Below are 288358 nucleotides of genomic sequence, written 5' to 3' on the forward strand. Positions count from 1 at the left end.
TGGGCAAGTAGAAGCTAATGACTCCATGAAACATTAAGTAACAAAGTGAAAAGAATAAAAAAAAAGAAAAAATTAATTATCTCATAGAAAAAAAATGGACGTAGAAAATATATCAAAAATAGAAAATTTAAGAATTATTGAAATAACTGTAAGCCATGATGAAAATAGTGTCTAGGGGAGCTGAGCCAAGGTGGCAGAGAAAAGACTGGGCCTTGATTTCACTCTCCTAAGTCTCTCATCAAACAACTTTAAATACCACCCAAAACAAATTCTGGAGTGGCAGAACCCATACAAAGATGATGTGAAAATTTTTTCCAACCCAAGGCAACTTAGGAGGTGAGCACGAAATATCTGTTGCACCCAGATGACAGTAGAGCTCAGTTCAGTGCAGGCCATTTCCCAACAAACCATCATTAGGACTTGGAGCCTACTGAATCAATGGCAGCATTTATGGTTGCCAGATCTCTCAGCTCACAGACGTGATGTGGGTCAGACAATGGATCATAAGGAGACAATGGCTAACTGTTTGCTGGCATGTGGGGCAGGTCGGTGTTGCATTGCCCATCCTTGCATCTGGGTCACAGTACCTGAGTCTCAGTCCCAGGGCAAGGAAGAGGAGCACTATTACCCAAGAGTTTGCAATTATGGGGGACCTGGGACCATAGTCAGAGTTACAGGTGTAAAACAGTGCTTGTGACACTCACAGACCAGAGCATAGGCCAGCAGAGTAGTAAACACACTTCTCCTTACCTCACACCAGCTTGGAAGAACCTAAAATATACAGCTCACCTGAAAGTATCTCTCAAAATAGATGCACCAAAAAAAAACATATCTTGAAGCTTGGGATAATGTCCCCTCAATTTCAGAAATAAAACCTCACTTTAGCAAAGAGTTAAAAGTAAAGAAATAAGAAAAATTAGCAAACCATAGAAAAAGATTCTGCCTATAGAGAGTTACTATGCTGACAGGGAAGATGAAAACAGGAGCTCAGAAGAAGACAACAAAATGAAAAACTGCTACATCCAAAGCCTTGAATAAAATTACAACTTGTTCTCAATCCATGGAAGAGTTCAAATAGGATTTTAAAAATCGAGTAAAAGAGATAGAGGAAAAATTGGGAAGAGAAATGAGTGGTGCAAATTCATCATGAAAAAAGAGTCCACACCTTAGTAAAGGAAACACAAAAATTTACTGAAGAAAACAACATATTATAAAACAGAATAGGCCAAATGGTAAAAAATGCACAAAAGTCCAATGAAGAGAAGAAGGCCTTAAAAAGCAGAATTGGCCAATTGGGAAAAGATATGCAAAAATTCACTGAAGAGAACTCCTTAAAAAGTAGATATGGCTGAATCAGAGAAAAAAAAGAGGTTAAAAAATCACTGAAGAAAAAAACTTCTTAAAAAGTAGAATTGATTGCAGAGGTGGAGACAAGATGACATAATAAAGGTAAGGACTTACCTGAGCTCTCCTCCAAACCCTTCCAAATACCTTTAAAAATGACTCAAAAAATTCTAGAGCAGCAAAATGCACAAAAAGATGGAGTGAAACAAATTTCCAGCCCAAGATAACTTGGAAGGTCAACAGGAAAGGTCTGTTGTACCAGGAGGAGAGTGGAGCCCAGTCCAGCACAGACAGTGCTGGCACAGCCTAGGCCACAGCAAACCAACAGCTGGCCTTGTGAGTGACTGAATCAACAGCAGCAGTGGCTGCTTCCAGAGCTCTCAGCCCACAGATAGGAAGGGGATGGAAGAACTGCTCAGAAAGAGATTACAAGGATCTTTTTGCTAGCACAGAGACAGAGCTCTTGCCTCCTCTATACTTGGTTCCAGGTCACAGGCCTGGGTAGCAGTCCCAGGGTGGGGAGGAACACTAGCATAGAAAAGCTTTCATTCTCAGTGGAAGGCAGACCCTCCTCACAGTTCCAGGGCAGACGGAGTGTGATCTCACAGACCAGAGCACAGGCCAGAAGAATAGTAAACCCCTCTCTTCAGATCATACTGCCCTGAAAAAAAACTGAAAACTTGTAGTTCCCTAGAAGTACCTCTGAAAACAGTTGCAAAAAACCCTCTGAAGCTTGGGACAGTACATTCTCCACACTGGAAGCAGAACCCTACCTTAACAAAGAGTTAAAAGTCAAGTAATAAACTGGGGAAATAAACAAACAACAGAAAAAACAAATTTTGACTATAGAAAGTTACTATGGTGACAAGGAAAATCAACACATACACTCAGAAAACATCAAAATCAAAGGTCCTACAACCAAAACCTCCAAGAAAAATATGAATTATTCTCAGGCCATGGAAAATCTCAAGAATGATTTTTTAAAATCAAGTAAGAGAAATAGAGAAAAATTAAGAAGAGAAATGAGAGTGATGCAAGAAAATCATGAAAAATGAGTCAATAGCTTGGTAAAGAAAAGAAAAAAATATGCTGTCATAAAAATTTTTACAAACATACAAAGGAATGTAAAGATATTAAACACCTTTTTAAACCATGGTGCAATAAAAATACATTCAGTAAATAGACATGGGGACATAAATTAAAATTAGTTGGAAACTAAATAATCCTAAAGTGTCAAAGAACAAATCATAGAAACAATAAATAATCTTATTAAAGAGAATGCCAGCAATGAGACGATATATCAAAATTTATGGGATGAAGCCATAGCAGTACTTGAGGGAAAACTTATATCTCTAAACACTTACATCAATAAAATAGAGAAAGAGAGAATCAATGATTTGGGCATGCAATTTCAAAAATAAGAAATAAAAATACCAAATTTAACATCAAATTGGAAATCCTGAAAAGCAAAGGAGAGATTTATTAAACTGAAAGTGTGAAAACCACTAAAATAATTCTTGCCAGCAATCAGTACACCAAGTGGAAAAGCGTGAAATGAATGTGAGATGTGAGCAGTAAGGACTAACTCAGTTTATTCAACTGAGGGTACAGGATATATAGATATACAGAGAAAACCTAGCCTAACTTCAAAGAGTCCTCCCCATGAGATACTCCCCGAACAGAACATCTACTGATAAGTGACAATACCTATTTCCTCATTATCAGAGTTCCTAGATTGGGTTGTAAACTCCAAGGCTTTTTCCTGGCGACTGGGCGCCACCTGCATAGAGGAGTGAATGTGTAAATCTAAAGTTCAAAGAGTGAGAAGGAATGTCTCAGGAGCCTCCCTTGCAGGGGGAGATTTGAAGAGCCCTACTTTGAGCCCTGTGGCTTAAGCCTGGGCAAAGGTCAAAGCTTTGTACTGCATCTTAAACCCAGATAGGACACTTAAAACTGGCCCTCTATAAACTCCTCCCTTTTTGAATTTGCAAGCATCTTGAGGCAATGAACATCCATTCCCAACACTGATCCTTGATTTAATTAAGGTAACAATGCAGGGTACAATAAAACATAATATAATGAATAACACTGCCCAAAAAATGCGTGAAGTAACAAGGCAGGTCAATTTTTTTAAATATATTGATCGCACTTAATTTCTTTAAGATCTCTACACCCAGATTTTTTGGGTTGGCCCCCAGGGAATGACTGCCTGCAATTTCCTGGGTGACATTAGCTAAAAAGGACTAATCAGCAGAAAGGTTACTATTATGCCAAATACCTTCTAAATGATTCTTAACCTTGTCCCATTTTACAATACTGGAATTGCATGGAAAAGGAGTAACACACACCATAGTAAAGTGATAATCACATTTTAAATTGAAGTGCATAGTCTTCCTAAAGCTATCATGGACTGCTCTAAAACATCCAATTCTTGTTGCATCATAGTATCTATTTAAATTTGATGTTGTAAAACTGCAGACCAATTGTTAGCATACTAAGCAGTTCAAAATTGGCAGTAATATCATGAAGGGTATTAACATTGAAGGTAGTATTAGAATTGTGCCAGGCCCCCCATAGGTGGGCACTTGTCTTGTCTCATGAGATATTAGGATCTGAAGAATCATAAGGTAGCAGGGTAATGTAAATATGTGAATATCTATAATCACATTGCAATAGCAACCTTGTTTTCAAGGGTTCTAACTTATCTCCTAAATACAATACTGATTGCCCTAACAAATTGACTTTATACAATATATCAATAACTTCTTGTGCTTTAAGTACTAAACATTGCTAAGTAATATACAAATTATGCAGTTTAGATTTCAGATTGCAGCACAATACATGACACAGTAGTAGATACAATAAAATAAGCAACAATGATTAAACCAATAGTAAGGAGACCAATAATTTATTTTGATTGACTTAAGGAGGAATTAATAATTTGAAGAACATGTTCACCAGAATTCTGGAACTATCCATGTGAAATGTTGGTAAGGAAAATAGCCAATGATGATTGTTCTAACAACAGTACAATATAGTCATTATTATCAATACATTGTTTGAGAGTATAATTAAAACAAGTAGCATTCTATTCAAAAGTAGTACTAGATTGATTAAAAGTTACATATCCATTAGACAAACTGGTATTAAAAACTGATGTAACAAGAAAAAGACAGAATTCGATATTGTTGCTAAATTTTGAAAAACATGTAGGTGTCCTGGATACTAGAGATCTGAGGGTAATTGTAACATTGACTTTGTCCTGGAGATAGGGGTCTCCTTGTCTTCCAAATATACAGGTGTTATCAGTATATATATAGTCCCAATTTGTCCATATATGTCATAGGTTGCATCCAGGGTGGAAGAGGAAAATAAGTCCAGTGCTAAGCACTCTGTACATTACACACTTGAACAGAAAGTAAAGCTACTATTACTAAAAATACAAGATCAGGAGTCTTTTATCACTTGATGAGAGGGAGCTTTCACTGGGCCCCATGTGGGAAGGTGACTCATCACTGTAGATTGGCTCCTTCTGTGCTTTCCCTGAATTTTCATACTCTGCATTTGAGCTGTGAGTTGTTATACACACTCTGACATCTTTCTCTGGTATCCGGACAGGTTTATCAAAGTTTTCTGAAAAAATGTAAGCATACCCTCGTCCCCTTGTTAGTAATGGGTCAAGTAATGGATCCGGGCCTCTGGATGTTTTTAGTCTGGAATGTACTCATGTTTGTTAATATTTGGAAAATTAATAGCCAATTATAAAAATTAATAGCCAATTGTTAAAAATTAATAACTAATTATCAATGAGGGGTAATAGTCCAGAAATAATAAATAAAACTATAAACTAGATTTATAAAAAACAAATAATAAAATAAACTATTATTTTCAGTTAAAAATAAAGAAAAGCAAATTACTTTTATCAACAATGAAGATGAAATTAAAGTAATTGATAGCTATTTTTCCTAATTATGTATCAATAAATTTCTCAGTCTAAATGAAATTGATGAATACTTACAAAAATATTAATTGCACAGTATAACAAGGAAATAGAATGAATTCTATGACACATTTGAAGAACAATTAATTCCAACACTATATGAACTATTTGTAATAAGAATCAAATAAGAGGTTCTACCAAATTTCCTTAAGATTTCTTTTACAAATAAGGTGTTGATACCTAAACCAAGAAAAGCAAAACAGAAAGAAAAGTATAGACCAATTTTCCTAAATATCAATGCAAATTTTTCTAATAAAACACTAGCAAGGAGATTATAACAGTATATCACAAAGATTAGACATCATGGCCATGTGGGATTTATACCAAGAATGTAGGGCTGGTTCAATTATGTATGTGTATGTGTGTATATATATAATATATATGTGTGTGTATATATAAAGCCAAGTACTAAGCTGGCTGAAAATTGAAGTCATACCACAGACTTTAAAAAAATGAGAGTCACTGTCAATTTAATCTGACATAGCCAATGGTCATTATTAATTGAATATGAAACTTGTCATTCCATGCAAATAAAAAAAAGAGATGTCTGAAATGTACTCAAGAATTTTGCTATTAAAATTTATGACCAAACTTTGGAGTAACATGTTTAAAGTCTATCTCTCCCCTGGGTAAATACTAGAGAAAATTAGTTTCTATCTGTTTGAAGATGCCTAAGGATTCAGATTTAAAATAATAACAATATAAAGTTAATATGTAATGTGACTTTTATAATCACTATTGGATGTAGATGTGGTAAGTTCATGGTATTTATCTTCACAGATTTTAATACTGAAAATAACACTAGACGTAATAGCCAGAGGCAATTATCGAAAATGGAATTATATCAAGCACATGCATATGATCTTCTCTTGAATGTACTATTGTCTTTTATATGGGTGTATAAATGGATGGACCCTCAGATCTGATCTAGTCCAAGCTCTTCATTTTACACATAACTAAGTTAAGGCACAAGGAGATTAAATACCTTAAACATATTTACAAAGAAAGTGTCAGAGGTGGGATTTGAACCCAGTTCCCCATCTCCAAAGTCATTGTTCTTTCCACGTGATCAAGCTAATCCCTACATAAGAAATAAAACAGTTTACTTGACTACATGAGAAGGAAAAAAATTTGAATTTGAAGGTTAGCATTACCCTTGAACATTAAAGACAAAACGTTTTATGATTTCTGGGTCAGCACGTTTCCAAAAATTAATTTTGTCAGACTAAATTCTCTTCTCCTATAATGTCATAAGATTAGGTAAGTGGAATATTAAAGATGCAGTAAATATGAATTGTAGTAAGATCCTGGGCAGTGGGGAGCTTTGTATGCTATAACCCTAGGGGAAAAACAAAAAAGAAAAATACATTGGCTAAGTGATAATCCAGTTTGATGCCTTTGAAATGTGTTTGACTGAACCTAACCAGTAAGAGTTTTGATTAAGAAACATTAACTTGGGCAAAGGTTAATGTCCTATGTCTCCCCCCCCCAACATATTGTCATATTCTAGGTGGATATCCCTCCCTTTTTTTTTTTTAACAAACAGAAAAAAAGTTAAGCAAAGCCAAATGAGTAGGTTGACCATATAGGACAGCATGTGCATCACTCCACTAGCATAGTCCCCCACCTTTTACTAGGAAAGGAAGTATGATTCATCATCAGTTTCTTGGGACTAATATTGATCACTGAAGGGAATCTGAGTTCATGAGCCTCTTATTGTTGTTATTTACATGCTTATTTTTCCACCTCTCTTTAGTTATCTCTAAGTCAAGTTGAGTCAACAGTATTATGTTATTGGTAAAAATGCTAATTGTGATCTTAGGTTGAATTAACATAAGCAAAAATGTTTTGCACTATTTAGTTATAGTGTAAAAAATGCTGGGCTGGGAGTCAGAAATGTCTGTATTCTAATTAAATTTTTGTAGCTGTGTAAACTTGAGTAAGTAGTATGTGCCTCAGGGAACTCCTTTGGACTTATTTACTAAGTCAAAGGAGGGATTGTGTTTTGATGAGTGACATGTAATTTTAAGATGTCCCCAACTGGACAAAATTAGATAATTCTCATATGTACTGTTTTTTATGAATTAATGTAGCCAAAATAATTTTACAACCTAATGATTTTCTAATAATGAGCTTCTTTACCTTAGTTAGGCTAGCCTTCCAATAAGAGGTGCACGGTTAATGCAATTTGATTCAATTCAGCAAAATTTATTAAGTGCCTATTATGTGCATTGCACTTTACTAAATATTAGGGATTCAGAGACAAAAAATAAACTAAATATATTCTGCTCTCCAGGAATTGATTTTCTTAGCCCATCTTTAAAGCCTTTGCAACTTTGCAGGAAGGAACTACCAGAAATTTCTCCCTCTTGATGTAGTTTTTGGGAGCCCATAGTAAGTGTCACAATATCATGAGGCATCAGAGCTAGAAATACAGATCAGTAGCACAGGAGAGAAATGTGTTTGACTGAATCTACATAGGTGACAACTGAAGATGTGTTCAAGGTCCTACTGCCATTTACTGGTTTTATTCTCCAACATTCTCAGAAGATAATACAAAATTAGTGTCATGATAGACAAGAGTTCATTCACAGAGTATTCAGAGAACCAATATAAGCTGAAGTATAAAAAAAAATGTCCAGAGATAAGCTTAATACAAATTTTAATTGTTTCCAATAACAACAACAACAATAAAAATAATGATCCAATACACATTTATTAAGAATCTTCTGTGTCATGCACTATACTAAGCCCCGGGGGATACAAACAAGAAAAAGAAACAATGTGTGCCTCAAGAAGCTTACAGTCTAATGGAGAAAGACAATGTAGAAAAAGGAGCTCAAAGGCAGGAATGGGGCTCAGTGGGTACTCAGAGTTGGGGCATCTTTGTTCCCTGGATTCAAAGGCAAGCTGAAGTAAAATAGAGTTGCCAGGAAGGATAAGAGAGCCTTCTGTAAAGGAAACCTTTGGAAGGATCTTAGTGCTCTGCCCTCCAGGTCTCCAGTCAGAGGGGAGATACAACTGTGGGTAGGTCAAGAAAGTGGATGATCTGAAAGTTTTACAGAGAGAAGTGAAACAGAGCAACCAGGTCAGAGTCTACAAACAGCTTGGTTTTGGTACATTGAAAAGCAAAGAGAATTGGGGATGGGATAATAAACATTATAGTTGCACTTTGGCCTAGGCACACTCAAAGGCTTCAAGTTCTAGTCTGCCTTTATAAGTTTGTGCCCACATATTCTCCCCTTGGGTTTCTGTGTATATACTGGAACAAAAATTAAATACTGGTACAGGAAGATATTGCAAAAGGAAACAAAATAAACAGTGAGATAGAGAAAGAAAAATGACAGATTCTTGGGGAGCATCAACCTCTTAATGCTCAGGAAGAGGAGCTGGTGAAAGGTATTAAAAAAAAAGGAGTCACTGGAGCATTAGTAGTAGTTCCAGGAGACAGCAATGTTATAGAAGTCAAGGGAGTCTTAAGAAGTAGTTGGTCAACAGTGTTAAATACTATAGGTGGAAGGTAATCACAGGGCCATATACTTAGCTACTTCAACAAGTTCATTTAATTACTCTCTAATGAAAGTGCCTTAAATGTTTGCCAATCTAATACCTATACATAAACAATTTTTTTTGACTATCTAGATATCTATCTAGATATCTAGCTATAGATATAAATGTTATCACTATAGATCATACAGAACTACTTGCTAAGAAGAACTTTACTAACAGTTATGTACTCACTTGATATTTTCTAGCTGGGATCATTCCCCTAATTTAGAAAAGATCAAGAATGATATTGGAAGCACTTTTCTTTTTGAATCTTCAGGTCAGATCTGGGACCAGAGCTTTGTTGCGTGAGTAAAAGTGGCTGCCACAACTGAAATATGGAAAGAAACCCATCCTTAGCATCAGGTGAAAATAATTTCATTTGTTATATTATTGTTGAACTGTGTTGTTCTATGTTAGAAAAAATGTCCCTGACTTCTGTATTTGCTAGATGATGAAAAGAAACACTGTTCTTTTGCTCAGAATATATGAAGCTGTCATTGAACTGGCATGTGGCAATAAATGGCAATGTGGTAGAGCCCAGATAATCTTCAACTGAATGAAGTCCAAAAATTGTGTTGCTTACATATTCATGCTATGGAAATAGCTCATATAAAATATTTCCTTATTATCTGCAGGTGCCACAGTACATATATAAGTATAGTTAATTGGCTTCTAAAACACTGGGGAATTCCCTAGGCCTTAAGGATGGTTTGTTTTTCAGGAAAGAATTCATAAATTATGTAAGAAAGTCAAAAACTCTGAAAACCAAGTATTCACAAATGCATTCACTTAAGTTTTTTTTTTTTTGGAGGGGGGGAGGAATCTTTCCAAACAAGCAAAAGAAGTGTTTAATATCCATCATCACAATTCAGAACCTGCATTTTCATTTGTTATCCACTTAAAGATGAATTTATTATCCAAATTCATGTCCAGTCATCAAAATTTATCTTATGATATTGTTACAGAGGAGAAACTTGGCTAAATGCATGCCTGTAGTATATCATTGGGGTGGCTATGTGGATAGAGCTCCAGGACTGGAGTCAGGAAGACCTGAGCTCAAATTTTACCTCATGAACTGCATGAACCTAAGCAAGTCTCTTAACCTAGTTTGCCTCAGTTTCCTCATCTGTAATATGAGATGGAGAAGGAAATGGCAAAAAACTCCAGTATATTTGCCAAGAAAACAAATGGGGTCACAGATAAATCCCAGGCCAAACCTCATTTAGTCATTGTTTTGGCCCTGATGGTGCTGAGTGAGCGTACATAACAGTTGCTTCTGTTCTGGCCAGAAACTCAGAGGGTCTTCCCCTCAGAAGTAGATTTTTTTTTGGCTAGGTAAAAGAGGGCATTCTTTGCCTCAGTTCTTCTTACCTAGCTTTAATCACTGAATGGGTATTGCCTCAGACAAACTGAGACCTGGGAAAGATCTTAGCCTGAAAAGGCCAAGATCTCCCACTGCATCCTGGGCCATCTCCAGTCATCCTGTTCTTTACCTTGCCACTGGGTCCACATGGCCCCAGACAGAGAGTGAGATGGATAACTTTGCACAGCCCTGCCTTGCTTAAATCCAACTCACTTGCAAGTCATGACATCAACTTCTAGATGTCAAGGTCATCTTAGAAAACAAAAGACAAACAACAGTATGACCCTAGGCAAGTCACTTCGTCTGGTTTACTTCAATTTCCTTATCTGTAAAATGAGCTGGAGAAGGAAATGGAAACTAACTCTAGTATCCCTGACAAGAAAACTCCAAATGGGTTTACAAAGAGTTGGACACAGCTGAAATGACTGAACAATGATGGTATATTCCTACCTAATATGATTACCAAGTTTTTTACACTTAATTAGTATAGAAGTTTTCTCTCATGGGATTTATTAAAAGCAAAGTGTTTTGTTCAGCTTAGCAGCAAATATATAAAGATTGTTTTCTATCAGTGAGAAATAAATGAATCAAAAGGAAAACATGTACTTCCACACTTTCTTAGCCTTTTCCAGTCAGGGTTCTAGTAGGTATTGTTGGGGCATTGGCTTGGCTGTGACATTTATTCCTAATGCACAGCTCTTTCCACTACAGCATAGACTTGAATAAAATTCAGCTGATATTCAAGCAAAAAATACTCAACAATAAAATAAACACTTTGGTATACCCATACTAGATGTGTTTTAAAATATTGTTTATAAATTAAATTATAGATAAATAAAAAGCATAGGACAGACTACATTCAAATATTTAAGCATTTAAACAATTATTATATCAGAAAATTTTAAGTTCAATTCTCAAAGATTACAGTTATGAAAAGGAATTTGAAATAATTTATTTTGAAATTTAACAGCTATGATTTTCAATTCAATAAACATCTATTAAGTGCCTACTATGTGCTAGGAACTAAGTTAAGTACTAAGAAAGACAGTGCCCTTTCTCGAGGAATTTACAATCTAATGAGGGAAGACAGTACACAAAAGGAAGTTGTAAAGTGAGGGGATGTACCAGAAGTTAGCACCATAGCATGATGTTCCATTGAGTTGAAGCCAAGAAGAGCTACTGATGGAAAACAGTTACCTGGGAAAGAGTTTCCTTAGAGTTACCTATGAGATTATAAAATATCTTATAAGATTCCATGGGCATTTAGGAAATGTTCCTACTAACAGTGAGAGAAGCTGCTTAGTATAGTTGCATGAAAGGCAGCTTGGGAGCCAAGATGAATTCTTATTTCACCTTTAACAAATGTTGGCTGTGATCCTGGGAAATTCACTTACTTTCTCAGTGTTCTAGGAAATAACTCCAAATATTTCAAAGAAGTTAGTGGGAAAAGTTTCTTCATTTAGGAATCCCCTATACTAATCAAATCAAAGGTTCAGTCCCTATCTTGCCCTCTCCTCTGCTGAACTTCTTTATTTCTGTTGATGATACCAGAATCTTTTCAGTCACCTAAGCATGAAAACTCCATGTCATCCTTGACTCTTTGGAAATGTCTATTGCACCAGGCTGGGAGAGGAATGCAGGCAAAGACCAGGCCTCAGAGAACCTGGAACAGCCCTCTGAGGACTAAGTCATGGGCAGCTGTGGTAGTTTCCAGACTTCCCAACCCACAAATACCAAAGAAAATTTAAAAGGTCAGTAGGAAAGGTCTATGACCACGGTGAGAGAGAAGTTTGGTCACAGCCTCAGTCCTAGCACAGCAGGGCTCTGCATACTTCTGAAGCTCTTGACCCACAGATGGAGGGTGAATCAAGTGGCTAATCTGAAGAGGGTTGTAGGATATCTTTGTGGGTGCTGTGGCAGGATTCTCCTGCTTTGCCCATGCTTGGATCTGGGTCACAATTCTGGGAGGGCGTCCTGGGGCGAGGAAGAGTTGCTGGCATGGTGGAGCTTGTAGTGGTGGTAGAGAGAAAATCTTCCTCACAGTTCTAAAGCAGAAGAGTGCTTGTGGTCCCTCATAGACCAGAGCACAGGCCAGGAAAGGAGTAAATGCCTTGCCTTTGATCACACCACCTTGGAAAAACTGAAAATTTACAGATCCCTAGAAGTATCTCTGAAAACAGCTGGACAAAACCCCTGAAGCTTGAGACAATATATTCTCCACACTGGAGGCAGACCCCTACCTTAACAAAGAGTTTAAAACTTATGTAATTGGCTAGGAACATGAGCAAACTGTGCAAAAAAAGTTAGACCATAGAATCTTTCTTTGGTGACAAAGAAGATCAAGACATACAATCAGAAGAAGACAACAAAGTCAAAGCTCCTATACTCAAAGCCCCCAAGAAAAATAGGAATCAGTCCCAGGCCATGGAAGAGCTCAAAAAGGATTTTGAGAAGCAAGTAAGAGAAGTAGAGGAAAAACTGGGAAGAGAAATGAGAGTGATGCAAGAAAATAAGGAGAACAAGTCAACAGCTTGCTAAAGGAGACCCCAAAAACTACTGAAGAAAATAGCACTTTAAAAAATAGCCTAACCCAAATGGCAAAAGAGGTCCAAAAAGCCAATGAAGAGAAGAATGCCTTAAAAAGCAGAATTGGCCAGATGAAAAGGGAAGTCCAAAAGCTCACTGAAGAAAATACTTCCTTAAAAATTAGAATAGAGCAAATGAAAACTAATGACTTTATGAGAAATCAAGACATTTTAAAACAAAACCAAAAGAATGAAAAAAATAGAAGACAATGTGAAATATCTCATTAGAAAAACAACTGACCTGGTAAATAGAGCCAGGAGAGATAATTTAGAAATTATTGGAGTACCTGAAAGCCATGATCAAAAAAAAAATAGTCTAGATATCATCTTTCAAGAAATTATCAAGGAAAACTTCTCTGATATTCTAGAAACAGAGGATAAAATAGAAATGGAAAGAATCCACCTATCACTTCCTGAAAGAGATCCCCAAAAGGAAAATTCCTAGCAAGGTTGTAGTCAAATTCCAGAGTTCCCGGATCAGGGAGGGGTGAAAATATTCCAAGCTGCCAGAAAGAAACAATTTAAGTATTATGGAAACACAATCAGGATAACACTAGATTTAGCAGCTACTACATTAAAAGACTGAAGGGCTTGGAATATAATATTCTGGAGGTCAAAGGAGATAGGATTACAGCCAGGAATCACCTACCCAGGCTTTCATTCTTAAAATCTAGCCAATAGCTTACTAAACTAAGACTCCTTAAGATTCTGCCCAGTATGGTGGATGTTCTAATAAACCTTATCTTTGGCTGAAAAAGGCTTGGGTTGAATTCTTTTAGACAGGACCCATATGTTGTGATATTGTGGTCCCAGCACCCCTGAAACCCTAAACCTTATCATTTTGGTGGCCCATAGAGGGAAACTGACTAACCCCAAGTTCTTCTCTAGTCAAGACTGGAAGGTATGCAAGCCTCCACCCCCCCCTTCTTGCTCTGCAGTTGGGGTCACTCTTCAAGCACCAAGGCTTGGAGATGCTTTTCAAGCAGGTAGTTAAGAGGCTGCCTAATGCTCTCTGGCCCTTGGTCCACTGGGTCAGTTTGAGGCCAGGGACCTGCATACACCTTCCACAGCATAGAGGACAAGGACAGGTGCCCTATCCAGAAGTGTATGCCCAATTCTGTCAGTTCTCTCTGTGCTAGATAATTGGGGAAAACTGCAGTTGCTTTTTGGTTCCCTGAGGCTTACTTACTCCCTTCCCTCTACACCCTTGAATTCTCCTTCATGGAGGTTAAAGGAGAAATTTAGAACAGCTGAAAATATCTTGGCAGATTCTGGAGGTTGTTTGATCATTAAAGAGATTTGAAACACCTTACAACCCTGGTCACTACCTTCCCTTGAGTCAAGAGGGTATCTGTTAACCCCTCTCATAGAAGAGAGTTTCACCTTTTATACTTCACCTTTGATTTTACCCTCCCCTACTTGGGAAAAGTAGGAGAGAGGAGGGGCAGCAGCTACAATGTGGGCCCCCTGGCAATGGCCTTGTGCCCTAGGACAACCTTTGCCTGGAAGCATCACCCAGGTTCAGGACATCCTACTCAAAGTAAAGAAGCTAGCCCCCAAACTTGGATAGGCACATTCTTTTAAGGTTGTAGTTTAAAGTGTTAATGATGAGATGTTGATTCTCTGTGTAAAGTAATTTGGAAATGCATTTAACAAAGCTGAAGTTATCTGATTGGTAATGGGTTTTTTTCAAATTTCAAATTGGTGAATGTTTTCTATCAGTTATGTCAAGGAACTTTTCATAACTTTGGTTACCTCTAAAATAATTTGGCTATTGTTTTAATTGTAAACTAGTCAAAAAGCTTGCTTGGGTTATAGCTTGCTGAGAATCTGCAAGTGTATAGAAATCTCTAATGATTGGCTTTTTACCCCAGGACAAATTTAAGTTTGAGATTTAAATCCTGGCAAAGATTTTCCTAAGCTGTGATTAATTAAACTTGCTGTTGAGGTAAAATCTCATAGGATTTTATTTTGAGTTGTCTGCTGCATCATAATAATCCATCAATAATCAATAATACACCATCTGAGAAATGCCACAAGCTACTCAGAGAGAATGTGATACTGGTGGGAAGTCAGCATTGGGAAAAGCTGAGAGGATGATTTTAGCCTCAGTCTAAGATGGGATCTTCCTGGGTTAGTTTCCCCATTATGTTCTTTTGAAAAGGAATGTTACCACCTGGGTATTCCTGATTCCGGCTATGAGGTGGATTTGATACTGCATGGCTGTAAAACTGAATTATCTGAATCCAAATAGAGCTAAGAATATTTTATCCTGTCACATCTGGGTCCTATAGTCTTTTCTATCAGATTAGTGTCTTCTAGACTACAGGCCATTCACCTACAGTTGATAGCGAACAAAAGGTACCATCCAATGTTCTCCCATAATTCCCTGGGTACAGCCTGTGCTCTGTTCCAGTCAATCTTCTCTTTGTGACCCCATTGAGGCAGGGACAGCTCTATGCCCTTTTAGAGCAGGAATCAGTTTAAGAAGTCAAGACCTTACCCCCCCAAAAAAATTGTACCCTATTTGTTTAAGAGGGGAATGAGGAGGATGGGATCTAGACTCCAGAAAGGAAAAATCCTGGACTTTGCCACATGGCCAAAAAATGTCTGAAGTCCCCCCCACCTCTGGCTACAATCCTATCAACTGGCCTTTCATTGAGGCTACACCCAAACTTCCAATTCTGTTACCCTTAACCTGGCCTAGCCCTTCATTGTCTTACCTCCCTATTGCCCCAGGCCATTTCCCACCCTTACTCCTACCTAGGCCCCTTTTTCCCTTGGCCATATGGTTCTCCTCCCAGGAGCTCTGTTCACCCCAGCTTACTGGCCATTCCCATACAGATCTTCCATACAGTCACCACAAACTACTTAGACACTCCTAGATCCCTGTCACAGTCTTTCTGTATATAAGATCCATCTTGTCTCCATTAAGATGCTTAGATTCTTAAAATCTAGCCAATAGCTTACTAATGTTCAGAGTCCTTAAGAGTCTGCCCATTATGATGGATGTTCTAATAAATCTTGTCTTTGGCTGAAAAAAAAAATCACCTATCCAGCAAAAGTGAGTATAATCGTTCAAGGGAAAAAAATGGATATTCAGTGAATAGAGGACTTTCAAGCATTCTTGATGAAAAGACCACAGCTGAATAGAAAATTTTACTTTCAAATACAAGACTCAAGAGAAACAGGAAGAGGTGAAAAGGAAAGAGAAATCATAAGGGACTTATTAAAGTTGAACTGTTTACATTCCTTCATGGAAAGCCGATATTTGTAACTCATGAGACTTTTGTCAGTATTAGGGAAGCTGGAGGTACAAATTATATGTATGCATAGATAGATAGATAGATAGATAGATAGATAGATAGATAGATAGATAGATAGATAGATAGATAGATAGATAGAAGGCACAGGGTGAGTTGAAAATGAGGGGGTGATATCTGAAGAATAAACTAAAGGGGTAAGAGAGGATTATACTGGGAGAAGGAGAAAGGGAGAAGTAGAATGGTGTAAGTTATCTCATATAAAACATACAAGAAAAGGCTTTTACAGTGGAGGGGAAACAAGGGAAGGTGAGAGCGAATGAGTGAATCTTATTCTCATTAGATTTGGCTTAACAAGTGATTACCATACAGAGTCGAGTATGGAAATCTATCTTACCCCACAGGAAAATAAGAGGAAAGGGGATGAAAGAGTAGGGGAGAGGATAATCAGGAGCAAACACCTCTGAATAGGGACAGGGTCAAAAGAGACTGGGTGACAGGATAGGATGATGGGAAATATAATTAGTTTTCCACAACATGACTGCTATGGAAGTGTTTTACATGACTTCACATGTACAAGCTGTATTGAGTTCCTTGCCTTCTCAATGAGGGTGGGTGGGGAGGGAGAAAGGGAGAGAATTTGGAACCCAAAGTTCTAAAAACAAATGTTAAAAATTGTTTTCACATGCAACTGGGAAATAAGATATAGAAATCTATGCTGCCCTACAGGAAAATAGAAGGCAAAGGGGATAAGAGAAGTGGGGGTGGGGGGAATAGAAGGGAGGGCAGATTAAGGAAAGAATTATACAGAATACATGCCATCTTGAGGTGGGGGGGGAGAGATGAGATGGAGAGAAAATTTGGAACTCCAAATCTTGTGGAAGTGGGTGTTGAAAACTAAAAATAAATAAATTAATAATAATGGAAAAAAAAAGAAAAAGAAACTGCTTGTTTCATCCAGCTTCAGCTGCTTACTAATTGTGTTATCCTGGGCAAATTGTTTAATCTCTATCTGCCTCAGTTCCTCCCTCTGTAAAATAGGAATAATAATATTACCTTCAGGATTGTTTTGAGGATTTGATGATATATTTGTAAAGCACATTGCGATGAAGTTCTAATTGGGGAGCTGAGGTAGAGGAAATGAGCAATAGCCAACAATGATTACTGTGGAAATATTAAAAATCTTTAAATATTTTAAATATATATCATATGTAATATTAATAATTATATATATATACATATACACATATATATGAGAAAGAACAGAAGGAAACACAACTAAGAAGGCCTCTTTTGAAAGTAATGTAAAATTGTTTGTATGCTTTTAAGTGTATGTAATGAAGACTCATGATTTCACACACGATTCTTTTTTGTGTGTTTTGATAAGTTTATGGAAATGTTAATTATTACTATTTTGGGTCTTTAAGGTCAAAATAACAATAAAATTGAAGAGTGCTGGATTTCAAAAAGAAAAGAAAAGAAAATGCTTATTAACTGAATAACTGGTTTCCTGTGGAGGGTTTTCATATTATTATTAAATAAAGTGGCTTATAAAAACAGACCTACGACCTATTTGTCTGTTATTTTGTTATTCAGTTGATTAGTTATTTGACTAAAGTAACTAAATTAACATTTCTGGAAGTTCACACAAAAATAATCAATTACATTAAAGCATAATTTCTAAATGCATTGAAATGTGACTTTGACTATGGTATCTTTAAGCACTAAAAGTATACACACAACCATAAATACTTCTTCCTTTATTGTATTGAATTAAACACAGCCATATTTTCAGGGTTATGTCTTACTAAGAATTATTAGATTGTTGTAAATCTTTTTTAATTTATGAAATATGAAAGCTCAGAAACCATTTGTGTAACATTCAGCATCTACTTGATTCCTATGAATTATACTAACTGAAAGTTGTACGTTTGTTTTCTTTAATTTAAAAGTTCAAATTTGTTGCAACTTTAGACTAAATTTGAATTTGAACATTTAATGCTACCCTAATCTATGAATGACAGTTTCGGAAACTAAATACCCATACTCAATGACTTCTAATGTCAATCAGATTTAGAAACATAATTATTTCACTTCCTCTTGTTCAGGAACCTACATGCTACTATTTGTCAGTTTTTAGTAGACTTTTATGGTTATTTTGTGTTAAGTTTCTATAATCTTTTTTTTGTCTGAAAAAATCCATGGATTTGATGAAAAACCATCCTACCCTCATATATTTTGTTTTCCTTTGTAAATATATAGCCATATATTTCCAGTGAACATGTTCTAATTTAATACAGGTTGCTTTAATTTAATCAAATTCTTTTTTTTTATAATTAACTTCTTAGAAAGCTCAGATTCATCATGTAGCTTAAGGTTGTTTAATTAAAAATATTTGTTTGACTCATTAAAAGGAATTAGGAGCAAACAATTAAAATGTTCATTCTGCTATTCCATAAATGCACCATAATTTAGATACTTAGTTGTAGCTAAATCAATCTGTTGTTAAGACCAATGATCATTTAGCTTGTTGCAATGAAGTTTTTATAGTTCTTCCAAACTGAAAGAAAAAAAAAAATCTCTTGTCCATGGGCATTGAGTATGTTAAAAAGCTTCATTCTCTATAATATGCTTTATTTCTTTTATAAAGAACATTCTGCATGCCCAACAACTTGTAATCTTAAATATTTTTGTAGGTAAGTCGTAAATAAAATGGAAATGTTCAAAAATCAGTGGCACAATAAAACAAAACTAATGGGAGGATGCTAAAACTTGTAATACCTGTATTTAATTTTATTAAAAATTATACTAATTTGAATAGTATCTGAACTGTTTATTTCTGTGATTTTCCAGCTGGACTCTTTCTGAAATCATTACATAGTTGACTACTGAGTCTTAAGAAGAGCCACTCCCATGCCTTCCTCTAGCATTTCTATACACATGATTTCCAAATCTATATTTCTAATATAACTCTAATTTGTTAAGCTCCAGGATTGAAATTCTACATATTTACTTCACCTAGTTGTTCCAGTAGTAACTCAAATTGAACACATTTAATAACAATTTAATCATCTTCTTTCACACACCTACTATGTCTCTCAACATCCCTATAAAACCACCATTCTCTCACAAAAGTTATTGATGTATAAAATCCTTTGTTGCTATGTGTTTGATCTCTGTGATCAATATCGCTTACACAAAGTCCTATCCTGTGTATTCCTACTGTCACCACTTAAATTCGGAACTTCATTACCTCTCACCTATTCTAAGTACAATAGCTTCCTGCCTTTCCCCTTACCTTTTATATCCTCTTGCTCCAGTCTATCTGACAAGCTCTTTAGTGAGATAAATGTCCTTAATTGTAGAAGTGGTAACATACCCTACCTTTGATAGAGACTGGGAAATTATTGTAAATACTTCATTTCTTCTTGAGATCTATTAGTGGTGCTTTCCAGGAAAAAAAAAATGTAGGATGAAAATAGCCTGTAAAATCCGGAAACTTTTATCAATCTTTTGGGTTTTTAGGAACTGAGGAACTAACTGAACTGACCATTTTTGGATCTGTCCTTAGTCTACATGGCCACAAGAATATAATGTATTCCATCTCCCCTTATGTTTCTCTAGGCTTGTTTAGAGGTGGTGCTATCATTGAATGACTGAAATAGTCTGGAGATGTTGATTATTATCTGGAGCTTGGTAACAAGTAAACATACCTTCCAGATAGAACTATTGAAGGGGCATTAGAGAAACTAAAGCTCATATAGGAATTCATAAAGTCCACTGAATTCTTATATGTCTCAATATCAGCTGATACACACACATATGTATATATGTATGTGTATATATATAACTTATACATACACAGATGTGTATATATGTATGCACATATATGTATATATGAACACATACATGTATATATGTAGTGAGTCAGAGATTTGAGATCCACATGGAGAAATGGCCAATAATGAAAAATCCACTAATCTGTTAAGAACTCGGAATTCTAACACAAAAGTCAGATTATCTCCACTTGCAGTAAATTTGCTTCCTAAGGAAGAAAAATAGCTTATAAAACAGAATTGTAGTCAGGGTACTGTGTTTTATTTTAGGAAGAAAGAAAAATGGTAAGTGGGAGGAAAAATGGTGTATTCAGCTGATATATCCATTCCAGTGGCAATAGTAGCATTGATTTGATTATGACTTTCTAAGTGTACTATGGGAGTGTGAGGGAGGAGTTGTCAAAGTGAAGAAGCATTAAACCAGAGATTTTAGAGCTGAGTGGCCTGGTATCTGGACATGTGATTTGGAGAGTAGGATAGCAGTAGTACTAGAGTGGAAAATAGCCAGGATGAAGAAATATGATCCCAGAAGCAGGGTTATTCTCCTATTGTCGATCCTACAGGGGGTCTTGGTCATCGTCCCTCAGAAGTCCTGCACTCATTGAACAATGTAGTTCAAGCAGTTTTCTAATCTCTGAGAAAACTCAATGGAAGTCAATGAAGATAGGGCTTCCATGAGTTTCAGAAGCTTCTCTTAATCACACACACACACACACACACACACACACACACACACATATATATATATATATATATATATATATATATATATATATATATATATATATATTCCATCCAACTACCCTAATAATGAGAAAGGTCTCATGAATTACAAATATCATCTTTCCATGTAGGAATGTAAACAGTTCAATTTTAATAAGTCCATTATGATTTTTCTTTCTGTTTACTTTTTCATGCTTCTCTTGGTTCTTTTATTTGAAAGTCAGTTTTTATACTTAGCTCTGGTCTTTTCTCAGGAATTCACTGAATTCCTCTATGTCATTGAATGTCAATTTTTCCCCTCATGGATTACCCTCAGTTTTGCTGGGTAAGTGATTCTTGGTTTTAATCCTAGCTCTTTTGACCTCCAGAATATCATATCTTAAGCCCTTCAATGCCTTAATGTAGAAGTTATAAATCTTGTGTTACCCTGATTGTGTTTCCACAATAATTGAATTGATTCTTTCTGGCTGCTTGCAATATTTTCTCCTTGACCTGGGAACTCTAGAATTTGGCTATAGTATTTCTGGGAGTTTCTATTGGAATCTCTTTTAAGAGGTGATCAGTGGATTCTTTCAATTTGTATTTTATCCTCTGGTTCTAGAATATCAGGGCAGTTTTATAATTTCTTAAAAGATGATGTCTAGACTTTCTTTTTTTTAATCATGGGTTTCAGGTAGTCCAATATTTTTTAAATTCTCTCTCCTGGATCTATTTTCAGGTCACTTGTTTTTCCAATGAGATATTTCATGTTGCCTTCTATTTTTTCCCATTCTTTTGGTTTGGTTTCACACTTTCTTGATTTATCATAGAGTTATTAGCTTCCATGTGCTCCATTCCAATTTTAAGGAATTATTTTCTTTTTTTTTAAAAAAAAGACATGATAACTTTTAATAACTGTTTTTTTTTATCAGCCTGCTAAGTCATACAGTTACAAAGTAGGTAGGAAAAAAAAATTTCTGTGATTTTTTTTCTGTCAAAAAAATGGGGAGACAGAGAATTCTTTCACTGTATAAATAATATCAGACACTTCACTGAGACTCTGGATGAAAGGTCTTTCCCAAATAACCCCAAAGAAGGGAACTTGTCCAAAAACAAAACAAAGCCACCAGATCTGGTCCAATTTTGTGTCAAGATCCACTTTGTTAGGCTTGATTATACTCAGAATGTGAGGAATGAAAGAGAAAATACAAATATTTCCAGAGACTAAAGTCATTGGCAGATATAGCTGCCAGCTATGGTCCAAATGACAAGGCCCAAATTGTTTCTGGCTAGACTTCATATTTTAATTAATTTTTCAACAAGGCACCATAATACCTAGCAATATGAGATCTGATCAGATCTCAAAGCAAAACAAACCAAAAACCCCACCTCATTTTTATTATGATTAAGAGGTTATTAAAAGGAATTATTTTCTTCAGTGAGCTTTTGGATCTCCTTTTACATTTAACCAATTCTGCTTTTTAAGGCATTCTCCTCATTGGCTCTTTTGCCTAGTCTTTTTTATGATGTTTTTCTTCAATATTTTTTGGGGTATCCTTTAGAAAGCTATTGATTCTTTTTTCATGATTTTCTTATATCACTCTCATTTCCCTTCCCAATTTTTTCTCCACTTGTTTTACTTGACATTCAAAATCCTTTTTAGCTCTCCCATGGCCTGAGACAATTCATATTTTTTTTGGAGGCTTTAGGTATAAGAGCTTTGACTTTGTTTTCTTCTGAGTATATATTTTGATGTTCCTTGTCACCAAAGTAGTTTCTATAGTCTGAGGGGTTTTTTGTTTGTTTGTTTGTTTGTTTGTTTTGGTTTTTTGGTTCCCCCCCCACCCCTTGTTGCTCATTTCCCCAACCAATTGCTTGGATTTTTAATTTTTTTTTTAAGGTAGGACTCTGCTTCCAATGTGGAGGGGTTACTGTCCCAAGCTTTAGAGGTTTTGTGCTACTGTTTTCAGAGATACTTCTAAGGACCTGTAAGTTTTCAGTTCTTCCAAGAAGGTATGATCTAAGGAGAGATGTTTGCTCCTTTCCTGTCCTGTGCTTTGATCTGTGAGTGACCACAAGCACTCTTTTCTGCCCTGGAACTGTGACAAGGTTTCTTTCTCCACTGCTGCTACAAGCTCTCTTATGCAGGTACTCCTCTTCACCCCAGGACTGCCATCCAGGACTGTGACCCAGATTTATGTATGGGCAAAGCAACAGAATTCTGCCTCAGTGCTAGAAAAGAAGCCCCTGTAATCTCCTTCTGAATAGTTGCTTGGTTCCCTCACCATCTGTGGGCTGAGAGCTCCAGGAGAAGCTGCTGCTGGTGCCATATAATACTGCTGAACTTCTGCAAGCAACCACATTTTTCCATGATCTTCACAACTGACGGTATCAAAGGCCTCGGTCAGAATGGTGAATATTGTGTACAGACTTTGTTCTACTCCTCTCATTTCTCCTGGTTTGTTGTCAAGCAACAAACACCATACCAACCATTCCTCAGCCACTTCTGAAGCCACACTGGCTCTCAGGTAGAGGAGCACCTTCTACCTTAAGCAGGAGTCTGTTAAGAATCTTGCCAGCAAGATTGTCTAAATTCCAGAAATCTTGACTAAAAGAGAGAACCCCCTGTGATTGTCACATAACAACCTATTTCCTTTATAGAGATGGACAATGGATATATAATTCCTTGTAAATCTCAGTTCAAATAGAATCAGTACCAGGCACTTTGCCACACAAGAGGAGCCTAACAACATTCAAAATCTCTTCTTCAGTTGGAAGTTTGGCTAGGTATGGATTGACTTCAACCTGATGTATATGGTCAATGGCTTCAGCATTGATTGATGACAGTCTGTCAAGAACACTATGGAAGAGTTCAACCCATCTTTCCAGGATCATGTCCTCATTACTAATCAATGTGCCCTTCATCAACACTGAGTAGTTGAGATGCACCATAGGTATTCAATCCATACACAGCCTTCAGGGAATGACAAAAGCACTTAGGGTTGTTTCTATCAACATAAAACTGAATTTCATCTGACTTCTTACTTTACCAAGAATCCTGCATCTCTCTAAGTTTCGCTTGCACTTTAATTTTGATGGAGCTTTAGACTTCTAGTTTTCCATTTATCAGTTTGTGAATTCCCCATCATTTTCACCAAACCAATCTTGATGTATGTGAGTGTTCTGGCCCAGATGAGTAAATGTGATGTGGTAAACCAAATATCTGAAAGCTGCCCACTCCTTTTCTGCTCCTTTCCTGCCAATCTTATGTTGATTCAGCTTTGCCTCCAAGTTAGCAACAAACTTGGAGAAGTACTCTATTCTATTGACATTAAGTCTTCTGATAGTCATCTTGCCTTGGGGCCACTGCTTTTGATGAAGGTAAATGTTTAGCTTGGAGAGGATAAGTTATGATCAGTCCAGCACTCTGCCTTCGCCACTCATTGCCTTCATCACTCTCACATCCTGTCTCTTCTCCTTAAAATGACATTGTTTTTCAAATGTCAATGTTTGCTGTGTATTTAGATAAGTGGAAGACAGTATTGGTAATGAGATGGTCATGAGATGCTCAAGTCTCCAGTTGTAAGTGACTATTGTTCCTGCTATTTCCAACTCCATTACTCAAAATGACGCCCTACTATGTCTGCTAGCCTGTGCCTACTGTAGCATTAAAGTTTTCCCCTAATTACAAGCTTGTCCTCTTGGTACATTGAGGAAGGTCTCCAGGCCACCTTTTTTTTTCTTTGACCTCATCAGGGTTCATCATGGTGGGAGCATATGCATTGCCAATGGTGGCTTTGTACTTTCCTGCAAGTGGCAATGTCATTGTCATGAACCTGTCATCCACTCCCTTTGGGAGGTATACAAGCTTGTTGACTAAATTAGTTTTCATTAAGAAACCTATGTCAAGTTCATAATACTCCCCATCACTGCAGCCACTCCAGAAAAAAAAATAAACTAAAACAAGACAAAACAAAACAAAACATATATCCAACTCTGACTTTGTTAAATTTGCTTTCATTTTCCAGTCTTGTTTCACTCAGTGTTACTATTTGGATGCAGTCACTGCTGAATTCTATCACAAGAGCTATTTGTCTTTCATGTCTACTGGATTTCATGTTGTTCATAAGTGTGTGCACAATCCGTGTACTGATGTTGAGTGAAATCACCTTCATAAAAGTTTTTGTACATTTGTTTGCATGTGTTTTGACTTCAGGGTAGGGCCCCCACCTGCCACGGAAAGCAGGTCAGAACTGGGTGAAGCACAAGCTTTTTTGGGCACCTCTTCTATCCCCTTCCTCATATGAGCAGGTGAGCAGTATGGTCCTTAAAAAGATTATTCAAACAGTGAGGGGTCTGTCAAATCCCAATGATGCTTCAGTACAGTAAGAAGATGATCCTATGGCTTGGGCTGCTTATGTGCAGGGTTGTGACTATAGCTCCCACTCTATCTGTACCTGCAACTTCCTCACTGTCCTGCCACAACAGGACTTTGAGGGAGGCAAAAATGGTAAAATGCTATGGGCAATATCTTTTGACTTGAACATAAATTGGATTTAAGTGAGGCAGAGTTGCAAAGTCATCAACCTCACTCCCTCTTCCTGAGTCATCAAAGTCCAGTGTAAAGATAAAAGTCATGATGACTGATAATGGCTTGGGGTATGGTGGATGACCTTGGTCTTTGATGTCTAACCAAGCTCTAAGCATGCTATAGGGCTTATATCACTCACTGCCATGGTCATTGGAACAAATCATTCTCATTCACCCATTCCACAGGGGGATGTCTTCACATGCTTGGGACAGACACTCCACTAAGTCACCAACATGTCTGAGACCCCTCCATGACCCTCAACCTAGTTTAGCCCATCTACCCAAATGGTTAACCAGAGTGTGGCTGCTGCTCATGCTATAAATTCTTGAAGCCACAGCTGAGAGTTGGGTGAATCAGGTGGATAACAAATATAGAAAACAGCCCCAACCCTGCAAAGGGCATAGCAGTCCTTACACCAGCATTACTAGTCTTCCCTGAACCCCCTATAGCCCCTGACCTGGCCTAACAAAAGACTCAGATGGCACCAGGATGACACCTGTGTGGGGTAGTGGATAGAGTACAGGGTTGGGTGTCGGGAAGATTTGAGTTCAAATCTGGCCTCACACACCAGTTGTGTGACCCTAAGCAAGTTACTTAACTCTTATTTTCCTCAGTCACTCATTTGTAAAATGGGAACACACTATAGAAGAAAATGGGAAACCATTCCAGTATCATTGCCAAGAAAACCCCCAGGATAAAGTCCATATGGTGAAATAGAGTCAGACACTACTGAAAGACTGAAAGACAGCAATGTGCTAGGCACTATGCTAAGTGCTGCGGATAAAAAGAAAGGCCAAAATTAAAAAAAATAAAACCAGCCTCTGTTCTCAAGGACCTCACAGTCTAATGGAGAGACAACACGTAAACAAGTATTTACAGGAAAAATTACCGGTAGTCTCAGAAAGAACTTACCTGGGTACCTTCAGTGAAAACCCTGAGGGAATAAATTGATCTAAGATTTGATCTCTGGAATGATTAGGTGACTTTAGAGGAGGTAACCAGAGAGAGAGGATTGGTAAAGTTATTTTTGCTTAATTGAATTCAGTTTATGGTTTCCTTTTTTAAAGGTTTATCAAATTTATCCAAGAATTTATCCAAGAATTTCTCACAGAGTTCATGTAGGCTGCCCAGAAGTCTATTTTCTTGATTGGTGCATACTTAGTTTGGTTCACTTCCTCATGAAAGCCTCCCTACTCCCCACATTTATTTCACTCCCTATTCAATTCTCTGCCTGAACTTTACCTCCTTGAATGTAGTCTTGCTTTTTTCCCTTTCTCCCTCAAATTTCCCTTTAAGCTCTTGAGGTTAGGCCTTGTCTTGTTTGCATACATTTATGTTCCTAGCTTCTAGCACAATGCCTGGAACATAGTAAGCATTTGATAAGTAATTTGTCTTTCTTTATCCAACTAGGGAACATTTGCTTATAACAAGGTGATACTTATACAGAGAATTTGAACTCGGTGTGCTTTTTTTTTTCTTTTGAAATGTGTTTTAATATCAAGGACCTCTTCTTGTTTGTAGTCCCTAAGATATAGGATCACAAGAATCTGAAACCTGCAAAAAGGTCTGGAAACTTGGCTACCTGCCTGGTCAAGATACTTGAGGAATGCTGAATATGAGTAAAGGATGTAAAATTGGCTCTGCTTATTTATAAAGGAGACAAGCCTCATAAGTTTAAACTGTTATGCAGATTTGTGGTGTTTTCTTCAGTCTCAAGATTGAATTATGCCTAGAGACCAGTAATCTGTTTGTATTAAGCCAGGGTTTTTTTGTTTGTTTGTTTTAATATGGAAAATTTGCAGTGGCCATCATACTTCTGTTAAAAAATAGTTTAGGTAAATCTCTGGTTCTACCCTATGCCTCAGAAAGTAAAGGGGCAGTAGCCAGCTCTATCTTCTAACTGTAGAATATGATTATCAAAAATATGCTAATATGCTAGCTGACATAAGAACAGGAGATGGAATAGCAACTGGAACAACAAAGTAAATGGTCATAATTTGGTTGATTTTCTGTCATTAAGCAGCTTAAAGGGTAGAGCATGGCAGATAAAAATGCAGATTAGATAGGCTCAGAAAAACCAAAATTAGAAATCAGCAAAGCAGATTAAAACACCTAAATGCATGAAACTAAGGTAAATATTAGAGAAGTTATCATGTGAGAGCACTTATCTCCATAGAGTTTCTTTTCTGGAAAATAGGCTACGCTGGTCCACTCTGATATGCCTCATAATCAAGGTGGCAAACTCATGGCCTGCCTGAGATTTTTAGTAACATTTATTTTAGCTTAATTAGCACAGCAAAGCTAGCAGGTCTGAGGCATTTACCCACTGCCATCACTGAGAAACTGACCACCATCAAGTCTCATATTAGAAGACTGGGAATGACTGGCAATTGTAATTGTAATTAACATAATTAGTTATTCCATTAAACTTGTACAGCCCACACATATACATTTCTAACTAAATAGCCCACCACTGGGGGAAAAAATAGTTCTGGTTCAGGTTGAAATATTGGAAACAGGACATGTTTGGGTGATTGTAGCCTAACACATGACTGTTCAGTAACATACCAAACTAGAGAATTGAACCTTCAATCCGTGGGAATAAAAATTTATGGCTATATAACATTGCCAAAAGGAATATAATATGATCTCTTAAACAGAAGTTTAGAGAACGACTCAGTGTTTGAAATGTAGAAACCCTTCATTTGCCAAGGTCCTGAAAAGATAAGAGTCTCTAGAAGGTCTATTTCTGTGCACTAACTATAAAACTTATGGACCTGTTGGGGGGGGAGTATGATGGCCAATGTGAAATTCTACAAAATTCCACCTTCCCTCCTATCTTGACATACCCTGACCTATACTGGGCCTTCACAGTGAAGGAGACTTACAAGAGGTGAAGAAGACCTGAATGAGGGTATCAGCCATGTGAACAGAGAGAAGGGGATAGATGCTAGAGATGGTATGGAGGTAGAAATAACAATATTTGACAAATGATTGGGTAAGTGCATTAAATGTGAGGGAGGAAATAAAGGTAATATAAAGTTGTGAATCCTCATAATTGGAAGAATGGTGGTGATGGTCCAGTAGAAACAGAGAAATTCAGAAGAGGTTTGAGTTTGGGAGCAAAGACAATGAGATCTAGTTGGGCTGCATTGAGTTTGAAATGCCTATGAGACATCTGGTAAAAATGTGCCATAAGCAATTTAAAATGTGGGATTGAAATTCAGGACAAATCCTAAACTGGAGGTATAGATCTCAAAGTTCTTTGCAGAGAGATAATAATTAAACCTATGGGAACTGATGAAATCTTGTGGTCAAAACCAAATTTGGCTTAGTCCAGAAGCTTCAAAAAAAAAAAAAGATCCCCTTTTAAGAAAATGCAACAGACACGAACCATAAAATTCAATTAAAACTACTTTTTATAATTGGAGATTAAAAGCACATAAAGCAAGAATATAAAATAGAATATAAAATATAACCTTCTTTCAACTGTCACTAAATCAAGAACTAAAAGAAGTGACCTGCATACCATTGGAATTCAGGAAAAGTTTTCAAAAACATTGGAGAGTGAGAGGGGAGGCTAATACTTTAACAATTCAAATTACCAGGTGTCAGTCAGCCCATTAATAAAGAAATATTTAGCAAGAGTTTACTATACGCTAAGGATGGTGATAATAAGCCTTGGGGATACAGAGAAAGGCTAAATCAAGGTCTAAGCTCCCAAAGATCTCATATTTTAATGTGAAAGGAAGACTGAGCTGAAGAGTGGGACAAATTTTTGTGGTGGCAAAGAATTAGAAATTGAGGTGATATACATCAATTGGGGAATAGCTGAACAAGTTGTGGTATATGAAGGTAATGAAATACTATAATTCTATAAGAAATGATGAGCAGGTGGATTTCAGAAAAAACCTGGAAAAATTTACATGAACTGGTGCTTAGTAAAGTGAGCAGAACCAGGAGAACACTGTACACAGTTAAAGCAACGTTGATAGACTCAGCTCTTCTCAGCAATGCAGAGATCAAAGACAATTCCAAAAGACTCGTGATGGAAAATGCTATCCACATCCAGAGTAAGAACCATGGACTCTGAATGCAGATCAAAGAATACTATATTCCCTTGGTTTTGTTTTTATTTTTTTTTCTTTTCGATTTTTTTTTTCCCCTTTAGATCTGATTCTTCTTTCACAACATGAGTCATATGGAAATATGTTTAATATAATTGTACATGTATAGCCTATATCAGTTGCATGCCACCTTGGGGATGAGTGAGGGGAAGGAGGATGAAAAAATTGGAACTCAAAGTTATAAAAATGGATGTTGAAAACAATCTTTATACATAATTGGAAAAAATAAAATACTATTAAGTGGGGGAAAAAAGAGAGGGGCAAAGAACCAGCTGTGGTGACAGGGCTATAAAAGCCCCCAGAGTTTCCCCAAGATACTACTAGAGGAAATCATTAGAAGAGACAGCATAGAGAGAGAAAAGGGCCCACAAAACAGCCTTTAAATAACGTGTAGTTCAGGCATATGATGTGGATGACGAACCAGCAAAAGAAACTGAATATTACTGGTCCAACAGGTATAAAAACTATGCAACATACACATGGACTAACATAACCTGAGGATATAAATGAGATTTTCAGTTATATATCTGTTTTAAAGACTAGAAGGGAAAACGTAAGGATTTGCATATTTATGATTTGAAAATTAAGCCAGTGACAAATTTACTTTGTTGGCATAATTTAATTTCAAAATCCACTGCATATTCAACTCCTAGAAACAATAGGCTAATAATATCTATCATCTGCAGTCCTGAGTAACTAATTCTCTCTAAGGCACCCAAACACATGGATTGATGAATCAGATAACTTTACCTAGGCTATTTTCATGATTTTAATCTGTGAACATAAACAAAATCTGTATATTAAAGCTTCTCTACATGTGTCTCTCTGCTATAAATGAATGTATTCTATCATATGAGCTGGTATACAATTATTTCTACATTCCGAAAGTGAGAATCAGTGTGAACACAATATCTATCTCACAGTTTCCTATGCCTTACCAATTCAAGATTTCACATACTATATGATGGGATTTTTATATGTCAAGGGCCCGTGGTGATGCACGTTGAGAATTGGAAGTTATGTGCTTGAGTCAAAGACCCTACTGAGAAAAGCAAAAACCTTCTATAGTCCTTGCTGTTTCTCAAAATAACTGGTCTCCTTGGATTTTATCCAATTCTATTGATTTCATTAGATTTGTGTGAGATCTTTAAAGGCAATTACTGTCTTTTTCCTCCCTTTGTATCTCTAGCCCTTAGCATAGTACTTTGTGCACAATGGTGCTTTAAAAATAGTTATGGTTGGAATAAATTCACTACCATATATAACATTAAATGAAATAGTTCATAAAAGGTACTATACTAGGTACTAGGATGACAAAGGCTGAAATGAAGGAGCATAAAGTTGGGTGCCCTCAGTCACCTTACATTAAGGCAGGAGATATCCCGTGTACACATATAAGTAAGTAGTACTTAACTATCAAAATAGATTGAATATCTGTCAAAACTATTGAAGTGAATTGAATTTTTATCACACATATGTGTAATGTGTGCATATAAACATGCACACATGTATAAACATAATATGTATATATGTATACCTATATAATAATGCCCAAAAGGGGAGAGCACTGGCAGTTGGACAGATCAATAAAGACCTTATGCGGGATGTGGCAGTTAAATTGAGCTTTGAAGTTAGGCATTCCAAATATTGGACTTCATGATAGAATTCATTGCAGATATGGTAAAATACTTTTGCATATGCGTGGAGGCAGGAGATAGAACGTCATCATCAGTAAACTGCTCACAGTTTGATTAGAACAGAAAGAGTGGACTGAAATATATTCATGAGCCATCTCTGTAGAGGTGATAGAGAGTTTATCGCCAAACTCGATAAATCTTTTAATTTCTCTCAAAATCACCTGGGTTCATAGATTGAGAGCTAGAGGGGATATCGGAACTCATCCAGTCTAACCCACTCATTTTGCAGATGAGGTAAATGAGGCTCAGGGATATTGAGTGATTGTCCCAAGGTCATGAAGGTAATATGTATCACAGGTGGAATTTGACGCCAGATCCTCTAATTTCAGAGTTGATGCTCTTTCCATTTCATTTTGTGAATTGGTTGCATTCTCCAAGATCAATCACTTCCTCCCTCTTTACAGGGCTCTAACCATGGCTCTATAACTACCAGAATGGTTTACATATAACACACAATGTCTCATGAATCTATTTTTTTCATATTTTGGGTCCCATTTTTATTTTATTTCTATTAGGTCATCTTCATTGGCCTTCAGGCAAAGATGCACTCCATCCTCATTGGAAAAAAGAAAAACAAAACCCCTCCAAAATGAAAAAATCTCCACTCTGCTCTAATATTCATGAATAGCATAACTGAATTTTCATTCCTCTACTAGCAAATAATATTTACAAAATATAGCGTCATTCACTCTTCCACAAGTAAATACCCCCTTCAGGAGAAGTACATGTTCTACTGCATTTATTTCATTGATTCTACATTGGTCATATTCTTCCTGAAAGGACAGGTCATTTCTGCTACTTCCAAGTGACAGAGCCTATTCAACAGGATACCATTGAGTGAGACAAGGAATATGGTTAAGGTCAAATGTGTTCAAATCCATTTCATCAGAATGTCAATCAAAAATATCATTTATTATAACATCATCTATATAGAGCTCTACATTTTGCAAACAATTTTCTCCTTTCCCCAAAAAAGCCTTAATATAGATTTAATCTTTACTAGATTAAACTTGAGTAAGATTTTGGAACACTTTGTATTCTCATTTTATCTTCACTACTTCTGTGAAATAGATGCTGTTATTCTCATTTTACAGTAGAAGAAACTGACACAACTTAAGTGACTTGTCCAGGTCACATAGCTAGTAAATATCTGAGGCAGTATTTGATCTTGTTTTCCTGAATCCAAGTCTAATCCTCTATAAATTTCCACATGCTGCGTCCCTTCCACGCAAACATCCAAGAAATTAAACTGCTTTTTTCAACCCTTAACACTCACTAACTGACTGTGGGACTATCTCACTTTGCTTTGAATTCCTTCATAGATAAGGTTAGATTTGGTGGTCTCAAATATAAGGATATAATGGTCTAATAGTAGTAATAATAATAATAACGATAAGTGGCATTAATGAACTGGTAAAAATAGTTTCCTTGAAACAAATATTATTTAGTCCCCTTTTAAATTAGGAAATACATGCATCAGAATGGTTAAGTGATTTGCTCAAAGTCACTCAGCTACAGAGTAATAGAACCGGGATTTACTCCCCAGTCTTTTGATTTTTAGTCCAGGATACTTTCCACTATAATAAGGGAATGAAAGATTATTGGAGTTTCATTCCACAGTTTGCCATTACAGAGATAATTTGATTCAATTGGGAGCAATGGATTTCACTAATAAATTCAATAAGATGCATTAATTGTCCTCATTCCTTTGCAGTTAATTAAAACAAATCAAGTCAATTATACTTTTCTATCTTTGTCTTTTGTTTTGTCCATTCTAAATTGGAAAAGGAAGAGCTTAGAAGTAAAATAGTATATTCCCTACTGAAAATTATTTTTTTTCTGGTTTTGTTTACTTTTTGGCATGAGCTTATTTTAAAACTCACAGTGAAACAAGACTATGTTTACATCAATTCACTTCCCTATTATTGTCCACTTACCCACTCGGTTACCTAGGGTCTTGGCTTATGGCTTATCCTCAGTTCCCCTCTCACTCAATTTCCATATTCAATCATTTTCCAAGTCTTGTTATTTCTACCTTTCTAGAGATGTTCTAGGCATGTTCCTCTTTCTCTCCTCTGACAAAAAAAAATAAGTATTTTGAAAAGGAGTAGTTAGGAACAGAAATATTTAATAGGATTCCAAGTATACAGTTCATCTAGATTATAAATATGTTTACTACTCTGCTAACAAATTGTAACAGATTAAATAGATTTTTTTCACATTCAAATATGCCCTGTTGTCCCTCCTATAAAAAGCTCCCATTGAACGGGATTTATACTGGTTTTTTTTTTGCACAAATGCACTCAGTTATGCTGTAGACAATATAAAATATTTGGGAGTCTAGTTGTCAAGACAAACCTAAGAACTTTATGAACACAATTTCAAAACACTTTTCACACAAATAAAATCAGATTTAAACAAATGGAAAAATTGCCAATTGCTCATGAGTAGGCTGAGCCAATGCAATAACATCACAATTCTATCTAAATCAATTTACTTATTTGGAGACTTGCCAATAAACTAACAAAAACCTATTTTATAGAGCTAGAAAAAATGACAAAATTTATCTGGAAGAAGAAAAGATCAAAGGAATTAATAAAAATGCAAAGGAAGGTGGTGTAGTTGTGCCAGAACTCAAACTATACTATAAAGTGGCAATCAACAAAACTATCTGGTACTGGCTAAGAAATAGAGCAATAGTTCAGTGGAATCAATTAGGTACACAAGACATAGTTGTAAATGAGCGTAGTAATCTAGTGCATGATAAGCCTACAGACTCCAGTTTCTGGGGTAAGAATTACTATTTAACAAAAACTGCTGGGAAAACCGGAAAACAGTATGGCAGAAATTTGGCATGAATCAACCTCTTACAACATATACCAAGATAAGGTCAAAATGGATACATGACTTAGATGTAAAGGGAGAGATAAACACAAACTAGGAGAGCAAGGAATAGTTTACCTGTCAGATCTATGGGGAAGGGAAGAATTTCTAACAAAACAAGTGATAGAGAACATTATGAAATCCAAAATGGATAATTTTAATCATATGAAATCAAAAGAAGTTTTATACAGGATAATTCAAAACAATCAAGATTAGAAGGAAAGTGCATGGAAAGGTGATGCTTGTAACTCATGAGACCTTTGTCAGTACTAGGGTAGATGGAAAAAATATTTGTATGTAGATAGATAGATTGATTGATAGATAGATTGATTGATTGATAGATAGAGGGCACAGTGTGATTTGAAGTTGAAGAGGTAATATCTGTAGAATAAAATTAAGGGGTGAGGGAGGATTATACTGGGAGAAGGAGGAAGGAAAACATAGAAAGGGGTAAATTATCTTACATAAAACAGACAAGAAAAGGTTTTTGCAGTGCAGGGGAAATGGGAAGGTGTGAGGGAATGAGTGAATCTTATTCTCATTGGATTTAGCTTAAGGAAGGAATAGCATACACACTCGATTGGGTATGGAAATCCATCTTACCCTACAGGAAAATAGGGGGGAAGGGTATAAAAGAAGGAGAGATGATAAAAGTGAGGGCAGATTGGGGGAGGGAGTAATCAGAAGCAAACACTTCTGAGGAGGGACAGGGTCAAAAGAGAGAATAGAATAAACAGGGGCTGAGGGGCAGGATAGGATGAAGGGAAATATAGTTACTATGAAAGTGTTTTACATGGCTTGACATGTATAACAAGCATTGAGTTGCTTGCCTTTTCAATGAGGGTGGGTGGGGAGGGAGGAAGGGAGAGAATTTGGAACCCAAAATTTTAAAAATGAAAGTTAAAATTTGTTTTCACATGCAACTGAGAAGTAAGATATGCAGGCAATGGGGGTATAGAAATATATCTTGTCCTACAAGAAAATAGAAGGGGAAGAGATTAAGAGAAGGGAGGGAGATAGAAGGGAGGGCAGATTAGGGAATGGGGTATTCAGAATGCACTCTATCTTGGGGTGGGGGAGGGACAATATGGGAAGAAAATTTGGAAAATTGTGGAAGTAAATGTTGAAAACTAAATATAAATAAGTTAATAAAATCTGAAAGAACAAAAAAAAAAGATATACTATTCTGTATACCATTAGAAAAAAAAGATTAAAAGGAGCAGAAAGCTCTTAAAAAATTTTTACAGCAAGTATCTCTGATAAAGACCTCATTTCTTAAATATATAGAGAACAGTTGAATTTATAAGAATGCCAGACATTCTCCAATTGATAAGGATGTGAACAGTCAGTTTTCAAATGAAATCAAAACTTTCTATAGGCATGTGAAAAATGTTCTAAATCACTATTGAGAAAAATGCAAATTATAACAATTCTACTACACACTTATCAGATTGGCTGATGTGACAGAAAAGGCAAATAATGAATGCTGGAGAATATTGGGAAAATTGGAACACTAATGCATTGTTGGTGTATTGTGGTTTCATGGTGTGTTGTGGTGGCACCATCTCAAAGAATTCAGAATCAGATCACCTCTAATTCAATTATAGGCATTTATTGAGGATTGACACCCCTCAGAAGCAGGGTAGGTTCCAAGAGGAACCAGCAATTTCAGAGAAAGCAAGATGGATTTTTATAGGGTAAAGATGCAATTACACAATAGAAATTATAAATGTTGAAAAAGAGGAGGGGTTTGTTAAAGGATTAGGTAATGGGGTAGGGTCCCTTCTGTGGTGTGGTGGTCAAACATCCTGGTTGTGCTCCCCTCTGATTAGCTAGCTATTGTGGTCCATCTGGTCAAGAGGGATAGTTAGGTATTGTGGTCCTTTCTTGGGCTAAATGGATGATGTGATTGTGGCTGAGTACCAAAACATACCTGTTCAAATATGTGAATTGGATCTGAGGGCATTGGCTAGCTAGGGGCGATGTCTGCATTCAGCCTGAAGACCTCTGGTATGGTTAAAGTCAGATTGTGTGATTAAATCAGGACATGCCTTTTGTGCAGTGGGGCCCATAAGGAAGTTAAAATATTGGAGCCATGGGAAGCTTTATTAGGATTCTGTTAGTTGGCATTGTGAACTGACCCAACTATTCTGGAGAGCAATATGGAATTATGCCCAAAGCGCAATCAAATTGTGCATACCCTTTGATGCAGTAATTCCACTACCAAGTCTATATCTGAAAGAGATCACAAAAAAGGGAAAAGGAGCTATTTGTAAAAAAAAAATTGACAGCTTTTTTTCTCATGGCAAAGAATTATAAACTGAGGGGATACTCATCAATTAGTGAATGGCTGAACCAGTTGAGGTCTATGAATATAATGGAATACTATTGTGCTATAAAAAATGAAGAGTAGGTAGATTTCAAAAAAAACATTGAAAGATTTACATGAATTGATGCAAAATGAAATGAGCAGAAACAAGAGAACATTGTACATGGTAACAGCAACATTGTACAATGATCAGCTTAGCTCTTCTTAGCAATACAACAATCCAAGACAATTCCAAAAGACATGATGGGAAATGCCATGTATATCCAGAAAAAAAAATTGTTGGAGTATGAATGAAGATACAAGCATGCTATTTTCACTTCTTTTTCTATTTTTTTCCTTCCTTTTGTCCTTTTTTTTCTTTCACAACATGACTAATATGGAAATATATTTTACATGATTACACATATATAACCTATATCAAATTGCTTAGCATCAAAGCAGAGGAGAGGGGGTAGAGGGAGAGAAATTTGGAACTCAAAATTTAACTAAAAAAAGAATGTTAAAGTTGTCTTTTCATGTAATTGAAAAAATAAAACACTATTTAAAAAGAAAAAATAAAGAGAACAAACAATGGTGCAACAAACAAATAAACTGACAATTGTGTCTAAATAGCAGTACATTATTATTGTGGAAAATAGCAAAAATGTCATTTTAACTTTTTAAATTATTTACCATAACTGTAAAATTTGAAAAAGAGTTTTTCTAACGCAATTATTTTAATTTCAAACTGCATTAATTTGTGACCCATTGCATGTCACTTAAATTTATTCTCAGTTTTATGATCTGTGATATGGAGATTATTATATCTGCATTACTTACCTTACAGGAATATCTTGAGTTAGGTGATATGTAAAATATAAAACCAATACATGGAAAGGTTCATTTTTGTCTTTCTGTTTTGCAAGTTAAGTTCAGAAATTGAAAAAAAATACTTAAAGAAATATATTCTCATGATGATATAGCCAGGGTGATCGGAGAATATCTAATGAACTTCGAATCCCCTAATTCTTTTGGTAAGATTGGATAATGTGAAGCTTTGTTGGAAGGGGTGCTTCCAGTGGAATCACAAATGTGTCCAAGTCATTTGTTAAGAGGACACTACAAAATCCTTTGTTTTGGGACAGCTAGGTGGTGCAGTGTATAGAGCATTGGCCCTGGAGTCAGGAGGATCTGAGTTCAAATACGGCCTCAGATGCATGACACTTACTAGCTCTGTGACTCTTGGCAAGTCACTTAACACCAATTGTCTCACCAAAAAGCAAAAAAAAAAAATTCCTTTGTTTGGTAAGCAGGGACTATGCCTGTTACTACATGTTTGGCAACTGAGAATAAAGGAGATAGTGGATTCCTGCTGGAGGAATAATTCCCATTTGGTCTAAAAGACTGAGCTTTAGAAAGTCTTCAGTGAATTTCTCAATCCCTTGGACTTCCAGAACAGTGTAAATCAAGGATGTCAGTCACATAAAATTTTAACTGAGTGAAACATATAGTAATTGCAGTCTACACTTATTTGGGTAAGGCTGAGATTGAATTCCTGGACATCCTAGGATGTTTTCTTCTACTTTTCTGTTTCCTATTGTGAGAACAGGTGAAAGATTCTCAATCCTGCTGAAATGCATGTTTCCAGACTTGCTGTTTACCACATGAGTAATGTGAGTTCAGCAGTTCCTAAATTTTGGAATCATGCATTAACTGCTCAGAGGGGAATACAAAATTACTTAAAAACCTATTTTTCAGAGGAAAGGAGAACCATGGATAGGAAGGAATAGCTATGGCAGGACTGGTCCAGAGATCTAGGCCTTGTCATTCTGCCAGGACAAATTCTTGGAGCTCCTCATTTAGGTAAATGGGATATGTCTGTTCAATAGTCCTACAAAGAATCTTTAACTTTCTTTTTTTTAATATAAATTTATTTATTTTTAGTTTTGAACATTCACTTCCACAAGTTTTTGAGTTCCAAATTTTCACCCCAATTCACCCCTCCCCCCACCCCAAGTGGCATGCATTCTGAATATCCCTTCCCCTAGTCTGTCCTCTCTTCTATCTCTTCCCCCCTCCTTATCTCCTTCCCCTTCTATTTTCCTGTAGGGCAGGATGGACTGCTGTACCCCATTTCCTGTATTTCTTACTTCCCAGTAGCATGTGAAAAACATTTTTTAAACATATGTTTTTAAAACTTTAGGTTTCAAATTTTCTCTCTTCCTCCCTCCCCACCCACCCTCATTGAAAAGATAAGCAACTCAATACAAGATGTACATGTGCAGTTATGCAAAACACTTCATAGTAGACATGCGGTGAAAAACTAACTCTGTTTCTATTCTTTCTTTTGACTCTGTCCCTCCTCAGAAGTATTTACTTCTGATTACACCCTTTCTCAGTCTGCCCTCCCCTCTATCATCCCCCTGCTCTCCTGTTCCCTTCTCCCCCTATTTTCCTGTAGGGTAAGACAGATTTCCATACCTAACTGAACGTGTATATTATTCCCTCCTTAAGCAAATCCTATGAGAATAAGATTCACTCATTCCCTCTTACCTTCCCCCATTTCCCCTCCACTGTAAGAGTATATATAATAATATAATAATATAATCCTCCCTCATCCCTTAATCTCCAGATAAGACCCCTTAATCCTCAACTCACCCTGTGCCTTCTATCTATCTATCTATCTATCTATCTATCTATCTATCTATCTATATACATACATATAATTTTTTTCCTCCAACTACCCTAATGCTGACAAAAGTCTCATGAGTTATAAATATCATCTTTCCATGCAGGAATGTAAACAGTCCAACCTTAATAAGTCTCTTATGATTTCTTTTTCCTGTTTACCTCTTCATGTTCCTCTTGAGTCTTGTATTTCAAAGTCAAATTTTCTATTCAGCTCTGGTCTTTTCATCAGGAATGCTTGAAAATCCTCTGTTTCACTGAATGACCATTTTTTACCCTGAAGGATTATACTCAGTTTTGTTGGGTAGGTGATTCTTGGTTGTAATCCTACCTCTTTGCCCTCCAGAATATTATATTACATGCCCTGCGGTCCTTTAATGTAGAAGCTGCTAAATCTTGTGTTATCCTGATTGTGTTTCCACATTACTTGAATTGTTTCTTTCTGGCAGCTTGTAATATTTTCTCCTTGAAGGGTCTTTACCTTTCAAACCATAACAATTAGTATAAAAAATCATCTGGAGGCTTGTATGTATTCACACACGAGAATCATTTGCATCTTATAAATCTTTTGTAGTGGAGGGAAACAATGCTGTGTCACTTCTAATACCAGCACTGTGCACTGAGTATTTTTGTGGGAAGAAAGCTATTTCTTGCTATTGGGGACATATATATATATATATATATATATATATATATATATATATATATATATATGATATGAACAATATATATTATTTGCTTTGTATGTTTCTATGGAATTTTAATCTGGGTTAAGGTCAAAACCATAGAAAGAAATTGACTTTTTTGGAGTCAGATCTTCCAGTGTAAAATTCAGAGTGAGCTCAGAGTGTTTTACCAGGGTAATAGTAGGTCAAATCTGAAAACATTTGTATTGTTGCTGTTTGTTTCTTTGTTTTTGTACTACAATCAGTTAAAAAGCAAAAAAAAAGCAAAAGCTTCTAGTGGTCCATATTTGGAACTCATGAGATGTTATATTTTCAACTGAAATTTCCTAGGATTTACACATACCCTTCCTACACTTTTTAAACACATTCTTTTTAAACACACCACTTAGCTATTAATATCTTAGATTAACCAAAACATCCGTAGGCACTAAAGATCAAAGAAATTTAGCAAGAGATTTTAAAACACTTGAGCTGCTATTAATTACCCTTGAGGACAAAAACATGTGTTCTTCTGACAATCCATCCCACAATTCCATGCCAGTGTCCAAATGCATTATATGTCTTAATTTAGAAAATCAGTTTGCCATGGCAGAGTTGGATTAAAGTCAAGAACACCTTGATTCAAAGATAACTTCTGAAACATGCTGACCATGTGATTCTGGGTAATTTACTTGACCACTTGGTATCCCAGGAAACTCTCTAAGATTTTCAATGGCAGTTTTTTTTGCTATTCTAAAATAGAAAAGGAAATTTCTTCAGTGGGAAATCCTTTCACCAATGCAATCATGGGGCAGAATAAATTTCTGTTAAATATTGGGACTTTGGATCTCTTTTCTTTGATAAGTGAACCACCTGATTCTGACATTGGTGTGGGCAATTATAATCAAGCAAGGAAATGAAGTATAATTCAAAGACCAATGAAACTGAAATTATAAGACAAATTTGACTCTTGGCTTTAATACTTCCTGCTTATTTGACCTTTGTTAAGTCATTTCACCCCAGTGGAATTCAAATTCCTTAGCTACATATAAAGAGTTTGGCAAAGATTGCCTCCAAGAGTTCTTCTGGTTCTGAGGATATGAACCTATGGTCATTGCAGACTCTAAATGATTGGTGAGGAAAGCTGGGAAATAAAATTGGCATATAATACAATAAATTTATGTTCTTAAAGAAAGGTTTGGTCAAAACAATTAATAACTTTAACAAAGTTGTAGGATATAAAATCAACCAATAGAAATCATCAGTATTTCTATATATTACCAACAAAATCCAACAGGAAGAGATAGAAAGAAAAAATACATTCAAAATAACTGTAAACAATATAAAATATTTGGAAGTCAGTCTGCCAAGACACACACATACATGCGCACACATACACTATTGGAATACAATTTGATTGTTCATTGGAAGTCTGAGACAATATAATAAAAATGAAAATACTACCTAAACAAATTTATTTGTTAAGTGCTATACCAAACTACCAAAGAATTACCTTATAGAGCTAATAAAAATAAGAATAAAATTTATCTGGAGAAACAAAAGATCAAGAATATTAATGGATAAATAAAAATGAAGGTAGTCTTGAATTATCACGTATCAAACAATAATATAAGTTGTGATGATGGTGATCACCACAACAATCTGCTACTGGATGAAAAATAGAATAGTTCATCAATGCAATAGATTAGGAAAATAATGCAAAGAAGAAAATCATCATAGTGACATTTTTTTTTTACAAACCAAAAGATCCAAGCTACTGGAACAATAACTCATTATCTGACAAAAACTCCTCAGGAAAGTGGAAAGCAGTCTGGCAGAAACCAGGCATAGACCAAATTCTGATGTGATATTCCCAGATAAGGTAAAAAGTGGGATATGAGTTAGATGTAAAACATGATACCAAAAGCAAATTAGGAAAGCAAGGGAAAAAAAAATACCTGCCAGATCTGTGGAAAAGCAAAGACCTTGTGACCAAAAATGTAAGAGAGGATCATAAGAGATAAAATGGATCACATGAAATTAAATTTGTACAAACAAACCAATGCAGCCAAAATTAGAAGCAAAGCTTGAAAATGGGGAGAGGAGGATTTTACATCAAGTTTCTCTGATGAAGACTTAATTTTTCACATATATCAGGAACTGAGGAAAATTCAAAAAAATAAGAGCTGTTTCTTAGTTAATAAATGGTTCAAGGATATTTTAAGAAGAGAAAAAGAAAGCTATCAAAAGTCATATGACAAAATGTTCTAAATCATAAATAATTAAATAAAAACAAATTTAAAAAATATGCACCAATTCACACCTATCAGATTGGCTAACATATCAGAAAAGGAAAATGACAAATCCTGGAAGGAATGTGGGGAAAAAATGGGCACACTAATGCAGTTTTAATGGAGTTGTGAACTGGTCCAACTATTCTGGAGAAAAATTTGAAACTATATTTCAAAGCCTATAAAACTGTCAAACTTCACCCATACCCCCAAATACCACTACTATTTCTTTATTTCAAAATGATAAAAGCAAGAGGAAAATTATATATATATATATATATATATATTATATATATATATATATATACACACACACACACACACACACACACACATATATATATATATATATGCATATATACATACACACACACACAGAACCACACACATATGTAAGGTTTTTTTTTAAACATTCATTGTGGTGGCAAAGAATTAGAATTTAGAGGATTCTTCTCAATTGTGGAACATGATGTTGATGAAACGCCATTGTGCTATAAGAAATGGCTAGAGGAATAGTTTCAGGAAAATAAAATACCTGGGAACATTCATAGGAATTGAAGCAAAATAAAGAGAGCAGAACCAAGAGAACACTGTATATGCCAACAACACTATTACAATGATAGTAACTGTAAAAGACTTAGGTACTCAGAACAATGCAATGATCCAATACAACTACCAAGGAATCATAGTGAAAAATGCTATCCCCCTCCAGAGAGAGAACTGATGATCTCTGAGTACAGATTGAAAGCATTTTTAATGTTTTATATTTTTCCTTTTTTTGTAACATAATTATTGTGGAAACATGTTTTGAATGATTTCACTTATGTAATGGGTATTGTATGGCTTGCCTTCTCAATGGGTGCTGAAGGGGGAGGAGGGAGAGCATATGGAACTCAAAATTCAAGCATATATATTATATATATTTAATCAAAAGCTTCAAGTTAATTGTGAGACTAGATGGAATATTTTGTACTTTGCCTGTCTCTGCAAGTAGCAACTATATCCACAATCCAAATAATGGTCTTCCTGAATATTCAGTGATGAAAAAAGGCTTCAATGAAAATTAAGCAAAATAATCACAATCAATCTACATCTACTTTAGCAAACTCCATCCATCTGGGCTCCATTCAAAAAGGAAGTGTCAAAATATGGACAGAATTGCTGTTATTTTCTTTTCTTCTCCTCTTTCTAACGTAATGTGGACTCTTAGTAAGTGATAGGGAGAAGAGATTATTGACTTGAACAGGAATGTAAAAGGTCAGTTTGGAAGTTGATACCAACTTCTAACACCTGTATGCTACAATTCTTTAAAAAAGTCCTTTTTTTTTTCTAAGTAAGCCTGAATTTCTCTATGGGCAGGCTGGATTATATGACTAATATGGCACTAAAATTGTTAGTTGGAAAAGTGAATTGAGATTCCTGGATTCAAGAGCACTTAAAAACACAAAATATGTGAGTTCACTCTGATAGGATGATTGCAAAAAAAAAACAAAATTACATTAAAGGGTGAAAAAGAGGATGCACTGGGAGAAGGAGGAAGGGAGAGATAGAATAGGGTAAATTGTCTCACATAAAAGAAATGCAAAAGGAAGAGCTTTTTACAATGGAAGGGAAGATTAGGGGAGAGGGATGGTGGGATGAAATGCTTGAATCTTACTCTTATCAAAATGAATTCAAAGAGGGAATAAAATACACACTTAATTGTATATAGAAATAAATCTCTCTTGCCCTACAGTGAAATACCATGAGAAGGATGGGGATTGATATAAAGGAAGGCAGATTGGGGGAAGTGGTGGTCCAAAGAAAAATAGACTTTTGAGGAGAGAAAAGGTGAAATGAGATTGAGAAGGATACATAGGGGGAAAATAGGATGGAAGAAATACACTGTTGCTAATCATAACTATGAGTTTAAAAGGCCACAAAAGAGAACCAGATAGCACAGTGGATTAAAAACAGAATCTGACAATATATTGCTTACAAGAAACATGCTTGAAGCAGAGAGACACAAAAAGTAAAGGTTAGAGGCAGTACCAGAATCAATTATGCTTCAGCTGAAGTAATAAAAAACAAAACAAACAAACAAAAAAACAAGGACAGTAATCATGATTTCAGACAAAGCAAATACAAAATTTTGTCTTATTAAAAGAGATAAGCAGGGGAATCTACATTTTGCTAAAAGGTATCATAGACAACAAAGTAATAGCAATACTAAACAAATGTGCACCAAATGGTACAGCATCCAAATTCTTAAAGGAAAAAGTAAGTGAGATACAGAAGAAAATAGATAGTAAAACTATACTACAGGTTCCTTAAGTTTCCTCTCTCATACCTATATAAATCTAACAAAAAAAGTAAACAAGAAAGAAGTTAAAGAGAGTAATAGAATTTTCAAAAAGTTAGATATGATAACTCTGGAGAAAATTGAATGGAAGTACAAAAAGTATATACTTTCTTTTTCCTCAACAGTACATGGCACCTATGCAAAAGAATTGACCATGTATTAAGGCATAAAAACCTCACAATTCAATACAGAAAATCAAAAATATTAAACACATCCTTTTCAGACCATAATGCAATAATAATTACATGCAATAAAATGTTATGAAAACGTGGATTAAATAATAAGCAAAAATAAACAATCTAAAGAATGAATGGATCGAAGAACAAATCATAGAAATAATAATTTCATTAAAGAGAATGACAGCAATGAGACAATGTACCAAAATTTATGGGATGTAGCCAAAGCAGTACTTAGGGGGAAAATGTATACCTCTAAATGCTCAGATGAATAAAATTTAGGAAGAGCAGATTAATGAATTGTTCATGAAACTAAAAATCAAAGAAAGAATTAATAAAATTAAAAGTTAAAGAAAGGAACTAATAAAACTAGGAGCTGATTCAATGAAAAATAAAAACTATATATATATATATATATATATATATATAATACATAAATCAAAATAAGTAAAAAAGTGAATAAGGTAAATTCACCACCAATGAAGAGGAGGAGCTAGTTTTCCCAATTGTGTGCCAATAAATCTAATAATCTAAGTGAAATGGATGAATACTTACAAAAACATAAGTTGCCTGGGTTAACAGAAAATAAAAAAGAATACTTAAATAGCCCAGTCTTAGAAAACAGAAATTAAACCAGCCATCAGTGAGCTCCCTAAGAAAAAAATCCCAGAACTGGATGGTTTCACAAGTTCTACTAAACATTTAAAAAACAATTAATTTTAATACTATATTAAACCTTTTAGAAAAAAAAATAGGCAAAAGAGCCCTAATAAATTTTAAAAACAAAACCAGAGAAACAAAACTATTGGCCAATTTCCTTAACAGATATTGATGAAAAATTGAATAAAATATTAGCAAGGAGATTATAGCAATATATCACAAAGATCATGCACTATCAACAGGCAGGATTTATACCAGGAATGTAAAGCTAGTTCAATAATAGGAAAACTATCAACATAATCAAACATGCCAAAAGCAAATATATATATTTGCATATATGATTATCTCAATAGAAGCAAAGTTTTTGACAAAATATACTACCTATTCCTATTAAAACACTGGAAAGTGGAAGAATAAATGGAGGTTTTCTTAAGTAGCATCTATCTAAACAAACAACAAAAAAAGAGCAAGGATCCTCTGTAATGGGGATAAACTACAAGAATTTCCAATAAGATCAGTGATAAATAAAGAATGTCCATTATCATCATTATCTATTCAATGTTGTAATAGAAATGCTATCTATAACAATAAGAAAGCAATTGAAGTAATTGGAGTAGGCAATGAGGAAAGTAACTCCTGATTCTTTGCAGACCATATGATGGCAGATTTAGAAAATCCTAAAGAATCAACTAAAAAACTAGTTGAAATAACATCTTCAGCTAAGTTGCAGGATATAAAATAAACCCATATAAAACATTAGTATTTCTATATATTACCAACAAAGTCCAGCAAGAATAAATAGAAAGAGAAATTACATTTAAAATAACTGTAGACAAAATAAATTACTTTGGAGTCTACTTGTCAAGACAAACCCAAGAACTATATGAACATAATTGCAAAACACTTTTCATACAAATAAAGTCAAATCTAAACAATTGGGAAAGCATTAATTGCTCATAGGTAGGCTGTGCCAATATAATAAAAATGAGAATTCCACATAAATAAATTTACTTAGTGTCAAACTACCAAAATAATTTATAGAGTTAGAAACAATAATGACTAAATTCATCTGTAAGAACAACAGGCCAAGTATATCAAGGGATTGAAAGTGAAAATACGTGAAGGAAGGTGGGCTAGTAGCACCAGATTTCAATCTATGTTATAAAGCATTAATCATTAACACAGTCTGTAACTAGCTAGGAAAGAGAGTGGTAAATCAATAGAACTGATTAAGTACACAATACTCAACATTAAAAGACCATAGTAATGTACTGTGTGATAAACCCAAAGATCTAAGCTTTTGGGATAAGAACTCACAATGTAACAAAAATTGCTGGGAAAACCAGAAAGCAGTTTGGCAGAAACTAGGCATAGACCAATATCTCATACCATATACAAGAATAAGGTCAATATGTGTAAATGATTATATATCAAGGATAATATCATAAGCAAATTAGAGAAACATGGAAAAATATACTTGTCATATCTATGGATAAGGGAAGAATTTATAACCAAACAAGTGATAGAAGCATTATTTGATTAAATTAAATTTAAGAAAAAGTTTTGCACAGACAAAACCCTGTACAGCCAAAGTTAGAAAGAAAGTAAAAAACACAAACACACACACACACACACACACACACACACACACACACACACAAAATGAAAGCAAAAAAACTGGGGAAAAATACTATGGCAAGTTTCTTTGATGAAAGCTTCATTTCTCAAATATATAGAGAACTATGTCAAACTTATAAAAATATAAATCACTCCCCAATTGATAAATTGTCAAATGATAGGAACAGGCACTTTTCAGAAGAATTAAAAGCTGTCTATAGGCATATGAAAACATGCTTTAAATCTCTACTGCTTAAAGAAATACAAATTTTAAAAAAGCTCTTGAGTATCACTTTATATCAAATTGGCTGTTTTTCATACTTAATTTTTGAAGAGGCCCAATGACATCATAATGTCTAGACTTGTGTTTGAATTGGATTTAAGTGAAGAAGAGTTATACAAAATCATCAGCTTTGTTCTCTCTTCTAGAGTCACTGAAGTCCAGTAGCAAGACAGATGTCAAGGAGACTGCCAATAGCCCAAGATGCAGTGTATGGCATTGGCATCTGTGATGTCTGACCAACCTTGTAGTGCACTGGAACAAGTTGTTCTCGTTCACCCATTCTGCCAGAAGTCTTTGTATGCTTGGTGTAGACATTCTCCTATTTCACCTACAGGTTTGGGGACTGTTGGTTACCATCAATTTGTATTAACCCATTTATCAAGAAGGTTTTATGTGGGCTTGGCTGCTGCATACACTACATCTTCCTGTAGCCACAGTTGAGAGTTGCATGATGGAGAATACCAAAGGTGAATGAAGAGCCCTGAAAGAGGCTCAGCAAGCCCTCAAAAGGTGCTAGTCCTCCATAAATACTCCATACACTCCATCAAATTGGCTAATATGCCACAAAAGGAAAATGAGATATGTTCTAAGTTATGTGAAAACATTGGAACACCAATGTATTGTTGATGAAATTATCAACTAAACCATTCATTCTGGAGGGCAATTTAGAACTATGCCCAAAAGGCAATAAAACCATGCATACTTTTCGATCCAGCAATACCACTACTAGACATGTGTCACAAAAAGATTTAAAAAAATGAAGGAAAAGGATGCACAGGTACAAAAACATTTATAGCAGCTCTTTTTGTGGTGGCAAGGAATTGGAAATTGAGAGAATGCCCATCAATTGGGTAATGGATGAATAAGTTGTGGCATGTGATTGAGATGGAATACTATTTTTCTTTATGAAATGATGAGTAGGATGGCTTACCAAAAAAAAAAAAAACTAAGGGGACTTAATATGAATCCTTGCAAAATGAAGGAGCTGAACCAGGAGAACATTGTACATAGTAGCAGCAATATTGTATGATGATCAATAGTAAATGACTTAGCTATCCTCAGTAATAACAATGACAAAGGATTTATGATGAAAAATGCTATCCATCTCTGGGGGTGGGGGAAAGAACTTATGGAATCTGCAGATAGAAGGATACTTTCTCCAACTCTCTTTTTTACTTTTTTTTTGGTCTGTGTTTTATTTTGCAATAAGACTAATATGAAAATATATTGCATGACCACGAGTATAATCTGTATCAAATGGCTTGCCTTCTCTAGGAAAGGTTTAGTGGACGGAAGAATAGAAAGAATTTGAAACTCAACTTTTAAAAAATGGTAAAAAATTATTATTATATGTAATTGGAAAAATAAAGTGTAAAAATTTTCCTTGAAAAAAATGTATATCAATTTCTCACAATAGCAAGGAAAAGTCAGCTGTTTGTGATATTGTCAGATCAACACTGGAAGACAGGAGTACTTTAGATAAATATCTGAATTCTTCCTTCATTATCTAAACTGAACTTCAAATCCTTTGAGATTTGCTAATCATCTCTCATGTCACAGAAGTAATATTTGCAAAGGAAAGGAAAACTTTCAAAAGTTGAAATAATTGAAGACAATGTAAAAGAGAATAATTCACATTAACATTTAAGACAGGAATGTGTCTGTGAGGCAAGTTCAAGCTGGTTGAGAAGTCAAAAATTAATGTTATTTTTTTCTTGTTTATAAAAGAACATGTCAACAATTTGTAATGCAAAATGATTAAATCTATCAGTTATTTGCAAAGATTTTCTGTTTTAAAATATTCTATTTTTTCCAAATACATGTAAAAACAATTTTCAATATTTTTTTTTAATTTTGTGTTCCAAATTCTCTTCCTCCCCTGCTTCCCTGTCCCCTCATTGAGAAGGAAATCAATTTAATATAGGTTACAAAGAAATATGCTTCAGTTTGCATTCAGACTCCATCAGTTCTTTCTGTGGATGGTAACAGCATTTTTTCATCATAACTCCTTTGGAATTGTTTTATATAATTGTATTGCTGAGAATAGCAAAGTAATTCACAGATGATCATCATATAATATTGCTTTTATTTTATACAATGTTCTCCTGGTTCTTCTCATTTCATTTTGCTTCAGTTCATGGAAGTCGTTTCATACTTTTTCTGAAAACAAACTGCTCATCATTTCTTATAACAAAATGGATCATATTAAAATCATATGCCACAACTTGTTCAGCCATTCTCCAATTGATGGACATCCCTCAATTTCCAATTCTTTGCCACCACAAAAAGAGCTACTATAAAAGTCTACATATCAGTCTTTTTTTTTCTTTTCATTTGATCTCTTTGGGATACATACATAGTAGTGGTATTTCTAAGTCAGAGGGTCGGCTCAGTTTTTAATCCTTTGGGCGTAGTTCCAAACTGCTCTCCAGAATGCTTGGGTTATTTCACAACTCCACCAACAGCACATTAATGTCTCAGTTGTCCACATTCCCTTCAACATCTGTCATTTTCTTTTCATGTCATATTAGCCAATCTGGTAGGTGAGGAGTGAAACCTCAGGGTTATTTTAATTTGCATTTTTCTAATCAACAGTGATTTAGAACACTTTTTCATATAATTATATATGGCTTTGATTTCTTCATCTGAAAGCTGCTTGTTCATATCTTTTGACCACTTATCAATTGGGGAATGACTTGTGAGTTACAAATTTGACTCAGTTCCCTGTATAGTTGAGAAATAAGGTTCATCGGAGAAACGATGTAAAAATGTTTTCATAATTATGATTACTGTGTCTTTTCTGTCATCTTATTTTTCCCATTTATCCTTCTCTCTCCCTCTCTCTCTCTCTCTCTCTCTCTCTCTCTCTCTCTCTCTCTCTCTCTCTCTCTCTCCTTTCACCCTGTCCATCCTCAAAAGTGTTTTGCTTGTTACTACCATCTACCCAATCCTCCCTCTCTTCTATCAGCCTCCCTTTCTCTTTCCCTTTCCCATCCTACTTTTCTGTGGAATAAGATAGATTTCTGTACCCAATTGAATGTTTGTGCTATTCCCTCTTTAAGCCAGTTCTGATGAGAGTAAAATTCAAAAGCTTCCCTTCCATGTCTCCCATCTTCTTATCCACAGTAAAAGCTCTTCTGTGCCTCTTTTTTGTGAAATAATTTAACATACACTATCTTTCCCTTTCCCCCTTTCCCATGTGCATTTCTCTGTCTCACCATTTCATTTTATTTTTGTAGATATCATCTCATCCTATTCAACTCATAAATATGCCCTCTGTCTATGTATACTCCTAAGTGCACTAATAATGATAAAGTTCTTAGAAGTTACACATTTCATCTTCCCATGTAGGAATGTAAATAGTTTAACATTATTGAATCCCTTATAATTTCTCTTTCCTGTTTTCCTTTTTATGCTTCTCTTGGGTCTTGCATTTGAAAGTCAAATTTTCCATTCAGCTCTAGTGTTTTTCATCAAGAATCCTTGAAAGTATTGTTTCATCAAATTATGCTGTTTTGTTGGGTGGGTGATTATCAGTTGTAATTCTAGCTCCTTTGCCCTCTGGAATATCATATTCCAAGTCTCTAATTTTTATTTTAATATAGAAGCTGCTAAATCATTTTTTTAAATCTTGACTGTGCCTCCACCATATTTGAATTGTTTCTTTCTTGATTGCTTGCAATATTTTCTCCTTGAGCTATGAGCTCTGGGATTTGGTTATAATATTCCTGGGAGTTTTCATTTTGGGATGTCTTTCAGGATCCTTTCCATTTCTATTTTCCCCTCTGGTTCTAGAATATCAGGGCAGTTTCCTTTGATAATTTCTTCAAAGATAATGTCTAGAATCTTTTTAAGATCTTGGTTTTCAGGTAGTCCAATAATTCTTAATTTTTCTTTCTCAATCTATTTTGTATGTCAGTTGTTTTTCCAATGAGATACATCACATTTTTTCTCTTTTTTCCATCAAAAAACAAATTTTTTTATTTGGTCCATTGGAATCTGAGTCTGAAAACCACCCATGGAGAATTTGTATTATACAGAGATTACAGTTCTGATTTACAATTGACAAAATAGCCTACATTTCATAAGATCTAGGCAATATTTACAGAGTTAAAAATATTTACAGCTCAGAGAGAATAAAAGGAAATAAAAAGGAGAAAAGGAAGGGCAGATTATAGGGTTTTAAGTATTTTTTGAAAGATTTTATTTTTTTTGGTGAGGCGATTGGGGTTAAGTGACCTGCTCAGAATCACACAGCTAGTGAACATTATGTGTCTGCCGCTGCATTTGAACTCCTGACTCCAGGACTAGTACTCTATCCACTCTATCCACTGTGCCACCTAGCTGCCCCCAAAAGGTTTTTTTTAAAAAAAGGAAACCACAGAAAGAAGAGGTTGGATGAGTTTGGCTCTCTGCTGCCAGGGAAAGGGGTCAGTAGGTCTGATGAGGCAGTGCAGAGGTGGGGTCCTACGGGAGGTCCAGGGGCAGGAGCAGCTGGGATTGTTGAGCCTCCTTTCCATTTCTCCCTCCTGTAGGGAGCCTAGGCTCAGATATTCACAAAACAGATACCAAAGAATTCATCATCCCACTGCTGCACTCCACTGTATTGAAGGCACAGGGAATGCTGGAGGAGAAGAGTACATTGTAGGGGGGGGGCAGGGATAGGGAGGGTGGTGGGGAAATCAAATACTGGAGCACTACCAGCCACTTGGGCCCTGAATCTGAGACTCCACCCCCACCCCAGAAGCTGGATTTTCACCCTGGGCTTCTGAAAAAAAGAGCTGGGATTTGAGTATATTAAGAGAAGATTTTGGTAACCTAATGATTGCAAAAGGCCCTTTGCAAAATGGGTGCTGGGGACAAGACTAACATGTGTAACAACCTAACCACCTCGCACTGGGCTTGGCTATTGTGAGTGGCTAGGTGAAGACAGGGTTTGACCTGGGGGATATCCAAATGCGTGAACCTGGGAACTATGTCACACTGTGACACACATCTATTTAGTAGTTTTCTGAAACCTGAATTACTATTTTGAAGTCTTTGTTGAGCCTGACACTAAATCAGGGCCCTGCCCAACAGGCTGGCTGGTCTCAGTTGGAGCCAGAGCCAAGTGGGAACATTGACTCAGAATGGACTTTCCCTTACCCCTGCTGCTGGGGTACAATTCCCAGAGAGGGCTCTGGGTTTAAAAACTTAATACCTATGGAGTCATGGAGGGGAGGGATTCTAGTTTTCACAAGTGCTAGTTTTACTTAGTACAAAACTTCAAACCTCATGGGACTGGTGGCCCTATCGGTTTTGTGTTTCCAAAAGGGAGATGGGTTTCTAGAACCCCCTAAACCCTCCAGGAATCAGAATGGGGGTTAGGGCAATGATGACACTGATGTTGCAGAATGGCAGATTGCTCTGAGTTGGAGACAAGCCTGGCATTAGTGGATGTAGCTTTGGGCAGCTAATGTTAGGGGCTGTGGGGAAAGCCTGGGATGAACTGGAACTTACTGATCCCATTTGAGTTCCAGAGCCACTCTGAACAGATATCCATCACATCAAGAGCCTCTGTGGCAAAAGAAGTGAGCCTACTGGCCTCCTTCCCAAGTGAGACAGATCTCCCACTCCATCCCACCCATTTCCCCAGAAGGTCAGAAAAAACTTGTCAGCCCTAACAACCTGGGCTCACAAGGCAGAAAAGTTTGCTTAAAGGTTCATGAAGGAATTTCGTTAAAAACAAAATGATCCACAATTGGCAACATGGCCACTTAGGGACATTTTCCCTCCTACCTTTATCCTAGGCCAACCTGGACAGAGAATAGGTATAACAACCACAAAAAGGTCAAAGTGAAATTCCCTGCCATCATAGCCTCTTGCTGCCCTAGGAAAGGTGGGAGCAGAAGGGAGGCCATGTCTCTCCACCCTCAGGACATGGCTTCTGTCCTGTCACTGCTGTCTCCAGGAATTGCATAATATCATTGTTGGGGATGGGAGAGGAAGGAGTCATGAGGAAAGGTGAGAGAAGACCTGTTGAAATCTGGGCCTTTGGACTCCCCATTTTTATTCCTATGTCCTTTAGACATAATTTTGTTCTGTTTTACTAAAAGTTTCAAAATGCAGTTCCATGCCTAGCTTGTCTTCCTGTTCAACTGCTGACAAACACTCCCATCAGAGCCTGTGAAAAAACAGGATCCTTCAGGACCCTAGTCTCTCAAACTAGGGTAGTAGGTCCCTATTTCTTTTTCATTCTTTTGATTTTGTTTCATTGAATCTTGATGTTTCGTGGAGGCATTAACTTCCACTTCCCCAATTCTGATCTTTAAGGAATTGTTTTCTTCAGTTAGCTTTTGTTACTTTTCCATTTGGTCAATTCTACTTTTTAAGGAGTTCTTTTCTTCAGTATTTTTTTTCTACATCTTTTTTCCATGTGTTCAATTCTGCTTTTTAAGGAGTTCTTCTCTTCAGTCAAGTTTTGTACTTCTTTTTTCCATTTGGCCAATCATGCTTTTCAAGTAGTTCTCCTTAGTGGATTATTGTGCCTCATGTACCATTTAATGTAGTCTTGAGGTTAGTACTCTATTATTTGTATTTAGAAATTCTAAATGGTTTGTCTGTATTATTTCCTGAATTAGGGTTTTGTTTGTTTGTTTTCATTTATCTGAATTTTTTTTTCCTTTTGCTTTTTTTTTTGACATGTTCTTCTGGGAGACTGAAGACTCACATAATATCAGTTCATCGTCTATTCATGGTCAATATCTGATTTACATAAAATTAATGTATGCTTTTCACACTGTTGTCTTTTGCCTCTCCTACCATTTCCCCCTTATTTTAGTAAATTTATGTTAAAAGTAATTATTCTCTCTCTTAATCTTGTTTTTTTTAGATTACTTTTTCTATATGTTATATTTATCTATATCTATATATTTCCCCCATTTCTCTTTTTTTTTCCAACCATTACCGAGACCTCTCATTTCTGACATAAATTCAGCCCTGATTTCTGCAAAAGAAAAAATGTACTTCTTTTCTGAACCATTTAGAAGTTGTTTGCATTGATTTCATTATATCTGGAGAATTCTGAGGGTTATCTTTTTTCATTAAGTGACTGATAAATTTTCTTCCATTGTATATTTCTTCATGGCATTTGAGATTATTAAAGACGATGACAACTCATTCTTTTTTTCTGTATGCTTCTCTCAGGTGAGTTACCATTTGATTATGAATTTTGTTATTGAGATTTTATCTCTAGAATTTTTTGTCTTTGAGAATTTTTCATAATCTTTATCAATTGCCTCTGGTTCACCATACTTCCTCTCCTTCTCCTTATTGATCCCTTAACCAGGTTATTCCTATAGAAATCCTGGACACTGGGCTGCTATGAATCTACCCTACTTATCATGGAGGATTTTGGAGTCATCTAGGCCCATGCCACTCTTGTAAGTGAAGTCATAAAGGATATAACTTGATTACTACTCTTCCCCTCAGGCCATGAGGCTTTTAATAACCACTGCTTCACAGTAGCAATAGAGGTTAGGTCTTCCTCTGTTCTCCACTCTTACAATCTCACAGATGGCTATCTTTCCTTGAAATGGCTCCACAAAATCTATCTTTGTTCATCTTCTCCTCACATAGGGATTTGGGTTCAGGTTTAGTCACTAGTGTGGGGAGAAAGTTGTGAATCTCACAGCTGAATCCTCAATTTAAGCTTTGAAATTTGTTCAAACCCACTGTGTTTTCAATGCTGATAAGTTTAAAAAAAGAGATATTTAATAGGAGTTCTAAATATTTAAACTCTTTTATGGTATTTCATGAAGTTTGCATTTTCTTTGCTTTTAAAAATATCTTGTGCATTCAACTTTAGTTACTCTATATTTGGAATATAATTTGAAAGTTTTAGTTGTGTGGCATTTGCTAAAAAGCAACTAAATCTCCACCTCTCTAGTCTGCTGATCATTGTTTCTGCACTTCTTTAAAAGGAATTTCTGTTCAGATTCTTAGACTTTTTTGTTGTGTTTTTGAATTTGCCCCAATCCTTTCAGTCAAAGACAAGGTTTATTAAAAATCCACCATATTTGATAGGGTTAGCATCTGGACCCCAGAAAGGAAAAACTCTGGACTCTCCCACATGGCCAAATCTCTGGGGGTCCTCTGTGGCTACAATTCCTCAATGGCCTTTCATTGTGGCTAAACCCAATTTCCGAATTCTCTGTTACCCTTTACCTAGCTTAGCCCTTCATTGTCTTACTTCCCTATGGCCCTTGGCCACTTCCCACCCTTAATCCTAGGTAGGCTCCATTCTCCCTTAGCCCTGTGGTCCAGGTCCCTGGCATTCTATTACCACACATTCCCCCACCCCAGACTACTTGGCCACTCCTGCCCAATATGACAGATGTCTTTAACCTCAACAATATTGACCATACTCTTATGGAATCTGAACATTTGGGAGCTATTGGCTAGATTGTAAAAAATCTGAGCCCTTGGCTAGGTTCTTAAGGAATATGAGCATCTTAACAGAGGCAAGATGAACTTTATGTACAGAAAAACATGGGAGAGATCCAGGAATGGAGAATCTTGATAGGAGTGACTGAGAGATAGAAAGGAGTTTAGATATGATCAAGGGTGGGAAGTGGCCCTGGGCATGTTCAGATAATAGCTGAGGGCTAGGCTAGGTTAAGGGTTACTGAGAATTGGGAGATAGGGCATAGGAGATAATGAAAAGCCAATTGATGGTATTATAGCCTCAGGGGAACACCAGAGACTTCCTTGGTCAAGTGGGAGAATTCAAGGAGAATCTCATAGACAAATGGGACCCAAATTCTTTTTTGGGGTGAGGAGCAAAGGTCTTGGCTTGGGACTATACCCCATCATAGTCAACTATTCTCTGAGTTTATTCTAAGGAAAGACAAATGAAATTAGGTTATGTCCAAATTTTACTTTCTCTCAGAAGCTGGTAACATCCATCGCGTGGGAGTTACAGTCTTGAACTGCCACCCCATCCAAGGAGGCCAGTCCAGAACTGGCTTCATTTGAGGGTTGGGGTACAGAGTTAGATACCCTTGAAAGAGTAAATGTTACCTAGGGATGCGAATCAACTTTGATTGGTCAATACACTGGGAGGTGGCTATATTAAAATGAGGGTCTTAGGGTACATGATTTAAATCACTTAATCCTGGTCAAAGAGACATCAATTTCCAAGGGAGAGGAATCAATATCCTCCCAGACCTGTCTGGGAGGAATAGACTCTTAAATTAGATCTTTATGTTCTTCTGAAGAAGGAACTGAACTGTATAAGAAAGGGGGAGGAGGGAAGCTCTGAGCCTCCAAGATAATGATTACTAAGAAAAATCATTTACATATGTGTATATATATATATACATATATATATATGTATATACATATATGTACATGTATATGTGTGTGCATGCATATATACATGTACACATGCACACAAACACATATGTATATGTTTTAATATGTATATATCTTTTGTCTCACGCAGCCTGTTTCAGTCTAACCTTTATTGAGTGTTCCACTATCTTTTCTACATTATAAATGCTGATTTTCATTTCCTTGAATTATGCCATTAAAAGTCTTATTTCCATTCTTACATTTGCCTGATAGTCATATATTTCCCCTATTGTAATTCAAAATAAGTCTGAAAATTCTTCCAGTTTTCTATTCTCTCTTCTGAAGGCATACTGATTTTATTCTTTCCAGAAATGTCTTATCCTTTACTTTTATTTCATAGTATATATTGATTTCTGTTGAGACTTCTTTTTTTTGTGGAGGGTTTGTTTGTTGGTGGTGGTGGTGGTTTTTCTGTAGTCCTTCAGTGTTTTTCCTTTGAAGTTTTATTTCATTTTACCTGATTTTTTGATATAGTATTTTATTTTATTTAATGAATTTGTCATTATTTTGAGGTAGTTACAGTGGAGCTAAAATTAGTCATTAAGTGGTCATCTTTGCAATGCACTTTCTGTGATTAATTTAAAGAAAACTCTATTAGAAGCACAGTCTTTTTTATTCATCATAAATTTATTCAGGTGGTCAAAAACACAGGAATGAAAATAACAAATGATAAACATCAGGATTAAGAGACTTTAGTAAGCACAAAGAATCCTCTTGTATTTGAGGGCAAAGATTCCCTAAGGCCAAGCATGAATCTTTCTTGATATCAATGGAGGAAGTAACTTCCACTGATATTGCATAACAAGGATCAATTAAACTGAATAATTTATTTAAATAATATTTTCCTGAATTATCCTATTATTGGGAAAAAATTAAACCTTCATTCTTTCCAAACACTTATTAAACAATTACTATTTTTAAGGAACAGTGTCCATTGCTGGGATTTTAAGTACCATCTAAGCCTAGACAAAGCAGTTAGATGGCACAATGGATAGAAAGCTGGGCCGAGAGTTAGGAAAATCTGAGTTCAACTCTGGCCTCAGACACTTAATAGCTATGTGACCCTGGGGAAGTCACTTACCCTTGTTTGCCCCAGTTAGCTGAAGAAAGAAATTGTAAACTTTGCCCCCCCCAAAAAATAAAGGATCATAAAGAATCAGACATGACTGAAACAACAGAACAATTCTCTAGACCTTGAATTGTTGAGGTCTAGAGTCTTAGGGGTGCTGGGACCCAAAAATCACAACATGTAGGTCCTGCCCAAATGAATTTGACCTAAGCCTTCTTTCAGCCAAAGACAAGGTTTATTAAAAATTCACCACATTGACCAGATTCTTAAGGAATCTGAGCATTTGTAAGATATTGGCTAGGTTCTTAAGGAATCTGAACACCTTAATGGAAACAAGATGGAACTTATATACAGAAAAACTATAGGAGGGATCTAGGAGTGGCCAAGTAGTTGGGGGGGTGGCAGGAGGGCACTGTGAGGTAATAGAACATCAGGGACCTGGACCTCTTGGCCAAGGGAGAATGGAGCCTAGTTAGGATTAGAAGGGTGGAAAGTGATTGGGGCCATAGGGAGGTAAGACAATGGAGGGCTGGGCTAGGTAAAGGGTAATAGAGAATTGGGAGATTGGTTTTAGGTTTAATGAAAGGCCAGCTGATAGGATTATAGGCTCAGGGGAATACCAGAGACCTCCTTGATCAAATAGTAGAATTCAAGGAGAATCCCTTAGAAAAATGGGATACAAATTCTTTTAGGGGTTAGGAGCAAAGGTCTTGGCTTGGACAGTACCCCTTCAGAATGGTGTGTCATATAGTTGGAAAAACAAAACTTACATTTTTTTAAATATGTCAATGAATCTATTGTGTCATTGATGTGGGTACTTTGACTGATATGGGGAACTCAAGTTTTGCAGGGTGAAATCTATCCATGTCTTTTTCATACTGAGCAATCATTTTTTCATGTCCTCATAAATCCTAAACAAGTAATTCACAGCATAGTCTAAAGATCTTCTTTTATAACTTTCAAAATATGGAAATACTAGTGTGACATGTAAGATATAGATCAATTATCCTTGCTCTCAATTTATGATAATTTTATTTTTAAAAAAAATTAATATTTTCTTTTCCTTCAGTCACATATAAAACCAATTTTTACCATTCATTTAAATTTTTTCTTCCAAATTCCTTCTCCCTCCCTCCCCTTCCCCCTCTTTGAGAACGCAATTTGACATATTTTTTTCATGTGCAGTCACGCCAAACATATTTACATATTAGTCACATCATGAAAAAAAAATGTTAGAAAAATAAAGTTAAAAAAAGTATACTTTGATCTTTATGCAGACTCTATCAGTTCTTTCTCTTGAGGAGTATAGCACTTTTCATTTATAATAATTTTAAATCCCTTTGTATTACAAACACCTGTGACTAAAAACTGAATAAAGGTGCCCTGGTCTCCTTTCTTAGGCCAATGAATTGCCTTGGAGTTGACCAGACTTTGTCTCTTTCAGCCTCTGATTATTTTGTAAATCTCCCAAACTCTCCCCTCCAGAGATTCCCAAGCTTTCTTTAAGGAGTTTTGCTTGTTATGCAAAACAACTTACCTACAGAAACTGTGAGATGGCTAACCTCCCCCCTGCACCTTGGGCATTCCCCCTGCCTTAATATCCTTTATAAACCCTGTTCCCAGACCCCTCCTTGGGTACCTCACCACTTACTGTGTTGCACCCCAAATTACAGCTTACTTCCCCAAATTAAAGGCCTCAATGTTGTTTTATTTACTGTTTTTGATTAAATTTTGGTTGATTTGCATTTCATATATATACATATATATATATATATATATGTATATACACTTTCTTATACATATCACATCATTGCATATATGTTAATTTATCTCTAGTTCATGTTCAGTAATATGTTATAGATTACTTACACCCATCATATGACTTTCCATTATCCTGTGTGACATGATTTTGATTCCTCAGAGATTTTAGCATGTCATTATCACAACGTAGCATCTTTGGAAGATTATTAGTATTTAAATGGTCATAGTATGGTTTTTCCCATCCTACACAAGCAGAAATTTGAGAATATTTCAAATTCTGTGAACTTTCTCAAATGCAATCCATTTCATTTTTTCTCCTCTCTTTTTACTGAAGAATCCAGCTCATTGTATACCTACGATGCCTGTGTAAGATGTATGTATTGAATGACCAACTACTCATCTCTAGCATACTGGTTGGCCCATAAATAGCAGTTTAACAAAAATATATAAATTGTAGATTAATTGATTATTGGACTGTCCATTTAACTATATATTATAGTTGGACAACAGACATTTCAAAAATATTCAGTGAATTATTTTGAACAATCATGAATCTCATTTAGGAAGCTTTATTATGTTCCAGGTGCATCAAACAGAAACAGGAACATCTAGAGGACCATATCAGCTAAAGGGAAACCCTCTAGCCTTTAGACTTTACAGACACATAATGAAAATAGGATTGAACATCTTGTATGAAAATATGTCCCCATGTTTTCAGCTTCATTTTGTCATAATAACTAGAAGACTATCAAACAAAGTTGTAGGATATTAGAAAGATTATTGGCCATGTAGTAAAAGGACCTGGCTTTGAATTCTTCCTCTGAATGCCATCATAGAGTTGCAAAACCTCCTTGATCTTCAGTTTCTTCATTTGTAAAGTGAGTAGTTTGGGCTACTTGGACTATAAAGTCCCATCCTATTTAATAATCATGGTTCTCTGATTCTGGACTTTGCAGTGGGTTAAAGATGTAAGTTCAGATTGATTTGACTAAAAGATTGGATAATTTAATCAGTGGCGGGGACAATGAGTAAAGGGCATGAAATGATGTATTAGGAAGGATTGGCTAATAGTAATGAGCAGAATGGATTAGAGAAAGGACAGAGTCTATAAGAAAGAAAAGCAACTGGGAGTCTGCTACACTAGTCCAAATGAGATATAGTAATGGTCTGTAATTCAGGTGTCAAAGATGAATACAAGAGAAATGTAGTCATTATAATCCTCTAAGTATTAAGTTTTAGCCTTGACTGAATACATTTCCCCTCCTATCTTGTCCCCCTCACCTGAAAGGAAATATTCAGATATATTAAACCACTTTGAGTGGTAGTATTTTTTTTTCTTTAGCTGGACTTAATTGGCAGATGTGAAAAGGTAAATGCAAAACCTCACACCCAATGAGTAGCTCTTTCTTAATTAATGGTTAGAAAAACACAGTATTTTCCTAAGTCTATTTCCTAAATGGGTATCCTCAGGCTATTTTGTATTGTAATCAGGCAGCTAGGAAGCTGGATCCTAGAATTAGCAATTTATAGGAAGGAGAATACTTAACCACCACATTCTATTATTTGCATCTGAAGACCTTGCATTTTCTGTTCCTGTAGATGTGCTCCAAAATGTAATGGTTTGATTAAAATATTTCCACACAGTAGTTCTGTGTACACACACTTTATTAACCCTTTACCAAAGTATTCCTGATTTATGAAACACCAACGCTAGTATTAAGATAGGCTAAGGATAAGTCTTGCCCCTGTGATTTCCTTTAATTGCCAACTTAAATCCCATCTTTTTACAGAAACCTTTCTCAAAACTTCTTAATACTTCCTTCAGTTAATCATTTCTTATTAATCCTAAATATAGCTTTTTTGGTATGTATTTGTAATCTTGTTTTCTCCCCTATTCCATTGTGAGCTCCTTGAGGGCAAGGGCTGTCTTTTGCCCCCTTTTGTATTCCTAGTGCTTAACACAGTGCCTGGTTCATATTAGACCCTTAGTAAGTATTTATTTTAGGCCTGTACAACCTCTACATTTTTTGGTGGGCCGCAGATTGTGCAGGCCTGATTGGTTTCACAGCATAGCTCTACATGAGCAGACTACCTCTACTAAGACAAGTTGGAACCTTTCCTGCTACTGATAATCATTTAAGATCAATTGAGCCCCAATAAGGGCCAAAAAACCTGAATTAATCTTTTTCTCTGTGAGTGAACTAAAAACACCCCTTCCTGTGTCAGCAAATTCCAGGACCAGATGGAACTGACCACCATTCCTGCTGTTTGTTATCACTGGGCCCAGGATGTCTGGGACCAGATACTCTCTTGAACAATGGGACTTTTCTTATCTTGAGTTTCTATTGACACTTTGGCATTCTTCTGTTAAACAAACATATGGAGCCTGTATTTTTTTTTTTTTGTGACGCAGACATCCTGAGTCTGACCACTCTAAACTGTATAAAACCTCTCTCATTTTGCTTAATCTCCGAGTCAGAATCACATCTGGCTCCCATGTTAACATGATTCGCTAGTTAAAGGGAATAAACTATATAATCATGTATCACCTAACTTGTTTGCCTTCTTTAACCAAACTTTCAGGATAACAGTAATGGTGCTGTGATTCGGATTGGAACAGAAGAAGTAGGAGAGAACACCCACCCCAGCAACGCTAGTAGCTTAGGCCACTCACCATACGTTTTTTCCTGGAGTCCTAACCTTGATGGGGTCGGGTAAGTTTCTCCTATTCCCAGCTTCCATGGACCTCCCACTAGTTTGGTTGAAGTCTGAAAGAAAATTCCCTTTAAGTTAGCTCTGGGGTCGGGGATCCAGTCAAGGTTCAGAAACTCTGGCTATTATATCAGGTCCCCTCTGGTAAGGATAGATCTAGGCAAATTGGCTATGGGTCAGTCAGAAACTAAAACTAGAAATCCGGCTAACAAGACCGCCGCCTCTTATATGTCAAGCCATCGCCAATCTGGTGATCACAAGTACTGCTATCACTGATGTCAGTTAACTAAAGATAACTCGAAATTATGTTGGTCACAATATGGGGTTCTTTTGACCGGTCAAAGTTACTTTATCTTAAAATCAAATTAAGTTTAAAGGCCAACAAAACATCTAGCCAAGAGTGGGAATGTTTTCATCATTGGGTTGCTGAGATGGCTGAGGGAGAAGGAAAGGCAGAAGCCTCTTCCCTTAAGGCTCACAAAGCCACTTCAGCACTCTTTCCCAGGCTCCAAATAATCCCTCTCCCCTTTCCCTTACAGGCTATGGTCCTGACTGGGACTCAGATCCCCAAACTTAACTTTATTGGGACTTGCCCCTTTAAATCTGCAATCTCAGGGGCACTCTGAGGAAGGCTCACAGGATCCAGTTACACTATCAGGTCTTGGATCCTCACAAATTCTCCAACCCCTTTTCCTCAGAATAATAATAATAATAGCCAATTCATGTGGGGGGGCTTTCTAACAAGCCTCTAATTCCCTCTGTCTCTGTCATTAAGTGCGCACTATGTCATTATGTTTGTATTGTATTTGTCCTGTCAATTTGTCTGTCGGTTTGTGTCTCTGTATCTGTACCTTATAAGATTTTAAATGCAGCCAAAGACTTCTAAGGGCTGCAGCTAGGGAAACAACAAATTGTAAAACTCCTTTCTTGTGGGTCCAGGCCTGGCCAGCCTAGACCTACAGTGAAAAGTTAGATACAGCTAAAGACTTCTTAGCAGATTCTAAAGGTTTTGAGATTAATCATTAAGAAATTGGGAAGTTGTTCATTTTGGGACTGTTGGAGAAAACTTCTGAGACTGGGGGTGATTCCAGGAGCTCACCCTCTGCTAAAACACCTCCTTCCAATCCTGATTCCTCAGCATTCCCCACTCCCCCCCTCAGAGATAAGCATCTCAATAAGGGGACTGAAAAAGAGAAGAGAATGCTGGAGAATTGTAGGGAAAATTTAAATCAGCCTTCCCTATCTGGCAAAAGGAGGAGAGGGGCAGCTAACACAGACTAGCAGTGATGGTCTGCTATCAGCCCTATGCCCCTGGGCATCTTGCAGCCCACGCTTCTAGGCAAGACCTGGGACTAACGTCCAGGTTCAGTACATTCTGCCCAGCCTGCCCCAGCAGCTGCAAACGGCACCAGCCTCAGTAAATTATGCAGCTGTGGGGAGGAGAGAAGTGGACAGGTCAGAACTATGATAAGATTCCATATGCCCTGCCACCAAGAATTATCACCACTGGCAAAGCCCTGGCATCAGCCACCCAAACCCCTGGAAGGCCTGGCAATAGCATTATGAGGTGAGAAGCCAACTTCTACTCTTGGTAAGCCCCATACTTCTCTGTTCCAGTTTTGGAATTTATGGCAAGTTATTTTATCTCTGTTTGCCCTGATTCCTGATTTGTAAAAGGAAAAATAATAATGGTTGTTGTTATGGGATCAAAACGATATAATGATTGCAAAGTGCTTAACACAATGACATATGTTAGACAACATTATTATTATTGTCTCTCTAACTTAAAACCACTTAAAGTGGTTTCTAAATACCATGAGTAATTAGATCAATAATTTCTATATGTGATAATCTGGAAATGCAACTGATGTCATCTGAAGTTTATTGTTTGTGTTGTTAGTATGTTTCTAAATATTATTTCTAAAACTTTCTTGGATTATAAAATTTGAGAGATCATTGTGAGGTAGAAATGGTACATATGGTTTAGTCTTTTAAAAGGATGTGATAAAATTGGATAATTTGAAAACTGTTAACATTTAATGAGGTATATTTTGTAAGCAGGTAATTAATTTGTTCCATTTCAAGTTTTAAATACCTGATAATTGTTTATGGTATAGTTATATTTCTGAGATTTTTTATATGGTGTAATCTGGTAAACAAATTGTATCAGCTATACTGTTGAAAAAAAAGCAATTTCTCTTATAATCCAGAGATGTTAGATCAAGAATTGTCATCCCTCCCAAAATAATAATAAGAACAAATAATGGATGGTTTAGAATAAACTTCCAAGTTTTATTTGCTTTTAAGAGGAAGTTTCACCTAAAATTTTTATCAAATCTGTGTAAAAGTTTCCTGTGCTGTGAAATTCCTGAGTAAATGAGAATCCTTGAGATATGTTAATTTGAAGATGTATGGATTACCACATTCACTATCTTTGTGAGATTCCAGAATGTAATAGTTTTTCCTAACTTCCAGTGATATATTTAAAGACAAAGGAAAGAAAAATAAAGAGTAAATTTTTAAAGGCTTGATAATTTTTTTTTTATTGTGATAAGGCTAATTTAAATGGGTATGTTTTTTATGCATTATAAAAACTGAATTTTTTTTTCTCCATTGCAAATATCTTTTTGACTAAGGAACTTTGTGATATCTAGGAATTCTGTAACAACTAGGAATTTAGTTTGTTATAGTACTTTGGGAAGTTATTTATGTTACTTAAGGACATTTTACACAACTTAGTTTTAATAAATTCCAATGTTAAAGGTTTATTTTTACTTTAAGGTGGAAAGGAAAGATATTATCACTTTAAAAATTTCTAACAAATGTTCTTCATAAAAGTTTAGTGATTATTCTTCTTAACATCAAGACAAATTTTAAATTGTTTTTAAAGAAGGGAAATACTTTCAGAAGATATGTCTTGTTTGATTTTTTTTTGAGGCCTACAAAATTTTTATTTGCAAGATAACTTACTGCTAAATTATTGTAACAAGTTGTAAAGCAGAAGAGATCTTGCTGTTTTGATCCTAATCTGTAGTCACTTCATGGCCTAAGCAAGAGTTAAATTAGTGTTTGCACTTATATGCTTAAGATTCAAATCTGAAATATCTCATTCTTTCAGAGTGAGTATAATTAGAGAAGAATAAACAAGCTTGTGAACAAGGACATAAATCCATCAGTTTCTGAGATTAAAGTTAGTAACCTCTTTGTTTTGTTTAAGGATTAGGATTCCAGTGCAGTTATGTTAGTGAAGAGCAGTAATTTATGAGCTCTTTTGTGTTAACTTAATGGGAAATCTAATATTATTATCAATCTGGAATTTGAACATGTGCAGAAATTTATACAAACTTCTAGAAGACTCACCTAAAGATGTTCCCATTGTTTAAAGGCATTATGAGAGCAGTAGTATTTTTCTGTGATCAGTCTCTTACTGTTACAAATGCGAGATTAAATTCTTATTATGTAGGATATGTGACTTTATGGGACAGAAATTTACTGTTGTTTTGAGCTTTGATTACCAGGATAATTGTGTGAGTTGTCATGAAGCCAATAGTAGGATGGCATGTGCTGCAGGCTGAGAACTGATAAAGGTGGATGTCTGTCTCTGGGAAGAGTTTTGAGGACGACCTTGGACACAGCCTAGGTAGGATCTTCCTGACTCTATTTCCCAATTCCTTTCTGAAAAGGAAAATTCCCCACCTAATTAATCCTAAGCCCTGCTTTTAACTTCCAGTGACTACATGATTGGCTATCAGATATGACTCATGCCTGGAATCAAATAGAACTAAGGAAGCTCTTTCCTTCTGATATGATATATGACCTTGTCCCTCTGTAACATCTCTGAGTTACCATAATACGATGCAAGTATGAATAGCTTACAATTTTAACTTACATTCATGGCCAAGTAATAATAATACAGGAATATCATCCTCCTAAGGAGGAAATGTTTAGACAAAATAAGACAAAGAAGTAATGTGATAGATGTCTAATTAAATAGGATAGCAAATCTTGAGAAAAGCAACAGAATTATACTGATTCCTCTAAGAATTATATACAGATGTATATGATTGGCTTCCAAAATGTATCTATCATGGAAATCCAAGCTTTAAACATATTTGGGTAATAAGATCTCCAATTTAGATTTTTCACCAAAAAAAAAAATTGTATAGGATAGTGGTAAAAGTAAGTGAAATTATTTCTCCTTTATTAAGGTATCTGTCTTATAATTTTAAAAGGCAGGAGAGCTCATTTTATGGTTGGATCTTCACGTTTTAAACAATTCTTATACCAGGTACAGGATGTAGTTAAGAACAGAAGCAGCAGATGATAGCAAAAATGAAGAACCAAATTTAAGTGACTATACTAATTAATACTAAGTCAAAATTATCTGGGAACTTCTAAATCTAAACCAGAGAAACAGAACTCCATTTTTGAACTGCCTATGAATTAAACCTATTGTACATGAGCAAGGAATTTAATGTTAGTTAACATTGGTAATAATGATTGTATTGCTTTGTATGATTCATGTTTAAGTTTTCTTGGTTATCTTGGTTACATGTAAATCTCTCTTCTCAAAACTAGTCTATTGTGAACCCTCTAAGTAATTTAATCTGTACCTGATTAATGTAATTATGTGATTTTGTGAATTATGAGAAAACTTTGTTGTATTGTTTGAACCTAGTCCTGTGTGGCTGGGAAACTGAACCATCTCTATGTGCCCTTAACTAAAGACTTATGTTATGTTATTTTCTCTCAATTATCAACTCAAACATCTTCTATGAGCCTCTATCAAGTCTATGTGACTACTCCCATAGCTGCCAACTTCTGGATATGGACTCTGGGATCATCTGAAGATGCCTGCTCCAAGTGGACATCTCTTTCCATCCCTGAGGAAGAGGAAGGTTTTTCCCACACCTTTCTTGGTCTACAGGTGAAGCCTTCAGCTTACCTTTGACCAAAAGGAGGAAATGATAATCATTTAAGATCAATTGAGCCCCAATAAAGGCCAAAAAACCTGAATTAATCTTTTTTTTCTCTGAGTGAATTAAGAACACCCCTTCCTGTGTCAGCAAATTCCAGGACCAGATGGAACTGACCACCATTCCTGCTGGTCGTTATCACTGGGCCCAGGATGTCTGGGACCAGATACTCTCTTGAATAATGGGACTTTTCTTATCTTGAGTTTCTATTGACACTTTGGCATTCTTCTGTTAAACAAACATATGGAGGCTGTATTTTTTTTTTGTAACACAGACATCCTCAGTCTGATCACTCTAAACTGTATAAAACCTCTCTCGTTTTGCCTTATCTCCGAGTCAGAATCTCATCTGGCTCCCATGATTCGCTAGCTAAAAGGGAATAAACTATATAATCATGTATCACCTAACTTGTTTGCCTTCTTTAACCAAACTTTCAGGTTAACACTACTTATACACAATTATCACCTTCCTTTTACACATACTTGGCAAGGAAATGACAATGGTCAAGACAGATTATAAAACACAAGTTAAGAAGTTGGTAGAATTAATGAAAAACTATAACATATAGTTTCAAATAGTTGACTTAAGCATTGAGAAATAAAGAAACTTGCCCACTGTCACACAACCAGTACATGTCAAAGGCAAGGCTTGATGGCACATCTAGTCAGCTGCTATTTTGCCTTCAGGGAAAAAAAATACATACATAGATATAGACACACACCCTATAAATACATATAAATACATATATACATATATATGTATATATACATATATATGTATATACACACACGCACACACACACACACACATATATATATGCACACGTATATGTACATATACCTGAAGGATATATTATCTATTTCCAATCAAACATACCTGGGAGTCCAGTTTTAAGCTCTGATAACTCAGAAATGAATATTTTGTGATGAAGAAAAATCAGTGAGTAAATAAGCATTTATTAAGCACCTTCTGTAAGCCAAGCATTGTGTTAAAGGGATACAAAGAAAAGCCATCTCTGATCTCCATATGCTCCTGTATGTACAGTGATACATAGGATAAATAGACTATAATTAAAAGAGTAGAGGCAGTAGAATTAAGAAGGGTTGGGGAAAACTTCCTGTAGAAAGTGGAATTATAGCGGGCATTTGAAGGAAGACAGGAGGTAGAAATGGGAAAGCTCAGCATGAGGGAAAAAATATCAGTAAAAATGCATGAAGCAGGGAGATGGAGTGTCTTACTCAAGGAACAACTAGGAGGCCAATGTGGTTAGCTCAAAGAGTGTGTAAAGCATAAGATGTAAGAGTCCTAAAGGAGACACACATACACACACACACACACACACACACACACACACACACAGAGGAAGAGAGAGAGAAGAGAGAGAGAATAAGCATGTTTGAATGACCAACAGAGGGGTTTTATATTTGATCCTGGTGGTAACAGGGACAACTGTTTTGTTTTTTGTTTATTTGCTTGTGTTTTGTTGTTTTTTAGAGTAAAATTCTCTGCATAGCTATAAGAATCAATGACTCATGAAGTGCCCAGCTGAAACTGCATGCATTAAAAAAAAAAAAGTGCAACCTATCCTCTTCTCAGTCTCATTTTTTAAAAATGGTCTCTTTGAGTGGGGACTCTTTTGAGCTGCCAGGTCAGGGGGTGTCAACTGGTTGTACTCCTTCATCCACTTGCCATTTATCTTTGAGCAAATGGCATCCTTTTTTTTTCCTGTTTATTCTTTCTTGAACTTAGGTAAATTAGTATTTCTGAAATGAAACTGACTAGGTATCTAAGTGCGGTTGATAGATCCTAAGCCCTCACAAAAGAATTTCCTAACAACTAGAATTGAGAACAGAGTCCACCTGAGATGATAGCCGTGTTCATTGGGGAAGTAGCAGCTAATAAGAGAGAAAATGAAGCAGATGAATGTAGAAAGACATTTACCCCAGGACGATAGGGGCTTCCTTCTTGAAGAGGAAAATTCTGAATACAAAATCTAAAATGTCACTGATGCTCAGAGCTCATGAGAGTACTATGTTTAAGAAGAAATTTAGAAGGATTCCTTAAAGGGAGAAAAAGGATTTTTCTGAGCCAGGAGTTCAGAGGTATCCTTTTGTCAAATGTGTTATCTATACAAGAGTTCCACTAAAATGCTATTCACAATTTGAGTCAAATCTCTCAAGGCAAGGTATGAATAAGAATATTAGAGGAAATGTTTTATAGTAAATGTTTTTATTATGCCTACTGAGAAAATACATTTTCTAAAAGCTAATTGAGGTACTGGCTTATTATCGGCAATTATGTGAAAGTTACTTGTTTACTATGAATTAGAAGTACACCAGTGGGGACTTAGAAGTGATACTGTTTTAAACCACAACCTCTAAGAGTAACATCTAAAAACTTGAGAAAAATTAAGAGCAACCCTTAGGAGACCAGTTTAGAGAATGGCCTCAGAGTGGGTACTACACATACATATACATATATCATCATAAAATTTTATTTTGAACATAAAATATCATTCAAACATGTTTAGATACCTTCATTAAAATAGAAGTAAATATATATATATATATACATATTTGTATTGAATATTAGATTTGGTAAGTATCAGGGGCAGCTAGATGGTACTATGAATAGAACACTGGACCCAGAGCCAGGAAGACCTGAATTCAAATGCAGCCATGGACACTTACCAACTGCGTGATCATGGGCAAGTCTCTGAAACTCTCTCAGCTTCAGTTTCCTAATTTGTAAAACGGAGATAGTATTGTCATCTTCCTCCAATGGTTGTTGTGAAGATAAAATGAGATGATATTTATAAAGTTCTTCACAAAACTTAAAAGACTCTATAAATGCTAGTTATTACATACATTTTATAAATGTATATACATATTCAGACATGCATAACAGCTCTATTATATAATTATATATGTAAAATATATAAAAAGAAAGAAAAATGGAAGTATTTCAATGTTTCATATGAAAGCACTTGAGATCCGATAAGCAAAGTGGTTTCTAGGGAAACAAGCAAACAAACAAACAAACGAAAAATGCTATAGTTGAATTCAGGCAAACAACAAAATAAAATGGTTAAATTCCATCCTAAACAACTAGTTACTTAAAAAATTTAACCTTTAAAAAGTGTGTGTAAGAGCAAGAGCAATTCATTGTATCATATATTACTCCAATCCAAATAAATACAATAAACATTAAGCACTTACTATTTGCTAGGCACTGTACTAATTATGGAGATACAATTAATAAAAAAGAAAGAAAGTCCCTGCACTCAGGGAATTTATAATCTAATGGGGAAGGGGGAAGAACACACAAAAGAAGGCCAAAAAAAATTGATGGGGAGATACCAGAGGTACAGGGCAGGTCCAACTTATTGTGTAGCCTTAAAAATAGGCAGAACAACAGATGTAGAGAGGAATGAGTCAAATTTCCAGTTTCTTCCCACTATAAATGAAGGTCAGGAAGAGTTTGTTACTCCACCATCAGCCCTCCAATCAGAGGGGAGAAGAGGCTACAGGAGGTGGTGTTGGTCAAGACTTCAATTAGCCAGGATGATGAGATTAGATGTGAATAGCTTAACCTGAGAGGGTCATCTATTTCTACAAAGTTCAACTACTGCCTCTGGCACAAAATAGCAGTGTTTACAAGAACAAGTCATTTAACCCCTCTGTGTCTTCCATGAATATGGTAATATCGTATGTATATTAATTAGATAATATTTGTTGATCTGAATCAGGAAAGGAAGTTTCTAGAAGTGTCCCACACTGATGAAATCACAAAAGCAGACCCACCAAAATCACCACACTAACAGAAGCTGCAGCAGAATCAACAGCAGCAACTCACTTTAGAGTGTATGGATAGTTTACCCAAAACCTTGCTCACAACAACATTGTCAGTCAATCAATAAGTCATCGGGTACTATGCTATGCACTGAGTATAAAAGAGAGGTCAATACATCCTCTAACTTCAAGGACCTCACAAATTAACAATGGAGTCAAATCTGAAAATAACTGCACGTATCACTACAACCACTCTTTTGGATAAATGCACAAACGACACAACAGGACAACTGTTTGGCAAGCAGAAAATAACAATTGTTTAGCTAGGTTGTTGTTGCACCAAAATGACAGACTATTTCAGCACTCTATAAATGTAGCTGAAGATTAATGCTTTGTCCTTATCATTTTTTATTTCCATTCCCCTCCTCTTCTTTTTGACATCTGTATCTCAACAAGGCGTGAATTGTAGATTCCATAGTAATACATGCTCAGTACAAAGCCATACTTCTCAGGGAAAAAAAAAAAAAGGCAAATCCAAGGGCAAAAAAAAAAAAGCATAACATCACAGCATGTCAAACATATTTCTTTAATTGATACACATTAATCTTTTTAAAAATAGGCAATTATAGCCAGAAAATGGCACATCATTGTTTTTCTACAAAAAAATAAAAGACTTTGACTCCGTGTGTGCTCTGGTTTCTAACTTGAGTCTCATCAGTACATTTGAGACTGTTAAGCTTTGTATTAATGCAATTTAAAAAAAATGAAGTAGATATTTAATGACTAATTTACTAACCTTTCATGGACGTTATTTTTATTTACCTTTTGGGGCTATTTACACAGCATTAATTCAGCAAATGAATAGTTGTGTGTCTACAAGATACCACATGAATGATTGACTGCTTCGCAGACTTTAATGAGATAAGCTAACAAATATACCTGCACAAACCACAATGACAAGTTTTAATATTGTATCATTTCCCACAATATTGAAATGATCAAAATTGTTTTCACCATGCTACCTCATCTTGACAAACATCTGTTAAGAGCTTCCATACAATTCAGAGCTTGGATGCACTTAAATATAAAAAAGAGGAGGCTTAACTTTCTGAATCAGTTGGTTTAAAGATACTTTATCTTTAACAGGAATGGAATTCTTGCTTTCTGACTAGACTTCAACTTACTTAATAGTTCTACCTCATAATGGGCCAGGAATGACTATTCCATTCCACACTATTACTGTTGGTTTTGATAGAGATCTTACAACATATCCAGAATCTTATATTTTCAGACAGGGAAGGGATGTGAGTGGTCTTGTAGTCTAATTCATCTCTGCAACATACCCAAGAGCCTATCCAACCCTGGCTTCTCAGCCTTTAATAGAGGATAACCCTCTCTCCTTTATGCAATTCATTCCATTTTTCAATAGCTCTAATTGTTAGGAATATTCTCCTTACTTTCAGTGTCACTTTATATCTTTGCAACTCCTAGACTCTGTAAACAGAAGATATTCTATCTTCCAAAAGACAGTTGTTGAGATACTTAAAGATAACTGTATTCAAATCACCTTGAGTATGCTTTTCCCCTTTAAACAATCTTCAGAGAGCATAGACTCTGTACCTTTTAACCTACTTTTGGATGTTCTTTAGCTTATGGATGCCCTTCCTAAAATATTAATATGGAATTCCTGTCAGTAATGTGTAACAATTCTGAAACTGAAGTGAGCTTATCATCTTGTGTATCTTGTAGCTCCAGATTGTCTTGCACAAGGTCTCTGCTGGTATTTTCACACTTTGAGACTGGATGGGTCTCAAGGACTGTGAAAGAGGAGTTTCTCAGAATACTACACAGTGTCCTAAGATGTCAGTTTTTGTTTCATGTTAAAATGGAACTGTTGGATAAGAGAAGTGCCTTGACGTATTTTTACTAATTTATTAAAGGTGTTATCCAAGGGAAAAGTAAAATGTTAATGTCATTCCCTGTCTAGTGAGTACAAAATGCAGAAGCATAATTTTCTCCTCAATACTGCAAATCATGCTTCCCTTAACGCATTAGCTTTTTTGGCTGCCATATCACACTATAAACTCATATTTTTTTTTTAGTGCACTTAATAAGCCAGATCTATAAAGGTTGTTTCAAAAGTCTTAGTGTAAATTTAAGCTATTAAAGCTTGAATACTTTAGGACACCCTCTGTATATGTACATGTGTGAGTTGCCCCAAATTACTGGATTGCTAATTTCATCATGATATACACCACAATGTTGACATCTGATAGGTTGTTTATGATATTTCATTAGGTATACATGCTTTTAAAGTTCACATTTCTGTGCCATTTTTAACTTGATTATGGGATTTTAATGTTCCATATGGAAACATGAGCTCCAATAACTTATTAAGTTATTTTAAAGGCCAATAAGTACTGTAATGTATTTTCATTCATAATTTTTAAATAAATATATATTATATATACATTTATAAAAAGCATTTTTTGTCTGATGAATACATTTCTCATGCATGTGTATTATAGGTTAATGTCCTAGTAATTAAGATAATGCTAATGGGTAGAAAGTGAGCTCATTTTGATAGGAAAATTTGTTTTCTTTAGAAATAAACAGGGAAAAGTAGTTTAGTGCTATTTTTTCCAATTTTTAAAACATTTTTGTTATTATCATGTACATATATATATTTGAAGGGCAGATGAGAGTGTATTTATAGCTTAAAGGTGAAAACAAGCTTAACAGTGAAGAGGAGGTTGGAAAGGTTTCAAGTCACATACATTTTCAACTTCTACGTCTGAAAAATACTGAAAACAAATAATCTTAGAGTGTGAAAACTGGAAGAAACTTTTAGCAGGTCCTTGCAATATCAGCAGTGGCAGCAGAAAGGCAGTCCTGGGATATCACAATTATCCACAGTAAGGTAGACAGATAGACAGATAGATAGACAGGTGATAGATAGACAGATAGATAGACAGGTGATAGATAGAAGATAGATAGATAGATAGATAGATAGATAGATAGATAGATAATCTTTAGACTTCTTTGGATTTTAAGCAACAACCCAGTGAGATAAAAAAAATATATATTTTAAGAAAAGCCTTCCTGATTTACCCAGTTACCAGTGTCCATCCACCCACAAGTAACCTTGTATTTATTTTGTGTTTGCACATGTCTGTGTACATATGTGTATACATAGACACATAAACATGTCTCTATATTCATTTATGTACACATATTTACATGTGTGTTGGCTCCACTGTAAAAATGTATGCTACATGAGGACAGAGATGGTTTGATTTTGTCATTATTAGACAGGTCTTATGGTAGGTACTGTGGATGAGAAAGATATTTAGCATTGTTTTCTTCATTATATCATGGATGATTTGTGGGTATACAGTCTTCTTTTCTGATACTTATTGTTGAGTGATCGTATTTCTGCAAAGGAGTCAATGACTTAACTGTAATATTCACCAATGTGAACATAAATTTTCTTTAGAATGTATTCTGATGAGAGACTAGAAGGTGCATGTAAGAGGAGCCATGACATTGAGATAAGGTTGCAACATCTTTTTTTCATTATCTTTTGAGGAAAGTGGCTGGTATTGAATCCATACATCTCAGTAAGATTTCAACTTCTATAATATATAATATGCATATAGGAACATACAATGATAAAATATTGATAATAGAGACTTTGAAAGCTATTTCAAACAAAGTGGTTTAAAAACAATCTACTGAACAGATAATTTATCCAGTTCTTTCTCTGGCAAGGATGCAGAGCATAGAGCAGCTTTAGAGTCAATACAGGACAATGTGGTTTCGAAGTTTTTCTCAATATATCTAGGCTGTGTGAGTATGGACAACACAAAATTCTTCAGTATTATAAAATGAAATACATATACATTCATATACATATACACACATACCCATATGTGTACTCTTTCAACACACATACATTTTACACAAATGCATGTATACATACATGTATATACACACATAAGTATACATGCACATGTGTAAATATATACCTATATTCATATATATGCATTTGTATATACACATACATGTTTACATGTGTATATACTGTTTTAGGACTCTTGAAGTCCTTACAATTTTACAACTTATTATTTGGGCAGATACAATATGTATTCACAATAATATGATGCTAGGAAGAATATATTAGAGGCAAAAGTGAGATTGGTAAATTTAGCAGCTGGCAATCTGAGTTTTCTCTTCTTGGACCTTTTAGGAACTTCTTTAAGGTTTGAAAACACTCTAAAAGTTCATGTGTCCAAATGCAGAGTGAAGAAGGGGCATTCAACTTGAGTTTAATACATGTCTTTTAAGCATAGGTAGAAAAAATTTTAAAAAGTAAGGTAGAACTAAATATTTTAAGAGTGGAAGAAAAGAGAATAATCAAGAGAAAGACAAGATTAATGATTTTAAATTAATAAAAAATGATCCAGTCAAATTTAAGTAAGAAGCTGTTGTTTAGCAGGAGAATCAGCCTTTGTATATTTTTGAAAGAAAAGTGTGTGGGCAGCTCAATTTTGAGAGCTCAGAAGGGAAGGCGTTCCCAGTGGAAACAGAAAAAACATCATCTTAGTTATTAAAGGAAATATACATGTATACTTCTTCAAAGGATTGATATCTCACTCAAGTAACAAGACCAGAACTTGTTAGAAAATTATAATGGTTTCACTAATGAAGTGACAAAATGACCATCTGAAGACATTTCTTTTCATTTTATAAACAAATAATCAGATCGGGTGGTTAGGCATCTCAGTGATATAGAAAAAAAGCCTTCCAAAAAGTGCAGGCTGAATGACTTGGAAAGGAAGCCCTATGTAAATTAATAGGAAATAATAATTCAAATTAGGGATTAGTAGTCAATGTTCCTTGATTCATAGTCAGGTTCTGGGGTTATTTTATACAAATTGAGATAACAGACTTTGAGGCAAAGACTCCATACAAAAACATAACCCATTTAGGCTCTGATAAAAAATCAAAAAATAGGGATAGGTTGGCAGTGTGTGTCTGTTGTTTAGAAAGTCTTTTTTCCCCATTATTCCCTAAGTCCTAAAGGAAAACCATATAACCCTTACCTGAGTAGCTAGTAAAGAAACAAAAATAAACAAGATACAGAGAAAGTAAGGAGTAAGAGAAAGCAAGTGCCATGGTTAACAGTTGAGAGGTTATACCAGGGAAGTTCTGAGTCAGGTAAGTAAGGATGTGCAAGCTCAGAATGCTTGTCTATGTTAAATATGGCGCTAATGATTTGTGGGAACTACTTTGATTCTAATTCTTTGCTACTGTAAAAAAAAGAGCTTTTGTAAATAGTTTTGAGTATGAGTATATATAACACATATATTTTTGTCTACACGCATATATTTGAGTGTATACATGTATACATTATGTATGTATATTATTACTCTTGAGAAATTTGTCTAATGTGCCTAGCAGTAGAATCTCTAGTTGAAAGAGTATGGAAATTTTATTCACTCTTTTCTAGATTTCCTTCTAGAATGCTCACACTAATTTTCTGCCTCATCAAGAACATAATAGCATGAGGATCTTTCCACATCCTAGTTAAAATTTATTGCTGTCAGCTTTCATCATCTTTGTACATTTGTTGGACATGAAGTACAACCTCAGAGTTGTTTTGTTTTGCATTCCCTTGAATTAGGCTCATCTTTTATATCATTTCTAAGCATGTGCAATTTTTATTTTTATTTATTTATTTAGCTATCTATTCATTCATTCATTCATTTATTTGTTTGCTTGTTTGTTTATTTATTTAGTTAGTTTTTTTGGGGGGTTAGGCAATGGGGTTAAGTGACTTGCCCAGGGTCACACAGGCAGTAAGTGTTATGTGTCTGAGGCCAGATTTGAACTCAGGTCCTCCTGAATCCAGGGCCTGTGCTCTATCTACTGAGCCACCTAGCTGCCCCAGCATGTGCAATTTTTAAAGTCGTTTTTCATGTCTTTTGATCAATTTTTCCAATGAGAAATGGCTTTTGGTCTTTTTTATTTCTGTTAATTCCTTACATATCTTGAATCTCAATCCAATCAGAAATATTTGATGCAAAAGTCAACCTTCCACTTCCCTTTTTATCCTAGTAGAATCAAATTTCTTAATGCAAAAGGTTTCATATTCATGTAATCTAAATTGCCCAATTTATTTTTCTGATTGCTTTTGTTCTTTGTTTTGTTAAGAATCCTGCCTCATTCATAGCTGTGAAATGCAGCTGATTTGATTTTCTTTTTGCTTCTTTATTTTTTTAATACTGTGACATTTTATATTCAAGTCATAAGAGAGAAAGTCAAGATTATATATTAGAGATAACCAGCCAGTTGGACTCTCCCAACCTTCCCCTCCAAACAATTTTAAAATAATTAAATAATATAAAATTTTGAAACAGCACAGCAAACAAAAGGTCAGAGTGAGACATTTTTCCAGCCTAAGATAGCTTAGGGGGTTGGCAGGAGATATCTGTAATAGCAGGCTAGAAAGGGAAGGAAAGATCTCTCTCTCTCTCTCTCTCTCTCTCTCTCTCTCTCTCTCTCTCTCTTTCTTTCTGTCTCTGTCTCTCTCTCTTTTTTTTTGTTGCAAAGCAATTGGGGTTAAGTGACTTGCCCAGGGTCACACAGCTAGTAAGTGTCAAGTATCTGGTCTGAGATCAGATTTGAACTCAGGTCCTCCTGACTCCAAGGCCAGTGCCCTATCCACTGTGCCACCTAGCTGCCTCTAAAAGATATTTCAAAGCATGAAAGCAGCACTAGCCCAAGGCCTTGGAAGTATCTGTGACAGTGGTGGCAGCAGCAGCTTTAGGAGCTCTCAGCTCAAAGATGGTAAGGGAGTTGTATGACTAGTCAAAAAAGATTCCTGTAGACCCTTTGCTGGCACTAAATGCAGTTGGCATTGGGTATAGCTGGTGGTGATTGAAAACTATAATCCATATGTAGTTCTGGGTCTCAATTCCAGGGTAGAGAGGATCTCTGGTAGTCAATCAAAAAGTATTAGGGACCTTGTCTCAGTTCTGAGATAGAGAGAAGCACTAGCACTTATGACTAAGGAGAGGAGGAGATATGGTAAGAGTTTAGTGTCAAGAGAAGTGCTAGCACACATGGATGGAGGGGAGTAAGGTAAAGACAAAAGCACAGAACAGAAGAGAAGTGACCATACCTCTCCTCAGATCACATCACCCTGGAAGCACGAAAAATGAGATCCCCAGAACTAGCTCTGACAACAGCAGCACAAAAGAGCCTTGAGTTGGGACAGTACCTCTCCATCCATAGGTGAGCTGAACTCACTTCAACATAACATTCAAAGTCAAGAAATAGGTGGGGAAAATGAGCAAACAACAACAACAACAGCAGCAGCAGCAGCAGCAGCAACAAAGAACTTGAGCGTGACAGGTAACCATACAGTGGCAGGGCAGACCAAGACACAAATTCAGAAGAGTGATGCCAAAACGGTTACAAACAAAGCCTCAGAGAAGATTGTTAATTGAAAAACAAGCCCAAGAAGGATTTCCAGAGGAGCTTAAAGAAAAAGATAAAAGTAGTAGAAGAAAACTTGGGAAAATAAATGGGAGTGATGCAAGAAAATTATAAAAAAAGAATTGGCAGCTTGGTAAAAGAGGCACAAAAATTCACCAAAAGAAAAAAAGAGCTCTTTAAAAAGTGAAATTGACTAAATGGAAATATATACATATATATATATATATATATATATATATATATATATATATATACACACACATATATATATACACACACACACACATATATGTATGTATTATACATATGTATATATATAAAAGCTCACTAAAGAAAATAATTTCTTAAAAATTATAATTTGGCTAATGACTCCATAAGACTTCAAAAAATAATAAAATAAAGTCAAAAGCATGAAGCATAAAGAAAATGTGAAATATCTTATCTGAAAAAACAATTGACCTGGAAAACAGATAGAGAAGAAATAATTCAAGAATTACTTTATTAGCTGAAGCCAGCATCAAAAAAAAATGCCTTGACATCATGTTCAAGAAATTATTAAAGGAAAACTGTCTCAATATCTTAGATCCAGAGGACAAAATAGAAAATGAAAGAATCCACTGCTAACCTCCTGAAAGAGGTCCCCAGAAGAAAGCTCCCAGGGATATTATGGCCAAATTCCAGAGTCCCTAGGTCAAGGATAAAGTACTTCAAGTAGCCAGAAAGAAATAACTTAAATATCATGGAGCCACATTCAGGATCACAGAAGATTTAACAGTTTCCATGTTAAAGGAACAGAAAGCTTAGAGCATGATATTTCAGAAGGCAATGGAGCAAGGATTGTAAGTATGAATAACCTACCCAGCAAAACTGAAAATAATCCTGAGACAGGGGGAGGGAAATTGATATTAAATGAAATAGAGGGCTTTCAAAAATTCTGGAAATCCAGCCTTGAGTGGATAATTTGATATTCAAACTCAACACTCAAGTGAAGCATAAAAAGGTAAACATGAAAGAGTAATCATAAGGGACTCAATAAAGTTAAACCATTTACATTCCTGTATGGGAAGATGATACATGTAACCCCGGCAGTTATAAGGAATCTACATGGCCAGAGAGAGTGGGTATGAGATGATCATGTTAAGATGATCACTAAGTGAAATGAGGGAGTTAAAGGAGAAATGACCTTAGAGAAGGGATGGGAAGGGAAAATGGGGACATTTTTCTCACATAGATGAGGTGTGAGAATAATAACTTTTATGGTGGAGGGAAAATGGGGGACCTCACTTGAACCTCACTCTCATTGGCATTGGTTCAAAGATGAAAGAATATATGTTTGTGTATGACACGTGTGTACGCATATGTACATATGTATTCATGTATGTATATACAGCTCAGTTGGGTATGGAAATCTATCTTGCCCAATAGGAAAATAGCAGGGGAAGGGGATAAGCAGTTTTGTTTTTTTTTTTTGAGGGGGCCATGATAGAAGTGAAAACAGATTTAGGGAGGCAGTGGTCAGAAACAAAACATATTTTTGAGGAGGGACATAAGAGGGAGAGGGAAATATACAATCAGTAATCATAACTGAATGTGAATAGGATGAGCTCACCTATAAAACAAAGTGGATAACGGAATGGATTAGAAATCTGAATCTAACAACACCTTGTTTACAAGACACACACAAAATAGACACACAGAGAGTTAAAATAAAAGGCTGGAGCAGCATCTATTATGCTTCAGTTAAAGTAAAAAATGCAAGGGTAGTAATCATGATCTCCAACAAAGCAAAAGTAAAAATATATCTAATTAAAAAAGATAAGCAGGGAAACTACATTTTTGTAAGTACTATAGACAAAAAACTAATATAAAAGGGGTAAATTTCTCTGATAAAGACCTCATTTTTCAAATATATTAAGCAGTCCAATTTATAAAAATAAGAGTCCTCACACTTTTAATAAATGGTCACAAAATATGAATGGGAAGTTTTCAGAAGAAGAAATGAAAGTTATTTGAGGTACCACCTTATACCTATCAAAAATGAAAAGTGCTGGCGAGCATGAAGGAAAAATAGATACATTAATGTATTAACTGGTGGAGTAGTGAACTAGTCCAACCATTCTGACTTACAATCTGCTCAAAGAGCTATAAAACTGTTCATACTCTTTGACTCAGCAATAACGCTATGAGATCTGTACCCCACATATATCAAAGAGAAAGGAAAAAGACCTATGTGTACAGGAAAGAAAAAAGATTTGTGGTAATGATTTTTGTGCTGACAAAGAATTGGAAATTGAAGAGATGTGCATCAACTGCAGAATGCCTGAAGAATGTGTGCTATATGATTGCAATGGAGTATTACTGTGATAGATGAGGGGACAGTTACGGGAAAAAAAATTAACACCTATAAGCAAGAATCAGGAGCTCATTGTGCACAGTAATAGCAATGTTGTGATGATGATCAATTGAGGAAAAACTTGCCTACTCTAATCAATACAATGATTCAGTTCCAAAGGATCATGATATAAAAAAATATATACATACATACATACATATATATATATATACATATATATACATACATACACATACACACACACACACACACCACACATATATATATATATATATATATATATATATATAATATTATATAAAAAATGTGTGATGTTGGTGTAGTCTAACCTTTGCCAAATTATTTCTTGTTTCTATGAAATTCTTGTCAAATAGGGAGTTTTTCTCAAAATAATTAAAGTTCTCAGGTTAATCAAATATTAAATTATTGAGTTCAACTTTTACAGATTTTTCCTTATCTAATCTGTCTCATTGTGCACTTTATTTTTTAATGTAAGAATAAATAGTTTTGATGATTATTTTTATAATGTAATTGGAGAACTTAAAGTGGCATTTCACCTTTATTTCTACCTTTATGTATACATGTTTATGTGCATATGTATGTTTACATATATACGTAAATAAATATATACATCAAGTGTACATTCTTATAAGTATAACACACACACACACACACTCACACACACACACACACACACACACACACACACACACACACTGGTCCAATCTCTCAGTTATACCAACCTCTCTGCTGACCTCCAATCTTGCATATCAAATTGCCCTTCAGAGGTCTTGAATTGAATGTGAAGGAAGCATCTTAAATTCAAAATGTCCAATAGAGAACTCAACATCTTTCCCTTTAAATGCTTCCCTCCACCTAGCTATTACTGTAGAGAGTAACACCATTCCCCAATCCCTCAGGCTTGCAATGTAGAAGTCATTACCAACTCTTCACCATCTCTCATTTTCCATAACCAATCTGTTGCCAAGGCCTGTTGATTTTTTTTTTAACATCTCTCTAATACGTTCCCTTCTCTCCTCTGACACTGCTACCTTCTAGTGAAGGTCATCATGACCTCACACCTGAATTATTGCAATAGCCAGCTGGTGAGTCTTTCCCCAAGTTTCTCCCTACTCAAATTCATGTTCCATTGAGCTAGTAAAGTGATTTTCCTTTAGTACAGATCAGATCAGATTACCTATAAACTCCTGAGGCTTCCTACTGCCTCCAGGAGCAAATACAGAATGTTCTGTTTGGGTTTCAAAATCCTTCATTACCTAGTTCCCCTCCTTAACGTTCCCAGTTTTATTTCACCTTACTGCCCTACCTACACCTATTCTTCAATCCAATGACACTGGCCTCTTTGCAGTTCCGCAAACTAGCACTCCACCTTTCAACTCTAGGTATTTTCTCTGGCTGTCTGGGAGGCCTGGAATTCCCCACCTACTCCCTCCCATTACTAACTTCAGTGACTCACTTTAAATCCCAAATAAAATCCCACCTTCTTCAGGAAGCCTTTTTTAATCCTTCTTTATTCCCTCTCCTAATTATTTCCTATTCATCCTGTATATTGTTTACTTTATTTATTTGTTTGCTTGTTGTCTCCCTCATTAGGTTGTAAACTCCTTGAGGTTAAGGGATGGCTTTTGACTTTTTTTTGGTAACATTTGGCCTTATCAGAGGGCATGTCATTTACTCACTCAATAAGCACTTAATAAATGTTAATTGATTAATTGATCCCATTCCTTGGAGATTATCTCTGGTTTACTCTCTCTCTCTCTCTGTCTTTCTGTCTCTCTTTCTCCACACATACATTCATACGTGTATAATATATGTGTGCATCCTATATCTATAGAGATATAGATATAAATGTATCAGTAGAATATGGAGAAATAGATATAGACAGTAGATATATATCTCTATGTATATACAATACATGCACTTGCAATATACACATATATGATTATACCTGTACACATGTATATATGTGTGTGCACACATATGATGTATGTATTTTGTATGATAACCTCAGAGAAAAGGCAATAGCAGTGGGGTTGACACCGACAACTCTGAAGGGGTCTGTTTCTTTATGCATAAGATGAGCAGATAAACCCTAATGGATCTTCTAGCATTAACATTCTAATTCTATGGTCCTATGATTCCTTACAAGATTTCTGCTACTTCTTTATTTCCCAGTGTCTTAGATTGGTATCAGAGGTATAACGGAAGTTCTATAAAAGTCTAAAGGAGCTACATCTAACAGTCACATCTGTTCAGTAGAAGGTTCTCTATCCACTTTTATGTGATTCTAATAAAAAGTTGATTTCCATCAGTACTGTCCAATATTACAAGATATGAACATCTGTAATATGATAAAATAGTTTAAGGAACAAACTCTTTTGTTTTGATTTATTTAGTTAATTTGACAGAAATAACCTTTAAACCACACAAATAATATAACCACATACCAATAATAATGATTGGTATGCATAAATTTATTACTTTTTCTTATTTTGTTATTAGATATGCAAGCAATGATCCAGTAAAGATGTTTGGATGACTTTTAAAGGCAAAGCTGCAAATGTCATATTTATGAATTTGTATATGCAATGGCTGTAATTTAGAAATTATTTTAACTGTGTAATTTGCTTGAACTTTTATTTCAACTTATATGCCTTTCTTTTAAGGCAAAACTAATTTGGATAATAAAAAAAGTATAGCTTAGCAAGCCAGAATTAAGATGATCTTAACTTTCTCTGAATATAAGAAAAATCATATTTCAAAAGAGATAATTGTTGAGAAAAGTCCAAATACATAATTATATTTTCTCCCCAACCCACTCCCCACCCCAAGACAGAGTACAATCTGATATAGGCTCTATATATACATTCATGTCAAGCATATTTTCCTATTAGTCATGATGTAAAGAACAATTAGAACCAATGGGAGGAACCATGATAATGAAGCAATAAAACAAAATGATGAAGGAAAAGGAGAGCAAATAGTATGTTTCCATCTGCATTTAGAATCCATATTTCTTTCTCTGGATGAGGATAGTATTTTCTGTGACTAATCTTTTGGAGTTGTCCTACATTCTGGGGTTGCTGTGAAGAACCAAGTCTATCAAAGTGAGTCATCCCATAATGTGGCTCTTACTGTGTACCATGTTCTACTGGTTCTGCTCATTTCACTCTTCATCAGTTCATATATGCCTTTCCAAGTTTTTTTGAAACCTGCCTACTCATCATTTCTTATAGCACAATAGTATTCCATTACATTCATATACCACAATTTGTTCAGCCATTCCCCAACTGATGAACATCCCCTCAATTTCTAATTCTTTACCACCACAAAAAGAGCTGGTAGAAATATTTTTGTACATGTGGGTCCTTATACCATTTTTATGACCTCTTTGGGAGACAGACCTAGAAGTGGTATTGCTGGGTCAAAGGGTATGCACAATTTTATAGCCCTTTGGGCATAGTTACAAATTGCTCTCCAAATTGGTTAGATCACTATGGGGTAATTTCTTAAGTGAACAAAATAAATAAAATTTTCACACTTTATGGTCATTTGTTGTTTCTTGCCCATAGTAATTAATGAATCTGCATTTCCCATGAAGAGGTCACTTTTCCTTTCTTTTCCTTTTAATTCACCCACATTTGTTATGCTCATGATCATGTGTGGAAAAAAGTATTTAGCAGTATGAGTCTGTTTGGAATAGTTTATTCCAATATATCAACAAGGCAAATGGATGTTTGGAAGATGGGGTATGATTTGATGTCAAATATACATAGATTGCTAGCTTACATCAAGACAGAACCTTGGGAAAACAGAATGTGGTTTCAGGGCCTTTTGTGAAAAATTGTAAAGAGAAAAAAAATAAAACTGAAACGCTCTCAGCTATTCAGCCAGTCCTGTTGTTGTTGCTATTTTAATGAACAAAACATTTCTTCTACCTCAAGGTATAGAGTTTTTGCCTCTAAGGCTTTCCCCACCCTCCTCTGAAATAACAAATGCATTCTCCAATGTTTAAAGCTTGGTTTATGTCAAGAACCTGTGAGAAGTTATTGATTTTTTTTTTAGTCCAAAAAAAAAAACCTGCCTCTAGGCAAGGTGTAAATATTAGATTATTTTGCTTTCAATTTCTATTTAATTTTTTTCTAAGCATATTTTTTCTTTCTGCATCTTTGTTCAAGACAAAAGCTGAAAAGGAATAATTCATTTTAGATTTTTAATCTAAAAAACCACCAATTCAGTGGTTTTGCATTTATCTGAAGTTACCCATAGAGGAAAGACAAAAAGAAATTCTCTAACTTGAGGATGTGACCTAGATTTCCTTTGTTAGTGTCTGGAGTCTGTTGCCCATTATTCTAGAAAAACATGGTGTTTTTAAGAAGATTCTATTTTACTCCTCAAATTTGACACTTAAATCATCCATGTTAACATTATACCAGGACATTTTTTTTTCTATTCCATTCTTGATGAATTTGACAGGTTTAAGAATTCACATTTTTAATGATGAACCCTTTTTTTCCTTTTCTTACTTGTTAATTTTGTTCTTTTTTTTTTTTTACCTAATAACAGCCAAATAGATATATGCAAAATAACATGTGAGATGGTTGATTATTCTTACTAAGGAATGGCTGAAGACTTGGCATTTTTGATTGGGATACCAAGCCAAATTAAATTCTTAGAAAATTTAAATAGTTGTACAGGAGTGTAGAAATATAATATTACAAATCAATCACTTAATAAGCATTCATCATGTGCCTAAAATGTGCTAGGCACTGGGGATGCAAAGACAAAGTGGGATATGGGATGTTAAGTGTGAAGAAAAGCATGAAGGTCAATTTAATTTTACTTTAGATTTCATGGAGAGTTGTGTGTACTAGAATATTTAAATATAGTTTGAAATAAAATTCTGAAGGACTAATAATAAATGAGGACAAATAAAAACAATTCTTCTAAAAAAAAAAAGAGTAAGGAAGTGGAACTACCATTTAGTTTCTTCCAGATGGATAATGAAATTAAAATGTGAAGAGATGTGCATTTCATGGTATGCCCATGTGAGAATTTGTTTTGCTGGACTATACAAGTTTAAACTGAAGGTGTTGCTTTTCAGGTTTTTTGTTTTTTTTTTTTTTGTTTGTTTGTTTGTTTTGTAATGACTAGTGGGAGACACTTATAAATGCATGCAAAATAATTAGTTAAAATAAATAGATAATGTCTCACTTTAGATTACCCTCACACCCTCAAAAAAGAAACATTAGAGGTTATAACTAGAAAGCAAAAGAAATATAAATATCCTGGGTTTCTGGGTTCTGTTTTCCAATTGAGGAAGCCTGCTCTACCAATTCTCTCAAATTTATAAGCAGAGAGAGTAACCTGGAGTTATGGACAGAAGCAAGGACAAATTATTTGTGCAAAGTTAAAGTCACTATATGAGGTAATGTGAGACTTGAAACCAGATCTTCCTTATTTGAAATATTCCCTCAGTTCACTATGTTATCTATGTTGCCTCATAGCAAACAATCAGATTTATGTATTGTGCCCATATTAATTGTTGCCCTACTCTTAAAGTAGCATTTTGCTTAATTTTTCAGGTAGTATCTTATAAGACAATGATTCACTGCATCGAAAGAGACATACTCACCAGGCAGACTGGAAGTTCACTTGAACTCAGGAGTTTAGAGATGGAGTAGCCTAAATCCCCAAAAGTCAGAAGCCACCAGGCTGCTTAAGGAGCAGCTAACCTACCTAGGTCATAAATAGAGCAATTCAAAGATTCTCCAGAGATCCTGTGAGTGGCTGCTGCACATTCAGCCTTAGAGAGATAGGTATACTCAATCTCAAAAACTAACAAACAAGCAAAAAATCCACCTACCAAAATGTATTTGATTTCATGAATGCAGTTGCTAGTGTTGTTTTTTTTTAACTCTAGATATAGTAAAATTAAATATGTTGTATGGTATTGTACAATAATTTTTAATATTCCTTTAATCACTATTAAAGCTGGCATCTGTGTATGAGACATATGACCAATAATTCAGATATATACACTTTATATAGTTATTATATTAGTCATAATAACAAAATTAACTTAAATTGGATATATTTGCATGTATTCTAATTAAATATATAAACATATAAGGATATATCTATATACATATATGGATATATGTATACACATACACATTCTATTAGAAAGACTTAATCACATGCACCTTGGTTTTCCAAAGCTCTGTTAAATTGTTAATTAATATATGTAATGTATTAAAGCATTAATATATGTTATTAGTCAATGTATTATACCACATACTCTACTATGAAGAGATATGAGATATGACATAGCATGATATACATAAATTTTATGATTACCTGGTAATTAACAGATTTTAGAAAAAAATGATGCATACTGCCAAATTTTAAACATTTAAATAATCAATTGATTTAATAACCGATTCCTATTGATCTTAATTATAATTGACTTGAGGAACTCTAACTATAAATACAGTTGTGGATGTTATATACAATCATATGAAATTTACAATTATTGTTATGTATGTCTATATTTATAAGCCAAATTGAGTGTCATAATCAACCCAACATTGAATGGTCAGAGACTTTACAAAGTGCTCTCAGAAGAAAATTAAGTTTTTTGTGGGTGAACACAAATCCAGGAGGAAAAATGAAAAGAAAACAAGAGTTAGGGTAAAAAGAAATAGATTTGCTATTCCCCAAATCAGGGATATGAAAGGAAAAAAAGAAAAAAAAAGAAAAATTAGCATCAAAGGGAACTGTTATGTATTTGAAAACACAATGTGGAGCAACGACATCTTCCTGTCAGGCAAGATGAAACAATATTCTAGATAAACTATTAGATAGCCCTGCCTGATTCTCATATCTGGAAAATGCTATCATAAAATATGGACTTGGATTTATTTGTGTGTGTGTGTGTGTTTTCAGTGTTAAGCATTCATATAGTCACTCCCAGGGATTCTTTGCATTAGAACATTGAACTTCTTTGGGAATCGGGAAGGACAAGAAGTCCCCTATGTATTAAAATAAAACAGATGGCTATTCAGTCCTTGGAAGCTCTATGCAGATGACCATCTGCCAAGGTCTCAGAGATGAGGATCTTTGTAATCTTAGAAACTATACAAAGCAAAGGCAATGCCCTTCATGCCATCAAAATATAATAAATATTTTGGAAAGGTTTATGCTCATTTTATTGAACTCATCATTAGGTGGAGTACTGGATAAAGGGCTAAAAATTAGGACATCTGAGTTTGAATTTTGCCTCAGACATTTAGCAGTATGACTAAGCAAAGCACTTTTAACTTTCTTTTTGCTCATCTGTAAAATGGGGATAATTATAGCACCTACTTCATAGAGTGATTATGACGAACAAATGAAATTAAATATACACACATCACTTTGTAGACCTTAAAGCACCATAAGAATGGCTTTATTATCATCACTATCATCTTCATTATTATTATTATTAATTACTCATAAAAATCCTGAACACCAGGTGAAATATTTTATGCTTATCTAGAAATTATTTTCACTTTAAAAATAATTTAAAATTATTTTAATGTCTTGCTTAAGGCAATACTAGGTTAATATAAGTGTTGGTAATTTCATGGCTATAGAAACTGATTAAGCTACAATTTGTAATGCAGCTTTTTCCATAGGTTACATAAGAAAAATGCAATTTTAATTCAACATTTACACACAGTTTGAAATGGTGGTGTCAGTTCAATTCCAACAGTTTGGTGAAGTGAGAAAATTGCTGGTCTAGGAGCAAGGTATCTTGGCTACAATACTTTCTGTGTAACTAGTGCCAAGTTATTTGACCTCCCTGAGACATTTCCTTATGTAGAAATTATGAGAGGAGAATACTGTCACCAGCTCTCTCCTATGGTTGTTGCTGTGAGGTAAGTGCTCTGTCAGCCTTAAAACTATCTAGAAATGTCAGTTATTATTATGAATTCAGTCATGTTGGTTGGTCAATCTGATTTATTCTTCACTGAAATGACCCATTATTTAGCTGAACTGACTGAAATGATTGCTTTCTTTACCATGTGTCTAGGCAGGCTCACTTGACAGTCAATTGAAATTAGGAATCAATCACTGGAGCTCCTTGTGTGTGTTACTTTCTCATTTAGTTTTCACCAAATCAAATACGTAGAATCATTTTTAAGTTCATTTATTGACAAAAACAAACAAACAAGCAAAAAACTCAATTCAGTGTGAAAAGAATGATTTTATTGACAAGCAAATTGGTTATAGAGAACAATTATAGTTGTGAGAGAAATGAATGAATTCACGGTTATTAAATACTTCAGCAAAATAGAAAATAGAAAAATGACATGACAATTTTTTTTTCTAAAATAATTCATTAAGGGGGAGGCAGGTGGTACAGTGGATAGAGCACCGGTCTTAGAGTCAGGAGGACTTGAGTTTGAAACCAGCTTCAGATAATTGATACTGACTAGCTGTGTAATCCTGGGCAAGTCACTTAACTCCAATTACACATGCACACACACACACACACACACACACACACACATTCATTAATTAAAAATTGGATAGACTCAGGTCAAGATGGTTATTATTTTCTAAGAGATTTCACTGAGAAAAATTGAAAAGATACACTAATCAATAGTTTAGCATTATTTTGCTAAATATTAGTAACTTCTATTAAATTATTTAGATGAATTATATCTATTAAGGAGAGACAGAGACATGTTGCTAGTTTGGGACAGGCATATAAGTGTGGTTTATTAATTTCATTACTTTTCTGGTAATTTCTATGAATTTTTATATCTCCTCTAATCAAGAACTAAAGGTCAAAAACTTATGGAAATAATACTTACATAGACAGATTTTGACAAGTATTTAAATGTACATATGTGCTAGGTTGTGAATTTCACAAGGGTAAGGCCTTTGCCTTTCAGATTCTGTATCAGTGCATTGCATTTAATTAATAGTTATTAAGAGAATGACTTTGATACTATTACCCATGCAGAATAAGCATATGGGGAAGTTAATTGGAACAATAAGTGTATGTCATATGGTATTCTCCTGGCTAAGACATGTGATCAGAGATCTAGTTTAGCAGTTTGAAGGGCTAAGAATACGTGGTACTTAGCCCCAACTATTATTTCTTTAAGTCTTTCTACTTATATTGTGCAAAAACTAGTCACTTTTCTTGTAGACTGATTGATGGATTGCCCATGTCCTGGTAGATTTCCCTGACCCAATGTGGTATCCCAACATTTTGAATATTTTCTCTTTGGCTCCCAAATTCCAATGTAAATTAAATGATTACATATTAAATAGGTATTATAAAATATGCATTCTACTCTTCATTTCTCTCTCTGCTGTCCCCATTCATTAGTGGTATTTTAGTAGTTCATGTCACTTTCCTTAGTGCATATACACTCAGACATTTAATATAGTACAACCACATAGTTTAAACAAATATGTAATTAAAATTTAAAAAAAATATAAATTACTCTATGAGTCCTTCTTTGTACCAGGCCTTTTATATAAATAGGATTCTTTCCTAAGCATTCACACCTTAGGCTAGTATAGAGAAATGGTATTGGGCTTTCATTCCCTTCTCTCATGCTCAAAGGAAAACAGAGAAAACAAAAGCAAATTTGCACAATTCACCATCTTGCCGTCAAAGGGATCGCAATCATTTCCAGAGCTGATATTGGCCCAGGTTTTGTAGTCATACTGAGTACTAAATTGCTTATCTAGAAAAAGAGGGTGTTTTGAGAAGATTAGTTTTAAAGCCCTTTGTGGGTTTGAAAATCCTTGGTTCTGCAACCAAAACAGTTGTTACCAGTTTCAAAATTTTCTCCAAGGGTATCTGTTATCTTCAATACAAATATCAAGCTTGTTATTTAGTTGATTCATTTTTAAAATAAATTAACTTGACTTCCTCTAAAAGTTATTTGAGTCTTAGTACCCTCTACTTCTTGTAATAAGGGAAAGATAGTCACAGAGGACCATTATTTTTTCATCTGTTTCATAGTATGTCATGACTAAAGAATTAATTAGCTACTGGCAAAGTGCTGGTTATGGGACTCGTTTCTTTACTAGGCTAGTCTTCTAAAAGTAGATATAATAAAAATATTGTTACAATTGATGGGATTTAGCATCCAATAATTGTCCCAAAATGAACGACTTGATATACTACTGGGGGAATAGAATCACATCTATATACGTCTTTCTATTTCTCTGTCTCTCTGTCTCTCTGTCTGTCTCTCAATATATGGATATATGTTTATACCTACATATACAGAGAGATATAGATATATAGATGCACATGGAGACAAAGACAGAGAGATATAAAGACATTGTATTTAAAAGGATGGAAGGACCACTAATGGATTCTCCTAAGAGAAAACTTAAGAAGTGAAGGTTTCATGTTAACACCCCAAATAAGCTTTATTAAATGAAGAAAAAACAGTAACCTCAAATAGTCCTTACTCTCAATGAATCACAGTCTAATGGGAGAGAAGACTTAAAAATAACTATCTATAAGTTATTTTGATCTATCAATTGAATTGTAGATAGGTATAGATATAGATTATAATATATATTATATGTAGACATAGATGGTATAAATATATGTAATATAGATATTGATATAGGTGTAGATGATAGGTACAGATTACTATAGCTATAGGTATAGATATAATAAATTGGAGAGAATAAATGGATAGAAAGCACTAGCATTAAGGGGCATAAGGGAAAGGTTCTTTTAGAAAATGGGATTTTAGTTTGGACTTAAAGGAAGCTAGGAATACTAAGAGCTGAGGGTGAAGATGAATAATTCTAGACATGGGAGATATTTAGCACAACATCCAAGGGATAGAGTGTGAGGTCCAAAGACTAGCAAGGAGGCCAGTGTCACTAAAAGTCAGAGGATGTAGAGGTGGGTAAGTTGTAAAAGACTGGAAAGGCAGGAAGAGGCCCAGTTATGAAGTGCTTTAAATATTAAAAAGAGGCCTTTAATATTTTGTTCTAGAGGTGATAGTAAACAATTGAAGTTTATTGAATAGGTTTGGTAGGGGTGGGGATTGTCATGGTCAGATCCATGATTTAGGAAGATTAATCTGATAGCAAAGTGAAGTATGGACTGGAATTGAAAGAGATTTGAGGCAAGGATACCAACCAGCTAGCCATTGCAATAGTCCAGGCATGAGATTTCATGATGTATGCAAAGCAAAAATTGAAAACATTTGTCTGGTATTTTATAATGCTCAAGATGAGTTTAAGCATATAAATGGATGATCATAATGTAATTCCATTGTATGAACCAAAATCTATTGAAAAGGGTAAAATTTTATGAAGAGTTTCATAAAATGCTTCAAATGAAGTCAACATTTACTTTGATAAATAGCAGCTCCAAAGGTAGGCAGAGGAGAAGAGTTAGACCATATGTTGCAAAGTACTGGGTTGGGATTCACACTAAAGAAGGCAAAATGATTAGGAAGTTCATTACAGTGTATCATAAATATATTTTTCAGAAAATGAAATGGAAGGTATTAGATGAGTCTAGCACCAAATAACATCAATTATCTTTTTCTTGAATAGATCAAAAACAAGTTGATACCAACGGGGAAGTCATGTCCTAATCATCTGTGTAGTCACATAATTGCCTGGTTAGGAAAATAAAAAGGTTAAAATCAATACCACATTAAAAGAAGGTTAAAGATGAGAAGAGGACACTGTGTGCAATTATAAAAGCTCTAGTTTGACCTGTTTAACAAAGCTGTTGACTTTGAAAAATGGGAAATGGATAAATTAAAGGCATTAATCTCTTAATTGTTAAACCCAATGGCCTTTTCTAAGTCCTCATTTATCTTGACTTCTCTGAAGCTTTTGATACTTTATTACACACCCCCTTCCTAGACAAAATCTTTTTCCAGAGTTTTCTCCTTGTTATCCTCCTACTTATGTGATCATTTTCTCTCTCAGTCTCCTTTGCTGGATCATCCATCATCTTGCTCCTTTCTTGTACCTCTTGGTGTCATTCTGGTCCTAGCACAGTTTTGTTTGTTTTCTTTTGTTTTGTTTTTCCTCTTCTATAGATATCATTGGAGTAATTATTATCTCTTTGAAAATGGATGACAAATCTACAAACCGGTCCTCATTTCTCCCAGTATCCAAGTAGTCTCATGTTGCCAATCTCCACCTCAGTATCTCCACCAGGATGACACATTAACATCTCAAACTCAACAAGTTCAAAATGGAAATCTTTGTCTTTTCCCCAAGCATTCCTCTCTTCTTAATTTCCTGATAAAGCATCACCATCCTGTAGTCACTTATTCACAATTTCCTAATCTTTTCAGTTTCCCTCAACCTCTGTATTTAGTCTGTTGCCAAGTCTTATAGAGTATATGTCAACATATTTTTTCTCTTATGTCCCTTTATATCCAAATAGTCACAACTGTTTTGCAGATACTGATAATCTATTACTTGTACCATAATAATACCATCATAACTGACTTCTCTGCCTCAAATCTCTTCCCTTCTTTAAAAGTTCTTTTCTTCCCATCCTCTAAAATCAGCCAAATTGGTATTTCTGAGGAACAGTTATGACCATATTACTCTTTTGTGTGTGTGTGTGTGTGTGTGTGTGTGTGTGTGTGTGTGTGTGTGGTAATTGGGGTTAAGTGACTTGCCCAGAGTCATACATCTTGTGAGTGTTATGTGTCTGAGGTTGGATTTGAACTCAGGTCCTCCTGACTCCAGGGCCAGTGCTCTATCCACTGTGCCACCTAACTGCCCCCCCATTACTCTTTTTCAAGGAGTTCTGATGGCTCTCAATTGCCTTTAGAATAAAAAAAAAAAACTGCTCAGCCTTTCATTTTAAAGTCATTTATATCTTGGCTCCCCCACACATATACCTTCCCAAGATGACTACCCATCATTTTTTCCCTCAAATTCCTACATTTCATTGAAATAGATGTATTTACTATACACTCTAACACAGCAGTAAATCTCCTGTGTTTATTCCTGTTGTATAGGTTGCTAGTCATCTATAGAATGCTTTTCGTCCTCACTGCCCCCCCCCAGAATTTCTAGTTTCAGGAATGCTGGGATTCAGATGTCACTATAATACTTATTATATGTGACCATAAGCAACATAATTAGTTCCCATAATATAACCAAACAAAACTTTTCCTTATTTATTATTAGTGCATATTTCCATTAAAATAACTTGTATTTGTTTCACATTTATTTAGCAAATTTTATATTGCTTGAAATGATCTCAAGAAGACCTCTCCCATATAACTTGTCTTTATAACACTAATATTTTTTTCACCAAGTCTGCAAAACATGAAACAATGAAATTTCATAATGATTAAAATTGCAGATGACTGAAAGGATAGTGAGAGATTCATAGTAAATATAAATAGGTTTCAGCCCACTACTTCAAATACACCAGGGTTAGGCATGTAGAAGTGATATCCATTAAACCTTCTAAGTTCCATAAGAAGGCCTCCAGTCAGGCTCAAATTTCTTCATCTGCATGTTACCACTTAATTTGACTTATTTTTCATTCTGTTATAGTGTTTAAAAGTTTTAGTGCAATTTGCTTAGTGCTTTAATTTTCTAATTGCTTTTTATGTTTTAAAACTTTATTAGTTTAGTTTTAATCTGTTTCCATTACTTGTAGGATTATAACATAAGGAGTTATTACTAAACACCCTGTTATCTAATACCTACACTAAAATGTACTACTTTATTATTTCTATTATTTCTACAGAATCAAGAGCAACAAGGACTCCATAACACCTAGTAATATAATTATACCCCATAAATCTCAAATTGAAATACTCTGTATCTCTATCAATTCTTTGCTCAAAAGCAAATACTTGGCAATACCCCTGCAAAATTGATGGTAATATCTTAATATAGGAAATCTTAATCTTCTAGAAAATAAAATTGAAAATTATAACAAATATGGCTTTTCTAATAACATCCGGTGACAAAATCCTCCAAATACTGATATATTAAATAAAATTAGCAATAAATTAAACCAAATTACTGCAGTTAGAAGTTCAGACCCTTAAAACTAAATGTCAAATGCAACCTTTTTCAACAATTATGTATCACATACTTAGATGGTGATTACAAAAGTATACCAGTACACTATACCCCTATATTATGGAAATGGAGGCTATTTCTGAATTCTTTACCAGACAGTGTAATTAAAATAAACAAAAATATTCTACTGCTATCTTGTCTTCAAGAGGATCCCATTATATCAAACAATGAGGATGGAATTATGAGTTTTCCAGTGAATAAAAAGCTATCAGACCCCACATGCTGCATGGGAAAGGTCCACATACTCAGTAAGAGAATACTTAATAATAATTCAAAAAAAAACCTGATGAAAATGGCATATGCAGTATGATCATACCCTCATGAGATTTTCAGGGACTGATAAAAAAAATTAGATATGTTAAAAACAGATGGAAAATTACTTAATTTGGTTGCTAGTTTCTAACTCTGTTAAGATAAAGGCAGTAAAAAGACAATTACAAAGATACTATTGAGGGGATTAATATCCATGCAGCAAGCTCTCTGTTGTCATTGTTTTCATCTGTTGAATTGTACTTCAAATCAGCATCATGCTCAAATTTTATGACCTTCTTTAAAACCAGTGACTTTAGGGTTCAGATGGAAATCTTTGTTGTTTATGTTCTTTTGTTTTGAGATTAAAAATTCTAGAAATTAAGCTGATTTTCTGTGTTTGACTTCTAACTTCTGAGAAAGCATCAAAAATAGTTACAGTGCCACATGTCCTCGGAGAATTTACTTACAGTATTACTTAAAGGACAGGAGATTTTAAGGGGCAGATTCTGCTGAGGGCCTCTTTTGGACTTTTAAAATATACATTTTAATTGTGTTAAAAAGTTTCAAGTACCAGAAAAGTTAAGGAAAAGAGATTATGAAATTAAAGTAGCTGTAATTTAGAGACATTTTCAGACTATAAGTGGGATGAGATAATTTTCCATGCTCTTTCTATTTCTAATATTCTACAATTTTAAGAAATTAGGAGTCATCTGAAGGAAATTAAATTTGTGGCAAAAAGGTAGCGTTATAGAGTGGTTAAAGAACTTACCTTGGAGAGATGATGATCTGACCTCAAGTCTTGCCTCTGACATAAATGACATATATAAGTTATGTGGCCTGGACAAGTCACTTAATCTCTTGGTGTCCCACAAAATTCCCTAATACTCTAAGTTATTAAAAATGTGCTGATTTATTTCAATGTTTCCCCACACCACTGAAAATCAAAAAACTGGAGGAGAGACAGATATCTATATCTATCTATCTATCTATCTATCTATCTATCTATCTATCTATCTATCTATCTATCTACCTATCTATCTATCCAAAAGCACACTGCACAACTTTTGCGTGTTAATTTTTTCCCTGTAGAGGGCCCCTGAATAAAAACAGTAATAAATCATGGTCCACAATGTGATAAAAACAAGACAGAACCCTGAAATATTCTTGTTAAGTTTATTTGAAGGGGTACTACTAAAGGACTACATGGATTACCCACCCTTTCCTCTGGAAAATTTGGGTAATAGTGTTGGTAATTTGAATAAACCTGATCAACAGTCCCAGAGGGAATCTCAGTAGATTAATGTAAAAATGGGGAGAGAATGGAATGTCTCCCAAATGATAGGGGAGAGGCTGCCGGAAATGTGTGTCACACTAACTGCACCCTAGACTAAAGAAGACATCATATATGTCATCCCTAGCCAACATTAAATTTGGGGGAGCAGCCCTTATCACAAGGGGATAGAAGAGGTGAGACTTTCCATACCCCTGGGAGTCATCTGGTGGGTGTGGCCATTTGCCATGGAGCATAAAATAAATCTTCTAAAAAAGAACTGCATTCTTTGTGCTGTGAAATAATCTATATGGGAATCTGGGAAAGGAGAGCTAGGCCCTTGATAAAGAGAACATCTGCTAGGCTTTAGGAATATGGAGAGGGAGATAGGAAACATAACCAATTTTTGACATTTTTATGGATTAACAATGTAGAAATTTCCCCAAGTACTTAATTGTGGAAAATAAGGAATAATTAAATACTATATTACTTTGTAAAGTGTATAATCTTACCCACCACTATAACAACTATTTATTATCTTTAGATGAGAGACACCTGTAGTTTTGTGTAAATGGTTATTTCAACCTTGTGGATTTGTCTAAAAGGACTTCTTTCATAATTGTAAAAATATTTGGTCTTCTCTCCTTGTCTCTGGCTCTTAAACAGGGAGTAGTTTCTCATTATGATAACAAACTTGTCAGTTGAATTGCACAAATTCCCCAAAAGACTCCCGTTTCTGCCTTCATTGATTCCCCTATTCGCTACCCCTTGTTTGCCTATAGAATTGTCACTTATCTATCCTAAATTGTTACAGAATAATTTTGAATAACTGCATTTTCTGAATGATCCTGAAAAGTTACAAAATGAAATGGGTACTTTAGTAAGTTGAATCTTATCAACAGTTTCCTTAGAATACTATATGTGTGTATGTGTATCGGATTTATTTTGGTCTACTTATTTTTGGCTCGCAGTCATTGGATCCCATCAACAGGTATGTCTTTCCCAAGAGATCCCATTCCTTTCAGTCAAGAAAATCCCCTCCCCTCCCCACAAAAAAGCTACAGTTGGTTACTATGGATAGATCAATTCACAGCAGTGAATACGAACCAAATTAGGCTGTAATGTAACAGGTAACACCTTTTGAAAGCTGCTGGAGTCATGAGCTATAGGAAAAATTGTAGTGTGCAGATACCCAGAAGAACCATAGAGGTAAACACTAACCTTGAAGAGCAAACTCTGGCTGCCATCTTCTCAATTTAAAACTAAATTATGAATTTGCACTGTAACATCACTTACAGACAGCATACCAGCATCTACTTGGAGGCCTTCATCAATCAAGATATCAGGTCTTTCTGATACAACCCATGTCTTTTGGAACAGCTCTAATTTTACAGATATTTTTTATCTATTAAGCCAAAATCACTTCCCCAATAGCTTTGACACATTTGGTTTTGTTCTGACCTTTAAAAGAAAAGAGAACAATACTAGTTTCCTATTGTATCATATTTCAAGTTGTTTTTCTTTGGAGATTCTACACACTCTGGGCCTATCCTAACTAACTGTACTTTCAGCTATTGCACAATATACAGACTTCATTTTAATAAAGCCATGCTGATTCACTACTATATTCATTCCTCCCTCTGTAGCTCTACTCAGTCTTCCCCCTCATCTATAATGATGTGCTTTCATCTTGTCTCCACTCATCAAAATTCAATCTATCCATACTTCAAGGCTCAATTCTTACATCTTCCACGAAGCTGTTGCTGATTATATTAATAACTCGCTGATTTTCTGTTCTTAATTCCCATGACATTTATGATAATTGTTTTTTGTTATTCAATAACTAAGACATGTATATCAATCTTAATTTATCAACCTGGAAGCAAGTTGTATGGCAGCAAAGCTATGCATTATATGAAAGAGGCTAGCATAGCATTGAGCAAATGATAAGAAATTGAATTAAATTTAGAAACTTTTATAAAATAACTACTGTAAGCAATGGTAGTATATGGACAAAAAAAAGGAAATATTTTTGCCCATATGAAACTTATCTTCTACTAGAAGAGTGCAAATAAATATGCTCATCATAAAGTACTATTTCAGTAATATTCATCTATTACATATTTATTCTCTCCATATTTTTCCTAGTAAAATAATTCTGAATTGGACAATGTTTACATAATGATCATACATGAGTGCATACATACATATACATACACATGTGTGTGTGCGTGTGTGTAATATTCATAGAAAAAGAGCAGGATTGATGTCTCATATGACTCATTTCCTTATGGAATTGCCTATTTGATCCAGGCTATGGTCATTTCAATTTATAATGGGAAGGCTTAGACATTTGCTGGTAAACAAGCTGTCCTACACAATTTGTTTACGTAGAAAATAATTATGTTGCAAGAAATTGTCTTTCCACATTAGGCTGCTGTTGAAAAGGAATGATAAATATAAACCATCAAACATGTTAAATGTGTTTTCATTAGGAAGCTTTTCAATTGTAACTGTGTTGCTTCATAATCTCCTTATATGGAACCTGGAGGAATTGCAGGCAGATGAGAGCCACACAGAGTGTATGTCTGTTTTTTATCGCCGTCACCCCTGAGATTTCCCTACTGCTTCCAGCAAGCTTAAAATAATCTTTACACAAACAAATCTATTCTTTTTTCTTACTTAGTCTTATCTTTCAAGCCCATTTTAAGAGTATGGATATGAACAAAATAATGCTATAAATTTAGAAATGTTCTAAGCTTTATAATTAAGACTTGAATACTAATGTATTCAGTGCTTTGGCGTGGGAAAGTAGAATAGGGGAATACTATGCTGATATTGCTTTTGTTGTTACAGGATTTCTTATTAATTTTACTAAAATATTAGTAAACATGCCCAAAGATTTATTTTAAAATCATGAATTCCATTTAAATTAATACCATTTAAATTAACAATATGAATTATATTTGCATTTTAGATTTATGAAAAAAAGTCTGAGCTTTAAATTCTGTTTTAGGATATATTTTGGTTTATTTCTCTTCATTCTCACACACAACTGATTATAAAAATATGTTTGTCACCACCACAGATTGACAACCTATCTAATAACTTGTGGTTTTAGGAAATGATTTGAGACTGAGAGAGGTTAGGTGGCTTGCCCATAGCAATCTAACTAGTAAATGTCAGACTCAAAGGCCAACAGGGTTTTTATCCTGTTATTTACTATAACATTTATCGAATACTGATAAATAACATGTAGGAAAGCTTTCTCTCCCCACCTTTATTCTTGAGCATTCTAAACAAAAAACAACATGCATCACGTACTAATCAGAATTTCATAGTACTAAGAGAATCTATGGTAGACAAAAACCACTTCAATTCCCCCTCCTACAAGTACTCTTTCCAAATCCCCTTTGATACTACTATTTTCCATCTGCTGTTTATCTCCAACTTCATCCTGTATATATCCTGTTTGTACATATTAGTTTCTATGTTGTCTCCCTGCATAAAAATGTGAGCTCCTGGAGAGCAGGGGCTGTTTCTGTTTATTTATTTTTTCCCTCCTTTTTATCCACAGCATTCAGTACATGTGTCTGACACATATTACGTGCTTAATAAATGCTTGTTAGCTTGTTGACTTAGTAGTTATGTCAGAGTAAATATGAAGGAAAGCCAGTTTAAAATGGAATGTGATTTTTTTCAGCCAGTCAACAAGCATTTGCTTTCTACCTTTTTCACTCAGTGAAAATCTACTTTCTCTCCATCCTACCTCTCCACCTAAGACAAACAAAACCCCTATTTAAGCATGTATAGCCAAGCAAATCTTATACAAATTCCTGCATTCATCTTATACATGTATACACATATATGCATATATATGATGTATGTACTTATTGTATATGTGTGTATGTGTTAATTTGTACTATGAATCCATCACCCATGAGGAGGTGGGTAGCATGTTTCTTCACAATCCCTCTAAAATCAGTAGTTGATCATTTCATTGATCAGAGTTCCTGAGTTCTTTAAATTATTTCTGCACCTATGTGTGTGCATCTTCTCATTTAACCAATTCAGATAAGACTGAGTTATAAGTATCACCCCATCCCTACCCTTTTCTCTTTGTTTATATAGACTGATAATTGTGGATACTGATTATTTGGGATCATTTTACCTATCCTTCCATTACTTCCCCTCCCCTTATTATTATATTTTTCTTCCTCACTTTTCATTTTTTCTTTTTATAATATCAAAATATAGAAGAACGTCTCTCCTTCCCTCTAATTAGATTCCCTCAATACTGCCTGATTATTGTAGATTTTGAGGGACATACACAATATCTCCTCACATTACAATTTTAAAAGTTTATTGTTATCTAGTCGCTTATGATTTTTTTCTTTCATATTTAGATTTGTTTTCTTTCATTTGCAATTCTAAATTCCCATGCATCTCTGTTCTTTTTCATCAGGGATGCTTAGAAGTCATCTATTTTGTTAAAGTTATTAAAAAAGTTTATTTTTTACTTTAAGGATTATACTTTGTTTTTCTAGGTAAGTTATTCTTGGTTGTAAACTCATGTCCTTTGCCTTCTAGAATATAGTACTCAGAGCCCTTCACTTCTTAATTGCAGTGGCTGCTAAATGGTGCGTGATATGGAATGCAGCTCCCCTATACATCTTGTCTTTCTGGCTCTTTAAAGTATTTTTTTAAATTAAAACTGGAAATACTAGATATCAGGCTATAATGTTCCTAGGAGTGTTCATTTTAAGATTTTTTTCAGAAGCTGACCAATGTATTTTTTTTTTGCATATACACATGTACACACACATATGTATATATACATACATATATACATATATCTATATCTATGCATATATAGATAGAGATATACAGTTGGAAAGCTAAGAGGAATATCACAGGATCATTAAATTTTAAATTGGAAAGAATCTCAGAGATTGGCTTATTCCAGTCTAGTAATATCCTCTAAAAATTGAATTTCTTCTTTCACATTTCCTGGGACACGGAGCAAATCATCATGAAAGTTCATCCATTCTATTTTCAATTAATTGTGGTTATTAAGAAGTTCATTGTGTTGAATCAAAATTTGTTTTATTATAACCACTACCTACTGACCCTATTTTGTCCTCTCAAACTATACAGAATGTTTAATCACTTTTTAACATAAGATTCTTTCAAACATTGAAAAGCAAATATTGTGCTCACTCTTAATTTTCTGTTCTCCAGGGTAGGCATGTCTAGTTCCTTAAATATTCCACATAAAATATGGTTTCACGTCCTCTCACTAGCCTCTGCTTCTTTTTTCAATTTGGATTTATTTCAATTTGTCAATGACATTCTTAAAATGTAATGCAATGAATTGAATATAATAGTCTAAATGTGTCTAATAAGATATACAGAAGCACAATTATCATTCTTGCTTTGATATAACACTTTTATATTACTCTTGATTAATATTGAACTTGTCTCCAATATTTACACATTCTCTCTCTCTCTCTCTCTCTCTCTCTCTCTCTCTCTCTCTCTCTCTCTCTCTCTTTCTCTCTTTCTCACACACACACACACACACACACACACACACTATTAGGTATAGCTAAATAATTTGTCCCTTTACTTGGGTTTCTGTGGTTGTTATAACTGATTTTTTTTTATAATTTGACATATATGAAGTATATATGAAGTAGTGGGATAGATAGTCACTCAGGTCCCTAACAGCTTTGTCATTATGATGCTATGATTTAATGTAGGATTTTACATTTAACTCTATTAAATTTCAAAATTTCCCTTATTGATTTGGCCCAATAATCTATCCTGTTGAGATTTCATTTTGGATTCTGATAATGCCATCCCCTGTATTAGCTGTCCCTCTTCACTATGTGTCAAACTCAAATTTGATGGAAGTAGCTTCTGTGTGTATAAATTCATATGATAAAAATGTTGAAAAAAGTGCTGTGTAGGACAGTTACCTCATCAGAGATTTCTTTCTCAATTGACAATGATCTGTTAATCAACTGACCATAAGTTTGAATACTCAACCTCCTGTGAATTCATCTCATTGGAGTATAAAACATTCTCCAGAAGAACAGGGGGAGTGTCTGGCACAACTTGGGAGCCAGCATAGGAGGGTATTTCTCTCCTACAGCATCAATCCCTGTTCTCCAAGAAGACCTGTAGATCATTATATCTAAGGTCAGGATCCTAAATACCCCTAGAGAAATCCAAGGTGTATCTTGTCTCCCAGGTACTGTACCATTTGCTCTTTCTTCCTTCACCCTGCTCTTCCTTTACTCTTTCTTTCTCTTTTTCTTTCATTGCACAGCTGAAATATTTAAGTACTTACTCTCTTTTGAGATACAAAGTACACATAACTTTTTAAATACTTATTAAGGGATTGTTCTTCAAGGTACAATGTTAAACTCTAAGGATATAAAGATTAAAACAAAACATTCCCTGCCCTCAGGAAGCTAAAATTCTACTGGGGGAAATAACATTTACATAGACAAATAAAAATTACAGGGTGTTCAAAAGTCTTATTGAAGTTTTAAATTTTAATAACTTCAGAAACATAAATATTATTAACTTTAAAAAATATTTAACATTATATTACACATTTAGTTTTATGAATATTGAAAAATAAACTTTTCATTTTCATTTTAACAAGATGGACCATGTTGTATTTGTGGCACTTTCTTGGTTGACACTTTCTCAATTCAGTGTAGTAAGAGAAGAAATTATCTTGTTTAGTCACTTTGGTCAGTTGGTCTGTCTCCATGTCCAAACCATAATGTATACATAAAAACTTTGTTATTTGAATGATATTAAGGCAAGGATTGTAAATGTAGTCCTTTTGGTTTCAGCTGCTGAGTGACAACAGATTTTATGAAGTTCAAAAATCAACTAGTGTTATATCACAAGATGATGGTTATGATGTTTTTTTAAAAGCATATCAACATTTTAAAATGCAAATTATTAACGTTTAAAATGCTAATTAGCAAGTATGTAGCATTCATTATTCTGAAGTTATTAAAGCTTAAGACTGCATTATACTCAACTATTTTTGTGGTGGCAAAAAAATTGGAAATTTAGGGGCTACCCATCAATTGGGAAATGGCTGAATATGTTGTGATATATCGATATAATGGAATACTAGTGTGCTATAAGAAATTATGAGTGGACAGATTTCAGAAAAAAAAAGCTGGAAAAACTTAGATGAACTGATGCAAAGTAAAGGGAGCAGAACCAGGAGAATACAATAACAGCAACACTGTATGATGAATGACTTAGCTCTTCTCAGTAATGCAGTCACCCAAGAGAATTCCAAAATATTCATGATGGAAAATGCTATCCAGATCCAGAGCAATAACTGATAGACTCTGAATGAAGATTGAAGCATACTATTTTCACTTTATTTCATTTTGTGTGTTTTTTTTCTTTTTGTTCTGTTTCTTCTTTCACAACATGCCTAATATGGAAAGGTGTTTTATAAAATTGCACATATTTAACCCATATCAAATTGCTTACCATTTTAGGAAGAGGAGAGAGGAAGGAAGGAGAAAATTTCGAACTTAAAATTTTGCAAGAAAAAAATGTAAAAAAATTATCTACATATAATTAGAAAAAAAAATAGAATACTATTATAAGAAAACCAAACCAAACAAAACAAAAACTGCACTATACTTTCGGGACACAGTATGCATATAAAGTAATTTAGAGGGTGGGGTGGGAAGCATTAACACCAGAGAAAAAAAGAAAAAAAGATCTCTTACAAAAGATGGCATTTTGATCTCAGCCTTAAAGGTAACCAGGAAATAAAAGGGAGGAAGGATAGCATTTCAGCGTTAGGGGCATATAAAGTCATGGGAAAAGCAGTTGGAATATATGGAGAATAATAAAAATTAGGCCAGTTTGACTGAAACATTGTTTTTTTTTCTTTTCTTAATAGTATTAATTGGCTTATTTCCACAGCAGAAATTTCTAAGTACCTAAAAACTTAACTGCAAGAGACTAGGGCAAAGTTTCATGCTTGTCATATAGCAACAATAATTTATAGAGTTTCTTCTTCCATTTTTGCTCTATGTCACATTCCTCTATTTGCTTGCCTCTTGATACTGATTTCAGTTTTGTTTAATTTCTTCTGAATGTTTTTTTTTTAATTTTTAACTTTCTTCATAAATTATTTCTTTTCATCATGTCTTTTTACTCTAAAATATCCTGAAGTGTAAATACTTATTATCTGAGTTATCACTTTATCCTGAAGCAGAATAAAATAAGTTTTATTTTAACACAAGAAAGGCAGCATATGGCAGCAAATGACTGGCTGGCCTCAGATCCAGGTAGCCCCACCTTGGATTTATTGTCTATGTAATCATCACCAAGACACTTAACTCCCGAGCTGTGTTGTTACTTTGTACTCTCAGCTCCTGCACTGGTAGAAGAAATTCCCTCATGGGGAGGCCTTTATACCATCAAAATAACAAATCTAGTCCCTATTCCCATCCCTTGTTGAAATCACACAGTTTGTGAACATCTCTAGCATGAAGATGAAAAATCTATATTGTGCCTAAATAGACTCCCATGGTTTCCATACCTCCTGGATCCAACTCAGATTAAAGCCCACTGTGGCTTCTTCTGACATTTTAAAATGAAAACCATTGAGGAAAACTGCATATTCATCCTACTCATTTGCCACACTACCGGGTTCAGGCTATACAAATCATCCCGGCTTATCCATTCTTTTTAGCACTTAGCTACTGCCTGTTGTTTTGCAGTTTAACATTAGTTTGTTCCTCTAGTCTAGGCATAAATTCGATCACTTCAAGGAGTCATTAGAAGTAATAAATTTAAAAAAAACACATAGGAACCTTTCATCAGAATATTAGAAAATTTGAATTTAGCCTCTTTTGAAACCAATTTCTTCAGATCAGCAAGAATTTTCAAAATAATTGCATTAATATCCAGAAGTTTAGTCTGTAAGGATAGCATTCCTTCCTTACCCTTAGAAAAAGCTGTGACTTTTTTCTCCTTTGAGCTGGGGAGCAAACTTCTTGGTGGCAAAAGCTTTTGAACTAATTATTGAAGAACACAGAATTGGGAGTTGGCAGCAGCAAAAAAGGGTGTTTGCAATTTTTTGGGGGGTCCCTGTTACCATCTTGCAGTGGGCTTTCAACAACTAGGGACTGAATATAGACAGTGACTTCACAAGCCCAACCTTTGTTAAGTAGCACAAAATACTCATTCATGTCTCTCCCTGCTACTTTTGCCACGGTGCTGAACTTCTAGTTGCCACACTAGGTCTACAGATGACTAAGATTACTTCCCATCAGAGCATCACTAATTACCATGCTATACCTCTTCTTCCTGAAGTCCGTGACATGTTTCCTTATACCTCATACCTTATTACAACTGTCAGTCTTCACCCGGTACAGTATTTTAATCTTCCACTATGGGAAGACAATCACATCTGTGATGTTGCTTCAGGGGCTGAGAATTTCTTCTTCAATTTTATGTTCCTCTTTGTGACTAATTCTTCTACTCACTCATTTCTTCACATTAGATTGAGTTTCCTTCTGCTTTTAGAAATTTTTATTCTTTCTGGCTTCCTTCCTGGCTCATTTCATCCAACCTTTCTCGAAGTATTTTTTTTTATCCTTTCAAATTAGCTAGTTGATAAAACCATCTATTAGAGTTTTATGTTTAAGGAAAAATTGTCAAATTCCCCTCTTCCCATATTTCAGCTGAAAAATTAATTTTCAATTCACATTTCTTCCCACTCCACCCCAACCAAAAGAGGAGGAAGGAGAAGCATTTGATAAGATTCTTCTCATATTTTAGTCTAATCAGAGTATCAGTTTATCTTTAAAATGATCATGAGTGGCACACACACAATGAAATAAAACAATCTTTGACATTACTAGAAACAATAAGATTCTTCCCATGCAAGAACAAATAATATCTCATTATTTTTTTTCCCTTTCTGGATACAAAAGACATAATAAATTAAATCAGTTTCAAGAAATACACTACTGAGTCAAGTTATGCAGAAATATAGCTAACTTATACTCAAAAGCATGCACACATTAGAAAGTGACAATCATAATTTTAAACAATTTAAAATGTCACTGTGAACATACTTATAACCTTGCTCAGTCATTCATAATTAATTACCTTATTATATGCAGGTATTTTATAGACTGATAACCCAGATATCATCACTGATTAAACTATACTTAGGATGTTTATAGCCTCTTTGAACATGCCTCCTGAGTTTTCATTCATATATATGTATACGTTTATTTTTTCAGAAGAGCTCCTGATGACAGTCAATCCAACAGAAAGTCATAGAAAAAACCTTGAGATAATGTACCTAATGATTTCTGTTTCATTAAGCAAGCACCACTAAAAAGGCTGGGTTTTTTTTATTCTTTTGTTAAACTTCAAGCTTATAAGTGCAATTGACAAAGAAAATCTGGAGCATATAATCACAGTTGCATATACCTCTCCAGTACTTTGGATTATTGTTTTTTATGTATATCCCATTATTATGCAAAGTAGATGATTAAAAGTAACTATTGCCTAGAAGGCAAAATGGTACAGTGGAACAAATGAACAGAAAAGCACTTATTACTTTCAGGCACTGTGTTAAGGCCCAGAATACACACATAAGGATGTGCAAATATAGATAGATAGATGATAGATAGAAATGCGTATATGAATATACATAAATATACATATGAATAAAAATATATATGACAAGGAAATTAGAGATGCAAAGCAGAGTGGTAAGATCACTCCAACATTTTTACCAAAATATTTTTCTCAAAGATCATTGTTTTCCATTGAACTTCTCTGAAGTTTTAGTCCAACCTACTTCAATTCTTCTTTTCTATTCAGTGTAGTGGCTAGAAATAAGTATTTTATCCAGAGAAGTCAGAAGGAAAGGAGACTTTCATCACACAGCAATTGATAAACATGTCCTTTTCAGTATTGGCAAAGTTGATTTAATGGCTTCCTAGCACTATAAAGACAAATGGAGATAGCCAAAAGTTAGTGTGCTAGCCTAGAGTATAGGCATAATTTGGTGAATGGTAACCAACAGAGCCCAGGCCCCAAGAGCAAGAAGCTGAGTTCAGACTCAGAACTGGAAACTAGAGCACAGGCAGTATGGTACTGAGTTGACCAGGAAGTTGAGAGTGTTGGCATCAAAGTGTAGACCCAAAGATCTGTACTTGAATCCATGATACTGCTAGTAACTACTTTTGTGACCTTAGACAAGTGACTTCACCTCTCTAGAACTTCATTTTCCTCACCTATTAAATGGAGAATTAGAATAGACTTCTGGAGTACCTTCCATCTTTAAATGTATGATTCTACAACCTACATAGTTAATCGTTCATACAGCTAATGACCTTTTATTCATGCTTATGAAATTCTTATAAATAATAGTAGCTAGCTCTGATACAGTGTTTTAAGTTTTGCAAAATTCTTTTACATGTTCTCTCATTAGGTGCTAATATTATCCAATTCTACCCAACTCATAATAGATAACTCAGGACAATCTGAGTGTCATCTGTTCTGTAGCAACTAGGGACCAGTAAAATGCAAGCAACTGATTTTCCAAAGCAATATAGTAACTAGATGCACTGGGGAACTAGGAGCTCCAAATGCCTAACAGTGCTTATTCTGGCCACTCTTTGGTGCCTGACAAAGTTTCTGCTCAATCTAGCCTTTATGGACAAATATCTCTAGAAACAGGGACCTTTCAGGGTCATAAAAGCCCAAAGAGAAGGACTGCTAGGTAGCCTGCTTTACATCTTTGAGTGCTCTACTTGAAATACACAGATTTGTGATGTTGGTACATGAAGGTTATCAGAATATCTAGGTAGGGAATTCATGTTTTCTGAAACCTAAAAGAGTCCAATAAGTCCCTGGGGTCTCTTCTTAAATTATGGTGAAGCAGTGCCAACTTTTTCTGGGCTTTTGTTGGAATCCTTTGAGTTTTCACCACCCCAAAATTAATTTAGTAGGCTGGATCCTAGATTTGCTATGTTCCTTTGTTTTATAAACCATTATCTGATTTGCAGCCTCTGCCACCTTGGCCTGATCTGGTCTGGTCAACATTTTCTTATTATTTTAATAGTGTTCTTCAATGCCTTGGTAAGAGAGACCTCTTTTAAAATCTATGCCCATCACAATGTGGCAGTGTAAGGAAGAGTTCAGGCAGCCCTGGGGAAAGATTATGAAAGGACACTGGACTCCTTCCCCAATGAAAGATACAACTGTTGACTAATCTCAGCCACAAAAATCAAATAAAAGCAAAAACAAACAAAAAACATTGGTGTGGTCAGTAACTCTGCATCACTTGCCATGGGCCTACACTGACAAGATTAAGAGTAGTTCTAGTGGACATAATCACTTTGTTAAACTCCCTATAGTCCTCTGAAAGTTGCTAGGTGTCATCTTCCTTCTTTATAGACAAACTTTTTTTTCTTTCTTTTTTTTTTATTAAGAGAACTGGTATAATTAAGCACTGGACCTTCTTTTATCTCCATCTCAAAAATGAAATATTTTTCACTTATCTGGAGATTTGATTACGATCATTATTAACTATATCTAACACCTCTAGTAACTTTAAAGATTTCCATTTGTCTCTATTCAATAGTAATATGTATAGAATTTTTTGAAAGGACCCACACAGATATTGATACCCAAGAGCTAATCATAACATTTAACTAAATGGTTTTAATACTGTAACCTTTGCTGAATTATTCAAATGGGGCAGTTGCTTCAGAAGATTCCCTTAGGTTTGGATAGTGCTAAAAGTTCCCTAGTGTCCTTCTCCTGAATTTTTCTGTAGAGTTTTACTAGCACTTCTATAGGTCAGCCATCAATTTGTTATTGACTCCATGTTTCAGGTTGTTTTTGATGTTTAGTCATTCAGTCATGTTTGACTTTTTGTGGCCCCATGAAGCACAGCAGGCCTTACTATCTTCCATTATCTCCCATAGTCTGTCCAAGTTCATGTTCATTGTTTCTATGACACTATCTATCCATCTCATCCTCTGTCATCCCCTTCTCCTTTTGCCTTCAATCTTTCCCAACATCAGGGTCTTTTTCAATGAATACTATTTTCTCATTATGTGGTAAAAGTACTTAAGCATCAGCTTCAGTATCTGTCCTTCTAATGAGTAATCTGAATTAGTTTCTTTAAGTATTGGCAGACTTTATCTCTTTGTAGGCCAAGGGACTCTAAGTCTTGCAACACCACAATTCAAAAGAAGTAATTCTGCCCTCAGCTTTCTTATAGTACCAACTTTCATAGCCATACATTACCACTGGAAAAACCACAGTTTTGACCATATGGACCTTTGTCAGCAAGATGATATCTCTGCTTTTTCAGTATGCTGTCCAGATTAGCCATTACTTTACTTCCAAGTAGTAAGCATCTTTTAATTTTGTAGCTCTGGTCACTGTCTGCAGTGATATTTCAGCCCAAGAATATAAAATCTGATATTGCTTCCTTTTCTTCTCCCTCTATTTGCCAGGAAGGAATAGAGCCAGTTGCTATGATCTTTTTTTTTTAATGTTAAGCATCAAGCCAGAAGGCCTGCCATTCCTATTCCCTGAGAACAGGGAATCTCCCTTTTCCTAGAAAAATAATATGATGCATGATTTTTCCTATAATTTTGATATTTTTCCCTTTCCCAATATAACATTCAGCATGGCCATCTATAATTCTTTAAGACTGTGACATCCAGTATGAATTCCTTCACTGTGTTTTTGGGTCTAGCTACTCTGCATTGCTTTGTCTTCTTAAGTACCATTTCAACTTCCATTTCAATTACATTCTATTTCACACTGGAGACTGAGTTATTTAGGTCCAATAATTGTGGTTCCACTATCACTGAAGGTGAAAATAGATTATTAAAGAAAAATTGAAAACATACATTCTACTTTCTTTGCATTTGCAGTCCTAGTGCCAATTCATCTTTGATTGATATGAAATCATGTAACTCAATTGAGCTTCAGACAAAATTTTAAAGTGATATAGATTTGCTTCTATTTCATTTAACTGATTCACATGACTTGAATGTAAACAATTATACACTATTCTCTTCCATAAGGTTTAACAAGCCAATCTGTATCTTTTACTGGTTTTGCCTTTTTCCCATTATATCCCATTATATCTCTCTTTTTGGTAAGGAGACTTAGGTCTTTCCATTGTGAACAACTGGTATGAATCATTGAATTTTTTCAGTAAGTGTTTAAAATCAAAGATAATTTATTTTTTTCCATTTCTCAATTTTCAACTTCAATGTACATTTGGATAAATGTGGTTGAAGCTATTATCTTTGCATATGGTGTCATCTCATCTCTTTTTTCTTTAAATTTGATGTTGATTTTGCCTTTTGCTCTGTAAAGTCAATGGTCAGACTGCATACATACAATGCATTCTGAAATGACTTCCACAACAGTAACTAGTTGTTCTTTAAACTGCAATCAATCAATTTTTTTCTTCATTTCTGGGGTTTCCTTTGTGATAGCTTCTTCCAGATCTCTTGTGAGAAATATAAAAGGCTTTCAAAAATTTCTGAGCAGTCTAAAACTTTTAATTCCTTTTATTTTGCAGTTCCAAGCTATATTTTCTGTTTTATACATATATATATATATATATATATAAGATATCATTTCCCCCATGTCCATTTTCACACCAAAGTAACCAAAAATCACAGTATGTGTTGGCTTGGTTTGAAGGATCCTCTGAAGTTTCCATTGAACTCTTCAATTTCATCAATCCTTGTAACAGATAGCAGTGTAGAAGCTACAATTGTCACTGTGAAGATCTCTTAGGAAGCACTGCAAGTCAAGAAGGGCAAATTTTCCTTGAAATGAAACTTCTTATTGCATTGGATTTCTAGCTAAATCAATTCTGCCACGTCTTATGTTTGCCTTTTCAAAGAGAACCTATGAACTATTAGAGGCAGCTGGTGACACAGTGAATAAAGTGCTGAGCCTGAAGTCAGGAAAAATTAAGTTCAAATCTGACCTCATATATTTACTTGCTGTGCAACCCTGGGCAAGTCATGTAATTACTTTCTGCCTCAATTTCCTAACCTGTAATATATAGATGATAATAGCACCTACCTCACAGGGATATTGTGAGGATTAAATGGAATTTTTTAAATCATTTAGCAAGCTTCTGGCAGATAGTACATCCTTCCATTTATTTAACTGCAACTTCCTTTTGTCTTCTGATTTTGTGTATCATGAAAATATCAGTATCCACAAGTTTACTTCTTCAAATAGTTTAATAATCATAGATTAATAATTGTCATTCAAAATATTACTGGAACATTAAAAACTCATTTTACAAATAAAAAATTTGAGGCTTAGATCTGTTAAGTGATATGACCATGTTAATATAGGTAATAAGTATTAGTGGTAAAATTTGAACCTGTTTTCTTAACCCCAAATTCAGTACACTATGTATGCACAACAATGGTATTTCTCCACCTGCCGATAATGATTGACTCTGTACTCAGAGAAGCAGCATGGTTTAGCAGGGTTAAAGGAGAAGCTAAATTAAGAGTTCAACAGCAATTCCTTATTTCTGAAATCAGTATAATGCCCAGTATTATGCAAACAATACATAAATCAAAGAAAAGACCTTAGAAATCATCTAGTCCAATTTCCTTATTTTATTGAGAAGGAAACTGAGATCTTAAAAATTTAAATTATTAACCCAAGGTCACACTGCTAAGAGGTCGTAGATAAGGTTTTTAATTCAAGTCATCTAACCCCAAATGTAGTGTGCTCGCCACAAGAACACAGGATCTCCCAGGTATAAATGTTCCTTTCAATTAAATAATAATAAAAATAACAATAATAAAATAATTTAAAGTCTATTTTCAAGGCCTTACTCACAAGGAGTGCATCAATCAAAGATAGAGGAGTAGTTGGTTCCAATATGATTTACCTTAACTCCCAAATCTCCAAACAATAATAAAAAAAGCAAATCAACAATAAATAAAACTGCATAAAGAAAAAGAAGACAAAAACAAATAGCTGTACTCATAATAAAAATTTCTGAAATAAGAGTAGGTTGAAGTCCAGGGAAAATCAAATATTAATCAATCAATTAATAAACAATTGTTAAGCATTTACCATATGATAGGCACTTGCTTGGTTGTGTATTGTTGTTATTGTTGCTGCTGTTGTTTGTCCTTCATTTTTGAAGAAGACCAATGACATCACAGAGTGATGTCTTGACTAGTGTATGAATTGGATTTATGTGAGGCAGAGTTGAATGAAGACATCAGCTTCACCTTCTCTTCCAGTCATTGAAGTCCAGTGGCAGAACAAAAGTCAAGATGACTAGTGGTGGCCCAGGATGCAGTAGAGGACCTCAGTATCTTCAATGTCTGACCAAATTCTAAGCTCACCACAGTGCCTGCTTCATCTGCCTCCATGGCCTTTGGAACAAATTGCTCTCATTTACCCATTCCACCAGGGGGAAGTTTTAACATGCATGGAGTAGACACTCCCCTAACTCACAAACAGGTTTGTGGCCCATTGGTTACCCTTAACTGGTTTACCAAGATGGTTTACTGGGGTGTGACTACTGTACATGCTTCTTGGAGCCATAGATGAGAGTTGAATGCCAGGTGGACACTAAAGAGAGATAAGCAGCCTTGAAAAGGATCAACAAACCTTCACACCAGAGGTTGTAGTCTTCCTTGAATACCCTACATCCCACTGTGCTTGGTACTAGGGATACAAAGAGAAAAATACAAAGTGGAAAAATGAAAGAGTTGCTATTTTCAAGAACCTTATGTTCTAGTAGGGGAGACAAAATCCAGAAAGAATTTACTCTTTTTGAAGGCTGGGGTTGTTTCATTTATTTTTCTCTATTTTCATCACTAGTAAAAAGTCTAACACATAGGAAGCTATTTATAATTAGGGTAATATTCCAATACCTTCATTTTATAGACAAGAAAACTGAGGTTCAGGAAAGTTAAGTAACTTGTCCAAGGTCTCACAGGTTGTAAGAGGATTTGAATGCTTGTTAATTGATGTAGACATAGAAGTATACACAGAGTAAATGCAAAATAAAATAGTTTAGGGAGAAAAGTGACTAACAGTTTAGCAGATAATGACAGGCTTTATGAGAAAAGGGGTACATGAACTGAGACTTAAAAATGTTTCCATTTAAATCATTTTAAAATGATTCCATTAGGTGGAAGTGAGGAGGGGGACATTGGGAGTTATTCAAGCACTGGGGACAGTTAGAGCAAAGACACAGTGAAGGTAAATGAAGAGCCATGTGAGAAACCGAGAAGTCAATTTGAGTGGGCTGTTGAGTGTGGGAAGGAAATTAGTGTATAATAAAACTAGAAAAAGGAACTTCATACCAGAAAGAGAAGGGCTTTAAAAGGAGAGATATGTATTTGATCTTAGAGACATAAAAGAGTCATTATTTTTTTTTGTTTGTTTTCCTACCTAGGAAAATGACATAGACAGGTGCTTAATGAAAATCACTTTGACCACTGTGTGGAAGATATTTTGGAGTAGGGAAACTGACATTTATCACCAAGGAATGAATTATTTGGATCACAGCATCTCATGAAAGAGGGTACAAGTATATGGAATAACCTGCATGTACAAAAATATGGTAGCTCTTTTTGTGGTGACAAAGAATTGGAAATTGAGGGGATGCCCATCAATTGGGGAATGGCTGAACACATTGCGGTATATGAATGTAATGTAATACTATTGTGCTATAAGAAATGATGAGCAGGACTTCAGAAAAACTGGAAAGACTTGTATGGACTGATGCTGAGTGAAGTGAGCAGAACCAGGAGAATGTTGTACACAGTAACAGCCACATTGTGGGATGACTAACTTTGATAGACTTAGCCCTTCTCAGCAATGTAAGGATCTAAGACATCTCCAAAAGTTTCATGCTAGAAAATGCTATCCACATTCAAAGAAGAACTGTGGAGTTTCAATGCAGATCAAAGCATACTATTTGCTCATTTTTTAATTTCTGTTTTGTTTTGTGTCCTCTTTCTTGTGGGTCCTTCTATTGGTTCTAATTCTTCCTAACAACATGACTAATATGAAAATATGTTTAATAGGAATGCATATGTATAGCCTATATTAGAATGTGTGCCATCTTGGGGAGGGAGTGGGGAAGAAGGTTGAGAAAAATTAAAAACTCAAAAGCTTATGGAAGTGATTGTTAAGTCAAAACAAATTAATTTGAAAAAAGAACTAAAAAAACCAAATTATGGAACAGATATGTTCAGCAGAAATGGAAGAAATATTGATTAAATCACTCATCTTTTGAAGTATTGAAGCAATTCAGACAGTACAATGTAGAGAAAAGATACTGGGCCTCAGAGACAGGAAAACTTGGGTTCAAGTTATGCGTCTGACATTTACTGACTCTGTGACACTGGGCAATGCACTTTACCTAAGTTCTCTGGATAACACTATAAAGATTTTAATTTTCAAAGATGATGTAGACCTACATTGGGAGAGGTCATTTCCTTCCTTGAGATTTCCTTACACCAATGAATCTCTCTCTCTAAAATAACTAAAACAGTGAAAGTTTAGCATTTTATTAAAGCACTAGTATAAAGTTATTCTTGAATGTGTTAAACTTTCAAAACAAATTTATTGCATAAAGGGAATGTAGAAAAGTGCAATAGGTCTCTGCTGATCAATAAATGAAAATCCAGTATAGTTTCTTTGATTCATTCTACTGCAGGATAGATTTCTATTTAGTCAACTGGTTCCCAAGAAACCATGTTGTAATAGAACTTGTTATTAATCAAACTAGGAAAAGCTTGGTAAGATCTTGTATGCCCTATAATTTTCATACAAAACATTTAGCTGAATTATATTAAGTGAGCTCTGCAGCGCATACAAAGCCTTCACAATTTTTTTCCCTTCTTTTTAAAATAAGGATTATCTACAAAGTGAGTTGATAGGAATAAAAAATGATAATGTTTTAAGTACATGATATTACAGAATATCAATGCTATGGGCTGCAAGGCACTTTGAAGGTTAATAAAATTGGAATAAATTAGTCTCTTAACATGAAATGAAAAAATAATAGTTAATCTATTTGTAGGAAAAATTATTCTTTTTGATTTCTTGGTTTTATAATTACTAAAAGGCCAGATGCATCTCAAATTCAATAATCAATGAGTTTTTCACAGCAGTAAGGAAGAAAAATTTCTCACTATATGCAACTGAAATTTGTAAGTTTGGGAATGTCCTCATCACTTTATTTCTCCTCATTTTAAATATAAAAATGACTCAGAATTATGTAAAGTAATAGAAATGAGATCCACAGGACAGCATACTATGCTTGTATTAAAGGTATGTCTAAGTGTTTGGGTAAAAAAAGTGAGATGGTTATATTTATTTTGGCACTGTATATATTATCCTTTGAAAATTCGAAGTAATTGTAGGAAGAGTTGGTCAAAGTAATGTATTTTGTTCCTCCATCTCTTGTTCACTTTATCTATTCCTGAAGGTATGTGAGTTGACTTTGCTAATAGAGATCCAGTGAGAAGATAGATGGAGCAAAGGTCATTTAAAGTTACCAAATATGGCAAACCCACTTATTTAGAAAAATCTTCATAGAAATTTCATCTGGAAGAAATTAGGTTCAGAAAAGCACATTGTCTCAAGTATTACAATAAACTACACATGTATAGCTGCTCAAAAGACAAAAAAAAAAGATCATAATAAGAAAAAGGGAGGGGACAGACAAAAAGGAGATGACATTCAGAAAAATAGCCCAAGTAAGAGATCTTATCTACACAAGGAATAAAGGTGATAATACACAGTTAGATGAATTTGTGTGTATGTGTGTGTAAAACTTTTGCACAAACACAATTAACATTTAGAACTCTAAAAGAAGGGGTTGATTTTTTTAAAATATGTATTTATAATGAACATCTATGTTAAATATTGAATATATAAGATAGGTAGGAAATTGATACAGATGTATAAAAATAAGAGTCATCCCTTAACAGATAAGAGGTCAGATGGTATGAACAGGTATTTTTCAAATGAAAGCTATTAAAAAGCATACGAAAGATAGCTCCCAAATATTAATACTAAAATAAATGCAAGTTAAAATAACTGTGAGGATTCCCCTCACACCTATCCCATTTTCAAAGATAGCTAAAGATGAGAGGCTCTGGGAAAATAATACTACACACACACACACACACACACACACACACACACACACACACGCACACACGTAATCTTCTTGAAGATATGAATTGGTCCAACTATTTGAAACTATATCTTAATAGTAATTGAAAGTAATTAAACTATACATAGCTTTGGTCTCACAATATTACTACACATTCTTTCCACATATTTATATCTAAATTGGTATGTAGAGATGATGGATAGATAGATGATAGATGATAGAGAGTTAACTATCTCTTTATAGAGATATGCACACATATACACACATGTGCATATATTACAGTAACACATTTTTAGTAACAACCAGAAGCAAAGTGCATGTATACATATATATTTATATATATATACATATGTAGATGTATATGTGTATAGGTATATGTATATATACATATGTGTATTTATATATATATGCAAACATGCATACATCATCAATTGAAGAATGGTTAGAAAAATTGAAATATGTGTATGCCAAGAAGTTAAAAAGCATTTTAAGTGCCTACTATTTGCTAGGCAGTTTACAATGCTTTGGGGTTGAAAAAAAAAAGCAATACTTGCTTTCAAGGAGTTCTCAGCCTTTTAGGAAAAGTAATTGAATTTTGCTAACAGTAAGAAATGATAAATATAAAGAATTCATAGAACTTTTATGGAATTATATGAAGTTATAGAGTAAAAACAGCATGACTAGGAAAACAACTTTTTAATTATAGCAACAATCATACAAAGAAAAATTTCTTTTAAAGACTTCTGAACTCTGATCAGCGCAAATGCTAATCAAGACTTCATGAGACTGGGGATCATACATACTTTTCACCTGTTATTGGAGAAGTAATGGAATAGAGATGTATGGAAGCAAATAGATATTTTCAGATAATCAATGTCTTGCTTTGTTTTATACTTAATTATGTTTTCTTCTTAAGAGGGATTGCTTCTATAATGAGGATGGAATGAGTTAATTGACAATGATCAAAGTGTAAAAATAGCAAGAAAACAGTAATAAAACATAAAGACATTGTAAAATATTAGAAAAGGACACAAAAAGACAAATTGATTACAAATACCTTATTTAATATATAATTTGTCTTTTTAATTATTTTAAATATTTTTAAACCATCAGACATGTTCTTCTCTCTCCCATCTATTCCCACTGACAAGAAGAAAGGAAGGAAAGCAGAAAGGAAGGAAAGAAGGAAGGAAAGAAAAAAGGAAGAAAAGAAGAGGAAACATTATAACATTTAAGCACAGTTAAGCAAAATAAATCCCCATGTTGGCCACATCACAACACACACACACACACACACACACACACACACACACACACACACAAATGGTTTTTTTATTCTGCATATTAGTTCATTACCTTTATGTGATAAAACGGGTAATATTCTTCATTGGTCCCCTCAAAACAAGATTGGTAATTTATTTATTAAAATTCTTAAATGTTTCAAAATTTTCCATCTTTTCAATACCAATATTATAATGCAAATTGTTTTCTTGATTTTGCTTACATAATTCTGTACCACCTCATAAGTGCCTTGCCAAGTATCTTCAAAATCTTCTCTTTATTCTTTTTTTAAAAAGCATGACAAAAATTTAGTTTCTTATATTTTGTTCCTTTTTCATATTTTAGAACGTTTATTTTTGTTGATAAAGTTCACATTAAAAATATATATTTTTAAGTTGAAAAGGGAACAAGTAGAAAGAGCCTCTTCTTTTTATAAGTAGTAGATACTAACATTTAGGATTTTGTCTTTCTAGTTTCTTAAACATGTAGTATAGCCTAAAAAGTGTTTTGTCACAATAATATAAAGTTTAAACACCCTCTCCTTTTCCTACCCAGCCTATTCTTCAGAGGTTTGAAGGGTATGAAGAAATGAAATTAACATTACATATGCCTAGTGAGCTACAAATATTGTTTGCTCTGGGTAAGAGGACCAATGGGTATTTTCAGGGTTATATTAATGAAGCATACTTCAATTATCTTCTGTTCCTAGACTGCTTACTGAGGTAATAATGAGATGCATGCTGAAGCTATAATAACGGCCCTGAGGGGCTCGACAAACCATTTAATTGGTATTGGGGTAGATATCAGATATTATTTGGGAAGACTGGAAAAGCAGCATATTAAAGATGGGCATGGACTTCTAAAATTCTCATGATTTCCTCATTCAAATTGAACAGTCTCAAAGTGTTCAATAACAATACAGCTATTCAAACTCTTCATTGCTAAAAAGAATTAAAAAACAAGGAACTCATCCCATAAGAAATGAAAACTTACCAGAAATGATATAGTAATTCTTAGATATATTAATTTAACAGGATTAGAAGAGATGAGGTTGACTAAAACTATTCAAAGTCCACTACAAACATTTAAGTATTTGGAAGAACATGGTCCAGCTACCTGTTTCACCCCTCCACATTTTTTTTCATTCCAAAGTAGCTGATAGCTTGCTTTTGTAGATATTGTAGTAAAACGTCAAAAGGCTTTACACAATTTATCAATCAGTCAAATGCAGGAGTAATATGAATTAGAGGCTTTTAAGTTAATAGGCATATGGGAATATTTGAAGTCAGGTAAAGGTCAGATGAAGCCACAGGAAAATTGATAAAAATGGAATCTCAGAATCGGATGTAACCTCAGATGTCATTTAGTCTAACTCATACTTGAATAGAATTAAAATCTACTTCATTTTCAAATTATAATTATCCAATCACAACTTGGAGATTTCCACTCTTGTCCACGGCAACCTATTCCAATTTTGGACATTTTTAATCACTATTTTTTTCATTAAATCAAAACTATATCTACTTCTTTGCAACCCATTTCTCCTATTTCTTTCCTTTTCACCTGAGAAGATTAAGATTAATCTCTCTCAAACTTTATAATTTTTTTTAAATACTGGAAGACTGCTTAAATATCCTCCAACTCTTCTCTTTTTTCAAGATAAAAATTTCTGTTTCTTTTCAACTAGTTTGTGTATGGAATGATCTGTAGTCCTTTTATCATTTTAGTTGCCCTTTCTGAATTTTTTCCCATTTGTCAGTATTGCTATTAAAACATATAGCATAGACCTGAGCACAATAGTACAGACATAGTTTAACCAATGAAACAATAACCTTCCTTATCCTGGGCACCTATATTAACATAGCTGAAAATCACATTAGCTTTTATTTATTTTTTTTTCTTTGCAAGACAATTGGGATTAAGTGACCTGCCCAGAGTCACACAACTAGTGAATGTCAAGTGTCTGTGGTTGGATTTGAACTCAGGTCCTCCTGACTCCAGGGCCAGTGCTCTATCCACTACACCACCTAGATCTCCCAACATTAGCTTTTAGATGACAGACCACACTCTTCTACTCTACTGCTTCATTGTTCTCTGTCAACCCAGTTGATACTTTTCTTGAAGGATATGTTGATGGAATTCCTCTGTCAGAACTTTTTAATTTGATGAAAGCTTTGGGTGAATATAATACATCTTTTATTTGAAAAGCAGTCTAACTAAATTTAAGGATGAAACTTCTCAGGGAATTCAGTTTATCGTTCAAGTAACTATTGAACCCTGTCCACTATCATAAAGCATGTGTATTTGAGTCAATAGAGGGAATAAGCACATTGATGAAATCACAGATTCATGGAGCACTAATTTGTTCTATTGATTAATATTGAATTTAAAGTTTACTAAATCCCCTATAATTTTTTTTCACAAAAGTTTATAGTCACATCTCTCCCATTGTGAAGAGTTAATTTCTTGAACTCAGATGCAGGACTTTACATTTACATTGAGAAACAAATCAATAAAGAACACTACAAACATGAAAAGGGGAAGTAGGAATGACAGTAATACCTGCATATTTTTTTTGGTTTTGGATTGTTGTTGTTGTTGTTCAGGAGAGATTGTGAGTTAAAGGGAACAACTAATATAAATAATTAAAAGAAATATGGAAAGATGAAAAAGTGAGGAAGTGAGGTGCACAATAAGGAATGTAAAGCCAAAATGAGTCTATGTAATGACTACAAAATATATGAAAATAACATTAAATGGCAAAAAAAAATTACTGACTAATCTAATGAACAAAATTTGTATATAAATTAAATTTAAAAACCAAGCCCATTTTTTTTTCTTTTACCAAAAGCAAGATTATAAAAGTTTAAGGTTGTTTTAGTACCAGTTACAACCTCCCTTGTATAATTTTATCAGAATGTCCTAGGAGATAATAATTTGCACTTGGATGATTAGGATTGTCTGGTGTGACAAAACAAACTATCAATAGACAAAACAATATGAAATTAGAGATCAGAAGAAGGCCTCACCTTTCCTGATTGTTCTCTCTGAAGTGAACTTATTCTTTCTTTCTGACTTTGAGTGCTTTTCAAATGATTTTCCACTTTCCTGTTCTGTATCATAAAGAATTTAAAAGTACTTTAAATTTTTGTTAACTATGATCGGTTCAATGGGACCCCGGGATATACCTATTTATATTTGTCCTATTTCTAGTTATCTTTTTTCTTTCTTTCCTTCCTAGCTTCTCTATGTGCACATATACAAGTGGCAATTAAGCCTATCCATCTCCCTCTGGGGTGGCTTTCTTCTCTGTGTTTGTGAACAACCATTAAGATTTATTTACAAATTAGATAGGCACTACTTATCATTTTAAGGAAAGCTCCATTTATTTCCATGCCCTCTAGTACTTTTAATAAAAATAAGTGCTGTATTTTATCAAAGACTTTTTCTGGATCAATTGAGATAATCAAATAATTTTTTGTTAGTTTTGATATTTACATGGTGGTACTTTTCCTAATATTGCATCAGCCCTAAATTCCTAGTATAAATACCAGCTGCTCATAGTATATGCTTTTGTGATACATTGTTATAATTTCCTTGCTAGCATTTTATTTCAAATTTTTACATTAATATTCCTTAAGGGAATTATATGTGACTTTCCCAAGATCACACAGCCAGTAACTATCTGAGGTCACATTTCTGTTCACGTCTTCCTGACTTCAAGCACAGTACTCTCTCCACTGTGCCACCTTGATGTCTAACAGTATCATAGATAATAGGATCATGTAATTTTTAAATCTGCAATATATAATAAAGCTCATTTAGCTTTATACCACCAATACTTCCACTTCCACAACTGTCAATACATCACCATCACCACTCTCACAACAACCACTATCATCATTAGCATCTTCATCACTACTATCATCATACTTGTGAACATTTATTAACTACTTACTGTGTGTCTGGGACAGTCCTAAGATCTAGAGGTGCAAAGAAATGCAATAATAATTCATCCCCTTAGGGAATTCACATTTTCTTTTATTGGAGAAACAGCAAGCCAACACCTGAATATGTACAAAACATATACAATGTAAATGGAAACCATTCCCAGAGGGAAGGCCCTATCAGTGACAGGGGTTGGATCAAGTACCAGGAAAAAATCTCTTGGAAAAGGTGAAATTTGAGCTGTCTTAAAAGTAATCAGAGAAATAAAAAGGCATAAATGAAGAGGGAGAGAATTCTAATCATAAAGGACAGCCAGCGAAAATTCATGGAATTAGTTCATAAAATGTTTTGTGAGAGGAACAGCAAGGAGTCCCTTAGTGATAGATTCAGTGTAGTATTCAAATAAAAAAAAGTTATTCAAGTCTGCACAAAATAATCAAAAGTAGACTCAGTACTTCATTAGCTGAGCCAATTCCATGAATTGAATTTGATCTATACACCAATGCTTAGGGCAGCACTTTCATATCTGTACCACAAGGTAAACAGAACCTCTTCTGTTCTATACGATGACTGTGATAATTTCATAATCAAATTTTCTGGTTCCAGGTAGTGGACATCTTTTGCTCCATAGGCAAAAGCAGAATTGTAAAATGGAAAGCACCAAACCACAGTACAGGGATCTTGTGATACAATAAGATAATCTGTGGATGGCAACTCTGCTTGTTTCTACCTTTGTGCACTTTGAAAAGTCACGTAACTTGCCTTGACATCTGTATCCTTACATGTAAAATGAAGATGAATAGATGACTTCTTGTCCTCTTCCCTTCCAACTCTGGATTTACTTCACTATAATTCTAGTTTTGGTTTTGCCACTGATGGATAGTGATCTTAGGCAAACCATTTAGCACTTTTTTTTCCACGCAAAATGAAATTAAAAAGCAAAACAGCTCCTCCAAAGTAAGATCTTTCTTCCCCCTACCTTTCAATCTTCACTCCCTCCTCATCCACCCCCTTGTATTTTCTTCTCTTTCTGAGATCACAGAGCTCACCTCCCCTTTCATTGCTAGCCCTTGATTTGATCCTGACACATCACTCACTTATCTCTAACCCCTATTCCCTTCCCCCCTTTTATGTACTTTACTGAAACATTCATCTGTAGGCATTAAGTCACCAAGTTGCGTGCATAATGCCCTTTGTCTGCCTCTTCACTGTTACCTCTTCCAAATTTCTGGATTTCCCCTAGTTTCCTCGTGCAAATTTAGAAAGAGTTCTCTTACTCTTACACAGAGTAATTAACTCTGTGTTACTCTGGTGCTGTTACAGTCCTTGCCTGGTGCATTTATTCATTTCTCCTGCATTTCTGCTGTTTGAAGTATCTGAGAGGCAAATAATCTCATCAGTTCTGGTTTCTTTCTAAAGTGTTTTGAATTCATTCATTTTTATTATTACTGAATGTTTCCCTTCTACCGTATATGTTTAAGATCATATTTGCTACATCCATCACCATAAGCTACATCCTGAGCTCCATTGTTCTTTGAAACACATTCAATTTATTTTTTTTCCCTGTGAGTTTAGAAAAATCCTGTGTCCTTTCCTTTTTATTGAAAGTATTTCTCCTGATGGCTTGGCGAGCTTATTGTTTCTGAATTGAATGGTTAAATTTGACAAATATGTGTTTTGGAGTTTGCAGCCATGGTTTTTTGTTGTTATTGATCTTGTTTGTTTGTTTGTTTTCTGAAGAGGACTTATCCTTTTTTTTTCCCAATAAGAGTTTCATTTTCTATGTTTTGAAGTGCTGAGCAGAATGTATCTGCCAAACATATGGATAAGGAAAGTCCTTTTGACCAAACGAGCTAGAGAGGATCAAGGAAAGTAAAACAGATAATTTTGAATACAAGGAATTAAAGAGGGTTTTTTCTTTGTTTGTTTTGACAAATTAGAAGGAAAACAGGAAAGTGGGGTAGATTACAAGTTTGTTTGTTTTTTTCAGGTAAAGGCCTCATTTCTCAATTATATAGGGAACTGAGCTTAATTAGTTAAAAAAAAAAAAGCAACTATTTCCTGGTTTATAAATGACCAAATGATATGAACAGGCAGTTTTCAGAAGAAATCAAAGCTATCAACAGTAACATGAAAAAATGTTCTAAATCACTAGTGTTTAGGGAAATCCAAATTCAAACAACTCTGAGATACCACCTCATATTTATCAGATTGGCTAATATGACAGAAAAGGAAAATGTCAAATTCTGGAGGGTGTGTGGGAAAATTGGGACAGTGATGTACTTTTGGTGTGATCATGAACTAGTCCAACCTTTCTGAATAACAATTATAACCAAATTATAACCAAAAGACCATAAAACTGTGCCCTCCCTTTGACCCAATAATACCACTATTAGGTCTGTATCCCAAAGAAATCAAAGAGATGAGGGAAAAAAGGACCTATTTGTACAAAAAAAATGTAGAATCTCTTTTTGTGATAGCAAAGAACTGGAGATTGAAGGAATGCCTATCAATTTTAGAATAGCTTGATAAATTGTGGTATATGCTCAGGACAGTTTCAGAAAAATTTGGGAAGCCTTATATGAACTCATGGAAAGTAAAGCAGAATTGGGAGAATATTGTACACAGTAAAGCAATATTGTAAGTATGATCAACTGTATTTAGCTACTCATTTAGACAATGATCTAAGTGAATTCTGAAGGACCTATGAAAAAAAAAAAGCTATCTACTTCACATGTATGCTAAATAGCAAAATACATGCCTTCTCAAGGACAGGATAGAGGCAGGAAGGAGGGAGAGAATTTGGAACTCAATATTTCTTAAAGTATTTTTTATATGTAGCTGGGAAATATTTAAAGAAATAAATAAGAGATTAATTTATGAATTAATTTAAAATAATTATAATTTAATGAAATAAATAAGATAAAAATTTTTTTAAAGTTCTGGGCAAATAAATTTTATTATTTCCTTTATGATGATATTAAGCTTTTTTGTACTGTCATGTTCTTCTAGATGACCTAAGATCTGTAGGTTGTTTCTGATTACATGTTTTGCTTTCATAGTGAGTATATTTTCTTTAAACATCATTGTTTTCTTCTCTTCTAGATTTTTAAAAATCAATGAATTTTTCATCTATTCTTCTTTCTTTTATTTCTTTCTTTTTTTTGGTGACACTTGCCATTGAAGATTCAAGGTTTTTTCCTTTTTTTTTTTATTATTCACTCTCTACATATGCGTTCTGCTTTTGTAATTCTTATTTTTTAAAACCATTCAGGGATATCATATTGTGATTTCATGTTCTCTAATTCCATAATGTACTCTGGTTTATCAAGTATTTGGATAATTTTCATTTATTTTTCATTATTTATTCATAGATGCTTGAACTCATTTACTATATTTGGAGGTCAAATTTCCTTTTGCTGTTACGGTTTTTTTTTCCTATTGATTTATCTGTTTATGTTCAAGGTCTTTGAATGAATTCCTGACGCCTTCCCCTTTGATTGCAGTTTCTTTGGGAGCTGCATCTAAAAGCATCTCAGTGTGAGAGGATCCCCTGAGGAAACCATAATCAGAGGGAAAGGAGTGATGAAATAACTAATAAGAAATATAAGGGGAAAAAAAACCCTGAAAGCACCTAACAGTTCAAAAAGAAGAAAACTCAAAGACAGGTGGTGAGTGTGCTCTAGGTCAGTGCTACTTCTTGGGTGCAAGTAGTTTTTTTTTTGTTTTGGATTCTATATATCATAGACAATGGAAACAGTTAAAGTTGCTTTTCCTTTGGTGCATAATTTCTGTTCTGTAGAGGTTTAAAGGTCATAGGGATCAAAGAAATTGTCTAGTCGGCCATTTGGTACTCACATAAACTGGAAATCTCTCTATGACTTTCTAACTGGTGACTTTAGTTCTTGCTTTAGGTCTCTGCATTGTTCCAGGGTTTTAGTATTTGTCTCCTATCACTTTGGCCTTAGTGTCTGAGGGGAAACAAAATTTCTTTTAATTATATTATTCTTCCTTTCCTTTATTTTAAATTGTGCTCTCTATCAAATTTTTACTATAAAAAATCACTGGATCCACAGTACTATGTTCAGATTTTGTAACTATAAAAACTAGCTTAAAAGTTAATTTTCTTTATTTTGAGGCTTGGGGCTTTTTTTCCTCCCATGGAGTCATTCTGAGGTAAAAGGATTGATGACCTTATTGCTAAAAAGCACCAACATTGACTTTTCTGTTTACAACTCAATTGGTTTACTGCAGGTTTTATGCAGTTCTCTTAACAAAAGTAATTTCATGGGCTAATGATAGGTCTCTGCTGAAAATCAAATAGGTCCTGAAAAAATTGTACTACTGCAGATAATTACTATATATAGCAATTTTATGTTTTCTATATAGATATGTTGAACTATATGAACTAATGTGCAGCAAAATGTTTCATGTAAAGGAATTGTGTTTATGTCAGTAGCAAATGTTCTGATTCAAAAAGATCAAAAAGAGTTATGATTAAAATCTGTCAATGCTAACCATTGATTGATTCTAAATAAGATAATCTACTTCCATTAAAGCCATTGCTGTCTGTAAATGAATGATAATATGTTTTACCTTGGAAATGTCTTATACTGATAACACTTGAGACATCCTCTCTCCCTCCCTCCCTCTCTCCCTCTCTCTCTCTCTCTCTCTCTCTCTCTCTTTTTCTCCCTCTCTCTCTCTCTTCCTCTCTGTCTCTCGATCTCTATCTCTGTCTCTTGATCTCTATCTCTGTCTCTCTGTCTCAACAGACCAGATGACATTATTTTGCAGACTGGCTCTACTTAGGACAATAATAGCAATCAATTTGATATAAGAACTTCAGAAATAGGATGTTTCTTTCTGGCCTGGCATCACCAGACACAATAACACAGATCACATATGCAATAAACCACGTGATGGCAAAGCTGCAGTACAGATGATACTTACCAATAAAGTGGGCAACCCAAGAATAAGTATAAAATAGACTGAAAATACAAATTCTCACATTATGTAACTTAAGAAAGTTAGAAAGAAATGTGATGAAGAAATCAAAAAGTCTTTGCCTCAGTTCCACACTCATGCCTTATCTATACTGGTTTTTTTTGTTGATAGTAAACAACTTAATTTCTCACCAATGAGTGCAGAAGAATCATAAGAATTAAATTTATCCATAAAATTATTTTAGATGAAACACATGGCTGAGACATGATTTTAACTTTTGTCATCTGATTCTAAATCCAGTATTTTTTCAGTCATGCTCAATAAGTGCAAATGTCTTAACAAATGGCAAAGAAAAAAAAATAAAGATAAGGCTTCAAAGTTAAATACGGAAGTCAAATGGAAACGATGGATGAAGATGATACTAAAAAAAGCTCTCTGTGCTCCTTCAGGTAAGACACCATCAACAGATAATAAGGAGAAATTTGTAACTGTGTGTTTTAAGAAATATCATGGGGCAGCTAGGTGGCACAATGGACAGAGCGCTGACTCTGGAGTCAGGAGGACATGAATTCAAATTCATCCTCAGACACATAGCACTCACTAGCTGTGTGACTCTGGGCAAGTCACTTAACTCAAATTTCCTCACCCCCAAAAAAATCATGAAATCCTTTGATCAAGGCTCAATGTGAAGAATATGCTTAACACAATGAACATTTTATAATATCCAAGAAGGGAATTAACAGGATCTTTACAGAACACACAAAATCATTAAATTTTTTATAAAAATAAGCTCACAAAAACAAAATATGACATTTACATATATTTGCTTATAGATAGAATGGAGAAGTTCGTGATGATGGTTCAAGACCAAGTCATCACTTGACCAGAAATTATAAAATGGTTACCCTCAAGTAACCCAAATGTATTGATCAATACAGATGCAAGAAAACTATAGAAACTCTGCAAAGTATCCCTGATAATTTCAATAATTTAGCACCTACTGAATAACTTGAAAAATGTGACAGTGGCCAGAATTATACATCGCAAACTCACTAACTTTCATAAAAAAACAGATAACAAATTGCCATCCTATAAATAAAGAATTCTACATGTCCTTGAGAATTCAACAACTAAGCTGAAATGGAACCAGACCATTAACAGACATAATTGCTGCCTAAATATCCTAGGTATAAAATCCATCCATAAAATTTTAAGAACCACTATTTAAAAGATGTTCTGATAGCAAATTTTCTTAATCTCTAAGCTAAGTAAAATGAAAGACTTCCAAAATATAGCATGAAGTACATGTCATGTCCACTGTCCTTTAAGCTACTAGAGTTTTCCTGAATCTACTTTCAGTGAACCTATAGAAAATGAGATTATATCTTAATACTTTCACTGCAAAAAATAGGCATTGGATCATGTCTGCTATAGTTAGTGGAGCATTAAATATAACAGAGATGTCAACTAGCTACTTGTCCCAGAGCTACTTCTGCATGAATTTCATTGAAAAAAATGAGAATGCAATGAATGATGATTATTTTTTTCCTATGAGATCTTATTTTGAACTACTCTAAAGAATCAACATGGATTACTGGGTAGAGCTCCATCCTCATGGACAGAAAGGCTTAGGTTTGAGTGCTGCCTCTACACACAAAGGCTGTGTGACCCAGGAAAAGTCACTTTACCTTTAAGTACTCTAGGAAGCTCTCTGAAACTATGAGTTTTAGAATAAGCGCCTACTTCAGTTAGTACAGGGAGGGGAAAAGGGAAAGTGAGTAAGAATTTTAGCATCAGCTATGTGTTTTATAAATATTACCTCATTTGATCCTTATAACCCCATGAAGTAGATAATCTTGTGGTTGTTGTTGTTGAAGTCGCTTTTCAGTCATGTCTTTGTGACCCCATGTGGGGTTTTCTCTGCAAAAATACTGGAATGGTTTGCCATTTGCTTCTCCAGTTCATTTTACAGATGAGGAAACTGAGTCAAACAGGTTAAGTGACTTTTCTCGGGTCACAGAACTAGTAAGTGTCTGAAGCTGGATTTGAACTTAGGTCTTCCTAACTCCAGGCCTAGTGCTCTATACACTGCTTCACTTAGTCGTCTCATCTGGGTGTTCCCTACATCAACAAAATTACAAGTCCATTCACTACCTTTTAAATAAAACTTTACATGTGATATGTATGTAAACTCAATAGTTTGCTGGGATGCTATTCCAAGAAGCCCCCAGACTGCAAATCAATATGGACAAAAGGCTAGCTTTGTGTCAGGAAAGGAAGATTTAATTCCTTCTTCTGACCTATAGTATCCATACGATCATGGGCAATTCATTTAACAACTCAAGACTCAAAACAATAGTCTGATTAGAAGTTTCAGATTATCTGCATATCTTCTGCATATCTGAATGTAATTTAAATTGCTGGAATCCTTTATACCTCTTACATCAAGTCTGGACAACCACATAATCTCATATTTAAAAAAACACAAATTCTCTCCTTTATTCTGTTCCTTTTTAAAAAAACAATTTAGTTGATATATTTAGTTCTTTAATCATTGGAACTTCTACCAATAAACCTCCTTTTCCCAGTCATACCATATATCAAATAATATTTTAAAGGAAAAAAAAAAGAAACAAGCAGGGAGATTAAAAAAACAACGACATCAAACAATATAATAAAAAAGTCTGAAAAATATATTCAATGTTCAAAACCATAGATATTCTACTTCTTCAAATGAAAGAGATAAAAGTATCTTTATGTATCTCCTCTTTGGGCTATACTTATTTTCAATAATTTTTCACCATTAACATATGATTGATTTGTGATTATTTTTACATTTAGATTATTTTTGTAATACTTCATATTGTTTTCTCATTTTTTTGGCTCCATTCTGCATTTGTTCGTGTAACTCTTTCCATGGTTCTCTGTGTTCATATTTGTAATTACTTACAGCATAGTAATATTGCATTACAATCACATATCACAATTTATTTAGCCATTCTCCAATTGATTGGAATTTACTTTGTTTTCAATTCTTCTTGTCACAAAAATGCAGTTGTAAATATTTTAATGTGCATAGGTACTTGGTTCTTATTAATAGCTTTCTTAAGGTGTAAGCCCAGTAGTGAAATCTCTGGGTTAAAAGGTATGGACATTTCAAGCACTTTTTGTGCCTAATTCCAAATTGCTTTCCAAAATTGTTTACTGTTTCTCAATTCTAACAATAGTGCGTTAGGGTGCCTATCTTTCCACAACCCCTCCATCTATTCATTCCCACACTATTAAACATCAGTTGTCCCCAAGTGTTCTGATTTCCATTCCACTAAGGCGAGATGTTATCACTGGATTGATAGCACTTGCTCGGTTAGTTTTCTATGTATTTTCGGTTGACATCTTCCATTACAGAATATTTTTCATACCACTCAATGGTAGAGTTTTTCAGTAAGATACTCTTTCACCACTCTATCAAGATTATCCTTTTACTTGCCCTTTGTTTTACTACCTCCCTTTGACAGTTTACCTTTTCTCCCATGATTACCCTTTCTTCTCCCTCACCTGTTTTTTTTGCCCTCTCATTTTGCATTTTTGTTCCACAAAATAATAAATAGCTAGGATATTGGGACATTTATTGTATAGTGTTTATTGCCATCACAACTTCTCCATCACTCTTGCTATTCATGTTCCACGTTCAGCCATGTATTCTTGAGTATTTTTGGAATGAAATCCCTCTTTTGGTATTATGTTGTTTTTCTTGTTATTGATTTGTTTCTGTTTTTAACCCCATAGGTTCTTTCTCTTTCTTGGTTCACCCAACCCCTGGGCAATTTATTTTCCTACTTGTGCTTTCTTTAATTGCTGTGCCCTATTATTTTTTTTTTTACATTCCTCATGTGTCCATTGTTTGAGATCCTTACAAATCAAATGATCTGTGTACTTCAGGATTTTGGGGGTTTTTTGATGGGAAAGAGGGAATGCTTAAAATATCTCTAATATTGAACAAACACCATTTTTTGAAGTAATGATTCTACTAAAGTTAGACTGGTATATTGTTATAGGTTTCATCTTGAGCTCCTTTGTCCTGTGGAACACATTATTTAATTTCCTCTCATGGCTTCTTAAGGGTACATATTTGTGTCCTGTAATTCAAATTTCCTTACCATTACATTTTAAGGTCTCTCTCCAAGTCAATGCACAATTCACTGTTTGTCATTGGGGTTTTTCAATTTAACCACTATTTGTTTTGCAGTTTGAAACAGAGCTATTCTTTATTGCATGTTTTTGCTCCGTTTGTCCTGCCCTTTTCCATCCCCCCCACAATGCAATATGTGGATTTTTTTTCTTTTTCTTTTTCTTTTTAGGCAATTGGGATTAAGGGACTTACCCAGGGTCACACAGGTAGTAAATGTCAAGTGTTTAGTCTGATGCTGGATTTGAACTCAGCTCCTTCTGACTTCAGGGCCTCGGCTTTATCCACTATGCCACTTAGCTGCCCCTTGTGAATTTTTTTGATTTGCAGTTTCTCTTCTAGGTTCAGAAGTTCTGGATCATTCTTTTGTATTATTTTTTGCATTATAGTATTCAGGTAGTTTGACTTGTCATGTTCTTCTGGGAAACCTCTGAATCTTATATTGTCTCTACACACTATTTTTGAGGTCAGTATGTTTTATTTCTATAGAGAATAAATATTATTTTAGCATATTTTTTTTCTTCTCTTCTTCCAGATTTCCCTCCATTTTCATGTATTTGGATTCCCAATCAGTTGTTCCCTCTTGTTTCTTCGGTGAAGTTTGTTACTACACTGATTTTTTTTTCTTATTCTGCTACTTATTTCTTTTGTGCTTTCCATACATTTTGCTTTCACAATTCTTATTTCTCTCTTGAATCATTCATTATAATCCTTCTATAATGCCATACTTAACTGGAATATACAGGCCCCTGTGCCTCATCATATTCCTTTGTCATACAAAATTTATTAAAAGATATTCGGTCTCATCTGGATATCCTAAAGGTATCTCTCATTCTGTTTTTAATATCTTCCCCACTGAATTTTCTGCTTGTGCTCAAAGTTTTTAGTTGAGTTGTCTTCTCCTTAGATCTTTGGTAATTTGTCTTCTGTTTCCCCCTTTCTATTCTCCTAGTGTTTGCTCTCTGACTTCTTCACCTTTAGTTCTAACCCTGAAGACTTGATTTCAAAGCTATCTCAGTTTCCTGCTATACTAGGTACTTCATTTTTCAGTTATTTGAGCCCCTGCCCCAACTGACTCCTTGGGGGTACAAAACTGGCAGAACTGGATGTCAGTCTCCTTTCCTCCAGGTCCAATGCAGCCAAACACATGCTGACTTCTTGCTTCATTTCGTTATGCTCTTTAGTTCTCTGACCCAGCACTACCGCAGTGTATTAGGCTGCTAGCCCATATGCACAGACACAGACACACACACACACACACACACACACACACACACACACACACACACACACACATGTTTCTGTTTCCCTAAAACTCTACTTCCTATACACCGGACGGGGAGGAAGACCTGAGTTGAGTTCTCTCGCTTGTTACTGCAGAATAGAAGAGTGATAGTAGTAGAAGGTTGTTTTGACAAAGACTGTAGCAGCAGCAAAGATATTGCAAAATGGTATATAGCTAAGTATTATGGAGCACAAGTGTATGCTAACTCCTATAAAGCTATTTTTATAGCTTATAGAAAGTGGGGGCTGATGGGAGTACTGACTCAGCAATTTAGGGATTTTGAATAAGCCCTTTCTTCTTTTAATTTGTAAGGATGTTACTTCTTTAGAATTTTTGGTTTAATAAACTGGTGATACATTTGCAATTGGGGCAGCTAGGTGGCACAGCGTATAGAGTGCTGGGCCTGAACTCAGGAAGACTTATCTTCCTAAGTTCAAATATGGCTTCAGATGCTTACTAGGTATGTGAACCTGGGCAAGTTACATAACATGTTTGCTCAGTTCCTCATCCATAAAATGAGCTAGAGAAAGAAATGGTGAGATACTCTAATATCTTTGCCAAGAAAATCCTAAATGGGGTCACAGAGAATCAGACACAACTGAACAAGAAAACAGTTGCACTTACTTCACCTCTGGCATTCAATTCTTGTTTCGGGAAGTTCTGAACAGTTATGAGGATCAAGCAAAATATCTAATCCTCCCTTGTTGCATGACCTGGGATTTTACTTCCTTCACTTTCTCAACCACTTCCAGCTTAACTATCCAGGAAAATATTATTTTCTCACTTTAAATATTATTTCTGCCTTTTTTTCTATAAGATACTCTCCCTCCTTTCTTTCAAGTTCTTTCCCCATCCACTGTTTTCTCAAAGCTGACATTAGAAAAGCATTAAAACAACATAACACCTTGATTAAGACAGAAATTAGGTAATTCCTAACCCACGTTCATCATATTAATTTTTACCAGGAGTCTAAAAAACCTTCAGGATAAGAAGACAACTTGACAACCTGTCTACATTGGACATGATCCTGCAGAAATTATCCCATATTTGACCTAGACTCTTAGAAGGGATCTTTCATTTTTTCCCTACAATTAAAAAAAAGAACTATTTCTACCCATGTCAGTAATCACTTCTCTCTCTCTTTACTGGACCATAATAGTTCAGCTTCCAAGGTGGAAAGAAAAGATTGAGCAACGTTAACCCAAGTGTTTTTTTTTTCAGTTAAATTCAACAAATATTAGCTAAATACCTACTATATTTCAGTTATTGTCTAGGCTCTAGAGATACAAAGACAAAAAAGAAAATAATATATATCTTCAAGATTATATCTGACAGAACCACATCAAATGTTTAATTTTTTTTAAAATGACTAAAAATAAATAATTTGGGTGAGCTATGAGAAAGGATTAATAACTAGCTAAAATGGGTCAATAAAGTGTTTTATTGAATGTGACTTAAGATATGAGCTGAGAATATACCTGTGGAATCTAAATGGTAAAACTACAGAGAAAGAGTCTTCTAGGTATACAGAATAACATAGCAAAAGCTATTTTTGCCCTAATAATGCTGGTAAAACTCATTCAACACTAACCTACCTATTATTACTACCTATCCATCCAGATTGTTATAAGGAAAGCATCTTATGAAGTTAAAAAGGCCACACAGGGCTTACTGCTCCTGCTCCTACCAGAACTACTATTACTACTATTACTCTCAATACTTAACTCTCTTGCCTTGTAAGTGATCCTTTCCCTTTGCCTTCTACCACTTTTTGTTCTTCAAATGGATTTTTCATCATCTGAAATTATCTCAAATTGTCTTTTTCCCTACTGAAGCTATCTGTTCCTTTATTCAAATGTAGTCCTCTCTAAATTCAACCATGTCTCTTCAATTTCTACTGTATCATATCCAAATTTTCATTAGTTTTTATCTTCTTCCCACTCATTAAGAAATCTTCTAAGTCACTTAGCAACCAACAGCTAAAGGGAAATAAAAGAAAATAAGCCAAAAATAATTTACAGTATGGTAGGACCAACTAATTTTATAGGTAGATAGGATATGGGGGAAAAAAAAGTCTGAAATGACAAAAAATATGAATTGTGTAATATTTTAAAAGATTGCTTACTGCTTTAACATATAAAATATTCTGATTTGTTTCTTTCAACAATGAGTGCCCCCGTTTTACCCAGAGTAGAATACAGGAGCTATTGATAGGCCTGATCTTGAGGGTTAACCATATTAATGCTGCATTTAACTCCAATATCATCACAGGCCACTATAGTTTGTAACTACTAATTTCAAAATTCAACCTTTGCCTTCTGATGACTTTGATTATAGGTATATGATACCGCACTAAATAACAAAACACAATTCTAATTGAGATAATAAGAGAGTTGTCTCAGAGAAATCTTTGTCATATCTTAATTTATTTTTGATGAGGTGATTATGATTTACAGATTGATTGTGTATATATATATATATATGTATGTAATCAATTGAGCTCAATGAACTTAAGACTGCATGAAAACACTTTCTTCTCAGTTTGAGACAATACAACTCAGTCATGTTTATTTTCTTAATTTGCACTATGTATAAACAAAGCAGCAATTGAGGCCTCACAAAATTATCATAGATTCTATAATAGAAGGTTTGAATTTATAATATTTTATAATGTTTATAATATTACGCTGTTCAGAGTTTCAAATCTATGCCTTTTAAGGTTGTGCTTATATACACAAACACTCAATTTTATGTAACTGGTCAAACAACTTAGAAAAAGAGTAAGGAAGCATGACATAATGTCTAGAGCATGGGATTTAAGAGTCAGAAAGACCTGGGTTCAAATTTTTTCTCAGATACTTAATAGCTGTGCCACTGCAGGCAAATTATTTAATGTTTCTTTTCTTAAATTCCATAAACTGCTTTTTAAAAAAGGGGATGGGATTTGAATTAAATGGTCTCTAAGCTTCCTTTTCACTCAAAGTCTATCATCCAATAATTCAATACAATTTTTTCAATATATTTTGATAAGTGGTAAGGAATCACTCAGAGTCAGCCCTTAGCTTAATATCTTCTGGCTTATAGGGAAGTTAGCAAGAAAATATTCCATTTATAACTATCATTAAAATAAAATATAACTTTAAAAAAAGGTTTACCATAAAACTCCACAAGTTAAAAATTTTCTTTCATGAAATTCTATGACAATTTTCCCTAAAAACTAATATGTTCCACTTTAATTACTTGAACAGTAAAGTTATATTTTGTTTGAGTGTATCTCTAAAATTTGAATATTAATTAAAAGATGGTATAGTAAATTCAGTCCAGTCCATTATTCTTTTAAATGATCTAAAATACTTTAATTTTTTAAAAGAAGTATTAATATATGAGTTCAGTGGCTAAAATTTAACAATTCAAATTTTAACTGTCTCTACCCCAACTGCTCCTTCCAGTCCTCATGTCTACTCCTTTTCCCTATCCATATCTTTTAGCTGTTTATCATGTGAATTTACATATTCATAAAAAGTGTGTGTGTGTGTGTGTGTGTGTGTGTGTGTGTGTGTGTGTGTGTATATGAGAGAGAAAGAAACAGAAACAGAGAGGAGAGGAAAGAGAAGAGAGGGGAGACAGAGAGAGAGAGAGAGAGAGAGAGAGAGAGAGAAAGAGAGAGAGAGAGAGCGAGACATAGAGAGACAGAGAGAAACACATGTGTGTCATTGTCTGAATCTCATTAGCACTGTCAGGTTGGGGCCTCAGAGCAAGATTGGCTTTCACCTCAAAGTTCTAGGGGTTAAAATAGAACTGTGCTGGTTTTTCTAGTACTTTAATTCCCACAGTTCCATTGTTGTGCTTCCTCCTATTGATTATTAATTGTTATCAATTAGTCAGCCAAATACATTTTTTAAAGAAGAGTTAATATGAATTACCCCTCCCCACTTATTCAGAGCAAGTTTGACCACAACTTAATACAAGGGAAAATGGGCTGAATGTTAGGGTATGAGTCAAAAAGGGGTAATCATGCCTAAAGGAAGGCCTTATTCTGGAAATTATTTTATCCCTTTCATGGAGTTTCCATGAAATTTCCTTTAGCCTTTCCTCACTGCTTCCTCAAATTCTGTTATAAACACTGCCATTAGCTACTCCAATGATACTGCTAGGATGCTGATATAAAGACAAAAGAATCTTAAATTCTCTGACATTTGCAAAAGCAACTTCTGATCAAAATAGGAAAAGGAGGAAGGGAGCAAAGATGGCGGAGTGAAAGCAGTGACTTGCTTGAGCTCTCCCCCAAACTCCTCTCAAATACTCATAAAAAATGGCTCTAAAAAAATTCTGAAGCAGCAGAACCCACAAAAAGAAAGAGTGAAACAAATTTCCAGCCCAAGACAACCTGGAAGATTGATCAGAAAGGTGTATCGTGCTGGGCTGAGAGCACAGTAGAGTGCAGCATGGGCACACAGGCCTCAGCAAACCTGGATCAGGATTCAGAGGACTGAATCACAGGCAGCTGCGGCAGTTTCCAGACTCCTCAATCCATGAATGACAAAGACAACTTAGAAGGTCAGTGGGAAAACTCCATATCCGCAGTGCTCAGAGAGGAAGGCAGGGTTTCAGCTCCATTCCCCAAGAGCGAGGCCCTGAGGGAGGGGGGCAGCTGCTTCCCGAGCTTCTGGCCCACAGACTGAGGGGGAATCCAGTGGCTGATCAGAGAGGGATTGCGGGGATCTCTTTGCCAGTGCTAAGACAGGAATCTCTTGCTTTGCCAATGTTTGGATCTGGGTCACAGTTCTGGGTGGCAGTGCTGGGGTGAGGAGGAGCTCTGGCTTGGAACGGCTTGTAGTGGCTGTGAAGAGTAGTCCCTCCTTGCAGTTACGGTACAGAAAGGAGTACTTGAGGTCATAGGCCTGAAAAGGAATAAACACCTTGCCCTTTATCATACCACCTTAGAAGAACTGAAAATTTACAGGTCCCTCCAAGTATCTCTGAAAAAAGCTATACAAACCCCTGAAGCTTGGGACAGTACACTCTCCACATTGGAAGCAGACTCTTACCTTAACAAAGAGTTTAAAACTCAAGTAATTGGCTGGATCATAAGCAAGCAGCACAAAAAGAGTCAGACTATATTATCTCACTTTGGTGAAAAAGAGGATCAAAATATACAACCAGAAGAAGACAACAAAGTCAAAGCTCCTACATCCAAAGCCCCCAAGAAAAATATGAATCAGTCTCAAGCCTTGGAAGAGCTCAAAAGGGATTTTGAGAAGCAAGTAAGGAAAGTAGAGGAAAAAGTGGGAAGAGAAATGAGAGTGATGCAAGAAAATCATGAAAAACAAGTCAACAGCTTGCTAAAGGAGACCCAAAAAATACTGAAGAAAATAACACCTTAAAAAATAGCCTAACCCAAATGGCAAAAGAGGTCCAAAAAGCCAATGAGGAGAAAAATGCCCTAAAAAGAAAAATTGGCCAAATAGAAAAGGAAGTCCAAAAGATTACTGAAGAAAATACTTCCTTAAAAATTAGAATAGAGCAATTGGAAGCTAGTGACTTTATGAGAAATCAAGACACTGTAAAACAAATCCAAAAGAATGAAAAATTAGAAAACAATGTGAAATATCTCATTGGAAAAACAACTGACCTGGAAAATAGATCCAGGAGAGAGAATTTAAAAATTATTGGACTATCTGAAAGCCATGATCAAAAAAAGAGCCTAGACATCATCTTTCAAGAAATTATCAAGGAAAACTGCCCTGATATATTAGAACCAGAGGGCAAAATAGAAATTGAAAGAATCCACAGATCTCCTCCTGAAAGAGATCCCCAAAGGAAAACTCCTAGGAATATTGTAGCCAAATTCCAGAGTTCCCAGGTCAAGGAGAAAATATTACAAGCTGCCAGAAGGAAACAATTCAAGTACTGTGGAAACACAATCAGGATAACACAAGATTTAGCAGCTTCTACATTAAAGGACGCAGGGCATGGAATATAATATTCTGGAGGGCAAAGGAGATAGGATTACAACCAAGAATCACCTACCCAGCAAAACTGAGTATAATCCTTCAGGGGAAAAAATGGTCATTCAGTGAAATAGAGGACTTTCAAGCATTCCTGATGAAAAGACCAGAGCTGAATAGAAAATTTGACTTTCAAATACAGGACTCAAGTGGAACATGAAGAGGTAAACAGGAAAGAGAAATCATAAGAGACTTATTAAGATTGAACTGTTTACATTCCTGCATGGAAAGATGATATTTATAACTCATGAGACCTTTCAGTATTAGGGTAGTTGAGGAAAAAAATATATGTATGTATATAAGATAGATAGATAGAGGGCACAGGGTGAGTTGAAGATTAAGGGGTCATATCTGGAGAATAAAATTAAGGGATGAGAGAGGATGATACTCGGAGAAGAAAGGGAGAGGTAGAATGGGGTAAATTATCTCACAAAAAAAACAGAAAAGAAAAGTCTCTACAGTGGAGGGGAAACAGGGGAAGGTGAGAGGGAATGAGGAATCTTATTCTCATAGGATTTGGCTTAAGGAGAATAACATACACATTCAATTGGGTATGGAAATCTGTCTTACCCTACAGGAAAATAGGGGGAGAAGGGGACAAGAGAGCAGGGGGTGATAGAGAGGAGGGCAGATTGGGAAAGGGTAATCAGAAGCAAATACTTCTGAGGAAGGACAGGGTCAAAAGAAAGAAAAGAATAAATGAGAGGGAAGGATAGGATTAAGGGAAATAGAGTTAGTTTTTCACAACATGTCTACTATGGAAGTGTTTTGCATAACTGCACATGTACTATATTGAGTTGCTTGCCTTTTCAATGAGGGTGGGTGGGGGGGAGGAAGAGAGAAAATTTGAAACCTAAAGTTTTAAAAACATGTTTAAAAAAATGTTTTCACATGCTACTGGGAAATAAGAAATACAGGAAATGGGGTACAGAAGTCTATCCTGCCCTACAGGAAAATAGAAGGGGAAGGGGATAAGAGAAGGGGGAGAGATAGAAGAGAGGACTAGGGGAAGGGATATTCAGAATGCATGCCATCTTGGGGTGGGGAGGGGGGGATGAAAAATTTGGAACTCAAAAACTTGTGGAAGTGAATGTTGAAAACTAAAAATAAATAAATTTATATAAAAAAATAAGAAAAAGAAAGAGTGGTAAGCTTCTTTCTACCTAAGGATTTCATATCAGATGCTTAACTAGTATTGTCTTCTCTAAACAGACAAAAGCTCAAATATTTGGTTCTGAGCTGCCTTGCAATTTTATAGAAGATGGACATTCAGGTCACGACAGAAAATATATTTAATGCTTTTTATTGAATGATCCAATAGAATTATTCTCACTAAGTAAACCTATCAGTACTAGAGAATTTTGTTAATTAAAGTTGGGTAGGTTGATTGATTGCTTGACTTAATCAATCTCCACTCTTATTTATACGTATCCATGACACATTCTGTGTTCTATTTATTTAATTTCATATATTACATATAGAGATGGACCATTGAATAGCAGTCTTTAAAATCATAAATTAATTTTCTTTTTCAGCCCTCAATTTATGCCCCCTATGTGTCAGTAGCTTGCAACCAAATATGTTTCATGTTTCAAATTTGTATCTTTTTATTTACCAATGGTATTGAAAATTAATGCATCTTAACCTATTCTAATTTTAATAGCATGTACCTTAGAAGTTTTTCATGTTTGTGTACTTGTATATTTTTGATCAGTACCATATTCTGAAAGTACATCTTGGATATCTACTTCCTCTAAGTGATTTCAAATCCCTCAAAATATAATTTTAGGGCATTTTTGTATCTGCCCTGAAAGATTTTGTCTTAGGTACCTGGAAGATGATAATTTGAGGATAGAAAGAAATGGCCAAAAGTGCTACTAATAATAACAGGTTTTTCCTTATTTTCTGACTTTTTTGAACAGTATTAGAATATTTAATGTGCCCTTCTTCCATGGAATCATCCATCTCAAATTTAATCCCTTGAGCACTCCCCCCTCAAAAAACAAACAAACAAAAAACAATAGGTATGTAACAACAAGTACTTACATAACACTTTAAGATTTGCAGAGTGCTTTACCTATTTTATCTCATCTGATCTTCACAATGACCCAATGAGTTAGATGCTATTGACATACCAGTTTTATAGACCAGAGGAAGCTGAAGTAAAAAAGGTTAATTGACTCACCAAAAGTCACACAGCTCATAGGTGTCTGAGGTTGGATTTGATTAAGTTTTTACTGACTAACCCCAGCACTTTATCCATTGAGTCATTCTAGCTGATTAAATATATAACATGTTCAGGGCACTGTGTTGAGCTCTGTAGGGAATGCAGAGAAGTAATGTCTTTTAACTCAATCTGCTTATCTCATTGCCTAGCTGCCAACCTATTTTATTCCCTCATCACATTTTGCCTAGACTATTACCATAACCTTTTTCTTTATCTCCCTGCCTCAAGTCTTTCCCCTGTCCAATCTGTCTTCCACATGTCTTCCAAAATGAGATTAAATGCAAGTCTGTCCATATAATTAATCTGCAAAATAACAATAACAACAACAACAATTAATAATAATAATAATTTTAAAATCCACCTGTATTGGCTTTCTTCTGCCTCCAGAAAAAAAATTCTTTTATGGGAAATTTAAAGACCATCTCAATCTAATGTCAGTTTGTCTTTATGGAATAATTTCACATTGCTTATGCTGTTGTGCTCTTACAGGCAAACTCTCTTGCTTTCTACTCATTACACTGAAAATTTTATCTCCTTCCTCCACAACTCTGCATGGACTATCCCTGGAATACTTTTTCTTCTTCCTCCTGCACAATGTCTAGTTTTCTTTAAAGTACAAGTACTGATCCCCTCTCTATAGGCATTCCACATCTTCCCAGATGTTAGTATTTTCCTCTAAACTCCACATATTCACTTGTATTTAATATGTATATATTTTGTAAATACTAATCTGTAGTTGTTTTCCATTAATAAAATTAAATCTTTTTGAGTATAGGGGCTATTTCATTTTTCTTGTTGTATCCTAGTACTTGTTCTTAACACATGCTAAATACCTAATGCATACTTTTTTAATTGAATTTTAATCTTAATTTTTTAAAAATTCCTTATATTTGTTTGCATTAGTTACTTTATAGTATTCCTTTACATTAATTTACAATAACTAATTTAACCATCTTCTCATTGTGGGTCGTTTAGGTTGTTTCCAGTCTTTTTTTTTCCAATTATGTATAATACTACTATAAAAATCTTTCAGCATATAGTCCTTCTTTGTTCACTTTTTTTTCCAGAAAACTTTTAGGTTTATTTCCAAAAACAGATCTATTGAGTCTATAGTGAATCACTAAATTGTTATTCAAAAAGATTCTGCCGGTATATGATAAGGTTTATGATACACACTGTTTTCCATACCCTCAAATTCTACAACGAAAATTTAGAATACACAACTGTGTAGAATGCAGTATAGCATAACATTACAATAAACAGAAGTAACATTACCCCAAAAGCATATGTGTATATACATGTATGAATGTGTATACATAAATATATGTGTGTGTTCACATGATAATATGCATACATATAATGGTTACATATGCACCTACATAATTAATAAGTGTTTGCTATTGTCATTTGACAAATAAAAAAAAGTTACAGATTTTGAAAATTGGAAAGAACCTCACAGGCCATTGAGTTCAATCTAAACATAAAAAGAACCCTCTCTATGACTTATCCAATAAGAAATTGCCCTGCTTCTGCTTCAAGACCTCCCACGAAACCAGTACTTCTCAAAGAATACTGAACTTCTCTCAAGACTATGAATTTATAATTAATTATTAAATTATTTAAGATATAAAGGAAGAAGTTATATTTTTTAATTTAATATTTTACTTTTCTCCAATTGCATTAAAGCAATTTTAATATTCCCTTTATTTTTAAATTTTGAGTTCCAAATTCTCTCCTTCCTTCTTGACCCCTCCCATTGAAAATGCAAGCAATTTGTGCAATATGGAAAACATATTTTCATGTAAGTCATGTTGTGAAAAAAAAACAGACAACCCCCCACAAAAAAAAGAAAATAAAGAAAAAGTGTGCTTTGATCTGCATTCAGATTTCATCAGTTCTTTCTCTGGAGATGGATAGCATTTTCTAGCATGTCTTTCAGATTCATCTTGGATCGTTGTATTGTTAAGAATAGCTAAATTATTCACAATTGATCATCATACAATATTGCTGTTACTGTATTCAATGTACTCATGTTCTGCTCATTTCACTTTGCACCAATTCACATCTTTCCAGTTTTTAATGAGACCATCCTGCTTGCCATTTCTTGTAACAAAATCATATTCTGTCACAATCATACACAACTTATTCAGTCATTCTCCAGTTGATGAACATCTGCTCAATTTTCAATTCTTTACCACCATGAAAAGATCTGCTATAAAATTTTGTGCATATACATTCTTTTCCCTTTTTAAAAAATCTCTTTGGGATACAGTGGTAGTGGTATTTTGTGGTCAAATAATATGCATGATTTTATAGCCCTTTCAGTTCCAAATTATGCTACAGGATGGTTGGATCAGTATACAGCTTCACCAACAGTGTATAATGTCTTCATTTTCCCATATTCCTTCCAACATTTGTCATTTTCCTTTTTTGTCATATTAGCCAATCTGATAGATGTGGAGTGGTAGCTCAGAGTTGTTTTAATTGCATTTGTATAATCAATGGTGATTTAGAGTATTTTTTTCACATGAATATAGAAAGCTTTGATTACTTCATCTGAAAACTGTGTTTTCATAAAGGAAGTATCTTTAACATGACACAAGGCTTTAAGATATCACCATGTGGCACAATGGTTTGTTTCCTCCTAGAATAAAAATATTAGCTTGACAAAGAGGCTAATTATTAGTATTGATTTGATGTATATTCTGATCAAATAAATATTAAAAGGCTTTTCATTTCAAACATAATGCGTCACAATAAAAATCTGTGATGATGAGAAACTGAGGCACAAAGTGTGAGCATGCTTATTTATAAGTAAAGTTGGTAGTTGCCAGTAAGTGAGATCCCAAATCCCCTCAGTGGCCAGAGATGTATCAGAGAAGACAAAGTCATCTTTTATACAATGGTATGTATACAATGTATTATGGGCTTACATTTGGTCTGATTTGCAGAAGTGGATTTCCAAGACTTGGGACAACAGTTAATCACATTCTCTGGAAGATCTGGTGTTAAGCAACCTGTGACTTATGACTGACCAGACCGAACATTTTTTTAACTTACAGGTATTCATCACCCCCACCTCCTGTCTGGGGAAAGAATCCAGACTAAAGCCCAGAAAAATAGGGAATTTAACTTTTACTAAGATGTCAAACTATTTTATAGATCCTAATGTTAAGTAGTCACATTGTCCTTTAAATCAAATTAATTCCTAAGTACTGATTTCAGTAATTAGATATAATTTTCAACTAATAATTAGTACAGAATAAAGTGGGATATCAATTTTCAATTTCACAAATGAAAATGCATGACATTATAAGTGGTTAAATGTTCTCATTGTTACAGACAACTTTTAGCCATCTGCCATCGAGGTTATTGATTCCAAAGGTGAATGAAGCACCTTTTGTGCTAACCTGACAATAACAGTATTACATATATCATTTATTACCAAAGAGAACAGGTTTGTAAAAGAAGGAAAATATGTGGCTAGTACTTCATCTGGAAAGGTTTTAATGATGAGCATATGTTAAATGAATGCTAGTGTAATTCTCTGAAAACGGAAACTATGTCAAAGGTCTTTTTTTCAGAACTATAAGGAAGGCAAGGTGACTGGAACTTCCTCTCATGGTTCTGGAATTTAAAGGATAGTGACTGTACTTTAAATCCTTTAGCAGTGTCAAAATAATTGAACTTCGCACCTAGTTACAAAATTCTAAGTTAAAAGAAGATACTAGATGGGTTATTTCTCCCCAGAGTGAGCATAGCATCACATTGCCCTAGGTTTTTTATCACAACTCTCTCCCAAATAAGGGTATATTTCATGCTGCTTGCCTTAGGCACAGAAATTGCTAGTTACAGCTCTGCTTTTGTTAAAGCCATAACATAAAGCCTATTTCTCTAAATAAGATGTATACTTTATAAATAAAATTATCTCACACCTCAGAGAACAGAAGGGAAGAATTCTTCACTTGACAATGAGCCAAAAATTTAGTGTTCAAATGAATCAGTAAAATATTGAAGCTTTGAGGATAATCTTGAAGGATGGACAATGAACCAGTAAGCCGATGTTCAAATCTAGTCCTAAAAAAAGAGAAGTCTCATGTGGTCCCAATCCATGTAATGTGGTGGGTTGTTTAATCAAATTAAGAACTCATTCATACTCATAATAGAAGAAAGAATATGTAGCATTTATCATCATTAGTTTGTAATTGGTATTTAGTCTATTGTCATTACATTAATAGGAAACTAATCAAAAGAGGTCTCATTTTTGTGAAGAGACAAATGATAATTTTCTACAAAATTGCTCTCACAAGATATCTTTATTAGTACAAAATTTTGAAGGTGTTATTCAGTCTGCTTATACATATTATTCTATTAACTAATTTATTTAGTAAAATCATATTGTTTTTCTTTAAACAACAGTAGCAACATTGAACCAACTGTTTATTTGGCATTATATAAATAAAATAGTCTTTTTTATTACACTGATATGGAGTAATCAAAAGACAGACAGTTTATTCTGGACTTAGCCAATACTTAGTTGTATAACTTGATTGAGTCACTTACTATTCATAAATCATAGTTTTTTTATATCTTCCCTACTTATCCACATTGTTAATCTCACTCAATTTTTCAGACTTATTATGGGAAAGCCCTTTGTGTACAATAAAGTACTATGAAAAAATAAATCATTAAAATGATGATTAATCTCATTCTATATTTTCAATGAAGTGCCAAGAAATGATCTTGACATAAGTTATTATTCTGCTTTTACTCCCTTAGGTTTTGTTTTCTGTCTATTATTGAAGGTGAATAAAATAATTTTATGTAACTAAACAAAATTATTTTGGTATACACTCATCTTCTAAGGGCAAAATAAAAGCATATTTGGGACAATAACAGTACTAAGTTGTATTATTTGGCTATTTATCACAACATAGTCCCATATGATTTTTATTTTTTCCTTATTCTTTTTTTTTTACATTTTCAAAGCTTTTCATTCCATGTAGCTAAAAGTTTATGAGGTTATCTATGGCATCTTCACATTTTAACAGAGACATCTCATAAAAAGATTATTCTTTAATTTTATGGCTCATGGTATATCCTGGCAACTGTGGGAAACAGTTTTGTTTCTGATAGAGTTCCATTTCTCATCCAATTTATTTGTTGAATAATTTAATATACTTCCAGGTTTATACTTGTAGTGTGGAGATTTGTTTTCTTATAGTTTATGAAAGGTAATGAGTTTCTGACACAAAATTCTTACCACCAGATCATGTCTTGCTAAGCATTTAGGTTCTGTTACATTTTTGTAACCTTCTATCATTTTTTTTGAATAATATGCAGTGATAAATCTGACTTCCTTTATTATAGCCCTTCTTTAATTAATAAATAGGAATCATGAACTTTTGTACTTCTGTAAATAAATCCACAATTCAGTTCTTTTTTTAACATTTATTGTTGGTTGTGTTCATTGGGTGTCTGCCCATGAAGGGCCTTTCTTTTCACTTATGTATTTCATAGGCTCCATGTGGATATATAGAACTTTCAGTTACATTGACAAACCCTTTGATGTTCTTGCTGTCAGCAAAGTCCAACCCCTCTACATTCAAACTTGATGGCATCCCCTCATGTCTTCACAAGATTGCATTATCGATCATCAACCACTTTCTCTCAAAACTCCCATTTCTCCCTATCAAATGACTCCTTCCATACTTCATTCAAATGTGTCCAAGTCTCTTTAGTCCTTAAAAAAGTACTTATTTGATCCTATCAATTCCTCAAGCTACCATCCACCCTATATGTTTCCTGCTCTTATTACTTAACTTCTCCAGGGAAAAAAGAAAAAAAAAGACTATCTATACTCACTTCTCTGACATTATCTTCTCACTCACTCCTCAACCCCTGGCAATCTCACTTCTGACATCATCATTAACTTAAACTCCTCTCTCCAAAGTTACTAGCGATTACTTAATTTCCAAATCTGAGGCCTTTTTCTCGCTTCCAATCCTTTACCTATCTACTACATTTGAAGTTGTTCACTACTCTTTACCCCATGATACTCTCTCTTCCCTTGGATTTTTGTGACACTGCTCTTTTTTAGTTCTCTTTCTAGAAGTCTGACCACTTACTCCCAATCTTTATTGTTGTCTCATCATACATATCATGACCACTAATGTGTATGTTCCTCTAGAGTTGTGCCTTGACCTTCTTTTTCTCTCTTTCTACACTGTCTCTTTTTGAAAACTGATTCTCTCTAATGGATTTAAAAATCATTTGTGTGAATGACTCACAGATTTTATCTTTGTGTGTGTGTGTGTATGTGTGTGAGTATGTATGTGTGTGTGTGTGTGTGTGTGTGTATCCCCCACCTCTCTCTCCCTGTTAGAGACACATATCCAGAGAGATGAAAGCTTGCCTCCATACCAAGTTTATAGCCTCACTGAGCCCTGGTGTATTTCCTGAGCATCAATACTACATCACCAAGTATCTATACATTTGAAACCAGATGTCTTAGAGATATCTTAAACTCAAACTCAAATGTTCCCAGTATCATCAGCTTTTCCCATCTTCTGAATATTGCAATTTCTTCTAATATCATTAACACCTTGTCAGCCTACCAGGTTGATAATCTTGTATTTTCCTGGACTTCTCACTCTAGCTCAGCCACAGAATCAAATCAGCTCCCAATTTTTGCATTGTCATGGCATGTTTCAAATATATTTCCTTTGTTCCACTTACATAACCATCACCTAAGTTCAGGCCTTATTACCTTTTTGGTTTTTGTCTAGGTCATCTTAACACCCTCATAATTGTTATGTCTGCCTCATCTTTCACTGCTCCAGTGCAGGCCACACTTAGCCTTTGTTGTGAGTGGAATTTAACAAACAGCAAACTGAAGCAAATATTGGAGCTGTTGAGGTTTAGAGTTGGAAGAGTCCAGGTGTGAAAGAATTCACTTAGACATACTCTGTAACCATTGGGAGCTTTAATGATACAAAAGCAGTGGGCTAGCCTGGAAGGAAGACTAGCAACTTGCAGAGAGACAGGGGCCTGTTTTTATAAAGACAACATGAAGGAGATGGTTGCTTACAAGATGAGGGGGAATATTCATGACACAGGATGAGGAAGATGGATGACAGGATAGGGGACCCAAGATAAGTAAATATTATGACTGAGGATGAGGGAGACAAGGAATTTTTATGGTGCATGAGAAGGGGGATGTTTTATGGTATCTCAAGATAAGGGGAAGAAACTCTAGGATGTCCTCAAGTTCAGAAGGGGCCTTTCAAGGTACTAGAAAACCAACCCTTAATATTTTTTTAAGCTTTTAGGGCACTGTTTGTACCCACATCATTTCCCCACTCAACCACTAGGCAAGAGAAATCTTTCAGGAAAAAAGGCAAAGGTTATTGTCTTCAGTAGCTGCTTCCTGCTGAGCAAGACAAAGAGTCCATTTCAAGGGCTGAGAATAGGTTGAGGAGGTAAGGTCAGCATGGGGGTAAAAAATGGGGTGCCAGCTGATTCCAGGGTGAAGAGAGGCAAACCACTCGGGGACACCAAGGACGTGGGTTGGTATGAAAGTAGAACTTCTGCAGGTGAGAAGACACAAAGCAAACTAAGAGGTTAAACATGCATGGACCAAATATAAGCCAAGTAAAATGACTAACAATAGGGTCAAAACAGGGGAAAGAAAGTAGAGGAACCATGACTCCCAGGACATAGTAGGGGGAGATATCAAGCTAGAGTGGATGTCTGGCATCCGAAACTGCCTGTAGTACCTTTTGAGTGTGGAATTCTAATGCTCAAAGGATAAATACCATGCAGGGTTTTCAGGGAAAAGGGGGAGAGTTATAGGGAGTGCTAGTATCCTGGGAATGATGGTGACACACCCAGCAATCATGTGCTCTGCCCTGCCCCATGAAGTTACTCATTTAAATTAAGGCATTAAACCTCCAGTCTCTGGGAAGTAGGCCTAACCTTAGGCACAGGGTGGGAATAAGGAATAAGTGACAGGAGAAGTGGTTCAAAGTGGGGCCCACAACACAGTACGGCTAGAAAGCACATAGATAAGTATACAGTGAGGGGCTTCAATGCACAGTTTTCTTTGATCATTATTCTGGCTGGTCACATTTTGCATCTTCTCCCATATCTCACATCCTGCATCCTGCTTGCTCCATCTGCCTCAAGCACTTCTGTCTGCCTCACCATCCACCCACATTCTATTGGGAGAAGGACAAAGGAGCTGTCCCTGCCTGAGTGGGGGTAGGGAAGAGAGGAAAATGAGGCTGAAGCAGAGTCCAGGGGATAAGAAGAGTGTGGAACAGTTATACTTGTAGCATGACCACTTACAGGTAGATAGCTAATAGTCTAGGAGACATAAATCTGACGAGCTAGTTTAATACGCAGAGCCCAAATAGAAGGAGCATTAAAAGTGATGTCTCAGAAAAGAGGAAAACAAAGAAAGAAACCAAGAGCCCCATGATGCTAGTATTTACTTTTGACATACAGAATTGTCTGATCATGTTATTTCCTCAAAAGTTTCCACTCTGATTCAAATTCTTTCAGGAGGATCAGATGCTGTTGAGGATCCAACTCTATACATGTAACTGTAAGTAACAATGCTTTCACAGGTAGAAGGCTATCTACCCTTGAGTTCAATAGTTATACAAATGAATTTACTTATAAGAGAATGACTTTTACTCCAGTTATCATAAAAGATTTGAGAGGATATGTAGTTAATTCCAAAACAATGCATATCAATAAACTGTTTACAATAAAACATGTTTGTACCACAGGACATACAGAATAAACAGGTATTATTTCCACAACAGTAGTAAAGTTTAAATAAAATGGACTTTTCCATTAATGCAAAAATAGTCCATAAGTTACCTGCCTCTAAAAAAATTGATTGCACTGAAATTCTTTTCCCCAAGATGCTTCTGAGTTAATTTCAGTAGTTAATAGAATAACAGATAGGTGCTTCAATCAGTTGTACCAATGCCCAATTATCCCTATATGATTCTGAAACATTTAAAGACCTTATTCCATACAGATATATCTAGTAACAGACAGGTGTCTAGGCCAAATACCCATTTACTAAATTAAGATATAGAAATTAATATAATCTTATGCTGAATAACTCAGATCTTAAAAACACACTTTGTTATTGTAGCTCAGATGTATCCCAGCCTTAATCTGGATAATGATTCAACATTGTGTTGGTACCTTTGTTTCAAAACTTTTTTTTGCCTCTTTGTCTAATTTTTCCCACATCATTCAGAAAGATTCAGAAAGATCCCTATTCTAGGGATTTAATCTTTCACATGACTATGCACGAGTACTAACTTACCAACTGTTTGGGATGTGGGATGACTATACTTTCAGATTGAAAACAGCAAGATTTTTTACCTATTTGCATTGTGCTCACATCTTTTACTGACCTTTTGCTTTGAGTATAGAAATTTGCTATAAAAAAAGGAAAAGCAAAGGCATGATTAAATAAAACATTACAGTTTTCCAACCATGTAGTATCAATTCCACCGCAAAGCCGGACTCAGGAATAGTCAAATAAGAAACATTCCTTTTCAAAGGAACACAATGGGGAAACTGAGCCAGGAAAAGCCCATCCTAGGCTGAGGTTAAAATTGTCCCCTCAGCTTTTCCCAGAGGCAGACCTCCATCTGTAACAGTCACATTCTCTCTGAGTAGCTTGTGGCATTTCTCTCAGATGGTGGATAATTGACTATTGATGATGGACGGATTTTTATGATCCATCAGACAACTCAAAACTCAATTCATTATAGACCTAAGAGCTTTTACCTCAGATGGCAAGTTTCACTAATCAAAAATTTACCAGGACTCATATCTCAGATTTAAACTTGTCCTCCCACAAAAGCCAATCACTAGAGATCATTTCTATACACTAGCAAATTCTTACCAAGCCAAGTTCCTTATTTAGGAACTCCACAATTCAAACAAGCTCCTTAGAGGTAAGTAATCACTTCCCAGCTTTATGTTTTAGCATTAAAACAATACAATTTTTATAAGTGATGAGCAAATTGCTTTAACTGCAACACAAAACAATAAACTTCAGATGACAACAATTGTGTTTCAGATCATATAAGATTATTGATAGAATAATGAGCAGGCTTACCAAGTGCAGACACTGACTGGCTGACTTCTTTACTTTGACCCATCCCCCTTCACTCTCTCCCCAAGGCTGTGTGTTCCTAGATACTTCCAGGCTGTAGCTATTGACCCTCCCCCTCCTTCCTTTTGCCAGGTAGGGGAAGGTGAATTTGTAGGTGGGGGAAAGAGTGAAACTCTCTTTTCCTAATCTGATCTGGGATGAGATGGGTTAATGGAAAAACTCAGGACTGTTTGCAATCCCTCTTCACTCAAACGAAGGGAGTGACTGGGGTTGTAAAAAGGTGTTTCAAAACTCCTTAATGATCAATCACAAAACCTCCAGAATCTGCTAAGATGTTTTTGCTGTTCTAGCTTTTCACTACTAGGTCCACCCCTTAAAATCTTAGAGTGTGGCACTCAGCCTCTGAGACCTACATTCAGGAGACCAGTGTCCTTTCTTATGATACCTGCAGCATGAACCATTGACTTTGTTTCTCTGAAAGCACCCATTAAAGGCCAATCCAAGGACACAACAAACCTAGGAATGAAACTTGGAAAATTCACAGTAGATTTGGCCATAATTGTTATCAGTATCAAGTTATTGCAATAAATTAGTTTGCAAATGGAAATTTAGTAGGCCTTCTAAAAATTACACGAAGAGATATTGCAAAACATTTTTTTAAAAAGTATTACCCTTTCTTAAAAAAATTTTGCAATTTATCCTGATATTAAAAGAAATAATCACTGAACTTTTATGAAGTAAATTAGCTGGAAACCTTAAAGATTGGAATTTATGAAAACCAAGTTGGTATAAAATGTCTTTTAAGCATCTCAAATCACCAAAGTGCCATAAAACCAAAACTGTTAATAATCACAAATTTCTAAGTACCAAAAGGTGTTTACCTTAGGAAGTTCAGTATTTTTACCCCTAAGGCAAGAACATACCCAATTAAATTTGCTTTATCACAGTAACAAAGTTTACCAGGCCTTTACAAATTTACTCAGTAGGAATTCCACTATAGGAAACTTTGTACAGGGTTGATAAGAAGTTATGACTAAATAGTTCCAAAAATCCTTGTCTTGGTTAACAATCTCATAATCAGACAGTACAGATCCTAATCTAACATCTAGATTATAAGAGAAATTGCTTTTCTAACAACACAGGTGATATAATTGTTAACCAAATTATACAATATAAGAAAATTTAGAATTATAACCATACCACAAGCAACTATCATGTATTTAAAACTTGAAACAGAACCAATTAATTACCAATCAGGTAATCTTAACTTAGTTGGATGAGCAAATCAAATCTATATTCATAATCACTAAGGTAATATTTTAATTTCTAAGCCCAATACTCCTAATACTTTAAAAGAAAAGATTATTATCCATAAATACACTTCTTTTAAAAGATATATGGTAACAGTTCCCAGGTCTAAGTAGTCTTTTACTTCCTTGAGCTGGAGTTCCCAGTCCCTTTTATCTCTGAGACTTTCTCATCCTTCTGGGAATTTTGAGCTGCATGTACTAAAAAATGAGATCTTGAAAATGGGGTGCAGGTACCCACAAATAAGACCAGGCACAAAGGCCCACCTACCCACCTCCCTCAATATCCCATGAGGTGAGTGGAAGAAACAACACAGAATAAACCAGGGAACAGGAGAATAAAAGTCTGCTCAAGCAGAGCAAGATGCCTTTTCTTTAAGTTTTGGAGATCAAATTTCATACTAAGCTTGTCTTGTTTAGAAATCCCCTTCACAAATCATCTTTATAGATTACATTGAGGCCAGGCTATTTTTCAATGGAACACCAGGCACTTTTCCTTAACATCTACTTCCCTGAATGTCCCATCCTAGCAGTCTCCTCGCAGTCTCTCACTTGTCTTAGCATCCCTCAAGATAGTTGAGAAGAAAAAAATGTAACTGACCCAGTGCAAAGGCAATCCCCTTATATGAGGGTCAACAGTACAACTGACCACCTAGAAGTCAGTGGAGCTTCAGATGCCATTGGCAGTGTCTGGGCACTCCAGGGGTCTTTCAGCCAGGGAGACAGTAGGAGCAGAAAGGTCTGGAGAACAGAACAAAGAAAAGATCGCTTACCTGTTATCCCATTGGCTAGAAGGTCGTCAGACTCCAATGATATTTGGACTCTCAGATTTTGGCAACACAAATGTTAAAATTAGAGTTGGGAGAGCTGGAAGAACTCATTTAGACAAAGCCAATGCATTCAAGATTAGGAGGGAAGCAGAAAACTGGGAAAGAATTTTTTGTAACCAATGTCTCTGATAAAGACCTCATTTCTAAAATATATAGAGAACTGGGTCAAATTTATAAGAATACAAGTCATTCCCCAACTGATAAATGGTAAAAGGATATGAACAGTCAGTTTTCTGAGGAAGAAACTAAAGCTATTTATAGTCACATGAAAAAATGTTCTAAATCACTGTTGATTAGAGAAATGCAAATCAAAATGACTCTGAGATGCCACATCACATCTATCAGATTGGCCAACATGACAACATAGTATAATGATAAATTTTGGAGAAGATGTGGGAAAACTGGAACATCCTTGGTGGAATTGTGAAATGATCCAACAATTTTAGAGACTAATTTGGAACTGTGCCCAAAGGCCAATAAAATTTTGCATACCCTTTGACCCAGCAATACCACTTCTAGGGCTGTATCCGAAAGAGATCACAAAAATGGGAAAAGAACCCACACGTACAAAATATTTATAGCATCTCTTTTTGTGGTGGCAAAGAATTGGAAATTGAGGGGGTGCCCATCAATTGGGGAATGGCTGTAGAGGTTGTGGTACATGAATGTAATGGAATACTATTGTGCTATAAGAAATGATGAACAGGCAGACTTCAAGAAAACCTGGAAAGACTTACATGAACTGATTCTGAGTGAAATGAGCAGAACCAGGAGAACATTGTGCACAGTAACAGCCACATTTGACTAACTTTGATAGACTTGACTCTTCACAGCAATGCAAGAATCAAAGACAACTCCAAAACACTCATCATGGAAGTTACTATCCATATCCAGAGCAGAACTACAGAATCTGAATACAGATGGAAGCATGCTATTTGCTCTCCTTTTCCTTTGTTGTTTTCTTTTATTGCTTCATTCTAGTGGTTCTTCCCATTAGTTCTACTTGTTGTTTACATCATGATTAATGGGACAATAGGCTTAATATTACTGTATAAGTAGATCTTATATCAGATTGCACACCATCTTGGTGGTAAGGGAAAGGAGTAGGAGAGGAAGAAAATTTAGAACTCAAAATCTTATGGAAATGAGCATTGAAAACTAAAAATAAACTAATTATCAAGAAAAAAGAATCAATCAAAAAACAATGAAAGAGCATTGAAAAATGGAGAACTCTGGAAGGAAAGGCAGAAAATTCTTTGAAGCATTTTATGCTGGGAAGAAATATTCATGGATTTCTCTATTCATGGGGATCTCTAGACTTATGCCTCATAAATGAGGGAAAAAACTGTGCTTCCTCCTGCAAACCCTCCAATAAAATAAGAGCAACCACCAAAAAAAAAAGTAAAAAAAAAATTCACTTAGATCTTCTCTATAACCATTAAGAGCTTTATTGCTGCAAAAGCAGCAGGGTAGCCTGGAAGGACTAGCAATTTACAGAGGGACAGGGCCCTGTTTTTATAACGACAGCATAAAGAGATGGTTGCTTACAAGATAAGAGGCAATTGTCACATTACAGGATGAGGGAAATGGATGACAAGATAAGGTACCCAGGATAAGGAAGACAAGGGAAAGTTTATGACTCAGGGTGAGGGAGACAAATTGTTTAGTTCCAGGATGGGTGGGGGAGTTTTATGGTATCTTAGGATAAAGGGAAGAGCCTCTAGGATGCCCTCAAGCTCAGGAGGGACCTCACAAGGCATTGGCAAAACAACCCTTACATATACATATGATAGATGCAGATATAGATATAGATAGATATAGATATAGATATAGATATAGATATAGATATAGATATAGACATAGACATAGACATAGACGTAGACGTAGATGTAGATGTAGATGTAGATGTAGATGTAGATGTAGATGTAGATGTAGATGTAGATGTAGATGTAGATGTAGATGTAGATGTAGGTATAGGTATAGATATAGATACAGATATAGATATAGATACAGATACAGATACAGATACAGATACAGATATAGATATATTTAGCCGTTAGGGCACTGTTTGTATCCACATCAGAGTGATACCATTTATTAATAAGGTGCCAAACCTATTAGTGAGTGGTTCTTATGGTCTGCCTCCATTTGTTTTAAAAGACTGCAACTGAGGGGAAAGGGTTTTTTTAAACTTAAATGTTCTTCTTTCTGATTGGCCTGACGGCACATTATTTATACCTCCCCTGGCAAAGACAAAGTGATCCTTATTGGTGTACATATTAATGAGGAATGATCTAAGAGCTCTTAGCTCCTCTCCATTATTTCAACTGTAGCAAAGAGGCAGAACTAATTTGCAATTTGGGTAGGTGCACTGGCCTTCAGATGTGGATGATTATGCATGCCACTCTGATACTTAAGCAATGCTAGTTGCTTTATAAGACCCATGTACCTCTAGAAATCTTGTCTAGAAAGACAAAAAGCATCTCAATCAGGTTCTGTCTAGGAGACCAGGTCAATCCCAAACTTTGATTAGAAAAAATGAGGACACAAGAATCATTCTCTGGGGAGGGCCTAGCTCAGGTTGACTCTATGCTTATGAGGTAAACAAAAGGGATATGCCCAGCCCAGGCTGGCAAACAGATGCCTTGGGGGTTGGAAGCAATTATCTTACTCAATTATATCCTTTATAAACTACCTGCCCTTCAGAAGTAGGATCTGACAAAGTGAGGAAAAGAATGGATCACAGAAATATTGGTTATTAAGTAATACAGTACAATATTAGTTTTCATCACCTCCAAAGAGATTTTACTTAAGTGCAGATCTAAACATGTGACTCTCCCTTTATTTAACCAATTCTTATTCCTTTGTATAGCTTCTATAGTGAAATATAAATTCTTAGTTTATTTTTAAAGATCCTGACTCCAACCTATCTTTCAAGCCTTTTTGGATACTACCTCCTTCTTATAATCTACAATATAGTCAAATTGGCCTTCATCTGTTCTTCACACATGACACTCCAGTACCCATCTCTGGGCCTTTGTATTCACCATGCCTTACACCTAGAATATACTCTCTGCTTCCCTCTTTCACATAGAATCCATTTCTTCCTTAAAGCCATGCTATTGACTTGAATCTCTTATATCTCTAGTGTTCTTTCTCTTCAACTCTCTGTTTTCTATCTATCTATCTATCTATCTATCTATCTATCTATCTATCTAATCTGTACGTAGTGGGTGGGTGTATTTCCATTGGAATGTAAATTCTTTCTGATTAGGAAGCTGTACTTGTATTTCTAGTATCTCTGAGTGTCTGAAATGTCATAGGTACTTAATAAATACTTGCTGACTGACTGGACTTGACTCTCCTCTCCCTCTCCTAGTCTTGCCAAGTGGAGACTTGGGTATTATGCACTTACCTGATGGTGCTTTGCCCCAAGGAAGGAAAATTTTAAAGTATGAAACCTACCTAGATATCTTAGGGTTTACTGACTAGATTTCTTTCTTAAAGACCAGGTCTTAAACCTAGTTCAATAAATGTTGGAGAAAATGTGGGAAAATTGGAACACTAATGCATTGTTGGTGGAGTTGTGAAGTGATTCAACCATTTTGGAGAGCAATTTGGAACTACACACAAAGGGCTATAAAAATGTGCATACTCTTTGACCCAGCAATAGCACTTCTAGGGCTATATCCCAAAGAGATCATTCAAATGGAAAAAGGACCCATGTGTACAAAAACATTCATAGCAGCTCTTTTGGTGGTGGCAAAGAATTGGAAATTGAGAGGATGCCCATCAGTTGGGGAATGTCTGAGCAGGTTGTGGTACGTGAATGTAATGGAATACTATTGTGCTTTAAGAAATGATGAACAGGCTGTCTTCAGAAAAACCTAGAAAGACTTGTACAGTCTGATGCTGAGTGAAGTGAGCAGAACCAAAAGAATGTTGTACATAACAGCCATGTTGTGTGATGACTAATATTGGTAAACTTAACCCTTTCCAGCAATGCAAGGATGTAAGACATCTCCAATGGCCTCATGATAGAAAATGTTATCCACATCCAAAGAAAGAATTATAGAATTTACTAGCCTCTTGCTATTTTTTTTCTGCTTCTGTTGAGTTGTGTTTCCTTTTTCTGGTGGTTCCTCCTATTGGTTCTAATTCTTACTTACAACATCACTAATGTGAAAATATGTTTAATAAGAATGTATATGTATAGCCTATATCAGATTGTGCACTGTCTTGCAGAGAGTGGTGGGAAGGAAGAGGGAGAAAAATTTTAAACTCGAAAGCATATGAAAGTGATTGTTGGTAAATCAAAATAAATTGATAAATAAAGAAATTAAAAGAAAAATAAAACGAAGGAATTGTTGGTGGGGGAGGGGAACCAGTTCACTCTGGCTTTCATTGATTGACCAACAATAGGTCCTTACCCAAGTACAGTTTAATGGTTATTGTTTGGGCCCAGATGGCTCCATGTGAATGTAAATAGTCATTGTTTCTTTTTTCGCCAGACACCCTGAGGGTCCTCTCCACCCAGTTTTGTTTTTGTTTTCATTTTTTTTGTTTTTTTGATTAAAGATGCCATGCCTTGGTTCACTTCTAAACCTCTAAGAAGAGCATCTACAGAGTAGTATAGTTACTAGGTTAAGAGTTGGTCTTAAATTCTGAAGATCCAAATTCAAGCCCTACCTTGGACACATCGGATTGTGCCATCATTTTACCTTTCAGAGCTCTAAGGAAACTATTTAAATTCCCTAAAAGCAGAAGGGAGACATTTCTTCACCAGAGCTTTGCCTATACCCCGTTACCAATGAAATCAAGATTATATTCCCATTCTGTCTTCTGCAGCTTTATCTACATTAGTCCTTGCCGTCTTTTTTTTTTTTTATATAGTAAGGTAATTGGGGTTAGGTGACTTGCCCAGGGCCACACAGCTACTAAGTATCAAGTGTCTGAGGCCACATTTAAATTCGGGTCCTCCTCACTCCAGTGCCAGTGTTCTATTCACTGTACCACCTAATTCCTTTCCTCCCCATAAAACAATAGGAAAACAATAAATCTTGAGACTTCTTAAAATATTTCTAATATTTTAAATTATTTTTACAAAACATATAAAAATATTCTTATAGTGTTTCATTTCTAAGGCACAAGCATACAGTGATTTATCACAAGGCATTTTTTCTCTGCATGATCAGTAGTATCTATGGAATAGGTAATGAATTAGAATGAGAGAAAATATTATGAGGATAGCATAATGCCCAGTGGGATTTGAATTAGGAATGCTCTGTTAATAGTCAGTTTTAGATTTAACATTTAAAAATTAGATAATTAACAGAAATACTTGTTGGGAAGAAAGGATAATAATGAGAGAGAGGGGAAGAGAGAGTGTAGTAACAAGATCTGGAAAATAAATTTATAAGTCATTTTAATACCAGGATGGTGATTGAACCTGAAAAGTTCAGGGGCTACAAAAGAAAATCAATTTCATGTTAGTCATACTTCCCCTAAGGCCATTTACCTTCCTTCCTATCTACCTCATTTTCCTCTATTCTGAAGCTTTTCAGAGTAAGTCTTTGATCTTGAGTTTCTCTCTCTTCTTTTGCATCTTAAGAAACTACTTAACATTCACCCATTCAAAAAAAAATGTTGAGTTTTTAACCTGGTCGTGGAAATATACACAGCACTGAAGTACAAAGATGAATGACATAGGCCTTGTCCTCAAAGAGCTTATACACTAATAATGGAGATAATGCATACAGGACAACTTTTCTACAAAGTAGTATATAATTAATGCCTTGAGGGGTATGAACACATTTTTTTCAGGATTCTGAAGGGAACAAGAAAACTTTGAAAAAGATGGACTCACAGAAGACTTCATAAAGGAGGAAGCTAAATGCTGTCTTATTTAACACAGTTACACATAGGAAAAACTAAGCCATTCCCCAGGTAACTACATTACATCAAACTTCTGGGTCTGGGTAAGCTCATCAATCAGTCAGTCACTATGAAGGTGAAATTCTTCAGCTGGGAGGCAACAGAAAAAAATTAAAGGTTTTGGTCTTGTCTGTTTCCTAGTGACTTGAAGTCAATCATTCAGCAAGCATATATTAATTGTTTACTTTACGCCAGAAGTTGTGCTAATCACTGAGGATACAAATGTAAGTAATTAAATAGTCCCTTCTTTCAAGAAACTCTTGTTCTAATAGGTTAGACAACAGACATATATAAGTATATATGTGTATATAAATAATTCTAAACAAAAAAATATATAAATATATACAAACATAATATATGCATATTGCATATATACATACGTATATATGTATAAATATATACATACACAATATATCCATATGTGCATGTCTGTGTGTATATATATAGACGCATGTATATATCTCTCTACATCTAGATACTATATAATGATAAATCAAATATTCATTATTTTATATTTGATTCCAATCTGTAATAGATTCTGTTCTTTAACTGCTTAAGCTATACTTCTTTGCCTCTGAGTTAAGTGCAGAAGTTCCTGAGTCCAAAAGTTCAATCTTCCTTTTCTGAGTTAGTTTAAAATTCAGTTGTGCTATAAGTCACCTTCACTCAAATGTATCATTTCACTATCCAGTCTTGCATACCCATATACAATTGAGGGAGGTCTGCTTTTCTACTTAGAAGCTTTAGAGAATGCAGGTGGATGCCAAGAAATCTGTTATCTCTGTACACATAGTAGACAGGTGCACTCTATCAATTAACCTTTCCTGACAGCAGGACAGAAGGAGGGATTGTTGTAGCCCCAAATGTCCGGCCAATTATATTGTGTTTGCCAGATAAGCCACTTAGTCTTTGTAACCAATCATTCTGTTTTCTCTCTATGATGCTTCCTGTTCTTTGTTCTCTTGTACTTCCCAAAACTATATGAAAGCTAGCAAGCCATCCCTCATGGCCTTTGGTTGAGAGACCCCTTTATTGGTAATTCCTACCTTACCAATAAATTGAATATGTTGTGCTCAGAACTTCATGACTCCGGTTATCTTAATTTTCAAATGTAACAATAATATTATTATATTATATAATGTGATATGATAATGCCCTGTTAAATATAGAGTAATTTGGAAAAAAAAACCATTAAGTAGCAAGTGTTTCTTGAGTTGTGACTTGAAGGAAAAAAGTATTCTATAGGACATTCATGAATAATAATGCTTTTCTGACATGGAAAGAATAGTATAAAAGTGCAAAGATATGAGATAGACTTATCTACGCTGAATATAGGCTTGTTATTGAATAAAGATTGATGTTAACAAACAAAATACATTTATTAAATATTGTGTTACCTTTACCAAAACAAGTTACTAAAATATTTGTTAATTGATTGTGAAACTGAAATGACCCCATTCATTTAAAATTAAAATTTTCAGTGATTATATATTTAAATTTCTCACTCCTAATTTCTCTACATTAATGATTGATTTAGTAGTCTTTCAAATGAGTTTTTCTCAACATGAGTTCCCTGAGGAAGAAGAATTTCCTATTTAAAATACAGAAGTTTCTTTCTCAAGGTCAGATCTATGCATGAAATAGTCCTGTGTTTCTTTCCTCTCTCTGCCTTTCCTTCAAAGATGGACCCTAGAACTAAATATTATACTTAAAATGTGGTCAGACCAGTGTCGATGCTCTGGACCAACCTTAGCTCTGGTTTTCCCAGTTTTTCAGACTTGTGATTGGAATATACAGAAACACTCGTGGACCATAAAATTCAATTAAAATACAATTGACTTAGAATTTAATAAATTTAATGAGCTAAATTTTTTTTTCTCTTCCACCTCCTTATTCCTTAGGGTAATAAACCTGGGTTGACTTCTTAAAGAGAAAAGATCATAAACTATATAAAATAAATATTCCTGTCATACTGGATAGTGGAATTAATATCTTCCATATTCTACATGCTACACTGTGCTAATCACTGAACGGTTTTTGCCCCAAACTGAGACCTGGGAAAGATCTTAGCTTAAAAAGGCCAAGGTGTCCTACTACATCACCTTCCTAATGTTATTAGTCCTGTTCAAGAACCAAGACAAACAACAAACAATGTTAATGAAGTCTAAGCTTTATCTGCCCTGTCAGTGTTATTTGACTTCGAGTTTTTAGTCACTAAAATTTCAAGGTTCTTTTCACATTGGACTTTTTGTAGTATTCTGCAAGGGAGGTACCATTTTGTATTTGCTTCTATCTCAAGTGCTTAGCACAGAATCCATCACATAGTAGGCATTTAATAAATGTTTATCTAAATATAACGGAATTGAAGACCTTTGCCTGAATGAGAATAATAGCCTAATCATGTAAAAAATCTTAATTAATGATTCTCTTACTTTATCCTAACTATGCATGAGCAGCCTGATTATAATATATCGCTAAAATGTCTTTCTAGAACAATATATCTCTTCTGTCAGAAATACCTTCACATCAACGATTGCATTGTTCTTCCCTACAACATATTTTGTTCTCATAAGGAGACATGATAGTTTCAAGCAGAAACAAGGATTCAAGTCATTATTTCACCCCTGGGAAGCTTGATTATCAATAATGCAAGCCAAATAAGGAATCTAACCCAAAAAGCTCAGGGTTAAAAATTAAAAAGACAACTAAACTGTCAGTGCAGTAATTAAGTAATTTGGTTTCTTTTAAATCTCTATAGTGAAGAGTCCATAAAAGAAAGGCTATTTCATAAAATTGCACTCAATTAGCAAAACCATTAATTAATCACAAGTGCAGTGCCAAAATTCTTATAGACAAAAGATTTTTCTCCTCTTTGAAGTAGTAGGTGCAGATTGATTTTTCTCAAATTATAAAACATTTACAAAACTTTAGGCTTCTAGGGTACCTCTTTAGATTTTTAGTTTGCACTGTGCTTTGCTGCTCCAAATATGAAAGGGAGGTTAGAGTAATGGTGTTGATGGTTGTTCTATAACAAAGGAATCTGAAGAAAATGAGAGTCTATGTACATGAGTCTTAAGATGAGTAAGGATAAGGATATGGACTAAGGGTAAGGCAAAAAGGATTCTTTCTTTTGTTAAAATTATAATTGAACAGCGGAATGGATTAGATGATATTTTTAGTCAATTTCTATAATCATTCCAGCCAAAAGGCACTGGAAATCAAAGCCAACCAGGCCAACAAGATTCCTTCACCCTAAACTGGCTCCTGCTAAGTAACATCTCCTCTTTGAAGGCATATCTGATTCTCCCCAAATGTACATGAAACAGTCCTTGACTTCAAGATTACATTTTGTTAAAGGATTAAAAGAAGTGCATAGACATATGAACAAATCAATAATACTCAACTACACATTATGTTTATAATACATTTTAAACCATATAATACATAGACATATTATATGATTATTATTTATGTTATACAAGCTATGCAATATTACCTCTTTATAAATTTTCATAGAAAACTGAGTCACAAGAACATTAAATGACTTAGTGCTAGGCTCCAATATTCCTTACTTCTTTTCCAGTGTACTTTCGACTACTTCATGATACATTTCCATTCCTTAAATGTTCCTGTATTAATATGTCTATAGAATAATTTGTTTTAAATATTAGGAAAACATAGAATTAAGAATATCAAATTCAAACTTGTTAAAACTTTAGTCAGAGATGGTGATTTTGTGCATTGATGCATATAAACAATAGTTAAAAGTTGCAGGGAAGTACAAATTTTCAATATAATGGAAAAATGCCAAGAATTAGAGTTATACAAAAGAGTAATTGACTGCTATGAAAAAAATTTTCATTTCTCGATATCTTCAAACACAGACAACTGTTAGAAATGTGGCAGAAAAGATTCTTTTAACTCTGAAATTTTGTGCAACTTAGCACATATTATGGATTTTGTTGTTGTTGGAATATAGCATTCTATCCTCTAAAACCTTCATTAACTCTCCATTCCTTTTCAAATAAAATACAAATTACTTAACCTGACATTCAAGACACTCCACATTTATTCCAATCTTTCTCCCCAGACTTATTATATAGTACTTTCCTTCTCCACATTCTAGGAAAACCAGATAATCTATCATTTGGCAATATTATCCTAACTTTATATGTTTGTACACCTAACCCATCTTACCAGCAAGTCTTTCCCCACGTCTCCATTTATCTTCTCTTTACTCATTTAACCTCTATTCTGCTTTAAGTGTTTATCACGTCTGTTGTTATTGAGTCATTTCAGTCATGTCTGACTTTTTGTGACTCCATTTTGGGGTTTTCTTGGCAAGGGTACTAGAGTTGTTTGAAATATCCTTCTCTAGCCCATTTTACAGATGAGAAAAATGAGGTAAATGGGGTCAAGCGACTTGCCCAGGGTCACACAGCTAGTAAGAGTCTGAGGCTGGCTTTTAACTCATGGAGGTGAGTCTTCTTGATTCCAAGCCCAGTGCTGTATTCACTGTGCCACCTAGTTGCCCCTTATCACTTCTAGTCTGGATTATTGAAATACCCTCCTATGTGTGCTCCATACTTCAAATTCCTATCCTCTCAAGTTTAATCTCCCTACAACTGCAAAACAGATTATATTTAAAAAGGGGTATGACCATGTCACAGTCCTACTCAAAAAGGCTATGGTTTCAAGAATAAACCATAAAAACTTCAACTTGATTTTTGAATCATTTTTATCTTCTGGCTCCTATCTATCTTTCTCTCTTGTTTAAAATTACTCTCCTTCCAACATTCTCTTTCAAAGCCAAGTTACATGCTTACCTGTGCTCTCCCCATGAAATGCTATTTTATATCTCAGTGATATGCAGGGGATACCCCATAAATGGAATGCACCTTCTGTTTAATTTTGTCCTATTAAATTCCTAGAGTCTTTTAAAGCACAGTTGCTATAGCTTTAGACCTATGAAAGAATTTGCCTTATTTCCTTGCAAATGCCAAATGATTGTTGGTGATATCTCTCCAGGTTGTTTTCTATGAAATTTTATAGATAGGCAATATTGCATAGATTGTACAATATACAAAATAATTTTACCATATATCTGTATACTACATGGTGTACAGTGTATTGTAAACATAGTGTATAGTAGAGTATTATTGATTTGTTTACTTATCTGTGAATTTTTTTATTCCTCAATACAATTTAGTCTTCTTGAGGGCAAAGAATGTTTCTTTTTTTTGCTAGTCTGTTTTGTTTTGTCTTTCAATTTCCCAGCTGTAGGGAGGGGGTAACATAATAAATTATTGAATTGAACTGGATTGGATTGGAATTCTTTTTTTCCCTCAATGTTCAATACAAGTAATAGCTCCTTCTGAAACACATCCCTGATTTGAAACTATGGCAGATTTTACTCAGGATTGCATATTCAAGTTTGAAACTCAAAAGTTTCAATGATCTCTGGAGGTGTAGTGGACAGTGGGGGGTGTCGAAGAGGTCTCTGAGGAAGGATCCACATCACGGCATTCTAACTTTGCTACATATTGTGGTCCTGGATATTCAATTGTAAGCCAATTGTTAATGACTTTTCTCTTCTCCAATCCCTTTTACTGTATAAATTATTATATTTTGGCTAGGCACTTGGCTTACATTATGGCTATTTGCTTCTTCCTTTTTTCTTATCCATCTGTATTAGAGTAAAAGCTAACTGCATCTTTCTTCTTTGTATCCCAAACTCTGATTGCCATTATTGTAGTATGTGCTTGATATGTGTTTGTTCAATTCAATTCAATTGGATTGGTTTCTTTCAATGGGTTAGAAAAAAAAAGGAATATTTTTCCCACTTGAAAAAGAAAGAAAGAAAAATAAATTTGCATTAAGGGCCTTATAGTAAAAATCACATGATTATAGCTGGCTAACAGATTCAATGGAAGGTATTTAACAGGAAATGAGTTGTGGCTAGCAAAAACACTATAGATGGAAAAACCTCTAAATTATACCATATGACTGTGTGGGAGAGAAGTGTTATTATTTACCATTTGTGCTATACCAAAATAGCCTTGCTAAAATCATAAAGAAGAAAAGTTCTTGCCCTGGAAGCTTATTTACCATGTAAGTCAGATAAGTTTAGCAAGTAAAGTAGTTGAAGAAGGAAGTGATAGAAAAGAAATCTTTATCCCCATTCTCCCTTTACCTTAACCATCTGTTAAATTGGCAATTTGAATTGTAGCATTGGCTCTTAAGGAATGATGGGTTAACCTGGGACTTTGCTTCAGTAGGGATTGGAAGAAAATTTGTGCTCAGTTAAAAGTGTACCCTTGAGCTACAAGACAACATTTGGTGAGAGGTTCTTTCAAAAAACAAGATTTCATGGCATTGATTTTTTTTGAAACATTCAATGACTTTGAAATACATAATTGATTGTTGTAGGTATAGCACGCTAGTTTCAGTGGATAAATTTGATTTTTGCATGAAAATTGAATGCAACTATAAGATTTTAACCAGAGGGAGAAAATTAAAAAAAAAAACTAACTAAAAGCTGTCAAAGATATAGAAGTCCATTTAATATTTGCTCCTGTGGAAAATACAAAAGAGTAAGATACCTCTCTTTTCACAGAGCAACCATTTTATGGCAGAAAAGACTGAAAGATATTGAGCAACATATGTTTATTAAATATATGCCATATGCAAATTACTATGCCAAATAGTACAGATGCAAAGACTGACAGAACCCTTTACCCCATTTGCCCCTCATATAGAGTGTGATTTATTTTGTTTCTGTGTAATTGACTAGCTATCTGACTGGCTAATTGACTGGCTAGTCAAATTATTTTTTAGTAAGATATATATTCTTTTATGGTAGTGAAAATTGATTTTGACTTTTCCATTCAGTTTCCCTGTGGACCATGGTACATACTTAAGGGCTAGTTGGAGTTCAGATTTAGTAGTAAAGTCTAGAATCAAAGCCTAATGTGACATGTGGACTAGGTCAAGTAATATTCATCTTTTTTTTCTATTTCCATTTTTTATGTCACATAACAATTCTTCAAAAGAAAAGATTATAGCATTCCTAAGAGAAACTAAAGAAAAACTCTTTTTTTGAAAATTAGCATGTGGGGGCTGCCTGAGAGACCAATGTTAAAGAAATAGCTATTAAGGAATTGTGTGAATGTTAGAGAGAAGAATAGTTTAATTCAAGCTCACTTTCAAGCAGAAAATGTAGCCAACTTTGTGTATATTCAATTTCAAAGGAGAGGATATGAAGCCAAAGACAATTATCCAGTCAAAAGATAAGACTGCAATTAATAGGAGAAAAACATTTGGAAGAAATCAAAACTATGGCAGATTTTACTCAGGGTTGCATATTCAAGTTTGAAACTCAACAATTTCAAAGATCTGGAGGTATAGTGGACAGTGGGGAGTGTCAAAGAGGTCTCTGAGGAAGGATCCACATGAGGGCATTCTAACTTTGCTACACATTGTGGTCCTGGGTATTCAACATGGGGTTCAATGGAATAAATAGCACTGAAGCATGATTAGGCTTTCAAAGATCTATAAAATATTAGCACGTATTGAATAATATAGGTGGAAATGGTCATAGCTTAGATTAAATTTGTTCTATCCTTTCTAAAAGAATCACAAAGAATTGGGGGGGGGGTGGAGCCAAGATGGTGGAGTGAAAGCAGCAATTTGCTTGAGATCTCCCCCAAACCCCTCCAAATAGCTATAAAAAATGGCTCTAAAGAAATTCTAAAGCAGCCTAACCCACAAAAAGACAGAGTGAAACAAATTTCCAGCCCAAGAAAACCTGGAAGATTGATCAGAAAGGTATATCTCGCCATGCTCAGAGCGGAGAGCAATGCAGCGTGGGCACACAGGCCAAGGCGAACCTGGAGCAGACCTCAGAGGACTGAATTGCGGGCAGCTGTGGCAGTTTCCAGACTCCTCAATCCATGAACGCTAAAAAAAACTTAGAAAGTCAGTGGGAAAAGTCTGTTTCTGCAGTGCTGAGAGAGGAAAGTGGGGTCTCAGCTACATTCCTCAAGAGCATGGCCCTGGGGTGGGGAGCTGCTTCCCAAGCTTCTGTCCCCGAGCTTCCCGAGTGGGAATCGAGTGGCTGATGAGTGGGGGATTGCAGGGATCTTTCTGCTGGTGCAGAGGCAGGAATCTCTTGCTTTGCCCATGTTTGGATCTCAGTTACAGTTCTGGGAAGCAGTCCTGGGGTGGGGAGGAGTGCTGGCATGGTGAAGCTTGTAGTGGCTGTGGACAGGAAACCCTCCTCACAGTCCCAGGACAGAAAAGAGTGCTTGTGGTCACTAATAGACCAAAGCACAGGCCAGGAAAGGAGTATACACCTTGCCCCTTATCATACCACCTTGTAAGAACTGAAAATTTACGGGTTCCTACAAGTATCTATGAAAACAGCTATATAAACCCCCAAAGCCTGAGACAGTACATTCTCTATATTGGAGGCAGACCCTTATCTTAACAAAGAGTTTAAAACTCAGGTAATTGTCCGGGATCATGAGCAAGGAGAGCAAAAAGAGTCAGACTATATTATCTTACTTTGGTGACAAAGAAGATCACAATATACAACCAGAAGAAGACAACAAAGTCACAGCTCCTACATCCAAAGCCTCCAAGAAAAATATGAATCAGTCCCAGGCCTTGGAAGATCTCAAAAGGGACTTTGAGAAGCTGGTAAGAGAATTGGGAAAAAACTGGGAAGAGAAATGAGAATGATACAACAAAATCATGAAAAACAAGTCAAGAACTTGCTAAAGGAGACCCAAAAAAAATTCTGCAGAAAATTACACCTTAAAAAATAGCCTAACCCAAATGGCAAAAGAGGTCCAAAAAGCCAATGAGGAAAAGAATGAATGCCCTAAAAAGAAAAATTGGCCAAATGGAAAAGGAAGTCCAAAAGCTCATTGAAGAAAATACTTCCTCAAAAATCAGAATGGAGCAGATGGAAGCTAACGACTTTGTGAGAAATCAAGACACTGTAAAACAAAACCAAAAGAATTAAAAAAGAGAAAATAATGTGAAATATCTCATTTGGAAAACAACAGACCTGGAAAATAGATCCAGGAGAGAGAATTTTAAAATTATTGGACTATCTGAAAGCCATGATCAAAAAGAGAGCCTAGACATCATCTTTCGAGAAATTATCAAGAAAAACTGCCCTGATATTCTAGAACCAGAGAGCAAAATAGAAATTGAAAGAATCCACTGATCACCTCCTGAAAGAGATCCCCAAAGGAAAACTCCTAGGAATATTGTAGCCAAATTCCAGAGCTCCCAGGTCAAGGAGAAAATACTGCAAGCAGCCAGAAATAAACAATTCAAGTATTGTGGAAGCACAATCAGGATAACACAAGATTTTGCAGCTTCTACATTAAGATTTGGAATATAATATTCCAGAGGGCAAAGGAGATAGCATTACACCCAAGAATGACATACCCAGTAAAACTGAGCATAATCCTTTAGGGGAAAAAATGGTAATTCAGTGAAATAGAGAACTTTCAAGCATTCTTGATGAAAAGACCAGAGCTGAATAGAAAATTTGACTTTCAAATACAAGACTCAAGAGAAACATGAGGAAGTAAACAGGAAAGAGAAATTACAAAGGACTTATTAAGGTTGAACTGCTTATATTCCTGCATGGAAAGATGATATTTGTAACTCATGAGACCTTTGTCAGTATTAGGGTAATTGGAGGGAAAAAAAATTATGTGTATGTATATATACAGATAGACAGACAGATAGATAGATAGAGAGAGAGAGAGAGAGAGAGAGAGAGAGAGAGAGACAGACAGACAGACAGACAGACAGACAGACAGATGGACAGACAGATGGGCAGACAGACAGATAGATATATAGATAGATAGATAGATACATACATACATACATACATACATACATACATACATATATACATGCATCCATCCATCCATCCATCCATCCATCCATACATACATACATACATACGTAGACGGATAGATAGATGGCACAGGGTGAGTTGAAGAGGAAGGGATGATATCTGGACAATAAAATTAATGAGTGAGAGAGGGTTATACTGGGAGAAGGAGAAAGGGAGAGGAAGAATGGGGTAAATTATCTCACATAAAACCGACAAGAAAAGGTTTTTACAGTGGAGGGAAAGGTGGGGAAGATGAGAGGGAATGAGTGAATCTTATTCTAATTGGATTTGGCTTAAGGAGGGGATAACATATACACTCAATTGGGTATGGAAAGCTATCTTACCCTACAGGAAAATAGGGGAGAAGGGGAGAAGGGAGCAGGAGGATGATAGAGGCGAGGGCAGATTGGGGGAGGGGGCAATCTGAAGCAAACACTTCTAAGGAAGGACAGGGTCAAAAGAGAATAGAATAAATGAGGGGCAGGATAGGATTCACAACATGACTACTATGGAAGTATTTTGCATGACTACACATGTATAACCTGTATGGAATTGCTTGCCTTCTCAATGAGGGTATGTGGGGAGGGAAGAAGAGAGAAAATTTGGAACCCAAAGTTTTAAAACAAACGTTTAAAAAATTGTTTTCACATGCAACTGGGAAATAAGATAAAGAGGAAATGAGGCATAGAAATCTATTCTGCCATACAAGAAAATTAAAGGGGAAGGGGATAAGAAGAGGGGGGGAGAGAAAGGAGGGCAGGTTAGGAGAAGGGGTATTCAGAATGCATGCCATGTTGGGGTGGGGGGAGGGATGAGATGGGGAGAAAATTTGGAACTCAAAATCTTGTAGAAGTGAATATTGAAAACAAAAATAAATTAATTAAAATTAAAATTAATTAAAATTAAAATTAATTAAAATAAATTAATTGGAATTGAGATAAAGGATAGATTAATTTAGCATTTAAAAAATATCAATCTGGCAGGGAAGGCCTTCGAAATTTCTGGCTGGAACAGAAAACAATTGCTATTTACACTCATTTTAAACCATCAAAATCTAACCAATGAGCCAGAGAGGCTTAGGTTGGGTTCTATTATTGGGCATTAACTGAAAGCCAGAATGAGTTGGGTAAAAAGGCCTTGTCAAGTAGCTTCAGTTGAAATACAATGGGCAGGTCCAGAGTGTTACTAGATGCCTTTAAAACCATTATTTTATTTTTTAAAGCCTTGTTTTCAAAAAATCATAAAGAAAAACTGCACGGGACAAAAAGTAAATTGTTCTATCTTTTGGGGAAACAAATCTATTCCCCAAATCCCAAAATATCTTATAGAATATAAACAACCAAAATCATATTCAGAGAAATTATAATCAGGGGGAATACATGATGCAGGGAAATACAGTTAGTCATCATAATCATTATTTTGTTTACAGCAGATTTCTCTGATACATACATACATACATATATATGTATATACATACATATATATGTGTGTATATATATATATATATATATATATATATATATATACAGAGAGAGAGGGAGAGAGAGAGAGAGAGAGAGAGAGAGAGAGAGAGAGAGAGAGAGAGAGAGAACTCAGTCAAATATGTAAACTTATTCTCCAATTGATAATGGTCAAAGGATATAAACAGGCAGTGTTTAGATGAAGAAATCAAAACTATCCATAGGCATATGAAAAAGGCTGTAAATCATTATTGTTTAGAGAAATGCAAATTAAAATAACTCTGAGGTACTACCTCACATTTATCAGATTGGATAATATGATAAAAAAAGTAAAATGACAAATGTTGATGAGGATGTGGGAAAATTGGGACACTAAAGCACTGTTGATATTGCCATAAACTGATCCAACTATTCTAGATAGCAAATTGGAACTATGCTTAGAGGGAAATAAAACTGGACATATTCTTTGACTAATTAATAACTCTACTAGGTCTGCATCCACACACCTGAACCTCTCTCCTCTCTGTAATTGTGACAAACTCTCCAAACACCCTTATTCCCCACAGCTTTTGCCTATCATCCTTCATTTTTCAGTGTTTTCTTCCATTTGAGGGAAAAAAAATTTACATTACTAATCGATTCAATTGTCAATAAGGGACTATGTTAGGATTGATGCTACAGATATAAACATGAAAACAAAACGGTCTTTTTCATCAAGAAGCTTGCTTTCTATAGAAGAATATAATTTATACATGTATCAGCATATTAATGTATAGTATACAATATGTACTTATAGTTTCCTTTGGCATTGATGTTAAATATCTTGTCCATGGTCAAGCCTCCATTATTTGTCACAGGTGGAACTTTAACCTAGGCCTTCTTGAGTCTAAAGTCTGCTCTCTATCATATTCTCAGCAATATAGCAACCTCACTTCTCTATATAAAATACATGCAAAATAAATAAAGATAGTTTGATGTGGAAGCCTTAGAACTTAACAGGGGATAGTCATGAAATGTTTCATGAAGAAAATAAAACATAAGCTGTGCTTTGAGGGAATACGGAAATTGTAAAAAAACAGAGGTGAGCATGGAAATAAAACATAAGCTGTGCTTTGAGGGAATACGGAAATTATAAAAAAGCAGAGGTGAGCATGGAATGCATCAAAAGCATGGGCAAGCATTTGTGTAAAGATATTGTTAGTAAATATAATGTTTGCCTGGGCTAAAGACTGTATGAATTGGAACAAAACATACTAAGCCTAGAAAGTTAATTTGGAGTTGGGTTGCCATGTACTTTAAAAGCCAGAGCAGATTGTATTTGGTCTTAAAGTTAAGTGGGATCTAATGAAGTTTGTTTAGAAGGGGAATGACATGGTAAGAAATGTGCTTAGGGAATATTATTTTGTAGCTATATGGAGTATGGACTAGAGAGGGGAATGACTTGAGGCAAGGAGACTCATGATAATGATAACACTGTTATAAAATTCTCTAGAAATACAGAAAATATTGCAATGTACAATGTCAGTGCAATAACCTTTTGAAGTATCTACCTATTTCTCTTACATGCTTATTTTAGATGATATTCTGTTAAAACATTGATAAAACATAGTCAGGACTCTCAGTTGGCAGTCAATGCAAAGAGTTTAGATAGGAAGAGAACTCACTGTAAAGACATATAATAGGAACTACTTATTCAAAGTCTTTCTGACAATTTAGTGTTTGAAGTATTCTTTTAAACTTTTACCAAAGTCTCACTAAGGTCATTTTATATGAAGATTCACACACTTACCAGTCTTTTTTGAATTCTAATGGCATTTACACACTCTCATGAAATATATTATTAAAATCACACTGAAAAAAAGATTTGAAAGGTATAAAGTTCAATTGTTTTCTAATTCTCAAGCCTGCCAAAAAAAAAAAAAACCTACTCAGAGCATCAAGTGGCATTTCTTTTTGTGTGTGTGTGTGTGTGTGTGTGTGTGTGTGTGTGTGCTTTTAGGCAATTGGGGTTAAGTGACTTGCCCAGGGTCACACAGCTAGTAAGTGTCAAGTGTTTGGTCTGAGGCCACATTTGAACTCAGGTCCTCCTGACATCAGGGCTGGTGCTCTATCCACTGCGTCACCTAGCTGCTCCCATCAAGTGACATTTCAATTAAACTTTCCAAAACGTTAAACTGCTATTTGACTTTCTCAAAGACAACAATTTAAGGGAAATACACAAACATATGTATGTGTATATATACATATATAAATATATATGTATATATACATTAAGAACTTATTTCTTGGGTATACAAATAAAAGCAAAAAAGAAAGACAGTCCCTGCTCTTGAGAGGCTTACATTCTAATGGGAAAATATAGCACACAAAAAATAGCTAAAAAGCTAGGTGGAGACCAGGTGAAGGTATCCACAAATGGCATGGTGTTACAGTCCTGAAGGCCAAAAGTGTAGCTAGGAGGCTAATAAAGACTGAGTGATCTAGGTCTTTCCATAAAATGGAAGTTCTAGGAGAGGATAGGTCACTAGCATGGCAAAGAGATTTTCTACTGTATGCATTTTCCAGGATGAGGAGACCCTGGGTGCTGAGGGAGGCTCCAGGTTGAGACTTCATTTGAGGCATGGTATTGAAGTCTAAAAAGTCAGAAGCAAGGTTAAGAGAAGAATAGTATTTTAGAAATGTCAATCAACAGAATGTTGTGCTTCTCTTTAATTTCAAAGAGCGCTTAGCAGAAAATGTGGACAAATCTTTTCTGTTTTGGTTGATGATAGTGGGTTCAGAAATAAAGAAAACCTACATTACATTCTAATATAAATGTTATTCTAATATAAATATTATTTCTCTTTTAATTCAAAATTACAACTATTAGGAAGGGGGAAAAGGGACTTAAAATCTACTTTCTTACTTCCCTTAATTTAAAATTCTGGCACAATGCCCTATGCATACTGAGAAGTTCAATACATTTTTACCACTAATGTAATAGCCTCCTAATTAGCCTCCATATCCCTAGTCTCTCTGCTCTCCAGTCCATCCCCCACACAGCTGCCAAATGATGTTTCTCTAGTACCAGTCTTCCCATTTAACTTCCCTGCTCAAAAAGTTCTGGCTCCCTCCTGGCATCGTCCCCTAGGATAAAACACCAACTTGCCAGTTAGTACTTGAAGCCCTTCACAGTCTGACTCCCATGTACTGTTTCAAGCTAATTGCTTAATACTCCCTTTCATGTTTAATACTTAATACTCCTTCTGAATTCTAGTCAAGCTGGCCTGCTTGCTGTATTCTGTTTCTGACATTCTTTAAACTATTTCTATGTCTTTACTCTGCTCTCAGAAATCCCTCTTTCCTCACTTCTGCCTCTTTGAAGTTTCCTTCAAGACTTGGTTCAGGTACCACCTTATGTGAGGAGCATATTTGTGTTTCCTCTTCAATCCCTAGGTACTTGTGCTTTATTCCCAGCAAATTTATTCATGTTTTACTTTGTATGTATATATATATACACGCACACATATATGAGTGAATGAATGTGTGCATATATGATTTTTTCTGTTTATTTACTTGTGTGCACATGATTTTCCCCTAATAAAATGTAAGTGCCTTAAGAACAGGGGCTATCTTTGTCTTTCTTTCCCTAGTGTCTAAAATGGTTCTTGGCCATATAGTAAGTGCTTAATAAATGCCTATTGAATGAAGAAATAAATGAATTATCATGTTGACAAACTATACAATTATAGCAAATACTATGTAGCAGTATATAAAAGACTAGAACTCTGAGAATACTATCCCAATATTATTCCAATGGTCAAATTATGATTTTTCTCTAAAAAAGAAAAAAAGTCACATACATAATATGTCACACGAGAGCTAAGAGGCAGCCTGCCATAAATTGCAGAGCTCAAACTCAGAAACACATGAATTTCAAATCCAAACTCTGACACATACTGGGTTTGTGACTCTGGATAGGTCACTTAAACTCTCAGTGCTCCAAGCAAATCTCTAAAACATAAATTCCAGCACAGTTGCTAATCTGCATTGGGAGAAGGAGTTTCCTCATCAGGATTTCTCGAACCAATGAAATAACCAAAGCAGATCAAAACCAAAACCAAACAACAAAGCAATATTATACACACACATACATCTATATGTAAGTATGCATGTATACATATGTATATGTATGTATATGCAACTATGTGTGGGTGTATTATGTATGTGTGTTAGATATTTCCTGGTACCAGTTTCACAGACAGAATGCGTGTGTGTGTTTGTGCGTGTTTCTGCATACTGATTCTTTGTATTTGAAGAATAGATATACCCAAATTGTAACGTTTTGGGAAGTATGATCACTTTTGAAATATTATAAATCATTTAACAACAGACTCTTTTGGCTTAGCTAACTCTCAGTTGTAGTTACTGACAAGTAGATTATTCATATAATCCTGTAAGCCTCTTCCATGTCCTTCTGGCTTCCTATTTTGAGGTCCATATCATCCTTTTGAATCCCCTGTTCAGTACGGTTATAGCACAGACACACTATATACCAAAACTGACAGTTTTATGGTCACCATTTATATTTCTGTTATTGAAAATGAAACCACTAAGTTTAAGGATTCTCAGTTGGACATTTGAGGAAAATTGAAATCTAGTTAATAAGTTGGAAGGCCCAATTACTGGTTCCCACTTGGTATGTTACTTCCCTCACATATCTTCAAGTGGTAAACAATCTCTAGAGCATCTGCCATTCATTGATTTGCTACAAAGTTTATCATCTGTCATGCAATCATGAAGAAATGTACTTCGCTATTTCTATTGGCTGTTGCAAACTTTTGATCTTTTTGTTTTGTCCCCCATATCTCTGCCTTTGGCTTCCTTGTCTGTATTCTTTTGCATTTTTTTAATTTTATTTTTAGTTCTGAACTTAGACATTCAAACAAAATATTTATATTTGCATAGCAGAACGCAAAACAGGATTATATATAAATCTGTGGAATTTTCATTTCATATCCTTTGTTTTAAATACAAAAAAAATAAATATATGTGTGTGTCTGTGCGTGTGTGTGCATGTGTGTGTGTGTGTGTGTGTGTGTGTGTGTGTTTGCATGACATAAATATTATTTCCAGAACTGGATAAAGTTATGGGTCTACAGTCAGGAAATCTGAGTTCAAATGGAGCCTCAGAGCCTTACTGGATATGTGATCCTGTACAAGTCACTTAATTTCTGTCAGCCACAGTTTCATTAATTGTAAAATGGGGATAATAATATCACCTCCCTTAAGGATTGTTACAATGATCATATGAGGTAATTTTTTTTGCTTTTTTTTTTTGAATAAGGTAATAATTTTAAAGTGCTTAGCACAGGGCTTGTCACATGGTAGATCCTTAATAAATACATATTCACTCTATTCCAACTGACCTCCTCACTTGTGCTTCTTTATGACCTATATACACTATCTTCTGATCTCTCTAGTGCATTTTTAAAGAAAGGGCAAATGGCCCCTCTTTTATTGGCTTCACTATTTTTAACCTTTAGCCCTCCCCCACCCTAAGTCTCCTTAATTCACTGAAAGGGAAAAAAAGACCCTCCAAAAATCTTATGACTAATAATCATAGCCACAGTCAAGCAAAATGAATCCATACAATCGCTATGCCCAAAAATGTATGTCTCTGCACCTTGCTGTCCACCTTTCTTTCAAGAGATGGGTAACATGGCAGTACAGGTCTTCTGGAATTGCTAATTATTGTTTTCCTTAGAGATCTTAAGTCATTCTAAGTTATTTTTCTTTACGTTGTTTTGCATTTGTACAAATTTTTCTCATTTTGCTCATGGCATTCTGCATCATTTCATAGTCCCTAGGATCCTCTAAAATTGTCTCTTTTGTCATTGTTTATAATATAATACTATTCAATACGCCAAAATTTGTTCAGCTATTCTACAAATGTCTAAGAAAAAAAAAATCTAAGGGAAGCCCCCTTAGATTCTACTTCTTTTATTTTTATTTACCCCTCCTAATCTCTTCACAATCAGAAAACCTTTTTTTAAATTTTTGACTATTTCCTTACAGTATTATCCCCCTTTGGACCCCACTCCCCCCGTCCCTGATTGTTTTCCTTGTGAATTTGATGCATTCATAAACCACACTTTTTTTTTCTGTTCACGTACCTATGTTTAACCCTCTTTTATCCATTTCAGATGAGGAGAGAAAGGTTCATCCAGCGTTCAACCTTAACACTCAGTCTATTATGCGTATTCATTTTCATGCACCCCAATTATGAGGAGCATCAAGCCATATCCTTTTCTTCCCTTTCTTCTAAACAAGTACACTCCTCCCCTTGCCCTTCACTTTTTCCCTATCATAGAATGTTCAGAACAGAATCAATCCACACTTAGGACATCTGCTTTTCTTATTTAGCCATCTTAATACCCTGTAAATATATGAACATTTAGAATGACCATTTGTTTCTTCTTCCGCTGTTGAATGTTAGCATTAGATCATCATACAGACTCTTCCAATATTTACTCTATCTTAAATAGATATAGCCTCATATTCTATCCTGTCAAGTATTTTTTGAATCTTCATTCTTTCATCCAGAGCATTAGCTATCCCTAAAAATTTTGTGTCATCCAAAGATTTGATGAGCATAACATATATTACTCTATCTAAGTTATGATAGAAATATTTAACTGCACAGGGACAAGGACAGATCCCTGATCCTCTCTATTGGAAACCTTCAAAGTTGACATATAACCATTAATAATTAATGTTTGAGTCTCACCATTTAACTGTTCCAAATGTATCTAATTATATGCGGATTGATCCTGTCACTCTCAAAAACTTTCAGTGACTCCCTGTTGATTTTGAGACAAAATGTAAACTTTTAAGCCTGATATTTAAGCCCCTCCAAAATCTGACACAAAATCTTGTGTTCTTTCCCCATGGATCCTGTCCTGATCCCCTCAGATGAAAAGTGATTTTTTTCTTCTTCAGATTTTTTTTGGAGGATTTCATAAGATTTTCATTTTTTTTCAAAGGTAACACTCTAATTTCTCCCTCTCCTCTCTGTCTCTTTCTCCATATACATACGCACAGACACACATATATACACATACACACATACATTGATATGTATGTGTATGTATATAATATGATATATTTTAATGTTTGTATTTTCTCCTTACATGTCATAAACACACATAGATACATATGTGTATGTATGTATGTATCTATCTCCCTACATATGTTTCTAAACAATTAGCTTAAAACTGCACTGACTTTGTGATACCCAGTCCATACATGATTGTGTGTATTTGTGGATAAATAGGTAGGTAGGTTGACAGGAAGACAGACAGACAGACAGAAATAGATAGATAGATAGATAGATAGATAGATAGAGATAGATAGATAGATAGACAGACAGATATAGGGTTTTCTACTATAGTCTTCTTGGCTACCTCATGTCACGTCATCAATCATTAAAGCCAGATTAGGGGATAAATCAGGCTAGATTAAAAATATTCAGATGAGTTTACCATACTCTGTTTAAATTATTCTGGGAGAATTAATGGGGATTAAGAAGAATTTTAAAAAGCATAGGCAGATTGGAGTTTAAGGCATGTCTACAGGTAATAATTTTGTGTGTGAATCTTAGCCCTTGGGACTAAATCTCATTCTCCCACAATTAATGATTTGGCTTATTTTTTTGCAAATCAGTGGATGTTCTCTAGACATAAATACATAGAAACAAGAAAATAGAAAAGGTATACTTCATCTTGAATGTAGGAGTTTACTTACTAAGGCCTGGAGCCTAAAAGATGATAATGTATGATTTCTTGTATGCCAACCATGAATTATGAAGATATAAATCTTTCTAGAGTTCAGTTTCTTGGACCATTAGTATCTTCCTATGCTATTTGTGCTATGAAGATAGAATGAAATAACTGAAGTTGCTAATAATCAGACAGGATGTTGAATTGGAAGAACAAAGATAGTACCCATAATGGCCACTACACAGATCATATCACATTGGTCCTAACTCCTTACTCATATTACCACCATAGTTTTAGTTAACCTATAAGCATTTCAAACTGAATATAAACAAAGCATGTTATCTTCTTAGATGTCTTTTGGCATATTCAATGAATATGAACAATTTATGTAGGTATCTTCCCTTTATGCCTATTATCCCTCATTCATTTAAGGATACTATTATTTTTGTAGACATCCAGGTTTATAACCATGGGGTCATATTTCACTCTTCACTCTTTTACCAATAATACTTATACAATTTTTAAACAATATCTGCCTCCTTTTCTCTGCTGACTTGATGCTTGCCATAATTTGTGACCTCATCAAGTCTTTCCTCAATTACTTTAACAGTCCCCTACTCAGCCTCTTGACTCCTAATCTGTCCTCTTTGCAATACATTCTTCCAGTCATTTGCAAAATAATCTTCCTAACCCAGCAATCTGTCTATGGCACTCTCCAGCTCAGGAAGGTTTGCTGATTCACCATTGCCTCTAGGGCTGGGATTTTTAACATTTTATTTATTTATCTATTTATTTATTCACCTATCTATTTGTTTGCTTATTTATTTGTTTGTTTATGTATATGTTTATTTATTTATTTGTTTATCTATTTCTTTGTTTATTTTTGTGTCCTGGAACCCTTTAACAGTCTGATGAAGCCTATGGGCTATTTCTGAGAATAATATTTTCAAATGCATAAAACTCAGGGGATTACAAAGGAAACTAGTCTCCATACATGCAATATAAATGCTCCATCTTTCTTTTTCAGAATTGATGGCTATTGTATTGCATCAAATACTCAACATTCTAGACAAAATGGCCTGCCTGCTATTTCCAGAATTTAGTATTCTTATCTCAATTCAATTCAATAAATGTTGCTTATGTGCCTACTACGCACCAGGCAAAGTGCTATTGTTGTATAGTTGTTTTTCAGCCTTATCTGACTCTTCATGGCTCCTTTTGGAGTTTTCTTAGCAAAGATACTAGAGTGGTTTGTCATTTCCTTTTCTAGCTCATGCTATAGATGAGGAAACTGAGGCAAACATGGTTGAGTGACTTGCCCAGGGTCACAAAGGTAGTTTAACTCCTGGCCAGTACTCTCTTCATTGGGCCATCTAGCTGCCTTAGAAATATGAATAAGAAAAAAAAAATCAGTCCCTGCCTTAAAGGAGTTTGCAATCTAATGGGAAGACAACAAACATAGGAAAGCCCGGGAGTTGGGGTGGGGGTGGGGAGAGAAGGTTCTAGATGTAGAAACCAAACAGAGCTACAGATAGAAAGTGTAATGAGCTGAAAGCACTCCATAAAAGATTTTGGAAAGAGTTTAGTGCTACTCCCTCCAGACCTATAGTCGGAGGGAAGAGGAGGCTGTGGGAGATAAGAAAGTATTGAATATCCCAGCTTTAGTTAATAGCGAGGTAATGAGATTAGAAGTGATCATCTTATCCTTATGTCTATACATAGTCTAAACTCTATACCTTTAATGAACTCCCTCCTCAACTTTGCTCCTTAAAATTCTTAACCCCCTTAAACATTTCCATGGTGTTCTATATTATAAGGCAAACCTATCTGTTTATATCTTTAACCTCAGTGGAATATAAGCCCATTAAAGGCAGGTGTTGCTTTTCATTATGTCTTTGTATCCTCAATGACTTAGCATATTTGCAAATGCAATTTTTTTTGTTTGGTTGGTTTTCTTTTTTTGTTTTTAATAAATAATGTAATAATGCTTATTATATAGCTTACATGGGATGAATCATAAGCTGTCATGATACAGTCAAAAGAGAAATGGACTTGGAATCAATGGACTGGGGTGAAAATTCAAGGCTGCTACTTAACTACTTTTAGACTGTTGGATGAGTCATTTTAGTTCTTTTGGTCACAGTTTCTTCATTTCTAAATTGAAAACTTTGTATTAAATTATTTCTAAATCCTACAAAAATGACATTACACCGTAGTCTATTGAAGCAAAAGACACGTAATTGGTAATAAAGAAATCATCTTCACAGGAGAACTAAAAGGAGGAAAAAAATAAGAAAATTTCTAATTTAAGACTTCTGTAGTGAAAACCCATGGTTTTTAAGCCACAAGAGTGTGTGGTTATATATAAAAGTTGTTATTATATTATTATTTTTTAGAGCAATAATCACCCTCTGGGATTTAGGATTTAATTGAGCTTTTAATTGGTATAAAATGTGCTTCTCCCTTGCAATTAGAAAATGCTTCAGGAATTTCTCCAAGAAGTGTCTTTTTAAATTGCTCCAATGTACAATTATTGTTTTTTTTTTCATTTACAAATGACTAAGGCCATGTGTTTGCTAAAAATTAAATGAAAGCAACAAATATAATTTAGGAAATTCTATGACATCTCAATTATTTTTCAATCTTGGAAGGACAAATGTATCATTATAAAGTGGCATTTATTGTTATGTAGTGTAAAGAGCAGTGGGCCAGGAGTCGTGAGTGGAATCACTCTCTGATATTTCTTCCAATGAGCTGTGGGATCTTGGGAAACTTCCTTAACTTTTCTGTACCTAATTTTCTTTCTAGTTAAAATGGTAAATTGGATCTGAGAGTTAAAGTTCCCTCTACTTATAAAATCACAAAAGCTGTTGTGTGTGTGTGTGTGTGTGTGTGTGTGTAAAATACTTTAAAAAAAAACAACTTGTTTTATTCATTAAAGATATGTGCAAAAATGTTACTTTCTTCTCATAAAAAGTCAAAATATTTTTAAGAGAAAATGATAAACCTTTTGTTCTCTAACAAACTCAAAAGTATGTTAGATTAAATGAGATAATGTACGCAAAGCTCTTTGTAAACATCAATGGGACACAAATATCATCTATCCGCATCATCATCATTTCCCCAAGTTTATTAATATAAAATGTACCAGTTGTGGCTGTCATAATGTTAAATTTAGTGCTTTAACCTGGTCAGACTTGTAGTTTTTATTATCTTTCTGATATCATTGGTAAAACATAATGATAATGATAAATAGAATTGTTATAATACTTTAAGGTTTTAGTAAGCACTTCATATGTGTTGTCTCATTTGATCCTCAGCAGTACTGTGACATAGGTGCTACTATTTTACTCATTTTACAGATAACAGAATTGAGACCAAGCACTATTAAGTGGTTTGCCTTGGCTCACAAAGCTAGAAATTATCTGAGGCAGGATTTGAACTTAATTAAGTCTTTCTGCCTCCAAGCCTAGCATGCTATCCACTGTGCCACCTACTTGCCTACTTTCATCAATATGCATAATCATTGGAAAATGAATATAAACTTCTAGCTCCCTTTTAATTTAATCAGTATTTACCCCAATAGGTTTTAGTGCATTTTGTGATTTTCTAATCAGTTACTTGTAGGCTGCTAATATTACAAATAGAACAGATGGATATTTTTCCAGGGTCATTTTTTTCCACATCTTTGTGATTACTAATATGTATGAACTTTAGCATGGTTAGTGGTAGAATAATCTTCAAAGACAGTTCATTTGGTTGACTTTGAGGAAGAATGAAATATTGCTCATGAGTTGATTAATTTTAAACATAGTTCAAAACATTTATTTATATTGATATAGTATGGACAAAAAAAAAAAAGACTTGTGATCACCCATCAGTCTTTTATAAGCCACACATATGCACACAGGTAATCATAGCTCACATTTATGTAGGGCTTTATCATCCACGAAGTGCTTACTAACAAACCTACAAGATAGAAAATGAGTATTATACTCTTTATTTGACATAAGGAAACTGAAATAGATTCACACAAAGGTTAAGAGACTGAATCACAGTCTTATAGCTAGTAAGCATGGGAGTTGAAATTTTAACCCAGGTTTTTCTGAGAACAAGTTTGCCATTATTTTCAGTATAAGATCATTCCTTTATAATTGACACTCATAGGATCATCTTTGTATAGTCTCTACCATTAACCTACCTGGATCTTTGTATTTCTCCTCAATATATTACTTTTTCCACCTTTCACATCTGGAGATAATGTTAAAAAAATGAAACTCAAAAAAGGAAACAGTTAAGAAGCTTACTATTCATGATTGGCATGAAGCCATAGCTAAACACAGCTTGAAGGTGACTTCATCAAATATGTAACAATGTGGCATAAATAGATTTCAGTCATAGGCTGTTTTTATTTGTTTGTTTGTTTCAGCAGATATCAAGCAGATTAATAATTTTCAATTCAAGAAAAACTCATGTTGGACATGAAAAGTACTAGCAGTAACTGGATCAAATTGCTAATAATCTTAAAACACATACACATATACATACACATATATTCATTTACACACATAACCAAATGTTCCAGGCTCTTGTGCACTTTGGGAAATAACTGAGTAAATAATGAAATCAAACATCTGGCTCTATCCAAGCAAACTTTCACCTGTGAACAGATACATAGAACTGTGCCTAAAACAGAAATAACAATGTTCTTTAAACTCAAAATTGGTAATTCAAAAGTAAGGTAAGGCATTAATTGAAGAACATAGCATATTAGATTAGTCTTCAATAATATCAGTGTTATAGTTGTATTCAGTGGTTTAGCATAAAATGAAATGTCATCTAGAAGTAATTACTTTATGAACAAAGCAAAATATCTGCAGCTGGCCTTAATCTTCAATTCTTTTCTTTAAAAAGAAGGTAAAATTTATGTAAAGAAATAAAGAAAAATATATTTACCAAACCATTTTTTTAAATAACGAAAAACACATGGCATAACAAATGTGTTTCTTCATTTTTCTACACATAATTGTGACACTGTTATGAGGCAAACATTTTTAAGCTTACGAATGCTTAAAATGAAGGATATTTCATCACGCTAAAGTGATGGAACTAGGTAGCCCAGTGCCAGGCCAAGAGTCAGGAAGACCTGAGTTCAAACAGTCTCAGGCACTTCCTAGCTGTGTAATTCTGAACACGTCTGTTTGCCTCAGTTTCCTTATGTGTAAAATAAGCAGGAGAAGAAAATGGTAAACCGCTCCATTGTCTTTGCCAAAAAAAACCCAAATGGGGTCCTAAAGAGTCAGACATGACTGAAACAACTAAACAATAAAAATAAATCCTAGTTTGGTAACTTACTACCTATAAGAGCTTGAATAAATCATGCACCTTTTCCTTTTCACTTTCCTTTCCAGTAAAATAAAGGAAATAAAAGAATTGGACTAAATCAACTTTAGGGTTCCTTCTGGCTTTAAACTGCATTTGATATTAAAGTTCTTTCCTCCTTCTCTAAGAATCTGAGCTCATACAAACTGAGTCTGAGCAAGTAATCAACCAACAAGCATTTATTTTTTAAATATTTTTTACTTCTTTTTTCTACCCCATTGCCTACGTATCTTATTTCCCAGTTGCATGTGAAAATAATTTTTAACATTTGTTTTTAAAACTTTGGGCTCCAAATTTTCTCCCTTCTTCTCTCCCAATCCACCCTCATTGAGAGGGCAAGCAACTCGATACAGGTTATACATGTGTGGTAATGCAAAACACTTTCATAGTAGTCATGTTATGGAAAAACTAACTATATTTCCTTTCATCTTATCCCATTTCCCGCTTATTCTATTTTCTCTTTTGACCCTGTCCCTCCTCAGAAGTGTTTGCCTCTGATTACCCCCTTTCCCAACAGGCCTTCCTCTCTATCACTCCCCTTTTCTCTTGTCCCCTTCTCCTCCTATTTTCCTGTAGGGTAAGACACATTTCCATACCCAATTAAGTGTGTATGTTATTCCCTTCTTAAGCCAAATCTGGTGAGAATAGCATTCACTCATTCCCTCTCACCTTCCCCTGCTTCTCCTCCACTATAAAAGCCTTTTCTTGTCTGTTTTATGTGAGATAATTTACCCCATTCTACCTCTCCCTTTCTCCTTTTCCCAATATAATTCTTTCTCATCCCTTAATTTTATTCTCCAGATATAATCCCTTCATCTTCACCTCACCCTGTGCCCTCTATCTATCTATCTATCTATCTATCTATCTATCTATCTATCTGTCTGCACATATATATTTTTCCCCTCCAACTACTCTAATACTGACAAAGTTTACAAATATCATCTTTCCATGCAGGAATGTAAACAGTTCAACATTAATAAGTCCCTTATGATTTCTCTTTGCTGTTTACCTCTTCATGCTTCTCTCGAGTCTTGTATTTGAAAGTGAAATTTTCTATTCAGCTCTGGTCTTTTCATCAAGAATGATTGAAAGTCCTCTATTTCACTGAGTGTCAACATTTTCCCCTGAGGGATTATAGTCAGTTTTGTTGGATAGGTGATTCTTGGCTATAATCCTATGTCCTTTGACCTCCAGAATATTATATTCTAAGCCCTCCGGTCCCTTAACGTAGAAGGTGCTAAATCTTGTGTTATCAAGATTGTCTTTTCACGATACTTGAATTGTTTCTTTCTGGCTGCTTGCAATAGTTTCTCCTTGACCTGGGAACTCTGGAATTTGGCTACAATATTCCTAGGAGTTTTTCTTTGGGGATCTCTTTCAGGAGGAGATTGGTGGATTCTTTCCATTTCTATTTTACCCTCTGATTCTAGAATATCAGGGCAGCTTTCCTTGAAAATTTTTTGAAAGATAATTTCTAGGCTCTTTTTTTGATCATGGCTTTCAGATAGTCCAATAATTTTTAAATTCTCTCTCCTGGATCTATTTTCCAGGTCAGTTGTTTTTCCAATGAGATATTTCACATTGTCTTCTATTTTTCATTCTTTTATTTGTTTTACAATGTCTTGATTTCTCATAAAGTCACTAGCTTCCATTGCTCCATTCTAATTTTTAAGGAAGTATTTTTTCAGTGAGCTTTTGGACTTCCTTTTCCATCTGACTAATTCTGATTTTGAGGGCATTCATTTCCTCATTGGCTTTTTGGACCTTTTTTTTTGCCATTTGGCTTAGGCTATCTTTAAGGTGTTATTTTCTTCAGTACTTTTTTGGGTCTCCTTTAGCAAGCTGTTGACTTCTTTTTCATGATTTTCTTGCATCACTCTCATTTCTCTTCCCAGCTTTTCCTCTGCTTTTCTTACTTCCTTCTCAAAATCCTTTTTGAGCTTTCCCATGGCCTGGGACTGATTCATATTTTTCGTGGAGGCTTTGTATATAAGAGCTTTGACTTTTTTGGTTTCTTCTGGTTGTATGTTTTGATCTTCTTTGTCACCAAAGAAAGATTCTATGGTCCGACTTTTTTGGGGCTGTTTACTCATGATACCAGCCAATTATTTGAATTTTAAACTCTTTGTTAAGGTAGGGGTCTGCTTCCAGTGTGGAGTTTTGTGCAGTTGTTTTCAGAGATATTTCTAGGAACCTGTAAGTTTTCAGTTCTCCCAAGGTGGTATGATCAAGGTCGAGGTGTTTACTCCTTTCCTGGCCTTTGCTCCTATCTATGAGTGACCACCAGCACTCTTTTCTGCCTTGGAACTGTGAGAAGGGTTCCCTTTGTACCATGCCAGCTCTCCTCCTTGCCCCAGGACTACCACCCATTACTGTGATCCAGATCCAAGCATGAACAAAGCAAGAGATTCCTGCCTCAATGCTAGCAAAGAGACCCCTGCAATCCCCCTCTGATCAGCCACTCAATTCCCCCTCAGTCTGTGGGTTGAGAGCTCAGGAAGCAGCTGCTGCCTCAGGGTTCCACTGGGACTGGGGCTGGGACTAAGCTTCTCTTTCACCTAGGTCACAGCCCTTTCCTACTGACCTTCTAAGTTGTCTTTGGTGTTTGTGGGTTGAGAAGTCTGGAAACTGCCATTGCCCATGATTCAGTCCCATGTGACCTGCTCCAGGTTCACTGAGGCCTGGTCTTTGTCTGTATGCCTACATTGAACTGTGCTCCTCTTCTAGCCTGGCACAATATACTTTTCCAAGCAAGAATCACTTTTTTTATCTTTGGCTCATACCCTTACCCAAGAATCAACTTTGGAAATCTCTAAAAGAAATATTAGGTGAGGATCTCATTTAGGTTTACCCAGATATGGGCTACATACTTCCAAACTCTCACATAAGCACAATATGGCTATCAAATATTAGATATTTCATCACCAGACTGATAACTAACTCTTGATTGACACCTCATTTGGGAGGCTGCTAAAGAAATATTCACCATCCCCATTTGACATTCCTTATGTGATACACTCATGGCAACAGCAGGTATTTTTTTTTTTAATCAGTTGTGTTCAACTCTTTGTAACTCTTTTTTTTTTTGTCAAAGATACTGGATTGGTTTACCATTTCCTTCTCCAGCTCATTTTTATAGATGACTAAACTAAGGCAAGCAGGGTTAAATGATTTTCCCAGGGTAACACAGCTAGTAAATGTCTGAGGTTTTATTTGAACTCAGATCCTCCTGACTTGAGGTCCAGCACTCTATCCATTGCGTTACCTAACTGCCCCTAATAGAAAGTGTGATAAAATTAACATGTCCTCTCAGGATTATCTTCCAGATTATCCTCTGTCGGAGCTTCTCTCTTCTTTCTGCAAGAGACATGTTGCCGAAGAAATCTTATTTCCGTAATAGGACGACCAACCAAATCACCAAACTCAACTATTCTTGGGACTTTGGGAATTCTCAAACTTGCTTTGGAAGTCGATTCTTAGGACATCTAATCTGATATGTACTAAGAGAAGGACATAAAAAGACATAAATCATCAAGAAACTCTAGATCCAAGAACCCCCTTCTTAGGTTACTAGGGTAAATATAGACAGCTTGCAAACTGTGTCTTACTCCCAGCATTTTGTGGTGATGCTGCTGGTAGTAGAATTATCTCTTTCTCCATGGTACACTTCAGTATAGCAATCCAAGGGAGAAAAGATGAGTTTATCTATTTCATAGCTCACTTTTATAAATACATAGGGGAAGACAGTTTTTCTCAAAGAAGAGAAATTCTACCTCTCCATTGTTCTTGGTGGAAGTCTTAGTAACTGGAAGTAAATCAAAGGAGTTTTGACCTCTCTCTGTTATGATACAAGTCTAGGTCTATTGAACAGTATTCTCCTTACCTAAATTTAAAATAAGCAAATAAATAAACAGACAGATAAATAAACTTTCTCTAAATTATATCATCCTCTAAAGTTATTCTTTCTTTTTTCAATAAAATCCTTGAAAGAACTGTCTATCCTCATGGTCTTCAAGTCCAGTTTTCTCTTTAGTCAACCCTTTACCTTTTGGCTTAAGACTTAATCCTTGAACTAAAATTGTTCTTTCAAAAATTAGCAATGATCTCTCAATTGCCAAATCTGATGTGGTTTTTTTTTGTTTTTTTTTCCTCCATATTAAATTTCTCAACCTATCTGTTACATTAGACACTGTTGACCATTCTCCTCTTAAATATTTTGTCATCTCTGGATCTTTCCTAACATCTTCTGGTTTGCCTCCTGTCTTTTTGATCTCTCTGTTCTCGTCTCTTTTGCTGACTCATCAGCCATATCACACCACCTATTTATAATTATTCCCCAAGGTATTCTTCCATTCTGTCTGTACATTATATCCTGGTAACTTCCCTTAGTTATATTGTCAGCTCATCAGCTCCCATGGGTTTAATTGTCATCTCTATACTCACTAATTAGATTTATACATCAATGGATTTAGCCCCATATTTCCTATGAATTTTAGTCCTACATCACTAATTATCTGAACTCAATGCTTCTTTTTTTCCGCTCCAAAACCTTCCCTCTTCAAAACCTCCCTATTGCTGTTAAAGGCAGTACATCTTTTCAGTCTCTTAGGTTCATGACCTTGACATTATCTTTACCTCCTCACTTTTGCTTACCCCACAAACATAATCAGTGGCCAAGTCTTGCTATTTTTCCTCGATTTGCTTCTTGCATCTGACTCCATATCTCCACTCACAGAGCTACCATCTTAGTTCAGCCACTCATCACCAAGTAAAGAAATTAAAAAAAAAGTATAGTCATATAAAAAAGCTCTAAATCATTATTGATTAGAGAAATGCAAATTAAATTTTGCCTAGATTTTCACAACAGCCTTCTAATTAGTCTACCTACCTCGTCAAACCCCACTTCAGTCTATCTTTTTCAAACATAAAAGTGATTTTTCCTTATGTACCACTGTATTGCTCCCCTAGTAAATCAATTCTAGTGGTTTCCTATTGTTTCAAAGAATCTAGCACTGCATCCACCATACCATGCTACTGGCATGGTGTTCTGAGTAGACAAAGGATTTCACAAAGGTACTCACTGTCTGGGTACCAAAGTTTCTGGAAGTGAAAAAAGGATACATAAACGATGTGTGAATAGTGCAGAAGACAAACCTCTACTCTTTTACAATCCCAAGGCCAGATTCAACCAAAGCCAGAGCACTCCCTGTATCTTTTGTCTTGTTAGCAACGAGACTCTAAAATATTGTTTAGTGTGGAGGTGTCAAACTCAAATAGAATTGAGGACCACTACACTGTGAATAAGAATCAATGTGCTCTTAGAAAATGTTGACTTAGAAATTGACTTAGAAAGCTACAATTTAACATGATATTGTATTTAGTTAAATATTTCCCATCTACATTTTAATCGGATTCAGACTATGCTCAGGAGTGTTGGCAGCTAAGAGTTTCACAACTCTCATTCAGAGAGTCTGGTGCTCTTTGATTAGTCCTTATTTCCTGGTTCTCTTGCCCCTATCATACTTAAATAAACTGCATTAAGTCAAGCAGTATTTTAGAGGAATATTGTTGAACTTATTATATAATTGTAACTATTTCACAGGCATTGATACCATTAATCCCCAAAGTCAGTAATTCCAAAGGGGTTATCTAATAAAGTAATTGTGATAGGCATATCTGCTAAAATTAGCATTAGTGAATACTCATTAGTTTCAGTCATAAATAGAAGTATACAGAGAATGCACCCAGTAAGCTGAGAAACTTCATCAAAGTTTCTTTATTTTCATAACTACCATTATAGCATTCATGGTATCTGTCTGTTCTCTCTTGTTCTTGTTATATGGAAAAAAAATTTCTTCTTTGACAATTATGCATTTCCTTCATAATACCTCTTACATTAATATTTGCATATATGTCAGTGCATTAGGGGTTAAGATAGATAAGTAATTATATTTGTAGAAGGAACTCTAGGTGAGGAAACCCCTTCTACCAGTCCAGGTTGACATTTTCCCTTCCATGTATCCATAATTAATCATTCAAAATATTAAATGCATATTTTATCAATTATTATTAATTCAATTCATCTTAAAGAGTTGTCTAAAGCAGTGAGAGATTAAATTCATAGGGTCATAGATGTAACCTGGAAGGCACCACAGAGGTCATCTAGTTCAACCTCATTATTTTATAAAAGGAGATACTGAGTCCCATGGATATTAAATATCTGTCCCAGTATTTCAAGAAAGTGTGTACCAAAGGGAGGTCTTGAATCAAATTTTTCTAACTTGGATACTTATTTTTTTTGCCAGCATTCCATAGTTCTTCTCAATTGGTTCTTTTTAAAAACATACTGCAGCTCACTCCATACTCCTCTTTTCCACCATGATAATTCCTAATGTTTAAATGCTGACATACGACCCACACTAAATTTCTAGAACTCACTTGTATCCAGAAATTTTTTCTTTATGTGATTAAAGTGAACATTTTAAAAAAATTTGTTTGGTAAGTAAACAAGGAAACATCATGGCCCAATATCATCACCAGTAGGCTTAGACCATAGCTATTTAGAGCTATTAGGGAGAACTGAATCTGAATTTGTTAAACCTAAAGGCAGAATGAAACATCAATGTATTTAGACTAGCATTGTTTAGATAGGTTTATTGATCATAATAATTATTAGGTAGCAGAATAGTGATAGGAGTTACACTAGATAAGGCTGAAAGTTCATTTTAATTAGTAAAATTCTATAAAGTGTAATCGTTAATTAAGGTCAGTTATAAATATAAATCATAGATATTACTTAATGAGTACAATGTAGAAAAAATTGTTGATGAAACAAACAAAAGACCTATAATTACTGCCATTGGATAATATATTATTATGTAGGCATGGTGCTTCATAGAATTAGCTAACTTTTAATTAAAAAAAATAAATATAATAACATGACAAGTTCTACTCATACCCGGTGATTTTTGTAAAGCTCAGAATAATAGCAAGATCGTGTGAAAGTATCCCAAGAATTTTTTGCTTAGCAAACTTTTTTTTTTTAGGCAATTGGGGTTAAGTGACTAGCCCAGGGTTCCACAGCTAGTAAGTGGCAGGTGTTTGGTCTGAGGCTGGATTTGAACTCAGGTTCTCTTGACTTCAGGGTAAGTGCTCTATCCACTGCGCCACCTAGCTGCCCCAGCAAACATTTCTAATGTAAACTTCATATAGCTCATGATCAATGTGGATTTAAAGGCAGATGAATTTTCTTTGGCATTCTTTATCATGTTATTTTATTTGAGCTCCATGAATTTTATTTGAGATGACATAGGTAAAGTTCATTTAACACTTTAAAGCAATAAGTAAATGTCACTTATTTCTTATTATCCAATAGCTAAATTAATATATAATCTCTTCAGTATGGGGAATCCTTCCACCAATGCAGCTATCCACTTATCTATGGCTTCTTATCCGATGTGATTATTGCCCATATTCTTTTTTAAAATTATTTTTAAAAAATCAGTTGGCATCAATTAGCATTTTCCCCTTAAACTTCTCCCCCTGCTGGGGGGAAATTAAAACAAAATGCCTTAACAAATACATATAGTCAAGGAAAACATATTTCCACAGTTACCATATCCAGATATTCATGTCTCTTGAGGAATATCTCTAATCCTTCACCCCTCTGTCATGAGGTGAGAAACAATTTAAACTTTCTGTCCTCTGGAATCATGCTTGATCATTACGTTGATCAGATTCTTAGGTAGTTTTAATTGTTCATCTATATAATGTTTTTGTTATGGTATATATATATATTTTTTCTAATTCTGCACACTTCACTTTAACCTAAATATTATTGGAGCTCAGAGGACACTATTATTAATTTCAGCTAACATTCATTTGCATATTAGTATAATATAGATGAATTAGACTTAAAAGACTGGCAGTTCATAGTATTATGTAAACATTGAAAGCATTACTCTTTAACTACTTTCTCCAAGTAACTTCTAATAACCAATGAACTCATTTGCATATAGCTTTCTATAAGGAAATACCCTCAGCCAATGTGTATTTTTTTTTGTGTGTATTTTTACGTATATTCATATACTTTTCTTCTATAGAAAGAAAGATCTTAGAAGGCAAATATTTATTTTTCTTTTTATAATTTTTGGTCTTTGCAACACTATCACATTGTTCTAGGAGAACATAGTATGTGCTTAACAAATGTTTGTTGATTTATCGATTGATTAAACCTTAAAGAGTTGACTAGGACAATGAGAGGTTAAATGATTTGTATGAGGTTAAACAGCATTATAGACAGTGAGTGCTTAATATATACCTGTTAAATTTGTTTGTTGAATTGTCACTTGTCAATAGAAAAAGTGTTAAGGCATTTGAAAGTTGCTGTATGGACTAAAAGCCCAGTTTCTGAAAGATTATTCCAAGCCTAGAGTTTCTTTAATTCATTGGAGATGTAAGGGTCAAAATACTTTTCGAATTCCTTTCTTGTATGAGTCCCAATAAAAAGTCTATTTCTCTATTTTATGAGGAATAATAATTGCACTCTCACTCAGAAATAACACAATTCAATATGCAAAGCAATGTCAATAATAGTTGTGTTAATTTGTATGCAAGAGGTGGCTCACCCTATTATATTAAAAATGATGTGCAGTTACAGCTCCACTATGTAAAATTGACTAATAAAGAAAGTAATTTCAAGTGATAGGTAATCCCATTTGTATATCTTCAATTACATTTTATCTATGCTGTTCATTTTGCTATGTTAATCATTTCCTGACATTGGTGAAGCTCAATGTTTGCATGAGCTGGCTAATAATAGAGTGGTCCCACAGAGCAAAATCATATGTGATGAACCTTCTGAGACAAAGGAAACATTTACCTAAGATTTAATTCCATGCTTTTCTACTCCTATTGAGACTTGCGTGTAAAGACCAGACACAGCAAAGTCAAAGCAGGAAGAGGAATAGCAGCAGAATATTGAATGCATATCTGATACACAGAAAGAGGAACCTTGCACTGAAAAGGTTGCCTGGATGTATAGATAGATGCAGAGAAATAAGAAGGAAGCAGCTATAAATGTCTGACTCTGAAACCTCAGAAGCCCTGATCTTGATACCTTGAACTCAGTCACCTTCTGACCTCCTGCCCTGTATAAGTACACTCAGAAAAAAAAATAGGAAGAAAAGAAAACTGAACACGAGCAAAAAACAAAAATACAAGAATTTAAGAAACAATACTCCTTGTATTTTCTGTCTCAAGTCTTGGGGGACTATGGCAAGAGTAGCTTTATGCAGTTTGCTTAAAGGAGGTTAAAAAAGATGACCCAGATCTAGCTCTGCTAAAGCGAATCATTTCACTATGGTTTTACTTTAGAGTTTTTGTTTGTTTTTGTTTTTATCTTTTAAGATACAACTTAACATATGCACTGATATTCATGACATTCTATAAATTCTTAGAATATCTTGAACTGATACGATTTTTACATATTCTACATGCATATACATACACATTTGTGTGTATATATGTATCTATAATTTGTATTAATTATATGGAAGAAAATGGGTGGAATTTACAGAGGCTGACTCATTTGGTAAAAAAAAAAAGGAAATAACTTTAAAGAATTTGGAAACCATTGATCAATTACCATTTAAAATATTGCCTTAAAGTTGAAAATTTGAAGATATTTTTATCCTCAATGAATTCAAGGGGGAGGAAAACAGGAATTGTTAGAAAAATATTTTCTCAAAGTTATATGATAAAGTCTGATTAAACATAATTCTTTAAGCAAAGGGCTGAGGAATGCTTCATCAATTCAATTCATTTTTTAAAAAAAAATATATTAAATGTCTACCATATGTGAGAGACAGCATCAGGCACTAAAGATGGAGACAAAAATTATCACTGTCCTCAATAATAAAATTAGATTGTGTGTGTGTGTGTGTGTGTGTGTGTGTGTGTGTGTGTGTAGAGAGAGCTCTTTAAGCGTTGCAAAGAACTACATGCATATAATCCCATTTGATCCTCACAACACTGTGAGGTAGATGCTATTATTATCCCCATTTTACAGAAGGAAAAAAAAATCTCTAACTGAAAGAGGTGAATTACCCATAGTTAGATAGCATTTAAATGTCTGATTGAATATTTGAGCTTCAAGGTCTTCCTCATTCCAAGCCAACCCTCTATGTACATATACAAACATTAATTAAGCACTTACCAAGTGTCAGAAACTGTGCTAAGTACTGAGGAAACAAATATAAGCAAAAAGAAAGATAGCTAATGTCTTCAAGGAGAGTACCTTCTAAGGGAAAAGACAACATAGAAAAGGAATTATAAAAGTCAGGAGAGGTAGAGATGAAGGCATGGTGGCATGGTTCATAGTCCAGAGGTCAAATGCATAGCCAGGAGGAGAATTGAAGGCAGGATAGCTTTAACCCCTCCAGAAAATGGAGGCTCCAGGAAGAATTCACCATTGTTAGATATGGAGAATGGCTTGAAGAGGGATATTCCATGGTGAGTGGGCTGTTGGGTGAAAGCCTATTTCTGGGTGCTGGGACTTCAAGCATTGAGAGAATTTTCAGGATAATCAAACAGTAGATGGGACACGGTTTTGAAGTTCAGAGGAAGTCAGAACAAATTGGGGGTAAAAGGTTCTTAGACCTTAACAGTGTAGACCTGGGAACAAATGAGCCCTATGTCTTCTTGATTACCCAAACCAAAAAGACAGTAAAAATCCTTAAAGTAGAATCCACATACTCTGAAAAACAAAATTTCTGCATTCAAAGAAAACTCAACATTCATAAAGACCAACTAGTATCTGACCAGGAATTTTACTTGAGTCATATCTGACAATTGGCCTGCCATCCAGCTTATTTTTGAAGATTACGAGTGATAGAGAATCTCTGGTCTTCTGGAGCTACACAGTTTATTTTTGGATAACTCTAATTCAGAAAGTTTTTTTCCCCCCTAATAATGAGGCAAAGTCAGCCTCTCTAACTTCCACCCATTGCTTCTATCTGTGCTCTTTGTGTCCAAGTACAATGCCTAAACCAGGGGTGGGGAACCTGTGGCCTTGAAGCCTCATGGGACCCTCTAGGTCTTTAAGTGCTGCCCTTTGACTAAATCCAAACTTCACAGAAAAGAATCCCCTTAATAAAAGAATTTGCTCTATAAAACTTGGACTTATTCAAAATGCCTCACCCAAGGACCTAAAAGACCACATGTAGCCTCAAGGCTCCAAGTTCCCCAGTCCTGGAGGCTACTGATCCTCAGTTCTTTCAACCAATCCTGAAAAAGCATTGAATAGGAACTACAAGGGAAAAAATAATTGTATCACCACTTTGATCCTACTGCTGGAATATAGTAGCTTTCCAATGGCCTTCATTTTTAAAAATGTGATGCCCAAAACTGAATATCAGACTTCAGAAGTGGTCAGACTAGGAACAGTACAGCAGATCTATCATCTTCATTCTTCATAATTTATCTCTTTCTCAGGGCAGCTAGGTGGCACAGTGGGTAGAGCACTGGCCCTGAATTCTGGAGAACCTGAGTTCAAATCTGACCTTAGACACATAACACTTAATAGCTGTGTGACCTTGGACAAGTCACTTAACCCCATTGTCTAACCAAAATAATAATAATAATGATAATAATAATAATAATAATAATTGTTTCTTTCTCATAAGGCATATTGCATTATTTATTTTGGTTGTCATGCCGTACTATTCAACATGGATTCCACAAAAATAATCATGTTTTTTTTTCCCCACACATAAACTCTTGTGTAGGCATGCTTTCTCTGCCTTGTATTTATTCAGTTGTTGTTTTTTAACCCATTTAAGATTTTTCATTTCTACTATTGAATTTCAGTTATTAGATTTAGGTCAACATCTTAGACTGTTGAGATACATTAAAAAAATCCTGATTTGCTTACTGTATTAATCATTCATAATTTTGTTGTTGTTATCTGTAGGTATGATAAGGATTTTTTAAAATATATTTTTATGAAAGTCATCAGAAAAAAAAAATTTCAGAAAAAAGATAAAACAGAGCCAAGAACAAATTATTGGATCTCCTCACTAGATAGCCTACCCTCAATGTTGAAATTAATTCATTCATGTCTATAATTTGGTCTAATCACCAAGCTGGTCCCAAATATGGCTAGCTGTTGAATCATCTAGGACAGGATTTCATCTTGTCCACAAAGGCATTATCCTGCCATATGTCTTTAACATTTTCCTGCTCCAGTGTAGCAGGCCAGCTAACAGGGGATATTAATCTGACATGACCTGGCATTAAGAAATACTAGGTGGTTCTTGGTGACCACTGCTTTATTTTCTAAATATAGACAAATAATCTTTTAGTAATATGTTTTAGAATTGTGCCAGAAATAAATAGCAAGCTCAGTTGTCTACAGAGTCTGAAAAATCTACCTTACTTCAATTTCATTTTAAATTAGGAAAAAAATACCCACCTTTTGTTTTTGTACCCTCTCCTATTTCTTCTGATTTAAAAAAAAAATCAATTGCACTGACTAGTTCTATCAAGGACTCATAAAATCTCCAAAGCAGAAGAGAATTCTGAGGCCATCTTATCCAACCCTACCTCATCAAGAATACCAAATGAGGATACCCAGCATTTCTGGGCATCCAACCTTTGTCTGAAAACTTCTAGTCAGAGTAAACCTATTACTTCCTTAGACTCTCTTCCTTTGGTAAATAGGAAACTTTTTTCCCACACCAAGGCTGTTTGCCTCTTCACTAATTCCATGCATCATTTCTAAATTTGTCTTCTGAAGTCAGTATAGGTTTTAATTCCTCTTTCATATAATAATTCTTCATATACTTAAAGATGACCACCAGATGCCCACTAAATCTTATCTTCTCTAGGCTAGGTATCACTAATTCTTTCAATGGATATGAGCAATTTCAAGGCTCTTGATCATTCTGTTTGTTTCATATTAAACTTTTAACTTGTTAAACCAGAAAAGTCACTTTCAAAGGAACTATGTGTAGCTATGAGTCCTCCAACATTTTGTAGCCTATGAGTTCTTGAGGGCAGGGACTGTCTTTTTCATTTGTATGACCAGAGCCAAGCACATAGTAGACAGTTAATAAACATTTGTTGATTGAGTACTGGTTGTATCTGTGGACTTGATTTGATTTTAAGCCCAAGTATAAGATGTTTTTCTTTTATTTATCCCTATCAGCTTCCATTTTAGATATTTATCAAACTTCTTGCCTAATGACATCTTTGAGGATTCTGTAATCCAATGATGATGATAACTGGCATTTATATGATGCTTTAAGGCTTACAAAGAACTTTACGTATGCTACCTCATCTGATCTTCAAAATCACCCTGTGAGGTAGGTGCTATTTTATCCCCCCTATTTTGCAAATGAGGGAACTAAGACTGAGAAATTTTGTGACTTGCCCAAGGTTAAAAAGCTAGTTTATATCAAAAGCAGGATTTGAAATCAGGACTTCCTAACTCCAACACTTTAGCCTCTGCATGACTTAGCAGCTATTTTAGGTACTTTCTCAGTTTTATTTCATTTACAAAGTGAACATTGGCTTAAGAAGCATTCTTATGGTCTGAAATGACAGTGGGATAAATAATCATTCACTTGGTTAAATTGTTGAGAAATTGAGGTAAAGCCACAAAATTCTGTGGAGTTTGCCTGATCTTTCATCTTTCTTTAGGAAGATGCTGACATCCCTGAACTGTAGGTAATACCACAATTCTGCTTCCTATGCATTACTTATAGAAAGAAAAAAATCTCAATCAAGTAAGAAGGTAATTCAGTGAATCAAATTTTATATTCCCTTAGGTAGACTCACCAAAAATAATTATGGAGACTAATTTAAACAAAGTGTGTGTGTGTGTGTGTGTGTGTGTGTGTGTGTGTGATATAAATGGATTCTACTCTATTCCATTCTTCTCCTCCTTCCTGATTCTTCTTCATGCTTCCTTGCGACTCTCAATCAATAACCTTCCTTCATGGAAACATCCATTTTCCTAGATAATTGGCAGCTCTCTACCTGTGACATCAGAGGTGGAAAAAGGATCAGTATCTAGTGTCTCCATACAAAGCAACTAACATATTTCCATTACTCTGGCCCATACTATGTTGAACAATCCAGATGAGTCTGCTCTGAATAAGGAGAATTGTCTAGAGCCTACAATAACCTAAGTGCCAAATCTTAAGGGAACCTTTAACATTATTGTGAATTTCTTGTCACAAAGCCCTTGGTCATCTCACCACTGCTTGCGACTCCCCTGATGGCTATCGTGAGTGTATGCTGACCTTGTGGAGACCCATTTATGTGCTGGCTTGTCTCCCTGGGGACTATGATCTTGATGTAGCCTTGCTTTGTATTCCCTCACTATTCTCCCCCACTTCACTTAATGCTCTCCCTTGTGTGAGATAAAATATACCTCTAACAAAGGGATGTTTCTTTATATCCTTTGCCAAGTCTGTGTCTTCACTAGAAGTCCTGAGTCCTAAACAAGAAGCTGTAATAGACTAGGACAATGTGTTATCTCAATATGTAATCATCATATTATTACTGAATGGATTTCATATAGCATTTTTTATATTTTTATTAAGGATTAAATTTCTAATAATGAGGTCCTGTCACATAACATACTTAAGTAATACTTCAAAATTTTCAAAGCACATTTAATATATTGTCTAAGTTGAGTAATTGTAATTGAATAGTCCTTTGAGTTACACTCATTGGATTTGTGTGTGTGTGTGTGTGTGTTAATGAACCAGACCTGTGATTTCATTGGTATAAGACACTTTGGGCAGAGAAACCCCCTGTACCAAGTCATATTAGCAATTCTCCTGAAGGCTATTGTCTTAGAGAGCTGCAGGGAGTCCTAACAGGTGGAGCAACTTACTCTGGGTCACACAGCTAGTACATGTAAGAGGATGGACTTGAAAATTTGTACCGAGGTTTTCCTGACTTTGAGGCTAGATCTTTGTCTACTACACCAGGCTGCCTTTCATACTCATATCCATAGGATATCTGTATTTATTCATAATAAGAGCTGGTACCCATGTAGTACCTGTATATTGGTGTGATGAAATGTGAGTTGAGCTATGACAAGAAAGAAAGAAAGAAAGAAAGAAAGAAAGAAAGAAAGAAAGAAAGAAAGAAAGAAAGAAAGAAAGAAAGGAAGGAAGGAAGGAAGGAAGAAGGAAGGAAGGAAGGAAGGAAGGAAGGAAGAAAGAAAGAAAGAAAGAAAGAAAGAAAGAAAGAAAGAAAGAAAGAAAGAAACAAATAAAGAAAGGAAGGAAGGAAGGAAGAAAGAAAGAAAGAAAGAAAGAAAGAAAGAAAGAAAGAAAGAAAGAAAGAAAAAGAAAAAGAGTTCTCATTTTGGCTCCATAAGCTACTAACTGTGAAAGCTTGGCCACTTATTCTCTAAGTATCAATTGGTTTCCTACTTAGGGGCAGGATAGAGACAGGAGTCATAGTTTTATTGGTGTATGGAGCTCCCAGAGAGGAATGAACTCTAACAATGTCAGTGAAAATGTTTTCTGCAGCTTATAGTCTTAGGACAAATAGGTGGTACTGTACATAAATTCGTGGACTCAGAGTCAGGAAGGCTTGGATTTGAATCTTGCCTCAGCTACTGCTCTCTGTGTAGTCCTGGGTAAGCTACAGGCTCCATATATATACATTCATGTTAAGCATATTTTCCCATTGGTCATGATGTGCAATGAACATCGTTAATAGGAGCTTTACTTTTCCAGAACATAGTATTTTAACTTAGTCTTGAAGTTCCTGTAAAACATTTTAGGTCACTGGAAGATCTCACATAATACCAAGAGTTTGAGGGAACCTGTCCATTACTCAATACTGAAGCAATACGCTAGGTCTTATCCTGTTCTTCTTACCAGTGAGCAACTACTAATGTCATTTACTTAGGCCATAGTACTATCTTTGTTCAGACATTTTTCAGTGATTCCTGACTCTTTGCAACTCCATTTGAGGTTTTCTTGGCAAAGATACAGGAGTGATTTGCCATTCTTTCTTCAACTTATTTTAAAGATGAGAAAACTGAGGCAAGTAGGGTTAAGTGATTTGCCCAGGGTCACAGAGCTAGTAAGTGTCTGAGGCTAGATTTGAACTCATGAAGATGAGTCTTAATGACTCAGACCTGGCACTTAATCCAGTGTGCTACCTTTAGTAGTATCTAGATAAGCACTATTTTATAGTGTGAAACAGAGGTTCCCAAACTTATTTGGCCTATTGCCCCATTTCCAAAAAAAAAAAATTATTCAGTGCCCCTCCACCCAGAAATCTACATTCTTAAATTGTTTTTGAAATTTGCATGATTTAAAAATATAAAATATGTATTTTAATGATGCATCTTAAATTTAACAATTGCTTGTAAATTTGTGTTTTTTCCCTGCATTGAAATTTTGGTGATACAACATTGTGTCATGTACCAATACAGTATCATATTGTAAACATGTCAATACATGCACACATTCCTGCCAATCCAAGCTGGATTTCCCAACAATGTGTGACAAACTCACCTGCAAACACTTGGTATGTTATAATATTTAAGAGATAAAACTTGGGCCCAGTTATCTATAAATCATAACCCACCTAAAACACTTAGCAGTTTTAAGTTGTTCCAGGATACATTAAAAATAATGCAACCTACAACTTGTTCTATACACTAAAATAATAATAATAAATTAGAAAATGATGATAATTTGATATGCACATAGGTATATAAGACATTTATTAAGAGCTTACTATGTTCTAGGAACTGTGCTAAGATCTCAAGATAATAAAGACCTCTCAGCAGACTTGACTACTGACTGGTTACACCTTCATTTTGTGTGTTTATTTGGAAAATAATGTAATCACTGTGACTTTAACTCTGTTACACAACAGATCAAACATGTACTAATGGTTTTTGAATTTTTCTTTTTGTCTTGGAGAGGATTCTGAGAAGATGGTGGAGTATGTCCGAAATTTCAAACTCTCAAGATTTTCCTCCACAAAAGAGATATAGCACCTCTGGATGAAATTACAGCCATGAAGACAAATCAGAGTGGGGGCAGAATTGGGGTCCTCCTGGGATAAATCCAGAAGATCTGAAGAAAAATCCAGGATGAGATTTCCTGCCTGTGAAGAGCAAATAGCTCCAGGCTAGGTTCAGCTTTAACAACAAGGTACAAGCTGCAAGCCCTGGGGTTAGCTGGTTTGGGAGGCTACCTCACAGCCAAAGGAACTTTTACCCAAGGGAAGGTGACGGGAGTTGGCATCTGACTTGGGGAAGGTTGAAGGAACCTCTGCAGACAAGGAATGCCAGACCCAGCTGTGCCACAGAGATGAGATGGGGGCAAGAAGGAGCCAGCACATGCCCATTGAGTGCAGTAGCAGTGTGGTGGGGAGGCCTCTACTGTGGGCACTTACTGGAGGCTGGTAGCGTTGATTTGGGTTCAAGGGCAGAAGAGAGAACTGAAGAGAATCAGAGGCCAGAGGCACCATCCCCCATAATCCAGGACTAGAGGTGATTATAAAAAGTAAATTATTACAAAGAAAAAATGCACAGGCAAAGGAGAAAGAATTCAACCATTGAGAATTTCTATGGAAACAGAAAAGATTGGGGTGCATCTTCAGAGGAGGATACTGAAGCAAAGAAACCCTCTTCAACCCCAAAGAGTAATGTCAAATGGTCACCTGCCAAAAACAAATTCATTGCACAACCTAAAAAATACTTTAAAAATCAAATGAGAGATTGACGGGAAAAAAATAATATAAGAAAAACAAGATTAAGAAAAGAAAGACAACCAATTAGAAAAGGAGATACAGAACCTTAAGGAAGAAAATGACTCCTTGAAAATCAGAATTGGGTAAAGGGAAGCCAGCAAAGTTATAAGAGATGAAGTTTTATATATACATATATATATGTGTGTGTGTGTGTGTGTGTGTGTGTGTGTGTGTGTAAAATAAAAAAAAGGAAGAGATGTGAAATATAAGAAAAACAACAGATTTAGAGAACAGATCAAAAAGAGAAAACATAAGAATGATTGTACTACCTGAAAGTTCTGATTTAAAAAAACAATCTTGATACAATAATGCAAAAAATAATTAAAGAAAATTGTCCTGAACTGTTAGAACAAGAGAGGAAAGTAGAAGTAGAACAATCCACTGATCGCCACCTGCAAGAGATCTTACAAGGAAAACTCTCAGGAATGTTATGGTAAAATTCCCCAAACCCCTAGATGAAAGGCAAAATATTATGAGCAACAAGAAAAAGAAATTATATATGGCAGTACCACAATTAGAATCACTCAAGACCTAGCAGTGGCAACACTAATAGATTGCAGGTCTTGGAATATTATATATTGAAGAGCAAAATAACTGATCTTCCAGATAAAATATCATACCCAAAGCTAAGCATAATTCTGAATTTTTTTTTTTTAAAAAAAGGACATCTGATCAATCGTCAGACTTCCAGGTCGTTATTAAAAAAACAAAACAAAACAAAAAACCCAAACAACTCAATAGAAGATTTAATATACAAGAGTCAAGAGAAATAGAAGATACCTACCAATGATCAATCACAAGGGACTAAATAAGGATAGAATGTTTACCTTTTATGTATGAAAAATGTAAAACCTTCACCTAAGATTGTTCCTAGTAGTTAGGTAACTAACGTATAAGGAAGATTGGGATAGACCTGAATACGAGACGACTTCAAAAAGTAAAATCATTTAAGTATAGCTAAAAGACTAATTATCTTTCACTCATGAGCTTCAAGAGGAAGAACCAACACAGAAGAATTAGATGAGGGAGAATGGCTGTTAGTTCTGGAAACCTACTCTCATTGGGAATGGGTTTAAGAGGGGAAAATACATATACATTTAGAAGAGTATAAAAGTCTTCTAAATTGATAAAGAAATAAAACTCTAAGGGGATAGGGAAGGGGTAGGGGACAAAGGAGGGATCTTTAGAGGGAAGAGTGTGAGAATAGGTTAAAAGGGGGAATATAGAAGTGGGTTTAGATTTAGGGGAATGGCAGGATAAGGGAGGGATTGCTGGAGTAGGGGTAGATTAAGTAATAGGGCAGTAAGGTAGCAGATAGAAGTAAAGTAGAGGAGTTAGGAGGATAGGGAAAAAAGAGATATGCATAAACATAAAAACAAAGATTAGGAGTAGAGTCTCCTAGGGAAAAAATATATTCATGTATTTATGTATGTATGTATTTGTATATATGCATAAATGTATGTACATATCAATACCTATATATAACTATATCTAATGCTTGATTATAACCTTGAAGTAGTGAGTAGGCAGGAGGGAGGGGGGGAAAGAACAAAGTAAAAAGTGTACAGCAGTGAAGAAAGAAAACCTACAAGGAAGCAAAGATGGATAGCTTTCAACACAATAAACAGTATTTAATATGTAGGGTTTCTTGAATGAAAAGTTATTGCTATATATTTTAAATCTTCTCCTATGTTCTGCTATGCACATAATTTTTTTTCTTATTTTATATTTGTTTATAATGTTCAATTTTTTATTATCTTCTCTTCTTTCCTTATGCTTCCACCCCTCCCCCCCGATAATTCCAACAACCATGAGGGGGCAATATCACCCACTTTGAGAACCAATGAAATAGTGTATTTATTTCAGTAACATGACTTTGTAGAAATACAAAGATTTTTCTAGAAACAGAGAGAGTGAGAGAGACAGAGAGACAGAGAGAGAAACAGAGAGGAGGAGGAGGAAAAGAAAAAGAAAGGGGAGAGGGAGGAAAAATGGAAAGAAATATAAAGATATAAAGAAATACAAAGATAAATGAAAATCAAGGGGGAAGGAATCAAAACAACTTACTTCAATTGTAGTCCAATTATAAAGGAAAGATTTTTGGAGGAACTCCAGTGTTGACCAGAATCAAGCCTCCACACAAATTCCTGACTATCTCCACACCATGCCACCTATTTTCAGGCTATCATCCCCATTTCCGCCATTAGAGAGTCTTAGAATTTGATCTGATTTGGGGCTGTAGTGAGCATTAATTTTATCATTCTCAGAACCATACACCCATGCCACTTTCTAACCATCTCCATACCATTGTATTTACCTTTATCTTCCTTATCCTTTACTTACTGCTTGATGCTGCTTTTCCTAATTATAAAGTAAGTTTCTTGAGGGTAAAACCATTTTTGTTTGACTATTTTTTATCTTCAGATTTTAGCACAGTTCCTGGAACATAGTAAGCTCTTAATAAATGTCTTATCTACCGATGTGCATATCTAACTATCCTCATTATTTATTCATTTATTTTTAGTGTGTAGAACAAGATTTAGGTTCCATTATTCTTAATGTATCCTGGAACAACTTAAAACTACTAAATGCTTTCGGTGGGTTCTGATTTATAGATCACTGGGCCCAAGTTTTATCACTTAAACATCATCACATACCAAAAATAATCAGTACCCTAGTTCCATTAGAAAATCCACGCAATGTCACTAACTGGATGCAGATATTGATTTGAGCATTTTGCTCTGAAATTGCACAACTGAAAGGGGCCTTGTTCTTCTGACTCTGAACCAATGACCTCATTGATTTCTGCCTGACACCTGGAATTTATGCATGTTGCTCTGTTAAGATTCCTCTGCCAATCTCAATTCTGGTTAAAATGCTTTCCTCTTCCATGAAGTTTTTTCTTACCTATCCAGTTGCTAGTAGCAAGGTGATTCCAATATCACATTTAACAAAGCAAATGATTCATTTACTCTGGAATTTTTATCTTCCTATATTTTTAGTACACATGATGGATTCTGATCTGTCTAGTATAGATGATTGCCAATTAGATGCATAAATGAAAAGTGACACACAAGATGTTACAAAGACCTTCATGATAGGGGAAAGGCCATATACTGGGCATTAGGATTAACAGGTTGACAACCTGACTAATGTGCTTATGTGGATAAAACATTAAACGAACTAGACAAATACCTACTGGGCATTTGTTTACTATTTTTAAAAATTTGAATCCAACATATTTTTCCATATTGATGTCTCATTGTTTCCCCTTCACTTACTATACATTCTGGCCGAGCTGCTGGCCTGAATGACTTTTGAATTCCTATTTCTCTACCTTTGAACATGTTTGCCACCTCACATCTGCTTCTTGGAATCCCTAGGTATTTTTATTCATTCTGGGTGCTATCTCCAAACAAAGTCTTCCCTAATTTTCTTCAGATTTTAGTGCTTTCTCTCCTCCACAAAATTATATTTATTTATCTATGTATGTGTCTTACTCCCCCATAGAAGGTAATATTCTTGAGGGCATTTTTATCTTTGTATCCCCCTAAATTGGCACTGTATCTCAGAATAAGATCACGTATTTAGATTTGGAAGGAACATCAGAAAACATCTTGTCCAGTCCCCTTGCTTTATATATGAGGAAATAAAGGCCCAGGTAGATTGAGTGATTTGCCAAAAGTCAAAAAAGTAGTAAGGGGCAGCAACGAAATGCCGGGCACCAGTAGGTGATATATTAGATAGAACCCCAATCCTGGAGTCTGGAAGACCTGAGCTCAAATCTAGCCTGAGACACATGCTATCTATGTGACCTTGAGCAAGACATTTAACCTCTGTTGGCCTCAGTTATCTTGTCTGTAAAATAGTGACAGTAATAACATTTATTTAACAAGGTTGATGTAAATATCAAAGCTTGAAAACATTTGTAAAGTGCTTAGCACAGTGCTTGGAACATAGTAAGTCTTATATAAATGTGAGTTGTTGTGTTAGCAGAGAAATTTCACTGGCATTTTTGCTTCTTTTACTTAATTAAAATATTAATTTAGGTTATTTTCCATTTATACTTTTTTATTCCATTCTACCATTAATTAAGCTATAGTATGAAAATAAAATAGTCATTAGGATTGCTTGTTTTGATTTTTTCAAATTAATTTATCTGAAAATGTTTACTTTTTGTGATGAGTGTGTTTGCAAGACTCAATAGTAATTTCATAGATATGCTCATTTTTAGGACAAAGAAAAATACCACAACATGGAAAAATTGTCTTTTTGTGCCTAATCTGTACATCCATTAAAATGAGACTGAATATTAAAGATATCATAACAGCTTCCCCAACATTAAAAGAAAATTCTAGGCCATTCCTCACCTCATCACTCAATGTCCTTGGCTCATAAAAATACAGAATCTAGTCTTTATTTCTCCTCTGATCAAACTCTTTGAAGATTTTATAATAAAATCATAAAGATCATACCACTATAGAATAAAGTATATGTATATGTACGCATGCATGTATGTATACATGTATGTGTGTATTTACTATCCATTAGATTTTTCCTAAATTAACACATTTGACCAAGTTTCTGACTAAGAAAGCTAAGTTGCACTGTCAAAAGAACTCTCGGCTTCACTTTAAGATTGCCTGAGTTCATGTCTGGCCTCATGAACTTCCTCAATGTATGATCTAGGGCAAGTCACTTAACTTTTATCTGCTTCCATTTATCATCTATAAAATGGGGCAATAATAATACTTACTTTAGAGTTGTTCTGAGGAGAAATGAGACCTACTTATACAGCACTTTGGAATCCTTGAAGTGCTATATAAATGCTTCTGTTTCTTGTTGTTGTTGTTGATTATTGTTATTATCATCATTATCATTATTATTATTATTATTATTATTATTATTATTATTATTATTATACAGAAACCTTTGTATTCTTTAAAAATGTCTATTCAACTTGCAGTTTGCATATAAGAAATTATACAGTCACAAGAAGTTAATGAATCAACGGTTTGCTGGCAGTTTGGATCTAAGATATAATGAGGATTCTTCTAGAAATGACATTTCTTAGCACGGCGGTTGAAAAGGAATTTCTATTCTACCTTCTTGGCTGCAGTTAGAGCAACTTTGCTGTCAGGTGAGTATGCTATTTTGGAAGACCTACTGCACATTACAGTATAAAGATGAAAATCTTTATTTTATCAATGATAGTAAAAACAAAACAAAATAAAAACCAACCTCATTGCCGCAGAAGAGTTTAGAATGCAATAATTTGATTGTTTTACATTGTTTTGGTCGTCAGAGCTATGATGGAGAATACCATGATCAGGTAGAAAGAATACTAGACTATTGAGACTTCTTCCCACTAATTGTATTTTTCACTAACTTACTGTGTGATTTGGGTCAAATAACTTCACTTTGCTGTTTCCTCATTTAAATGAGGAAAATTATATCTCATCTACTCCCTCACAGTTTCAGTGAAGACCAAAAAGGCCATATTCATGATAGTACATTGGGAAAAAAATAATAGATGGAGGAGGAGACAGGTGTTAATGTTATTGGATCTTTGCCACAAGGAAGAAGAAGAGGAGGTCAAATTCCCATTCCTGATTTCTCAGCATTACTTTCAGTGGCAGAAAAAAAAAATAACAGAAAAATAAAGATAAGACAAAAAAGGCCCAGACATCTACCAGGTTTCAATTTCTGTGGCCTTTAGACATGGTACAAATGTGAAACAAACAGGAACATTAGGTCATACAGTACTTTTCAGATAATACAGAACAAAGACACTTGTAAGGTCCCAGAAAATCAGAATTTAATGCCTGTTTTTTTTTTTACTATAAGAAACTAAATCTCTCTCTCTCTCTCTCTCTCTCTCTCTCTCTCTCTCTCTCTCCCCATAAATATTTGTGTGTATATACACACATACACACACACACACACACACACACACACACACACACACATATATATATATACATATATATGTATATATATATATATATATTATAAAGAAAGGAGTTTTGTGTTAACTTTTTGTGTGATTCTATTGTCAACTTGGTTTCTTCTAGTCAAGAAATTATCTTTTCTCCCAAAGTTTAGAAATTGTTTTTTTAAATACAAATTTATTTATTTTTAGTTTTCAATATTTACTTCCACAAGATTTTGATTTCCAAATTTTCACCCCATCTCTACCCTCCCCCCACCCCAAGATGGCAATCATTCTGAATATCCCTTCTTCTAGTCTGTCCTCTCTTCTATCTCTCCCCCCCTTCTCTTATCCCCTTCCCCTTCTATTTTCCTATAAAGCAGGATAGACTTCTGTACCCCATTCCCTGTATTTCTTATTTTCCAGTAGCATGTGAAAACATTTTTTAAACATACGTTTTTAAAATTTTAGGATTCAAATTTTCTCCCTTCCTCCCTCCCCACCCATCCTCATTGAAAAGGCAAGCAACTCAATACAGGTTAGACATGTACACTTATGCAAAACACTTCCATAGTAGACATGTTGTGAAAAGCTAACTCTATTTCCTTTAATCCTATCCTGCCCTCCCATTTACTCTATTCTTTCTTTTGACCCTGTCCCTCCTCAGAAGTACTTGCTTCTGATTACCCCTTTCCCAATCTGCCATCCTCTCTATCATCCCCCTGCTCTTTTGTCCTGTTCTCCCCCTATTTTCCTGTGGTGTAAGACAGATTTCCATACCCAATTGAATGTGTATGTTATTCCCTCCTTAAGCCAAATCCTATGAGAATAAGATTCACTCATTCCCTCTCACCTTCCCCCATTCCCCTCCACTATAAGAGCCTTTTCTTTTCTGTTTTTTTTTTGTGAGATAATTTACCCCATTCTACCTCTTCCTTTCTTCTTCTCCAAAGATAATCCTCTCTCATCCCCTAATTTTATTCTCTAGATGTGACCCTTTCATCTTCAACTCATTCTGTGGCCTCTATCTGTCTCTCTATCTAACCATCTATCTATCTATCTATCTATCTATCTATCTATCTATCTATACATGCATACATATATTATTTTTCCTCCAACTACCCTAATACTGACAAAGGTCTTATGAGTTATAAATATCATCTTTCCATGCAGGAATGTAAACAGTTCAACCTTAATAAGTCTCTTATGATTTCTCTTTCCTGTTTACCTCTTCATGTTCCACTTGAGTCTTGTATTTGAAAGTCAAATTTTCTATTCAGCTCTGGTCTTTTCATCAAGAATGCTTGAAAGTCCTCTATTTCACTGAATGACCATTTTTTCCCCTGAAGGATTATACTCAGTTTTGCTGGGTAGGTGATTCTTGGTTGTAATCCTAGCTCCTTGCCCTCCAGAATATTATATTCCATGCCATGCAGTCCTTTAATGTAGAAGCTGATAAATCTTGTATTGTCCTGATTGTGTTTCCACAACACTTGAATTGTTTCTTTCTGGCAGCTTGTAATATTTTCTCCTTGACCTGGGAACTCTGGAATTTGGCTACAATATTCCTAGGAGTTTTCCTTTGGGGATCTCTTTCAGGAGGAGATCTGTGGATTCTTTCAATTTCTATTTTGCCCTCTGGTTCTATATCAGGGCAGCTTTCCTTGATAATTTCTTGAAAGATGATGTCTAGAATCTTTTTGTGATCATGGTTTTCATATATTCCAGTAATTTTTAAATTCTCTGTCCCGGATCTTTTTTCCAGATCTGTTGTTTTTTCAATGAGATATTTCACATTCTTTTCTATTTTTTCATTCTTTTGGATTTGTTTTGCAGTGTCTTGATTTCTCATAAAGTCACTAGCTTCCAATTGCTCTATTCTAATTTTTAAGGAAGTATTTTCTTCAGTAATCTTTTGGACTTCCTTTTCCATTTGGCCAATTTTTCTTTTTAGGGCATTCTTCTCCTCATTGCCTTTTTGGACCTCTTTTGCCATTTGGGTTAGGCTATTTTTTGAGGTGTTTTTTTTTCCGTATTTTTTGGGGTCTCCTTTAGCAAGCTGTTGACTTGTTTTTCATGATTTTCTTGCATCACTCTCATTTTTCTTCCCAGTTGTTCCTCTACTTCTCTTACTTCTCAAAATCCCTTTTGAGTTCTTCCAAGGCCTGGGACTGATTCATTCTTGGAGGCTTTGGATGTAGGAGCCTTGACTTTGCTGTCTTCTTCTGGTTGTATGTTTTGATATTCTTTGTCACCAAAGAAAGATTCTATGGTCTGACTTTTTTTTGTGCTGTTTGCTCATGATACCAGCCAATTATTTGAGTTTTAAACTCTTTGTTAAGGTAAGAGTCTGCTTCTAATGTGGAGAATGTACTGTCCCAAGCTTCGGGGGTTTGTGCAGCTGTTTTCAGAGATACTTGTAGGGACCTGTAAATTTTCATTTCTTCCAAGGTGGTATCATAAGGGGCAAGGTGTTTCCTCCTTTCCTGGCCTGAGCTCTGGTCTATTAGTGATGACAAGTACTCCTTTCTGTCCTGGAACTGTGAGGAGGATTTCCTATTACAGCCACTACAAACTCCACCACACCAGCACTCCTCCTCACCCCAGAACTGCTGCCTAGAACTGTGACCCTGATCCAAGCATGGCCAAAGCAAGAGAATCCTGCCTCAGCACTGGCAAAGAGATCCCTGCAATCCCTCTCTGATCAGCCACTGGATTTCCCCTCAGTCTGTGGGCCAGAAGCTCAGGAGGCAGCTGCCCCCCCCTTCCGAGCCGCAATCTTGGGGACCTGGATATGTGACCTTGCGTTCCTGTCTCAGCACCCCAGAAACAGACTTTTCCCACTGACCTTCTAAGTCTTTGGCACTCATGGATTGAAGAGTCTGGAAACCACCACAGCTGCACTCAATTCAGTCCTCTGAGGCCTGCTTCAGGTTTGCTGGGGCCTGCTTGCTCATGCCGAACTGCGCTCTTCTACCAGCCTAGCACAACATACCTTTCTGATCAATCATCCAGGTTGTCTTGGGCTGGAAAATTGTTTCACTCTGTCTTTTTGTGGGTTCTGCCACTTTAGAACTTGTTTAGAGCCATTGGGGGAGAGCTCTAGCAAGTCACTGCTTTCACTCAGACATCTTAGCTCTGCCCCCTAGAAATTCTTGCTTAGACTTTTTACACTTAAGACTGATAGTTTGATTAAACAAAGACTATGTGTCTACTATGTATTATAATGAGTTTTTCTCTGTAAAAAAAAAGCACAATATCTCTGAATCATGAAACATTTCATTTGAAGACATCAGAAATAGATACATATATGCAATAACTGTTGAAATTGCTTTTATCTCTTTGCCTCTATCTCTATTTCTCTCTGTCTCCTTGTCTACCTCTGCTTTTTTGTGTCACTTTGTGTTTGTATTTTTCTGTCTCTTTTATTCTCTCATCTCCTGATTTGTAATGAACCTACAATATATAAGACATATTATCAATATATTGCATAGTGATATAAAAAAGTATTGATTAGAGAGTATAGTCAGTAAAAGAAAAAAGGCATTAGGAAAAAAAGATAGATCAATGTGAATTGGAAAAATTAGGGGTAGATTCATGGAAAGGCTAGTATTTGAGATGAATCTTGAGGATAGGCAAAGTATGGACAGGCAGGAAAGAAGGCATAGGGGTAATTCACAGCAGGGAAATATCATTATAATCGTAACTTACACTCACATCATAGCACTTTATATGGCATTTTCACATTCAATACTTTATTTAGTAACTATCAAACCCCTTCATGTAGATAGGAATGTTATTATCCCTTTTTCATAAATGAAGAAATTGAGGTTTAGAGGCACTAAGAAACTTAGCTGAAGTTGCACATATTGTGAATGGTAGAACCTGAGTTAAAATATCAGGTCTTCTAATTCCCAAGTTTTTCTGTTGGACATAGGTGATGTGATCAGAATTATTCTGGCCTTTGAAAGCTAAGGACAGCAGTGTAAATTTCTTCTTATAACCAACATGAATATACAAAGCCACATTTTTTTAATCTAAATACTTTCAGTGAAAAGGTATTTAAAAAAAATAAATGCATTTATGTATATGCATATTCCTGAGAAGGGAAGTTTTATTAATCAATTGGCCCTTGAGTATTTATTAAATGCCTGCAACTTACAGTTCCTGGGCTAGGTTCAATATAATATAATATTAGAATATAATACATTAAAATTATTCTATTGGAAAATAATAGATAATAGAATAGAAAGATAAAAAGTAAATAATTCCTGCTCTCAAAGAACTTATATTTTATCTTTAGATACATATATAAGTATATACAAAATAAAAATAGCATAAAATTTTCAAGGGATGGATTAGTTCTTAGAGGGATCAGGAAAGCTCTCAATGAAGAAAGAGGTCTTATTTTAGGAATACTGCATTCCATGCCTATTGTTTCCTCAATTTCATCACTTTCCATTTGGAATTTGCTATGAAAAGTTATTAGACTTGTTTTGAGCATAAGATAAAAAGTCAAATGTGAAACAGTTATTACCATTAAGAAAATTTCAAATTAGCCAAGAGAGACAGCTCTAGATATAAGGAAATTTGAGAAAGGACTAGCCTTTCTAGTAGCTGGGTGGATGAGAAGAGCTATCACATAGAAGATGAAATTTAAGCTGAGCCTAATATTCGGAGGCTATGAAATGGAATTGAAGAGAGAGTGCATTTGAGGCATTTGAGTCAGCCATGGCATGGAATAGAGGAGACAGAATGTCATGTATGTTTAAAAAAATTGGGAAGAAAAGGAGCCAAATCTTCCTTTGACTGTCTGCTTTGTGCCTTTCATCTACTTCTGGGTGCAGCATGTCTGTCTCCTGAGGGAAGGACTAAGAGGCCTGTCTAGGCACCTTCCATCTTCCCCAAAGCAGCATTCTCCTGCTCAGGGAGCTTTCCAGTTCCTGGTGCCCTTCATCTCCAGCCTCCTCAGGTGAGAAGAGAAGCCAAATCTTCCTCTGATCACCTGCTCTTGTGCCTTCCATTTCCTGCTGAGTGGTGAGGAAAGGCAGTAAAAATCCAGCTCATTTTCCCTACCAAGATATGGAAAAATCTCCAATGCAAAGAGGATCAACCTTACTTTTGACCTCAAGCCTTGCATTTCCTACTGTGAACATGCCTTCAAGGAAGAAGTAGAAAGTTGGAGGGGAACTGGATTTCTTTCTCCTGCTATGCAGATTTAACTTTTGTCTCTTGCTGTGTACTTTCCTGAATCTCTGTCCTTCAGAGGGAAGAGGATTAGTGAAGTAAGTCCTCCCATCTGACCTTCTGACCCTCTGCCTCCCATTTCATACTGTACTTCCTTCTAGCCCAATATCTAACCCTTTTTGGGAAGAGGAGTGGGATCCTCTGCTCAGTGATGACTATTCTTACACCTGTTCATACCCTTCAACTCTCAGTGATTTGGAACCCCTATAGTTCATTTCCTAAAGACCATTCCCCAGCAACTATTACTCAATTCCTTATTCCCACCACCCTCAAACCTCCCACTCCATGGATTTAACCAAACACTACCCTGCCCTTCCACAGTTCAATGTCTGTTCCACAGGCAACAAACTTCCCTTCATCCTAAATCTTTTCCTCTACCATTCCTTCCACCTACTAGCCATTATTTAAACCTTTTCTCCCTCTGATGACACATCCTTGCTATCAATCCTTTCCAATACTGGTTTAACCACTATACTTTTACCTAAGCTCACTGTTCAAGGTGGGAAAGTTAAAATATTCCTTCCTTCCTATTGCCAGTTCCGAATTCCCCCCACCCCACCTTCATCATTCAGTGACCTCTCCCCCTGTAAAGTTCATGTTATTCATATCTACCATAAAATCATAATCCTGGTAACTCTCATCTACAGATCTCTAGTTATTGTTCCTCAAGGATACCCTTCCTTCCTCAATAAGTTTGATACATGGGTCACAGTTTTTCTTTGTTCCCCAACTCCTGTCCTCCAAGGAGATTCAACATACATGTAGGCTCTCCCTCAAATACCCTAACTGCTCGTTGCACATGACCTACTGCTCCAATCTACCTTAGCCACACAGTAAGTTGGTTAAAACTTTGATGTTGCCATCACTCACAAATATACCATCTCCATGTTCAACAATTCTGAAATACACTTATCCCATCATAATATATTTGCTTTTCACCTCTTCCTTTGTTGTCTCCTACAAAATCCTATTCTTCATCTACACTATGGTCTCTAATCACTTGACCCTACAATTCTCCCTCAGGCTAGCTCCTCAGCCCTAGCTATGCTCTCCTATTTTTCACATCTTGACCCGTTGGGGAACCAATTTTATTTTACATTGTCCTGTTATCTTGAATCCTTAGTCCCTTTATTATTTCAACCTTGGGTCCCTCCAAACATTCAACTCTTTTAGTGCTGAACAAGGTGAAAAACATCATGCAACTATTTTGACTAGGTCCTCTAAGATTTATATTATACAACCATAACGGGGCCCTCACAGCTACAAAGAAATCCTTCTATCCCTGACTTATCAACTCACTATCTCACTTTCCATAGCAGCTCTTTCAAGCCATTTCATCTCCCCTCAAAACTTCCATAGTTTACCCTTCCCCACACCCTCTCAGCTGAAAAACTTGACTCATATTTGACAGAAAAAAGTTAAGGCCATTCACTGAGAGATCCCTCATACCCCCTTTTCCCAATCTTATATCACTCATTTGCCTTTCCACTATCTACTTCACCTTTCTTTCACATGATGAGGTGGCCTTATTCCTTACCAAGGCTAACTCCTTTGCCTACTCAAGTGATATCATTCCATTCTGACTCTTCCACCAGAATGTCCTTTCTGTTATTCTATTCTCTATCACTTATTTTCTTATTTATTATTTATATATTTTTGGTGAGGCAATTGGGGTTAAGTGACTTGTCCAGAGTCATACAGCTACTGAGTGTTACGTGTCTGAGGCCAGATTTGAATTCAGGTCCTCCTGACTCCAGGGCTGGTGCTCTATCCAGTGCACCACCTAGCTGCCCCTCTATCACCTATTTTCAATCTCTCCTGTCCATTGGATCATTCTTTATTGCCCAAAGATGTCCATGTCTACACTATTCTGAAAAAAACTTCACTTTATCAGTTTATTGCTACTAATTATCATTCGTTACCTCTTCTACGTTTTGTAGATAACCTCCTGGAAAGGGCCATCTACATTAGGTATCTCCATTTTCTTTCCTCTACTCTTTTCTTAATCTCTTACAATCCATCTTCCAACCATATCATTCCATTGAAACTGCTTTATCCAAAGTTACCAAGGATCTCTTAGTTGCCAAATTTAGTGGTCTTTTCTCAGTTCTTGTTCTTGATCTCTCTGCAGTCTTTGACAATAGAAGAATCTATTGACTACCCTCTCCTCCTTAGTACTCTCTTCTTTATAGGTTTTCAAGACAATATTTTCTACGCAATACCCTCCTACCTATCTGCCCACCCATCAATCTTCTTTGTTAGATTCTCATACAGATTCTGCCCTCTAATCATAAGTGGCCCACAAGGTTCTGTCCTGGTCCTTCTTTTCTTCTCCCTCCATACTACTTTATTTGGTGATCTCATCAACTCCCATCAATTTAATCACCATCTCTACCTATCTTGCTCTAATGTCTCTACTGACTTCCAATCTTATATCTCCAACTTCCTTTCAGACATCTTGAACTAGATGTACAAGAAACATCTTAAACTCAACATATCCAATGCAGAACTTATTATCTTTTCCCTTAAACTCTTTTCCCTTCCTACCTTCCCTGTTATTGTAGAGGGTAACAACATTCTCCAAGTCTCTCAATGAATCGTCCTTGACTCCTCACTATTTCTCACCCTCCATTCAATACCTTGCCAAGGCCTATTAATTTTGCTTTTGCAAAATCTCTTGAAGACCCCACCTTCTCTTCTCTGACACTGCCACTTCTCATCATTTCATATCTGGACTATTGCAATAGTCTGCTTGTAAGTCTGCCTGTTTCTCTCTACTTCAATCCATCCTTCATTCAGCCACGAAAGTGATTTTCCTGAAACACAGGTCTGACCAGTTTAGTCTCCTACTCAAGACACTCCAGTGGCTCCCTATCACTTCTAGGATCAGATAAAAAAATTCCTCTACTTGGCATTCAAAGTCTTTCATAACCTAGTCCCCTCCTACCTTTCTAGTCTGCTTATACTTTACTCTATTCCAAATACTCTTAGATCCAACAAAACTGGCTTCCTGACAGGGCCATGAACAAGATACTCTATCCCTTGGCTCTGGATATTTTCTCTGGTTATCCCCCATGTCTGGGCTGTTCTCCCTCCTCATGTCCATCTACTGATTTCCCTAGCCTTCTTTAAGTTCCAACTAAATCACTTATTTTGCAAGAAAACTTTCTTAACTTCTCTTAATTCTAGTGGCTTCTCTCTGTTGATTATTTACTATTTAAACTATATATAGCTTATTTGTTTATATTTGTTTATTCATTGTCTCCTGATTAGATTGTAAGCTCCTTAAGGGCAGGGACTGTCTGTTGCCTCTTTTTGCATTCCTAGCACTATAGTGCCTAGCACATAGTAAGCATTCAATAAATGTTTGTTGATTGATTAAATGATTGATTTATCAGAGGTGTTGAATTTGTATTGCAGAGGAGAGAACCTGAAGGCAGGAAGCTTAGAAGCAAAAGCAGTCATCCAGATGATGTTTTGGACTCAGGTATAATCCTAAGATTCCAATCATAATGGAGAAGATAGAATACACTTCAGAGATATTGTGAATGGAAGAGCACAACTTTGTCATTTACTGAAACTGCTCCCTCTAAAGTTACCAATGATCTCTTAGCTGACACATTCAATGACCTTTTTTCAACCCTCATTCTTTTTTACAACAGTGGTGACAGGATTCAGATAAGAAGAGGAAGAAATGAAAACAACAACAACAATACCCTCCCCCCCAAAAAAACCCAAAGGATTCTTGGTTTGGAGCAATAACAGATATAGACAAACTGAGAGTCAAAAGCATTTTGCCAGCACAATTAGGTAAATTTAAGGGGATGGCAGGGTACACAAGGGGAGTTTTGATATAAAGGAGAAGTTGAAGCTTGAATATGGACTTGGTTGTCATCATTCATGCAATGATGGTTAAAGTCCTGGGAAAGGATATTTTTTTTTCTAATAAAGTAAATATAGAATAAAATGGTGAACCAAGGACTTAGCCTTTGGATATTAAGCAATATGAGGATAAAGAGGCAAATAAAGACAGGAAGAAAAAAATTAGTTTAGGCAGAATGAGAATTGAAAAATACATACCTTTTTATCTAAAGACACCATTAATGACTTAAAAGCAAAACAATTTTCTAAATTTAAAAAAAAAGTATTCTTCACAGAAAATGATCACAAACCCTTTTGTCAATGTGCTCTAATACCTCATAGCTACTCCTAAAATCTCTTACTGTAAATCATTGTCAGAGAAAATAGGAAGACTATGGTTATCCAAAGCAATACTAGAATATATTCATTCTACTTTAATTGGTCATGGTCAGAGACAAGATTGCCAAGAGAGGACTATTTATATTGCAAAGCTAAAATAACTATCGAATTTGAATTCATCTCTATGACCAAGACCCTAATTGTCCACTCCATTGTGGAACACTGGAACACGTGGAACAATACTCCACTCATAGTGGAACTTTCTTCCATGAACAATTGATTTGAAACTTCTATTTCAAAGTAAAAAAAAATGCAAGCAATGACACAAAGTGTTCTCTCATCTCCCCCTTTCCATCTGTAGCTTAACAGAGATTTGTGTTGTTATCTTTGATGTTTCAACTGTCACACTGTGAACCTACTTGAAGGGGAGGAAAGACAGTTTGATTTATTGACAGTTAATTAGCAGCCTAAAAATGCAGCAGCCTAGGGGATATTTAAAATGACAAGGGAAACAAATAAGGGGAAAATGATTTAAAAGGAAATCACACAGGAGTTTTTCACTGTAAATTGCATGCCCCTGTAGTGAGTTTTTCATTCTTATAGATGCTCAAATCAAACACTTATTTGATTCACAGAGAAATAGATGCTCATAAAGTTATCTCCTACATCAAAACACCTGCAAACAGCAAACTACTTATTCTCACTCTTTTATTTATTATCCTGACACAACAGATTCTTTACATCATAATCCTAGAAATACCTTCTTCTAGTTCTGCATATTATATTTATTTTAATTTGACTTGACAAAAGAATTAAAGGCTGCCAATTTCTTGACAAAATATATTCCAACATGCTTCACAAACAAAATATATAATTATAGAAATAGAGTCAAAGGAAGGAACAATTTGAAATGGAATTGGTAGGTTCCTGATTCCTTGGGTGCCCATTCAAATTAACCAACACTTTCTTCCTCTTTTGGAGGTTCAGATATTTAATTATATGATGCTCAATAAACACAAAGATTAGGAAAGCCTTTAAGGAGCTAGAAGTTCTCCTCTACAACCTAAGATTGCATAACATTACATGAATCATTCAGTGGATTGTCTGTTTTATTTGGCTACCACTTTAAGTGATTTATTGCTTTGTAATACATTTTTAAGTGATGGTCTTCATTATAATCTGAAATATTTACCTAAATGAACTACATTTGGGTGATAGTTTGATTATTACTGTCTGTTGTCATGGTGACATTTGAAATACATTCTCAGTACCATCAGTTCCTTCTTGCATTTGCAAAAACAAAAAAAAAAGTTTGCCCTTCATAATACAAATGAAAAGAGCCTTAAAGAGACTTTTAATCATCAGTGTGATGTAGAATCCATTATATTGAACATTTTCATGTATTCTATTATAGGTTGTATCTCCTTTTCTAGAGATTTTATTATCATCTCACTTGATCTTATTATCTACATAGTACACAACTGGGTATTTTTGCATATAGGGTGTCCCAAAAGTGTTAGACTTTTGGGACATCCTGTATAAGAATTTAGATTCCTTAATTTTATAAATCAAATATGTTCTAAGGAAGTTTCTCACAATAAAATTTTCTTTAGTGAAGCTTATTTTCCCCATTGATCTCAATGATAAAAGTAGAGCTCTATATTAGTGTACTAAAGCATGCACACACATATTCACAATAATTTTCCAATTTCTTTAACTGAAAACATTTTGAGAGGAAAGAGTTCAAAAAGTGCCTTAGCTCCCAAGTTTGTGTATATCTTCTTGGAAAGAATCTTAGAGGTTATGAATAATAAGGCCATGCCATTTGAGATTGTGTAACATTACATGAAGCATTCAACAACTGATCCAAACCAAACCACTTGCCTTCTACTTGGATGGAACTGGGCCCACCACAGTGGAAAAAGACATATCTGTTAGTTAACAGGGCTAAGGACTAGAATGCAGATTTTTGTTATGTTTAACTTTCAATTAATTTCAGTTTCTGCTTTACAACACTAACTCCTTTTGCAGTACATGTGCAACTTTGTTATATCACCATTGCCTTGATAACCTCTATTCTTCCCTTGGCCATAGATACATTTCCATGACTAATTTATCTAGTAAGTCTGTACACCACATTTCCAGCGATTGTATTTCTTTCCTTTTTTCTGAGCAATTAAATAAATGTTTGATAGAATGATACTTTACTTCCACATTTTATCAATATGTGTTATTATCTACTCAAATCTAAATATAATACTCAAAGTCTTAGCCTTTGTGTTGTTAAAAAAAAATCAGCATCTTCTCTTTTCATTTGTGTTACTTTGAAATCCTATAAAACAGTAAGTGCATTAGTGGAAGATTGGGATAAAAAAAAATCCCAGAAGTTTGTATTCTTTCCTGTGCATATATCTGTTGTATTTACCTGCCACCTCACCCAGGTGAATTTGTGGCCAAAAAATCACTCTACCCTCTTATCTACAAGTTGGAATTTGCTTCCCTTTTCCCCTCACCCTGAGTCTGCCTCAGACCATGCCCATGGTCTTTTCTCGTTATCTAGTTGTCTAATAAATAAATAATTCAAACATGTAAGATTTTTCTCCACTTAAAAATTACAAAATTTTTAGGTCACGGGGCACAGTATTTACATTTTTTCTTAATCTCATGTCTTCTTCAATACAGTGATAGGCAAGTATTAGAATACCATAAATAATTGAATGGAATTTTTTTAAAAAATGAATGTTACTTATTGAAAGTATCCCTTTTTTTGAAGTATAACATCTCTGTGAAACTTCTAGGTGGTTATTATACAAAAAGAGCTGATGGGATTCAAAATGAAAAAATCTATTCAAATATTATAGTTTTCTCAGCTGGAATCATATCTATCACATACAATGAAAAATTATTTATTTTTAAAAACACATAAAGTTATTTCATCTAACATTTGTCTAATAACTTTCAATCCTTTCCATATTTGTATATATAATTTTTGATACCAACATTTTGGGCAATTTGGTGTGGAGCTAATAAATTAATTCAAGAGATTGTGAGCTTTTGAGCACTGCAAAACAGGAGCAATGGTCACAACCAGGAATCATGTATTCTTAACAAACAACCTATTAAAATACTTGTATAGTGATGTTATTTTCCTATTTAACTAGAATAGTAGATCAGGATTTTTTATATTAAAATTTTCAACATAGCATTTAACAAAATCTCTCAAAATATTTGTGTCCATATAATAGAAAGATAGGAGCTGGGTGATGAGATAGGAAGATTTAGAACTATTTGAATGGCAAGAGTCAAAGAATAGCAACAAATGGTTGGAGGTCAGCCTAGATAGAATTCGCTATTGAAGCACCATTTTGCTCTGATTTGGATGAATGCAGAGGTAATGTACTTAGCAAAATTTTGGTTGGCAGAAAATTGGGGATGATAACTAATATTTTGGGTGACAAAATCACGACCCAGTAAGATGTTTGTAGGCTTTAATATTGATCCATAGTGAAATAGTTGGGACAAGATGGTGGAGAGAACCTGGGAAGTTGCCTGAGCTCTCCCCAGTTTCCCTCAGAAACAATCTTAAATCAAGCCTTTAAATGGATTCTGGAACAACAGAAAAGACAGAGCAAAACAATTTTCCAGCTGAGGATAACTTAGAAGGACTTCAAGAAAGGTTGGGCTCACTAGGGTAAAAAAGGAGCACAGGATAGTGCAGATGGTGTAGGGGAAAGCCAGAAGGAGGTTGTCAGCTACAGCACAGATCAGCAATTGAGGCCCTTTAGTTCTGTGTCAGCAGGCAAGCCAGCAGTGAGCCCTCCAGCCCCAGTGCAAAAGGCAAATTGTGAGCCCCAGAACCCCAGCGCAACAGCCAGGGCTAGGTCAGCCACCAGCAGCTCCAAAAGTTAACTACAAGCACCTGAGGCCCCAGGATGGAAAGGCAGTGACCAGGCCCCTGCCTCCAAGCATAAGGAGCTTGGGATAGTGTCCCTGTGCCCCAAGAGAGGGACTCAGCTTCAGAAGTCATGAAATAGGCTGAATATAATGGTAATAGCTACAATTTATATTGTGCTTTAAGGTTTGCAAAGCAGTTTACAGATATTATATCATTTAATCCTCACAGCAGCCCTAAGAGGTAGAGGCTTTTGTCATCATTTGAGGCAGACAGTAAGTAATTTACTTGACCAGGATCACATAAACAATGTCTGATGTTGGATTTTAACTCTGGTCTTGAAGACTCCAGGTCCAGAACTCACCTAGCTACCTCTTTGGGAAAACCAAACAAACAAACAAAACAAAACAAAACAAAACCACAACAAAAAAGAAAATCCGAAGTTTGCCAGATAATAACAATTTACTATTAGCTGTCGAAATCTTTTCTTTGTTCAAGGTCCAGCCCAGGTGCCACATCCTCCATGAAGCTTTCCTTGCACCCTGTTCCTATTCCCTGAGTGAAATTCATCTTTTCTTCTTTAAGTTTGTCATAGAACTTTAATTAATTTTTCCTTTGCACTTATCTTATCTCCACCCCTGACACTCCCCCTATGTGGAAAACAATAAATTATAAGTTTCTTTAGGGTAGGATCAGGATCATCTCTCTCTCTTTTAATCACTGGAAAAACCATGTTCACTTAATACATGTTTGTTGTCTGTGTAATTATGGACAACTGTGGGATGTAGAATGAGACATATATTTTTGAACATGACTAATGTGAAAAATTGTTTTGCTTGAGTATGCGTGTTTGTTGGGGGTCTAGGGGTGTTTTTTTTTCTTTGTTCGAGATAAAGGTTGGAAAGAGAAAGAGAAGGTACATGCTGGTTGAACATAATAACATAATTAACTTTTAAAAAATGAATTGAATTATCAGTCAATTTCTAGGAGCCTTTTATAAAATTACTCTGAATATTAATTTACTTTACTTATTCCCATAATAGCTTTTACTAGCCCTTTGACAGACCAACCTAAGCACAATGGTCCTTAAAGGTCTGTGGTATGATTTGTAATCACCATTTACTCACTTAACCAAATTTAAAAATTTGATCTATGTTATATAAACCAAATGTAAAGCGTGGAAGAAATTTCTATTTTTCTGTTTTTTATTCATTTACATGTAAACAAAAACTTTTAACATCTATTTCTTAAAATGTGAGTTCTGAATTATTTCTCTCCTTTCTTAGTCCTCAATCCTCCCACCCCCTTGAAGGGGAGAAATTCAATATAGATTATACATATGCAGTCATGCAAAACATTTTCTTATTAGCCATGTCGCAAAAGAAAACATAGATCAAAAAAATAGTAAAGAAAATTTAAAAAAGTATGTTTCAAACTACATTCGGAGTCCAGAGTCTTTCTGTGGTGATGGGTAGCTTTAGTATCATATATTCTTAGGAACTATCTTAGATCATTGTATTATTGAGAATAGCTAGGTCATTCATAGGTCATTATCTATATGGCTGTTAGTGATTACAATGATCATCATACTATATTGCTGTTACTTTGTACAGTGTTCTCCCGGTTCTGCACGTCACTCTGCATCAATTCATATAAGTCCTGTCAGGCTTTTCTGAAAGTGTCCTGCTTGTCATTTCTTATAGTGCAATAGTATCACTTCACAATCATATATCACAACTTGTTCAGCCATTCCCCAACTGATGGACATCCCTTCAGTTTTCCAATTCTTTGCCACCACTAAAAGAGCTACTATAAATATATTTGTACATATGGGGACTTTTTTTTAAAAAATCTGTTTGGGATACAATAGTAATGGTATTAATTGGTCAAAGGGTATGTGTGGTTTTACAGCCGTTTAGGCATACTTCCAAGTTGCTCTCCAGAATGGTTGGACTAGTTCACAACTTTACCAACACTGCATAAGTGTCTCATTTTTTTCACATGCACTACAACATCTGTCATTTTCTTTTTCTGTCATATTAGCCAATGTAATAGGTATGAGGTAATACCTAAGAGTTGTTTTAATTTAAATTTATCTAAATAACAGTGATTTAAATAATTTTATATGACTATAGAGACTTTTGATTTCTTCTTCTGAAAACTGAGTATTTGTATCCTTTGCTCATTTACAATTGTGAAAAGACATGTTCTGATAAAGTCAGTTCTCTATAAATTTTAGAAATGAGGAGGCTTTTATCAGAGAAACTAGTGTGAATTGTTTTTTCTTCCCCAAGTTTCCTTTGTCCCTTCTAATCTTGGCTGCATTTGGTTTGTTTGTACAAAATCTTTTTTAATTTAATATAATTAAAATTATCCACTTCATATCCTGTAATGCTCTCTACCTTTTGGTCAGTCATAAATTCTTCTTTTATCCATAAATTTAGCAGTTAAACTATTCCATACTCCTCTCACTTACTTATGATATCACAATTTATGTCTAAATCATGTACCTATTTTGATCTTATCTTAGTATATGGTGAGAGAAGCTTTCTTAAGTGCCTTACTTACTCTACCTAATAAGAGGCTTCAAAGAAATTCAAGCTTTTTCCTTTCATCTAAGAAACTTTCAATGTTTCTGGTTTGCTATTTTTAAAGGGATTAGCTCCTTGAAATCTGCATCTTCCCATGAAAAATACCTTTGAAATTCATATATTTCTAAAATTCCTCATGCAAATTTCTCATCTTTATTCTAGGAGAATCAGAAGTGATTATTTATGCTAACCTAGAACTAACTCTAGACCAACTCATGTGTATTAATTGCTGGATGGATTCTTCTTTCAAGACATTGCTATTCTAGGATGAAACTGACACAAAAGGGAGATTTCTCCAAGGCAGAGGAAAGCCTCCCATGACAAGCTGGGTATCAAATGTTCTCTCTTTTTTTTTCCTCTAATACTTACAGCCTTAAAAAAGCCAATTGTGCCTAAAATGTTAAAATAGTATCCACTAACGATAGTCTAAGGAAAGTACACCTTAAAGAGTCCACAAGATTTTTCTGAGGCATAGTTTTTGGAATGTTGTACTCAAAGAAGTTTCACAAAGGTTTCATGGATCTCTTTATATCAAATGTATCACAAGTAAGGAATTGTTTGTTTTTATTGTGTTGTTTTGTTGTTTGTTTTATTCTGTTTGTTTTGCTCACTGCTACTGATTTCAATGATGTATGCAGCTTACCAATGAGAAAACTCTCCTTCAGAAAGTTTATAGTATGAGAGGTACCTAAGATCACTAAAAGGTTAAGAAATTTAGCTGTTTGCTAGTAAGAAAAATATGGTAAATATTGAAAGTGACAGTAGGTAAAGTGACTAATGTATTATTTCCCCCTTTGAGCACTGTTTGTGTTTCCAGGTGATTGGGAGCAATTAATAGGACCTTAGGAAGTGATTCCCTGAGACTTGGAAGGAAGTGAGCCAACAGGTATTGTGATACTGGTGGCAAAGAAAAATGCCAGAATTGGTTGGGTAAACAAATCCAGAGCACCAGGGAGGAATTAAGAATCAATTCTTCAGATCCTTTGTTCAGGGCCTGGGGAAAGTCAGTAAAGTCAGTCCAGAGTAGCTCATGAAAAGCAAACAAAAACCACAAAGGAAGCAGTATTAGGTAACTGTGGAATGTTTGGTTTGCAACACAATATATCTCTGCCTGAGCCAATGTTATTTTACAGAGACTTAGCTTCATCACCTTCCTTCTCAGCTGTCTCAGATTATGTGCCCAAACAAAAATGGAAACTGAAATTACTGGGTATGGAACTCTATAAAAGTATTGTCTTTCCTTATTAGAATTTAAGTTCCTTGAGGATAGAGGATATATTTATTTTTTTTTATATGCATGTCTCCAGTGCCCTGCACAGTGCCTAACAAAAAGTAAGCATTTGAGAAATGCTTGTTACCTGCCTGAGAAGGCTTACCACATCTTCAAAAACAGACACTTCTTACCTAGCTAATAAATTAGTTACCTCTGAATTTAATTTTAACTGAATGTCCTTTATGCTATTTAATAGATGTGTTCTAGAGTGAAATAGATTTTGCAAATTAAAAAAAATCATGTTTTAATTATATTAATGTAGCCCAGAATTTAAATGAATCTATCATAATTATTTTAAATAATTATTGCTTAAATTTTGTGATTTTTGGCAAAGTCAGATTACCACGTTTGTGTAACTTAGGACACTGACATTAATAAACTTGAATTCATGGGACTTCTATTGGAAGAGGTGTCTGAAGCTCTATGTTATATAACACAGTATTGTTTTATACTTAGTGGATAAATAAGATGTTGCCTATGCCTGAGTGAAACAATATCTCAGTAACACAAAGCTATGTATATACAGTGTTCAATGGAAAAAGAGGAGGGGACCTTCTGTATATAAAACTTGGTTTAAACATTGGGTTTGGGGATCCTCTGATGTTGAGAATACTAGGGTACCTGTTTTGGTAATTGGAGTTTGACCAAGCCTGAAATTCTGCTTATACCACTTCTCTAAAAGCTGCATTACTTTCGCATCAGGTAGGGCTGCCCAGGGATCATTATTGATTTACACTAGAGTCTGGAGTCATGGTCCGGTCCTTGCCTCACTCTAAACACCAAGAATGTTGATAATTTTAAAAGGTAAATAAGCTAGGTGGCACAGTGCATAGAGTGCCAGGCCTGGAGCAAGGAAGACTTATCCGAGTTCAAATTTGGCCTCAGACCCTAATTTTGTGACCCTGGTTAAGTCATTCAGCCCTGTTTCCTCATCTGTAAAATGAGTTAGAGAAGAGAACGGCAAGTCATTTCAGTTTCTCTGACAATAAAACCCCCAATGGCATCATGAAGATTTAGACATGGCTGAAAAACAACTGAACAAAAACAAAGATAGAAATTATTAGGTATCCCAAATAAAACTTTCATCTCTTGCATTCTCTTCTCTTCTACACTAACCAAACTCAAATTCTGAGGGTTAGCAGTAACAGCTGCCATTGACAGAATACTTTAACTTTTACCAGAAACAAAAACAAAGTCCTGAGACCCACAATGCTCTTGAGAAGTATGTGCTGCAGGTGTTATCATCACCATTTTACTGATTAGCAACAACAGCAAGATTTATATTATGCTTTAAAAAGGTTTTCAAAGAACTTTAAAATTGAGGCTATGAGAGGTAGAGGGACTTGTCCATGGACACACAAGGATATTTCTTAAAATGAGATTCAAAGGGTCCCCTAGTCCTCTTCTTCCAAAATCCTGGCTTTAAATCTGCTCTTCTTCAGAAGGACATTACTGATAATGAGATTGCATTGATTCTCCTTAGTCTGGTTAGCCTCCACCCAAGCTGGAAAGTAATTTAATCTAAAGTAGGGAACCCCCATTGTGCTCTGCTCACACTTGGGTGAAGACAGATTCTTCTGCCTGTAATGCCCAAGGCTGGGAATGATCTGTTGTGATTGGGAGTGGTCTGGTATAGAGATATTTCTCTGTCCAGGGGTGAATGATAATGGGATGACATCAGCCCCTGTCAGAAGGGTATATAAACTGTGCAGCCTAACCCCAAAATGAGCCCAGTTGTGGACTGGCTACCTTAGGGAGTCCAGTTCTAGACTGCAGCTCCCATGCATACCTACTGCCTGCTTTCAGAGAAATAAAACAATGGATACAAACTGTCTTTCTTAGACCAAACTCTGGAGGTTGACAGTATCAAGTGTGGAATGGTAACTCAAATTCTTCTAACTCTTTGCAATGTACTGTATCATCTTTCTACGTTTTTTCACAAAATAGTACTCCCCTAGCAGTTCACTTTCCTGGAGCTACCCCAGGTCTGGTGTAATCTCATAATTCTAAAGAGACAATGAGCAGATTTATGAGTACATAAGTTGGTGATTCCCTCAAGGCTCGAAAGTATTAGTTTGACTGATGTCCAATCAGCATTCTCTGTAGCCAATAGCACAGTAGTTACAAGTTGGGTACCCAAATGGACAAGGATATTTATTGCACAACTTAAATCCTCCTTCCTACCCTCCTAGATGATGCTAGAAACCCTGGTCACTTTCAGAATATGACGTTTTGGTCATTTTATCTGCTACGGTGTTGTTGCTCAGGCAGCTGACAATGTTTAATGAGCAATCTGAATATACATTGCCCTACCCCTGCATCGTATCACCCTCTGCAGTGGTGCTCCTGAGAAAAATGTCAAATCCTTAAAAGCACAAAAATTATGATCCCATGAAAAATATTTCCAAAGTGCAAGATGAAAAGAAACTCTTTTATGAAATTTCAAACAGCGGAAGTTTAGGTTATGTGCATTATTAACAAAGACTTGTGCTGTAATTTTCATGATATATAATCCAGAACACAGATATGCTTTTTGCACACTAAAACAATAATTAATAAAAGTATCAAGCTTCATTCTCTGATTCACAATGCAGTAGAAATCTTTCAATGGGATAAAAGTCAATTATCATAATGAATATGGTTACTTAGCTACTAATATTTTCCCTGTTCTCCACTAATTATTAGACAAGACTGATCATGGCCATCCTGTGCTAAAACTTAATTCACTAATTATGCAACTGAATTGATCACTTGACATCAGAGGATCAGAGTTCCTGTTGTCAGTCTTTAGTATAAAGTACATTGTTCTAAAATGTAAAATGAGTATAACTTTTTGAGTCAAAGTATAAAAAGCTTCCATGAAATTAGGGAATCATTTTTTTTTGCACAAAAATGAGACAATGAATCAGCAAAAGTCATAGGTAGTGAAATGGTATTTGGTTTTTGTAGGATGATTTCCAAACTGAGGGAAAAATTAATTCTAGTTCTCATCTTGTAATTGATCTTCAGTCTGACCTCTGGAATTCATGGGGGAGCTACATATGCCAAGAAAAAATATGTAAATATAAGTTGAAAAAAAAAGTGCCACAAAAATAGTAATTTTACAAGTGCTTCAGATACTCTAGAAAGCAAATTTTGTAGCTTTAAGGGTTATACTGTCTCTACCAAAGAAACCAATCAATCAATCAATAAACATTTATCTGGTAGTTGCTATGTTATAGGCACTGTGCCTATTACATTCTTACTGTTCTCAAGGAGCTTATATCCTTATGAGGGAGATAATAAGTACATAAAAAAGTACATATAAGAAACATACAAAGTATATGTAATCTAATGGTGAATGCACTAGCAGCTTAAAGGTAGTCTTGCTGCAGAGACTAATATTTATTTGAGTTTAGAATAAATTAAATGCATAATTCTAAAAGGCAGAAGTGAGGAGAGAAGGCATTCCAGGGATGATTGACAGCTAGTGCAAAGGCACAGAGATGAGAGAAAGAGTGTCATTTCTAAGGAGCAGCAAAGATGCCAGTATAGCTGTATTATGAAATATGTGGATGAAAGTATTGCGTAAAAAGAATGGAAATATAGGAAGGAAAAGAGCTAAATGCTACCTATTTATTTATATCTGTACTTATATATCTAGATCTAGCTCTATCTATCTATCTATCTATCTATCTATCTATCTATCTATCTATCTAACATCCTAGAAGTAAAAGGGAGTCAGCCACTGGACTTTAATGATTGGGAGGTTGGGGAAGAGAGGAATTTCAGTTTCTAGACTTGCTGTAAATAAAATCATTCACTACAAAATAATTGCCGCCTCTGATTTCATAACAAGATGTTCAAAAGTTTATTTTAATTTTATTTTTAATTAAAATTAAAAGTTAATTGATTTTGTTTTTGCTTTTGCATCATAGTTACTTACAGGTTGCCACTCACTTCCGCAACCCCTCCCTACTCTAAGAAAAGAAAGAAAGAAAGATTTACATGAAGGCAGATAACACTGTCACTGTGTCTGACTGTATATTGCATCATATACCTATAAACTTTCACCTCTTTGAGGAAAAAAGGAATGTACAGTTCCTCATCTTTGCTTCAGGATAAAGATCAGTCATTATGATTCTATATCTTTGGGGTTTCTTTTAGTGTTATTTTTATTTACATTACTATGGGTACTGTGCATATCATTTCTTTAGTTCTATTTAATTGACTTTATCAATTTAGAAATATCTTTCCATGCTTCTTTGATTGCTCATGCCCATCATTTCTTGTAGGGAAGTTACATCCTATTACATTATTCTGCCAACATTGGCTCAGCAATGACACAATTTAATGTTTATACATTTATTTGTTTTTAAATAGCTCAATGTAGTCAAGTAGGTATATTTTGGGAAAATTTAAATGATGATTTAATATTTCCTGCATTGAAAATTTTTTCTTGATTTTTCTGCTTCTATTCCTTCAAACTTAGGACCTTTAATTGACCTAGAAATGTAGACATAGAGAAGACATACGTCTAGAATAAATAGTAGCAGTAGCAACACTGATAATATTCCATAATCTGGGGAAAATGATTCAAACTCACTGTGTCTCATTATCCTTATTTATAAAATGAAATTGTAGTTCCTGATATTTCAGGTGATGAAAGAGAACAAGTTGCTTTGAGTTGCTGAGAAAAAAAAAATATTTCTAATTTTTTTCAGTCATTTTAGTTCTGTTTTTGTGACCACATTTGAGATTTTCCTAGCAAAGATACTGGAGCTGTTTGCCATTTCCTTCTCTAGTTCATTTTACAGATGAGGAAATTGAGTTAAATGACTTGCCCAGGGTCACATAGCTATTTAGTGTTTGAGGCTGGATTTGAACTCAGGTCTTCCTGACTTCAGGGACAGCACTCTATCCACTGAACTACCTAGCTGTCTCAATTTAAAATATAACATCAGTATTTATAGCATATTAATATTCTACCTACTAAAAAAATCTCTGTCCAATCAAAAAAATATTTATTTAGCATCTGCTATGTCCAAAGCAAAGTTCCGGGCACCTTGGATTAACAGATGAACTGTCTCTGATTTAAAGGATATTAGAATATAAAGTAGTAAGATTAAAAAATAATGTAGTAATATAATATAAGGTAGTAAGACAGTTGCATCTATAATGTAAAATAGAAAGTCATATTGCTATAGTAGAGATTTAGAAAGTGTGGTACAGAACATTCATAGAGTTCCTTCAGAAGTTTTTGAAAGGTCAGGTTGACAATAGGTGGTGAATTCTATAACCAATTAGTGAATTATCTGACCTAGCAGTTTTAGCAAATGAAGTTCTATAAGCATTCTAGTAACATTTCTTCCTATAGATTTTCTTGAAAAAACGTACTTATTATAATCAATGAAGATTGGACATGTGCTACTACCTCATGTCATGTGGAGTTATGCTAACATATTCAATGTCATGACCTTTATGAAACAAAAAAGAGGACCTTTCAGTGAGTATGCAAATAAGAATAGAAATTTATGACAGAATGATTTGAAAAGACATCAAGGAGAAAGTGAATGACCTTGGTGGGGGAAAAAAAACCCTTGGCTTACCATTCCTCACAGCATTAGCTAGACAAATTAACTTTGTTAACTCATTATGCCAATATAAGTAATAGAATGTAAGTTTCTGGAGGGAAAGGATTTTTTTTTGTCATTATACCCTTGCCAACTAGCACATTTGGTTATACATAGTGGGTACTTAATGAATGTTTCATAGATTGTATTGGGTCTTTTTTTTTAATTTGTCTGGTTCATATCTCTTCATTCCCTTGTCTATGGAATGGAAATGGTATTTGGAGATTGATTTTAATATTTTTATGAGTTAAAGTTATATAGTTGAATTGAAGCAATGAAGAAATAAAGCAAAGGAAAATAAGATTGCTGAAGCTTTCTTTTTAAAAAAAAATATTTATTTATTTGTTTTTAGTTTTCATCACTTCTATAAGATTCAGAATTCTAAATTTTCTCCTCCTCCCTCCACTCCCCTTTCTGCAAGACAGCATGGAATCTGATATAGGTTATACATGTATAATGATATTAAACATATTTCCATGTTAATCATGCTGTAAAGAAGAATTAGAACCAAAAGGAAAAAAATATGATAAAGAAGAAACAATCAAAAAAGAGAAAATAGTGTGCTTCAATCTGCATTCAGACTCCATTGTTCTTTCTCTGGATGTGGATAGCATTTTCCACCATAAGTGTTTTGGAATTGTCTTACATCTTTATATTACTGAAAAGAGTTAAGTGTTTCGAAGTTGATTATCACACAGTGCTGTGAAACTCTCTGGTAGAATCAGTTTTCCACGCAATAAACATTTGTTAAAGGTCTTCTATTGGCTAGGCACCATGCTTAGTGCAGGGTATACAAATAAGAAAAAGAAAGAAAAACCCTGACCTCAGGGAGCCTAAAATATAATTGGGTAAGATAATCACAAAAGGAAGCTGAAAAATTGGGTTTGGGGGGCACCTGAGCATATACAATGACAGTGTAGTTAAAACCAAACAGATTATTTGGAGGAAGATGAAGAGATGACTGGGTTTTTGAGCCCTTTATACAGGGAGTATATGGGAGGAGTTTTTGGTATTACACTTCAGCCTTCCAATCAGAGGTGCAGAAGCAGTTGAGACTACTGAAGAGCGAGAAGTACCAAAGCTGAAACAGTTTCCATGATGGTGACTTTTCTGGTTATGAGATTATCTTCTATTTTTTTTTTTTGGTTTTTTTGTTTTGTTTTGTTTTGTTTTTTGGTGGTAGGGGAGAATGAAGATGATAAAGATGATGTAGTTAAGACTACAAATAGCAATGGGAGAAAAATTTCAGCATATATAATATCTTTGTATGAGGATAGGTGGACTTGTCCTGTTCTTCAGTAGATTTTTTTTTTCATTTCTGTATATGTTTGATAATTTTACATAAAATCCCCTGAAAAAAAGAACAAAATTCTATTATGAGACTATCTCAGTGTAGAATCACAGAACCTTCAATATGGAAAGAACCTTAGAAATTATATAGTTCAAACTCCTTATTTTATAGATGAAGAAAATGAGGCACAGAGAAGCCAAATGACATATTCAAGGGCACAGAACTTGTCAGTGACAGAGATGGGACTAGAAACCAGGGCTTCCAACTCTCACAGAGACTTTTCTTTCTCTTATATCAAGTATATACCCTGTGATCTTTCTAAGTTCCTTAAAAAGAGTTCAAAGAACATAAACATTTGTGAGGAGACCCCCGTGGAGGTAGACAAGCATCTTGGCTTCTTACTGAGAATATGTTAAAAAAAAATTCTGATTGGTTGCTAATAAATGAGGCTGCTTGACAGATGATTGATGATTAAAAGTAAGAAGAACCAACTTTATTGTAGTCTATATTCAGTTCCCTCCTATGTAATATCCAGAAGGCAATGTTTAGAAACATAACAGAGACTACTAGTGGTAGTATGGTTCTTACATCTTTTCTTGTAAAAATCCTCTCAACCCAAGCTATGTCTTTGAAACCCATTTCCTACCACCAGGTGAATGTTTTAGTACTAGGTTTCCATGCATTTTTTCAAGTCTTTATTGAGATATTACTGGTTCTCGTTGATCAGACTCACCATATGGCAACTGTTAGGTCTTTCCCTAGGCTCTAGATAGTAAGACTGGAGTAGTTGTGATGAGTACATTGATCAAATTTTGAAAAGCTGTTTATAAGTCTTTTTTCTATGGACTTTCTACTTATTGAGTAGGGGAGGATGAGGAAGGATGAATTTTTTGTTTTGTTTTGTTTTCTTATTTTGTTTTTGTTTTTTTGTTTTTTTTCCAGTGGACCTTTAGGGAGACACAGTCTTCTGGTTTGAGATAAAAGCACAAATACATTTGACTCTGGGAAGGTGATTAAAGCTGAAAATGAGACAACCAAACACAGCTTATGTATGAGAGTGATTTAAAACAATTAGTGTTCTTTAACTAATTCAATTGGTTCTTCTCCTTAAACTACCACCCCCATATTATGCATAATCTATGCTTTTAAACACAATGAAAATCAATTATTCAATGCCCTCAAAATTATGATATTTTAAGAATGAATCTCTTCTACACAATCTTGATCTAACTAAAGAGAAGTTAAGCCATTTCAACAAGCATTTATTAAGTACCTATTTTGTGCCAGATGTATGTTCTTCTTATCTTAGTTTTTTCATCAGTACCATTTCTATTCCTTAAGGCATCACATGTGAGACAACATAGTTTTCTTGATGGCATGTCATATTTTCACATTTTTATTTTTTCTTCTAGTTTTATTCTTTCTTCTAGTTTATCATTGATTTTACTTTTTTTCTAGCAGATTGATGGTTTTATAGTTAATCTTGTCTTCATTTGCATATTGACAACCAGCCATTTCTTGTCTACTAATATAATCAATTTCATTTTTATTATATTATTTAGAACTTTACTTGTCAAGTGCTCCCCTACTTTCTTTTGAGATAGGACTCATAAACTATAAATATAAGGCTTATATATAGTCTATAAGCTTTTGATCCATTTCAATCCTTCTTATTAACTCTATTGTGAAACATAAAAAAGTCAGAACTTATGCTTTACTGGCAGAGCTTTTTAGAATCAAGAGTAATTCCCATCCCTATTGAGATACTGGAGTAGGAAACTTGAAGAAATGATAAATTAACTTACATTGATATTCAACTTTATGCATAAATTATTTTAAATGATTTGTGATTTCTACATACAAATTCAGACAAAACATCACATATAATTTGTGTTCTTGAAAGAGCACTGGATCGAAATGAGAGGCTTAAGTTCTAAAGAACCCAACGAGGAGAATTTCTTTTTGCCATTTTCTCATTGTCAATGTTGATTCTTTGGAGATCATAGTATTTTGATTTCTTGATATTTTGATTTACTGGAATACTATTTTGAAGAAGACATTTTGCTTTAAGTAGTAGCTTGAGATTGTTGAAAATATCTCACAGTATAGTATGCTACTAACTAGTAAAATGATCTTACAAAATTTACTTTGGTTTCCTGGATTTCATTATCCCCATATATAAAATAGGAACCTCAGATTAGATGAGATCTAAGGGCCTTACAAATTTTAAGTTACATGCATTTTTTGGAGTGTAACATAATACTCTGAAGCATCTAAAGATTCTAAGTGCCAACATATGTCTTTGTTGTAATTCTTTCAATGTCATCAATTTATTCTTAGGTCGTATTTCAGTAGTTTCAACAAGTGTGAAAATATTATTTTCTTTGTTCACTTGAAAAGGAAATATTCAAAGAGCTTATTCAATGATTTTCAGGCTGAGCAATGGGAGTCTGAATTAAATAGAATATATTCTATATCTGTCTGAACTGGTCTCTGTTTTTTACTTCAAAATATCCTCCAACGGTTTACCTTTTCATTTATTTTTTTATACGTACTAGTGCACACACATTAACTAGAGAGTTAATCATTTCTATAGTGTATAGCTTTAATAAAATATATTCTATATAAATAGAATGTTTTTCTGTCTCATATAGAATTCTAGGAATACAAAAAGTATAGGCAAGAGGCGAAAGATAAAACCTCAAGTTTATTTTCATCATTTATTTCCATACAATCACACCTCTATGTTCTGTATGTTCCTTAAGGATATAATTTAAGTGGTAAAATGGCTATAAAATTAGAAACCATTAATTTCATATGACAACTAAATATATATATATATATATATACATATATATATATATATAATTCAAGTGGTAAAATGGCTATAAAATTAGAAAACATTAATTTCATATGACAACTAAATATATATATATGTGTGTGTGTGTGTGTGTGTGTGTGTGTACACACATATACACAGTTGGATAGTTACATACTTTTTTCATAAGAAAACATCCCTAGCTCAGATTCTTGTGACAGATTTCCATTAGATATTAATAGTCTATTAATTAACCTCCCTTGCTGTAGTGTAACCCTGCTTCAATGCATCCTTCACAAGCAATATAGGAATGTATATGTGTGTGTGTAGATACTTCTGTGTTTCACTATTAGCTGACATCTCATTGATGGAAGTATTCCACGTGATGATATAGATTACAACCCATTCTTATGCTGTGCAGTTCAAGTTCATGTTATCCCACAAGTCATGTGTGGAGAGTACATCCAGTGTGCTAGAGGTCCTTCTATAAGAATTTCACAGATATGTGAATACCAGTGTAGCACCTTAAGTGTTCATATCACTTCCCATTAGTAATATATGACTAGCCTTACTTCTTCCCCTCTCTTACAACCCTTATACAAAACATTTTAGCCCATTTCTTATATACAAGTCATTGTTGGTTATATGCTACTGCTAAATTATTCTTACCACATTTCTCCTTCTTACTCTTTTTTTTCATTTGCAATGTTGATTCTTTGGAGATCATAGTATTTCATGATTCATTGCTATTTCAAATTAATGGAATGATTACTGAGGAAACATGTTTTAAGGCATAGCTTGAGATTGTCAAAAGTACTCAAAAGCAACCTAATCAGCTTATTTCCTCCCGTCAAATTCTAGACCTATGCAGATTTTTTCTCCATGATGTCAATGCTAATGGAATAGCTATATGGATTATCCATTCAAATATATTTTATGAGATCACAGGCATTCTTCATAAATCTGGTTTTACCTTTTTGGGTTTTTGCTTGAAATCTTTTAAGTAGTAGAATATCTTTAGTAACATTTTGAAGTAGAGAATATAATTCTGAACTTTGAGCCATAAAGGCTTGAGTTCAAATTCCATATCAATCACTTGTCAATTTTGTAAACCTTGGAAAATCATTTAAACATTCCATTTTTTATTTTATTTTATTTTGTTTTGTCCATAAAATAAGAGGATTAGACTTGATTATGTCTAAGGTTCCTTTCTGCATGTGATCTGTGATTTTATGAGGCTTTATAATATTCTGGACTTTGTTGTAATCAGCACAACATGAAGTGAGATTAAGTCACTCAAACGGGATAATCTGTATAAGATGAAATAATGTATGCAAATCTCAAAACACCATATAAACTTTACTTATTATTATTGTCATCATAATCTATAAATAGGTTCATCTGCAGAGCACCATCATCTATAAAGAAGCGTTTTTCTGTTTAGATTTTGGACTTGACATTCTCTTTTAGAGTGACAAACCCTTCATGGTTCAGTTATTATTCGTAATGAAGTGATCAGAGAAAAAATGTGTCTCTCATTATACCTATCAAGGAATGTCATATATTAATATCTGTATGAAAGTTACAGAGCTATTTGAGAAGAGCTTTTAAGGATGACTTTTGATCATTTAAATTCAATGCTTTAAGAAATAGCAAACAAGAGCAGTGGGATTTTGTGTATTCTAAATCACTTAATTGTGTGAATAATAAGATGCAGTCTACCTTAGAATTTCAATCGTGGAAGACCAATGTTCCTTTCTCATATTTTCTTGTTTTCAAATTGTATAGAGTTGGAAAGTACAGTATAATTAACAGTTGAATTTGGAGTCTGAATAATCTGAAGTAAAACCACGTCTCTGATTCTTACTGCCTGTATCATCATGAGAAGATAATTTAAATTTCTAAGCCTCAGTTAGAAAATAGAGATATCTGCCCTATAGATTTTGCATGAGGATATGTGATAATGTACATAAGTTACTTTGTACACCTTGAAAAACAACACAAATGACATTATCATGTGTGTATATATATATATATATATACATATTATATATACATATATATGTATATATACACAGTTATCATGCTCAATTGCAATTTAGATTAGTAATAACATCCATTAAAAATCATCTGGTGCCTTATCTTTTTCATATATATTAAGATACATTTTCTCCATGCTTTTGAATTTGCATCACCTCCAGCACAGATTTATTGCATAAGTGATCTAATTCAAATGTCATAGTTGCTCTGTCATAAGTGAAAAAAACATCTATTTTTAAAATGATGACACCTTTGTTCCAAATTATATCTGTTACCTTATTGCCTATTTAATCTTTTAATGTTATTAAAATGTGGCAAAGTTCATCTCATGCCAAGCTTGCCTAAAACTAGGATTTACATTTGGAATTACAATTATGGTTAAACAATTAAGAATAGGATTTATTTTGTTTTCCTTTAACAAGTTGGTGATCTGACAATATCTGACTTAAAATTATTTTATATCAGTAACCATTCATAACTTATTTATTAAGATATAATCAATTTAATTTTATGATGTTTTTTTATATTTGCCTTGTCTAAAATCATGTCATTCTCTTATTAAAACCACCACAATGACAACAACCACTACCACATTGTCACAAAATATAAACTGATGTCTTATTGCAGTCTACAAACCTTTAGCTTTTTTCCTTAAGAATTTTTTTTCATATTTTCATAATCATTTTTATATTATTCTCTATGTTCACTGCTACATGAAAGTTTCCAATTATTAAGCCAACCACGGAATTAATTTCGAGGGTCTTATCAAGCTTGTTCTAGAATTTCTCTATCTCTTTATCTTCTACCACATGCACTGATGTATATGCTGCAATTATTTCCTTGGTCGTCTTTTTTTTTTATGTATATCATGAGTGTTACTGAGACAAATTATCCAGTATCTAACTAATTGATGTTCCTTATTTCTGGGAAAACAGAAAAAAAAATCAGTTAGGCAAGGCCAAATAAACAGAAAAGTAATTCATGCTGAAGGGGAGATAAATTTTGAAAGGACTGAAAGAAAAAAAATAAGATAAGCAAAAAAAAAAAAAGAAAGGAAAGATGCTGAGTATTAAAAAAAAAACCGTAACATTAACACCTCAAAAAGTCTATCAAAAGGATATTAATAGCTATAACCCCAAATGCCAACTTTATCTTCTCAATTAAATTTAATGACTTAAATAGTGACTAATAATAATGGTGTATCTAGCGTGTGTTTGCTGAAACTATGAGAAAGGACCAGCAGCCTTTCCTAGTCCTTCTTCTAAAGCATGTTTCATCATGAGTCTGACAATGGACTGAAAGGTATAACCAATGAATGATCCTTCTATTTTTTATTGGTTATTGACTGGAAAGAAAATAAATGAGCATTTGACTTGATATAGCAAAATGTTACCTTTAATGCTCTGCTAGCTCAATATAAATCACACATCTGTGTGATGTGACAGACAAAACCAAAAGTGATTATGACCTTGGGCTACACTAAGACAAGAATAGCTTCTAGGAATAGGAATGTGATAATGCTACTGCACTCTCCCCTCAGCAGACCTCATATGGAGTTCAATGTTAAGTTCTGGCCATCATAGTTTATAAAAGACATTGACAAAATGGACTATCCAAAGTACAACAAAATTATGAAGGGTTTTAAGTCCATGAAGTATAAGGGGCAATGTTATCATTATTGTACATTAAGTGTTGTAATATCTAAGAGTGATTAGGTTTGTTCTGTTCAGATCTACTGAACCAGTTGGGAACAATTGATAGAAGTTTCAATAAAGTATTTATTTCAAGGGAGAAAAAAAGTCCTTATTAATAAGAAATGTCCAAAAGAGGAATGCATTGCCTTGAGATCTGGGAAGTCCTTCTTCCTTGAAGATCTTTAAGCAGTAGGTTGGGCAATCACTTGCACTCAATACTTGTATACAGTATCAGCATTTCTGTATACTCTTCTCATGGACTGTGTGTATTTGCGGGCATAATCACTGATAAAATCGACTGATAATGAGGCACACTCATAGGGAATACATGTAGTTTGGTAAACTCATGCCTCTGGTACCATACTTCCTTGGTATCTATTTTCTTTTTGTGATGTCCTCAAGTTGATCACCATTAATCACAGAGTTTCTGCTGGATAAGTTCACTTCATCTAGACTTTCTGGGTATAATCTCCACAGGTCAATTCCCTACTGCTAGGGATATTCTCTCTTAAATCCATAGGCATCTCTTTTCTCTGCTGCCAGAGGTCAGACTCCTTAAAGATGCTTCTTTTTTGTCTTAGCATTTATATCAAGTGCTAACTATGCTAATCTATAAAGCTCTAATTCCATATAAAGTAGAAATTGTTTTATTTTTGAGTGTTCCCTCATCTTTTCAGTTAAAATTTTGTCATTCATCTTCATCACTACTATTGAAAAGTTTGGTCCAGGTTTCATTTCCTTTCTATCTGACTGCTCAGTAGTGTACTCCAACAAACAGAAAACTTGGTTAATTAACTCTCTGCAGTCTGGTTTCCTAACTCATCATTCAATTGAAACAGCTCTCTTTAAAGCTATCAATGATCTCACTGCAAAATCAAATGTATTTTCTCATTTTGCATTCCTCTTGAGCTCTGTGTAGCTTGTGCCACTGTTGATAACTATTTTTGCCTTGATACACTTCTCTTTGTATGTTTTTGGGTCTTCTGGCCCTTAGTTCTTTTTCTTTTATGCTATTTCACTTGGAGATCTCATCCTGTCCCACCAACCTGCGTTTGATCTTGAGAAATGTTGCTGGAGTTCTCTCCTCACTGCCAGCAACTTCAATCAATAAATTCTACTGCTATGGGTATCTCCCACAGTCCTAAAGATGTATTTAATTCAAAGTTCCTCATGGGGAGCATCCCAACCCTCATTTCTCTGTTTCTCTTATTCGCAGCTACAATTTTGTATCACATGAAATTGTGATATTACAGTCGTCAACTGAAAACCGAAGCAAAAGAACACAGATCAAAAGGACTTCATCCAGGAGCTGTTCAGCTGGCCATTAAAGTAACAAGTAAAGAATTTGTGAAATTTTATCTTGTAAAATCCTTTAGGACTTTCCAAACTTCTGTGAACTCCACCACTGAAATCCAATTTATAGTGCTCTACTTGCAGAATCAAATGACTATATGAATCATTCCTTATGGAAATCAAAAGGTATTGTTAGAGAGAGAGAAACTAGCTGAATGGTTACATTGGGGCTCATAGACCTCTGCCTCTTTGTGGTAACACTATAGGTCTAAGAGCTATTTCTCAAAATCACAATTTGATACAGTGAACAGGCCACTGAATTTGGAGTAAAGAAGACCTGGGGTCAAAAACTACTTCAAATATTTACTAGTTTGTGACTAGTTCTATTTGCAGACACACACAGCTAGCAGCTTTAAATGTAGTTCACTCTACCAAATACTACGGTACTCTATAATTGCCAGCATCACCTAATTCAAGCACTATTTCCTCCTCCACTTCCTCTACCTAAGGTTTTAGTCTCCCTAAACATCACTTGGGACTATTCACTACTATAGTTGAGGGTTCCACAATCCTCCAAAGTCACCCATGCTTGCAACCTAGTTGTCATCCTTGACTCTTCACTCTCAAACTACCCAAATCCAATCTTTTGCCAAGACCTGTAGATTTTAGCTTTAGAACATCTCTCGAATACTGCATCTTTTCTTGTCTAATAGTACCACCACATCAGGGCAGGCCCTAATCATTTCATGGATTGCAATAGCCTACTTGTTGGTCTCTTTTGTCTAAAGCCTTTCTCCACTCTAATTTATCCTCCACTCAGAAGTCAATTTGATCTTCATTAATTACAGATTATCATGACATCACACTATTTAATAAATTCCAATTGTTGCCTATTAACTCCAGGATAAAATAAAAACTTTTGGCTTTTAAAAACCCTTTTTGGGGCACAGTTCATAGAGCACTGGCCCTGAAGTCAGGAGGACCTGAATTCAAATCTAGCCTCAGACCAAACTCTTGATACTAGCTATATGACCCAGGGCAAGTCACTTAACCCCAATTGTTTAAAAAAAAAATTAAAGCTCTTTCTAACCTGGCCGCTTTCTACGTTTCCAATTTTCTTATACTTCCTTCCCTGTACTTTGTAATCAACTACATCTGGTTTCCTTGATGTTTCTCACACTATCATTCCACTCTGAGTATTTTCACTGACTGTCCCATAAATCAGAAATTCTCTTCTTCCTCATCTCTGCAACTTACTTCTCTGGCTTCATTCAAGTTTCAGCTAAAGTTTTAAAATTTTAAGGAACCTTTCCAAGTCCTCCTTAAGCTTAGTGCCTTAACGGAACAATTGTGGAAGATTGGAAGTTATCCCTCTCAGCATATATTATAATAAAAGATCCCCCTTCTAAATATCTCTTAATTAACATAAAATGCCATATGTGTGTGTGTGTATGTATTGTGTATATGTATATGTATATATATATAGTTTCTGCAACCTTTGCTATGGCTTAATTAGGTTTGTCCTCTGCTGATCTTCCCTATTTTCAAACTTAACAAAAAACTAATGGACTTGTTTTAACCCTTGTGGTATAAAATCTTGACAGAAGGCTTATAGGCTCTGTTTAACATTTGTAATACATATATTTTAATCACCACTGGTGACATATTGAATGATAAATCAATAATATAGAAAATTATAAGTGCTGAGAACTGTTCAGGAAAAATCCCTCATTCCTTAGAAGAAATGATATGAGCTGAAAACATCACCAATTTGTTGTCTGAGTTATAAAATTAATTACAACTAACTTTCTTGTGCTAACAAATTTCCCTGCCATTTATTTTTATTGTTATTATTGTCAGTTATATTAGTACTTTTTAAAATATTGGAATGCTTACTTTCCTGTCCAAATTTGGTGTTTCTGATTTTAAGAAAATTAACAAAAGCAAAAAAAAAGAGGTTAATTTTCTCCCTTGAAATCATAGGCATGTGATTAAAACATCATCTAAATATTGGGATAAAAATGCTGTCATAGAAAAAAAAATACCTCAAGCAGAAGAAATTGCATTTTTTTTCAAATTTCTGAAATAAATCCATTTATCTTCACATAACATCTGTACTTAAATGCAAACTTCTTTTTTCTTTTCTTAACCTTACATTTCCCTTGTCAATTTTACCCAGGTTTAGGGACTTTAAATCTTATTTTTCTAACCACTTCCTTCTTCCTTACATCTGGTTAGGAAGTCCTTGAAGAGACAATTTGCATGACATACCTATGCTTTTAGTCTTACAAATCTCATCTTAATGTCTGATAATTCAGTTTCTGTCTTCTCCTAAAGACTTTCTTCACTAAAGTCACTAATGCTCCTATGGGGATAAACCTTTTCTGTTTTCTTTAATTTGTCAGGCTTAGAAGTTGTTGATCCCAAATATCATTTGATTAGTTATCAATTCTCTTTCATGTCTTCTCACAATTTCTCTGTTTCCTGTTTCTTTTTCTTTCTTTCCTTTTGTCTTATACCTTTGGATAAATTTCTCCAGCTCCAGCTCCAGTTCGATATAGCCTCCATTTTGCATCATTATGAATGGATTTCACCTTAGATATTCACCTCTTTCCAACTGCTCCTTAAACAAGTTTTCCAATGATCTCCAGGTTCATCACTCATTCACTACTATTCCTTTATCATTTATTACCATTTGATGTCCCCTTTAACTTTTTCCCTAAGGGCCCTTATCTGTCCTCATGCCTTCAATTACCATGCAATCAATTCCAATTCCATAGATCTTTCCATCCATGACAACTCCCACTTTATTCAATCCAATATATCTCCCTTTATCTGTGACATCTTTCTGTATGTTTCACTACCATCTGAAACATAATGTGACAGGGGCAGACTTGACATTTTCTCTAAAATGCCCTTCCACAGTTTCTAACTCCATTGCCCTCTCAATTTCACTGGCAAGAGTTTTGGGCATTAACTTTAATACCTCTCTTTATTTCTCCCTTGAGGTTCTGTTAACTGTTTCTTCCCTTATACTTTCCCTAAAGATATTCTCTCCCCTCACTTTTTCCCCCCCCTAGATTAAAGCCTTGTCTATATCCTGATTTTGGTTACCACAAACTGATTTTATTCTCAGGTGTCTATTTTTTTTTTTGCTAAAATGATTGGTTCATTAAAATAAATCAAAAGTCTTATCTCTTCTTTTTACTATTTAAGTGAATGAAGCAAGGAGACAATAAAAAGAAAATCTCCCTAGACTGTGCAACTACTTATGCACCTCCTTATACCAAAGACTTTTTCTAATACAATTTTCTTCACTATCTTCAATTTCTCTTTCTTCTTTCTTTTTTCAAAATTTATTTGTTTTTAGTTTTCAACATTGACTCCCATAAGATTTTGAGTTTTAAATATTCTCCCCCTTCCACTTCTGCCCCCATCTCAAGATGACATACAATCCAATGTAGTCTCTACATATACATTCATGTTAAGCGTATTTTCCCATTAGTCATGATGTAAAGAACAATTAGAACTAATGGGAGGAACCATGAGAACGAAGAAATAAAACAAAAACAACAAAGGAAAAGGAGAGCAAATCTCTCCATCTACATTCTGATTCCATATTTCTTTCTCTGGATATGGATAGCAATTTCTATCATGAATCTTTTTGTTGTTTTCTTATATTCTTGTGTTGCTGTGAAGAGCTAAGTCTATCAAAGTCAGTCATCACTTAATGTGGCTCTTACTGTGTACAATGTTCTCCTGGTTCTGCTCATTTCACTCAGCATAAGTTCTTATAAGTCTTTCCAGGTTTTATTGAAATCTGACTCCTCATAATTTCTTATGGAACAAGAGCATCCCATTATATTCATATGCTGCAACCTGTTCAGCCATCCCCCTTGATGGGCATCCCCTCTATGTCCAAGTCTTTGCTACCACAAAAAGAGCTGCTATAAATATTTTTGTACATGTGAGTCCTTTTCCTATTTTTATGATCTCTTTGGCATACAGAACTAGAAGTGGTATTTCTGGGTCAAAGAGTATGCACAATTTTATAGCCCTCTGCACATAGTACCAAATTGTTCTGTGATTTCTCTTTTGCTTCATAAATTTGCAGTAGCTCAACTCTTGTTGACCAAAATATTTTGCTGAAAGAAGAAAAGACTCAATTTGAGATTAATTTCAATTTAGTGAATAATCTTTTCTTGGATGGGAACAGACTTCAGTCTTAAGAGTACTGTCTTTCTAGAAAGATGATACATGTACTCAAGCAAAATACATATAAATAATATGAATTTTGTATGAATTCTTGGGCATTGTTCCCATTGTCATGTTGCCACTCTTGATGGAAATACATTCAAGTTGTCATATTTTGTTCTCAATCAAAAGGTTTATAAAGTTTTGAATTTTCATGAAGAGTGCAGTTCTTTAAGTTTGCAAAAAAAGTATAAAATGATTAATGAGTACCATTAATAAAAAAGATAAACTTCCACCATTGTTATTATGTTGGGTGATGTTTTTAGTTTTAATAAGATAAAGTTCCATAGGAGAAATATTATCTTCCTGTGATTTATAGCCTTTCAAAAGACAAAACCCTTTCAGAAAGTAGTTCATCTCAATATATGCTATTTTAGGTCTTCATAGGTCAAGAACTGGAAGGTACCTGAGAGAATATCTGGTCCAATCCTCTAATTTGAATTGCACCCTAAGAATGAAGAATTTTTTGATTTTCTGATTTTGTGACATCAAGAAAGAAAATAAATATCAATAACATCAAGGAATGTGGACATTCCTATTGTTATGACTGAACCTAATTATAATTATAGCTTGCATTGTGCCATATATGTAATGAATAAAAGAAGAACATATGCTTGAACAATTCAATTGTACATGATCATTTTATAGATTTTTTTTTCTCATTTTGACCTCAGATTTCATCAGCAGAGTGTACTACCATGACTTCTACTAATGCTTTCCCCCAATTATAATCCAAAAATCTAAATTTGTGAATGAAATGATTTACAACATAGATCATAGAGCAAACTGTAGCTTATGTAAGCAATATTGGTAGACATAATTTCCTTACCTTTAGGGGAAGCATCATGGAATATTTGATAAAGAACTATCTTCTAAGCCAACATGTTTTGGGTTCAAGTCACACATCTGATTCATGTTGTCTGTGTGATGTTGAACGAATCCATGAACTTCTCATTCTTCTAGTCAACTCACTAAATCTGTAAGTTGCAGAGTACATCATAATACGCATTGGTAGTGAAATTTTCTTTCTCCACAGTTCCCTATTGCAATGAAATCACCAGATTAAAATGATAACAAAAAGTTCAGAAAGAATTTTAGCTATATAATTTAGTAAGTATGATATAAATTGGTTTCTATTCAGAAGGGACCTTCTCTGTTTCTACATAACAATTCAGTGGTGTAGCAGTTTGAGCAACATTTACAACAATAAATAGCTTTGTTGAAATTTTTTGAGCTATTTTTAGAATAGCTCTTAGAAGGAAAACATTTGTAACACATTTGTTGGAAAAAAAATCCTGAGAAAGGTATATCAAAGAGATTTCATGTGTCTAATTAAATAACTTAGTAATTTTTAACAAAAAATTATTTTGAGTACCTATACAGACGTCAGTATACATTGTATTGTGCTATTTCATATATGCATGCGTGTGTATGATAAGGATAATAAAGCTAGGGCCTTAATGTAATTTCCTTTAGGTCAGTGGCACAGAAATGTACTGACATCCCATTTTAAGGAATTGTAATTTAACCATTTATTGTCATAAATGTTCAAAGACCCAAGTGAGCTAGTTCTGAATTTGTTTTTATTTCAATTGTCAAATCATCAGAAGCAAAAAAAAGTATCTCAAAGTTGCAGTAAACCTTAGAAGTTAACGAATATGTGAATAGGAATTACTTCAAAAATATACTTTGTAAGTGGCCTTCCACTTGAACTTGGGGATTTCTAGGTAAGAGAATCCTACTGCCTCATAGTATAACACATTTTATTCTAAATGTCAGGATACTTTTCCTTATATGAAACCTGAATCTTCCTCTCTGCAACTTCTATTACTAATTCTTCTTTTTTTCAAGATCATGCACACCACATATAATTCCTCTTTCATATGTCAAATACTTTAAGACAACTACCATGCTTCCATCCAAAATCATATCCTCTTCAATTTTAAACAATTACAATTTCCTCCAATCCTTATATAGTATAATGTCAAGTACCGTTACTGGGTCATACTTTCTAGATTGAACAGCAAGATATTTTAATGGAGTGGCAGTATATAACATATGCCAGGAAAGTCAAACTACTGCTACAACAATTCTTCAGACCCCACCCCCAAATAGCCCAATAACCCAAACCAAAAAGCCTTGGAAATAGTAATGATGCCTATCCCACCCCCGGTTCCCTCCTAATGCACAACCAGTCTGACTTACCACTGCAGACATGAGTGAAGGAGAGATAACTGTGGAGAAAGAGTCTGTCTTGCCCACCACTACCAAAGCCAGCCCTAACCAATTGCTACCAATAATTAGAGAAGCTCAAAGGTCTTTGGAGTGATAATATCCTGCCCCAAAATAACCAGTCCTTCTTCCAGCCCATTTCTGCCATTCATTGTCCTGAGAAGTAATCTCTGTGAAGATGCTGTCTAGCAACTAATTCTATAGGGACTGCAGCCATAGCTATTGAACATCCCTCACAGTAATTTGTTGCTAACAAATTTCTATTCACTATTAAAAAGTTTGACTTCATTTTTTATTTTTAATAATAAATTTATTTATTTTTAGTTTTCAACCTTCACTTCCATAAAGTTTTGAGTTCCAAAATTTCTCCCTATCTCTCCCCTCCCCCCACTGCAAGAAAAGATATAAATTGATATAGGATCAACATATACATTCATATTAAGCCTATTTCCACATTAGTCATGTTGTAAAGAAGAATTAAAACCAATGGGAGAAACCACAAGAAAGAAGAAAGAGAGAGTGAGAAAGAGAGAGAGAGAGAGAGAGAGAGAGAGGAGAGAGAGAGAGAGAGAGAGAGACAACAAATAATATGCTTCAATTTGCATTCGGACTCCATAGTTCTTTTTCTGGATGTGGACAGAATTGTCCAACATGAGTCTTTTGTAGTTATCTTAGATCTTTACATTGCTAAGAAGATATAAGTCTATCAAAGTTAGGCATTGCAGGACATGGCTGTTACTGTGTACAATGTTCTTCTGATTCTGCTCATTTTAGTCAGCATCAGTTCATATAAGTCTTTTCAGGTTTTTCTGAAGTTCACCTGCTCATCATTTCTATTGCACAATAGTGTTCCATTACATTCATATGCCACAACTTGTTCAGGCATTCCTTAACTGATGGGAATCCACTTAGTTTCCAATTCCTTGCCACCACAAAAAGAGCTGATATATATATATGTATATTTGTATACATGTTGGGTCCTTTTTCCATTTGTATGATCTATTTGGGATACAATAGTAGTGATGTTGCTAGATTAAAGGGTATGCACAGTTTTATAGCCCTTCATGCATAGTTCCAAATTGTTCTCCAGATTGGTTGTATTAGTTCATAACTCCACCAACAATGCATTAATGTTCCAATTTCCCCACATCTTCTCCATCATTTATCATTTTCCTATTTTGTCATGTTAGCCAATTTGATAAGTGTGATGGTACCTCAGAGCTGTTTTGGTTTCCATTTCTGTAATCAAGAGTGATTTAGAGCATTTTTCATATGACTATAGATAGCTTTAATTTTTTCATCTAAAAATTACCTGTTCATATCCTTTGACTGCTTATCAATGGTGGAATGAATTTCATTCTTATAGATTTGACTCAGTTCTCTCTATATTTTTAGAAATGAGGCCCTTATCAGAGACACTAGTTGTAAAAATTATTTCCCAGTTGTCTGCTTCCCTCCTAATCTTGGTTGCATTGGCTTTGTTTGTGCAAAAATTTTTCAATTTCATGTAATCAAAATTACCCATTTTGCATTTCATAATATTCTCTTTCTTGTGTTTGGTCATAAATTCTTCCATTCTCCATAAATCTGACAGATAAACTACTCCTTTCTCTCCCAGTTTGCTTATGGTATCAGCCATTATATCTCAATTGTGTACCCATTTTGACTTTATTTTGGTATATGATGTAAGATGTTGGTCTATGCCTAGTTTCTGCCACACTATTTTGCAGTTTCCCCATCAGTTCCCAGCATGTACCAGATGCTAGAGTCTTTGGGTTTATCAAAAAGGAGATTACTATAATATTTGACTACCATGTTTTGTGTACCTAATCTATTCCACTGATCTACCCCTCTATTTCTCAGCCACTACTAAGCAGTTTTGATGAGTCCTGTGTTACAATGCAATTTAAGATCTGGTATGGCTAGGCTACCTTCTCTTGCAGTTCTTCTCATTAATCCTTTGATATTCTAGACCTTTCATTCTTCCGAATGAATTTTGTTATTACTTTTTCTAACTCTATGAAATACTTTTGGCAATTTGGTATGGCACTAAATAAGTAAATTAATTTAGGTAGAATTGCGATTTTAATTATATTAGTTTGGCCTACCTACAAACAACTAATGTTTTTCCAGTTATTTAGATCTGACTTCATTTGTGTGAAAAGTGTTTTGTAATTATGTTCATATAGTGCCTGGGTTTATTTTGGCAGGTAGACTCCCAAATATTTTATAATGTGTACAGTAACTTTAAATGGAATTTCTCTATCTATTTCTGACTATTGGGCTTTGTTAGTGTTATATAGAAATGCTGATGATTAATGTGGGATTACTTTATACCCTGCAACTCTTTTAAAGTTGTTAATTTTTTCAAGCAGATTTTTTAGTTGATTCTCTAGGATTCTCTAAGTATACCATCATATCATCTGCAGAGTAATAATTCTGTTTCTTCATTGCCTATAATAATACCTTAAATTTCTTTTTCTTCTATTATTGCTAAAGGTACATTTCTAGTACCATATTGAATAATCACAGTAATGATAATGAATACCCTTGTTTCACCCCTGATCTTACTGGAAATGCTTCTAGCTTATCCCTATTACATATAATGCTTGATGATGGTTTTAGCATCTACTTATCATTTTAAGGAGGACTCCATTTATTCCTATGATCTCTAGTATTTTATTTTTTTTAATTTTTTTCAGCCAAAAACAAGGTTTATTAGAACATCCATCATATTGAACAGACTCTTAAGGAGTCTGAAAGTTAGTGAGCTATTGGCTAGATTATAATAATCTGAGTAGCACTGGGGCAGTGAGGTGGCATGGTGGATAGAGCACTGGCCCTGAAATCAGGAGGACCTGAGTTCAAATCCAGTCTCAGACCAAACACTTGACATTTATTAGCTGCAAGTCACTTAACCCCAATTGCCTAAAAAAAAAAAAACAACAATCTGAGCAGTGGCTAGATTTTAAGAATCTGAGTTTTTGGATTAGAACAGGCAGTTCTCAGATGAAGAAATTAAAGCCACCTATAGTCACATGAAAAACTGCTCTAAATCACTATTGATTAGAAAAATGCAAATCAAAACAACTCTGAGGTACCACATCATACCTATCATATTGGCCAAGATGACAAAACAAAAACATGATAAATGTTGGAGAAGACATGGGAAAATTAGAACACTACTGCATTGTTGGTAGAATGAAAAAAACTTTAAAATTTTTAAAAAATGTTTAAAAAAAGAATCTGAGCCTTTGGCTAGATTATAAGAATCTGAGCACCTTAATGGAGGCAAGATGGACCTAATATAGAGAAAGACTATGGGAGAGACCTAGGAGGGACCAAGTACTTTGGGATGACTGCATGAGGAGTCTAAGGAGGAACCCATTCTGGTAAGCTGAGGTGAATAGAACTCCTGGGACCTGGACCACTTAGCAAAGGAGAATGGAGCCTAGTTAGGATTAAGGGTGGGAAATGGCCAGGGGCCGCAGGGAGGTAAAACAATGCACTATGCTAGGCTAAGGGTAACTGAGAATTGGGAGATTGGGTGTAGCCACAATGAAAGGCCAGTTGATGGAATTATAGCCTCAGGCAAAAGCCAGAGATTTGGCCATGTGGGAGAGTTCAGGGATTTTTCCTTTCTGGGGTCCAGATCTCAAACCCATTATTCCCCCCTCAAACAAATGGGACCCAAATTCTTTTGCTGTAAGGGGCGAAGGTCTCTGCTTCTGAAACTGCTTCCTGCTGGCAAGGGCGTAGTGCTGTCCTTGCCTCAAGGGGGTCAAAAGATAAGGTTAACTGGAAGCAAGCACAGGCTGCATCCAGGGAACAATGGGGATGATGGCATTGGGATCTAGACCCCAGAAAGGAAAAATCCTGGACTTTCCAACTTGGCCAAATCTCTGGCATTTGCCTGAGGCTATAATCCCAACAACTGGCCTTTCATTGTGGCTACACCCAATCTCCCTTCCTTTGTCTTACCTCCCTATGTAGGCCCCTGGCCATTTCCCACCCTTAATTCTAGCTAGGCTCCATTCTCCCTTGTCCAGAAGGTCCAGGTCCCAGGAGTTCTGTTCACCCCAGCTTACTGGCCATTCCTAGGTCCCTCCCACAGTTTTTCTGTATATAAGATCCACTCTGTCTCCATTAAGATGCTCAGATTCTTATGATCTAGCCACAGGTTAGATTCTTATAATCTAGCCAGTAGCTTACTAATGTTCAGACTCCTTAAGAGTCTGCCCAATATGACAATATTCTAATAAACCTTCTTTTTGGCTAAAAGAAGACTTGGGTAGAATTCTTTGGGACAGGACCTGTGTGTTGTGATTTTGGGGTCTTGGGAAGTAGTTTCCCCTTACGGGACACCTAAATGATGCTGTCTAGGGGTTCTCAGGGGAAATTTTGTATCTCTAAATACTTAAGTGAATAAAATAGAGCAAGAGAAAATTAGTGAATTAGGCATGCAACTAAAAAAGCTAGAAAAAGAACAAATTAAAAATCTCCAATTGTATATCAAATTAGAAATTCTGAAAATAAGAAAGATTACTAAAATTGAAATTAACAAAACTATTGAAATAACAAATAAAACAGATCATTTTGTGAAAAAAAGGTAGATAAAACTTTGGTTAATTTTATTTTTTTAATTACCAGTATCAAAAGTGAAAAGGTTGAATTCACCACCTATTTGGAGGAAATTTAAAAAAATATATATTAGGAGCTATTTTCCCAACTGTATGCCAATAAATCTGACAATCTTAGTGAAATGGATGAAACTGTACATATATATATACACACACATACACATACCTATATACATACAAGTACCTATATACATATGTACTTATATACATGCATACATATAGACAGATGCACACATGCATATACACATATATGTGTGTATGTTGCCCAGACTGAAAGCAGAGAAAATAAAATACTGAAGTAACCCCATTTCATAAAAAAAGAAATTGAAGAAGACATCGATGAACCTACTATGAAAAAAAAATCTCCAGGGCCAGATGTATTTACAAGTGAATTATATCCAATATTTCCAGAACAATTAATTACAATACTATATAAACTATTTGGAAAAATACATAAAGGAGTCCTATCGAATTCTTTTTGTGACACAAATATGGTGCTTATACCTAAACCGGGAAGAGTCAAATCAGAGAAAGAAAATTATAGACCAATTTCTCTATTAAATATTGATGCAAAATTGTTAAATAAAATGTTAGCAAAGAGGTTACACCAATTTATCCCCAGGATAATACTCTACAATCAGATGGGATTTATGCCAGAAATGCAGGGCTGATACAATATTAGTAAAACTATCAGCAGAATTGACCACATCAATAACAAAACTAACAGGAAGTATATGGTTATGTCAAGGGATGCAGAAAAATCTTTTGACAAAATACAACACCCATTCCTATTAAAAAGACTGCAGAATATATGAATAAATGGCGGTTTCCTTAAAATGATAAGTAATATCTGTCTAAAATCATCAGCAAGCATTTCATGTAATGGGGATAAGCTAGAAGCATTCCCAATAAGATCAGGGGTGAAACAAAGATGCCCATTATCACCACTATTATTGAATATTATACTAGAAATCTTGGCTTTAACAATAAGAGAAAAAAAATTGAAAGAATTAGAATGGACAATAAGGAAACAAAACTATCACTCTTTGCAGATGGTATGATGCTATACTTAGAGAATCCAATGAAAACTACTTGAAATAATAACTTTAGTAAAGTTGCAGGATATAAAATAAACCCATATAAATCATTGGCATGTCTACATATTACTAACCAAGCCCAGAAGCAAGAGATGGAAAGAGAAATTCCATCTAAAATAACTGGAGACAATACAAAATATTTTTCACACAGATAATATCAGATCTAAACAATTGGAAAAATACCAACTGACTATGAGTAGGCTGAACCAATATAATAAAAATGACAATTCTACCTCAAATATCTAACAAACCATACCTATCAAAATTATAAACATGAGAATAATTCATTCTTAAAATCATATTTGAAACATATATGCATATATACAAGGAAAATAATAAATAGATTTCCCTTATTTATTCTTTTAAAAATTGTAACCATGCCAAGGCCATTTTGCTGTAGATGCTCAGTCACTTAGGTATTCAGATTGCCAGAGATGTAGCCATAGCTAGGTTTCAAAGCAATATAATGATATCAAAAATCAAGACATATACACAGAGACTAGAAATACATATAGCATCACCTGGTGACAATAAATAATCCTGAATCAAGTAAGCATCTGTATTTAATTTTAATATATTTTATCAAAAATAAAATCTGTCATTATGGGATGTTTCATTATAAGCAACATAAAGAAATATTTTTTTCTGCTTTCACTGACTATAGCATTATATATCATTATATATGTTTGTATATATATTCATATGTAAATGTATACATATACATATTCATTTTATGCATGTATGTATGTGTATAGTTTAGTGCTAATAGAAATGTTATATTTTATTTTATAATATTTATAGAGGTTATGTTTTATTTTATAATGAATATTTTTGGTGAGAAATGGGAAAATATGGAATTTTTATGAGAGAAGAGGCAGTCACTCTAAGATCCTTAAATTTCAAAAAAGATTTCATATTTAAGAAAAGCAATCATATACATAGAAAGATAAGATATACAAGAGGAATTTAACAATAGCTTGATAAGACAGTGAATGAGGTAATAAAAGCTCTATTTATGAGTTACACATTCTACGAGCTCTATTTACTAGTAAAGCTTCTAATGTAATAACAAAATTTCAAGATTTGGAAGGAACCCCAGATATCATATTGTCTTACACATACCTGAATAAATGCTCCCGCTACAACATCCTAATATGAATAGATTAATGATGAAGGGTTGGAAAATGATATTATAAAGTGAAAAATAATAGAAATCTAAAGACTTGCATTATAGTTAGCTATGAACAAGTGAAATCAGCTATCTGGGCTTAAGTATTAAATTTTAAATATGGACAGCTTTATCCAGGTTAGTTTTAAGGTCTCTTGGACTTCTTAAGTACTAAGATATTGATCATAAGAGCATAAGTCACTTGGGCTGCCATTATACATTCAGTTTAAGTCAAGTCAACAAATATGAAGTGGGTTCTTAAAAGTAAGGAATAGGGAGTTAGAAGGGCTGGGATGTAGGTATAGATTGTCATGACTCTTTCTCTGGGTCTTATTATTCTTGTCTATAAAGTGACAGAATTGGATTAAGTGAATCCCTCAATCAATAAACATTTGGCAAGAACTGATTATGTCAAGCACTGTACCAGGTGATGGTGATACAGAGACAGAAAGGAGATGGTTACTGCCATAATTTTACATTTACCTATATATATTAATGTCTTCAAAGCTACCCAGTAGAAAAGGTCCTAGAGATCAAGGACATTGTTTTTTGTCTGTTTTTACTTTTATATCCTTAGTATTTTTTTTATATTTGCCAATATACAGAGCATTATTTTTTCCACATTGCCCATGTTGTACAAAAGAATCAGAACCAAAGGGAATAACCACAAGAAAAAAAAAACATAAAAGAAAAAAATAGTGTGCTTCAATCTGGATTCAGATGTCATAGTTCTTCTGACGTTGTTAGAGTTTTGCATTATCAGTCTTTTAGAATTATCTTAGATCATTGCATTATTGAGAGGAGCTAAGTCTATCAAAGTTTATCATTGCACAATGTTGGATTATTGTACACAATGTTCTCCTGGTTTTGCTTAATTCACTTAGAATCAGTACATGTAAGTCTTTCCAGGTTTTTCTGAAATCCCCCTGTTCCTCATTTCTTATGGAACAATAGTATTCCATTACATTCATATATCACAGCTTGTTCAGCCATTCCCCAAATGATGGGCACCCTCTCAATTTTCAATATTTTGCTACCACAAAAAAAAAAAGAGTGGGTATAAATATTTTTTTTTTCTACATGTGGGTACTTTTCCCATTTGTATGATTTCTTTGGGATATAGATCTACATATGGTAGTCCTGAATCAAAGGGTATGCACATTTTTATAGCCCTTTGAGCATAGTTCCAAATTGCTCTCCAGAATGGTTGAATCATTTCACAACTCCACCAACAATGCATTAGTGTTCCAATTTTCCCACATCTTCTCCAACACTTATCATTTTCCTGTTTTGTTATGTTAGCCAATCTGGTAGGTGTGATGTGGTGCCTCAGAGTTGTTTTAACTTACATTTCTCTAATCACTAGTGATTTAGAGCATTTTTTCCATATGATTATAGATGGTTTCAATTTCTTCATCTGAAAACTGCCTGTTCATATTCTTTAACCATTTATCAATTGAGGAATGACTTGTATTCTTATAGATTTGACTCAGTTCTGTATATATTTTAGAAATGAGATGGTTTTCAGAGATACTGGCTATAAAAAATGTTTCCCACCTTTCTACTTCCCTCCTAATTTTGATTGCATTGGCTCTGTGTGTGCAAAAACTTTTTAATTTAATGCAATCCAAATTATCCATTTTGCATTTCATAATAAACTGTTCTTTGGTAATAGGCAAACTATTCATTGTTCTTCTATCTTACTTATAGTATCAGCCCTGATATCAAAATTGTGTACTCATTTTGACTGTTTTGGTGTATAGTGTAAGATGTTGCTCTATGCCTAGTTTCTGCCATAATATTTTCCAGTTTTCCCATCAGTTTTTATTAAATAGTGAGTTCTTATCCCAGAAGCTGGAGTCTTTGGGTTTATCAAGCAGCAGATTTCTGTTTATAGATTACTTTTGTTAGTCAATGACTATTGTGTCTTGTACCTAAGTTATTCCACTGATGCACCACTCTATTTCTTAGCCAGTACCAAGTAGTTTTGATTGCTACTTTATAATACAGTTTTAGATCTAGTATGGCTAGGCCATTGAATTTCTTTTCATTAATTCCCTTGATATCTTGACCTTTTGTTCTTCCAGATGAATGTTTTATTTTTTTTATCTAGTTCTCTAAAACATTTTTGGTAATTTGACTGGTATGACACTGAGTAAGCAAATTAATTTAGGTAGAGATGTCCTTTTTATTATATTAGCCCAGCCTACCCATGAGCAACTAATATTTTTTCAATTGTTTTGATTTGTCTTTACTTGTGTGAAAAGTGTTTTGTAATTTTTTTTACTATAGTTCCTGAGTTTGTCTCAGCAGATAGCCTCCCATAATATTTTATAATATCTACAGTAACTTTAAATGGAATTTTCCTTTCTATCTCTCGCTATTGGGCTTTGTTAGTAATATAAAGAAATACTGATGATTTATGTGGGTTTATTCTACATCCTGCAACTTTGCTAAAGTTATTTATTATTTCAAGTATATTTTTAGTTGATTCTCTAGGATTGTCTAAGGATACCATCATATCATCTGCAAAGAGTGATAGTTTTGTTTCTTCATTGCCCATGCTGATCCCTTCAATTGCTGTTTCTTCTTTTAATACTGGAGCTAACATTTCTAGTACAATATCAAATAACAGTGGTGATAATGGGACATCCTTATTTCACCCCGATCTAATTGGAAATGCTTCTAGCTTATCTCCATTATGTATAATGCTTACTGATAGATTTACATAGATGCTACTTGTCATTATAGGGAGAATGCCATGTATTCCTACAATCTCAAGTGTTTTTTAATAGGAATGAATGTTGTATTTTGTCAAAAGCTTTTTCTGCATCTATTGAGATAATCATATGATTTTTGTTAATCTTGTTACTGATATGGTTCGTTATGCTGATAATTTTCCTAACATTGAACCAGCCCTGAATTCCTGGTATGAGTCCCACCTAGTCATAATTTATTATCCTCATAGTAAATTGCTGTAATCTCTTTGCTAATATTTTATTTATTTATTTTTGGCATCTATACTTATTAAGGAAATTTTCTATTTTTTTTATCTCTGTTTTGGCCCTTCCAAGTTTAGGTATCAGCACCATATTTGTATCATAAAAAATAATTTGGTAGCACTCCTTCTTTGCCTATTTTTCCCAAATAGTTTATTTATAGTATTGGGATTAATCATTCTTTAAATTGTTCTTTAAAGTATTGGTAGAATTCACTTGTAAATCCATCTAGCCATGTAATTTTTTTTTCCTTAAGGAGTTCATTGATGGCTAATTCTATTTCTTTTTCTGAAATGGGGTTATTTAAGTATTTTATTTCCTCTTCTGTTAATCTGGGAAATACACACACACACACACACACACACACACACACACATTTTGTAAATATCCATTTCACTGAGATTGTCAAATTTAGAGCAAAATAGCTACTAATTATTGTCTTAATTTCCTCTTCATTGGTGGTAAATTCAAACTTTTGATTTTTTATCCTGGTAACTTAATTTCTTTCTTTTTTTTTAAATCAAGTTTGCTGAAGATGTATTTGTTTTATTTTTTTTCACAAAACTAGCTCTTGGTTTTCTTTATTAATTCTATAGTTTTCTTAATTTCAATTTTATTAACCTCTCTTTTTATTTTCAGAATTTCTAATTTAGTATTTAATTGAAGATTTTTATTTTTTTATTTTTCTAGCTTTTTTAACTGCATGTCCAATTCACTGATCACTTCTTTCTCTATTTTATCCATGTAAGCATTTAAAGATATAAATCTTCCCCTAAGGACCACTTTTGCTTCATCTCATAAGTTTTGGTATGTTGTCTCATTTTTGTTATTCTCTTTGATGAAGCTTCTATGATTGTTTCTATGATTTGTTGTTTGACCCACTCATTCTTTAGGATTAGATTATTTAGTTTCCAATTAATTTTTAATGTCTTTCATGGCCCTTTTTTACATGTAATTTTTATTGTATCATGATCTGAAAAGGATTCATTTAATATTTCTGCCTTTCTGCGTTTGACTGGGAGCTTTTTGTGCTTTAGTACATGGTAATTTTTGTGTAGGTGCCTTGTACTGCTGAGAAAAGAAGTATATTCCTTTTTATCCCCATTCAATTTTCTCCAGATGTCTACCATTTCTAACTTTTCCAAAATTATGTTTACCTCCTTAATTTCTTTCTTGTTTATTTTGTGGTTAAATTTATCTAGGTCTGGAAGGGGGATTTGAGGTCCCCCAATAGTACAGTTTTTGCGTTCCATTTCTTCCTGTAACTCACTTAACCTAATTCCTGCCTTCCTGGGCCTTCACCTGTGTGTGTGTTGTTTCCCTGAGCTGGAGTCTGTCAGTTCCCGGGGCTGTGCTAAGGCAGCAGGGGTGGGGGGTAGAGTCCCAATGTTGGCATTTGCCTGCTTCAACACCTTATGTCTCAGGATCTCCCATTGGTTTGCTAAATCATGGCTTGTTGCTGGCTCAATGGGACATTTCCTGTCCTGGAATGTGCTCCCTTTTTACTTGAGTGAGACAGAACTTTCCTAGTGATCCTCCAAATATCCTGGGTTAAAAGATTGCTTCACCCTGTCTTTCCACTAGCTCTGCTGTTCCAGGGTTTTTCCTGGGGCACTGTTTTCTTTTTTGTTTTTTTCCAGAGGTCAATAAGGGAGAGGGATATCCCTCAGCTTCCTCTCGCCTTCTGTTTGAAGGACTGGAAAATAGTGTACCAAACTCTTTCCAATGCCTTACTTTACCAAAAGAAGAAACCAGATACTCAGTTCACAATACTTTTCATCTGCTGCTTTACTTGGTTTCAATACCACCAGAACCATGCCATGTACCACTTGGTCTACTCTTCTGTTCCCCCACCTTCCTACCTCCTTTTGGTATTTAGCTCCCTCTTTAGATTATAATCTCCATGAAGGTAGGGACTGTCTTTTTTATTGTATCCCCAGCACTTAGCAGAGTGCCTGACACAGAGTAGATGTATAACTGTTTTTGAATTGGATTGTATGCTTGGACACTTTGTGTTTTTCATCTTTTTGTTTGTTTGTTTCCTTATTTTGTTTTGTTTTCCCAGTGTGGATAATCCAAATTATTTCTCTCAGCATAATCTACCTTCTTTTTAAAATCACCTTTTGTTTTATGAATGCTTGTTCTTTCTTTGTCAGATAGGATGATTGCAACTACTGAAATTTGGATTCATTTGAAGCATATTTTTTTTTCTGTCTCAGTTTTATTTTCTGTATGTCTTTGTTGTTCAAACGTGTTTCTTATAGGCAACAGATTGTAGGAATTTTTTTTTTATCATTTCTTATCCAATCTGTCACTCTTTTTAGTTTTATTGGATTGTTTAATTTTTCACATTAAAAGTTATGTTAGGGTAATATTTTGCTCCACCTGTCTCATTGTTTTTTTCAAGTTATATTTTCCCCCTCTTCTGCCCTAAGCATAGTACTATGTTTCTTCAGTCACATATACATACACATACCTATATACACACACATATATAGATATATAAATATTATTTTTTTAATTTTTTACTAATTTATTTTTTAGTTTTCAACATTCACTTCCATAAGCTTTTGAGTTTTAAATTTTCTCTCCCTCCCTTCCACCTCCCTCATCAAGGTGGTGTGCAATCTGCTATAGGCTCTACACATACCTTCCTATTAAACATTTTCACATTAGTCTTGTTGTAATGAAGAATTAGAAGAATAGGAGGAACAAAAAGAAAGAAGAAACAAATCAAGACAGCAGAAAAAAAGAGCAAATAATATGCTTCAATCTGCATTCCAACTCCATAGTTCTTTCTCTGGATGTGGATATTATTTTCCATCATGAGATTTTTGGAGATGTCTTAGATCCTTGTATTGCTGAGAAGAATAAAGTCTATCAAAGTTAGTCATCACACAACATGGCTGTTACTGTATACAATGTTATCCTCACTTCACTCAGCATCAGTCCATATGAGCCTTCCCAGGTTTTTCTGAAGTTTTCCTGCTCATCATTTCTTATACCACAATAATATTCCATTACATTCATATAACACAACTTATTCAGCCATTCCCCAATTGGTAGGCATATCCTCAATTTCAAATTATTTGCAACCACAGAAAGGGCTGCTTTAAATATTTTTGTACATGTGGGTCCTTTTCCCATTTGTATGATCTCTTTGGGATACAGACCTAGAAGTGCCATTGATGGGACAAAAGGTAGGCACATTTTCATAGCCTTTTGGGCATAGTTTCAAATTGCTTTCCAAAATGGTTGGATCATTTAACAACTCCACCAACAATGTATTAGTGTTCCAATTTTCCCACATCTTCTCCAACTTTTCTCATTTTCCTGTTTTGTTATGTTGGCCATTCTGATAGGTGTGATGTGGTACCTCAGAGTTGTTTTGATTTGCATTTCTCTAATCAATAGTGATTTAGAACATTTATTTTTCATATGACTATAGATAGCTTTAATTTCTTCATCTGAAAACTGACTGTTCATATACTTTGATTTTATCAATTGGGGAATGACTTGTATTCTTACAAATTTGACTTAATTCTCTATATATTTTAGAAATGAGGCCCTTATCAGTGACAATGATTGTAAAAAATCTTTCCCAGTTTTCTGCTTCCCTTCTAATCTTAGTTGCATTGGCTTGCTTTGTGCAAAAACAAAAACCAAACCAACCAACCAAATAAACAAAAAGAAACCCCAAACCCAAAACCTTTTCAATTTAGAGTAATCAGAATTATTAATTTGCATTTCATAATAATCTCTATCTCTTGTTTGGTCATAAATTCTTCTGTTCTCCATAAATCTGACAGGTAAACTATTCTTTGCTCACCCAATTTGCTTATAGTATCAGACGTTATATCTAAAACTCACATCCATTTTGACTTTATTTTGGCATACAGTGTAAAATTTTGGTCTAATCCTAGTTTCTGCCACATGCTTTTCCAATTTTCCCAGCAGTTTTTTCTCAAATAGTGAGTTCTTATCCCAGAAGCAGATGTTTGGGGGTATATTGAACAGTAGGTTACTACAGTCATTGATTACTGAGTTTTATGTACTTAACCTATTCTATTGATCCACACTCTGTTTCTTAGCCACTACAAGTAGTTTTATTGATTGCTGCTTTATAATACAATTTAAGATTTGGGATGGTGAAGCCACCTTCCTTAGTACTTCTTTTGATTAGTTCCCTTAATATTCTGGACCTTGTGTTTTTCCAGATGAACTTTGTTATTATTTTTCTAGATCCAGAAAATTTTTTGGTACATTGAATGGTATGGCACTGAATAAGTAAATTAATTTAGGTAGAATTGTCATTATTTTTTTTAAATCAGCCTACCCACGAGTAACTGATGTTTTTCCAATTATCTAGATCTGATTTCATTTGTGTGAAAAGTGTTTTGTAATTGTGTTCATATGGTTCCTGGGTTTATTTCAGCAGGTAGACTCCTAAATATTTTGTAATGTCTACAGTAACTTAAAATGGAATGTCTCTTTCTATCTCTTGCTGTTGGGCTTTGTTGATAATGTATATAAATGCTGATTATTTATTTGGGTGTATTTTATATCCTGTAACATTGCTAAAGTTGTTTATTATTTCAAGTAGTTTTTTACTTGCTTCTCTAGGATTCTCCAAGTATATTATCATATCATCTGCAAAGGGTGATAGTTTTTTTTTCTTCTTTGTCTATTTTAATACCTTCAATTTATTTTTCTTCTCTTAATGCTAACATTAACATTTCCAGTATCGTATTGAATAACAGTGGTGATAGTGGATATCCTTGTTACACTCCTAATCCTTTTGGAAGTGATTCTAGCTTATCCACATGCTGAATGTTTAAGGTAGATACTACTTATCATTTGAAGAAAAATTCTATTTATTCCTATGCTCTCCAGTGTTTTTTAATAGGAATGGTATTTTGTCAAAAGCTTTTTCCGTATCTGTTGAGTTATCGTGTATTTTGTTGTTGATATGATCAATTATACTGACAGTTTTCCTAATATTAAACCAGACCTGCATTCCTGGTATAAATCCTATCTGATCCTATTTTATTATTCTTGTGATAAGCTGATGTAATCTTTTTGCTAACATTTTATTTAAAATTTTTGCATCTATATTCATTAGGGAAATTGGTCAACAATATTATTCCTCTGTTTTGACTCTTCCCAGTTTAGGTATCAGCACCATATTTGTATCATAAAAACAATTTGGTAGGACTATTTCTTTACCTATTTTCCTAAATAGTCTATATAGTATTAGAATTAATTGTTCTTTAAATGTATGATAGAATTCACTTGTAAATCCATCTGGCCCTGAAAATTTTTTCCTACGGACTTCATTGATTTCTTATTCAATTTCTTTTTCTGAGATGGGGTTATTGAAGTATTTACTTCCTCTTCTGTTAATCTGGGCAATTTATATATTTTTTGTAAATATTCATTCATTTCACTAGATTGTCACATTTATTGGAATACAGTTGGGCAAAATATTTCCTAATTACTGTTTTAATTTCCTCTTCATTGGTGGTGAATTCACTCTTTTCAACTTTTTACACTGGTAATTTGGTTTTCTTCCTTCTTTTTTTTTTAAATTAAATTAACCAAAGGTTTATCTGTCTTATTGACTTTTTCATAAAACCAGCTCTTAGTTTTATTTATTAGTTTAATAGTTTTCTTAATTATAATTTTGTTATTCTCTCCTTTGATTTTCATTATTTCTAATTTGGTAATTAATTGGGGATTTTTAATTTGTTCTTTTCTAGTTTTTTTTTTTGTTGCATGCCTGATTCATTGATCTCCTCTTTCTCTATTTTATTCATGTTAAATATTTTGAGATATAAAACTTCCCCTAAGAACTGCTTTAGTGCATCCCATAACTTTGGGTATGTTGTCTCATTATTGTCATTCTCTTGGATGAAGTTACTGATTGTTTCTATGATTCATTGTTTGATCCATTCATTCTTTAGGATTATATTATTTAATTCCCAATTAATTTTTCATCTATCTTTCCATGGCCCTTTATTACATCATGACCTGAAAAGGATGCATTTAATATTTCTGGCTTTCTGCATTGCATTGTCAGACCTAGCACATGGTCAATTTTTGTGTAAGTGCAACATACCACTGAGAAAAAAGTATATTCTTTTCTATTCCCATTCAGTTTTCTCCAGAGGTCTACCAAATCTGACTTTTCTAAAATTCTATTCACCTTCTTAACTTCTTTCTTGTTTATTTTCTGGTTAGATTTATCTAGTTGTGAAAGAGGATTGAAGCTCCCCACTAGTATGGTCTTGCTGTCTGTTTCTTCCTGTAACTCCCTAAACTTCTTCTCTAAGAATTTGGATGCCATACCAATTGTTGTATACATGTTTAGTAATGATATTACTTCAATGTCTATGGTGCCCTTTGGCAGAATATAGTTTCCTTCTTTATCTCTTCTAATAATATCAATTTTTGCTTTTGCTTTGTCTGAGATCAGGATTGGTACTCCTGGTTTTTGTTTGTTAGTTTGTTTGTTTTTACTTCAGCTGAAGCATAATATATGATACTACAGCCTTTTACCTTTGCCCTGTGTGTATTCCTCTGTTTAAAGTGTTTCCTGTGAACAACATATTGTAGGATTATGGTTTTTAATCCATTCTGCTGTTTCTGTTTTATGGGAGAGTTTATTATTCTCTGTCATTACTATCTGTGTAATCTGTAATCTGGGATTACTATCTGAGATTTGGGGGCAGAGCCAAGGTGGTGGAGTAAAGGTAGTGATTTGCTTGAGCTCTCCCCTAAAATCCTCCAAATACCTGTAAAAATGGCTCTAAACAAATTCCAGAGCAGCAGAACTCACAAAACACAGAATGAAACAAGTTTCCAGCCCAAGACCACCTAGATGGTTGATTGGAAAGGTCTATTAGGCAAGGGCTGGGAGAGGAACACAGTTCAGCTTGGGCAAGAGTGCACAGGCAAAGACCACGCCTCAGCGAACTTGAAGCAGGTCTCAGAGGACTGAATCTAAAGCAGCTGTGGTGGTTTCCAGACTTCTCGACCTACAAATGCCAAAGACAACTTAGAAGGTCAGTAGGAAAAGTCTGTGACCATGGTGAGAGCTTAGTCCCAGCCCCAGTCCTGGCACAACCCCAGGGCAGTGGCTGCTTCCTGAGCTTCAGGCCCACAGACTGAGGGAAAATCAAGTGGCTGATCAGAAGGGGATTGCAGGGATCTCTTTGCTGGTGCTGAGGCAGGATTCTCTTGGTTTGCCAGTGCTTGGTTCTGGGTTGTAGTTCTAGGTGGTGGTCCTGGGGCAAGAAGGAATGCTAGTGTGGTGGAGTTTGCAGTGGCTCCAAGCAGCTCCAAGGCAGAAAATAGTGCTTATGGTCATTCATAGACCAGTGCACAGTCCAGGAAAGGAGAAAACATCTCACCTTTGATCATACCACCTTAGAAGAACTGAAAATGTACAGGTCCCTAGAAGTATCTCTGAAAATAGTTGTACAAACCCCCGAAGCCTGGGACAGTACATTCTCCACACTGGAAACACACTCCTACCTCAAGATAGAGTCTAAAACTTAAGTAATTGGTTGGGGTCATGAGCAAACTGTGCAAAAAAAGTCAGACTATAGAATTTTTCTTTGATGACAAAGAAGATCAAAACATACGACCAGAAGAAGAAAACAAATTCAAAGCACTTACAATCAATTCTGCCTTTTAAGGGCTTGATTTTTACAGTTAATTTTTTTCCTTCCTTTTCCAAGCTATTGACTCTCTCTCTTGCATACCTCTCATTTCTCTTCCAATTTTCTTCTACTTCTTTTATTTGACTTTTAAAATCCATCTTGAGTTCTTCCTAGAAGGTGTTTTGGGCTTGAGACCAATTCATATTCCTTTCTGAGGTTTCATATGTGGGTATATTGACAATGTTTTCATCTCCTGAATTTGTGTTGTGATCTTTCCTGTCACATGATACTTCTCTATGGTCACTGTTTTTGTTGCTTTTTGCTCATGTTGTTTGCCTCTTTTCTGGCTTTTAAAGTTGATCTCTGCTTCTGGGGCAGAGGGGTCAGTGTCCCAGACTTATTTTGCTCAGGGTTTGGGTCCAGATTATTGGTTTATTGAGGTGTTATGCCATTGGGTTGCTGGGATGCCTCCCTTTCTGAACTTGACACCTTCAGCCACAACAAGAGGGACTTTTCCTGTTAATCCCCTTAGCATTAGGAGCTAAAAGACTATCTAGTCTTTCTGCTGACTCTATTATTTCAGGATTTTTCCTGGGGCAATATCCTCTAGTTTTTTCAAGGTCAGTAAGGGAGAGTAAGAGCTACTTACTGCTTACTCCACCATCTTGGCTACAGAAAGTCAAAACAGGTGACTTTCAAACATTCAGTCTGTGAGCTAATAGCTCCAGGAGCAGTGCTCCCTCCACTACTGCTGCTGATTCACTCACTCCCAAGGCCTGTTCCTGGTTTGCTGGTGCAGGGGCTGTATTAGCCCACTCTGCAGCCCAGTGCTAGACGTTGCTTCTCTCTTACCTCATTCTGACAGACCCGTTTCACTGACCTTCTACATTTTCTTTGGTATCTCTGTGCTGAGAAGACTGGAACCTGCTACTGCTGCTGGTGATTCCATTTCTCAAAGCCTGCTATGCCTTTTCTGAGGCCAGGTCTGTCACTGTGCCCTGCACACTGGACAAACAGGCCTTTCCTGTCTACATTCCAGGTTGTCTTGGGCTGGAAATCTGCCTCACTCTGTTTCTTTGTGGGTTCTGCCACTCTAGAATTTATTCAGTTAGTTTTTAGAGATATTTGAAGAGATTTGGGGGAGAGTTCAGGTGAGTTCCTGCTTTCACTCCACCATCTTCACTCTACCCCCCAACTTATATATTTTTTTAAATTTGTCCTACTACCATTGGCTCTCTTCCCCTCACCTCTCATCCTCTTCTCTAATTTCTTACTCCTTTATCTTTGGTGTTTTGTTTATTAGTTCCTTTTTATTTTCTATTTTATCTAGTTGTACAATTCTCCCCCACCTTTTGATTTTTTTTCTTCTAATTTAAATAGAGTTCCCTTTCATCTCTTCCCCTTCAACTAATCCTTTTCATTAGTTTATTTCTTATCTCATTTTTACACTCTTTTTCAAAAAAGATTTCTCTCACTCTTAATTATCCATCCTATCTGTTTACTCTAGACCCTTATTCTCTGATTCATGATCATTATAATTATCTATTCTACCACTATTTTCTTTATTCCTTTTTTTTTTTAGCCAAAGAAAGTTTAAGATCCATCATACTGGGGAGACTCTTAAGGAATCTTAACATTATTGAGCTATTGGCTAGATTTTAAGAATCTAAGCAGTGGTTAGAATATAAGAATCTTAATGGAGAAAAGATGGACAAGAAAGACTGTGGGAGAGATCTAGGAGTGGCCAAGTAGTCTGGGGTGACCATGAGGTAATAGAATGCCAGGGACCTGGACCAGTGGCCAAGGGAGAATGGAGCCTAGCTAGGATTAAGCGTGGGAAGTGGCGTGGAGTCATAGGGAGGTAAGACAATGGAGGGCTAGGCTAGGTTAAAAGTAACAAGAGAATTAGGAGAGTGGGTATAGCCACAAGGAAAGGTCAGTTGATGGGATTATAGCCTCAAGTTAATGCCAGAGATTTGGCCATGTGGGAAAATCCTGGGTTTTTCCTTTTTGGGGTCCAGATCCCATCCTCATTATTCCCCCCTCAAACAAATTGGACCCAAATTCTTTTGGGGTAAGGGATGAAGGTCTTGGCTTCTGAAACTGCTTCCTGCTGACAAGGGGCATAGAGCTGTCCCTGCTTTGAGGAGGTCCCAAAGAGGTTGGCTGGAACTGAGGGATCTCATCCTTCAGGCTGCATCCAGGGGAAAATAGGGGGACATTGGCTGGTACCCACTGTTTGCTACAAGCTGTAAGTGAATGGCCTGTGGTCTGGAAAACAGAAATATGACAGAAAAAGACTGTAGGGCCCAGATATAGGGAGAAGTAAAAGTGTAAGAGCCTCATGAAAATCATTTACCTTTGACCTGCAGGATTATTTGATATTGTTACTTTTTCTAAAGTTTAAGTAACACTTTTATATGTAGAAGTTTTCTACCCTGGGTTCAATTGTTATACAAATGAATTTTCCAGAGGCTGACTTTCACTTCAATTATCACTAAAATGTTCCTCCCCAAACCAAACTGAAGATGTTTCTGACTTAATTTCAGTTGTTTGGGGTTATTAAATGACTACACATTCAGGTCAAAACAGTGAGATCTCCCACACTTGCATTGATCTTCTACTGACCACTTGCTCTATTTATAGAAGTTCACTATAAAAGGATAAATCAGGAACTAGATTTAGGGCCCAAATATGACAGGATAAAACATCCTTAACTCTGGATTCAGATAATTCCGTTTTCCATCCATGCAGTATCAAATCCATCTTATCACCAGACTCAGGAATAGCTGGTGGGTAACATTCCTTTTCAAAAGAACATAATGGGGAAATGGAGGTTAAATTTGTCCTCTCAGCTTTTTCCCAATGTTGACTTCCAGCAGTATAACATTCTCTCTGAATAGCTTGTGGCATTTTCTCATGTGGGGGATTATCAGTTATTGATGAATTATTATGATCCATCAGGCAACTCAGAATAAAATCCCATGAGCTTTTACCTCAAACACCAAGTTTTACTAATCACAGCTTAGGAAAAAAACTTTTCCATTATTTACATCTTAAATTTAAATTTATCCTGGTGTAAAAAGTCAATTGTTAGAGATTATTTTTATATACTTGCAAATTCTGATTAAGACAAAACCCAAACAAGCTTTTTAGCAAGTTTGCACATTAAAATAACCAACAATAGCTAAATTATTTTAGTGGTAACTAAGTTATGAAAAGTTGCTTGATATAAGTGATATAAAAATTTCACCAGTTTGAAACTTGAAACAAATCCATTACCAATCAGGTGACTTCAATTTTGTTAAATGCATTTCCAAATTACTTTACACAGAGAATCAACATCTCATCATTAATCGTTAAAACTACAACTTTAAAAAAACGTGTGATTACCCTAGTTTGGGGGTTAGGTTCTTTACCTTGAGCAGGATGTGCTCAACTTGTGTGATGTTTCCATACAAAGGTTGCCCCAGGGCCCACGGCCATTACCAGTGGAGCCCATGCTGTAGAGGGTGAATTCAAAGGGAGGGGGGGATTAACAGATACTCTCTGGACTTAAGGGATGGAAGTGAGGGAAGGGAGTTACCAGGATTGTAAGGAGTTGTTTCAAAACTCCTTAATGATTGATCACAAAACTTCCAGAATCTGCTAAGATGTTTTTAGCTGTTCTAACTTTTCCTTGTAACCTCCGTGAAGGAGGATTCAAGGATATAGAGGGAAGGGAATAAATAAGCCTCAGGCAACCAAAAAGCAAATGCAGCTTTCCCAATTCCCTAAAGCTGAGATAATTGATAGAATTGGGCATACACTTCTGGATAGGTTGTCTGTCCTTGTCCTCTATGCTGTGGAAAGTGTACCCACATCCATGGCTTCAAACTGAACTAGTTAACCAAGAGCCTGAGAGCATCAGACTGAGTGTGAGACAGCCTCATAACTGCTTGCCTGAAAAGCACATCCAAGCCTTCCTAGGTGCTTGGAGAGTGACTCCAACTGTAGGGCAAGAAAGAAGAGGGGAGGAGGCATATATGCCTTCCAGTCTTGGTTGGAGAAGAGCTTGGGGTTAGGCAGTTTCCCAATATGTACCACTAAAATTGAGGTTTAGGGGTTTTGGGGTGCTGGGACACCAAAATCACGACACACAGACCTTGCTCAAAAGAATTCCACCCAAGCCTTCTTTCAGCCAGAGACAAGGTTTACTAAAGATCCATCATATTGGGCAGACTCTTAGGGAATCTAAACATTGCTGAGCTATTGGCTAGATTTTAAGAATCTGAGCAGTGGCTAGATTATAAGAATCTAGGCCATCTGTATTCCTTTTGCAAGAAAAGTTCTAAGCTATTCATTCTAGGCTTCCCCTCCATGCTGTTTATATCACTACTTCATAGACTTTGCCCTGTAGATTTCTTTTTCATTGTACCTCATTCCCAGAACAATGTTAATTTTTGTAGGTATCATAGAAGACAATGCCTCATAGTAGTGTCCCTCCTCCACCACATATCTGAGTATATAGCCCACTGTTGATCTATATTGTCTTCTGTTTACCTTTTCCCCTCTATTTGAAAAACATGTCCTTCATTGTTTCATGTCTTCCACTGGCAGTTGTCTTCAGGTTTTCCAATTTTCCTGCATAAGAAGGACCAAATCCCTCAGACAATATCCATTGTAAGGTGCCCATCTTCTTTCACTGACCAAACATCTCTTGACCCAGAATAGTATCATCAGTGGAATTCCTTTCCATTTTCAAAGCAAGGCTTTTTTCATTGCTCTCCTCCATTTCAATCCTTCTTCCTTCCTCCTCATCACTGTTCCTCAAGTTCTTCTTTGACTGAGGGAGTTACCTTCCCCTCATTGCTAACCCTTAATTCGACCTAAGCACATTACACATTCCTCTCTGTCCCTCTGCTCAGCCTCTCCCTCCTTCATGCACATTTCCATGCTGTAATACAGTCCCACAAAAAAACAAACAAACATTGATTTTCTTATATGCAAGGTATTGATATTTTCTGTCCATAGTGCCCTTAGCTGTTACCTCCATCAGACTTCTGCCTTCGCCTTTGTCTCCATGTACATTTAGAGAGATATTTCTTCCTGGTCTTGCTGATGTTGCTCCATTGCTTTTTCTTCTTTGGCTGTAATTTTTGTTTGTGGGGTATTCAAGAAGCTAATAAATCTGCTTAGGTCTGGTTTTACTTCTAAAAAGTATATCAAACAACTCTTTATTGTTGAATATCTACCTTTTTTTTCATTTTTAAGATTAGTTTTGCAGTCTAGATTACCCTAGGGTGCATCTTGAGCTCCACTGCTCTTTGGAACACATTATTCCATTCTCTCATAAATTTTCTGATGGGAGCAGGATAATCTTGATTGTTTGATTTTCCTTTCTTTTCTATTTGAAGGTCTTTCTCTTGATAGTTTTCAAGAACTTGTTATTTCTGAATTGAATTGTTAAATTTAGCAACCATACGTCTTGGAGTTCATAGCCTTGTTTATTCATTCATTCATTTGTATATTTCTGGGGGTGACCTATGAGTTCTTTCAATTGATATTTCATTTTCTGTGGTCTGAAGTTCTGAGTTCTCTCTTATTATTTCCTGTATTATGTTGTTAACATTTATTGTGTTCTTCTGGAAGAGCTGTAATTCTTAGATTCTCTACACATCTTGTGTTTTGTTCTTTGAGACATCTTGAAAATAAATTAGTGAGTACAATTAAAATTGTTTTCCCTCCATAGAACATATTTCTACTATAGGTATTTGATCAAGCTTTAAAAATATTTTTGATTTTTTTCTTCTTCAAATTATTTTATTATTTACTCCATTAGTATAATAGGTAATGAAATGATAAAACATAAATGCAGCTGTTACAATATCATTATAATGAAAAATAAAATCACTATTTAAAAAAATATTGATCTATGTCATATAGTTTTTTCTATTCTTAACTTTCAAATATAAATGTTCTCACAATAACATGTCTTGACTAGTTCATCTCAAATTCTGTGAAAGTTTTCATTTTTTCCTTCTGCTCATTCTTGTCCATTTCTATCTACAATTATATATTGAAATAAGCATGTACCCCAAATCACAGTTGTCTTGGGATGCTATACATTTCATTATGTTCATGAGATAAAATGTTTATATGGCTTTAGAAGTTTCTAGAGTCTGTTAGTCTCCTTGCTGTGGCTTTTTTCACACAAGTTAAAACTACATATGAATTGGAGATAGTCCCATATGGTCTATAAATGTTTATAGACATCCACATTTATATTACATGTAACTGCTTATATGATAAACAATAAACCCTTTATAATTGTGTTTATATGATAAAATAGATGAAAGCAAATAATTATATGTATATATGCATACTATACATGTGTATGAGTACGTAAACTAAGTATAGCACTTAGCACTAACCTTATATTTCCATGGCTGCATGGTTTTGAAACTTGTGTCCTAGTTACTAAAATTACCTCACATATTTATTCATAATATTATTTATGATATGAAAGTTCAGAATATTATGGCTATAGTCAATACTGAGAATGAAAATTAATTACCCTGAAAATCCTGATTTTATTACCATGATGTCTAACTATATGGGTAAATGAGTTCCTGGATTATAGGATTGGAGGGAATAAACCACACTGGTCTTTCTTATTGATTCTATCTCTACCATTTGCATCACTGGTTTCAGTCAGTCAAGAAAGCAGATAATTAAATCCAACACACATATATACACATACACACACACACCCTTCATAATCTTGATGGATATTTTCATTAAGAGCACACAATGTTTTCATATTATAATCATAAAGGAGGACATATAGACACAAATTGATTTTGATGTTTTAAAGAGACTGATGACAGAGATTTAGATCCATCTTTCCCACACTACAGAAAGAAGATAATGAACTCTGCCTTACTGTTGGTTAATAGATATCAAAATCATGATAAAAATGCCTGTGTCAAGTACCAGTATTTAGGTAAGGAGTAAGCAGGGCTTCAGTATGTTAATTTTTTATTTCTAAAAAAAATCCCAATTTTATCTCTGTAGAACAAATCTTTGAAAGTCTCATCTATGAAGTGATAAAAGGCATGCAGAGAACTTTCCTTACAATAATAAAACATTATAAATTGTGCTGGTATTATTATATCAATTTTCTAAAAATTATGAAACTAAAGGTTAGAGAGTTTTGTACCTGGACCAAAGTAGTGTGATTTGTAATAAGTGAACCAAATTCATGAATGAGACCTTAGATTTCTTGTTCCTGTGCCATTTCCAATATACATACACACATATATGTATGTATATTCATATGTATGTATATGCATATATGTATGTGTATATGTGTGTGTGTGTTTGTGTGCATCTATCTACAATGTAACCAAAGGAATTCAAAGAGAACAAATAGGTGCACTGTCCACTTTCTAGAATGACTAACTTCCACCCTATTCTCCATTAATTCTTGTTTTCCTATGCTTCATCATCTTCATAATTTCTTAAGGTACAGTAATAGTCTATTATATCTGTTTGTCATATATTGTTTAGTCATTTTTCAGAAGGTAGGTAGCTCAGTGAGTATAGCAATGGGCCTGGAGTCAGGAAGACTTGAATTCAAAATGGACCTTAGATACTTACTATCTGTGTTATCCCAGGGAAATAATTTAATCCATCTGCCTCAATTTCTTCTACTACAAAATGTAGATAATAATTGTACCTATCTCCCAGGGTAATTATGAGGATTAAATGGGATATTTGTAAATTACTTAGCACAATTCCTGACATAGAGCATATAATAGGTACTTAATAAATGTGAATTCTCACTTCAATCTCTCAGCATCCCCTTTGTTTGTCATGTTTTATTTTTCCTACTACAAAAATACTATTTTAATTATATTAGTCTATATAAAAAATTTTAAACCATTGAACAATTAGGGGCATAGATCTAGTAATGGAATTTGTGTCATAGTATATGATCATTTTCCCTACCTTCTTTGCAAAATTTAACATTATAATCTGTGATAGTTGAACCAACTCACAGCTTTACCTATAACAACCCCTCCAACACTCACTATTTCCATGTTTTGCCTCATTTACCATTTTGCTGGTTGTATAGTGAAACATCAGGATTGGATTTATTTATACTTCTTCTTCTTATTAGCTATTTAGAAATAAGAAGCAAGGTATTAACTTTATGTAAAGCTGTTTGTGTTATGCATGTGGCTGTAATTCAGCTAAATGACTTAAGTAGTTGCAGTTTCCAGAGAAAGATTGTTCTTCTTTTATTTTGTGGTCACTATGATTTTTTTTTGCAAGTAAAACTAAAGCTACGCACACACACACACACACACACACACACACACACACCTCTGGAAAAGAGTTAAGTTTCTGATGATATCAAGTCACCTGGCATCCTGAGGGGAAAAAAAATGCTACATACCTGTTGATAATGAAATGCTCTTTATTTTGTGAATACTTATAAGAAAGGATAGAGTCATTATATGTTATTGAACCACAGAAGTAATTGTGAGCCTTCTCGACTTCCATGATGGCAAAAATACCTTTTTCAATCTGTACATTGTTCCATTCTATATGAAACATTGTTCTTATATAATAAAAACATTAAAAGAACTCCAGACTGCTGCTTCTGGGAGCCAAGATGGCGGAGTGAAAAGGAAGTCATGCTCTCACTCTCCCCTATCAACCTCTGGAAACTCAGAAAATATCACCCCAGAAAAAAAACCCTGGAACAGCTGAACTAGAAGAAAGATGGGGAGCAGCAGTGCAGCAGCCCAGCAAACCAGGTCTCCCAGTGCCTCAGCAAAAATAAGGGAGGCAGAACTACAAGGGGTGCCAGGCAGATAAGTACCTGCAGCATTCATCTGAAAGGAGGTGAAGAAAACAACCTAAAGGCTTCCTAAAGCCCCTGCCTTGCTGGTTCCAGCCCAACACCAGGTGAGCTGTTGGAGCCCTGCAGCCTCCAATTGTGAAGACATCATTAAGCCCAGGTAATAGAACAGGCAAACACCAATACCCTGGACCTCTGAGTGTCTCAATGAGGGCAGAGGAACTGGTGGAAACCAGCTCAGAAAACCACCAGGTGCCTTGGCACTCTATACCAAAGAAATCTCCCAGTGCATTAGCAGAAACTAGGGAGACAACACAGCAGGGGGCCCCAGGCAGATAAACACCCAGAAGCACCCATCAAAAAGGAGCTGAAGAAAGCTAAAGGAAAGGAAAAGCAGGCAACCTAGAATTGCCTGAAAGTTCCAGCCTTGCTGATTCCAGCCCAACACGAGGTAAGCTGCCATAAACCTACAGCCTCCAATTGCCAACATAAGAGGCCCCAGCACACAAAGCTGTGACCAAGACCTAGGCTCTCCACACAAGACACTTAGGTCAGTACCCTCTGTTCCCCAGCAGGAGTGCTCAATCTCTTTAAAGGCCAGGGAATAAAGAAACACCATGAGTATAATAAAAACATTACCTCGTTTCTATCTTGCATTTTGGTGAATGGTCACCAACAATATTAGTGTTGGGATGGCAGAGTTTATGTTTATCTTAACTCATTTAAAACAAATTTATTTTTAACATTCTTTTTTAAATTTTGAGTTCCAAATTCTCTCTCACATTCCTGTTCCTCTCTCACCCACTCAGAAAGCAAGCAATAAGATATCATTTATACATGTGAAATCATGCAAAATACATTTCCATATTAACAAATGACAGAAAAAACAAAGTGAAAACATTATACTTCAATTTTGTACTCAGAGTTCATTAGTTTTCTCTCTGGATATTGATAGCACTTTTCATTGAGTCCATCTGAATTTTCTTGGATCATTATATTGATCACAGAAGCTAAGTATTTCATAGTTGATCATAATTATGATATTGTTGTTACTGTGTATAATGATCTCCTAGATCTGCTTAATGAATTTTGTATCAGTTCATATAAGTATTCCCAAATTTTTTTCCCTGAAACCATTCTCCTTGTCATTTCTTATAGCACAATGATATTCCATCACAATCATAACCACAACTTGATCAGCCAACTCCCAACTCTGATGGGAATCCTCTCAATTTCCAATTCTTTACCAACAAAAAAGGGCTGTTATAACTATTTTTGTACATATATCTACTTTGTCTTCTTTTTTTGATCTCTTTAGGATAGAGACATAGTGAAAAGATCAAAATTAACAGCATCTCAAGTTTCTACCGCATTGATTTCTACTCTATTGATTCCATAATACAGTTGATTTTATACAGAATTGATTTTTATAATTGAGTCTACCTCTGCCTAAAGCCTCATTTCTATGTCCTTGAGTTGAATTCAAGAATTCTGTTTTTCTTCTGAGTTTAAGGTTATATATATATATATAAACAAATACAAAATAGGAAAAGAAAAAAAAGACATTGTCATCTACACAGTAGAACATAAGAGAGCATTCAAAATAAAGCAATAAATTTCCATGTCAAGAAAACCTATATAATGAATACTACATATTATTTTCAAACCTGTCTATCTTTTCTTTGTTTTCTTGTACTTTTTATTTTGTCCTCTGCTCTACACCTTTTACTTTACATTTTCCCTCTCCAATAAGGCTACAATTAATCTAAGATATGTATTATACACATACATACATACACACATACATGCTACATATATGTACATATATATGCATACATATATGCATAGAGATCCATAAATATACATGTATATACACATATACACTCAAATGTATATGTGCAGGACTGTATTATGTTTATTTCCATTTGCCATCTGTTTCTCTGAAGGTGGATAATATCTTCCTTCCTAAGCTGAAGTCTTTCCATATTTTACTAAATCCACCAGCTCATCATTTCCTACACCACGACCATATTCTAACTCAATCATATCCTATCTGGAAGATTGAAGTGTTCTTTTTTCGCCAAGATTTTCTGCATTCCCTCTATTCTTGGCTACATAGGCTTTATTTACACAGGAAAATTTCAGTTTAAAATAATTAAAATGATCCCTTTTATATTTCAACACTGCTTTCACCTTATAACATGTTTAAGGCCTATTACTACCGAATTTAGTTCCTTCACATCTTTTCGCCCTGGTTTCCTTGAAGTTCTTTCTGAATTTAGAAGACCTTTACACTCATGTGTGTATGTATGTATGTATGTATGTATGTATGTATGTATGTATGTATGTTTGTATAGTTCCTGAGGAGAATAGGGTTCCCAAACTACTCACCCTCCTCCACCATCTAATTCTTCTGTATCAGTTCTCCCTCTTATACCTTATTTGTATGAGATAATTACTCTTTTTGCCTTTTCCTACATCATTTTGCCTTTTAGAATCATATCATACTCAGATCTACCCCACTTTTTCTTTTGAACAAGGTTATAATTTTAAAAAGTTGTTATCTCTCATACTGGTAGCCCATTGTATACTTCCAGGGCATCTGTCATTTATCTTCATGTCCCAAAAGTTAACTTGGTACCATCTCCAAAAGAAATGTCATTTGTCCCTGCCTGTCTTTGTACAATTAAAGGAGCTTTTATCTCTTTCAAGGAGGAAATAAATTTGATTGTTTTGATCCCCCAGAAAAGATGACAATATGCAAATGGTCCAATAAAATAATTGACATGCCTTAATGATAGAAGGGGGGTTTTCTAGTCCCACGTGGATACTAGTCTACTTTCCTTGATGTAATCAATCATGTTTTCTTCATGCCCATGACACTGTATACCCTGTAACCAATCACATTGTTTTCCCCTTTTACTCAATTCTGTTTTTTGTCTGTTTTCCTAAAAACTCTAAAAAGTGATATTGGAACCATACTAAAGCCTTAACTTTTTTCTGAGGAAGCTAAGAATATATTTATCAATAGAAGAGAATTTTATTAACAAATTGAGCACATTTGAACTTTTGTGTTTCAGCTTATCTTAATTTCAATGGCAATATGAGTAAAAGTATTGCTGGGTCAAAGTGTACGCACAGTTTTATAGATTTTGGGTCATAATTCCAAATTATTCTCCAGAAGAGCTGAACCACTTTACAACTCCACCAACAGTTCATTAGTTTACCTATTTTCCCACATCCCTTAGGACATCTATGTAAGTGTTAAGTGGTACCTCAGAGCAGTTTTAATTTGTATTTCTCTAATCAGTAATGATTTAGGATACTTTTTTTCATATAACTATAGATAGTTTAATTTATTCTAAAAACTGCCTGTTTATATCTTCTGACCATTTATCAATTGGGGAATGCAGATTATTATTTTTTAATTATATTGACTCAGTTTCCTATAGATTACATGATATATAGGAAACTCAGTCAAGTATACATACATACATACATATACATACATATATATGTATGTATATACATATATGTATGAAGTGAGACCTTAATAGAAAACTTGCCACAAAAAATTTTAATAGTATTTCATTTTCTATAGTATGTTTTAGCAAAATAATCTCTTTAAATCAGGTCTTATTTTTCCTTTTTTATTTTATTTTATTTTTTATTTTTAACATATGTTTTTAAAACTTTGGGTTACAAATCTTCTCTCTTCCTCCCTCCCTACCCACCCTCATTGAAAAGGCAAGCATCTCGATATAGGTTATAGATGTATAGTCATGCAAAACACTTCCATAGTAGTTCTGTTGTGAAAAACTAAGTATATTTTCCTTCATCCTATCCTACTCCCCACTTATTCTATTCTCTGTTTTGACCCTGTCCCTCCTCAGAAGTGTTTGCTTTTGATTATCCCCTCACCCAATCTGCCCTCCCCTCTATCAACCCCTTGTTCTCTAGGCCCCTTCCCTCCTTATTTTCCTGTAGGGTAAGATAGATTTCCATAGCCCCATTGTGTATGTTATTCCTTCCTTAAGCAAAATCCTATAAGAATAAGATTCTCTCATTCCTTCTCACCTTCCCCCATTTCCCCTCCATTGTAAAAGCCTTTTCTCGTCTGTTTCATGTAAGATAATTTACTCCATTCTATTCCTTTCTCCTTCTCCCAGTATAATACTCTCTCACCCCTTAATTTTATTTTCCAGTTTTCAAACCCTTCATCTTCAACTCACCCTATGCCCTCTATCTGTCTATCTATACATACACACATATAATTTTTCCCTACCATTACCCAAACACTGACAAAGAACTCTTGAGTTACAAATATCATCTTTCCATGCAGGAATGTAAAGAGTTCAACCTTGATAAGTCTCTTATGATTTCTCTTTCCTGTTTACCTCTTCCATGTTTCACTTGAGTCTTGTATTTGAAAGTCAAATTTTATATTCAGCTCTGGTCTTTTCCTCAGGAATGCTTGAAAGTCCCCTATTTAATTGAATAACCATTTTTTCCCCTGAAGGATTATACTCAGTTTTGCTGGGTAAGTGATTCTTGGTTGTAGTCCTATCTCCTTTGCCCTCTGAAATACTATATTCTATGCCCTGTGGTCCTTTAATGTAGAAGTTGCTAAATCTTGTATTGTCTTGATTGTGTTTCCACAATACTTGAATTGTTTCTTTCTGGCTGCTTTCAATATTTTCTCCTTGACATGGGAACTCTGTAATTTAGCTACAATAATCCTAGGAGTTTTCCTTTGGGGATCTCTTTTAGGAGGTAGATTCTTTTACTTTCTATTTTGCCCTCTGGTTCTGATGTATTAGGACAGTTTTCCTTGATAATTTCTTTTAAAAAAATTATTTATTTTTAGTTTTCAACATTTACTTTCACAAGATTTTGAGTTTCAAATTTTCATCTCACCCCACCACCCACCCCAAGATGGCATGCATTCTGAATATCCTTTCTCCTAGTCTGCCCTCCCTTTTATCTCTCCCCCCACCTTCTCTTATCCTCTTCCCCTTCTACTTTCCTGTAGGGCAGGATAGATTTCTGTACCCCATTTCCTGTATTACTTATTTCCAAGTTGCATGTGAATACTTTTTTTAAACATGTTTTTTTTTTAAATTAGGGTTCCAAATTTTCTCCCTTCCTCCCTCCCCACCCACCCTTATTGAAAATCAAGCAACTCAATATAGGTTATACATGTGTACTTATGCAGAACACTTCCATAGTAGTCATGTTGTGAAAAACTAACTCCATTTACCTTAAACCTATCTGCCCCCCCATTCATTCTATTCTTTCTTTTGACCCTGTCCCTTCTCAGAAGTGTTTGCTTTTGATAACCCCCTTTCCCAATCTGCCCTCCTGTCTATCATTCCCTTGCTCTCTTGTCCCCTTCTCCCCCCTATTTTCCTATAGGATAAGACAGATTTCCATATCCAATTGAATGTGTGTGTTATTCCCTGCTTAAGCCAAATCCTACAAGAATAAGATTCACTCCTTCCCTCTCACCTTCCCCCATTTCCCCTCCATTGTAAGAGCCTTTTCTTTTCTGTTTTTTTGTGAGATAATTTAACCCATTCTATCTCTCCCTTTCTCCTTTTCCCAGTATAATCCTCTTTCACCCCTTAATTTTATTCTTCAGATATAACCCCTTCATCTTCAATTCACCCTGTGCATCTATCTATCTATCTATCTATCTATCTATCTATCTATCTATCTATATTTATATTGATATCTATATTTCTGTATTTATATCTATATCTATCTATCAATCATCTATCTATCTATCTATGTATCTATCTATATACATACATATAATTTTTCCCCTCCAACTACCCTAATACTGACAAAGGTCTCATGAGTTATAAATATCATCTTTCCATGCATGAATGTAAACAATTCAACCTTAATAAATCTCTTATGATTTCTCTTTCCTGTTTACCTCTTCATGTTCCACTTGAGACTTGTATTTGAAAGTCAAATTTTCTATTGAGCTCTGGTCTTTTCATGAAGAATGCTTCAAAATCCTCTATTTCACTGAATGAACATTTTTTCCCCTAAAGGATTATATTCAGTTTTGCTGGGTAGGTGATTCTTGGTTGTAATCCTATCTTCTTTGCCCTTTGGAATATTACATTCCATGCCCTCCAGTCTCTTAATGTAGAAGCTGCTAAATCTTGTGTTATCCTGCTTGTTATACTTGAATTGTTTCTTTCTGGCTGCTTGCAATATTTTCTCCTTGACCTGTGAACTCTGGAATTTGGCTACAATATTCATAGGAGTTTTCCTTTGGGGATCTCTTTCAGGAGGAGATTGGTGGATTTTTTCAATGTCTGTTTTGCCCTCTGGTTCTAAAATACAAGGCGGTTTTCCATGATAATTTCTTGAAAGATGATGTCTCAGACTCTTTTTTTGATCATGGCTTTTAGACAGTCCAATAATTTTTAAATTCTCTCTCCTGGATTTATTTTCTAGGTCAATTGTTTTTCCAATGAGATATTTCACATTCTCTTCTATTTTTTCATTCTTCTTGATTAGTGTTACAGTTCCTTGATTTCTCAAATAGTCATTAGCTTCAAATTTCTCCATTCTAATTTTTAAGGAAGTATTTTCTTCAGTAAGGTTTTGGACTTCCTTTTCCATTTGGCCAGTTTTGCTTTTTAGGGAATCCTTCTCCTCATTGGCTTTTTGGACCTCTTTTGCCATTCAGATTAGGCTATTTTTTAAGGTGTTATTTTCTTCAGTATTTTTTTGTGTCTCCTTTAGCATCACTCCCAGTTTTTCCTCTACTTCTCTTATTTGCTTCTCAAAATCTTTTTTGAGCTCTTCCATGGCCTGGGACTGATTCATATTTTTCATGGAGGCTTTGGATGTAAGAGCTTTGGCTTCATTGTCTTCTTCTGGTTGTATGTTTTGATCTTCTTTGTCACCAAAGTTAGATAATAGTCTGACTATTTTTGTGTTGCTTGCTCATGATCCCAGCCAAGTACTTGAGTTATAAATTCTTTGTTGAGGTAGGAGTCTGTTTCCAGTGTGGAGAATGTACTGTTCCAAGCTTCAGGGGTTTTATGCAGCTGTTTTCAGAGATATTTCTAGGGACCTGTAAATTTTCACTTCTTCCAAGTTGGTATGATAAGGGGCAAGGTGTTTACTCCTTTCCTGGCCTGTACTCTGGTCTATGAGTGACCACAAGCAGTCTTTTCTCCCTTGGAACTGTGAGGAGGATTTCATATCCTTGGTCACCACTAGCTCCAGCACACCAGTGTTTCTCCTCTCCCCAGAACCATCCCTCAGAACTGTGACCTAGATCCAAGCACAGGCAAAGAAGGAGAATCCTGTGCCAGCAGAGATATCTCTGCAATCCCCCTCTGATCAGCCACTAAATTCCCCCTCAGTCTGTGGCCTGGAGGCTCCAGGGCAGCTGCCGTTCAAGGGCTGAGCTTGGGAACTGGAGCTAAGACCACCTAACTTCTCTCTCTCACCGCAGAAACAGACTTTTCCCACTGAATTTCTAAGTTGTCTTTGGTGCTCATGGGTTGAAAAGTCTGGAAACCACCACAGCTTCCTGTGATTCAGTCCTTTGAGGCCTGCTCCAGGTTTGCTGTGGCCTGCACACCCACGACAAACTGCACTCTTCTCTCCACCCAGTGATATATACCTTTCTGATAAACCATCCAGGCTATCTTTGGCTAGAAATTTGTTTCACTCTGTCTTTTTTTGGGTTCTGCTGCTTTAGAATTTGTTTAGAGCCATTTTTTTATAGGTATTTAGAGGGGTTTGGGGGAGAGCTCAAGTAAGTCACTGCTTTTACTCCTCTATCTTGGCTCTGCCTCCTCCTATTTTTGCTTTTGCTTTGTCTGAGATATGATTATTACCCTTACCTTATTTTACTTCAGCTGAAGCATAATAGATTATGCTCCAACCCCTTATTTTTGTTCTTTGTGTGAGATTTTCTGCATCAAGTGTGTCCCTTATAAACAACATATTGGATTCTGATTTCTAATATGTTCGGTTATCCCCTACTATTCAATGGGTAAATTCATCCCATTCACATTCACAGCTATGATTACTTGATGCATATATTTTCTTCTCTTATTTTCTTTTGTTTATTCTTTCCACTATTTTTTTAACCCTATCATTCCTCAAAATTATATTTGATTTCTGACCACTGCTTCTTTTAATCTGCCCTAATTTTTATCACCAGCCATGATTCTAGTGTACCCTTCCCCTTTTACTTCCCTATTAAGTAAGAGTGATTTAAATTCCTGACTGAGTGTGTGTGTGTGTGTGTGTGTGTGTGTGTGTGTGTGTGTGTGTATTCATCAGTCTCTGAACCAATTCCAATGAGAATGAGATTCAAGGGTTACCTTCCACCACCCTCAGTTTTCCTCCCCACTGTACAAGCTCTTCTGTACACACCTCTTTTATGTGATATAATTTTCTCCATCCTTCTCCTTTTCCCTTCTCCCAGGGCATCTCTCTTTCTCACCCCTTCATGTTTTTTTTGAATCTATCCCAAAATAATTATTTCAACCCCTTGCTCCTCTGTCTATGTAAACTCTAGACTCATTCTGACTGTCCCCAAAATGATAATTTTTATTAGTTACATATATGTATACACATACATGTGTCAGTATTATCTTTTCATATAGGATGAACAGTTTAAGTTACTAAACCCCTTATGATTTCTTTTTCATGTTTACTTTGCTATGCTTTTGTTGAATTTTTATTTGCAAGCAAAATTTTCTATTCAAATCTGGGCTTTTCCTCAGGAATTCTTGAAATACTTCTATTTCATTTTTTTTTCCTCTGAAAGATTATACTCAGTTTTTCTGGATAGGTTATTCTTAGTTGGGATCCTATCTCCTTTCCTTTCTGAAATCTCAGGATCTCACAAAATTTAGTAGTTTTCACATTAAAAGATCAAAGGGCTTGGAATATGATATTTCAGAAGCTAATCATTCCACATTCCACAGATTATGTGGAAGCTAATGATTCCACATGCCTAATTCTGATTTTTAAGGAATTATTTTCTTAATTGAGCCTTTGCAACTCTGTCATCATTTGGTCAATTCTATGTCTCAAAGAATTATTTTCTTCAGTGAATTTTTGTTCCTCTTTTACCATTTGACCAATTCTATTGTTAAGATGTTACTTTTTATAATATTTTTGTGTACTTCTTTTACCAACATGTTGACTCTTTTTTCAAATTTTTTATCAGTCTTATTTCCTATTTTCCCCTCTACCTCTTTTACTTGATTTTTAATATCCTTTTTGAGCTCTTCCAGGACTTTTTTTTTTTGTTTTTGACTAATTCATCTTTTCCTTTGAGGTTTTACTTGTAACTGCTTTAACATTGTTATCTTTTTCTGAGTTTATGTCTTGATCTTCCATATAATCATAGTATCTTGTTATGGTCAGGTTCTTTTTTTTGGTTTTTGTTTTTCTCATGTTTTCAGCCTATTTATAGATTTTTAACTCTATGTTAGACTTTGGCTCTCTGCCTGGTAGGATGGGGGCACTGTTTCAAACTTCAAGTCTTTCTTGCTGATGTTTTGAGAGCTTGCTCTAGATATCTATAGGTTTTTAGTGCTTCTAAAGTTGTGTGATCTAAGGAGAGATGTGGTAACTGCTGTCCTGGTCTATGCATTAGACTTTAGTTAGGAAAGGACTTCATTCCCTTGTAGCCACCAGTGTTAGCATTCCTCCTGGTCCTAGAGCGAAGACCAGGCCACCTGGTCTCATGCAGCTGCAATTGCTAGTGTTCTTTTTTGTCTTAGAATTAAGAAGAAAGTCCCTGCTCTTCTGCGAGTGACCAAAACACTCTTCTCCTACCTGGAATAATGGCCTGGTTCTTCTCTCCCTTGCTGTTGCAGTGCTATTACTACTTTTGGCCAGGAACTTTCACCAGAATGGCATATGGACAATCCAAAAGGCTTAACCAGCTCTAGAAAAGGGTCCCTTGCAATGTTTTTCTGACAATCCACAAGGCTGAGAGCTACAGAAGCTGCTGTTGCTCCTGCCAATACAGCTGATCCCAAGATGCTATCCTGCATTGTCCTTCCCAGGCTCACCTTTACCCTGGTGAGTCATACCTTTCCTCACTATCTCCTACTTTGTCCTGGGCTGAAAAATTGTTTCACTGGAACTATTTTAGTTCTGTCATTCCAGAATTTGATTTTAGGTGTGATTTTAGAGTTATTTGGAAGAGAATTTGGAAGTGCTATATTGAGTACATGTTTATTCTGCCATCTTGGATCCCTACCATAATGCAAAATTGAGTCATTAAATTTATTCAGTAAAACTCTATTTCTGACAATCCAACACCATGAATTTTCCACCAGTAAATCAAGAGGAAAAACTCAGCAATATATACCTGTTGTAGAAAAATTGAATAAGCCATGGCAACTGAAGCCTTTTCTTTTCTTTTTTCTTTCTTTTTACTTTCAATTTTAAAAGTTCTTCAACAGGGGCATATATCTTATCTTCAGTGATTCAATTCTCAGGAAAGTTTATGTGGTGGGCTTAGAAGATCGTTTTGGAAGATATAATTTGTTATTTCTCATTTTTCACTTTCTTCTCTAATATATTAAATTATATCAGACTTTCTGAACTATTTCTGAATATGTAATCATCAGGGAGTGACAAATGTCTTGACTTTTAGTGGTTTGAATTACTTTATTCTTTAGAGACTTTTGTGATCACAGAAGACAACACATTTGTTAGGTTGCATGGGAATTTTACCATATAACTTCTTCAAAAAAGAGACACTTCACTGTTGGTCTTACAGCAATATCAACTGAATGATCACTATAATTTTGAAGAACATATGGTGAACTCTGCATCAATGGCAAAGAGCATTTTGAGAAATGATCAGGACTAGTCTTTTAATTTTATTGATTATTGGTATATCATAACTGGAGTTGCCTTACATTTTATAACTCAAGGTCATTTGCATAATATTACAAATCCTGCATAATGGTGAAGCATTTTTGTCATTAAATCTCTCTGAATTTTATAGCTTTTCAGGATTATATTATAAATGAATAATCAAAAATCTCCTGATGACAGGTAATGTGGAATCTATGGCAATTCAGATGAAATTTTAATGACAACTTCAAGGTGATGTTTCTCCTTCCATAATACATTCTATTCCTTGCTGAAACTGCAAGCAGAGAACTAGTATGATCCTCTAAAGACTGAGAAGGATTTGGCATGTCTGAACTGATCTTCTGGAGTATATGTTTGCTTTGTTTGGCTGACCTTATTTGCAAGATCTTTCTTCCTGAATGTCATGAACAGAACATATATTAGAAGCTGTCCTAACAAATATTATGTGGAATGTGTTGATTTAATCTCACTGGCTCAACCTTATATATGCAATTTGAAATGTCAAATTCGGTTCAGTCAAGAACTACCATTTGGCAGCAGAATCATGAACTTTACATATAAGGTGATCCTGTAATATTTCACATAAGAAATTCCTCAAATTGTTATTTTAGTTTACCTGGTAGTAGCTCTGCAATATAAGATGTAATATCTTCTTCAACCTAGCGATTCTATTTGTGAAATGTAAATCTCTGAACAATGCCTGATGATGAGAGTGAGGTGTGCTTTTACCAATTTTAGAGGTTTAATGAATTTCTAAGTGTCATATGAAGCAGAAAAAATGAGATTTTACTAGGTGGAAAGCTTGGGCCTCATAGAGCCCCAGGAATACCCCAAGAATACGGGTTTCTATTTTGTTTGTTTTAAGAAGGCAGAGTCTTTCTTCACAGAATCAGGGAAGCTACATTATCTTGAATTTATGTCATAGAACCAGGATAAGAAGATCTGATCTCTTTACATATACTGAATTTGAGTTTTACATTTTCTCTTCATAATAGGAAGCAGACATGCAGTTTGGTTTAAAAGACAGCTAGGTGATGCAGTGCAAAGAATGGTGGACTTTGAATCTGGAAGAATTGAGTTCAAAGTTAAGACTCAAATCATTACCAACTATGTGACCCTGAACAAATTACTTAAATTTTGCTTAACTCTGTTTCCTCATCTGTGAAATGCATCTTGGCTTTTGTCTTGCCACTGGTGTCTGATAACTCTGGAAGAGATTATGAGACTGTTAACTTTTTGCAACTACCTCACTTACATATAATTTATGCACATCAAAAGATGTCATTCAAAATGGGGATAATAATAACATTTACCTCTCAGGATTGTTTTGAAGATAAAATGAGATAATACTTGTAAAATACTTTTCCAACCTCAAAATGTTATAAAATGGGAGCTATTTAAATGCCAATGGTGAGAAAAGTTAGAGAGTAAATAGAGTTAGTGTATTTTAATCCCTAAGCTGTCTTAATAGTGTTAGTCTATTATGTCTGAAACAGGTTAAAATAAAGATTTACCAGAATATATTTTCTGCTGTCCATTTATTAATGGAGTTTGTGTGCATATTGGTGAGAGCTGGCAAAAATGTTGATTTGTGCTCAGTGACAGTCACATACCACCAGTAGCTAATTTTCTGAACACTGCATGTTCTGTAGTATGGTGTAGGGGCCTCATTTTGCTGGAAATAAATGATGATTTTTCTTGTTGCTGAGTCATTTTCAGTCATGTCCAACTCTTTGTGACTGCATTTGGGATTTTCTTGGAAAGGATACTGAAGTGGCTTGCCATTTCTTTCTCCAGCCTATTTTACATATGAGGAAACTGAGACAAACAGTGTTAAGTGACTTGACCAGGACCACACAGCTAGGAAGGATCTGACAGAAGATTTGAACTCTGGAAGATGAGTCTTCCTGAGTCTAGGCCCAGAGCTCTTTCCATTTGCACCTTGCAGCTGCCCCACTTGATGATGATGCTTTCAGCCAAATTTAGCCTTCCCCCTATTTTAATGGCTAATAGGCTGTACAAAAATAAACCAGCTATACTTTGCAAACCCCTGTGCTTTAGTAAGCTTTCTGTCTCTAATATTGTAATGCTCTATGACTTTAGCCTCATCAAATACAAAAGTTTGAGGAACCATGGGTTTTATGTGAGAAGGCCATAATAGGACCACAGATTTCATGGCTATCTTTACATGTATATTAAAAATGTAAACAAACCCATGGAATTAAGGTAAATGTTCAATTCAATTCAAATAAAAATTAATTTAGCATCGACTGGGTTTATGGCAATATGCAAAATCCTGGCTAGTCAAAGACAAAAAGAAAGGAAGCAACCCAACACTTAAAAGCTTACCAGCAGTTTCTTTTTAAAAAACAGTTCAGTTTTATGCCTATTTAATTCAATTCAACAAACATTTATTAAACTCCTGCTATGTAACAACCACTGGAATAGCGTCTGGGGTCACAAAAACAAAAATTAGGCATTCCTTTCTTTTAAGAAGTTTACATTCTTTGGGGGACAAATGACATGTACATAGATAAATTCAAAATACTAGTAAAGTGATTTCCAAATGGGAGAAATGCACAATTTGCAGAATCACTGTACAACAGCCTTTTTATAAGAGATGGCATGTAAACTTCACTTTGAAAGAAGCCAAGCACTTTCTGAGGTGGAGCTGGAGAAAGAGCATATTTCAAACAAAGGAGAGAGTCTGTTTAAATGTATGTTGATGGGAAATGGAATAACAATCATGGGAAACAATAAATAGCCCAGGTCAGTCTTTCTGGAATATAGTAAAATAATATTCAATAATTGTGGAAAGGTAGAATGGATTCAGAATGTGAAGGGCTTAAAATGCCAATCAAGGGAGCTTGTATTTTATCCTAGAGGCAAAAGAAAGTCATTACAGATTCTAGAACAGGGAAGTGACATGGTCAGAAACATAGAACTATAAATTTAGAAATAAATATAGAAATGGAAATATAAAAATAGAAATTTGGCAGCTGTGTGGAAGATGGATTGGGAAAAAAAAGACTGTAAACAGAGAGAATAATTGAGACAATTGCACTATCCTGGGCATATACTCCACCTCCAATATCCACCACAAATATTCCCCCTAGTATCTACCACAAATAGCCTCAAACTACTTTTTTCAAATTGGGATACTTCCGAGAAGTAAGTAAGGACATATTCAGAAATCAAAGATTTAAAATTAATAGCTTTTCTTATATCTAACTGTCTAGGGATAATTCTTCAATATTCTATACTTAAATTCCTTTGCTTAATGATTTTCTACTAATTAACATATCAACATAAAATGTATTCATTATAACATTTAAAAAGGAATGATTATTTAATAAATGGAGTATGTATTGCCCTAAGAATTTAATGAGAAAGTTATAGTTACTGATACCTTTTTAATTATTTTATGCATCTGCTTTTTTTTCTTTCCTTCAAAATGAAAATTTATCTTTTTGAAATATTTGGTATTCTAGAATGAGGAAATTTCAAAATAAAAGCAGGGCAACAATAATGTGAATGGAATACATAATGGAAAAATTACATTGTGTAGTTGGAAAGTAAAGGGGAAAAAAAGGCTGGTAAATTGATATTTCTGTTTTTATTTATATGCCAATATGTAAGAATTCTGCAAGCATGATGTTGTGCTGTATTAGAACAAATACATGTACAATGCTGTTATGCTGTAGTTTAAAGTGAAGTGATGTGGGATAGGATCTATTGTGTGAAGGAAGATCAGAAGTAAAGAAACTTGTTGTTTTCTCTGCATTCATCAAGCATTTTAAAGAACTTAATTAATCTTAGTGAAGTGTTTTCTCCTTCAGAGGCAGTAACTTCCCCATAATATGTTCATGCATTGCTTTCCTGAAAATATAATTTTTTCTGCCTTTGGCTCACTAGCTGCAGGCTAAATCACTCAATTGTTTTGTTACTGTTGTTGTTTTGCTGGTTGATTGATTTCCTCTGTGGTGCTTTTGTTTTGATGGCTACTCCTGGAATATAAATGAATGACCAAAGTCTCAAAATAATATTTCAGTCTTATGATCCACATTTATTGGTTTCTTCCAGATGTCCTACAGCTATGGAGAAAACCAAATAATTTCTCTCTTTGGAAATGGCTTCTGTTATAGGTTTATGGTTTACATATTCTTTGTTTATGGAAGATAGTATTGAACATGTGTTTGGAAGAATTTGCTGGATAGAGGATTGTGTCTGACTTCCCCAACCTTGTGTTTACATTTTATTAAATCAGAGGCAACAAGACATAATGATAGAGATACCTGTCAAAGTCAAGAAGAGCCAGGTTTCAAGTTCCGTCTTTGATATATTGAGGCATGACCCTAGGCAAGGCACTTAACTTCTTGATGCCCTAGGCACCTCAGTTGCTGAACAAGTGCTAACCTGCATTGGCAGAGGGGATTTCCTCAATGGGAGTTACCTCCCCAGTGATATCTTTAGGAAGATCAAAAAGAAGCAAACAAAAACCTTGTTCCATTCAGTGCAGTGTGAAGCAACAACTATAAGTATTATTTTAACCCTGATGTATGCTGCTGCTGTTTCTCCCTTCAACTAATGAGTTCAGTACTCCATTCACTAATGTCTTTTTTAGGGTTCTAGCTGGTGCCATTTCCTTTTTTTTATTGTGTTTCTTGGGACTCAGTTTCCCTAATAAGGAAAAACTTTTACCTTTCTTCTACCCCTACTCTCCTTAAGAAGTCAGTCATACAGTCAGTCCAATTGAATTAAACTCATTATTTTTTGCTCCACGTCATTCCACTCTACTCCTCATTCTCACCAACCTTTCATATCTAATCTGTTGCCAAGGCCTGTTGATTTCATCTTTGCAGTGTTTTGCAGATCCTCCAACATTACCACCACCCTGGTGTAGGCCCTCAGCACCTCACTCCTGGACCCTTGAAATAACCAGCTGATGGGTCAGCATTCGTCAAGTCTCTCATTTTCCCCTGCTCTAATCCATCCTCCATTCATTCATTAAAATGATTTTCCTAAAATGTTTCTCTTCTCAATAAATTTCAGTGGCTCCCTATCACCTTCAGGATCAAATATAAAGTCCTCTGTTTTTCAAAGCCCTTCATGACCTAACCCCTCTTCAACATTTACAGTCTTCATACACCTTTTCCACCACCACTTACTCTGATCTAGTGGACTTCTTGTACTGGACTCCTTCCTGTTCTATGAACAAGGAACTTCATCTCTCAGCTCTGGACCTTTTCTCTATTGGTTCCCCAAGGTTGGAATGCTCTCCCTCCTCCTCTCCAACTATTAGTTTCCCTCTCTTTAAGTCCCAACTTCAGTTCCGTCTTATACAGGAAGCCTTTCCCAATCTCTCTAAAGTTCCTTCTCACTTTTAATTACTTCCTATTTATCCTGCCTATAGATTGTTTGTACATATCTGTTTTGTATCCCTAGAGCTTAGCATAGTGCCTGATGCACAGAAGGTGCTTAACAAATGTTTATTTTTATGTTGACTTCATTGAATGATCACAGATTCAAAAAGATCAACAATCCACTATCATAATGAAAAATACTGGAAATATAAGTTGGTATAAGGTTGTTGCGGTCTGAGAGATTGAGATCCTCAAAGACCAGAGTACAGGATGGGGTCATCTGGAATGAATTCACAGACTCAAGCATTCTTTAAGTCAAGTTGGCAAAAAGTATATTGTTATGCTATTCAACGGGTAAGGATTCTTAAAGAACCTTCAACCTTAGATGGTACAATTAAAGTTTATATAGGATAAAATACAATAAAACAAGTGCCAAATATGTTAACTAG

This window comes from Phascolarctos cinereus, unplaced genomic scaffold (genome assembly GCF_003287225.1).
Source record: "Phascolarctos cinereus isolate Bilbo 61053 unplaced genomic scaffold, phaCin_HiC Scaffold_5;HRSCAF=322, whole genome shotgun sequence".
Classification (NCBI taxonomy): domain Eukaryota; kingdom Metazoa; phylum Chordata; class Mammalia; order Diprotodontia; family Phascolarctidae; genus Phascolarctos; species Phascolarctos cinereus.